This window comes from Enoplosus armatus, chromosome 23 (assembly GCF_043641665.1).
Source record: "Enoplosus armatus isolate fEnoArm2 chromosome 23, fEnoArm2.hap1, whole genome shotgun sequence".
Taxonomy (NCBI): domain Eukaryota; kingdom Metazoa; phylum Chordata; class Actinopteri; order Centrarchiformes; family Enoplosidae; genus Enoplosus; species Enoplosus armatus.
In genome coordinates, this window is record NC_092202.1 from 7,964,612 (window position 1) to 8,242,662 (window position 278,051).

A 278,051-nucleotide genomic window follows, 5' to 3' on the forward strand; every position below is an offset into this window, starting at 1 on the left:
GGCTGAAAGGCTGTGGGAGCTTTTCGTATAATGCTCTGGAAAATATGTTTTTCCTCACCTGCTTTACCACTGCAAGTGACCGTAGGTATGTTGGCATTAATCCAAAAATTTTGAAAGTCTTTTTCACATTATGCCATAAGCCGCACCAACTTTGATCAATTTTGGCTTAATTTCCGCTACATCTTCTACTCCTGGAGCAGATAGTGTGCCAATTGTCATAAAACTTTATGAGTGATCATGGAGAAACACATTTTTAAGGTGATGGCTCCCCCTGTGGATGAATGTAGGTATGCTTTGGTATACATCATGAACACGTTCCCTCTTTATTAAAAAACAATAAAACTAAAATAAATTGAAATAATGTGCATATACTGTAACTAACAAAAATATTTGTTTTTCTCTGCCAACCTGTTTTCAAAATATCTAATTCTGGTGCCATATTACAAAAGGCTGACGTAGAGTTTTGGAATCAGTTTCTTTTTATGTTTGTGGAATTTCTCCATTAATGAAAACAACTGCAAAGAAAATAGCATCTTTGTAAATCCTGTTGCTTTCAAAACAAAGTAAAATGTTATCATATAGTCTGATTATGTTTTCCTTATAAAATGTTCAGACCAGAATATTTTTGTGTAAATAAAAGAATAGATGATAAATGTCTTTTTCTAATTGATAGAAGTCACAAAACTATTCATTATCCTGTGTCTATGTCTAAACCTCTCCAACACATGGATATATCTGGGGCAAAATTCGAAAAGAAACCAGACTTTATTGCTAACACAATGTGTATCACCAGTTAAACATATCTCATGCCAATTCAATTCTCCAAAACATCTCCCTCATGTCTGATATATTTATTTGTGAATTTTCCTTCAATAATATGTTCATTTCTCCTTAGAATATTCTATTGTCAAATGTATCTATAGCTTAGCCATCACTAGACTTTCTAAAGAGCATCAAAAATCATCTTGGTGTAATATCGTATATAACAATTATGTTTAAAAATCAACTAAGTATACATTATTAAATGACCATAAGCTGTCCAAAGTGTAATACCATTATCAAACCTTTTTTCAAAGGATAAAATATTGAATATTACTGTATTCCAAGTATATTTATTTGTGAAAAATGGTGTGAAAGAAATGAAAATTAGATCATGTCAGGTTTCAGGTCAATTGTGGGACTGAATTGTCCCTACCAATATTTCAATGATCTTAAACCGTCATCATTTGTATTTATTTATATGCTGAGTTGGTAGGCGTTTTCTGCAAAACAGCAAAAGAGTAAAGGAGCGAGTTATGGCGGATACCTGACAAAATGATATGGCAGCCCTCGAGCTGTACCAACTACACATTGCCGACTAGCCGAAGCGCTACCGTTAGCGCCTGTTAGATGGATGAAAGGTGGCAAAATTTAAAGAAGCTGTTGGTATTTATGAATTACAACACCATCTTTGCTAAGTACTGACTAACAATCGCTCATTTCATTTTGTATTTCAGGTGCAATGTGCTAGCTAGTTTGTCTTCATTTCTCAAACATGACATTTTAACATCAAACCAAAGAAAAGTTGACGGACACATTTTTCAACAAGGACCAAAGTGTAACTAAGTGTAAATAACAATCTCCTGTTAGCAGCAGCTATTTATGCCAAGATAGGCAGGTGGTGCTGTAGGGTCTCAGGTGAGCTCAAATGTCACAGTGAACTGGCTGTAAGTTGACTGAAAAATAAATACAAATGGACGTTTTAGAGATTGTTTAGTGATAGGTTAATGTTGTCAATTAATGTTGATCATTGCCATGGTTCTGTGTAGCCCAAATCAACTGACTGAAAGAATTTTAGTAATAGCTGCAGTAATTTTTATTTTCTTTTTTACAGTAACAGCTATTAAAATACCATAAAAGTGTCAATTCATTATTGATACAGACAATATTCGATTGAGATTATAATTTCAGAAATCAATGTTTTAACACTTGTTTGCCAAGCACCTACAACTTCGACTACAGTAGGATTTTAAAAGTATTTTAAGCAGCTGAGTTAAATACATATTTGTTATAAATATGATTATGGCACATGGTACTGGTACACACGGTAATAATTACAATTTAAACACATACTGAAAATATTATGTATGGACTCATAGATATAGTCAATTGTCATTAGTTAATAAGTTAATAGAGGACCAGGTGCGTGAAGTTGGAAGGTGTGTGCTGTCAAGGATGTTTAGTTGTTCCTTTGCAATCAACCATTCTTGTTCATTGTGTCAGGTCACCCCAAGTTTAAATGTAACAAGTGATCATTCTTCCCAAGCCATATAGCAATTGAAATCCTCACGTGTCATTTGTCAAAAGATGTAATTTTTCATACTAGTGCAGTCCACTCTTGCTGTCTTGAGATGACAGTAGCACAAGGAAGGATGCAGTGATGAGACTGATCTTGTTGCTTACTCCATTTGAAACTTCAAAGCTCCACTGCAGCCAATTCCAGCGATAGGAGAAACTTTTGAACATATAACGCTTTTAACGATTGTGTTGGCCTGCTCCCCAAAACAAAATCAGGACATCAGTACATTTTGACCTTGACGTGCGCTGCCACACAATATCTCAAAGCTATTCCATTATGCACGTTCAAGGCCAAAGTGGTTGTGAAAGCTTTTCTCCACCTTTGGCTTGTCAAAATCCATTCAGACAGACCAAGGTTCCAATTTTATGTCGAAACTCTTTGCTGAAGTCATAGCCATGCAGTGCTCTTTCTGCATCCCAGACAGAAATTTAAAAGAAATTCAACAAAAAATCTGTAAAGAGAAATTTCCAAGTTGATGACGAAGTTCTGGCTCTCCTTCCAGTCCCTGGTTGTGCACTTCAGTTTTGTGGTCCATGTATAGTGGAAAAAAAATGAAACTGAAAGAAAGTGTATGCCACATTAATATGTTGAAGTCATATTTTGCTCTTCTCGCTGTAGTTCTTCGTCGTCCACCATTCCCTCCTCTCTGTCAATCGTTGCGCCTGTCTCCTTCTCAATATTTTCTAAGAGTGATGGCTTGCAAGTTAATAGTGTTGAATCATGCTTTAAAATCCCATTTGCATCATTGTGAGGATTTGGCCCAAGCTACAACCTTGCTCAGGAGTTTTCATGCTTCAGCCTTTCTTGGTCTGGCAAGACCAATATCTAATGGTGACTAATGTTAGCAAACTTTAGATAGATATTGCTGTATAACAGACATTATTGAGTCAGTTTGTTAGCTTTTTGACTCTTTGTGCTACTGCTATGCTTTAGCACAGTGTTACATGGACTCGCTTGGTGTCCGTGCTGTAACACAAATCTATGACATGAGACTATTGACTGGTGTTTTGAATGTTTTGGGATATTAGTTCCTTTTTTTTTTTTTTTTACCTTGCACTAGTTGCAGTTGAAAAAACAAAAATGTGTTTTGGATTTTTTAAGGCTGTTTTGTGTGTGAGTCTTTGTTATCTTACTAAAAGTTTTTGAAGAAAGATGAGAGATTTTACCTTCAGTTTTGTGTGTGTCTTGCTAGGACTTTGCTTACAAACTAGCTTACAGGCATTTATGTCTCAAGTTTACAATTACATTTTTTATATAATTTTGTGAAAGTCATCTACACCTTTGTTTCTTCTTTATTGACAACTACAACACTCTTTGCTCTTAAAGTCTGGTTAGGCTCGCCACGAAGATCAACTCAAAAAAAGGTAAAAAAAAGGAGAACATTTTACGATTACGATTTTTTAACTTTCTAGTGTGGCAGATTTTACTTGTCTGGCGAACAAGACTAAAGAAGACTGCATTAAGTTAAATATTGCTGAAGCACAGTGCTCAGTGAAGAAAGATGCATTTGTACATTAATAGTGCATCAGTGCAATTATTTTCTGACATCTCAGGGCTTAATAGAAAGTGTTATATTGTTAGCTTATTATTCGAGTGATGATTCAATGGATCAGGTGCTTAAAGTTGGCTGTGTCATTCTGTCCGTTTGACAGACATACCTAATCCACTGTCATTCATGTGTCCGGTCACAGCACTGATGCTATTGCTGGCTTGACAGCAGCCATGACAACAGTACCAGGCAGGATGCAGTGACGAGACTGATCTTGTGGCTTACTCCACTTGAAGCTGTAAATGAGGAGAAAATGAAACAAAACATTAATTTAATAAACAGCTGTGCAACTTTTATTTTTGATGAAGTAGCAGTCATTATGACTTACATGTGCCTTCAATGTCGAAGCCGTCGACATGTGGAGCTGCACTCATCAAAACACTCGCAATATGAGTGTTATTAGGAACAAATGTGCTTTCAAAGCTAAGGTCCATTGTGGTGATGATTGATCCATTACTGCAGAAGGAGAAACAAAAACTGTTGTTTGAAATATCAGATTTAAACCACTATTCCTAAATTATAGCATGTTAAGTCTTAAGAAATTACCTGAATGACACCACGTCCAAGGACTTGAAGGAGGAAGGGAATGCCCTTAGGAACCTAGGTTCAAGCTGTAGAGACAGAAAGCAAATTGTATTTAAACACTTTTTACTTCTGTTTGCCTTAGAACACTGTTCTTGTGTTTTCTGTACTTTCTGTAGCGCAGAAAACAAAATGTGGCCAGGAGAAAGGCAGACGGGAGGGAAAAGAAATGATGGGCACCAGTACAGTTTTTTTACAGTAACATTGAGTTCATTCAGGTGTATGGTGTGCAGTGATCACATTTTTTCAACTGGTATGTTTGCTTTTCTGGTGTGGACGTTTTCTACTGAGGGAATTGGCCAGGACCATCCATCACACTAAACGTTTGGCTAGCTGTGTTTGAATTCTTCATACTACATATCATACACTGTATAAGTATTGAAGGTTAAAATGCCTAAATGCCCATTTTTCTTTTGGCCCTTGCCAAACACCTCGTCGTAACAAGATGAGTACAGCCCATGGAGCAACATTTAAATTGTGTGACTCAGAAATGTCTTGAATATTATTGTAGAGATAATGTACCTCACCAATATCCTATAAAAATATATTTTCAAGATATAACATCATTGATGAAATGGAAGAATAACTTTAACCTTTGACCTGTCGAAGGTTATTGATATTTTAAGACACCTGTTTTTAATGATAACATTGGTAACACTTTATAATAAAGCCTGGGATTTACAGTTTAATTTCGGTGTGTGAACCAATAAGACTTTGGGGAACAAGGCAGTAACAATTGGGCATCTTGGAGGAAAGGAGAAATTAATTATGCTGGTGTTTTAGATACTGGTTACAGCACTGGGAAACAAAATTTTGGGGAAAATTGTGTTGACTACAACTACTCTACAACTACTCTGGGAAACCTATAAAGTAATTATGTACAGTTGCAGTACATTACGCACGGGCTGTATTATAGTGTTACCATAACATTTCAGTTCTTCTGATAAAATAATTCAGTAGGTGTACCAGAAGATTTTATTCCAAGAGTGAGACTTACCTGTGTCTTTATCATTGAAGCTCGATTTATGAAAGCTGCTGAAGATGAATTCAGCAAGTCACTTGTAAATGTGCTTAGAAGAGATCTGAAAGTCAGTCTTCTTGTTATGAGTGCTACAGTCGTAGGTGCGGCAGTCGTAGGTGAGGCAGTCGTAGGTGCGGCAGTTTTAGGTGCGGCAGTTGTAGGTGCAACAGTTGCAGTGGCAGCTGGAACAGGCCCATCTGTAAAAACATTTTTAAAGAATAAGTTAATAAGTATTCCTGCCCAAATGTCAAACTAACTTTGGTGCCACTTTCACAGACTTGTTAGGACCATTATAGGGTTAAAGGGTTAGAAAGAGTTGGCTTTGCAGATTTTTGTGTGACTTTAGTTATCTGTGCTATTTATTTTTCTTTTTTATACTTACTCTTTCTTTTCTTCTATTAATTTTTTTGGATCACTTCTCATACATTTTGGCATATGGACACAACATTCCAATTTTCACAAATGTGTGTAATGGGTGCTTACTTTCTTTTTTTAATTTGTTACAGTTATTAAGATATGAATGTTTTACTGTGATACTTTTTTGAATGGCCATCTGTGGGAGTGTGTATATATTCATCAAAATCTCAAATACTATACATGCAAAAGTCATCATACCTGGTACACAGGTACCCCATGGAGATATGCTCAACATATTAAAGCATGTGTTCAATAGCGCCACCATGTGATCGGTTATTATGCATTTTACCTTTTTGCTAATAACTCATTAACTGTTAGAATTAGAAACAATATTTTTGGACAGTGGGTTCCTTGGATTAAGCTAATTCGACTAATATAGGCAACGCCCATTTGCGCCTATAAACATATTCTGCCATTTTGGATTATTGCCTCTATTGGCACATATTTCATTGAAATCTTAGATGACCCCAAACAAAACTTTTTTGATATCATTCACATTTTTCTGTAATTGCTGATCAAATTCTTTAAGCCGTGGCCTGATGCACTAAACGGGCTATAACTCTTTAATACAGAATTTGACTGAAAGTTGGTCAGCAACATTGCAAAGTGTGTAGAATAACAACAACATGATAATTCTAGAATTCTATTGTCTTTAATAAAATGAAACTTGGTGGACAAGTTCTCCATAAGGATGTGCACAACATAAAGAAGCATGGCACCGTTAGCTTCACCTTGCAGCCAGTTATAAAATGCTTTGTGTTTTGGTCAATAACTCATGTACTGAGAGGCATAAACAGCAAAATGTTGAATGTATGGACTGAAATGTACAACACTGAAAACTGTTAGCTGTAGCAACATACGTTTGTTGCTTATTTAAAAACAGCATGAGCAATACATGTTATTTCACATGTTTAACATACTTATTAGAGTGAAACATTATGTCGTGTCAACTTACCCATTGTTACGACTGAGGTGGGATTTATGCTCACATTGAAGCTATTGTTGGAATTTTTTACAGCTTCTGCTAAGACTTGAGAAACAACACTATTCTGTGGGAGTTCTGCAGTTGGAGTAGTTTGATTGAACACAATCCCCACATCTGCTGTTGTTCCGTCCACTCGTGTTGGCGGTGGACCAGGCCTATATCATAAAACCAAATGGGACAAGTGTCAAATAATGATACGAGACGATTCTGTTGCCTTGTGTCATGTGTGATTTAGACATGGCACTATCAGCATTAGAAGATACCAATTTTAAGATCATACTCCTGCATATAAAGCAAAATAAGTGAACCACAGTTATGAAAGTGTTTTTACCTGAACTCTTTCACGTAGGTGTGATCAAACTGATGACCAAATCGTTTCCGGTATATTCTATTAAACTGCGAAAGGAAAGAAAAATTGAAAGGCCGTGAGTAGCTTTCAAGCACAATTGTCATGAAATGAGATTAAACAGGAATGCAAATTTCACTGAAATTAAATTTCAGTTTAACAGATTTGTCCTTCAGCTAAAATTGTCTGTCCAATCACTCATTCACAACACTGACACAGTCAATGACAAAGGTGTACAATTGGAAAGTTTGCTCACCATCCTGACAACTCGTCGTTCAAGATCTTGGAATCGATTGCTGTTGCGGTCAGTGAGTTCAAATGAAAAAGCTTCTCCTTGCATGTCTGCTGAGACAGTATAAACAAGTTCAGGGGCCAACGTAAGTGTTGTCGTTGCCACAGTGGTTTTTGTTACAGAAGGCGCTGTTGTTGCAGTTTTTGTTGTCAAAGCAGGTTTCGTTGCAGCAGGTGTTGTTGATGCAGCAGTTGTTATGGGAGTGGGTGTTGTTGGATCAGATGTTGTCAGAGCAGGTGTCATGGTTGCAACAGTTGTTGGAGCAGGTTTTGTTGTTGCAACACTTGTTGTCGGAACTGGTGTTGTTGCAGCAGTTGTTGTCAGAACTGGTGTTGTTGTTGTTGCCAATGGTGTTGTTGGAACAGGTGTCGTGGTTGCTGCAGTTGTTGTCGGAACAGGTATTGTTGTTGCAACGGTAGTTGTTGGAACAGGTGTTGCAATTGCTGCAGTTGTTGTCGGAACAGGTGTTGTTGCAGCTGTGGTCGGAGCAGGTGTTGTTTTTGCAACAGTTGTCGGAACTGGTGTTGTTGCAACACTTGTTGTCGGAACAGGTGTCGTGGTTGCAACAGTTGTTGTCAGAGAAGTTGTGGCTGTTGCAGCAGTTGTTTCCAAAGCAGGTGCTGTTGCGGCAGTTGTTGCCAAAGCAGCTGCTGTTGCAACAGTTGTGGTTGTTGCAGCAGTTGTTACCAGAGCAGGTGTTGTAGTTGCAACAATTGTTGTCAGAACTGGTGTAGTTGTTGTTGCCAGTGTTGTTGTTGGAACAGGTGTTGTGGTTGCAAGAGTTGTTGTTGGAGTAGGTGTCGTCGTTGCAATGGTAGTTGTTGGAACAGGTGTTGTAGTTGCTGCAGTTGTTGCAGCAGGTGTTGCTGCAGTTGTTGCTGTAGCTGTTGTTGTCAGAGCAGGCGTTGTTGTTTCAGCAGTTGTCAGAACAGGTGTCGTGGTTGCAACAGTTGTTTTTAGAATAGGTGTTATCGTTGCAACAGTAGTTGTTGGAAGAGGTGTTATAGTTGCTGCAGTTGTCAGAACTGGTGTTGTTTTTGTTGCCAGTGTTGTTGTCGGAACTTGTGTCGTTGCAACAGTTGTTGTCAGAACTGGTGTTGTTGGTGGAACAGGTGTTGTGGTTGCAACAGTTGTTGTAAGAGCAGGTGTTGTTGTTGTTGCCAGTGCTGTCGGAACTTGTGTCGTTGCAAAAGTTGTTGTGAGAGCTGTTGTTGTTGGAGCAGGTGTTGTGGTTGCAGCAGTTGTTGTCGGAACAGGTGTCGTGGTTGCAACAGTTGTTGTTGGAATAGGTGTCGTCGTTGCAACGGTAGTTGTCGGAACTGGTGTTGTTGTTGCAGCAGTTGTTGTCAGAACTGGTGTTGTTGTTGTTGTCAGAACTGGTGTTGTTGGTGGAACAGTTGTTGTAGTTGCAACAGTTGTTGTTGGGGCAGGTGTCGTTGCAACGGTAGTTGTTGGAACTGCTGTTGTGGTTGCAACAGTTGTTGTCGGCGCAGGTGTTGTTTTTGTTGCCAGAGTTGTTGTCAGAACAGGTGTCGTGGTTGCAACAGTTGTTGTTGGAATAGGTGTCGTCGTTGCAACGGTAGTTGTTGGAACAGGTGTTGTAGTTGCTGCAGTTGTTGTCAGAACTGGTGTTGTCGTTGTTGCCAGTGTTGTTGTCGGAACAGGTGTTGTGGTTGCAACAGTTGTTGTTGGAATAGCTGTCGTCGTTGCAACCGTAGTTGTTGGAACAGGTGTTGTAGTTGCTGCAGTTGTTGTCAGAACTGGTGCTGTTGTTGTTGCCAGTGTTGTTGTCGGAACAGGTGTTGTGGTTGCAACAGTTGTTGTTGGAATAGCTGTCGTCGTTGCAACCATAGTTGTTGGAACAGGTGTTGTAGTTGCTGCAGTTTTTGTCAGAACTGGTGCTGTTGTTGTTGCCAGTGTTGTTGTCGGAACTGGTGTTGTTGCAACAGTTGTTGTCAGAACTGGTGTTGTTGTTGTTGCCAGTGTTGTTGTCGGAACTGGTGTTGTTGCAACAGTTGTTGTCAGAACTGGCGTTGTTGTTGCCAGTGTTGTTGTTGGAACTGGTGTTGTTGTTGCAACAGTTGTTGTCGTAGCAGGTGTTATTGTTGTTGCCTGTGTTGTTGTTGGAACAGGTGTTGTGGTTGCAACAGTTGTTGTTGGAATAGGTGTCGTCGTTGCAACAGTAGTTGTCGGAACTGATGTCGTTGTTGCAGCAGTTGTTGTCGGAGCAGGTGTTGTCGTTGCAGCAGTTGTTGTCGGAACTGGTGTCGTGGTTGCAACAGTTGTTGTTGGAATAGGTGTCGTCGTTGCAACGGTAGTTGTCGGAACTGGTGTCGTTGTTGCAGCAGTTGTTGTCGGAGCAGGTGTTGTCGTTGCAGCAGTTGTTGTCGGAACAGGTGTCGTGGTTGCAACAGTTGTTGTTGGAATAGGTGTCGTCGTTGCAAAGGTAGTAGTTGGAACAGGTGTTGTAGTTGCTGCAGTTGTTGCCAGAACTGGTGTTGTTGTTGTTGCCAGTGTTGTTGTCGGAACAGGTGTTGTGGTTGCAACAGTTGTTGTTGGAATAGCTGTCGTCGTTGCAACCATAGTTGTTGGAACAGGTGTTGTAGTTGCTGCAGTTGTTGTCAGAACTGGTGCTGTTGTTGTTGCCAGTGTTGTTGTCGGAACTGGTGTTGTTGCAACAGTTGTTGTCAGAACTGGTGTTGTTGTTGTTGCCTGTGTTGTTGTTGGAACAGGTGTTGTGGTTGCAACAGTTGTTGTTGGAATAGGTGTCGTCGTTGCAACAGCAGTTGTCGGAACTGGTGACGTTGTTGCAGCAGCAGTTGTTGTCGGAGCAGGTGTTGTCGTTGCAGCAGTTGTTGTCGGAACAGATGTCGTGGTTGCAACAGTTGTTGTTAGAATAGGTGTCGTAGTTGTTGGAACAGGTGTTGTAGTTGCTGCACTTGTTGTCGGAACTGGTGTTGTTGTTGCAACAGTTGTTGTCAGAGCTGGTGTTGTTGTTGTTGTCAGTGTTGTTGTCGGAGCAGGTGTTTTTGTTGCAGCAGTTGTTGTCAGAACTGGTGTTGTTGTTGTTGTCAGAACTAGTGTTGTTGTTGGAACAGGTGTTGTGGTTGCAACAGTTGTTGTTGGGGCAGGTGTCGTTTCAACGGTAGTTGTTGGAACAGCTGTTGTGGTTGCAACAGTTGTTGTCGGCGCAGGTGTTGTTGCCAGTGTTGTTGTCGGAACTGGTGTTGTTGCAGCAGTTGTTGTCAGAACTGGTGTTGTTGTTGTTGCCAGTGTTGTTGTTGGAACTGGTGTTGTTGTTGCAACAGTTGTTGTCGTAGCAGGTGTTATTGTTGTTGCCTGTGTTGTTGTTGGAACAGGTGTTGTGGTTGCAACAGTTGTTGTTGGAATAGGTGTCGTCGTTACAACGGTAGTTGTCGGAACAGGTGTTGTGGTTGCAACAGTTGTTGTCAGAGCAGGTGTCGTTTCAACGGTAGTTGTTGGAACAGGTGTTGTTGCCAGTGTTGTTGTCGGAACAGGTGTTGTGGTTGCAACAGTTGTTGTTGGAATAGCTGTCGTCGTTGCAACCGTAGTTGTTGGAACAGGTGTTGTAGTTGCTGCAGTTGTTGTCAGAACTGGTGCTGTTGTTGTTGCCAGTGTTGTTGTCGGAACAGGTGTTGTGGTTGCAACAGTTGTTGTTGGAATAGCTGTCGTCGTTGCAACCGTAGTTGTTGGAACAGGTGTTGTAGTTGCTGCAGTTGTTGTCAGAACTGGTGCTGTTGTTGTTGCCAGTGTTGTTGTTGGAACAGGTTTTGTGGTTGCAACAGTTGTTGTTGGAATAGCTGTCGTCGTTGCAACCATAGTTGTTGGAACAGGTGTTGTAGTTGCTGCAGTTGTTGTCAGAACTGGTGCTGTTGTTGTTGCCAGTGTTGTTGTCGGAACTGGTGTTGTTGCAACAGTTGTTGTCAGAACTGGTGTTGTTGTTGTTGCCAGTGTTGTTATCGGAACTGGTGTTGTTGCAACAGTTGTTGTCAGAACTGGTGTTGTTGTTGTTGCCAGTGTTGTTGTTGGAACTGGTGTTGTTGCAACAGTTGTTGTCAGAACTGGTGTTGTTGTTGTTGCCAGTGTTGTTGTTGGAACTGGTGTTGTTGTTGCAACAGTTGTTGTCGTAGCAGGTGTTATTGTTGTTGTCGGAGCAGGTGTTGTCGTTGCAGCAGTTGTTGTCGGAACTGGTGTCGTGGTTGCAACAGTTGTTGTTGGAATAGGTGTCGTCGTTGCAACGGTAGTTGTCGGAACTGGTGTCGTTGTTGCAGCAGTTGTTGTCGGAGCAGGTGTTGTCGTTGCAGCAGTTGTTGTCGGAACAGGTATCGTGGTTGCAACAGTTGTTGTTGGAATAGGTGTCGTCGTTGCAACGGTAGTTGTTGGAACAGGTGTTGTAGTTGCTGCAGTTGTTGTCAGAACTGGTGCTGTTGTTGTTGCCAGTGTTGTTGTTGGAACAGGTGTTGTGGTTGCAACAGTTGTTGTTGGAATAGGTGTCGTCGTTGCAACAGTAGTTGTCGGAACTGGTGTCGTTGTTGCAGCAGTTGTTGTCGGAGCAGGTGTTGTCGTTGCAGCAGTTGTTGTCGGAACAGGTGTTGTTGTTGTTGCCAGAGTTGTTGTCGGAACTGGTGTTGTTGCAACAGTTGTTGTCAGAACTGGCGTTGTTGTTGTTGCCAGTGTTGTTGTTGGAACTGGTGTTGTTGTTGCAACAGTTGTTGTCGTAGCAGGTGTTATTGTTGTTGTTGGAACAGGTGTTGTGGTTGCAACAGTTGTTGTTGGAATAGGTGTCGTCGTTGCAACAGTAGTTGTCGGAACTGGTGTTGTCGTTGCAGCAGTTGTTGTCGGAACTGGTGTCGTGGTTGCAACAGTTGTTGTTGGAATAGGTGTCGTCGTTGCAACGGTAGTTGTCGGAACTGGTGTCGTTGTTGCAGCAGTTGTTGTCGGAGCAGGTGTTGTCGTTGCAGCAGTTGTTGTCGGAACAGGTGTCGTGGTTTCAACAGTTGTTGTTGGAATAGGTGTCGTCGTTGCAACGGTAGTTGTTGGAACAGGTGTTGTAGTTGCTGCAGTTGTTGTCAGAACTGGTGTTGTGGTTGTTGCCAGTGTTGTTGTCGGAACAGGTGTTGTGGTTGCAACAGTTGTTGTTGGAATAGCTGTCGTCGTTGCAACCATAGTTGTTGGAACAGGTGTTGTAGTTGCTGCAGTTGTTGTCAGAACTGGTGCTGTTGTTGTTGCCAGTGTTGTTGTCGGAACTGGTGTTGTTGCAACAGTTGTTGTCAGAACTGGTGTTGTTGTTGTTGCCAGTGTTGTTGTCGGAACAGGTGTTGTGGTTGCAACAGTTGTTGTTGGAATAGCTGTCGTCGTTGCAACCATAGTTGTTGGAACAGGTGTTGTAGTTGCTGCAGTTGTTGTCAGAACTGGTGTTGTTGTTGTTGCCAGTGTTGTTGTCGGAACAGGTGTTGTGGTTGCAACAGTTGTTGTTGGAATAGCTGTCGTCGTTGCAACCATAGTTGTTGGAACAGGTGTTGTAGTTGCTGCAGTTGTTGTCAGAACTGGTGCTGTTGTTGTTGCCAGTGTTGTTGTCGGAACTGGTGTTGTTGCAACAGTTGTTGTCAGAACTGGTGTTGTTGTTGTTGCCAGTGTTGTTGTTGGAACTGGTGTTGTTGTTGCAACAGTTGTTGTCGTAGCAGGTGTTATTGTTGTTGCCAGTGTTGTTGTTGGAACAGGTGTTGTGGTTGCAACAGTTGTTGTTGGAGCAGGTGTCGTTGCAACTGTAGTTGTTGGAACAGGTGTTGTGGTTGCAACAGTTGTTGTCAGAGCAGGTGTCGTTTCAACGGTAGTTGTTGGAACAGGTGTTGTTGCAGCAGTTGTTGTCGGAACAGGTGTCGTGGTTGCAACAGTTGTTGTTGGGGCAGGTGTCGTTGCAACGGTAGTTGTTGGAACAGCTGTTGTGGTTGCAACAGTTGTTGTCGGCGCAGGTGTTGTTGTTGGAACAGGTGTTGTGGTTGCAACAGTTGTTGTTGGAGCAGGTGTCGTTGCAACTGTAGTTGTTGGAACAGGTGTTGTTGCAACAGTTGTTGTTGGAATAGGTGTCGTCGTTGCAACGGTAGTTGTTGGAACAGGTGTTGTAGTTGCTGCAGTTGTTGTCAGAACTGGTGTTGTTGTTGTTGCCAGTGTTGTTGTCGGAACAGGTGTTGTGGTTGCAACAGTTGTTGTTGGAATAGCTGTCGTCGTTGCAACCGTAGTTGTTGGAACAGGTGTTGTAGTTGCTGCAGTTGTTGTCAGAACTGGTGCTGTTGTTGTTGCCAGTGTTGTTGTCGGAACAGGTGTTGTGGTTGCAACAGTTGTTGTTGGAATAGCTGTCGTCGTTGCAACCATAGTTGTTGGAACAGGTGTTGTAGTTGCTGCAGTTGTTGTCTGAACTGGTGCTGTTGTTGTTGCCAGTGTTGTTGTCAGAACTGGTGTTGTTGCAACAGTTGTTGTCAGAACTGGTGTTGTTGTTGTTGCCAGTGTTGTTGTTGGAACTGGTGTTGTTGTTGCAACAGTTGTTGTCGTACCAGCTGTTATTGTTGTTGCCTGTGTTGTTGTTGGAACAGGTGTTGTGGTTGCAACAGTTGTTGTTGGAATAGGTGTCGTCGTTGCAACAGTAGTTGTCGGAACTGGTGTCGTTGTTGCAGCAGTTGTTGTCGGAGCAGGTGTTGTCGTTGCAGCAGTTGTTGTCGGAACAGGTGTTGTTGTTGTTGCCAGAGTTGTTGTCGGAACTGGTGTTGTTGCAACAGTTGTTGTCAGAACTGGCGTTGTTGTTGTTGCCAGTGTTGTTGTTGGAACTGGTGTTGTTGTTGCAACAGTTGTTGTCGTAGCAGGTGTTATTGTTGTTGTTGGAACAGGTGTTGTGGTTGCAACAGTTGTTGTTGGAATAGGTGTCGTCGTTGCAACAGTAGTTGTCGGAACTGGTGTCGTTGTTGCAGCAGTTGTTGTCGGAACAGGTGTTGTAGTTGCTGCAGTTGTTGTCAGAACTGGTGTTGTTGTTGTTGCCAGTGTTGTTGTCGGAACAGGTGTTGTGGTTGCAACAGTTGTTGTTGGAATAGCTGTCGTCGTTGCAACCATAGTTGTTGGAACAGGTGTTGTAGTTGCTGCAGTTGTTGTCAGAACTGGTGCTGTTGTTGTTGCCAGTGTTGTTGTCGGAACTGGTGTTGTTGCAACAGTTGTTGTCAGAACTGGTGTTGTTGTTGTTGCCAGTGTTGTTGTTGGAACTGGTGTTGTTGTTGCAACAGTTGTTGTCGTAGCAGGTGTTATTGTTGTTGCCAGTGTTGTTGTTGGAACAGGTGTTGTGGTTGCAACAGTTGTTGTTGGAGCAGGTGTCGTTGCAACTGTAGTTGTTGGAACAGGTGTTGTGGTTGCAACAGTTGTTGTCAGAGCAGGTGTCGTTTCAACGGTAGTTGTTGGAACAGGTGTTGTTGCAGCAGTTGTTGTCCGAACAGGTATCGTGGTTGCAACAGTTGTTGTTGGGGCAGGTGTCGTTGCAACGGTAGTTGTTGGAACAGCTGTTGTGGTTGCAACAGTTGTTGTCGGCGCAGGTGTTGTTGTTGTTGCCAGTGTTGTTGTTGGAACAGGTGTTGTGGTTGCAACAGTTGTTGTTGGAGCAGGTGTCGTTGCAACTGTAGTTGTTGGAACAGGTGTTGTTGCAGCAGTTGTTGTCGGAACAGGTGTCGTGGTTGCAACAGTTGTTGTTGGAATAGCTGTCGTCGTTGCAACCGTAGTTGTTGGAACAGGTGTTGTAGTTGCTGCAGTTGTTGTCAGAACTGGTGTTGTTGTTGTTGCCAGTGTTGTTGTCGGAACAGGTGTTGTGGTTGCAACAGTTGTTGTTGGAATAGCTGTCGTCGTTGCAACCGTAGTTGTTGGAACAGGTGTTGTAGTTGCTGCAGTTGTTGTCAGAACTGGTGCTGTTGTTGTTGCCAGTGTTGTTGTCGGAACAGGTGTTGTGGTTGCAACAGTTGTTGTTGGAATTGCTGTCGTCGTTGCAACCATAGTTGTTGGAACAGGTGTTGTAGTTGCTGCAGTTGTTGTCTGAACTGGTGCTGTTGTTGTTGCCAGTGTTGTTGTCAGAACTGGTGTTGTTGCAACAGTTGTTGTCAGAACTGGTGTTGTTGTTGTTGCCAGTGTTGTTGTCGGAACTGGTGTTGTTGCAACAGTTGTTGTCAGAACTGGCGTTGTTGTTGTTGCCAGTGTTGTTGTTGGAACTGGTGTTGTTGTTGCAACAGTTGTTGTCGTAGCAGGTGTTATTGTTGTTGCCTTTGTTGTTGTTGGAACAGGTGTTGTGGTTGCAACAGTTGTTGTTGGAATAGCTGTCGTCGTTGCAACCATAGTTGTTGGAACAGGTGTTGTAGTTGCTGCAGTTGTTGTCAGAACTGGTGCTGTTGTTGTTGCCAGTGTTGTTGTCGGAACAGGTGTTGTAGTTGCTGCAGTTGTTGTCAGAACTGGTGCTGTTGTTGTTGCCAGTGTTGTTGTCGGAACAGGTGTTGTAGTTGCTGCAGTTGTTGTCAGAACTGGTGCTGTTGTTGTTGCCTGTGTTGTTGTCGGAACTGGTGTTGTTGCAACAGTTGTTGTCAGAACTGGTGTTGTTGTTGTTGCCAGTGTTGTTGTCGGAACTGGTGTTGTTGTTGCAACAGTTGTTTTCGTAGCAGGTGTTATTGTTGTTGCCTGTGTTGTTGTTGGAACAGGTGTTGTGGTTGCAACAGTTGTTGTTGGAATAGGTGTCGTCGTTGCAACAGTAGTTGTCGGAACTGGTGTCGTTGTTGCAGCAGTTGTTGTCGGAGCAGGTGTTGTCGTTGCAGCAGTTGTTGTCGGAACAGGTGTCGTGGTTGCAACAGTTGTTGTTGGAATAGGTGTCGTCGTTGCAACGGTAGTTGTCGGAACTGGTGTCGTTGTTGCAGCAGTTATTGTTGGAGCAGGTGTTGTCGTTGCAGCAGTTGTTGTCTGAACAGGTGTTGTGGTTGCAACAGTTGTTGTTGGAATAGGTGTCGTCGTTGCAACGGTAGTTGTTGGAACAGGTGTTGTAGTTGCTGCAGTTGTTGTCAGAACTGGTGTTGTTGTTGTTGCCAGTGTTGTTGTCGGAACAGGTGTTGTTGCAACAGTTGTTGTCAGAACTGGTGTTGTTGTTGTTGCCAGTGTTGTTGTTGTTGAAACTGGTGTTGTTGTTGCAACAGTTGTTGTCGTAGCAGGTGTTATTGTTGTTGCCTGTGTTGTTGTTGGAACAGGTGTTGTGGTTGCAACAGTAGTTGTCAGAACTGGTGTTGTTGATGCAGCAGTTGTTGTCGGAGCAGGTGTTGTTGTTGCAGCAGTTGTTGTCGGAACAGGTGTCGTGGTTGCAACAGTTGTTGTTGGAATAGGTGTCGTCGTTGCAACGGTAGTTGTCGGAACTGGTGTCGTTGTTGCAGCAGTTGTTGTCGGAGCAGGTGTTGTCGTTGCAGCAGTTGTTGTCGGAACAGGTGTCGTGGTTGCAACAGTTGTTGTTGGAATAGGTGTCGACGTTGCAACGGTAGTTGTTGGAAAAAGTGTTGTAGTTGCTGCAGTTGTTGTCAGAACTGGTGTTGTTGTTGTTGCCAGTGTTGTTGTCGGAACAGGTTTTGTGGTTGCAACAGTTGTTGTTGGAATAGGTGTCGTTTTTGCAACAGTAGTTGTCGGAACTGGTGTAGTGGTTGTAACAGTAGTTGTTGGAACAGGTGTTGTAGTTGCTGCAGTTGTTGTCAGAACTGGTGCTGTTGTTGTTGCCAGTGTTGTTGTCGGAACTGGTGTTGTTGCAACAGTTGTTGTCAGAACTGGTGTCGTCGTTGCAACGGTAGTTGTTGGAACAGGTGTTGTAGTTGCTGCAGTTGTTGTCAGAACTGGTGTTGTTGTTGTTGCCAGTGTTGTTGTCGGAACTGGTGTTGTTGTTGCAACAGTTGTTGTTGGAACAGGTGTCGTCGTTGCAACGGTAGTTGTTGGAACAGGTGATGTTGTTGTCGGAACAGGTGTCGTTGTTGCAACGGTAGTTGTTGGAACAGGTGATGTTGTTGTCGGAACAGGTGTCGTGGTTGCAACAGTTGTTGTTGGAATAGCTGTCGTCGTTGCAACCGTAGTTGTTTGAACAGGTGTTGTAGTTGCTGCAGTTGTTGTCAGAACTGTTGTTGTTGTTGTTGCCAGTGTTGTTGTTGGAACAGGTGTCGTAATTGTTACAGAAGTTGTTGTCGGAGCAGGTGTTGTTGTTGCTGCAGTCGTTGGAACAGCTGTTGTAGTTGCTGCAGTTGTTGCAGCAGTTGTTGTCGGAGCAGGTTTTGTTGCAGCAGTTGTTGTCGGAGCAGGTTTTGTTGCAGCAGTTGTTGTCAGAACAGCTGTTATTGCAGCAGCTGTGGTTGTATCAGCAGTTGGTGTTGCAGGGCCTGTTATTGAAGGTGTTTGTGCAGCTGCTCGTTTTGTTTCCAAATCCATAGCTGCTATTGATAAGGAAGAAACAGAAACTTATGTGATGCTTAAAATTATTTACAAAACTTTTCAGCCACTATTTTAAAATAGTTCTCAAGTCAAACCATTAATAGAAACCTTTTGCTTTACTGTGTTACTTGGAGTTTATTCCAGAAAGCAGGTTAATTGAAAACGCATTGACTCAGGAAGCGGTTCTCTCCCATGCCTTTTCTCTCTCCTTTGTTGCTGCTGTGTTGCAAACTGAAAACTCGGAATTCATCAACTCAGAGTTTAGGGTTAGGCTCAGAGTTTGTTAAACCTGCTTTCTGGAATAGTCCCCAGGTCAGTCTCTTGTTCAACTAACCTAACCATAGGTTCTGTAAACAAACATGATAAAAAGTAGAACACACCAAAACACGGTTTAGCGTTTGTCTTTATGAAATGATAGTGATCTAAGAGTGATAATAGACTGTGTCTGATGTGTCTTTGTATAAGAAATATTGGATTAGGTGCATGCACAAACTCCACCTTAACTTCATGTTGTGTCATTCCCCACACCTTTTCCATTATTTTGTATCAAGACACTTTAAAGGCAACCAGTTTAACATCACTCAGCTTACCTGTTATAATCAGGACAATTGATATGATCCGTCTGACACGCATCTTGTCTTCCTTTGAATCTATAAAATCAAACAGTACAGAGACTTACTAAGAGAAGCAGCATACCGAAACCTTTTGAAACTTTTATGTGATTTGTTTTGTTCTGTGTACTTCTATTCAATTGTGTTTTAAATGAAACAGAAAGAAAATTAACTTAGTACACAGTTCACAGTATTCAATCTGCAAATGACTGCAAATCTGAGTATCGGAGTATTTTTAGCCTTTATAACTCAAGGTACAAAAAACATCCAAAGGCATAGGGTTTGATGCAAATAACCATTACAATACAGAATGTGTCCCCCTCATAATAATCCATATCCTGAACCAGTTGTGTTTTATACTTTGAAAGGAAATGTGGTAAAATGCAGCTTTCATTTCTTTGAAACTCTTATGTTGTATTGTACACTTTCATTAATTTGGCGCTCTGACAAAATACAGTAATCATAATAAGTCATCTGTGAACCCGAAGAAAATATCCACGCCTACCTATACTGGCAACCCGAATTCACCTGGCTCCTGGCTATGCCGTGCGAAGTAGCTGCTAACAAAGTTAGCTTGTAAATGAACATACCAGAAAAACATTAACAGCTCCTAGAGTGTCTTTTAGTGCAACCAAACGTCTCTATTTTAGGTCACCGTGGTCAATCACAAGGTAGCTTGAAAGCGCTTCAGACCATAAACTCAATAGGAAAACCTTTATTGAGGTAATAAATCAAGTGAGAAGTAGGGTAATTTTCTCATGGACTTCAATACAACCGGACTTCTTTTTGAAACCAGTGGAGTCGCCCCCTGCCGGTCAATAGAAAGAATGCAGGTTTAAGGCACCTTTCAGACCTGGAGGTTGGTGCTTGGCTAAAAGTAAACCTTGCCTGACAAATATTTTGCTTCCCATGTTCCATCTTCAATTTCTAGTGTTTTTAGACTCCATTTTTTTCTTATCCAGGTTAGAGCTGATGGAATAACACATCTACATGCACTACCTCAACAAGCAGAGTACTTGAACAGACAGGTGCACTGAGTGAGAAGACTGCTCTTTAACCATCCTAAACACTCAGTCCCTGCAAATGTCTGCAATCATCAACCAGGCTGAAATGTCTTTGAGCAAAGCACTGAAACTCTATTAGCAATATGACCCTGATGTTTGACCCCATGATGGAGAAGGACGAACAAGAACTATCCCTACAAGAACTAATACTGTGTCAATTCAATTCAATTCAATTCAATTTTATTTATTTAGCGCCAAATCACAAAAGTCATCTCATGACACTTTACAAATAGAGCAGGTCTAGACCAACTCTTTATAATGTTATTGCAGAGACCCAACAGTTCCCACCATAAGCAAGCAACATATCACAGTTTTATTTTTCATATTTGATAATAGGATGCTGTGTTTGTACCTAAAACAGTCAGATGTCACAAACAGTCACATTTTTATGGTGCGGTGAAAAGAAAGGCTACATGTACCATGATAATGGAGATGGGAACAAAAATTAAATGGTGCTTTCAATTGGGGAAAAAAGTTGAATATCAGCCAAAGAGAAATTGTTTAAGCAGGATTTCACAACATATTACAAAATGTATTAATAACTTCATGTGACAATCACTTATCTCATAGATAGATATATGGTAATGTGCAAGAATGACACATAATTTATAATGAAATGCATGAACATTTCCTAAAATTAGGACAGAGGCTATTAATAGAATTAATTGGTATAATAGAAAACTAACACACAAACAAGACACACACACACACACACACCCACACACACACATAAATGTAAAAAAAGGTGTACGTATAGACTAAAAATGTACTTACCCAAAATGAAAAGATGAAATGTTATAAATTTCCCCTTTCAGTTTTGGATGGGTTTTTTTAAAACTATGTTCGTGTCTTTTAATTCTGTCCAGTTCACTTATGTGATATTGTAACCCTTTCACCTTATGTGACAGTCCACAGCTATTGAGGCCTATTTATACTGGAATTGAATATGACGTGACTCATGCGTGATACATTTTTCAGAAATGTTGTGACACCAACGTTGTGAACAAGCCCAAATCACAGAATAGAGGATCTGTCAATCTGTCATTTTCTTGGCTCACTACTATGGCATCTTTTGTTCTGTGAGACAAGTTGCTGGTTCATCCCATCTATCTGAATGTTGAAAGAAGTTCCACCAGTGTGACAAGTTATGACTAACAAATAAATATAGAGTTATAGTGAAGTGGTAATGGAGCAGGAATAAATGCAAGAGAGAAAAAAAGGGATCAGAGTAAATCTTTAAATAGATGATACAATTATGATACAGTTAACATACATAACAGTAATGTTTCTTCATCAAAAAGCATCTCAGTTTTATTTCTTGCAAATGCATGACAAACAATGGCAACATATTGTTGTAATAAATTCAAGTAAACTGCAGGTGCTTTTACAGGGTTTCTGCAGTGTTCACCAAGTTAAATTTAAAGCGTTTTAATGCCTTTTTAATACCACACAGAATGCCATTTAACACTTGTTCATGATTACACTGGCCAAAGTATGAAAGTTTGGTGGAAAACCAGTTGGGATGAAACAGCCTAAAATTATTTGTTATTATATCACATTTTTTTTCAGTACTTGCCGGCATTTCAGAATGACAATGAACACAACTTGGACCTGGATAAGCGGCATAAAATGGATGGATGGAGTAACCAATTCAAAATGTATTCCAGTTTACTGAAGTTTTTATATAATATATGATATTGATATTTGCCCATTATGAGTCAATGAGCTTCATAGATAACATAGCTAGCTGCAGCAAGAGCGGTTGCACATATAACAGTCAGCACTGTTATAAAAAAAATGAATAAAGAACTGAACAGCCTTCCACTTTTAATTTATAAGTGTGTAACATTTCTTAACAATTTACAATATGATAAATCAAAAAACAATTTATAATTAACATTACTGATTAAGACTAAATATTTGACAAATATAAGTTTTGTAAATGAAAACGAAGACCTTTGTATATTCAATTTAAGCCTTTTTTGAGAAATGAGAAATGCTTTTTAAGACTTTTAAAGATCATCAGATATCCTGTTATACTGCTTTTTGTTGAAAATGTGTTTTGCAAGTGGGTTGATTGATGTATTTTGTACCCCACAGCTTTTTTAGTGATTTGTATGTGATATGAATCCATTTGAATATCCTCCTTTGTATTCACTGGCACTGGAGCAGGTTAAAGCCAAACATTAATGTTAAATTTTAGGTTAATTTTTGCCTGGTCTATGAAGAATTTATTGTCTTAAACCACTTAAATTGATATATAGTGACTGTGTAGTTTTCATTGTCAGGATGCATAGCTTTTAGTTTCAGTGATGCCTTTGGCTAATTGTCCCTGTGTTGTCTTTGCATTGCTCCTTCTAGTGATCACCTGTCAATCAAACATTGTTGAGGATCCTTTTTTGCAATAATAATAATACAAATTATGCTGAACAGCAAACACGTCAAGAGACAATGATGCAGCTCCACATTTTTATATCATGTGACTTTGCTCCTCCTTCACTTAAAGGTCATTGCGAGTCATTGTATTGCTGGTTTTCATAATTAATACTTGACAGGCAATGATTATCTGATTCCTAAAGTCAAAAGCAAGATGAAGCTTTGTGCTCACACATTGAGAAAATAGTATTATAGATAATAAATATTAGTGATAAAACTAGCCAATTCCCTGTTGATTAAATATTCAAAAATAGAGCTGATAAAGACAAGACACCCAGACCAGACTGAAAAACAAGAGACTAATAAAGAGGCCAATTTTCCGGCCTGTATCCAAAACTACCTGTACAACGCGCTAAAGCCGAAGACACTTTGTTAGAGACATGTAAGTTGCCATAAATAAGGTTTAGGGGTGTGATTAAGTGCTAGACAGCTGTGTCACTGTGTTTCCAAAGAACAGAAGAACCAGTTTATCAAACACTTAAAAAAGGTGTGGGAATCTAATGTAGGCATAACAATGGAACAATGTGTACCACTACCAGTACAAACACTATTGATTTGCTTAATGTCTTTTGTAGCGACTATCTTTAAAATCAATGATTTCACTTCTCAGGCAAGGACATTTGTTCAGACATAGACTTGAAGCCTTAGAGGAAGAACCCCTCCTCTTGTCACAGTGGATCTGAGAATACACACACAAACACACCCACATTGGACTAGAGACTGTAGGGCAGGGATACTCAACTTGCTTTGCCAAATTCAAAATTGCAAAATTTCTGGCAAAATTTCTGCCAGAAAGCCTTTCTAACACATGGTTAACGTTGTGAAACAATTGCAGTTTGGGTAGGTTTAAGCACCTGTCATTTAAAATAATCTCCTGGCTGAAAGTCCTGTCTTTCTGTCAGAAAGGCTCTCTGTCAGAAAACCCAGAAGGAAAACTTCTCCCATGTGCCCCAAGCAGGTTAGGTGTATATGAACTTTTCAAAGAAATCAAATGTCACCACTTCTGCGCACTGCACAGATCACTGCAAATATGCAACTTCCCAAGTAACAGCCAAGGGACTATTGAACATTTACTGAACATTTTCATGTCTCAATTTCTGCTGCGACATTCAGATGGTAGGGTCAGATTTGGTGTAAACAACATGAAAGCATGGATCCATCCTGCCTTGTATCAACGGTTCAGGCTGGTGGTGGTGGTGGTGTAATGATGTGGGGGATATTTTCTTGGCACACTTTGGGCCCCTTAGTACCAATTGAGCATTGTTTAAATGCCACAGCCTACCTCACTATTGTTGTTGACCATGTCCATCCCTTTATGACCACAGTGTACCCATCTTCTGATGGCTACTTTCAAAAGGATAACGTGCCATGTCACAAAGCTCAAATCATCTCAAACTACTACTACTACTACATGACATGACAATGAGTTCACTGTGCTCCAATGACCTCCACAACCACCAGATCTCAATCCAATAGAGCACCTTTGGCATGTGGTGGAACGGGAGATTTATTTCTTTATCTATACAGAAATCATAATAATGTGTTATGTCATATTACTTCTGTGTTGCAAGCCCCAAAAATTAAAATCATCTAATTCAGTTCTAATTCATATAAAATGGTTTTGCTGGAATTCCATTTATTGAGTCTGTATAAAGGCTAGTTCAGGCTGATATCTATATATAAATCTCATTCTATTGAGTTATTTTTGATTTTTAAATTCTTCAGTGATCCTTTTAGGTAGAGATGCAAGAAGCAATTAAGGGCATTAAACCTGTCATTGATTCTCTTCTAGATTCTTCTGCCTTTAGCCAGTAATACATTTATATTTATTTTCTGAAAGTTAACAAACCTGGAGAATGGTGCTTTGTTCAAGATCTGAAAGCTGTGAATGCGATTGTTCTAGCTGCAATTCCAGTTTTGACTGATGTTAATTGTAATTTCACACAGTGGTGGATTTGTGTTAAGCATTATTTTTACAATATAGGCCTCGTAGGTAAAGAAAGACCTTTGTCACAACAGTGAGGGAGAGTGACAACAGGGGAAGGACCCAAGTGCAGATGGTTGAGGCAGACAGGATTATTTGAACTATTTAATGCCACAATGACGGTATATACAAGCTTACTGGTAGCTGCAGGTAGGTATGCAGGCAAACAGGTATGGGTGTGGGTCAGAGTCAGGTTCAGCTTCTGGTTAGTAATATATTGTCAAATTGAAAAATCAAAGCTAACCAGTGACAAGGGTGGCCATTTAATAAATAGTGGAATCCAGTCTTTCAGAAAGTTGTGAAATTTTGCCTCCCATCCAGCCAGTGGGGGTGCAGTTGAAAGAGAAAATCAGACTCTGAAAACAAAACTCACAAAGCTTATGGCTGAAACACAACTGTCATGGGTTTATGTTTTTCCTTTGGCATTGATATACATGGGGGGGCCACCCAAACAAAACCACAGGACTCTCTCCATATGAGATACACACTAGTGTTGTTATAAGAGCTGCTGTTTTTTAGTATTTCACCTGCTTTGACACTGCAAGTGAACATAGGCATGTTGAGTCAAAGACAAACATCATATAGGATGAATTCTAGTTGTGGACTTTAGTCTTTTTCACATTATGTCACAAGCCACACCAACTTTGATCGACTTTGGCGTAACTTAAATTTATATTCCTGGAGCAGATGGTGTACTGAATGTCTTGAAACTGTATGAGTGGTCATGGAGACACATTTTAAGGTGTGATGGCTCCCCCTGCGGTTGAATATGGGTATATTTTGGTGCACCCCCCCCCTTTTCATTAACAGAACAATATGCACACCAAGGATATTATTTATTTTGTGTTATGTTACTTTTTCTTACCCTCTGACTTCTGAGGTAAGATCTATAAGTAATGTGGAACTACTTTGTTTATTACAGAGAGGTTTGAGAACAGAATTGAACATGGGAAAAATAAAAATGTTACATGTTTCAGAATCCTCAAACTTTGTGATTATTTCCAGGTTTACGTGAAAATATTTGAGATTTACATATACTACCTCACTATTAGTTATTCTTAAATGTGCAATACATACATATATATATATAGACAAACATATACATTGCTGTTGTATATATGTTTACTTTTATTTTCACTTAAATATTGTAAATGTGTATATTTTTATTTTCTATTATTTATATTTTGTACATACTTTTATTTCTCAATTTATGCTGCTTTCTACGCTTGAATGGGAGCACCGGTACTGTATAATTTCCCCCCGGGGATCAATAAAGTATTTCTGATTCTGATTCTGATTTTCAATCAGGTCTCAGTTTTCACATAAAAAGGGTTCATTGACTATCCACAATTGTATTTTAGATATCAAATTGACATTGAAATTGACAGCCCAATACACATGAATGGCAAAAGTGTCTTGGGAAGAATGACGTTGTGGATATCTGAAATGACAATTGTGGATAGGAAGAATTTCATTGTGGATATCTAAAATGTTCTTTTTGACTAGGAAGAATTGAATTACAGATATCTGCAATAAAGGGCTTGCCATACATCATCCCTGCCTCATCTGCTGAGGTGTAGAGAAGCTTCAGTGCCTTAAGACACCTGAAGACCTGGCTTCGCTCACAAAGAAACTGTCAAGAATTTGGTTTTAGCATTGTATGTTTTCTTCTTATGCAAATAAACCTTTCTCAAAGCGTTCTCATTTGGTAGTTAAAATTTCTTTGTACAAGCTATTTTTCAGAACGTTTTTGACAAATTATGCTTTTAAAAAGTGATGGGGACAAAATCGTCCATTTCAAAAAGTGGTGGGGATTCCCTGGGTTCCCAGCGTCCCCAGTGTAAATGACACCTATGGCAGTAATGCAAGCAAACAAATTGTAAGTACATTTATGTAGGCTATATTCTTTATTGGTGTGCTTTCCTCACTTGAGTTTCTTTTTTAAATACATCTTCTTTTGCACTCTTATTTCATGATCAGTGTCCTTTATACTCCATATGGGCAGATGGTTCCTTCACTTCCTTGTTTTCTGATTCAGCTGCGGGATGTTTTTTGAAGGTATGGAGCAGAGAGAGTGCGGGACCGGCAGCTGCTGCTGCACCCTTCGAGGCAGTGACCTGTCATGAGGGACGCACCCGGCTCTGGAGAGCAGGTCTGGTCTGGTTCTGGTCGAGTATACTCTCTTTTTGCTTCATTCGGTCAACCATTGTGTATTGAAATATTGGATATCTATTCGCAGGTTTCATTTTAAAAGCAGAGACTTACCATCAACTTTATCATTGCAGCTCGATTTATAAATGCTGAAGATGATGGAATCAGCAAGTCATTTACAAATGTCTCTCCAGAAGAACTGAAAGTCACCCTCCGTTTTATGAGATGCACAGTAGTTGTAGCAACTACTGCAGAAGCCATCGTAGCAATTGTAACTGGAGTTGCAGTAGTTGTTGTAGTTGTGGTGGTAGGTGCAGCTGTTTTGGCAGAAGTAGCTGTCGTATTTGAATTTGGGGCTGTAGTTGGTGAACAAAGATTATTTCCTTTATGTTTAATGCCAAAGGCCCCACTTACACCTGTCATTTCAAATGGTTTCCTATCTGGATAAAACCAGATTGAGTTATTAACACTCTTTTGTTTACACCACTAACTACCCCCGTTTCACAATTACCCATAAACCTTACTTATTTAGTTTAGGGTCAGTCGACTTCGTAAGATGTAATAAAGAAAGGGTATGCTATATAGCCATCCAATTATTTAAAAAAGAAAGGATCAATCAAGAAAGGATTAGATATCATATAGGTGACATTAGCTCCTGACATTAAACATGCTGATACAAAACATCACACGAGAGACAATATGCTTCAAAGATTTTGTATTCTGATCATTGTAAAGTTTCTGACAGAAATTGTACCAACTACAGGAATTTTCACAGAATACAGCTATGAATGATTACTTAAATACACTTTGTATGAATAAGAAAATTGACAGTGCATTGTTTTGACATATATATATATATCATGTATACCATGCCCTTTAATTTTACGGAAAACTACAGACACTACAGAAACGTTTAGATAATCTTAAATTAAAAAAAGACCTATTTTAATGAAGACTAACTACACCAGCAGTCCAGTTCGAAATTTAGCATTCAGATTCCTCAATCTGCGTGTTTCAAAATAAAGCTACAACTACATTAAGACAATGGTGAGTGCTTTTACAGTTTTACTTTCTAGTGTGGCAGATTTTACTTGTTTGGCAAACAAGACTAAAGAAGACAGCATTAATAATTGACAGTAAGTTAAATATTGCTGAAGCACAGTGATCAGTGAAGAAAGATGCACTTGTACATTAATAGTGCATTAGTGCAATGATTTTCTGATATCCCAGGCCTTAATAGAAAGTGTTATTATATTGTTTAGCTTATTATTCAGTGATGGATCAGGTGCTTAAAGTTGGCTGTGTCATTCGTTCCCACACAGAAACGTGTTAAGGTCGACAGACATACCTAATCCAATGTTGTAAATGTGTTAATCCAAAGCCGTACAAGACCGAAGACACTGGTGAATCTTGAATTTTTACCAACAACAAAGACCAGTGATAGCAGTCAAGTTCTGACAATTCAAATGGAAATCAGCACTGATGCTATTGCTGGCTTGACAGCAGCCATGACAACAGTACCAGGCAGGATGCAGTGACGAGACTGATCTTGTGGCTTACTCCACTTGAAGCTGTGAATAAGGAGAAAAGGAAACAAAACATTAATTTAATAAACAGTTGTGCAACTTTTGAAAGTTTTGATGAAGTAGCAGTCAGTATGACTTACTTGTGCCTTCAATGTCGAAACCTGTGACATGTGGAGCTGCACTCATCAAAACATTCGTAATCTGAGCATTATTAGGAACAGATGTGTTTTCAAATGTAAGGTCCATGTAGTTGATCACTGATCCTTTTCTGCAGAAGAAGAAACAAGAAACATTGTTTGAAATATCTATTTAGACTACAAAATTACACCACTTAAATTGTAGCACATGAATTCTTAAGAAATTACCTGAATGACACCACGTCCAAGGACTTGAAGGAAGAAGGGAATGCCCTTCGGAACCTAGGTTCAAGCTGTAGAGACAGAAAGCAAATTGTATTTAAGCATTTTTTACTTCTGTATGCCTTAGAACACTGTTGTGTTTTCTGTACTTTCTGTTGCGCAGAAAACAAATTGTTGCCTGGAGAAAGACAGACAGGAGGAAAAAATAAAGATGGGCACCAGTACAGGGTTTAAAAGAATAGAAGGCTATTCATTTTTACAGTAACATTACGTTTCTCCAAGTGTATTTCCGGGCAGTGTACACATTTTCTACTGAGGGAATTGACCAGAACCATCCATCACACTAAATGTTTGGCTAGCTGTGTGGAAATTTTTCATACTGCAGGCTTTATTATATACAGTGCCTTAATGCCCATTCTTCTTTTGGCACTTGTCAAACACCCCGTTGTAACGTGTGTGACTCACAAATGTCTTGAATTTTATTGTAGAGATAATGTACGACCAGCTACCTATAAAATTGTATTTTCAAGATCTAGCATCATTAATTTTTTTTAGGCCTATCAAAGGTTATTGCTATTTTATCTTGTTTTTAATGACATTGGTAACACTTAATAATACAGCCCACAATTTAGAGTGTAATTTTGTTGTAAGAATCAGAGAAACTATGGGGAACAAGGTGGTAACAATTGGTAGGAAAGGATAAATAAATTATACTTTTGTGTATTATACTTTTATACTTTGTAGTTTTGTAAATACTAGTAACTTACAGGGGCTCTGGAAAACAACTTTGGGGAAAGTTTTGTACAGTTTTGATATGCTACCAAAACTGTGCGGGGGTATAGTAAGGTAATTGTTTTGTTTCCCAGTACTGTACCCCAAAGGTACCCACTATTTACAAAAATGAATAATAGAGCATAATCTAATCTATTTCTCTTTTCCTCTAAAATTGGCCAGTTGCTCCCTTGTTCCCCATAGTCTTGTTTTCTTCCTCTGTATGTACATTTAAGGAACAGTAGGAAAAGATTAGTATCTTATTGGTACCTAATTCATACAACACAATTACACTGTAAATAACGGGCTGCATTATAACGTGTTACCATAACATTTCAATGCTTTGTGTGGAGGCTTGAGCTCTCTGATAAAATAATTGAGTAGGTGTACCAGCAGATTTTATTTCAAGGAGGAGACTTACCTGTGTCTTTATCATTGACTGTCGATTTCGAAACGCTGCAGATGATGGATTCAGCAAGTCACTTGTAAATGTGCTTAGACGAGATCTGAAAGTCACCCTTTTTCTAATTAGTGTTACAGTTGCAGGTGCAGTTGTTGTAGGTGCAGGAGTTGAAGGTCCAGCAGTTGTAGGATTGGCAGTTGCAGGTGCAGCCTGGTCTGGCCCGTCTGTAACAACATTTTTAGAAAAAGTTAAAAAGTATTTGTGCCAAAACCAAAAGGATTTCTTCATCCTTGTTTGATGTCAAACTTACCTTTTATGGACCACCATAAAAGGTGTAGAAACAATTGCCTTTGCAGATTTTTTAGCATCTTATCTAGTTCTAAAGTGGCTGTCTAACAATCTTACAGTTAAAAACGAATTATTTAGATAACAAACATTCTGGCTGAATACAAGGTCGCTTAGAGAATAGCTCATCCTGCCCTGCACGGCACTGTTGAATGGATGACTTGAACTGTACAACACTGAAAACCGTTAAAGTTATCTTTATGATATCTTGTCTCTTTGCAGACTTATTTGAAAACAGAGAATGAGCAGCACGATATCTCAAATGTATATGTAGTATGTTATGTTTACTTACCTAATGTTACAACTGAGGTGGGATTTATGCTCACAGTGAAGTTATTATTGGAATTATTCACAGCTTCTCTAAAGGTTTGAGCAACGACACTTTTCCGTGGGAGTTCTGCAGTAGGAGTAGTCCGATTAAACACAATCCCCATGTCTGCTGTTGTTCCGTTCCCTTGTATTAGGGCTGGACCACGCCTGAATCATGAAACCGAATGGGACAAGTGTCAAATAGTGACGTGAGACTGTTTATTCTGTTGCCTTGTGTCATGTGTGAAGATACCAATTTTAAGACCATAATCCTGTATATAAAACAAAATATGAACCATTGTTAGAAAAATGTTTTACCTGAACTTTTTCACAAAGCAGTGATTAAACCGACGACCAAATTTTCTTCGAAATATGCCATTACACTGCAAAAAGAAAGCAACATTGATAGATCGTGAGAAACTTTCAAGCACAATTTTCTTCACTGAAATTAATCTTCAGGTTAACAGATTTGTCCTTGAGCTAAAATATTCGGTCCAATCACTCATTCACAACTCTGACACAGTCAATGAAAAAGGTGTACAGTGTGGAAGTTTGCTCACCATCCTTACAACTCGTCGTTCAAGATTTTTGAATCGACTGCTGTTGCGGTCAGTGAGGTCATCTGAAAAAGCTTCTCTTTCCAAGTCTGCTGAGACAGTATAAACAGGATCAGGAGCCAAAGTAGGGGTTGTTGTTCTTGCCAACATGGTTTTTGTTGAGGAAGGTGTTGTTGTTTCTGCAGTTTTTGTTGTCGAAGCAGATGTCATTATCGTCGTCGAAGCAACTTTTGTTGGTGGAACTGTTGATGATGATGTTACATATGTTATTTTTGTTGTTTCAGACGCTGTTGTTGTTGTTGGCACCACGGTTGTTGTTTTTACCACAGCTGTTGTTGTTACTGCAGCTGTTGATGGTACTAAAGTTGTTGTTGGTGCAACAGCTGTTATCACAGAAGGAGGTGTTGTTGGTACTGCAGATGTTGCAGGAGACATTGCTGTTTTTGGTACTGGAGTTGTTGTTGTAAAGTCTGTTGGTGTTACAGCAGGCGTCTTTGTTGTTGCAGCAACTGTTGGTACTGTAGTATTTGTTGTTATAGCATCTGTTGTTGTGACAGCAGGTGTTGTTGGCACAGCAGTTGTTGTTGCCACAGGTCTTGTTGGGACTGCAATTGTTGTTGCAGCAGGCATTGTTGGGACTGCAGTTATTTTTAACACAGGTGTTGTTATTGTAGTAACTGTTGTTGTTACAGCAGTTGTTGTTACAGCAGGTGTTGTTATTCTAGCAGTTGTTGTTGCAACTGCTGCTGTTGGTACAGCAATTGTTGTTGGTACTGCAGTTGTTTTTGTTGTTGCTGCTTTCGTGTTTATAGCAGGTGTTGTTGGTACTGCAGTTGTTGTTGTTATAGCAGATGTTGTGATTCCAGCAGCTGTTCTAGGTACTGCAGTTGTTGTTGTTGGAGTAGCTGTTGTGATGCCAACAGCTGTTGTTGGTACTGTAGTTGTTGTTGTTGTTGTTTTAGCAGCTGTTGTGCTTCCAGCAGCTGTTGTTGGTACTGTAGTTGTTGTTGTTGTTTTAGCAGCTGTTGTGCTTCCAGCTGCTGTTGTTGGTACAGCAGTTGTTCTTTCCATAGGTGTTGTTGGTACTGCAGTTGTTGTTGTTGCAGCAGCAGCTATTGTGGTTCCAGCAGCATTTGTTGTCACAGGTGTTGTTGGGACTGCAGTTGTTGTTGTTGCTGTTGCAGCTGTTGTGGTTCCAGCAGCTCTTGTAGGTACTGCGGTTGTTGTTGTTGTAGCAGCTGTTGTGCTTCCAGTAGCTGTTGTTAGTACAACAATTATTGTTTCCACAGGTTTTGTTGGTACTGCAGTTGCTGTTGTTGCTGATTTTGTTGTTCTTGCAACTATTTTTGGGACAGCAGTTGTTTTTGCCACAGGTGTTGTTTGTACTGCAGTTGTGGTTGTTATAACAGCTGTTGTGCTTCCAGCAGCTGTTGTTGATCCTGAACGTGTTGTTGTCGCAGCTGTTGTAGTTGCAGCAGCTGTTGTAGGTACTGTAGTTGTTGTTGTTGTAGTAGTAGCTGTGGTGCTTCCAGCAGCTGTTGTTGGTACAGCTGTTATTGATCCTGTATGTGTTGTTGTCGCAGCTGTTGTGCTTCCAACTGCTGTTGTTGGTACAGCAGTTGTTGTTTCCACAGGTGTTGTTGGTACTGCAGTTGTTGTTGTTCTTGCAGCTACTGTGGTTCCAGCAACATTTGTTGTCACGGGTGTTGTTGGGATTGCAGTTGTTGTTGTTGTAGCAGCGGCATTTGTGCTTCCAGCTGCTGTTGTTGGTACAGCAGTTGTTATTTCCATAGGTGTTGTTTGTACTGCAGTTTTTATTGTTGTAACAGCTGTTGTGGTTCCAGCAGCTCTTGTAGGTACTGCAGTTGTTGTTGTTGTAGCAGCTGTTGTGCTTCCAGCAGCTATTATTGATCCTGTATGTGTTGTTGTCGCAGCTTTTGTGCTTCCAGCAGCTGTTGTAGGTACCACAGTTGTTGTTGTTGTTGTAACAGTGGCTGTTGTGCTTCCAGCTGCTGTTGTTTGTACTGCAGCTGTTGTTGTTGCAGCGGCTGTTGTGCTTCCAGCTGCTGTTGTTGAGACAGAAGTTGTTGTTTCCACAGGTGTTGTTTGTACTGCAGTTGTTGTTGTTTCTGAATTTGTTGCTATTGCAGCAGTTGTTGTTTCCACAGGTGTTGTTTGTACTGCAGTTGTTGTTGTTGTTGTTGTTGTTGTTGTAACAGCTGTTGTGCTTCGAGCAGCTGTTGTTGGTACTGCAGTTGTTGTTGTTGCTGATTTTGTTGCTCTTGCAGCTGTTTTTGGGACAGCAGTTGTTGTTTCCACAGGTGTTGTTTGTACTGCAGTTGTTGTTGTTGTTGTTGTTGCAGCAGCTGTTGTGCTTCCAGCAGCTGTTGTTGATCTTGCAAGTGTTGCTGTTGCAGTTGTTGTTGTTGCAGCTGTTGTTGATTCTGCAGTTGTTGTTGTTGTTGTTGTTGTAGCAGCAGCTGTTATGGTTCCAGCAGCTGTTGTTGGTACTGCAGTTGTTGTTATTGAAGCAGCTGTGGTGGTTCCAGCTGCTGTTGTTGGTACTGCAATTGTTGTTTCCACAAGTGTTGTTGTTTTTGTTGTAGCAGCTGTTATGGTTCCAGCAGCTGTTGTTGGTACTGCAGTTCTTGTTGTTGCAGCTGTTGTGGTTTCAGCAGCTGTTGTTGATCCTGCAGTTTTTGTTGAATCAGCTGTAGTGGTTCCGGCAGCTGTTGTTGGTACTGCAGTTGTTGTTGTTGAAGCAGCTTTTTTACTTCCAGCGGCTGTTATTGGCACAGCAGTTGTTATTTCAACAGATGTCTTTGGTACTGCAGTTGTTGTTGTTGTAGTGGCTTTTGTACGTCCAGCAGCTGTTGTTGGCATAACAGTTTTTGTTTCCACAGGTGTTGTTGGTATTGCAGTTGTTGTTGTTACTGCTGATTTTGTGGTTCTTGCAGCTGTTGTGGGGACAACAGTGGTTGTTACCATAGGTGTTGTTGGTAATGCAGTTGTTTTAGCAGCTGTTGTGGTGTCAGCAGCTGTTGTTGGTACTGCAGTGTTTGTTGTTGTAGTGGCTGTTGTGATTCCAGCAGCTGTTGTAGGTTTTGCAGTTGTTGTTGAAGCAGCTGTTGTGGTTCCAGAAGCTGTTATTGGTACTGCAGTTGTTGTTGTTGTTGTGGCAGCTGCTGTGCTTCCAGCAGCTCTTGCTGATTTTGTGGTTCTTGCAACTGTTGTGGGGACGACAGTGGTTGTTGCCACAGGTGTTGTTGGTAATGCAGTTGTTTTAGCAGCTGTTGTGTTGTCAGCAGCTGTTGTTGATCCTGCAGTTGTTGTTGTTGTTGTAACAGCTGTTATAGTTCCAGCAGCAGTTGGTGGTACTGCAGTTGTTGTTGTTGTAGCGGCTTTTGTACTTCCAGCTGCTGTTGTTGGTACAGCAGTTGTTATTGCCACAGACGTCGTTGGTACTGCAGATGTTGTTGCAGCAGCTGTTGTTGTAGCAGCTGTTGTGGTTCCATTGGCTGTTGTTGGTACTGCAGTTGTTGTTTCCACAGGTGTTGTTGGTACTGCAGTTGTTGTTGTTGTGGCAGGTATTTTGCTTCCACCTGCTGTTGTTGGTACAGCAGTTGTTGTTTCCACAGGTGTTGTTGGTACTGCAGTTGTTGTTGTTGTGGCAGCTGTTGTGCTTCCAGCAGCTGTTGTTGATCCTGCAGTTGTTGTTGTAGCAGCTTTGGTGGTTCCAGCAGCTGTTGTTGGTACTGCAGTTGTTGTAGAAGCTGTCGTGCTTACAGCAGTTGTTGATCTTGCAGTTGTTGTGGTTCCAGCAGCTGTTGTTGATCCTGCAGTTGTTGTTGTAGCAGCTTTGGTGGTTCCAGCAGCTGTTGTTGGTACTGCAGTTGTTGTAGAAGCTGTTGTGCTTACAGCAGTTGTTGATCCTGCAGTTGTTGTGGTTCCAGCAGCTGTTGTTGGTACTGCAGTTGTTGTTATTGTAGCGGCTGTTGTGTTTCCACCAGCTGTTGTTGATGTTGCATTTGTTGTTATTGCAGAGGCTTTTGTGGTTCCTGTAGCTGTCGTTGGTACTGCAGATGTTGTAGTAGCTGTTGTGATTCGTTCGGCTATTGTTGATGCTGAAGGTGTTGTTTTCGAAGCTGTTGTTGTTCCAGCTGTTGTAGATTTTGAAGTTGTTTTTGTAGCAGCTGTTGTGGTGTCAGCAGCTATTGTAGGTTTTGCAGTTGTTCTTGTAGCACCTGTTGTGGTGTCAGCAGCTGTTGTCGATCCTACAGTCCTTGTGGAAGCAGCTGTTGTGGTTCCAGAAGCTGTTGTTGTGGTTTCAGCAGCTGTTGTGGTTTCAGCAGCTGTTGTTGGTCCTGCAGTTCTTGTTGTTGTTGTAGCGGCTGTTGTAACTCCAGCTGCTGTCATTGGTACAGCAGTTGTTATTGCCACAGATGTCGTTGGAATTGCAGATGTTGTTGTAGTAGCTGTTGTGGTTCCAATTGCGGTTGTTGGTACAGCAGTTGTTATTGCCACAGGTGTCGTTGGTAATGCAGATGTTTTAGCAGCTGTTGTGGTGTCAGCAGCTTTTGTTGATTCTGCAGTCCTTGTTATAGTAGCTGTTGTGCTTCCGGCAGCTGTTGTTGATCCCGCAGTTGTTGTTGTTGTAGCGACTGTTGTGGTTTCAGCAGCTGTTGTTAATCCTGCAGGTGTTGTTGTAGAGGCTGTGGTGGTTCCAGCAGCTGTTGTTGATCCCGCGCGTTTTGTTGTTGCAGTTGTTGTTGTATCAGCTGTTGTTGTTCCAGCAGCTGTTGAAGGTACTGTAGTTTTTGTTGTAGCAGGTGTTGTGCTTCCAGCTGCTGTTGTTGGTACAGCAGTTGTTGTTTCCACTGGTGTTGTTGATCCTGCTGTTGTTCTTGTTGTAGCGGCTGTTGTGGTTTCAGCAGGTGTTGTTAATCCTGCACGTTTTGTTGTTGCAGTTGTTGTTGTATCAGCTGTTGTTGTTCCAGCAGCTGTTGAAGGTACTGTAGTTGTTGTTGTAGCAGCTGTGGTTGTTCCAGCAGCTGTTGAAGGTACTGTAGTTTTTGTTGTAGCAGGTGTTGTGCTTCCAGCTGCTGTTGTTGGTACAGCAGTTGTTGTTTCCACAGGTGTTGTTGATCCTGCTGTTGTTCTTGTTGTAGCAGCTGTTGTTGATCCTGCACGTTTTGTTGTTGTTGTATCAGCTGTTGTTGTTCCAGCAGCTGTTAAAGGTACTGTAGTTTTTGTTGTAGCAGGTGTTGTGGTTCCAGTAGCTGTTGTTGGTACTGGAGTTGTTGTTTCCACAGGTGTTGTTGATCCTGCTGTTGTTCTTGTTGTAGCGGCTGTTGTGGTTTCAGCAGCTGTTGTTAATCCTGCACGTTTTGTTGTTGCAGTTGTTGTTGTATCAGCTGTTGTTGTTCCAGCAGCTGTTGAAGGTACTGTAGTTGTTGTTGTAGCAGCTGTGGTTGTTCTTGCAGCTGTTGTTGATCCTGCACGTTTTGTTGTTGCAGTTGTTGTTGTATCAGCTGTTGTTGTTTCAGCAGCTGTTGAAGGTACTGTAGTTGTTGTTGTAGCAGGTGTTGTGCTTCCAGCTGCTGTTGTTGGTACAGCAGTTGTTTTTTCCACAGGTGTTGTTGATCCTGTTGTTGTGGTTTCAGCAGCTGTTGTTAATTCTGCAGTTGTTGTTGTAGCAGCTGTGGTGGTTCCAGCAGCTGTTGTTGATCCTGCTGTTGTTGTTGTTGTTGTTGTTGTAGCTGTGGTGGTTCCAGCAGCTGTTGTTGATCCTGAAGTTGTTGTTGTAGCAGCTGTTGTGGTTCCAGCAGCTGTTGTTGGTACTGCAGTTGTTGTTTCCACAGGTGTTGTTGATCCTGCAGTTGTTCTTGTTGCAGCGGCTGTTGTGGTTTCAGCAGCTGTTGTTAATCCTGTAGTTGTTGTTGTAGTAGCAGCTGTGGTGGTTCCAGCAGCTGTTGTTGATCCTGCAGTTGTTGTTGTTGTAGCAGCTGTGGTGGTTCTAGCAGCTGTTGTTGATCCTGCACTTGTTGTTGTTGAAGCAGCTGTTGTTGGTACTGCAGATGTTGTTGAAGCAGTTGTTGTGGTTCCAATGGCTGTTGTAGATACTGCAGTTGTTGTTGTTGTTGCAGATGTTGTTGTGTCGACAGGTGATGTTGTTGCGGCTGTTGTGGTTTCAGCAGCTGTTGTTGATCCTGCACTTGTTGTTGTAGCAGCTGTGGTGGTTCCAGCAGCTGTTGTTGATCCTGCAGTTGTTGTTGTAGCCGCTGTTGTGGTTCCAGCAGCTGTTGTTGGTACTGCAGTTGTTGTTGTAGCAGCTGTTGTGGTTCCAGCAGCTGTTGTTGGTACTGCAGTTGTTTTTGTAGCAGCTGTTGTGGTTCCAGCAGCTGTTGTTGGTAAAGCAGTTGTTGTTTCCACAGGTGTTGTTGATCCTGCAGTTGTTCTTGTTGCAGCGGCTGTTGTGGTTTCAGCAGCTGTTGTTAATCTTGCAGTTGTTGTTGTAGTAGCAGCTGTGGTGGTTCCAGCAGCTGTTGTTGATCCTGCAGTTGTTGTTGTTGTAGCAGCTATGGTGGTTCCAGCAGCTGTTGTTGGTACTGGAGTTGTTGTTGTTGTTGTATAAGCTGTTGTTGTTCCAGCACCTGTTGTAGATACTGCAGTTGTTGTTGTTGTTGCAGATGTTGTGCTTCCTGCTGCTGTTGTTTGCACAGCAGTTGTTGTTTCGACAGGTGGTGTTGTTGCAGCTGTTGTGGTTTCAGCAGCTGTTGTTGATCCTGCAGTTGTTGTTTTAGCAGCTGTGGTGGTTCCAGCAGCCGTTGTTGATCCTGCTGTTGTTGTTGTTGCAGTTGTTGTTGTATCAGCTGTTGTTGTTCCAGCAGCTGTTGAAGGTACTGTAGTTGTTGTTGTAGCAGGTGTTGTGCTTCCAGCTGCTGTTGTTGGTACAGCAGTTGTTGTTTCCACAGGTGTTGTTGATCCTGCAGTTGTTCTTGTTGTAGCGGCTGTTGTGGTTTCAGCAGCTGTTGTTAATCCTGCAGTTGTTGTTGTAGCAGCTGTGGTGGTTCCAGCAGCTGCTGTTGATCCTGCAGTTGTTGTTGTAGCAGCTATGGTGGTTCCAGCAGCTGTTGTTGGTAATGGAGTTGTTGGTATTGTAGTTGTTGTTGTTGTTGCTGATGTTGTGGTTCTTGCAGCTGTTGTTGATCTTGCCGTTGTTGTTGTTGTTGTAGCGGCTGCTGTGGTTTCAGCAGCTGTTGTTGATCCTGCTGTTGTTGTTGTTGTAGCTGTGGTGGTTCCAGCAGCTGTTGTTGATCCTGCACTTGTTGTTGTAGCAGCTGTTGTGGTTCCAGCAGCTGTTGTGGTTACTGCAGATGTTGAAGGTACTGTAGTTGTTGTTGTAGCAGGTGTTGTGCTTCCAGCTGCTGGTGTTTGCACAGCAGTTGTTGTTTCGACAGGTGATGTTGTTGCGGCTGTTGTGGTTTCAGCAGCTGTTGTTAATCCTGCAGTTGTTGTTGTAGTAGCAGCTGTGGTGGTTCCAGCAGCTGTTGTTGATCCTGCAGTTGTTGTTGTTGTAGCAGCTATGGTGGTTCCAGTAGCTGTTGTTGGTACTGGAGTTGTTGTTGTTGTTGTATCAGCTGTTGTTGTTCCAGCACCTGGTGTAGATACTGCAGTTGTTGTTGTTTTTGCAGATGTTGTGCTTCCAGCTGCTGGTGTTTGCACAGCAGTTGTTGTTTTGACAGGTGATGTTGTTGCGGCTGTTGTGGTTTCAGCAGCTGTTGTTAATCCTGCAGTTGTTGTTGTAGCAGCTGTGGTGGTTCCAGCAGCTGTTGTTGATCCTGCAGTTGTTGGTGCTGTAGCGGCTGTTGTGGTTTCAGCAACTGTTGTTAATCCTGCAGATGTTGTTGTAGCAGTTGTTGTGGTTCCAATGGCTGTTGTTGGTACTGCAGTTGTTGTTGTTGTTGTAGCTTCTGTTGTCCTACCTGCAGCTGCAGTTGGTACTTCAGTTGTTGTTTCCACAGGTGTTGTTGGTACGTCAGTTGCTGTTGTTGTAGCAGCTGTTGTGGTTCCAGCAGCTGTCGTTGGTACTGCAGATGTTGTTGTAGCAGTTGTTGTGGTTCCAATGGCTGTTGTTGGTACTGCAGTTGTTGTTGTTGTTGTAGCTTCTGTTGTCCTACCTGCAGCTGCAGTTGGTACTTCAGTTGTTGTTTCCACAGGTGTTGTTGGTACGTCAGTTGCTGTTGTTGTAGCAGCTGTTGTGGTTGCAGCAGCTGTCGTTGGTACTGCAGATGTTGTTGTAGCAGTTGTTGTGGTTCCAATGGCTGTTGTAGATACTGCAGTTGTTGTTGTTGTTGCAGATGTTGTGCTTCCTGCTGCTGTTGTTTCCACAGCAGTTGTTGTTTCGACAGGTGATGTTGTTGCGGCTGTTGTGGTTTCAGCAGCTGTTGTTGATCCTGCAGTTGTTGTTTTAGCAGCTGTGGTGGTTCCAGCAGCCGTTGTTGATCCTGCTGTTGTTGTTGTTGCAGTTGTTGTTGTATCAGCTGTTGTTGTTCCAGCAGCTGTTGAAGGTACTGTAGTTGTTGTTGTAGCAGGTGTTGTGCTTCCAGCTGCTGTTGTTGGTACAGCAGTTTTTGTTTCCACAGGTGTTGTTGATCCTGCAGTTGTTCTTGTTGTAGCGGCTGTTGTGGTTTCAGCAGCTGTTGTTGGTAATGGAGTTGTTGGTATTGTAGTTGTTGTTGTTGCTGATGTTGTGGTTCTTGCAGCTGTTGTTAGTCCTGCTGTTGTTGTTGTTTTAGCTGTGGTGGTTCCAGCAGCTGTTGTTGATCCTGCACTTCTTGTTGTAGCAGCTGTGGTGGTTCCAGCAGCTGTTGTTGATCCTGCAGTTTTTGTTACTGTAGTGGCTTTTGTGGTTTCAGCAGCTGTTGTTAATCCTGCAGTTGTTGTTGTAGCAGCTGTGGTTTGTCTTGCAGCTGTCGTTGTTCCCGCCGTTGTTGTTGTTGTTGTAGCGACTGTTGTGGTTTCAGCAGCTGTTGTTAATCCTTCAGTTGTTGTTTTAGCAGCTGTGGTGGTTCCAGCAGCTGTTGTTGATCCTGCACGTTTTGTTGTTGCAGTTGTTGTTGTATCAGCTGTTGTTGTTCCAGCAGCTGTTGAAGGTACTGTAGTTGTTGTTGTAGCAGGTGTTGTGCTTCCAGCTGCTGTTGTTGGTACAGCAGTTGTTGTTTCCACTGGTGTTGTTGATCCTGCAGTTGTTCTTGTTGTAGCGGCTGTTGTGATTTCAGCAGCTGTTGTTAATCCTGCAGTTGTTGTTGTAGCAGCTATGGTGGTTCCAGTAGCTGTTGTTGGTACTGGAGTTGTTGTTGTTGTTGTATCAGCTGTTGTTGTTCCAACACCTGGTGTAGATACTGCAGTTGTTGTTGTTGTTGTTGCAGATGTTGTGCTTCCAGTTGCTGGTGTTTGCACAGCAGTTGTTGTTTCGACAGGTGATGTTGTTGCGGCTGTTGTGGTTTCAGCAGCTGTTGTTAATCCTGCAGTTGTTGTTGTAGCAGCTGTGGTGGTTCCAGCAGCTGTTGTTGATCCTGCTGTTGTTGTTGTTGTAGCTGTGGTGGTTCCAGCAGCTGTTGTTGATCCTGCACTTGTTGTTGTAGCAGCTGTGGTGGTTCCAGCAGCTGTTGTTGATCCTGCAGTTGTTGGTGCTGTAGCGGCTGTTGTGGTTTCAGCAGCTGTTGTTAATCTTGCAGTTGTTGTTGTAGCAGCTGTGGTTGTTCTTGCAGCTGTTGTTGTTCCCGCCGTTGTTGTTGTTGTTGTAGCGACTGTGGTGGTTTCAGCAGGTGTTGTTGATCCTGCAGTTGTTGTTTTAGCAGCTGTGGTGGTTCCAGCAGCCGTTGTTGATCCTGCTGTTGTTGTTGTTGCAGTGGTTGTTGTATCAGCTGTTGTTGTTCCAGCAGCTGTTGAAGGTACTGTAGTTGTTGTTGTAGCAGGTGTTGTGCTTCCAGCTGCTGTTGTTGGTACAGCAGTTGTTGTTTCCACAGGTGTTGTTGATCCTGCAGTTGTTCTTGTTGTAGCGGCTGTTGTGGTTTCAGCAGCTGTTGTTAATCCTGCAGTTGTTGTTGTAGTAGCAGCTGTGGTGGTTCCAGCAGCTGTTGTTGATCCTGCAGTTGTTGTTGTTGTAGAAGCTATGGTGGTTCCAGTAGCTGTTGTTGGTACTGGAGTTGTTGTTGTTGTTGTATCAGCTGTTGTTGTTCCAGCACCTGGTGTAGATACTGCAGTTGTTGTTGTTGTTGCAGATGTTGTGCTTCCAGCTGCTGGTGTTTGCACAGCAGTTGTTGTTTCGACAGGTGTTGTTGTTGCGGCTGTTGTGGTTTCAGCAGCTGTTGTTAATCCTGCAGTTGTTGTTGTAGCAGCTGTGGTGGTTCCACCAGCTGCTGTTGATCCTGCAGTTGTTGTTGTAGCAGCTATGGTGGTTCCAGCAGCTGTTGTTGGTAATGGAGTTGTTGGTATTGTAGTTGTTGTTGTTGCTGATGTTGTGGTTCTTGCAGCTGTTGTTGATCTTGCCGTTGTTGTTGTTGTTGTAGCGGCTGCTGTGGTTTCAGCAGCTGTTGTTGATCCTGCTGTTGTTGTTGTTGTAGCTGTGGTGGTTCCAGCAGCTGTTGTTGATCCTGCACTTGTTGTTGTAGCAGCTGTGGTGGTTTCAGCAGCTGTTGTTAATCCTGCAGTTGTTGTTGTAGCAGCTGTGGTTGTTCTTGCAGCTGTTGTTGTTCCTGCCGTTGTTGTTGTTGTTGTTGTAGCGACTGTTGTGGTTTCAGCAGGTGTTGTTAATCCTGCAGTTTTTGTTTTAGCAGCTGTGGTGGTTCCAGCAGCTGTTGTTGATCCTGTATGTTTTGTTGTTGCAGTTGTTGTTGTTGTATCAGCTGTTGTTGTTTCAGCAGCTGTTGAAGGTACTGTAATTGTTGTTGTAGTAGGTGTTGTGCTTCCAGCAGCTGTTGTTGATCCTGCTGTTGTTGTTGTTGCAGTTGTTGTTGTATCAGCTGTTGTTGTTCCAGCAGCTGTTGAAGGTACTGTAGTTGTTGTTGTGGTAGCAGCTGTGGTGGTTCCAGCAGCTGTTGTTGATCCTGCAGTTGTTGGTGCTGTAGCGGCTGTTGTGGTTTCAGCAGCTGTTGTTAATCCTGCAGTTGTTGTTGTAGCAACTGTGGTGGTTCCAGCAGCTGTTGTTGATCCTGCTGTTGTTGTTGTTGTTGTAGCTGTGGTGGTTCCAGCAGCTGTTGTTGATCCTGCACTTGTTGTTGTAGCAGCTGTGGTGGTTCCAGCAGCTATTGTTGATCCTGCAGTTGTTGTTGTAGCAGCTGTTGTGGTTCCAGCAGCTGTTGTGGTTACTGCAGATGTTGTTATTGTAGCGGCTGTTGTGGTTCCAGCAGCTGTGGTTGGTACTGCATTTATTGTTGTTGTAGCGTCTGTTGTCCTACTTGCAGCTGCAGTTGGTACTGCAGTTGTTGTTTCCACAGGTGTTGTTGGTACGTCAGTTGCTGTTGTTGTAGCAGCTGTTGTTGGTACTGCAGTTGTTGTTGTAGCAGCTGTTGTGGTTCCCGCAGCTGTTGTTGGTACTGCACGTTTTGTTGTTGCAGTTGTGGTTTGTCTTGCAGCTGTCGTTGTTCCCGCCGTTGTTGTTGTTGTTGTAGCGACTGTTGTGGTTTCAGCAGCTGTTGTTAATCCTTCAGTTGTTGTTTTAGCAGCTGTGGTGGTTCCAGCAGCTGTTGTTGATCCTGCACGTTTTGTTGTTGCAGTTGTTGTTGTATCAGCTGTTGTTGTTCCAGCAGCTGTTGAAGGTACTGTAGTTGTTGTTGTAGCAGGTGTTGTGCTTCCAGCTGCTGTTGTTGGTACAGCAGTTGTTGTTTCCACTGGTGTTGTTGATCCTGCAGTTGTTCTTGTTGTAGCGGCTGTTGTGATTTCAGCAGCTGTTGTTAATCCTGCAGTTGTTGTTGTAGCAGCTATGGTGGTTCCAGTAGCTGTTGTTGGTACTGGAGTTGTTGTTGTTGTTGTATCAGCTGTTGTTGTTCCAACACCTGGTGTAGATACTGCAGTTGTTGTTGTTGTTGTTGCAGATGTTGTGCTTCCAGTTGCTGGTGTTTGCACAGCAGTTGTTGTTTCGACAGGTGATGTTGTTGCGGCTGTTGTGGTTTCAGCAGCTGTTGTTAATCCTGCAGTTGTTGTTGTAGCAGCTGTGGTGGTTCCAGCAGCTGTTGTTGATCCTGCTGTTGTTGTTGTTGTAGCTGTGGTGGTTCCAGCAGCTGTTGTTGATCCTGCACTTGTTGTTGTAGCAGCTGTGGTGGTTCCAGCAGCTGTTGTTGATCCTGCAGTTGTTGGTGCTGTAGCGGCTGTTGTGGTTTCAGCAGCTGTTGTTAATCTTGCAGTTGTTGTTGTAGCAGCTGTGGTTGTTCTTGCAGCTGTTGTTGTTCCCGCCGTTGTTGTTGTTGTTGTAGCGACTGTGGTGGTTTCAGCAGGTGTTGTTGATCCTGCAGTTGTTGTTTTAGCAGCTGTGGTGGTTCCAGCAGCCGTTGTTGATCCTGCTGTTGTTGTTGTTGCAGTGGTTGTTGTATCAGCTGTTGTTGTTCCAGCAGCTGTTGAAGGTACTGTAGTTGTTGTTGTAGCAGGTGTTGTGCTTCCAGCTGCTGTTGTTGGTACAGCAGTTGTTGTTTCCACAGGTGTTGTTGATCCTGCAGTTGTTCTTGTTGTAGCGGCTGTTGTGGTTTCAGCAGCTGTTGTTAATCCTGCAGTTGTTGTTGTAGTAGCAGCTGTGGTGGTTCCAGCAGCTGTTGTTGATCCTGCAGTTGTTGTTGTTGTAGAAGCTATGGTGGTTCCAGTAGCTGTTGTTGGTACTGGAGTTGTTGTTGTTGTTGTATCAGCTGTTGTTGTTCCAGCACCTGGTGTAGATACTGCAGTTGTTGTTGTTGTTGCAGATGTTGTGCTTCCAGCTGCTGGTGTTTGCACAGCAGTTGTTGTTTCGACAGGTGTTGTTGTTGCGGCTGTTGTGGTTTCAGCAGCTGTTGTTAATCCTGCAGTTGTTGTTGTAGCAGCTGTGGTGGTTCCACCAGCTGCTGTTGATCCTGCAGTTGTTGTTGTAGCAGCTATGGTGGTTCCAGCAGCTGTTGTTGGTAATGGAGTTGTTGGTATTGTAGTTGTTGTTGTTGCTGATGTTGTGGTTCTTGCAGCTGTTGTTGATCTTGCCGTTGTTGTTGTTGTTGTAGCGGCTGCTGTGGTTTCAGCAGCTGTTGTTGATCCTGCTGTTGTTGTTGTTGTAGCTGTGGTGGTTCCAGCAGCTGTTGTTGATCCTGCACTTGTTGTTGTAGCAGCTGTGGTGGTTTCAGCAGCTGTTGTTAATCCTGCAGTTGTTGTTGTAGCAGCTGTGGTTGTTCTTGCAGCTGTTGTTGTTCCTGCCGTTGTTGTTGTTGTTGTTGTAGCGACTGTTGTGGTTTCAGCAGGTGTTGTTAATCCTGCAGTTTTTGTTTTAGCAGCTGTGGTGGTTCCAGCAGCTGTTGTTGATCCTGTATGTTTTGTTGTTGCAGTTGTTGTTGTTGTATCAGCTGTTGTTGTTTCAGCAGCTGTTGAAGGTACTGTAATTGTTGTTGTAGTAGGTGTTGTGCTTCCAGCAGCTGTTGTTGATCCTGCTGTTGTTGTTGTTGCAGTTGTTGTTGTATCAGCTGTTGTTGTTCCAGCAGCTGTTGAAGGTACTGTAGTTGTTGTTGTGGTAGCAGCTGTGGTGGTTCCAGCAGCTGTTGTTGATCCTGCAGTTGTTGGTGCTGTAGCGGCTGTTGTGGTTTCAGCAGCTGTTGTTAATCCTGCAGTTGTTGTTGTAGCAACTGTGGTGGTTCCAGCAGCTGTTGTTGATCCTGCTGTTGTTGTTGTTGTTGTAGCTGTGGTGGTTCCAGCAGCTGTTGTTGATCCTGCACTTGTTGTTGTAGCAGCTGTGGTGGTTCCAGCAGCTATTGTTGATCCTGCAGTTGTTGTTGTAGCAGCTGTTGTGGTTCCAGCAGCTGTTGTGGTTACTGCAGATGTTGTTATTGTAGCGGCTGTTGTGGTTCCAGCAGCTGTGGTTGGTACTGCATTTATTGTTGTTGTAGCGTCTGTTGTCCTACTTGCAGCTGCAGTTGGTACTGCAGTTGTTGTTTCCACAGGTGTTGTTGGTACGTCAGTTGCTGTTGTTGTAGCAGCTGTTGTTGGTACTGCAGTTGTTGTTGTAGCAGCTGTTGTGGTTCCCGCAGCTGTTGTTGGTACTGCAGTTGTTTTTGTAGCAGCTTTTGTGGTTCCAGCAGCTGTTGTTGGTACAGCAGTTGTTGTTTCCACAGGTGTTGTTGATCCTGCAGTTGTTCTTGTTGTAGCGGCTGTTGTGGTTTCAGCAGCTGTTGTTAATCCTGCAGTTGTTGTTGTAGCAGCTGTGGTGGTTCCAGCAGCTGCTGTTGATCCTGCAGTTGTTGTTGTAGCAGCTATGGTGGTTCCAGCAGCTGTTGTTGGTAATGGAGTTGTTGGTATTGTAGTTGTTGTTGTTGCTGATGTTGTGGTTCTTGAAGCTGTTGTTGATCTTGCCGTTGTTGTTGTTGTTGTAGCGGCTGTTGTGGTTTGAGCAGCTGTTGTTAATCCTGCAGTTGTTGTTGTAGCAGCTGTGGTGGTTCCAGCAGCTGTTGTTGATCCTGCTGTTGTTGTTGTTGTAGCTGTGGTGGTTCCAGCAGCTGTTGTTGATCCTGCACTTGTTGTTGTAGCAGCTGTGGAGGTTCCAGCAGCTGTTGTTGATCCTGCAGTTGTTGTTGTAGCAGCTGTTGTGGTTCCAGCAGCTGTTGTGGTTACTGCAGATGTTGTTATCGTAGCGGCTGTTGTGGTTCCAGCAGCTGTGGTTGGTACTGCAGTTATTCTTGTTGTAGCGTCTGTTGTCCTACTTGCAGCTGCAGTTGGTACTTCAGTTGTTGTTGTAGCAGGTGTTGTTGGTACGTCAGTTGCTGTTGTTGTAGCAGCTGTTGTGGTTTCAGCAGCTGTTGTTGGTACTGCAGTTGTTGTTGTAGCAGCTGTTGCGGTTCCAGCAGCTGTTGTTGGTACTGCAGTTGTTTTTGTAGCAACTGTTGTGGTTCCAGCAGCTGTTGTTGGTACAGCAGTTGTTGTTTCCACAGGTGTTGTTAATCCTGCAGTTGTTGTTGTAGTAGCAGCTGTGGTGGTTCCAGCAGCTGTTGTTGATCCTGCAGTTGTTGTTGTTGTAGCAGCTATGGTGGTTCCAGTAGCTGTTGTTGGTACTGGAGTTGTTGTTGTTGTTGTATCAGCTGTTGTTGTTCCAGCACCTGGTGTAGATACTGCAGTTGTTGTTGTTGTTGCAGATGTTGTGCTTCCAGCTGCTGGTGTTTGCACAGCAGTTGTTGTTTCGACAGGTGATGTTGTTGCGGCTGTTGTGGTTTCAGCAGCTGTTGTTAATCCTGCACTTGTTGTTGTAGCAGCTGTCGTGGTTCCAGCAGCTGTTGTTGATCCTGCAGTTGTTGTTCTAGCAGCTGTTCTGGTTCCAGCAGCTGTTGTGGTTACGGCAGATGTTGTTATTGTAGCGGCTGTTGTGGTTCCAGCAGCTGTGGTTGGTACTGCAGTTATTGTTGTTGTAGCGTCTGTTGTCCTACTTGCAACTGCAGTTGGTACTTCAGTTGTTGTTGTAGCAGGTGTTGTTGGTACGTCAGTCGCTGTTGTTGTAGCAGCTTTTGTGGTTTCAGCAGCTGTTGTTGGTACTGCAGTTGTTGTTGTAGCAGCTGTTGTGGTTCCAGCAGCTGTTGTTGGTACTGCAGTTGTTTTTGTAGCAGCTGTTGTGGTTCCAGCAGCTGTTGAAGGTACTGTAGTTGTTGTTGTAGCTGGTGTTGTGCTTCCAGCTGCTGTTGTTGGTACAGCAGTTGTTGTTTCCACAGGTGTTGTTGATCCTGCAGTTGTTCTTGTTGTAGCGGCTGTTGTGGTTTCAGCAGCTGTTGTTAATCCTGCAGTTGTTGTTGTAGTAGCAGCTGTGGTGGTTCCAGCAGCTGTTGTTGATCCTGCAGTTGTTGTTGTTGTAGCAGCTATGGTGGTTCCAGCAGCTGTTGTTGGTACTGGAGTTGTTTTTGTTGTTGTATAAGCTGTTGTTCCAGCACCTGTTGTAGATACTGCAGTTGTTGTTGTTGTTGTTTCAGATGTTGTGCTTCCAGCTGCTGTTGGTCGCACAGCAGTTGTTGTTTCGACAGGTGCTGTTGTTGCGGCTGTTGTGGTTTCAGCAGCTGTTGTTGATCCTGCAGTTGTTGTTGCGGCTGTTGTGGTTTCAGCAGCTGTTGTTAATCCTGCACTTGTTGTTGTAGCAGCTGTCGTGGTTCCAGCAGCTGTTGTTGATCCTGCAGTTGTTGTTCTAGCAGCTGTTCTGGTTCCAGCAGCTGTTGTGGTTACGGCAGATGTTGTTATTGTAGCGGCTGTTGTGGTTCCAGCAGCTGTGGTTGGTACTGCAGTTATTGTTGTTGTAGCGTCTGTTGTCCTACTTGCAACTGCAGTTGGTACTTCAGTTGTTGTTGTAGCAGGTGTTGTTGGTACGTCAGTCGCTGTTGTTGTAGCAGCTGTTGTGGTTTCAGCAGCTGTTGTTGGTACTGCAGTTGTTGTTGTAGCAGCTGTTGTGGTTCCAGCAGCTGTTGTTGGTACTGCAGTTGTTGTTGTAGCAGGTGTTGTTGGTACGTCAGTCGCTGTTGTTGTATCAGCTGTTGTTGTTCCAGCAGCTGTTGAATGTACTGTAGTTGTTGTTGTAGTCTGTGTTGTGCTTCCAGCTGCTGTTGTTGGTAGAGCAGTTGTTGTTTCCAGAGGTGTTGTTGATCCTGCAGTTGTTGTTGTAGCAGCTGTGGTGTTTCCAGCAGCTGTTGTTGATCCTGCTGTTGTTGTTGTAGCAGCTATGGTGGTTCCAGCAGCTGTTGTTGGTAATGGAGTTGTTGGTATTGTAGTTGTTGTTGTTGCTGATGTTGTGGTTCTTGCAGCTGTTGTTGATCCTGCAGTTGTTGTTGTTGTAGCAGCTATGGTGGTTCCAGCAGCTGTTGTTGGTACTGGAGTTGTTGTTGTTGTTGTATAAGCTGTTGTTGTTCCAGCACCTGTTGTAGATACTGCAGTTGTTGTTGTTGCAGATGTTGTGCTTCCAGCTGCTGTTGTTCGCACAGCAGTTGTTGTTTCGACAGGTGCTGTTGTTGCGGCTGTTGTGGTTTCAGCAGCTGTTGTTGATCCTGCAGTTGTTGTTGTTGCGGCTGTTGTGGTTTCAGCAGCTGTTGTTGGTACGTCAGGTGCTGTTGTTGTAGCAGCTGTTGTGGTTTCAGCAGCTGTTGTTGATCCTTCAGTTGTTGTTTTAGCAGCTGTGGTGGTTCCAGCAGCTGTTGTTGATCCTGCTGTTGTTGTTGTTGCAGTTGTTGTTGTATCAGCTGTTGTTGTTCCAGCAGCTGTTGAAGGTACTGTTGTTGTTGTTGTAGCAGGTGTTGTGCTTCCAGCTGCTGTTGTTGGTACAGCAGTTGTTGTTTCCACAGGTGTTGTTGATCCTGCAGTTGTTCTTGTTGTAGCGGCTGTTGTGGTTTCAGCAGCTGTTGTTAATCCTGCAGTTGTTGTTGTAGCAGCTGTGGTGGTTCCAGCAGCTGCTGTTGATCCTGCAGTTGTTGTTGTAGCAGCTATGGTGGTTCCAGCAGCTGTTGTTGGTAATGGAGTTGTTGGTATTGTAGTTGTTGTTGTTGCTGATGTTGTGGTTCTTGCAGCTGTTGTTGATCTTGCCGTTGTTGTTGTTGTTGTAGCTGTGGTGGTTCCAGCAGCTGTTGTTGATCCTGCACTTCTTGTTGTAGCAGCTGTGGTGGTTCCAGCAGCTGTTGTTGATCCTGCAGTTGTTGGTGCTGTAGCGGCTGTTGTGGTTTCAGCAGCTGTTGTTACTCCTGCAGTTGTTGTTGTAGCAGCTGTGGTTGTTCTTGCAGCTGTTGTTGTTCCCGCCGTTGTTGTTGTTGTTGTTGTTGTAGCGACTGTTGTGGTTTCAGCAGGTGTTGTTAATCCTGCAGTTCTTGTTTTAGCAGCTGTGGTGGTTCCAGCAGCTGTTGTTGATCCTGCACGTTTTGTTGTTGCACTTGTTGTTGTTGTATCAGCTGTTGTTGTTCCAGCAGCTGTTGAAGGTACTGTAATTGTTGTTGTAGCAGGTGTTGTGCTTCCAGCTGCTGTTGTTGGTACATCAGTTGTTGTTTCCACAGGTGTTGTTGATCCTGCAGTTGTTCTTGTTGTAGCGGCTGGTGTGGTTTCAGCAGCTGTTGTTAATCCTGCAGTTGTTGTTGTAGCAGCTGTGGTGGTTCCAGCAGCTGTTGTTGATCCTGCAGTTGTTGTTGTAGCAGCTATGGTGGTTCCAGCAGCTGTTGTTGGTAATGGAGTTGTTGGTATTGTAGTTGTTGTTGTTGCTGATGTTGTGGTTCTTGCAGCTGTTGTTGATCCTGCAGTTGTTGTTGTTGTAGCAGCTATGGTGGTTCCAGCAGCTGTTGTTGGTACTGGAGTTGTTGTTGTTGTTGTATAAGCTGTTGTTGTTCCAGCACCTGTTGTAGATACTGCAGTTGTTGTTGTTGCAGATGTTGTGCTTCCAGCTGCTGTTGTTCGCACAGCAGTTGTTGTTTCGACAGGTGCTGTTGTTGCGGCTGTTGTGGTTTCAGCAGCTGTTGTTGATCCTGCAGTTGTTGTTGTTGCGGCTATTGTGGTTTCAGCAGCTGTTGTTGATCCTTCAGTTGTTGTTGTAGCAGCTGTGGTGGTTCCAGCAGCTGTTGTTGATCCTGCTGTTGTTGTTGTTGCAGTTGTTGTTGTATCAGCTGTTGTTGTTCCAGCAGCTGTTGAAGGTACTGTTGTTGTTGTTGTAGCAGGTGTTGTGCTTCCAGCTGCTGTTGTTGGTACAGCAGTTGTTGTTTCCACAGGTGTTGTTGATCCTGCAGTTGTTCTTGTTGTAGCGGCTGTTGTGGTTTCAGCAGCTGTTGTTAATCCTGCAGTTGTTGTTGTAGTAGCAGCTGTGGTGGTTCCAGCAGCTGTTGTTAATCCTGCAGTTGTTATTGTTGTAGCAGCTATGGTGGTTCCAGCAGCTGTTGTTGGTACTGGAGTTGTTGTTGTTGTTGTATCAGCTGTTGTTGTTCCAGCACCTGGTGTAGATACTGCAGTTGTTGTTGTTGTTGCAGATGTTGTGCTTCCAGCTGCTGGTGTTTGCACAGCAGTTGTTGTTTCGACAGGTGATGTTGTTGCGGCTGTTGTGGTTTCAGCAGCTGTTGTTAATCCTGCAGTTGTTGTTGTAGTAGCAGCTGTGGTGGTTCCAGCAGCTGTTGTTGATCCTGCAGTTTTTGTTGTTGTAGCAGCTATGGTGGTTCCAGTAGCTGTTGTTGGTACTGGAGTTGTTGTTGTTGTATCAGCTGTTGTTGTTCCAGCACCTGGTGTAGATACTGCAGTTGTTGTTGTTGTTGTTGTTGCAGATGTTGTGCTTCCAGCTGCTGGTGTTTGCACAGCAGTTGTTGTTTCGACAGGTGATGTTGTTGTGGCTGTTGTGGTTTCAGCAGCTGTTGTTAATCCTGCAGTTGTTGTTGTAGTAGCAGCTGTGGTGGTTCCAGCAGCTGTTGTTGATCCTGCAGTTGTTGTTGTTGTAGCAGCTATGGTGGTTCCAGTAGCTGTTGTTGGTACTGGAGTTGTTGTTGTTGTTGTTGAATCAGTTGTTGTTGTTCCAGCATCTGGTGTAGATACTGCAGTTGTTGTTGTTGTTTCAGATGTTGTGCTTCCAGCTGCTGGTGTTTGCACAGCAGTTGTTGTTTCAACAGGTGATGTTGTTGCGGCTGTTGTGGTTTCAGCAGCTGTTGTTGATCCTGCACTTCTTGTTGTAGCAGCTGTGGTGGTTCCAGCAGCTGTTGTTGATCCTACAGTTTTTGTTGCTGTAGCGGCTGTTGTGGTTTCAGCAGCTGTTGTTGATCCTGCAGTTGTTGTTGTAGCAGCTGTGGTTGATCTTGCAGCTGTCGTTGTTCCCGCCGTTGTTGTTGTTGTTGTAGCGACTGTTGTGGTTTCAGCAGCTGTTGTTAATCCTTCAGTTGTTGTTTTAGCAGCTGTGGTGGTTCCAGCAGCTGTTGTTGATCCTGCTGTTGTTGTTGTTGCAGTTGTTGTTCTATCAGCTGTTGTTGTTCCAGCAGCTGTTGAAGGTACTGTAATTGTTGGTGTAGCAGGTGTTGTGCTTCCAGCTGCTGTTGTTGGTACATCAGTTGTTGTTTCCACAGGTGTTGTTGATCCTGCAGTTGTTCTTGTTGTAGCGGCTGTTGTGGTTTCAGCAGCTGTTGTTAATCCTGCAGTTGTTGTTGTAGTAGCAGCTGTGGTGGTTCCAGCAGCTGTTGTTGATCCTGCAGTTGTTGTTGTTGTAGCAGCTATGGTGGTTCCAGTAGCTGTTGTTGGTACTGGAGTTGTTGTTGTTGTTGTATCAGCTGTTGTTGTTCCAGCACCTGGTGTAGATACTGCAGTTGTTGTTGTTGTTGCAGATGTTGTGCTTCCAGCTGCTGGTGTTTGCACAGCAGTTGTTGTTTCGACAGGTGATGTTGTTGCGGCTGTTGTGGTTTCAGCAGCTGTTGTTAATCCTGCAGTTGTTGTTGTAGTAGCAGCTGTGGTGGTTCCAGCAGCTGTTGTTGATCTTGCCGTTGTTGTTGTTGTTGTAGCGGCTGCTGTGGTTTCAGCAGCTGTTGTTGATCCTGCTGTTGTTGTTGTTGTAGCTGTGGTGATTCCAGCAGCTGTTGTTGATCCTGCACTTGTTGTTGTAGCAGCTGTGGTGGTTCCAGCAGCTGTTGTTGATCCTGCAGTTGTTGGTGCTGTAGCGGCTGTTGTGGTTTCAGCAGCTGTTCTTAATCCTGCAGTTGTTGTTGTAGCAGCTGTGGTTGTTCTTGCAGCTGTTGTTGTTCCCGCCGTTGTTGTTGTTGTTGTTGTAGCGACTGTTGTGGTTTCAGCACGTGTTGTTAATCCTGCAGTTTTTGTTTTAGCAGCTGTGGTGGTTCCAGCAGCTGTTGTTGATCCTGTACGTTTTGTTGTTGCAGTTGTTGTTGTTGTATCAGCTGTTGTTGTTCCAGCAGCTGTTGAAGGTACTGTAATTGTTGTTGTAGCAGGTGTTGTGCTTCCAGCAGCTGTTGTTGGTACAGCAGTTGTTGTTTCCACAGGTGTTGTTGATCCTGCAGTTGTTCTTGTTGTAGCGGCTGTTGTGGTTTCAGCAGCTGTTGTTAATCCTGCAGTTGTTGTTGTGGTAGCAGCTGTGGTGGTTCCAGCAGCTGTTGTTGATCCTGCAGTTGTTGTTGTTGTAGCAGCTATGGTGGTTCCCGCAGCTGTTGTTGGTACTGGAGTTGTTGTTGTTGTTGTATAAGTTGTTATTGTTCCAGCACCTGTTGTAGATACTGCAGTTGTTCTTGTTGTTGCAGATGTTGTGCTTCCAGCTGCTGTTGTTCGCACAGCAGTTGTTGTTTCAACAGGTGCTGTTGTTGCGGCTGTTGTGGTTTCAGCAGCTGTTGTTAATCCTGCAGTTGTTGTTGTAGCAGCTGTGGTGGTTCCAGTAGCCGTTGTTGATCCTGCTGTTGTTGTTGTTGCAGTTGTTGTTGTATCAGCTGTTGTTGTTCCAGCAGCTGTTGAAGGTACTGTAGTTGTTGTTGTAGCAGGTGTTGTGCTTCCAGCTGCTGGTGTTTGCACAGCAGTTGTTGTTTCGACAGGTGATGTTGTTGCGGCTGTTGTGGTTTCAGCAGCTGTTGTTAATCCTGCAGTTGTTGTTGTAGCAGCTGTGGTGGTTCCAGCAGCTGTTGTTGATCCTGCAGTTGTTGGTGCTGTAGCCGCTGTTGTGGTTTCAGCAACTGTTGTTAATCCTGCAGTTGTTGTTGTAGCAGCTGTGGTTGTTCTTGCAGCTGTTGTTGTTCCCGCCGTTGTTGTTGTTGTTGGTGTAGCGACTGTTGTGGTTTCAGCAGGTGTTGTTAATCCTGCAGTTTTTGTTTTAGCAGCTGTGGTGGTTCCAGCAGCTGTTGTTGATCCTGTACGTTTTGTTGTTGCAGTTGTTGTTGTTGTATCAGCTGTTGTTGTTCCAGCAGCTGTTGAAGGTACTGTAATTGTTGTTGTAGCAGGTGTTTTGCTTCCAGCTGCTGTTGTTGGTACAGCAGTTGTTGTTTCCACAGGTGTTGTTGATCCTGCAGTTGTTCTTGTTTTAGCGGCTGTTGTGGTTTCAGCAGCTGTTGTTAATCCTGCAGTTGTTGTTGTGGTAGCAGCTGTGGTGGTTCCAGCAGCTGTTGTTGATCCTGCAGTTGTTGGTGCTGTAGCGGCTGTTGTGGTTTCAGCAGCTGTTGTTAATCCTGCAGTTGTTGTTGTAGCAACTGTGGTGGTTCCAGCAGCTGTTGTTGATCCTGCTGTTGTTGTTGTTGTTGTAGCTGTGGTGGTTCCAGCAGCTGTTGTTGATCCTGCACTTGTTGTTGTAGCAGCTGTGGTGGTTCCAGCAGCTGTTGTTGATCCTGCAGTTGTTGTTGTAGCAGCTGTGGTGGTTCCAGCAGCTGTTGTGGTTACTGCAGATGTTGTTATTGTAGCGGCTGTTGTGGTTCCAGCAGCTGTGGTTGGTACTGCAGTTATTGTTGTTGTAGCGTCTGTTGTCCTACTTGCAGCTGCAGTTGGTACTGCAGTTGTTGTTTCCACAGGTGTTGTTGGTACGTCAGTTGCTGTTGTTGTAGCAGCTGTTGTGGTTTCAGCAGCTGTTGTTGGTACTGCAGTTGTTGTTGTAGCAGCTGTTGTGGTTCCAGCAGCTGTTGTTGGTACAGCAGTTGTTGTTTCCACAGGTGTTGTTGATCCTGCAGTTGTTCTTGTTGTAGCGGCTGTTGTGGTTTCAGCAGCTGTTGTTAATCCTGCAGTTGTTGTTGTAGCAGCTGTGGTGGTTCCAGCAGCTGTTGAAGGTACTGTAGTTGTTGTTGTAGCAGGTGTTGTGCTTCCAGCTGCTGTTGTTGGTACAGCAGTTGTTGTTTCCACAGGTGTTGTTGATCCTGCAGTTGTTGTTGTAGTAGCAGCTGTGGTGGTTGTAGCAGCTGTTGTTGATCCTGCAGTTGTTGTTGTTGTAGCAGCTATGGTGGTTCCAGTAGCTGTTGTTGGTACTGGAGTTGTTGGTATTGTAGTTGTTGTTGTTGCAGATGTTGTGCTTCCAGCTGCTGTTGTTCGCACAGCAGTTGTTGTTTCAACAGGTGCTGTTGTTGCGGCTGTTGTGGTTTCAGCAGCTGTTGTTAATCCTGCAGTTGTTGTTGTAGCAGCTGTGGTGGTTCCAGTAGCCGTTGTTGATCCTGCTGTTGTTGTTGTTGCAGTTGTTGTTGTATCAGCTGTTGTTGTTCCAGCAGCTGTTGAAGGTACTGTAGTTGTTGTTGTAGCAGGTGTTGTGCTTCCAGCTGCTGGTGTTTGCACAGCAGTTGTTGTTTCGACAGGTGATGTTGTTGCGGCTGTTGTGGTTTCAGCAGCTGTTGTTAATCCTGCAGTTGTTGTTGTAGCAGCTGTGGTGGTTCCAGCAGCTGTTGTTGATCCTGCAGTTGTTGGTGCTGTAGCCGCTGTTGTGGTTTCAGCAACTGTTGTTAATCCTGCAGTTGTTGTTGTAGCAGCTGTGGTTGTTCTTGCAGCTGTTGTTGTTCCCGCCGTTGTTGTTGTTGTTGTTGTAGCGACTGTTGTGGTTTCAGCAGGTGTTGTTAATCCTGCAGTTTTTGTTTTAGCAGCTGTGGTGGTTCCAGCAGCTGTTGTTGATCCTGTACGTTTTGTTGTTGCAGTTGTTGTTGTTGTATCAGCTGTTGTTGTTCCAGCAGCTGTTGAAGGTACTGTAATTGTTGTTGTAGCAGGTGTTTTGCTTCCAGCTGCTGTTGTTGGTACAGCAGTTTTTGTTTCCACAGGTGTTGTTGATCCTGCAGTTGTTCTTGTTTTAGCGGCTGTTGTGGTTTCAGCAGCTGTTGTTAATCCTGCAGTTGTTGTTGTGGTAGCAGCTGTGGTGGTTCCAGCAGCTGTTGTTGATCCTGCAGTTGTTGGTGCTGTAGCGGCTGTTGTGGTTTCAGCAGCTGTTGTTAATCCTGCAGTTGTTGTTGTAGCAACTGTGGTGGTTCCAGCAGCTGTTGTTGATCCTGCTGTTGTTGTTGTTGTTGTAGCTGTGGTGGTTCCAGCAGCTGTTGTTGATCCTGCACTTGTTGTTGTAGCAGCTGTGGTGGTTCCAGCAGCTGTTGTTGATCCTGCAGTTGTTGTTGTAGCAGCTGTGGTGGTTCCAGCAGCTGTTGTGGTTACTGCAGATGTTGTTATTGTAGCGGCTGTTGTGGTTCCAGCAGCTGTGGTTGGTACTGCAGTTATTGTTGTTGTAGCGTCTGTTGTCCTACTTGCAGCTGCAGTTGGTACTGCAGTTGTTGTTTCCACAGGTGTTGTTGGTACGTCAGTTGCTGTTGTTGTAGCAGCTGTTGTGGTTTCAGCAGCTGTTGTTGGTACTGCAGTTGTTGTTGTAGCAGCTGTTGTGGTTCCAGCAGCTGTTGTTGGTACAGCAGTTGTTGTTTCCACAGGTGTTGTTGATCCTGCAGTTGTTCTTGTTGTAGCGGCTGTTGTGGTTTCAGCAGCTGTTGTTAATCCTGCAGTTGTTGTTGTAGCAGCTGTGGTGGTTCCAGCAGCTGTTGAAGGTACTGTAGTTGTTGTTGTAGCAGGTGTTGTGCTTCCAGCTGCTGTTGTTGGTACAGCAGTTGTTGTTTCCACAGGTGTTGTTGATCCTGCAGTTGTTGTTGTAGTAGCAGCTGTGGTGGTTGTAGCAGCTGTTGTTGATCCTGCAGTTGTTGTTGTTGTAGCAGCTATGGTGGTTCCAGTAGCTGTTGTTGGTACTGGAGTTGTTGGTATTGTAGTTGTTGTTGTTGCTGATGTTGTGGTTCTTGCAGCTGTTGTTGATCTTACCGTTGTTGTTGTTGTTGTTGTTGTTGTTGTTGTTGTTGTAGCGGCTGCTGTGGTTTCAGCAGCTGTTGTTGATCCTGCTGTTGTTGTTGTTGTAGCTGTGGTGGGTCCAGCAGCTGTTGGTGATCCTGCACTTGTTGTTGTAGCAGCGGTGGTGGTTCCAGCAGCTGTTGTTGATCCTGCAGTTGTTGGTGCTGTAGCGGCTGTTGTGGTTTCAGCAGCTGTTGTTAATCCTGCAGTTGTTGTTGTAGCAACTGTGGTGATTCCAGCAGCTGTTGTTGATCCTGCACTTGTTGTTGTAGCAGCTGTGGTGGTTCCAGCAGCTGTTGTTGATCCTGCAGTTGTTGTTGTAGCAGCTGTTGTGGTTCCAGCAGCTGTTGTGGTTACTGCAGATGTTGTTATAGTAGCGGCTGTTGTGGTTCCAGCAGCTGTGGTTGGTACTGCAGTTATTGTTGTTGTAGCGTCTGTTGTCCTACTTGCAGCTGCAGTTGGTACTTCAGTTGTTGTTTCCACAGGTGTTGTTGGTACGTCAGTTGCTGTTGTTGTAGCAGCTGTTGTGGTTTCAGCAGCTGTTGTTGGTACTGCAGTTGTTGTTGTAGCAGCTGTTGTGGTTCCAGCAGCTGTTGTTGATCCTGCAGTTGTTGTTGTAGAAGCTGTTGTGGTTCCTGCAGTTGTTCTTGTTGTAGCTGCTGTTGTGGTTTCAGCAGCTGTTGTTGGTACTGCAGTTGTTGTTGTAGCAGCTGTTGTGGTTCCAGCAGCTGTTGTTGGTACTGCAGTTGTTTTTGTAGCAGCTGTTGTGGTTCCAGCAGCTGTTGTGGTTCCAACAGCTGTTGTTGGTACAGCAGTTGTTATTTCCACAGGTGTTGTTGATCCTGCAGTTGTTCTTGTTGTAGCGGCTGTTGTGATTTCAGCAGCTGTTGTTAATCCTGCAGTTGTTGTTGTAGCTGCTGTGGTGGTTCCAGCAGCTGCTGTTGATCCTGCAGTTGTTGTTGTAGCAGCTATGGTGGTTCCAGCAGCTGTTGTTGGTAATGGAGTTGTTGGTATTGTAGTTGTTGTTGTTGCTGATGTTGTGGTTCTTGCAGCTGCTGGTGATCTTGCCGTTGTTGTTGTTGTTGTAGCTGCTGCTGTGGTTTCAGCAGCTGTTGTTGATCCTGCCGTTGTTGTTGTTGTAGCTGTGGTGGTTCCAGCAGATGTTGTTGATCCTGCAGTTGTTGGTGCTGTAGCAGCTGTTGTGGTTTCAGCAGCTGTTGTTAATCCTGCAGTTGTTGTTGTAGTAGCAGCTGTGGTGGTTCCAGCAGCTGTTGTTGATCCTGCAGTTGTTGTTTTTGTAGCAGCTATGGTGGTTCCAGTTGCTGTTGTTGGTACTGGAGTTGTTGTTGTTGTTGTTGTTGTTGTATCAGCTGTTGTTGTTCCAGCACCTGTTGTAGATACTGCAGTTGTTGTTGTTGTTGCAGATGTTGTGCTTCCAGCTGCTGTTGTTTGCACAGCAGTTGTTGTTTCGACAGGTGATGTTGTTGCGGCTGTTGTGGTTTCAGCAGCTGTTGTTAATCCTGCAGTTGTTGTTGTAGTAGCAGCTGTGGTGGTTCCAACAGCTGTTGTTGATCCTGCAGTTGTTGTTGTTGTAGCAGCTATGGTGGTTCCAGTAGCTGTTGTTGGTACTGGAGTTGTTGTTGTTGTTGTAGTATCAGCTGTTGTTGTTCTTGCAGCTGTTGTTGTTCCTGCAGTTGTTGTTTTAGCAGCTGTGGTGGTTCCAGCAGCCGTTGAAGGTACTGTAGTTGTTGTTGTAGCAGGTGTTGTTGATCCTGCAGTTGTTGTTGTAGTAGCAGCTGTGGTGGTTGTAGCAGCTGTTGTTGATCCTGCAGTTGTTGTTGTTGTAGCAGCTATGGTGGTTCCAGTAGCTGTTGTTGGTACTGGAGTTGTTGGTATTGTAGTTGTTGTTGTTGCTGATGTTGTGGTTCTTGCAGCTGTTGTTGATCCTGCCGTTGTTGTTGTTGTTGTAGCGGCTGCTGTGGATTCAGCAGCTGTTGTTGGTCCTGCTGTTGTTGTTGTTGTAGCTGTGGTGGTTCCAGCAGCTGTTGTTGATGCTGCAGTTGTTGTTGTAGCAGCTGTTGTGGTTCCAGCAGCTGTTGAAGGTACTGTTGTTGTTGTTGTAGCAGGTGTTGTGCTTCCAGCTGCTGTTGTTGGTACAGCAGTTGTTGTTTCCACAGGTGTTGTTGATCCTGCAGTTGTTCTTGTTGTAGCGGCTGTTGTGGTTTCAGCAGCTGTTGTTAATCCTGCAGTTGTTGTTGTAGCAGCTGTGGTGGTTCCAGCAGCTGCTGTTGATCCTGCAGTTGTTGTTGTAGCAGCTATGGTGGTTCCAGCAGCTGTTGTTGGTAATGGAGTTGTTGGTATTGTAGTTGTTATTGTTGCTGATGTTGTGGTTCTTGCAGCTGTTGTTGATCTTGCCGTTGTTGTTGTTGTTGTAGCTGTGGTGGTTCCAGCAGCTGTTGTTGATCCTGCACTTCTTGTTGTAGCAGCTGTGGTGGTTCCAGCAGCTGTTGTTGATCCTGCAGTTGTTGGTGCTGTAGCGGCTGTTGTGGTTTCAGCAGCTGTTGTTACTCCTGCAGTTGTTGTTGTAGCAGCTGTGGTTGTTCTTGCAGCTGTTGTTGTTCCCGCCGTTGTTGTTGTTGTTGTTGTAGCGACTGTTGTGGTTTCAGCAGGTGTTGTTAATCCTGCAGTTCTTGTTTTAGCAGCTGTGGTGGTTCCAGCAGCTGTTGTTGATCCTGCACGTTTTGTTGTTGCACTTGTTGTTGTTGTATCAGCTGTTGTTGTTCCAGCAGCTGTTGAAGGTACTGTAATTGTTGTTGTAGCAGGTGTTGTGCTTCCAGCTGCTGTTGTTGGTACATCAGTTGTTGTTTCCACAGGTGTTGTTGATCCTGCAGTTGTTCTTGTTGTAGCGGCTGTTGTGGTTTCAGCAGCTGTTGTTAATCCTGCAGTTGTTGTTGTAGCAGCTGTGGTGGTTCCAGCAGCTGTTGTTGATCCTGCAGTTGTTGTTTCAGCAGCTATGGTGGTTCCTGCAGCTGTTGTTGGTAATGGAGTTGTTGGTATTGTAGTTGTGGTTGTTGCTGATGTTGTGGTTCTTGCAGCTGTTGTTGATCCTGCAGTTGTTGTTGTTGTAGCAGCTATGGTGGTTCCAGCAGCTGTTGTTGGTACTGGAGTTGTTGTTGTTGTTGTATAAGCTGTTGTTGTTCCAGCACCTGTTGTAGATACTGCAGTTGTTGTTGTTGCAGATGTTGTGCTTCCAGCTGCTGTTGTTCGCACAGCAGTTGTTGTTTCGACAGGTGCTGTTGTTGCGGCTGTTGTGGTTTCAGCAGCTGTTGTTGATCCTGCAGTTGTTGTTGTTGCGGCTGTTGTGGTTTCAGCAGCTGTTGTTGATCCTTCAGTTGTTGTTGTAGCAGCTGTGGTGGTTCCAGCAGCTGTTGTTGATCCTGCTGTTGTTGTTGTTGCAGTTGTTGTTGTATCAGCTGTTGTTGTTCCAGCAGCTGTTGAAGGTACTGTTGTTGTTGTTGTAGCAGGTGTTGTGCTTCCAGCTGCTGTTGTTGGTACAGCAGTTGTTGTTTCCACAGGTGTTGTTGATCCTGCAGTTGTTCTTGTTGTAGCGGCTGTTGTGGTTTCAGCAGCTGTTGTTAATCCTGCAGTTGTTGTTGTAGTAGCAGCTGTGGTGGTTCCAGCAGCTGTTGTTAATCCTGCAGTTGTTATTGTTGTAGCAGCTATGGTGGTTCCAGTAGCTGTTGTTGGTACTGGAGTTGTTGTTGTTGTTGTATCAGCTGTTGTTGTTCCAGCACCTGGTGTAGATACTGCAGTTGTTGTTGTTGTTGCAGATGTTGTGCTTCCAGCTGCTGGTGTTTGCACAGCAGTTGTTGTTTCGACAGGTGATGTTGTTGCGGCTGTTGTGGTTTCAGCAGCTGTTGTTAATCCTGCAGTTGTTGTTGTAGTAGCAGCTGTGGTGGTTCCAGCAGCTGTTGTTGATCCTGCAGTTGTTGTTGTTGTAGCAGCTATGGTGGTTCCAGTAGCTGTTGTTGGTACTGGAGTTGTTGTTGTTGTATCAGCTGTTGTTGTTCCAGCACCTGGTGTAGATACTGCAGTTGTTGTTGTTGTTGTTGTTGCAGATGTTGTGCTTCCAGCTGCTGGTGTTTGCACAGCAGTTGTTGTTTTGACAGGTGATGTTGTTGCGGCTGTTGTGGTTTCAGCAGCTGTTGTTGATCCTGCTGTTGTTGTTGTTGTAGCTGTGGTGGTTCCAGCAGCTGTTGTTGATCCTGCACTTCTTGTTGTAGCAGCTGTGGTGGTTCCAGCAGCTGTTGTTGATCCTGCAGTTGTTGGTGCTGTAGCGGCTGTTGTGGTTTCAGCAGCTGTTGTTGATGCTGCAGTTGTTGTTGTAGCAGCTGTTGTGGTTCCAGCAGCTATTGTTGATCCTGCCGTTGTTGTTGTTGTTGTAGCGGTTGCTGTGGTTTCTGCAGCTGTTGTTAATCCTGCAGTTGTTGTTGTAGCAGCTGTGGTTGTTCTTGCAGCTGTTGTTGTTCCCGCCGTTGTTGTTGTTGTTGTTGTAGCGACTGTTGTGGTTTCAGCAGGTGTTGTTAATCCTGCAGTTTTTGTTTTAGCAGTTGTGGTGGTTCCAGCAGCTGTTGTTGATCCTGCACGTTTTGTTGTTGCACTTGTTGTTGTTATATCAGCTGTTGTTGTTCCAGCAGCTGTTGAAGGTACTGTAGTTGTTGTTGTAGCAGGTGTTGTGCTTCCAGCTGCTGTTGTTGGTACATCAGTTGTTGTTTCCACAGGTGTTGTTGATCCTGCAGTTGTTCTTGTTGTAGCGGCTGTTGTGGTTTCAGCAGCTGTTGTTAATCCTGCAGTTGTTGTTGTAGTAGCAGCTGTGGTGGTTCCAGCAGCTGTTGTTGATCCTGCAGTTGTTGTTGTTGTCGTAGCAGCTATGGTGGTTCCAGTAGCTGTTGTTGGTACTGGAGTTGTTGTTGTCGTTGTATCAGCTGTTGTTGTTCCAGCACCTGGTGTAGATACTGCAGTTGTTGTTGTTGTTACAGATGTTGTGCTTCCAGCTGCTGGTTTTTGCACAGCAGTTGTTGTTTCGACAGGTGATGTTGTTGCGGCTGTTGTGGTTTCAGCAGCTGTTGTTGATCCTGCACTTGTTGTTGTAGCAGCTGTGGTGGTTCCAGCAGCTGTTGTTGATCCTGCAGTTGTTGTTGTAGCAGCTGTTGTGGTTCCAGCAGCTGTTGTGGTTACTGCAGATGTTGTTATTGTAGCGGCTGTTGTGGTTCCAGCAGCTGTGGTTGGTACTGCAGTTATTGTTGTTGTAGCGTCTGTTGTCCTACTTGCAGCTGCAGTTGGTACTTCAGTTGTTGTTTCCACAGGTGTTGTTGGTACTTCAGTTGCTGTTGTTGTAGCAGCTGTTGTGGTTTCAGCAGCTGTTGTTGGTACGTCAGTTGCTGTTGTTGTAGCAGCTGTTGTGGTTTCAGCAGCTGTTGTTGGTACTGCAGTTGTTGTTGTAGCAGCTGTTGTGGTTTCAGCAGCTGTTGTTGGTACTGCAGTTTTTTTTGTAGTACCTATTGTGGTTCCAGCAGCTGTTGTTGGTACAGCAGTTATTGTTTCCACAGGTGTTGTTGATCCTGCCGTTGTTCTTGTTGTAGCGGCTGTTGTGGTTTCAGCAGCTGTTGTTAATACTGCAGTTGTTGTTGTAGCAGCTGTGGTGGGTCCAGCAGCTGCTGTTGATCCTGCAGTTGTTGTTGTAGCAGCTATGGTGGTTCCAGCAGCTGTTGTTGGTAATGGAGTTGTTGGTATTGTAGTTGTTGTTGTTGCTGATGTTGTGGTTCTTGCAGCTGTTGTTGGTCCTGCTGTTGTTGTTGTTGTAGCTTTGGTGGTTCCAGCAGCTGTTGTTGATCCTGCAGTTGTTGGTGCTGTAGCGGCTGTTGTGGTTTCAGCAGCTGTTGTTAATCTTGCAGTTGTTGTTGTAGCAGCTGTGGTTGTTCTTGCAGCTGTTGTTGTTCCCGCCGTTGTTGTTGTTGTTGTTGTAGCGACTGTGGTGGTTTCAGCAGGTGTTGTTGATCCTGCAGTTGTTGTTTTAGCAGCTGTGGTGGTTCCAGCAGCCGTTGTTGATCCTGCTGTTGTTGTTGTTGCAGTGGTTGTTGTATCAGCTGTTGTTGTTCCAGCAGCTGTTGAAGGTACTGTAGTTGTTGTTGTAGCAGGTGTTGTGCTTCCAGCTGCTGTTGTTGGTACAGCAGTTGTTGTTTCCACAGGTGTTGTTGATCCTGCAGTTGTTCTTGTTGTAGCGGCTGTTGTGGTTTCAGCAGCTGTTGTTAATCCTGCAGTTGTTGTTGTAGTAGCAGCTGTGGTGGTTCCAGCAGCTGTTGTTGATCCTGCAGTTGTTGTTGTTGTAGAAGCTATGGTGGTTCCAGTAGCTGTTGTTGGTACTGGAGTTGTTGTTGTTGTTGTATCAGCTGTTGTTGTTCCAGCACCTGGTGTAGATACTGCAGTTGTTTTTGTTGTTGTTGCAGATGTTGTGCTTCCAGCTGCTGGTGTTTGCACAGCAGTTGTTGTTTCGACAGGTGTTGTTGTTACGGCTGTTGTGGTTTCAGGAGCTGTTGTTAATCCTGCCGTTGTTGTTGTAGCAGCTGTGGTGGTTCCACCAGCTGCTGTTGATCCTGCAGTTGTTGTTGGAGCAGCTATGGTGGTTCCAGCAGCTGTTGTTGGTAATGGAGTTGTTGGTATTGTAGTTGTTGTTGTTGCTGATGTTGTGGTTCTTGCAGCTGTTGTTGATCTTGCCGTTGTTGTTGTTGTTGTAGCGGCTGCTGTGGTTTCAGCAGCTGTTGTTGATCCTGCTGTTGTTGTTGTTGTAGCTGTGGTGGTTCCAACAGCTGTTGTTGATCCTGCAGTTTTTGTTGCTGTAGCGGCTGTTGTGGTTTCAGCAGCTGTTGTTAATCCTGCAGTTGTTGTTGTATCAGCTGTGGTTGGTCTTGCAGCTGTTGTTGTTCCCGCCGTTGTTGTTGTTGTTGTAGCGACTGTTGTGGTTTCACTAGCTGTTGTTAATCCTTCAGTTGTTGTTTTAGCAGCTGTGGTGGTTCCAACAGCTGTTGTTGATCCTGCACGTTTTGTTGTTGCAGTTGTTGTTGTATCAGCTGTTGTTGTTCCAGCAGCTGTTGAAGGTACTGTAGTTGTTGTTGTAGCAGGTGTTGTGCTTCCAGCTGCTGTTGTTGGTACAGCAGTTGTTGTTTCCACAGGTGTTGTTGATCCTGCAGTTGTTGTTGTTGTTTCAGATGTTGTGCTTCCAGCTGCTGTTGGTCGCACAGCAGTTGTTGTTTCGACAGGTGCTGTTGTTGCGGCTGTTGTGGTTTCAGCAGCTGTTGTTGATCCTGCAGTTGTTGTTGTAGCAGCTGTGGTGGTTCCAGCACCCGTTGTTGATCCTGCTGTTGTTGTTGTTGTAGCTGTGGTGGTTCCAGCAGCTGTTGTTGATCCTGCACTTCTTGTTGTAGCAGCTGTGGTGGTTCCAGCAGCTGTTGTTGATCCTGCAGTTGTTGTTGTTGTAGCAGCTATGGTGGTTCCAGCAGCTGTTGTTGGTACTGGAGTTGTTGTTGTTGTTGTATAAGCTGTTGTTGTTCCAGCACCTGTTGTAGATACTGCAGTTGTTGTTGTTGTTTCAGATGTTGTGCTTCCAGCTGCTGTTGGTCTCACAGCAGTTGTTGTTTCGACAGGTGCTGTTGTTGCGGCTGTTGTGGTTTCAGCAGCTGTTGTTGATCCTGCAGTTGTTGTTGTAGCAGCTGCTGTTGGTTCAGCAGCTGTTGTTGGTCCTGCTGTTGTTGTTGTTGTAGCTGTGGTGGTTCCAGCAGCTGTTGTTGATCCTCCACTTGTTGTTGTAGCAGCTGTGGTGGTTCCAGTAGCTGTTGTTGATCCTGCAGTTTTTGTTGCTGTAGCGGCTGTTGTGGTTTCAGCAGCTGTTGTTAATCCTGCAGTTGTTGTTGTTGTTGTAGCGACTGTTGTGGTTTCACTAGCTGTTGTTAATCCTTCAGTTGTTGTTTTAGCAGCTGTGGTGGTTCCAACAGCTGTTGTTGATCCTGCACGTTTTGTTGTTGCAGTTGTTGTTGTATCAGCTGTTGTTGTTCCAGCAGCTGTTGAAGGTACTGTAGTTGTTGTTGTAGCAGGTGTTGTGCTTCCAGCTGCTGTTGTTGGTACAGCAGTTGTTGTTTCCACAGGTGTTGTTGATCCTGCAGTTGTTGTTGTTGTTTCAGATGTTGTGCTTCCAGCTGCTGTTGGTCGCACAGCAGTTGTTGTTTCGACAGGTGCTGTTGTTGCGGCTGTTGTGGTTTCAGCAGCTGTTGTTGATCCTGCAGTTGTTGTTGTAGCAGCTGTGGTGGTTCCAGCACCCGTTGTTGATCCTGCTGTTGTTGTTGTTGTAGCTGTGGTGGTTCCAGCAGCTGTTGTTGATCCTGCACTTCTTGTTGTAGCAGCTGTGGTGGTTCCAGCAGCTGTTGTTGATCCTGCAGTTGTTGTTGTTGTAGCAGCTATGGTGGTTCCAGCAGCTGTTGTTGGTACTGGAGTTGTTGTTGTTGTTGTATAAGCTGTTGTTGTTCCAGCACCTGTTGTAGATACTGCAGTTGTTGTTGTTGTTTCAGATGTTGTGCTTCCAGCTGCTGTTGGTCGCACAGCAGTTGTTGTTTCGACAGGTGCTGTTGTTGCGGCTGTTGTGGTTTCAGCAGCTGTTGTTGATCCTGCAGTTGTTGTTGTAGCAGCTGTGGTGGTTCCAGCAGCCATTGTTGATCCTGCTGTTGTTGTTGTTGTAGCTGTGGTGGTTCCAGCAGCTGTTGTTGATCCTGCACTTCTTGTTGTAGGAGCTGTGGTGGTTCCAGCAGCTGTTGTTGATCCTGCAGTTGTTGTTGCTATAGCGGCTGTTGTGGTTTCAGCAGCTGTTGTTAATCCTGCAGTTGTTGTTGCAGCAGCTGTGGTTGTTCTTGCAGCTGTTATTGTTCCCGCCGTTGTTGTTGTTGTTGTTGTTGTATCGACTTTTGTGGTTTCAGCAGGTGTTGTTAATCCTGCAGTTGTTGTTTTAGCAGCTGTGGTGGTTCCAGCAGCTGTTGTTGATCCTGCATGTTTTGTTGTTGTATCAGCTGTTGTTGTTCCAGCAGCTGTTGAATGTACTGTAGTTGTTGTTGTGCTTCCAGCTGCTGTTGTTGGTACAGCAGTTGTTGTTTCCACAGGTGTTGTTGATCCTGCAGTTGTTCTTGTTGTAGCGGCTCTTGTGGTTTCAGCAGCTGTTGTTAATCCTGCAGTTGTTGTTGTAGCAGCTGTGGTGTTTCCAGCAGCTGTTGTTGATCCTGCTGTTGTTGTTGTAGCAGCTATGGTGGTTCCAGCAGCTGTTGTTGGTACTGGAGTTGTTGGTATTGTAGTTGTTGTTGTTGTTGCTGATGTTGTGGTTCTTGCAGCTGTTGTTGATCCTGCCGTTGTTGTTGTTGTTGTAGCCGCTGCTGTGGTTTCAGCAGCTGTTGTTGGTCCTGCTGTTGTTGTTGTTGTAGCTGTGGTGGTTCCAGCAGCTGTTGTTGATCCTGCAGTTTTTGTTGCTGTAGCGGCTGTTGTGGTTTCAGCAGCTGTTGTTAATCCTGCAGTTGTTGTTGTAGCAGCTGTGGTTGGTCTTGCAGCTGTTGTTGTTCCCCCCGTTGTTGTTGTTGTTGTCGCGACTGTTGTGGTTTCAGCAGGTGTTGTTAATCCTGCAGTTGTTCTTGTTGTAGCGGCTGTTGTGGTTTCAGCAACTGTTGTTAATCCTGCAGTTGTTGTTGTTGTAGCAGCTGTGGTGGTTCCAGCAGCTGTTGTTGATCCTGCAGTTGTTGTTGTAGCAGCTATGGTGTTTCCAGCAGCTGTTGTTAGTACTGGAGTTGTTGTTGTTGTTGTATCAGCTGTTGTTGTTCCAGCACCTGTTGTAGAAATTGCAGTTGTTGTTGTTGTTGCAGATGTTGTGCTTCCAGCTGCTGTCGTTCGCACAGCAGTTGTTGTTTCGACAGGTGCTGTTGTGGTTTCAGCAGCTGTTGTTAATCCTGCAGTTGTTATTGTAGCAGCTGTTGTGGTTCCAGCAGCTGTTGTTGGTACTGCAGTTGTTTTTGTAACAGCTGTTGTGGTTCCAGCAGCTGTTGTTGGTACTGGAGTTTTTGTTGTTGTAGCAGTTGTTGTGGTTCCAATGGCTGTTGTTGGTACTGCAGTTGTTGTTTCCACAGGTGTTGTTGGTACTGCAGTTGTTGTTGTTGTTGTAGCGTCTGTTGTCCTACCTGCAGCTGCAGTTGGTACTTCAGTTGTTGTTTCCACAGGTGTTGTTGGTACGTCAGTTGCTGTTGTTGTAGCAGCTGTTGTGGTTTCAGCAGCTGTTGTTGATGCTGCAGTTGTTGTTGTAGCAGCTGTTATGGTTCCAGCAGCTGTTGTTGGTACTGCAGTTGTTGTAGTTGTAGCAGCTGTTGTACTTCCAGTTGCTGTTGTTGGTCCAGCAGTTGTTATTGCCACAAATGTCGTTGGTATTTCAGATGTTATTGGAACAGTTGTTGTGGTTCTTGCAGCTGCTGTTGATCCTGCCGTTGTTGTTGTTGTTGTTGTTGTTTTTGTAGCAGTTGCTGTGGTTTCTGCAGCTGTTGTTAATCCTGCAGTTGTTGTTGTAGCAGCTGTGGTTGTTCTTGCAGCTGTTGTTGATCCCGCCGTTTTTGTTGTTGTTGTAGCGACTGTTGTGGTTTCAGCAGCTGTTGTTAATCCTGCAGTTGTTGTTTTAGCAGCTGTGGTGGTTCCAGCAGCTGTTGTTGATCCTGCAGGTTTTGTTGTTGCAGTTGTTGTTTTATCATCTGTTGTTGTTCCAGCAGCTGTTGAAGGTACTGTAGTTGTTGTTGTTGTAGCAGGTGTTGTGCTTCCAGCTGCTTTTGTTGGTACAGCAGTTGTTGTTTCCACAGGTGTTGTTGGTATTGTAGTTGTTGTTGTTGTTGCTGAATTTGTGGTTCTTGCAGCTGTTGTTGATCCTGCAGTTGTTCTTGTTGTAGCGGCTGTTTTGGTTTCAGCAGCTGTTGTTAATCCTGCAGTTGTTGTTGTAGCAGCTATGGTGGTTCCAGCAGCTGTTGTTGGTATTGGAGTTGTTGTTGTTGTTGTTGTATCAGCTGTTGTTGTTCCTGCTCCTGTTGTAGATACTGCAGTTGTTGTTCTTGTTGCAGATGTTGTTGGTACGTCAGTCGCTGTTGTTGTAGCAGCTGTTGTGGTTTCAGCAGCTGTTGTTGGTACTGCAGTTGTTGTTGTAGCAGCTGTTGTGGTTCCAGCAGCTGTTGTTGGTACTGAAGTTGTTTTTGTAGCAGCTGTTGTGGTTCCAGCAGCTGTTGAAGGTACTGTAGTTGTTGTTGTAGCTGGTGTTGTGCTTCCAGCTGCTGTTGTTGGTACAGCAGTTGTTGTTTCCACAGGTGTTGTTGATCCTGCAGTTGTTCTTGTTGTAGCGGCTGTTGTGGTTTCAGCAGCTGTTGTTAATCCTGCAGTTGTTTTTGTAGTAGCAGCTGTGGTGGTTCCAGCAGCTGTTGTTGATCCTGCAGTTGTTGTTGTTGTAGCAGCTATGGTGGTTCCAGCAGCTGTTGTTGGTACTGGAGTTGTTTTTGTTGTTGTATAAGCTGTTGTTCCAGCACCTGTTGTAGATACTGCAGTTGTTGTTGTTGTTTCAGATGTTGTGCTTCCAGCTGCTGTTGGTCGCACAGCAGTTGTTGTTTCGACAGGTGCTGTTGTTGCGGCTGTTGTGGTTTCAGCAGCTGTTGTTGATCCTGCAGTTGTTGTTGTAGCAGCTGTGGTGGTTCCAGCAGCCGTTGTTGATCCTGCTGTTGTTGTTGTTGTAGCTGTGGTGGTTCCAGCAGCTGTTGTTGATCCTGCACTTCTTGTTGTAGCAGCTGTGGTGGTTCCAGCAGCTGTTGTAGATCCTGCAGTTGTTGTTGCTATAGCGGCTGTTGTGGTTTCAGCAGCTGTTGTTAATCCTGCAGTTGTTGTTGCAGCAGCTGTGGTTGTTCTTGCAGCTGTTATTGTTCCCGCCGTTGTTGTTGTATCAGCTGTTGTTGTTCCAGCAGCTGTTGAATGTACTGTAGTTGTTGTTGTAGTCTGTGTTGTGCTTCCAGCTGCTGTTGTTGGTAGAGCAGTTGTTGTTTCCAGAGGTGTTGTTGATCCTGCAGTTGTTGTTGTAGCAGCTGTGGTGTTTCCAGCAGCTGTTGTTGATCCTGCTGTTGTTGTTGTAGCAGCTATGGTGGTTCCAGCAGCTGTTGTTGGTACTGGAGTTGTTGGTATTGTAGTTGTTGTTGTTGTTGCTGATGTTGTGGTTCTTGCAGCTGTTGTTGATCCTGCCGTTGTTGTTGTTGTTTTGGCGGCTGCTGTTGGTTCAGCAGCTGTTGTTGGTCCTGCTGTTGTTGTTGTTGTAGCTGTGGTGGTTCCAGCAGCTGTTGTTGATCCTCCACTTGTTGTTGTAGCAGCTGTGGTGGTTCCAGTAGCTGTTGTTGATCCTGCAGTTTTTGTTGCTGTAGCGGCTGTTGTGGTTTCAGCAGCTGTTGTTAATCCTGCAGTTGTTGTTGTATCAGCTGTGGTTGGTCTTGCAGCTGTTGTTGTTCCCGCCGTTGTTGTTGTTGTTGTAGCGACTGTTGTGGTTTCACTAGCTGTTGTTAATCCTTCAGTTGTTGTTTTAGCAGCTGTGGTGGTTCCAACAGCTGTTGTTGATCCTGCACGTTTTGTTGTTGCAGTTGTTGTTGTATCAGCTGTTGTTGTTCCAGCAGCTGTTGAAGGTACTGTAGTTGTTGTTGTAGCAGGTGTTGTGCTTCCAGCTGCTGTTGTTGGTACAGCAGTTGTTGTTTCCACAGGTGTTGTTGATCCTGCAGTTGTTGTTGTTGTTTCAGATGTTGTGCTTCCAGCTGCTGTTGGTCGCACAGCAGTTGTTGTTTCGACAGGTGCTGTTGTTGCGGCTGTTGTGGTTTCAGCAGCTGTTGTTGATCCTGCAGTTGTTGTTGTAGCAGCTGTGGTGGTTCCAGCACCCGTTGTTGATCCTGCTGTTGTTGTTGTTGTAGCTGTGGTGGTTCCAGCAGCTGTTGTTGATCCTGCACTTCTTGTTGTAGCAGCTGTGGTGGTTCCAGCAGCTGTTGTTGATCCTGCAGTTGTTGTTGTTGTAGCAGCTATGGTGGTTCCAGCAGCTGTTGTTGGTACTGGAGTTGTTGTTGTTGTTGTATAAGCTGTTGTTTTTCCAGCACCTGTTGTAGATACTGCAGTTGTTGTTGTTGTTTCAGATGTTGTGCTTCCAGCTGCTGTTGGTCGCACAGCAGTTGTTGTTTCGACAGGTGCTGTTGTTGCGGCTGTTGTGGTTTCAGCAGCTGTTGTTGATCCTGCAGTTGTTGTTGTAGCAGCTGCTGTTGGTTCAGCAGCTGTTGTTGGTCCTGCTGTTGTTGTTGTTGTAGCTGTGGTGGTTCCAGCAGCTGTTGTTGATCCTCCACTTGTTGTTGTAGCAGCTGTGGTGGTTCCAGTAGCTGTTGTTGATCCTGCAGTTTTTGTTGCTGTAGCGGCTGTTGTGGTTTCAGCAGCTGTTGTTAATCCTGCAGTTGTTGTTGTTGTTGTAGCGACTGTTGTGGTTTCACTAGCTGTTGTTAATCCTTCAGTTGTTGTTTTAGCAGCTGTGGTGGTTCCAACAGCTGTTGTTGATCCTGCACGTTTTGTTGTTGCAGTTGTTGTTGTATCAGCTGTTGTTGTTCCAGCAGCTGTTGAAGGTACTGTAGTTGTTGTTGTAGCAGGTGTTGTGCTTCCAGCTGCTGTTGTTGGTACAGCAGTTGTTGTTTCCACAGGTGTTGTTGATCCTGCAGTTGTTGTTGTTGTTTCAGATGTTGTGCTTCCAGCTGCTGTTGGTCGCACAGCAGTTGTTGTTTCGACAGGTGCTGTTGTTGCGGCTGTTGTGGTTTCAGCAGCTGTTGTTGATCCTGCAGTTGTTGTTGTAGCAGCTGTGGTGGTTCCAGCACCCGTTGTTGATCCTGCTGTTGTTGTTGTTGTAGCTGTGGTGGTTCCAGCAGCTGTTGTTGATCCTGCACTTCTTGTTGTAGCAGCTGTGGTGGTTCCAGCAGCTGTTGTTGATCCTGCAGTTGTTGTTGTTGTAGCAGCTATGGTGGTTCCAGCAGCTGTTGTTGGTACTGGAGTTGTTGTTGTTGTTGTTGTATAAGCTGTTGTTGTTCCAGCACCTGTTGTAGATACTGCAGTTGTTGTTGTTGTTTCAGATGTTGTGCTTCCAGCTGCTGTTGGTCGCACAGCAGTTGTTGTTTCGACAGGTGCTGTTGTTGCGGCTGTTGTGGTTTCAGCAGCTGTTGTTGATGCTGCAGTTGTTGTTGTAGCAGCTGTGGTGGTTCCAGCAGCCGTTGTTGATCCTGCTGTTGTTGTTGTTGTAGCTGTGGTGGTTCCAGCAGCTGTTGTTGATCCTGCACGTTTTGTTGTTGCAGTTGTTGTTGTATCAGCTGTTGTTGTTCCAGCAGCTGTTGAAGGTACTGTAGTTGTTGTTGTAGCAGGTGTTGTGCTTCCAGCTGCTGTTGTTGGTACAGCAGTTGTTGTTTCCACAGGTGTTGTTGATCCTGCAGTTGTTGTTGTTGTTTCAGATGTTGTGCTTCCAGCTGCTGTTGGTCGCACAGCAGTTGTTGTTTCGACAGGTGCTGTTGTTGCGGCTGTTGTGGTTTCAGCAGCTGTTGTTGATCCTGCAGTTGTTGTTGTAGCAGCTGTGGTGGTTCCAGCACCCGTTGTTGATCCTGCTGTTGTTGTTGTTGTAGCTGTGGTGGTTCCAGCAGCTGTTGTTGATCCTGCACTTCTTGTTGTAGCAGCTGTGGTGGTTCCAGCAGCTGTTGTTGATCCTGCAGTTGTTGTTGTTGTAGCAGCTATGGTGGTTCCAGCAGCTGTTGTTGGTACTGGAGTTGTTGTTGTTGTTGTATAAGCTGTTGTTGTTCCAGCACCTGTTGTAGATACTGCAGTTGTTGTTGTTGTTTCAGATGTTGTGCTTCCAGCTGCTGTTGGTCGCACAGCAGTTGTTGTTTCGACAGGTGCTGTTGTTGCGGCTGTTGTGGTTTCAGCAGCTGTTGTTGATCCTGCAGTTGTTGTTGTAGCAGCTGTGGTGGTTCCAGCAGCCGTTGTTGATCCTGCTGTTGTTGTTGTTGTAGCTGTGGTGGTTCCAGCACCTGTTGTTGATCCTGCACTTCTTGTTGTAGGAGCTGTGGTGGTTCCAGCAGCTGTTGTTGATCCTGCAGTTGTTGTTGCTATAGCGGCTGTTGTGGTTTCAGCAGCTGTTGTTAATCCTGCAGTTGTTGTTGCAGCAGCTGTGGTTGTTCTTGCAGCTGTTATTGTTCCCGCCGTTGTTGTTGTATCAGCTGTTGTTGTTCCAGCAGCTGTTGAATGTACTGTAGTTGTTGTTGTAGTCTGTGTTGTGCTTCCAGCTGCTGTTGTTGGTAGAGCAGTTGTTGTTTCCAGAGGTGTTGTTGATCCTGCAGTTGTTGTTGTAGCAGCTGTGGTGTTTCCAGCAGCTGTTGTTGATCCTGCTGTTGTTGTTGTAGCAGCTATGGTGGTTCCAGCAGCTGTTGTTGGTACTGGAGTTGTTGGTATTGTAGTTGTTGTTGTTGTTGCTGATTTTGTGGTTCTTGCAGCTGTTGTTGATCCTGCCGTTGTTGTTGTTGTTTTGGCGGCTGCTGTTGGTTCAGCAGCTGTTGTTGGTCCTGCTGTTGTTGTTGTTGTAGCTGTGGTGGTTCCAGCAGCTGTTGTTGATCCTCCACTTGTTGTTGTAGCAGCTGTGGTGGTTCCAGTAGCTGTTGTTGATCCTGCAGTTTTTGTTGCTGTAGCGGCTGTTGTGGTTTCAGCAGCTGTTGTTAATCCTGCAGTTGTTGTTGTATCAGCTGTGGTTGGTCTTGCAGCTGTTGTTGTTCCCGCCGTTGTTGTTGTTGTTGTAGCGACTGTTGTGGTTTCACTAGCTGTTGTTAATCCTTCAGTTGTTGTTTTAGCAGCTGTGGTGGTTCCAACAGCTGTTGTTGATCCTGCACGTTTTGTTGTTGCAGTTGTTGTTGTATCAGCTGTTGTTGTTCCAGCAGCTGTTGAAGGTACTGTAGTTGTTGTTGTAGCAGGTGTTGTGCTTCCAGCTGCTGTTGTTGGTACAGCAGTTGTTGTTTCCACAGGTGTTGTTGATCCTGCAGTTGTTGTTGTTGTTTCAGATGTTGTGCTTCCAGCTGCTGTTGGTCGCACAGCAGTTGTTGTTTCGACAGGTGCTGTTGTTGCGGCTGTTGTGGTTTCAGCAGCTGTTGTTGATCCTGCAGTTGTTGTTGTAGCAGCTGCTGTTGGTTCAGCAGCTGTTGTTGGTCCTGCTGTTGTTGTTGTTGTAGCTGTGGTGGTTCCAGCAGCTGTTGTTGATCCTCCACTTGTTGTTGTAGCAGCTGTGGTGGTTCCAGTAGCTGTTGTTGATCCTGCAGTTTTTGTTGCTGTAGCGGCTGTTGTGGTTTCAGCAGCTGTTGTTAATCCTGCAGTTGTTGTTGTTGTTGTAGCGACTGTTGTGGTTTCACTAGCTGTTGTTAATCCTTCAGTTGTTGTTTTAGCAGCTGTGGTGGTTCCAACAGCTGTTGTTGATCCTGCACGTTTTGTTGTTGCAGTTGTTGTTGTATCAGCTGTTGTTGTTCCAGCAGCTGTTGAAGGTACTGTAGTTGTTGTTGTAGCAGGTGTTGTGCTTCCAGCTGCTGTTGTTGGTACAGCAGTTGTTGTTTCCACAGGTGTTGTTGATCCTGCAGTTGTTGTTGTTGTTGTTTCAGATGTTGTGCTTCCAGCTGCTGTTGGTCGCACAGCAGTTGTTGTTTCGACAGGTGCTGTTGTTGCGGCTGTTGTGGTTTCAGCAGCTGTTGTTGATCCTGCAGTTGTTGTTGTAGCAGCTGTGGTGGTTCCAGCACCCGTTGTTGATCCTGCTGTTGTTGTTGTTGTAGCTGTGGTGGTTCCAGCAGCTGTTGTTGATCCTGCACTTCTTGTTGTAGCAGCTGTGGTGGTTCCAGCAGCTGTTGTTGATCCTGCAGTTGTTGTTGTTGTAGCAGCTATGGTGGTTCCAGCAGCTGTTGTTGGTACTGGAGTTGTTGTTGTTGTTGTTGTATAAGCTGTTGTTGTTCCAGCACCTGTTGTAGATACTGCAGTTGTTGTTGTTGTTTCAGATGTTGTGCTTCCAGCTGCTGTTGGTCGCACAGCAGTTGTTGTTTCGACAGGTGCTGTTGTTGCGGCTGTTGTGGTTTCAGCAGCTGTTGTTGATGCTGCAGTTGTTGTTGTAGCAGCTGTGGTGGTTCCAGCAGCCGTTGTTGATCCTGCTGTTGTTGTTGTTGTAGCTGTGGTGGTTCCAGCAGCTGTTGTTGATCCTGCACGTTTTGTTGTTGCAGTTGTTGTTGTATCAGCTGTTGTTGTTCCAGCAGCTGTTGAAGGTACTGTAGTTGTTGTTGTAGCAGGTGTTGTGCTTCCAGCTGCTGTTGTTGGTACAGCAGTTGTTGTTTCCACAGGTGTTGTTGATCCTGCAGTTGTTGTTGTTGTTTCAGATGTTGTGCTTCCAGCTGCTGTTGGTCGCACAGCAGTTGTTGTTTCGACAGGTGCTGTTGTTGCGGCTGTTGTGGTTTCAGCAGCTGTTGTTGATCCTGCAGTTGTTGTTGTAGCAGCTGTGGTGGTTCCAGCACCCGTTGTTGATCCTGCTGTTGTTGTTGTTGTAGCTGTGGTGGTTCCAGCAGCTGTTGTTGATCCTGCACTTCTTGTTGTAGCAGCTGTGGTGGTTCCAGCAGCTGTTGTTGATCCTGCAGTTGTTGTTGTTGTAGCAGCTATGGTGGTTCCAGCAGCTGTTGTTGGTACTGGAGTTGTTGTTGTTGTTGTATAAGCTGTTGTTGTTCCAGCACCTGTTGTAGATACTGCAGTTGTTGTTGTTGTTTCAGATGTTGTGCTTCCAGCTGCTGTTGGTCGCACAGCAGTTGTTGTTTCGACAGGTGCTGTTGTTGCGGCTGTTGTGGTTTCAGCAGCTGTTGTTGATCCTGCAGTTGTTGTTGTAGCAGCTGTGGTGGTTCCAGCAGCCGTTGTTGATCCTGCTGTTGTTGTTGTTGTAGCTGTGGTGGTTCCAGCACCTGTTGTTGATCCTGCACTTCTTGTTGTAGGAGCTGTGGTGGTTCCAGCAGCTGTTGTTGATCCTGCAGTTGTTGTTGCTATAGCGGCTGTTGTGGTTTCAGCAGCTGTTGTTAATCCTGCAGTTGTTGTTGCAGCAGCTGTGGTTGTTCTTGCAGCTGTTATTGTTCCCGCCGTTGTTGTTGTTGTTGTTGTTGTATCGACTTTTGTGGTTTCAGCAGGTGTTGTTAATCCTGCAGTTGTTGTTTTAGCAGCTGTGGTGGTTCCAGCAGCTGTTGTTGATCCTGCATGTTTTGTTGTTGTATCAGCTGTTGTTGTTCCAGCAGCTGTTGAATGTACTGTAGTTCTTGTTGTGCTTCCAGCTGCTGTTGTTGGTACAGCAGTTGTTGTTTCCACAGGTGTTGTTGATCCTGCAGTTGTTCTTGTTGTAGCGGCTCTTGTGGTTTCAGCAGCTGTTGTTAATCCTGCAGTTGTTGTTGTAGCAGCTGTGGTGTTTCCAGCAGCTGTTGTTGATCCTGCTGTTGTTGTTGTAGCAGCTATGGTGGTTCCAGCAGCTGTTGTTGGTACTGGAGTTGTTGGTATTGTAGTTGTTGTTGTTGTTGCTGATGTTGTGGTTCTTGCAGCTGTTGTTGATCCTGCCGTTGTTGTTGTTGTTGTAGCCGCTGCTGTGGTTTCAGCAGCTGTTGTTGGTCCTGCTGTTGTTGTTGTTGTAGCTGTGTTGGTTCCAGCAGCTGTTGTTGATCCTGCAGTTTTTGTTGCTGTAGCGGCTGTTGTGGTTTCAGCAGCTGTTGTTAATCCTGCAGTTGTTGTTGTAGCAGCTGTGGTTGGTCTTGCAGCTGTTGTTGTTCCCGCCGTTGTTGTTGTTGTTGTCGCGACTGTTGTGGTTTCAGCAGGTGTTGTTAATCCTGCAGTTGTTCTTGTTGTAGCGGCTGTTGTGGTTTCAGCAACTGTTGTTAATCCTGCAGTTGTTGTTGTTGTAGCAGCTGTGGTGGTTCCAGCAGCTGTTGTTGATCCTGCAGTTGTTGTTGTAGCAGCTATGGTGTTTCCAGCAGCTGTTGTTGGTACTGGAGTTGTTGTTGTTGTTGTATCAGCTGTTGTTGTTCCAGCACCTGTTGTAGAAATTGCAGTTGTTGTTGTTGTTGTTGCAGATGTTGTGCTTCCAGCTGCTGTCGTTCGCACAGCAGTTGTTGTTTCGACAGGTGCTGTTGTGGTTTCAGCAGCTGTTGTTAATCCTGCAGTTGTTATTGTAGCAGCTGTTGTGGTTCCAGCAGCTGTTGTTGGTACTGCAGTTGTTTTTGTAACAGCTGTTGTGGTTCCAGCAGCTGTTGTTGGTACTGGAGTTTTTGTTGTTGTAGCTGCTGTTGTGGTTCCAGCCGCTGTTGTTCGTACAGCAGTCGTTGGTACTGCAGATGTTGTTGTAGCAGTTGTTGTGGTTCCAATGGCTGTTGTTGGTACTGCAGTTGTTGTTTCCACAGGTGTTGTTGGCACTGCAGTTGTTGTTGTTGTTGTAGCGTCTGTTGTCCTACCTGCAGCTGCAGTTGGTACTTCAGTTGTTGTTTCCACAGGTGTTGTTGGTACGTCAGTTGCTGTTGTTGTAGCAGCTGTTGTGGTTTCAGCAGCTGTTGTTGATGCTGCAGTTGTTGTTGTAGCAGCTGTTATGGTTCCAGCAGTTGTTGTTGTTGTTTCAGATGTTGTGCTTCCAGCTGCTGTTGGTCGCACAGCAGTTGTTGTTTCGACAGGTGCTGTTGTTGCGGCTGTTGTGGTTTCAGCAGCTGCTGTTGATCCTGCAGTTGTTGTTGTAGCAGCTGCTGTTGGTTCAGCAGCTGTTGTTGGTCCTGCTGTTGTTGTTGTTGTAGCTGTGGTGGTTCCAGCAGCTGTTGTTGATCCTCCACTTGTTGTTGTAGCAGCTGTGGTGGTTCCAGTAGCTGTTGTTGATCCTGCAGTTTTTGTTGCTGTAGCGGCTGTTGTGGTTTCAGCAGCTGTTGTTAATCCTGCAGTTGTTGTTGTTGTTGTAGCGACTGTTGTGGTTTCACTAGCTGTTGTTAATCCTTCAGTTGTTGTTTTAGCAGCTGTGGTGGTTCCAACAGCTGTTGTTGATCCTGCACGTTTTGTTGTTGCAGTTGTTGTTGTATCAGCTGTTGTTGTTCCAGCAGCTGTTGAAGGTACTGTAGTTGTTGTTGTAGCAGGTGTTGTGCTTCCAGCTGCTGTTGTTGGTACAGCAGTTGTTGTTTCCACAGGTGTTGTTGATCCTGCAGTTGTTGTTGTTGTTTCAGATGTTGTGCTTCCAGCTGCTGTTGGTCGCACAGCAGTTGTTGTTTCGACAGGTGCTGTTGTTGCGGCTGTTGTGGTTTCAGCAGCTGTTGTTGATCCTGCAGTTGTTGTTGTAGCAGCTGTGGTGGTTCCAGCACCCGTTGTTGATCCTGCTGTTGTTGTTGTTGTAGCTGTGGTGGTTCCAGCAGCTGTTGTTGATCCTGCACTTCTTGTTGTAGCAGCTGTGGTGGTTCCAGCAGCTGTTGTTGATCCTGCAGTTGTTGTTGTTGTAGCAGCTATGGTGGTTCCAGCAGCTGTTGTTGGTACTGGAGTTGTTGTTGTTGTTGTTGTATAAGCTGTTGTTGTTCCAGCACCTGTTGTAGATACTGCAGTTGTTGTTGTTGTTTCAGATGTTGTGCTTCCAGCTGCTGTTGGTCGCACAGCAGTTGTTGTTTCGACAGGTGCTGTTGTTGCGGCTGTTGTGGTTTCAGCAGCTGTTGTTGATGCTGCAGTTGTTGTTGTAGCAGCTGTGGTGGTTCCAGCAGCCGTTGTTGATCCTGCTGTTGTTGTTGTTGTAGCTGTGGTGGTTCCAGCAGCTGTTGTTGATCCTGCACGTTTTGTTGTTGCAGTTGTTGTTGTATCAGCTGTTGTTGTTCCAGCAGCTGTTGAAGGTACTGTAGTTGTTGTTGTAGCAGGTGTTGTGCTTCCAGCTGCTGTTGTTGGTACAGCAGTTGTTGTTTCCACAGGTGTTGTTGATCCTGCAGTTGTTGTTGTTTCAGATGTTGTGCTTCCAGCTGCTGTTGGTCGCACAGCAGTTGTTGTTTCGACAGGTGCTGTTGTTGCGGCTGTTGTGGTTTCAGCAGCTGTTGTTGATCCTGCAGTTGTTGTTGTAGCAGCTGTGGTGGTTCCAGCACCCGTTGTTGATCCTGCTGTTGTTGTTGTTGTAGCTGTGGTGGTTCCAGCAGCTGTTGTTGATCCTGCACTTCTTGTTGTAGCAGCTGTGGTGGTTCCAGCAGCTGTTGTTGATCCTGCAGTTGTTGTTGTTGTAGCAGCTATGGTGGTTCCAGCAGCTGTTGTTGGTACTGGAGTTGTTGTTGTTGTTGTATAAGCTGTTGTTGTTCCAGCACCTGTTGTAGATACTGCAGTTGTTGTTGTTGTTTCAGATGTTGTGCTTCCAGCTGCTGTTGGTCGCACAGCAGTTGTTGTTTCGACAGGTGCTGTTGTTGCGGCTGTTGTGGTTTCAGCAGCTGTTGTTGATCCTGCAGTTGTTGTTGTAGCAGCTGTGGTGGTTCCAGCAGCCGTTGTTGATCCTGCTGTTGTTGTTGTTGTAGCTGTGGTGGTTCCAGCAGCTGTTGTTGATCCTGCACTTCTTGTTGTAGGAGCTGTGGTGGTTCCAGCAGCTGTTGTTGATCCTGCAGTTGTTGTTGCTATAGCGGCTGTTGTGGTTTCAGCAGCTGTTGTTAATCCTGCAGTTGTTGTTGCAGCAGCTGTGGTTGTTCTTGCAGCTGTTATTGTTCCCGCCGTTGTTGTTGTTGTTGTTGTTGTATCGACTTTTGTGGTTTCAGCAGGTGTTGTTAATCCTGCAGTTGTTGTTTTAGCAGCTGTGGTGGTTCCAGCAGCTGTTGTTGATCCTGCATGTTTTGTTGTTGTATCAGCTGTTGTTGTTCCAGCAGCTGTTGAATGTACTGTAGTTCTTGTTGTGCTTCCAGCTGCTGTTGTTGGTACAGCAGTTGTTGTTTCCACAGGTGTTGTTGATCCTGCAGTTGTTCTTGTTGTAGCGGCTCTTGTGGTTTCAGCAGCTGTTGTTAATCCTGCAGTTGTTGTTGTAGCAGCTGTGGTGTTTCCAGCAGCTGTTGTTGATCCTGCTGTTGTTGTTGTAGCAGCTATGGTGGTTCCAGCAGCTGTTGTTGGTACTGGAGTTGTTGGTATTGTAGTTGTTGTTGTTGTTGCTGATGTTGTGGTTCTTGCAGCTGTTGTTGATCCTGCCGTTGTTGTTGTTGTTGTAGCCGCTGCTGTGGTTTCAGCAGCTGTTGTTGGTCCTGCTGTTGTTGTTGTTGTAGCTGTGTTGGTTCCAGCAGCTGTTGTTGATCCTGCAGTTTTTGTTGCTGTAGCGGCTGTTGTGGTTTCAGCAGCTGTTGTTAATCCTGCAGTTGTTGTTGTAGCAGCTGTGGTTGGTCTTGCAGCTGTTGTTGTTCCCGCCGTTGTTGTTGTTGTTGTCGCGACTGTTGTGGTTTCAGCAGGTGTTGTTAATCCTGCAGTTGTTCTTGTTGTAGCGGCTGTTGTGGTTTCAGCAACTGTTGTTAATCCTGCAGTTGTTGTTGTTGTAGCAGCTGTGGTGGTTCCAGCAGCTGTTGTTGATCCTGCAGTTGTTGTTGTAGCAGCTATGGTGTTTCCAGCAGCTGTTGTTGGTACTGGAGTTGTTGTTGTTGTTGTATCAGCTGTTGTTGTTCCAGCACCTGTTGTAGAAATTGCAGTTGTTGTTGTTGTTGCAGATGTTGTGCTTCCAGCTGCTGTCGTTCGCACAGCAGTTGTTGTTTCGACAGGTGCTGTTGTGGTTTCAGCAGCTGTTGTTAATCCTGCAGTTGTTATTGTAGCAGCTGTTGTGGTTCCAGCAGCTGTTGTTGGTACTGCAGTTGTTTTTGTAACAGCTGTTGTGGTTCCAGCAGCTGTTGTTGGTACTGGAGTTTTTGTTGTTGTAGCTGCTGTTGTGGTTCCAGCCGCTGTTGTTCGTACAGCAGTCGTTGGTACTGCAGATGTTGTTGTAGCAGTTGTTGTGGTTCCAATGGCTGTTGTTGGTACTGCAGTTGTTGTTTCCACAGGTGTTGTTGGTACTGCAGTTGTTGTTGTTGTTGTAGCGTCTGTTGTCCTACCTGCAGCTGCAGTTGGTACTTCAGTTGTTGTTTCCACAGGTGTTGTTGGTACGTCAGTTGCTGTTGTTGTAGCAGCTGTTGTGGTTTCAGCAGCTGTTGTTGATGCTGCAGTTGTTGTTGTAGCAGCTGTTATGGTTCCAGCAGCTGTTGTTGGTACTGCAGTTGTTGTAGTTGTAGCGGCTGTTGTACTTCCAGTTGCTGTTGTTGGTCCAGCAGTTGTTATTGCCACAAATGTCGTTGGTATTTCAGATGTTATTGGAACAGTTGTTGTGGTTCTTGCAGCTGCTGTTGATCCTGCCGTTGTTGTTGTTGTTGTTGTTGTTTTTGTAGCAGTTGCTGTGGTTTCTGCAGCTGTTGTTAATCCTGCAGTTGTTGTTGTAGCAGCTGTGGTTGTTCTTGCAGCTGTTGTTGATCCCGCCGTTTTTGTTGTTGTTGTAGCGACTGTTGTGGTTTCAGCAGCTGTTGTTAATCCTGCAGTTGTTGTTTTAGCAGCTGTGGTGGTTCCAGCAGCTGTTGTTGATCCTGCAGGTTTTGTTGTTGCAGTTGTTGTTTTATCATCTGTTGTTGTTCCAGCAGCTGTTGAAGGTACTGTAGTTGTTGTTGTAGCAGGTGTTGTGCTTCCAGCTGCTTTTGTTGGTACAGCAGTTGTTGTTTCCACAGGTGTTGTTGGTATTGTAGTTGTTGTTGTTGTTGCTGAATTTGTGGTTCTTGCAGCTGTTGTTGATCCTGCAGTTGTTCTTGTTGTAGCGGCTGTTTTGGTTTCAGCAGCTGTTGTTAATCCTGCAGTTGTTGTTGTAGCAGCTATGGTGGTTCCAGCAGCTGTTGTTGGTATTGGAGTTGTTGTTGTTGTTGTTGTATCAGCTGTTGTTGTTCCTGCTCCTGTTGTAGATACTGCAGTTGTTGTTCTTGTTGCAGATGTTGTTGGTACGTCAGTCGCTGTTGTTGTAGCAGCTGTTGTGGTTTCAGCAGCTGTTGTTGGTACTGCAGTTGTTGTTGTAGCAGCTGTTGTGGTTCCAGCAGCTGTTGTTGGTACTGAAGTTGTTTTTGTAGCAGCTGTTGTGGTTCCAGCAGCTGTTGAAGGTACTGTAGTTGTTGTTGTAGCTGGTGTTGTGCTTCCAGCTGCTGTTGTTGGTACAGCAGTTGTTGTTTCCACAGGTGTTGTTGATCCTGCAGTTGTTCTTGTTGTAGCGGCTGTTGTGGTTTCAGCAGCTGTTGTTAATCCTGCAGTTGTTTTTGTAGTAGCAGCTGTGGTGGTTCCAGCAGCTGTTGTTGATCCTGCAGTTGTTGTTGTTGTAGCAGCTATGGTGGTTCCAGCAGCTGTTGTTGGTACTGGAGTTGTTTTTGTTGTTGTATAAGCTGTTGTTCCAGCACCTGTTGTAGATACTGCAGTTGTTGTTGTTGTTTCAGATGTTGTGCTTCCAGCTGCTGTTGGTCGCACAGCAGTTGTTGTTTCGACAGGTGCTGTTGTTGCGGCTGTTGTGGTTTCAGCAGCTGTTGTTGATCCTGCAGTTGTTGTTGTAGCAGCTGTGGTGGTTCCAGCAGCCGTTGTTGATCCTGCTGTTGTTGTTGTTGTAGCTGTGGTGGTTCCAGCAGCTGTTGTTGATCCTGCACTTCTTGTTGTAGCAGCTGTGGTGGTTCCAGCAGCTGTTGTTGATCCTGCAGTTGTTGTTGCTATAGCGGCTGTTGTGGTTTCAGCAGCTGTTGTTAATCCTGCAGTTGTTGTTGCAGCAGCTGTGGTTGTTCTTGCAGCTGTTATTGTTCCCGCCGTTGTTGTTTTATCAGCTGTTGTTGTTCCAGCAGCTGTTGAATGTACTGTAGTTGTTGTTGTAGTCTGTGTTGTGCTTCCAGCTGCTGTTGTTGGTAGAGCAGTTGTTGTTTCCAGAGGTGTTGTTGATCTTGCAGTTGTTCTTGTTGTAGCGGCTGTTGTGGTTTCAGCAGCTGTTGTTAATCCTGCAGTTGTTGTTGCAGCAGCTGTGGTTGTTCTTGCAGCTGTTATTGTTCCCGCCGTTGTTGTTGTATCAGCTGTTGTTGTTCCAGCAGCTGTTGAATGTACTGTAGTTGTTGTTGTAGTCTGTGTTGTGCTTCCAGCTGCTGTTGTTGGTAGAGCAGTTGTTGTTTCCAGAGGTGTTGTTGATCCTGCAGTTGTTGTTGTAGCAGCTGTGGTGTTTCCAGCAGCTGTTGTTGATCCTGCTGTTGTTGTTGTAGCAGCTATGGTGGTTCCAGCAGCTGTTGTTGGTACTGGAGTTGTTGGTATTGTAGTTGTTGTTGTTGTTGCTGATGTTGTGGTTCTTGCAGCTGTTGTTGATCCTGCCGTTGTTGTTGTTGTTTTGGCGGCTGCTGTTGGTTCAGCAGCTGTTGTTGGTCCTGCTGTTGTTGTTGTTGTAGCTGTGGTGGTTCCAGCAGCTGTTGTTGATCCTCCACTTGTTGTTGTAGCAGCTGTGGTGGTTCCAGTAGCTGTTGTTGATCCTGCAGTTTTTGTTGCTGTAGCGGCTGTTGTGGTTTCAGCAGCTGTTGTTAATCCTGCAGTTGTTGTTGTATCAGCTGTGGTTGGTCTTGCAGCTGTTGTTGTTCCCGCCGTTGTTGTTGTTGTTGTAGCGACTGTTGTGGTTTCACTAGCTGTTGTTAATCCTTCAGTTGTTGTTTTAGCAGCTGTGGTGGTTCCAACAGCTGTTGTTGATCCTGCACGTTTTGTTGTTGCAGTTGTTGTTGTATCAGCTGTTGTTGTTCCAGCAGCTGTTGAAGGTACTGTAGTTGTTGTTGTAGTAGGTGTTGTGCTTCCAGCTGCTGTTGTTGGTACAGCAGTTGTTGTTTCCACAGGTGTTGTTGATCCTGCAGTTGTTGTTGTTGTTTCAGATGTTGTGCTTCCAGCTGCTGTTGGTCGCACAGCAGTTGTTGTTTCGACAGGTGCTGTTGTTGCGGCTGTTGTGGTTTCAGCAGCTGTTGTTGATCCTGCAGTTGTTGTTGTAGCAGCTGTGGTGGTTCCAGCACCCGTTGTTGATCCTGCTGTTGTTGTTGTTGTAGCTGTGGTGGTTCCAGCAGCTGTTGTTGATCCTGCACTTCTTGTTGTAGCAGCTGTGGTGGTTCCAGCAGCTGTTGTTGATCCTGCAGTTGTTGTTGTTGTAGCAGCTATGGTGGTTCCAGCAGCTGTTGTTGGTACTGGAGTTGTTGTTGTTGTTGTATAAGCTGTTGTTGTTCCAGCACCTGTTGTAGATACTGCAGTTGTTGTTGTTGTTTCAGATGTTGTGCTTCCAGCTGCTGTTGGTCGCACAGCAGTTGTTGTTTCGACAGGTGCTGTTGTTGCGGCTGTTGTGGTTTCAGCAGCTGTTGTTGATCCTGCAGTTGTTGTTGTAGCAGCTGCTGTTGGTTCAGCAGCTGTTGTTGGTCCTGCTGTTGTTGTTGTTGTAGCTGTGGTGGTTCCAGCAGCTGTTGTTGATCCTCCACTTGTTGTTGTAGCAGCTGTGGTGGTTCCAGTAGCTGTTGTTGATCCTGCAGTTTTTGTTGCTGTAGCGGCTGTTGTGGTTTCAGCAGCTGTTGTTAATCCTGCAGTTGTTGTTGTTGTTGTAGCGACTGTTGTGGTTTCACTAGCTGTTGTTAATCCTTCAGTTGTTGTTTTAGCAGCTGTGGTGGTTCCAACAGCTGTTGTTGATCCTGCACGTTTTGTTGTTGCAGTTGTTGTTGTATCAGCTGTTGTTGTTCCAGCAGCTGTTGAAGGTACTGTAGTTGTTGTTGTAGCAGGTGTTGTGCTTCCAGCTGCTGTTGTTGGTACAGCAGTTGTTGTTTCCACAGGTGTTGTTGATCCTGCAGTTGTTGTTGTTGTTTCAGATGTTGTGCTTCCAGCTGCTGTTGGTCGCACAGCAGTTGTTGTTTCGACAGGTGCTGTTGTTGCGGCTGTTGTGGTTTCAGCAGCTGTTGTTGATCCTGCAGTTGTTGTTGTAGCAGCTGTGGTGGTTCCAGCACCCGTTGTTGATCCTGCTGTTGTTGTTGTTGTAGCTGTGGTGGTTCCAGCAGCTGTTGTTGATCCTGCACTTCTTGTTGTAGCAGCTGTGGTGGTTCCAGCAGCTGTTGTTGATCCTGCAGTTGTTGTTGTTGTAGCAGCTATGGTGGTTCCAGCAGCTGTTGTTGGTACTGGAGTTGTTGTTGTTGTTGTATAAGCTGTTGTTGTTCCAGCACCTGTTGTAGATACTGCAGTTGTTGTTGTTGTTTCAGATGTTGTGCTTCCAGCTGCTGTTGGTCGCACAGCAGTTGTTGTTTCGACAGGTGCTGTTGTTGCGGCTGTTGTGGTTTCAGCAGCTGTTGTTGATCCTGCAGTTGTTGTTGTAGCAGCTGCTGTTGGTTCAGCAGCTGTTGTTGGTCCTGCTGTTGTTGTTGTTGTAGCTGTGGTGGTTCCAGCAGCTGTTGTTGATCCTCCACTTGTTGTTGTAGCAGCTGTGGTGGTTCCAGTAGCTGTTGTTGATCCTGCAGTTTTTGTTGCTGTAGCGGCTGTTGTGGTTTCAGCAGCTGTTGTTAATCCTGCAGTTGTTGTTGTTGTTGTAGCGACTGTTGTGGTTTCACTAGCTGTTGTTAATCCTTCAGTTGTTGTTTTAGCAGCTGTGGTGGTTCCAACAGCTGTTGTTGATCCTGCACGTTTTGTTGTTGCAGTTGTTGTTGTATCAGCTGTTGTTGTTCCAGCAGCTGTTGAAGGTACTGTAGTTGTTGTTGTAGCAGGTGTTGTGCTTCCAGCTGCTGTTGTTGGTACAGCAGTTGTTGTTTCCACAGGTGTTGTTGATCCTGCAGTTGTTGTTGTTGTTTCAGATGTTGTGCTTCCAGCTGCTGTTGGTCGCACAGCAGTTGTTGTTTCGACAGGTGCTGTTGTTGCGGCTGTTGTGGTTTCAGCAGCTGTTGTTGATCCTGCAGTTGTTGTTGTAGCAGCTGTGGTGGTTCCAGCACCCGTTGTTGATCCTGCTGTTGTTGTTGTTGTAGCTGTGGTGGTTCCAGCAGCTGTTGTTGATCCTGCACTTCTTGTTGTAGCAGCTGTGGTGGTTCCAGCAGCTGTTGTTGATCCTGCAGTTGTTGTTGTTGTAGCAGCTATGGTGGTTCCAGCAGCTGTTGTTGGTACTGGAGTTGTTGTTGTTGTTGTATAAGCTGTTGTTGTTCCAGCACCTGTTGTAGATACTGCAGTTGTTGTTGTTGTTTCAGATGTTGTGCTTCCAGCTGCTGTTGGTCGCACAGCAGTTGTTGTTTCGACAGGTGCTGTTGTTGCGGCTGTTGTGGTTTCAGCAGCTGTTGTTGATGCTGCAGTTGTTGTTGTAGCAGCTGTGGTGGTTCCAGCAGCCGTTGTTGATCCTGCTGTTGTTGTTGTTGTAGCTGTGGTGGTTCCAGCAGCTGTTGTTGGTCCTGCTGTTGTTGTTGTTGTAGCTGTGGTGGTTCCAGCAGCTGTTGTTGATCCTGCACGTTTTGTTGTTGCAGTTGTTGTTGTATCAGCTGTTGTTGTTCCAGCAGCTGTTGAAGGTACTGTAGTTGTTGTTGTAGCAGGTGTTGTGCTTCCAGCTGCTGTTGTTGGTACAGCAGTTGTTGTTTCCACAGGTGTTGTTGATCCTGCAGTTGTTGTTGTTGTTTCAGATGTTGTGCTTCCAGCTGCTGTTGGTCGCACAGCAGTTGTTGTTTCGACAGGTGCTGTTGTTGCGGCTGTTGTGGTTTCAGCAGCTGTTGTTGATCCTGCAGTTGTTGTTGTAGCAGCTGTGGTGGTTCCAGCACCCGTTGTTGATCCTGCTGTTGTTGTTGTTGTAGCTGTGGTGGTTCCAGCAGCTGTTGTTGATCCTGCACTTCTTGTTGTAGCAGCTGTGGTGGTTCCAGCAGCTGTTGTTGATCCTGCAGTTGTTGTTGTTGTAGCAGCTATGGTGGTTCCAGCAGCTGTTGTTGGTACTGGAGTTGTTGTTGTTGTTGTATAAGCTGTTGTTGTTCCAGCACCTGTTGTAGATACTGCAGTTGTTGTTGTTGTTTCAGATGTTGTGCTTCCAGCTGCTGTTGGTCGCACAGCAGTTGTTGTTTCGACAGGTGCTGTTGTTGCGGCTGTTGTGGTTTCAGCAGCTGTTGTTGATCCTGCAGTTGTTGTTGTAGCAGCTGTGGTGGTTCCAGCAGCCGTTGTTGATCCTGCTGTTGTTGTTGTTGTAGCTGTGGTGGTTCCAGCACCTGTTGTTGATCCTGCACTTCTTGTTGTAGGAGCTGTGGTGGTTCCAGCAGCTGTTGTTGATCCTGCAGTTGTTGTTGCTATAGCGGCTGTTGTGGTTTCAGCAGCTGTTGTTAATCCTGCAGTTGTTGTTGCAGCAGCTGTGGTTGTTCTTGCAGCTGTTATTGTTCCCGCCGTTGTTGTTGTATCAGCTGTTGTTGTTCCAGCAGCTGTTGAATGTACTGTAGTTGTTGTTGTAGTCTGTGTTGTGCTTCCAGCTGCTGTTGTTGGTAGAGCAGTTGTTGTTTCCAGAGGTGTTGTTGATCCTGCAGTTGTTGTTGTAGCAGCTGTGGTGTTTCCAGCAGCTGTTGTTGATCCTGCTGTTGTTGTTGTAGCAGCTATGGTGGTTCCAGCAGCTGTTGTTGGTACTGGAGTTGTTGGTATTGTAGTTGTTGTTGTTGTTGCTGATGTTGTGGTTCTTGCAGCTGTTGTTGATCCTGCCGTTGTTGTTGTTGTTTTGGCGGCTGCTGTTGGTTCAGCAGCTGTTGTTGGTCCTGCTGTTGTTGTTGTTGTAGCTGTGGTGGTTCCAGCAGCTGTTGTTGATCCTCCACTTGTTGTTGTAGCAGCTGTGGTGGTTCCAGTAGCTGTTGTTGATCCTGCAGTTTTTGTTGCTGTAGCGGCTGTTGTGGTTTCAGCAGCTGTTGTTAATCCTGCAGTTGTTGTTGTATCAGCTGTGGTTGGTCTTGCAGCTGTTGTTGTTCCCGCCGTTGTTGTTGTTGTTGTAGCGACTGTTGTGGTTTCACTAGCTGTTGTTAATCCTTCAGTTGTTGTTTTAGCAGCTGTGGTGGTTCCAACAGCTGTTGTTGATCCTGCACGTTTTGTTGTTGCAGTTGTTGTTGTATCAGCTGTTGTTGTTCCAGCAGCTGTTGAAGGTACTGTAGTTGTTGTTGTAGCAGGTGTTGTGCTTCCAGCTGCTGTTGTTGGTACAGCAGTTGTTGTTTCCACAGGTGTTGTTGATCCTGCAGTTGTTGTTGTTGTTTCAGATGTTGTGCTTCCAGCTGCTGTTGGTCGCACAGCAGTTGTTGTTTCGACAGGTGCTGTTGTTGCGGCTGTTGTGGTTTCAGCAGCTGTTGTTGATCCTGCAGTTGTTGTTGTAGCAGCTGCTGTTGGTTCAGCAGCTGTTGTTGGTCCTGCTGTTGTTGTTGTTGTAGCTGTGGTGGTTCCAGCAGCTGTTGTTGATCCTCCACTTGTTGTTGTAGCAGCTGTGGTGGTTCCAGTAGCTGTTGTTGATCCTGCAGTTTTTGTTGCTGTAGCGGCTGTTGTGGTTTCAGCAGCTGTTGTTAATCCTGCAGTTGTTGTTGTTGTTGTAGCGACTGTTGTGGTTTCACTAGCTGTTGTTAATCCTTCAGTTGTTGTTTTAGCAGCTGTGGTGGTTCCAACAGCTGTTGTTGATCCTGCACGTTTTGTTGTTGCAGTTGTTGTTGTATCAGCTGTTGTTGTTCCAGCAGCTGTTGAAGGTACTGTAGTTGTTGTTGTAGCAGGTGTTGTGCTTCCAGCTGCTGTTGTTGGTACAGCAGTTGTTGTTTCCACAGGTGTTGTTGATCCTGCAGTTGTTGTTGTTGTTTCAGATGTTGTGCTTCCAGCTGCTGTTGGTCGCACAGCAGTTGTTGTTTCGACAGGTGCTGTTGTTGCGGCTGTTGTGGTTTCAGCAGCTGTTGTTGATCCTGCAGTTGTTGTTGTAGCAGCTGTGGTGGTTCCAGCACCCGTTGTTGATCCTGCTGTTGTTGTTGTTGTAGCTGTGGTGGTTCCAGCAGCTGTTGTTGATCCTGCACTTCTTGTTGTAGCAGCTGTGGTGGTTCCAGCAGCTGTTGTTGATCCTGCAGTTGTTGTTGTTGTAGCAGCTATGGTGGTTCCAGCAGCTGTTGTTGGTACTGGAGTTGTTGTTGTTGTTGTTGTATAAGCTGTTGTTGTTCCAGCACCTGTTGTAGATACTGCAGTTGTTGTTGTTGTTTCAGATGTTGTGCTTCCAGCTGCTGTTGGTCGCACAGCAGTTGTTGTTTCGACAGGTGCTGTTGTTGCGGCTGTTGTGGTTTCAGCAGCTGTTGTTGATGCTGCAGTTGTTGTTGTAGCAGCTGTGGTGGTTCCAGCAGCCGTTGTTGATCCTGCTGTTGTTGTTGTTGTAGCTGTGGTGGTTCCAGCAGCTGTTGTTGATCCTGCACGTTTTGTTGTTGCAGTTGTTGTTGTATCAGCTGTTGTTGTTCCAGCAGCTGTTGAAGGTACTGTAGTTGTTGTTGTAGCAGGTGTTGTGCTTCCAGCTGCTGTTGTTGGTACAGCAGTTGTTGTTTCCACAGGTGTTGTTGATCCTGCAGTTGTTGTTGTTGTTTCAGATGTTGTGCTTCCAGCTGCTGTTGGTCGCACAGCAGTTGTTGTTTCGACAGGTGCTGTTGTTGCGGCTGTTGTGGTTTCAGCAGCTGTTGTTGATCCTGCAGTTGTTGTTGTAGCAGCTGTGGTGGTTCCAGCACCCGTTGTTGATCCTGCTGTTGTTGTTGTTGTAGCTGTGGTGGTTCCAGCAGCTGTTGTTGATCCTGCACTTCTTGTTGTAGCAGCTGTGGTGGTTCCAGCAGCTGTTGTTGATCCTGCAGTTGTTGTTGTTGTAGCAGCTATGGTGGTTCCAGCAGCTGTTGTTGGTACTGGAGTTGTTGTTGTTGTTGTATAAGCTGTTGTTGTTCCAGCACCTGTTGTAGATACTGCAGTTGTTGTTGTTGTTTCAGATGTTGTGCTTCCAGCTGCTGTTGGTCGCACAGCAGTTGTTGTTTCGACAGGTGCTGTTGTTGCGGCTGTTGTGGTTTCAGCAGCTGTTGTTGATCCTGCAGTTGTTGTTGTAGCAGCTGTGGTGGTTCCAGCAGCCGTTGTTGATCCTGCTGTTGTTGTTGTTGTAGCTGTGGTGGTTCCAGCACCTGTTGTTGATCCTGCACTTCTTGTTGTAGGAGCTGTGGTGGTTCCAGCAGCTGTTGTTGATCCTGCAGTTGTTGTTGCTATAGCGGCTGTTGTGGTTTCAGCAGCTGTTGTTAATCCTGCAGTTGTTGTTGCAGCAGCTGTGGTTGTTCTTGCAGCTGTTATTGTTCCCGCCGTTGTTGTTGTTGTTGTTGTTGTATCGACTTTTGTGGTTTCAGCAGGTGTTGTTAATCCTGCAGTTGTTGTTTTAGCAGCTGTGGTGGTTCCAGCAGCTGTTGTTGATCCTGCATGTTTTGTTGTTGTATCAGCTGTTGTTGTTCCAGCAGCTGTTGAATGTACTGTAGTTCTTGTTGTGCTTCCAGCTGCTGTTGTTGGTACAGCAGTTGTTGTTTCCACAGGTGTTGTTGATCCTGCAGTTGTTCTTGTTGTAGCGGCTCTTGTGGTTTCAGCAGCTGTTGTTAATCCTGCAGTTGTTGTTGTAGCAGCTGTGGTGTTTCCAGCAGCTGTTGTTGATCCTGCTGTTGTTGTTGTAGCAGCTATGGTGGTTCCAGCAGCTGTTGTTGGTACTGGAGTTGTTGGTATTGTAGTTGTTGTTGTTGTTGCTGATGTTGTGGTTCTTGCAGCTGTTGTTGATCCTGCCGTTGTTGTTGTTGTTGTAGCCGCTGCTGTGGTTTCAGCAGCTGTTGTTGGTCCTGCTGTTGTTGTTGTTGTAGCTGTGTTGGTTCCAGCAGCTGTTGTTGATCCTGCAGTTTTTGTTGCTGTAGCGGCTGTTGTGGTTTCAGCAGCTGTTGTTAATCCTGCAGTTGTTGTTGTAGCAGCTGTGGTTGGTCTTGCAGCTGTTGTTGTTCCCGCCGTTGTTGTTGTTGTTGTCGCGACTGTTGTGGTTTCAGCAGGTGTTGTTAATCCTGCAGTTGTTCTTGTTGTAGCGGCTGTTGTGGTTTCAGCAACTGTTGTTAATCCTGCAGTTGTTGTTGTTGTAGCAGCTGTGGTGGTTCCAGCAGCTGTTGTTGATCCTGCAGTTGTTGTTGTAGCAGCTATGGTGTTTCCAGCAGCTGTTGTTGGTACTGGAGTTGTTGTTGTTGTTGTATCAGCTGTTGTTGTTCCAGCACCTGTTGTAGAAATTGCAGTTGTTGTTGTTGTTGTTGCAGATGTTGTGCTTCCAGCTGCTGTCGTTCGCACAGCAGTTGTTGTTTCGACAGGTGCTGTTGTGGTTTCAGCAGCTGTTGTTAATCCTGCAGTTGTTATTGTAGCAGCTGTTGTGGTTCCAGCAGCTGTTGTTGGTACTGCAGTTGTTTTTGTAACAGCTGTTGTGGTTCCAGCAGCTGTTGTTGGTACTGGAGTTTTTGTTGTTGTAGCTGCTGTTGTGGTTCCAGCCGCTGTTGTTCGTACAGCAGTCGTTGGTACTGCAGATGTTGTTGTAGCAGTTGTTGTGGTTCCAATGGCTGTTGTTGGTACTGCAGTTGTTGTTTCCACAGGTGTTGTTGGCACTGCAGTTGTTGTTGTTGTTGTAGCGTCTGTTGTCCTACCTGCAGCTGCAGTTGGTACTTCAGTTGTTGTTTCCACAGGTGTTGTTGGTACGTCAGTTGCTGTTGTTGTAGCAGCTGTTGTGGTTTCAGCAGCTGTTGTTGATGCTGCAGTTGTTGTTGTAGCAGCTGTTATGGTTCCAGCAGTTGTTGTTGTTGTTTCAGATGTTGTGCTTCCAGCTGCTGTTGGTCGCACAGCAGTTGTTGTTTCGACAGGTGCTGTTGTTGCGGCTGTTGTGGTTTCAGCAGCTGCTGTTGATCCTGCAGTTGTTGTTGTAGCAGCTGCTGTTGGTTCAGCAGCTGTTGTTGGTCCTGCTGTTGTTGTTGTTGTAGCTGTGGTGGTTCCAGCAGCTGTTGTTGATCCTCCACTTGTTGTTGTAGCAGCTGTGGTGGTTCCAGTAGCTGTTGTTGATCCTGCAGTTTTTGTTGCTGTAGCGGCTGTTGTGGTTTCAGCAGCTGTTGTTAATCCTGCAGTTGTTGTTGTTGTTGTAGCGACTGTTGTGGTTTCACTAGCTGTTGTTAATCCTTCAGTTGTTGTTTTAGCAGCTGTGGTGGTTCCAACAGCTGTTGTTGATCCTGCACGTTTTGTTGTTGCAGTTGTTGTTGTATCAGCTGTTGTTGTTCCAGCAGCTGTTGAAGGTACTGTAGTTGTTGTTGTAGCAGGTGTTGTGCTTCCAGCTGCTGTTGTTGGTACAGCAGTTGTTGTTTCCACAGGTGTTGTTGATCCTGCAGTTGTTGTTGTTGTTTCAGATGTTGTGCTTCCAGCTGCTGTTGGTCGCACAGCAGTTGTTGTTTCGACAGGTGCTGTTGTTGCGGCTGTTGTGGTTTCAGCAGCTGTTGTTGATCCTGCAGTTGTTGTTGTAGCAGCTGTGGTGGTTCCAGCACCCGTTGTTGATCCTGCTGTTGTTGTTGTTGTAGCTGTGGTGGTTCCAGCAGCTGTTGTTGATCCTGCACTTCTTGTTGTAGCAGCTGTGGTGGTTCCAGCAGCTGTTGTTGATCCTGCAGTTGTTGTTGTTGTAGCAGCTATGGTGGTTCCAGCAGCTGTTGTTGGTACTGGAGTTGTTGTTGTTGTTGTTGTATAAGCTGTTGTTGTTCCAGCACCTGTTGTAGATACTGCAGTTGTTGTTGTTGTTTCAGATGTTGTGCTTCCAGCTGCTGTTGGTCGCACAGCAGTTGTTGTTTCGACAGGTGCTGTTGTTGCGGCTGTTGTGGTTTCAGCAGCTGTTGTTGATGCTGCAGTTGTTGTTGTAGCAGCTGTGGTGGTTCCAGCAGCCGTTGTTGATCCTGCTGTTGTTGTTGTTGTAGCTGTGGTGGTTCCAGCAGCTGTTGTTGATCCTGCACGTTTTGTTGTTGCAGTTGTTGTTGTATCAGCTGTTGTTGTTCCAGCAGCTGTTGAAGGTACTGTAGTTGTTGTTGTAGCAGGTGTTGTGCTTCCAGCTGCTGTTGTTGGTACAGCAGTTGTTGTTTCCACAGGTGTTGTTGATCCTGCAGTTGTTGTTGTTTCAGATGTTGTGCTTCCAGCTGCTGTTGGTCGCACAGCAGTTGTTGTTTCGACAGGTGCTGTTGTTGCGGCTGTTGTGGTTTCAGCAGCTGTTGTTGATCCTGCAGTTGTTGTTGTAGCAGCTGTGGTGGTTCCAGCACCCGTTGTTGATCCTGCTGTTGTTGTTGTTGTAGCTGTGGTGGTTCCAGCAGCTGTTGTTGATCCTGCACTTCTTGTTGTAGCAGCTGTGGTGGTTCCAGCAGCTGTTGTTGATCCTGCAGTTGTTGTTGTTGTAGCAGCTATGGTGGTTCCAGCAGCTGTTGTTGGTACTGGAGTTGTTGTTGTTGTTGTATAAGCTGTTGTTGTTCCAGCACCTGTTGTAGATACTGCAGTTGTTGTTGTTGTTTCAGATGTTGTGCTTCCAGCTGCTGTTGGTCGCACAGCAGTTGTTGTTTCGACAGGTGCTGTTGTTGCGGCTGTTGTGGTTTCAGCAGCTGTTGTTGATCCTGCAGTTGTTGTTGTAGCAGCTGTGGTGGTTCCAGCAGCCGTTGTTGATCCTGCTGTTGTTGTTGTTGTAGCTGTGGTGGTTCCAGCAGCTGTTGTTGATCCTGCACTTCTTGTTGTAGGAGCTGTGGTGGTTCCAGCAGCTGTTGTTGATCCTGCAGTTGTTGTTGCTATAGCGGCTGTTGTGGTTTCAGCAGCTGTTGTTAATCCTGCAGTTGTTGTTGCAGCAGCTGTGGTTGTTCTTGCAGCTGTTATTGTTCCCGCCGTTGTTGTTGTTGTTGTTGTTGTATCGACTTTTGTGGTTTCAGCAGGTGTTGTTAATCCTGCAGTTGTTGTTTTAGCAGCTGTGGTGGTTCCAGCAGCTGTTGTTGATCCTGCATGTTTTGTTGTTGTATCAGCTGTTGTTGTTCCAGCAGCTGTTGAATGTACTGTAGTTCTTGTTGTGCTTCCAGCTGCTGTTGTTGGTACAGCAGTTGTTGTTTCCACAGGTGTTGTTGATCCTGCAGTTGTTCTTGTTGTAGCGGCTCTTGTGGTTTCAGCAGCTGTTGTTAATCCTGCAGTTGTTGTTGTAGCAGCTGTGGTGTTTCCAGCAGCTGTTGTTGATCCTGCTGTTGTTGTTGTAGCAGCTATGGTGGTTCCAGCAGCTGTTGTTGGTACTGGAGTTGTTGGTATTGTAGTTGTTGTTGTTGTTGCTGATGTTGTGGTTCTTGCAGCTGTTGTTGATCCTGCCGTTGTTGTTGTTGTTGTAGCCGCTGCTGTGGTTTCAGCAGCTGTTGTTGGTCCTGCTGTTGTTGTTGTTGTAGCTGTGTTGGTTCCAGCAGCTGTTGTTGATCCTGCAGTTTTTGTTGCTGTAGCGGCTGTTGTGGTTTCAGCAGCTGTTGTTAATCCTGCAGTTGTTGTTGTAGCAGCTGTGGTTGGTCTTGCAGCTGTTGTTGTTCCCGCCGTTGTTGTTGTTGTTGTCGCGACTGTTGTGGTTTCAGCAGGTGTTGTTAATCCTGCAGTTGTTCTTGTTGTAGCGGCTGTTGTGGTTTCAGCAACTGTTGTTAATCCTGCAGTTGTTGTTGTTGTAGCAGCTGTGGTGGTTCCAGCAGCTGTTGTTGATCCTGCAGTTGTTGTTGTAGCAGCTATGGTGTTTCCAGCAGCTGTTGTTGGTACTGGAGTTGTTGTTGTTGTTGTATCAGCTGTTGTTGTTCCAGCACCTGTTGTAGAAATTGCAGTTGTTGTTGTTGTTGCAGATGTTGTGCTTCCAGCTGCTGTCGTTCGCACAGCAGTTGTTGTTTCGACAGGTGCTGTTGTGGTTTCAGCAGCTGTTGTTAATCCTGCAGTTGTTATTGTAGCAGCTGTTGTGGTTCCAGCAGCTGTTGTTGGTACTGCAGTTGTTTTTGTAACAGCTGTTGTGGTTCCAGCAGCTGTTGTTGGTACTGGAGTTTTTGTTGTTGTAGCTGCTGTTGTGGTTCCAGCCGCTGTTGTTCGTACAGCAGTCGTTGGTACTGCAGATGTTGTTGTAGCAGTTGTTGTGGTTCCAATGGCTGTTGTTGGTACTGCAGTTGTTGTTTCCACAGGTGTTGTTGGTACTGCAGTTGTTGTTGTTGTTGTAGCGTCTGTTGTCCTACCTGCAGCTGCAGTTGGTACTTCAGTTGTTGTTTCCACAGGTGTTGTTGGTACGTCAGTTGCTGTTGTTGTAGCAGCTGTTGTGGTTTCAGCAGCTGTTGTTGATGCTGCAGTTGTTGTTGTAGCAGCTGTTATGGTTCCAGCAGCTGTTGTTGGTACTGCAGTTGTTGTAGTTGTAGCGGCTGTTGTACTTCCAGTTGCTGTTGTTGGTCCAGCAGTTGTTATTGCCACAAATGTCGTTGGTATTTCAGATGTTATTGGAACAGTTGTTGTGGTTCTTGCAGCTGCTGTTGATCCTGCCGTTGTTGTTGTTGTTGTTGTTGTTTTTGTAGCAGTTGCTGTGGTTTCTGCAGCTGTTGTTAATCCTGCAGTTGTTGTTGTAGCAGCTGTGGTTGTTCTTGCAGCTGTTGTTGATCCCGCCGTTTTTGTTGTTGTTGTAGCGACTGTTGTGGTTTCAGCAGCTGTTGTTAATCCTGCAGTTGTTGTTTTAGCAGCTGTGGTGGTTCCAGCAGCTGTTGTTGATCCTGCAGGTTTTGTTGTTGCAGTTGTTGTTTTATCATCTGTTGTTGTTCCAGCAGCTGTTGAAGGTACTGTAGTTGTTGTTGTAGCAGGTGTTGTGCTTCCAGCTGCTTTTGTTGGTACAGCAGTTGTTGTTTCCACAGGTGTTGTTGGTATTGTAGTTGTTGTTGTTGTTGCTGAATTTGTGGTTCTTGCAGCTGTTGTTGATCCTGCAGTTGTTCTTGTTGTAGCGGCTGTTTTGGTTTCAGCAGCTGTTGTTAATCCTGCAGTTGTTGTTGTAGCAGCTATGGTGGTTCCAGCAGCTGTTGTTGGTATTGGAGTTGTTGTTGTTGTTGTTGTATCAGCTGTTGTTGTTCCTGCTCCTGTTGTAGATACTGCAGTTGTTGTTCTTGTTGCAGATGTTGTTGGTACGTCAGTCGCTGTTGTTGTAGCAGCTGTTGTGGTTTCAGCAGCTGTTGTTGGTACTGCAGTTGTTGTTGTAGCAGCTGTTGTGGTTCCAGCAGCTGTTGTTGGTACTGAAGTTGTTTTTGTAGCAGCTGTTGTGGTTCCAGCAGCTGTTGAAGGTACTGTAGTTGTTGTTGTAGCTGGTGTTGTGCTTCCAGCTGCTGTTGTTGGTACAGCAGTTGTTGTTTCCACAGGTGTTGTTGATCCTGCAGTTGTTCTTGTTGTAGCGGCTGTTGTGGTTTCAGCAGCTGTTGTTAATCCTGCAGTTGTTTTTGTAGTAGCAGCTGTGGTGGTTCCAGCAGCTGTTGTTGATCCTGCAGTTGTTGTTGTTGTAGCAGCTATGGTGGTTCCAGCAGCTGTTGTTGGTACTGGAGTTGTTTTTGTTGTTGTATAAGCTGTTGTTCCAGCACCTGTTGTAGATACTGCAGTTGTTGTTGTTGTTTCAGATGTTGTGCTTCCAGCTGCTGTTGGTCGCACAGCAGTTGTTGTTTCGACAGGTGCTGTTGTTGCGGCTGTCGTGGTTTCAGCAGCTGTTGTTGATCCTGCAGTTGTTGTTGTAGCAGCTGTGGTGGTTCCAGCAGCCGTTGTTGATCCTGCTGTTGTTGTTGTTGTAGCTGTGGTGGTTCCAGCAGCTGTTGTTGATCCTGCACTTCTTGTTGTAGCAGCTGTGGTGGTTCCAGCAGCTGTTGTTGATCCTGCAGTTGTTGTTGCTATAGCGGCTGTTGTGGTTTCAGCAGCTGTTGTTAATCCTGCAGTTGTTGTTGCAGCAGCTGTGGTTGTTCTTGCAGCTGTTATTGTTCCCGCCGTTGTTGTTGTATCAGCTGTTGTTGTTCCAGCAGCTGTTGAATGTACTGTAGTTGTTGTTGTAGTCTGTGTTGTGCTTCCAGCTGCTGTTGTTGGTAGAGCAGTTGTTGTTTCCAGAGGTGTTGTTGATCCTGCAGTTGTTGTTGTAGCAGCTGTGGTGTTTCCAGCAGCTGTTGTTGATCTTGCTGTTGTTGTTGTAGCAGCTATGGTGGTTCCAGCAGCTGTTGTTGGTACTGGAGTTGTTGGTATTGTAGTTGTTGTTGTTGTTGCTGATGTTGTGGTTCTTGCAGCTGTTGTTGATCCTGCCGTTGTTGTTGTTGTTTTGGCGGCTGCTGTTGGTTCAGCAGCTGTTGTTGGTCCTGCTGTTGTTGTTGTTGTAGCTGTGGTGGTTCCAGCAGCTGTTGTTGATCCTCCACTTGTTGTTGTAGCAGCTGTGGTGGTTCCAGTAGCTGTTGTTGATCCTGCAGTTTTTGTTGCTGTAGCGGCTGTTGTGGTTTCAGCAGCTGTTGTTAATCCTGCAGTTGTTGTTGTATCAGCTGTGGTTGGTCTTGCAGCTGTTGTTGTTCCCGCCGTTGTTGTTGTTGTTGTAGCGACTGTTGTGGTTTCACTAGCTGTTGTTAATCCTTCAGTTGTTGTTTTAGCAGCTGTGGTGGTTCCAACAGCTGTTGTTGATCCTGCACGTTTTGTTGTTGCAGTTGTTGTTGTATCAGCTGTTGTTGTTCCAGCAGCTGTTGAAGGTACTGTAGTTGTTGTTGTAGCAGGTGTTGTGCTTCCAGCTGCTGTTGTTGGTACAGCAGTTGTTGTTTCCACAGGTGTTGTTGATCCTGCAGTTGTTGTTGTTGTTTCAGATGTTGTGCTTCCAGCTGCTGTTGGTCGCACAGCAGTTGTTGTTTCGACAGGTGCTGTTGTTGCGGCTGTTGTGGTTTCAGCAGCTGTTGTTGATCCTGCAGTTGTTGTTGTAGCAGCTGTGGTGGTTCCAGCACCCGTTGTTGATCCTGCTGTTGTTGTTGTTGTAGCTGTGGTGGTTCCAGCAGCTGTTGTTGATCCTGCACTTCTTGTTGTAGCAGCTGTGGTGGTTCCAGCAGCTGTTGTTGATCCTGCAGTTGTTGTTGTTGTAGCAGCTATGGTGGTTCCAGCAGCTGTTGTTGGTACTGGAGTTGTTGTTGTTGTTGTATAAGCTGTTGTTGTTCCAGCACCTGTTGTAGATACTGCAGTTGTTGTTGTTGTTTCAGATGTTGTGCTTCCAGCTGCTGTTGGTCGCACAGCAGTTGTTGTTTCGACAGGTGCTGTTGTTGCGGCTGTTGTGGTTTCAGCAGCTGTTGTTGATCCTGCAGTTGTTGTTGTAGCAGCTGCTGTTGGTTCAGCAGCTGTTGTTGGTCCTGCTGTTGTTGTTGTTGTAGCTGTGGTGGTTCCAGCAGCTGTTGTTGATCCTCCACTTGTTGTTGTAGCAGCTGTGGTGGTTCCAGTAGCTGTTGTTGATCCTGCAGTTTTTGTTGCTGTAGCGGCTGTTGTGGTTTCAGCAGCTGTTGTTAATCCTGCAGTTGTTGTTGTTGTTGTAGCGACTGTTGTGGTTTCACTAGCTGTTGTTAATCCTTCAGTTGTTGTTTTAGCAGCTGTGGTGGTTCCAACAGCTGTTGTTGATCCTGCACGTTTTGTTGTTGCAGTTGTTGTTGTATCAGCTGTTGTTGTTCCAGCAACTGTTGAAGGTACTGTAGTTGTTGTTGTAGCAGGTGTTGTGCTTCCAGCTGCTGTTGTTGGTACAGCAGTTGTTGTTTCCACAGGTGTTGTTGATCCTGCAGTTGTTGTTGTTGTTTCAGATGTTGTGCTTCCAGCTGCTGTTGGTCGCACAGCAGTTGTTGTTTCGACAGGTGCTGTTGTTGCGGCTGTTGTGGTTTCAGCAGCTGTTGTTGATCCTGCAGTTGTTGTTGTAGCAGCTGTGGTGGTTCCAGCACCCGTTGTTGATCCTGCTGTTGTTGTTGTTGTAGCTGTGGTGGTTCCAGCAGCTGTTGTTGATCCTGCACTTCTTGTTGTAGCAGCTGTGGTGGTTCCAGCAGCTGTTGTTGATCCTGCAGTTGTTGTTGTTGTAGCAGCTATGGTGGTTCCAGCAGCTGTTGTTGGTACTGGAGTTGTTGTTGTTGTTGTATAAGCTGTTGTTGTTCCAGCACCTGTTGTAGATACTGCAGTTGTTGTTGTTGTTTCAGATGTTGTGCTTCCAGCTGCTGTTGGTCGCACAGCAGTTGTTGTTTCCACAGGTGCTGTTGTTGCGGCTGTTGTGGTTTCAGCAGCTGTTGTTGATCCTGCAGTTGTTGTTGTAGCAGCTGTGGTGGTTCCAGCAGCCGTTGTTGATCCTGCTGTTGTTGTTGTTGTAGCTGTGGTGGTTCCAGCAGCTGTTGTTGATCCTGCACTTCTTGTTGTAGGAGCTGTGGTGGTTCCAGCAGCTGTTGTTGATCCTGCAGTTGTTGTTGCTATAGCGGCTGTTGTGGTTTCAGCAGCTGTTGTTAATCCTGCAGTTGTTGTTGCAGCAGCTGTGGTTGTTCTTGCAGCTGTTATTGTTCCCGCCGTTGTTGTTGTTGTTGTTGTTGTTGTATCGACTTTTGTGGTTTCAGCAGGTGTTGTTAATCCTGCAGTTGTTGTTTTAGCAGCTGTGGTGGTTCCAGCAGCTGTTGTTGATCCTGCATGTTTTGTTGTTGTATCAGCTGTTGTTGTTCCAGCAGCTGTTGAATGTACTGTAGTTGTTGTTGTGCTTCCAGCTGCTGTTGTTGGTACAGCAGTTGTTGTTTCCACAGGTGTTGTTGATCCTGCAGTTGTTCTTGTTGTAGCGGCCCTTGTGGTTTCAGCAGCTGTTGTTAATCCTGCAGTTGTTGTTGTAGCAGCTGTGGTGTTTCCAGCAGCTGTTGTTGATCCTGCTGTTGTTGTTGTAGCAGCTATGGTGGTTCCAGCAGCTGTTGTTGGTACTGGAGTTGTTGGTATTGTAGTTGTTGTTGTTGTTGCTGATGTTGTGGTTCTTGCAGCTGTTGTTGATCCTGCCGTTGTTGTTGTTGTTGTAGCCACTGCTGTGGTTTCAGCAGCTGTTGTTGGTCCTGCTGTTGTTGTTGTTGTAGCTGTGGTGGTTCCAGCAGCTGTTGTTGATCCTGCAGTTTTTGTTGCTGTAGCGGCTGTTGTGGTTTCAGCAGCTGTTGTTAATCCTGCAGTTGTTGTTGTAGCAGCTGTGGTTGGTCTTGCAGCTGTTGTTGTTCCCGCCGTTGTTGTTGTTGTTGTCGCGACTGTTGTGGTTTCAGCAGGTGTTGTTAATCCTGCAGTTGTTCTTGTTGTAGCGGCTGTTGTGGTTTCAGCAACTGTTGTTAATCCTGCAGTTGTTGTTGTAGTAGCAGCTGTGGTGGTTCCAGCAGCTGTTGTTGATCCTGCAGTTGTTGTTGTAGCAGCTATGGTGTTTCCAGCAGCTGTTGTTGGTACTGGAGTTGTTGTTGTTGTTGTATCAGCTGTTGTTGTTCCAGCACCTGTTGTAGAAATTGCAGTTGTTGTTGTTGTTGCAGATGTTGTGCTTCCAGCTGCTGTCGTTCGCACAGCAGTTGTTGTTTCGACAGGTGCTGTTGTGGTTTCAGCAGCTGTTGTTAATCCTGCAGTTGTTATTGTAGCAGCTGTTGTGGTTCCAGCAGCTGTTGTTGGTACTGCAGTTGTTTTTGTAACAGCTGTTGTGGTTCCAGCAGCTGTTGTTGGTACTGGAGTTTTTGTTGTTGTAGCTGCTGTTGTGGTTCCAGCCGCTGTTGTTCGTACAGCAGTCGTTGGTACTGCAGATGTTGTTGTAGCAGTTGTTGTGGTTCCAATGGCTGTTGTTGGTACTGCAGTTGTTGTTTCCACAGGTGTTGTTGGTACTGCAGTTGTTGTTGTTGTTGTAGCGTCTGTTGTCCTACCTGCAGCTGCAGTTGGTACTTCAGTTGTTGTTTCCACAGGTGTTGTTGGTACGTCAGTTGCTGTTGTTGTAGCAGCTGTTGTGGTTTCAGCAGCTGTTGTTGATGCTGCAGTTGTTGTTGTAGCAGCTGTTATGGTTCCAGCAGCTGTTGTTGGTACTGCAGTTGTTGTAGTTGTAGCGGCTGTTGTACTTCCAGTTGCTGTTGTTGGTCCAGCAGTTGTTATTGCCACAAATGTCGTTGGTATTTCAGATGTTATTGGAACAGTTGTTGTGGTTCTTGCAGCTGCTGTTGATCCTGCCGTTGTTGTTGTTGTTGTTGTTGTTTTTGTAGCAGTTGCTGTGGTTTCTGCAGCTGTTGTTAATCCTGCAGTTGTTGTTGTAGCAGCTGTGGTTGTTCTTGCAGCTGTTGTTGATCCCGCCGTTTTTGTTGTTGTTGTAGCGACTGTTGTGGTTTCAGCAGCTGTTGTTAATCCTGCAGTTGTTGTTTTAGCAGCTGTGGTGGTTCCAGCAGCTGTTGTTGATCCTGCAGGTTTTGTTGTTGCAGTTGTTGTTTTATCATCTGTTGTTGTTCCAGCAGCTGTTGAAGGTACTGTAGTTGTTGTTGTAGCAGGTGTTGTGCTTCCAGCTGCTTTTGTTGGTACAGCAGTTGTTGTTTCCACAGGTGTTGTTGGTATTGTAGTTGTTGTTGTTGTTGCTGAATTTGTGGTTCTTGCAGCTGTTGTTGATCCTGCAGTTGTTCTTGTTGTAGCGGCTGTTTTGGTTTCAGCAGCTGTTGTTAATCCTGCAGTTGTTGTTGTAGCAGCTATGGTGGTTCCAGCAGCTGTTGTTGGTATTGGAGTTGTTGTTGTTGTTGTTGTATCAGCTGTTGTTGTTCCTGCTCCTGTTGTAGATACTGCAGTTGTTGTTCTTGTTGCAGATGTTGTTGGTACGTCAGTCGCTGTTGTTGTAGCAGCTGTTGTGGTTTCAGCAGCTGTTGTTGGTACTGCAGTTGTTGTTGTTGTAGCAGCTGTTGTGGTTCCAGCAGCTGTTGTTGGTACTGAAGTTGTTTTTGTAGCAGCTGTTGTGGTTCCAGCAGCTGTTGAAGGTACTGTAGTTGTTGTTGTAGCTGGTGTTGTGCTTCCAGCTGCTGTTGTTGGTACAGCAGTTGTTGTTTCCACAGGTGTTGTTGATCCTGCAGTTGTTCTTGTTGTAGCGGCTGTTGTGGTTTCAGCAGCTGTTGTTAATCCTGCAGTTGTTTTTGTAGTAGCAGCTGTGGTGGTTCCAGCAGCTGTTGTTGATCCTGCTGTTGTTGTTGTAGCAGCTATGGTGGTTCCAGCAGCTGTTGTTGGTACTGGAGTTGTTGGTATTGTAGTTGTTGTTGTTGTTGCTGATGTTGTGGTTCTTGCAGCTGTTGTTGATCCTGCCGTTGTTGTTGTTGTTTTGGCGGCTGCTGTTGGTTCAGCAGCTGTTGTTGGTCCTGCTGTTGTTGTTGTTGTAGCTGTGGTGGTTCCAGCAGCTGTTGTTGATCCTCCACTTGTTGTTGTAGCAGCTGTGGTGGTTCCAGTAGCTATTGTTGATCCTGCAGTTTTTGTTGCTGTAGCGGCTGTTGTGGTTTCAGCAGCTGTTGTTAATCCTGCAGTTGTTGTTGTATCAGCTGTGGTTGGTCTTGCAGCTGTTGTTGTTCCCGCCGTTGTTGTTGTTGTTGTTGCGACTGTTGTGGTTTCACTAGCTGTTGTTAATCCTTCAGTTGTTGTTTTAGCAGCTGTGGTGGTTCCAACAGCTGTTGTTGATCCTGCACGTTTTGTTGTTGCAGTTGTTGTTGTATCAGCTGTTGTTGTTCCAGCAGCTGTTGAAGGTACTGTAGTTGTTGTTGTAGCAGGTGTTGTGCTTCCAGCTGCTGTTGTTGGTACAGCAGTTGTTGTTTCCACAGGTGTTGTTGATCCTGCAGTTGTTGTTGTTGTTTCAGATGTTGTGCTTCCAGCTGCTGTTGGTCGCACAGCAGTTGTTGTTTCGACAGGTGCTGTTGTTGCGGCTGTTGTGGTTTCAGCAGCTGTTGTTGATCCTGCAGTTGTTGTTGTAGCAGCTGTGGTGGTTCCAGCACCCGTTGTTGATCCTGCTGTTGTTGTTGTTGTAGCTGTGGTGGTTCCAGCAGCTGTTGTTGATCCTGCACTTCTTGTTGTAGCAGCTGTGGTGGTTCCAGCAGCTGTTGTTGATCCTGCAGTTGTTGTTGTTGTAGCAGCTATGGTGGTTCCAGCAGCTGTTGTTGGTACTGGAGTTGTTGTTGTTGTTGTATAAGCTGTTGTTGTTCCAGCACCTGTTGTAGATACTGCAGTTGTTGTTGTTGTTTCAGATGTTGTGCTTCCAGCTGCTGTTGGTCGCACAGCAGTTGTTGTTTCGACAGGTGCTGTTGTTGCGGCTGTTGTGGTTTCAGCAGCTGTTGTTGATCCTGCAGTTGTTGTTGTAGCAGCTGCTGTTGGTTCAGCAGCTGTTGTTGGTCCTGCTGTTGTTGTTGTTGTAGCTGTGGTGGTTCCAGCAGCTGTTGTTGATCCTACACTTGTTGTTGTCGCAGCTGTGGTGGTTCCAGTAGCTGTTGTTGATCCTGCAGTTTTTGTTGCTGTAGCGGCTGTTGTGGTTTCACTAGCTGTTGTTAATCCTTCAGTTGTTGTTTTAGCAGCTGTGGTGGTTCCAACAGCTGTTGTTGATCCTGCACGTTTTGTTGTTGCAGTTGTTGTTGTATCAGCTGTTGTTGTTCCAGCAGCTGTTGAAGGTACTGTAGTTGTTGTTGTAGCAGGTGTTGTGCTTCCAGCTGCTGTTGTTGGTACAGCAGTTGTTGTTTCCACAGGTGTTGTTGATCCTGCAGTTGTTGTTGTTGTTTCAGATGTTGTGCTTCCAGCTGCTGTTGGTCGCACAGCAGTTGTTGTTTCGACAGGTGCTGTTGTTGCGGCTGTTGTGGTTTCAGCAGCTGTTGTTGATCCTGCAGTTGTTGTTGTAGCAGCTGTGGTGGTTCCAGCACCCGTTGTTGATCCTGCTGTTGTTGTTGTTGTAGCTGTGGTGGTTCCAGCAGCTGTTGTTGATCCTGCACTTCTTGTTGTAGCAGCTGTGGTGGTTCCAGCAGCTGTTGTTGATCCTGCAGTTGTTGTTGTTGTAGCAGCTATGGTGGTTCCAGCAGCTGTTGTTGGTACTGGAGTTGTTGTTGTTGTTGTTGTATAAGCTGTTGTTGTTCCAGCACCTGTTGTAGATACTGCAGTTGTTGTTGTTGTTTCAGATGTTGTGCTTCCAGCTGCTGTTGGTCGCACAGCAGTTGTTGTTTCAACAGGTGCTGTTGTTGCGGCTGTTGTGGTTTCAGCAGCTGTTGTTGATCCTGCAGTTGTTGTTGTAGCAGCTGCTGTTGGTTCAGCAGCTGTTGTTGGTCCTGCTGTTGTTGTTGTTGTAGCTGTGGTGGTTCCAGCAGCTGTTGTTGATCCTCCACTTGTTGTTGTAGCAGCTGTGGTGGTTCCAGTAGCTGTTGTTGATCCTGCAGTTTTTGTTGCTGTAGCGGCTGTTGTGGTTTCAGCAGCTGTTGTTAATCCTGCAGTTGTTGTTGTTGTTGTAGCGACTGTTGTGGTTTCACTAGCTGTTGTTAATCCTTCAGTTGTTGTTTTAGCAGCTGTGGTGGTTCCAACAGCTGTTGTTGATCCTGCACGTTTTGTTGTTGCAGTTGTTGTTGTATCAGCTGTTGTTGTTCCAGCAGCTGTTGAAGGTACTGTAGTTGTTGTTGTAGCAGGTGTTGTGCTTCCAGCTGCTGTTGTTGGTACAGCAGTTGTTGTTTCCACAGGTGTTGTTGATCCTGCAGTTGTTGTTGTTGTTTCAGATGTTGTGCTTCCAGCTGCTGTTGGTCGCACAGCAGTTGTTGTTTCGACAGGTGCTGTTGTTGCGGCTGTTGTGGTTTCAGCAGCTGTTGTTGATCCTGCAGTTGTTGTTGTAGCAGCTGTGGTGGTTCCAGCACCCGTTGTTGATCCTGCTGTTGTTGTTGTTGTAGCTGTGGTGGTTCCAGCAGCTGTTGTTGATCCTGCACTTCTTGTTGTAGCAGCTGTGGTGGTTCCAGCAGCTGTTGTTGATCCTGCAGTTGTTGTTGTTGTAGCAGCTATGGTGGTTCCAGCAGCTGTTGTTGGTACTGGAGTTGTTGTTGTTGTTGTATAAGCTGTTGTTGTTCCAGCACCTGTTGTAGATACTGCAGTTGTTGTTGTTGTTTCAGATGTTGTGCTTCCAGCTGCTGTTGGTCGCACAGCAGTTGTTGTTTCGACAGGTGCTGTTGTTGCGGCTGTTGTGGTTTCAGCAGCTGTTGTTGATCCTGCAGTTGTTGTTGTAGCAGCTGCTGTTGGTTCAGCAGCTGTTGTTGGTCCTGCTGTTGTTGTTGTTGTAGCTGTGGTGGTTCCAGCAGCTGTTGTTGATCCTCCACTTGTTGTTGTAGCAGCTGTGGTGGTTCCAGTAGCTGTTGTTGATCCTGCAGTTTTTGTTGCTGTAGCGGCTGTTGTGGTTTCAGCAGCTGTTGTTAATCCTGCAGTTGTTGTTGTTGTTGTAGCGACTGTTGTGGTTTCACTAGCTGTTGTTAATCCTTCAGTTGTTGTTTTAGCAGCTGTGGTGGTTCCAACAGCTGTTGTTGATCCTGCACGTTTTGTTGTTGCAGTTGTTGTTGTATCAGCTGTTGTTGTTCCAGCAGCTGTTGAAGGTACTGTAGTTGTTGTTGTAGCAGGTGTTGTGCTTCCAGCTGCTGTTGTTGGTACAGCAGTTGTTGTTTCCACAGGTGTTGTTGATCCTGCAGTTGTTGTTGTTGTTTCAGATGTTGTGCTTCCAGCTGCTGTTGGTCGCACAGCAGTTGTTGTTTCGACAGGTGCTGTTGTTGCGGCTGTTGTGGTTTCAGCAGCTGTTGTTGATCCTGCAGTTGTTGTTGTAGCAGCTGTGGTGGTTCCAGCACCCGTTGTTGATCCTGCTGTTGTTGTTGTTGTAGCTGTGGTGGTTCCAGCAGCTGTTGTTGATCCTGCACTTCTTGTTGTAGCAGCTGTGGTGGTTCCAGCAGCTGTTGTTGATCCTGCAGTTGTTGTTGTTGTAGCAGCTATGGTGGTTCCAGCAGCTGTTGTTGGTACTGGAGTTGTTGTTGTTGTTGTATAAGCTGTTGTTGTTCCAGCACCTGTTGTAGATACTGCAGTTGTTGTTGTTGTTTCAGATGTTGTGCTTCCAGCTGCTGTTGGTCGCACAGCAGTTGTTGTTTCGACAGGTGCTGTTGTTGCGGCTGTTGTGGTTTCAGCAGCTGTTGTTGATCCTGCAGTTGTTGTTGTAGCAGCTGCTGTTGGTTCAGCAGCTGTTGTTGGTCCTGCTGTTGTTGTTGTTGTAGCTGTGGTGGTTCCAGCAGCTGTTGTTGATCCTCCACTTGTTGTTGTAGCAGCTGTGGTGGTTCCAGTAGCTGTTGTTGATCCTGCAGTTTTTGTTGCTGTAGCGGCTGTTGTGGTTTCAGCAGCTGTTGTTAATCCTGCAGTTGTTGTTGTTGTTGTAGCGACTGTTGTGGTTTCACTAGCTGTTGTTAATCCTTCAGTTGTTGTTTTAGCAGCTGTGGTGGTTCCAACAGCTGTTGTTGATCCTGCACGTTTTGTTGTTGCAGTTGTTGTTGTATCAGCTGTTGTTGTTCCAGCAGCTGTTGAAGGTACTGTAGTTGTTGTTGTAGCAGGTGTTGTGCTTCCAGCTGCTGTTGTTGGTACAGCAGTTGTTGTTTCCACAGGTGTTGTTGATCCTGCAGTTGTTGTTGTTGTTTCAGATGTTGTGCTTCCAGCTGCTGTTGGTCGCACAGCAGTTGTTGTTTCGACAGGTGCTGTTGTTGCGGCTGTTGTGGTTTCAGCAGCTGTTGTTGATCCTGCAGTTGTTGTTGTAGCAGCTGTGGTGGTTCCAGCACCCGTTGTTGATCCTGCTGTTGTTGTTGTTGTAGCTGTGGTGGTTCCAGCAGCTGTTGTTGATCCTGCACTTCTTGTTGTAGCAGCTGTGGTGGTTCCAGCAGCTGTTGTTGATCCTGCAGTTGTTGTTGTTGTAGCAGCTATGGTGGTTCCAGCAGCTGTTGTTGGTACTGGAGTTGTTGTTGTTGTTGTATAAGCTGTTGTTGTTCCAGCACCTGTTGTAGATACTGCAGTTGTTGTTGTTGTTTCAGATGTTGTGCTTCCAGCTGCTGTTGGTCGCACAGCAGTTGTTGTTTCGACAGGTGCTGTTGTTGCGGCTGTTGTGGTTTCAGCAGCTGTTGTTGATCCTGCAGTTGTTGTTGTAGCAGCTGCTGTTGGTTCAGCAGCTGTTGTTGGTCCTGCTGTTGTTGTTGTTGTAGCTGTGGTGGTTCCAGCAGCTGTTGTTGATCCTCCACTTGTTGTTGTAGCAGCTGTGGTGGTTCCAGTAGCTGTTGTTGATCCTGCAGTTTTTGTTGCTGTAGCGGCTGTTGTGGTTTCAGCAGCTGTTGTTAATCCTGCAGTTGTTGTTGTTGTTGTAGCGACTGTTGTGGTTTCACTAGCTGTTGTTAATCCTTCAGTTGTTGTTTTAGCAGCTGTGGTGGTTCCAACAGCTGTTGTTGATCCTGCACGTTTTGTTGTTGCAGTTGTTGTTGTATCAGCTGTTGTTGTTCCAGCAGCTGTTGAAGGTACTGTAGTTGTTGTTGTAGCAGGTGTTGTGCTTCCAGCTGCTGTTGTTGGTACAGCAGTTGTTGTTTCCACAGGTGTTGTTGATCCTGCAGTTGTTGTTGTTGTTTCAGATGTTGTGCTTCCAGCTGCTGTTGGTCGCACAGCAGTTGTTGTTTCGACAGGTGCTGTTGTTGCGGCTGTTGTGGTTTCAGCAGCTGTTGTTGATCCTGCAGTTGTTGTTGTAGCAGCTGTGGTGGTTCCAGCACCCGTTGTTGATCCTGCTGTTGTTGTTGTTGTAGCTGTGGTGGTTCCAGCAGCTGTTGTTGATCCTGCACTTCTTGTTGTAGCAGCTGTGGTGGTTCCAGCAGCTGTTGTTGATCCTGCAGTTGTTGTTGTTGTAGCAGCTATGGTGGTTCCAGCAGCTGTTGTTGGTACTGGAGTTGTTGTTGTTGTTGTATAAGCTGTTGTTGTTCCAGCACCTGTTGTAGATACTGCAGTTGTTGTTGTTGTTTCAGATGTTGTGCTTCCAGCTGCTGTTGGTCGCACAGCAGTTGTTGTTTCGACAGGTGCTGTTGTTGCGGCTGTTGTGGTTTCAGCAGCTGTTGTTGATGCTGCAGTTGTTGTTGTAGCAGCTGTGGTGGTTCCAGCAGCCGTTGTTGATCCTGCTGTTGTTGTTGTTGTAGCTGTGGTGGTTCCAGCAGCTGTTGTTGATCCTGCACGTTTTGTTGTTGCAGTTGTTGTTGTATCAGCTGTTGTTGTTCCAGCAGCTGTTGAAGGTACTGTAGTTGTTGTTGTAGCAGGTGTTGTGCTTCCAGCTGCTGTTGTTGGTACAGCAGTTGTTGTTTCCACAGGTGTTGTTGATCCTGCAGTTGTTGTTGTTGTTTCAGATGTTGTGCTTCCAGCTGCTGTTGGTCGCACAGCAGTTGTTGTTTCGACAGGTGCTGTTGTTGCGGCTGTTGTGGTTTCAGCAGCTGTTGTTGATCCTGCAGTTGTTGTTGTAGCAGCTGTGGTGGTTCCAGCACCCGTTGTTGATCCTGCTGTTGTTGTTGTTGTAGCTGTGGTGGTTCCAGCAGCTGTTGTTGATCCTGCACTTCTTGTTGTAGCAGCTGTGGTGGTTCCAGCAGCTGTTGTTGATCCTGCAGTTGTTGTTGTTGTAGCAGCTATGGTGGTTCCAGCAGCTGTTGTTGGTACTGGAGTTGTTGTTGTTGTTGTATAAGCTGTTGTTGTTCCAGCACCTGTTGTAGATACTGCAGTTGTTGTTGTTGTTTCAGATGTTGTGCTTCCAGCTGCTGTTGGTCGCACAGCAGTTGTTGTTTCGACAGGTGCTGTTGTTGCGGCTGTTGTGGTTTCAGCAGCTGTTGTTGATCCTGCAGTTGTTGTTGTAGCAGCTGTGGTGGTTCCAGCAGCCGTTGTTGATCCTGCTGTTGTTGTTGTTGTAGCTGTGGTGGTTCCAGCAGCTGTTGTTGATCCTGCACTTCTTGTTGTAGGAGCTGTGGTGGTTCCAGCAGCTGTTGTTGATCCTGCAGTTGTTGTTGCTATAGCGGCTGTTGTGGTTTCAGCAGCTGTTGTTAATCCTGCAGTTGTTGTTGCAGCAGCTGTGGTTGTTCTTGCAGCTGTTATTGTTCCCGCCGTTGTTGTTGTTGTTGTTGTATCGACTTTTGTGGTTTCAGCAGGTGTTGTTAATCCTGCAGTTGTTGTTTTAGCAGCTGTGGTGGTTCCAGCAGCTGTTGTTGATCCTGCATGTTTTGTTGTTGTATCAGCTGTTGTTGTTCCAGCAGCTGTTGAATGTACTGTAGTTGTTGTTGTGCTTCCAGCTGCTGTTGTTGGTACAGCAGTTGTTGTTTCCACAGGTGTTGTTGATCCTGCAGTTGTTCTTGTTGTAGCGGCTCTTGTGGTTTCAGCAGCTGTTGTTAATCCTGCAGTTGTTGTTGTAGCAGCTGTGGTGTTTCCAGCAGCTGTTGTTGATCCTGCTGTTGTTGTTGTAGCAGCTATGGTGGTTCCAGCAGCTGTTGTTGGTACTGGAGTTGTTGGTATTGTAGTTGTTGTTGTTGTTGCTGATGTTGTGGTTCTTGCAGCTGTTGTTGATCCTGCCGTTGTTGTTGTTGTTGTAGCCACTGCTGTGGTTTCAGCAGCTGTTGTTGGTCCTGCTGTTGTTGTTGTTGTAGCTGTGGTGGTTCCAGCAGCTGTTGTTGATCCTGCAGTTTTTGTTGCTGTAGCGGCTGTTGTGGTTTCAGCAGCTGTTGTTAATCCTGCAGTTGTTGTTGTAGCAGCTGTGGTTGGTCTTGCAGCTGTTGTTGTTCCCGCCGTTGTTGTTGTTGTTGTCGCGACTGTTGTGGTTTCAGCAGGTGTTGTTAATCCTGCAGTTGTTCTTGTTGTAGCGGCTGTTGTGGTTTCAGCAACTGTTGTTAATCCTGCAGTTGTTGTTGTAGTAGCAGCTGTGGTGGTTCCAGCAGCTGTTGTTGATCCTGCAGTTGTTGTTGTAGCAGCTATGGTGTTTCCAGCAGCTGTTGTTGGTACTGGAGTTGTTGTTGTTGTTGTTGTATCAGCTGTTGTTGTTCCAGCACCTGTTGTAGAAATTGCAGTTGTTGTTGTTGTTGCAGATGTTGTGCTTCCAGCTGCTGTCGTTCGCACAGCAGTTGTTGTTTCGACAGGTGCTGTTGTGGTTTCAGCAGCTGTTGTTAATCCTGCAGTTGTTATTGTAGCAGCTGTTGTGGTTCCAGCAGCTGTTGTTGGTACTGCAGTTGTTTTTGTAACAGCTGTTGTGGTTCCAGCAGCTGTTGTTGGTACTGGAGTTTTTGTTGTTGTAGCTGCTGTTGTGGTTCCAGCCGCTGTTGTTCGTACAGCAGTCGTTGGTACTGCAGATGTTGTTGTAGCAGTTGTTGTGGTTCCAATGGCTGTTGTTGGTACTGCAGTTGTTGTTTCCACAGGTGTTGTTGGTACTGCAGTTGTTGTTGTTGTTGTAGCGTCTGTTGTCCTACCTGCAGCTGCAGTTGGTACTTCAGTTGTTGTTTCCACAGGTGTTGTTGGTACGTCAGTTGCTGTTGTTGTAGCAGCTGTTGTGGTTTCAGCAGCTGTTGTTGATGCTGCAGTTGTTGTTGTAGCAGCTGTTATGGTTCCAGCAGCTGTTGTTGGTACTGCAGTTGTTGTAGTTGTAGCGGCTGTTGTACTTCCAGTTGCTGTTGTTGGTCCAGCAGTTGTTATTGCCACAAATGTCGTTGGTATTTCAGATGTTATTGGAACAGTTGTTGTGGTTCTTGCAGCTGCTGTTGATCCTGCCGTTGTTGTTGTTGTTGTTGTTGTTTTTGTAGCAGTTGCTGTGGTTTCTGCAGCTGTTGTTAATCCTGCAGTTGTTGTTGTAGCAGCTGTGGTTGTTCTTGCAGCTGTTGTTGATCCCGCCGTTTTTGTTGTTGTTGTAGCGACTGTTGTGGTTTCAGCAGCTGTTGTTAATCCTGCAGTTGTTGTTTTAGCAGCTGTGGTGGTTCCAGCAGCTGTTGTTGATCCTGCAGGTTTTGTTGTTGCAGTTGTTGTTTTATCATCTGTTGTTGTTCCAGCAGCTGTTGAAGGTACTGTAGTTGTTGTTGTAGCAGGTGTTGTGCTTCCAGCTGCTTTTGTTGGTACAGCAGTTGTTGTTTCCACAGGTGTTGTTGGTATTGTAGTTGTTGTTGTTGTTGCTGAATTTGTGGTTCTTGCAGCTGTTGTTGATCCTGCAGTTGTTCTTGTTGTAGCGGCTGTTTTGGTTTCAGCAGCTGTTGTTAATCCTGCAGTTGTTGTTGTAGCAGCTATGGTGGTTCCAGCAGCTGTTGTTGGTATTGGAGTTGTTGTTGTTGTTGTTGTATCAGCTGTTGTTGTTCCTGCTCCTGTTGTAGATACTGCAGTTGTTGTTCTTGTTGCAGATGTTGTTGGTACGTCAGTCGCTGTTGTTGTAGCAGCTGTTGTGGTTTCAGCAGCTGTTGTTGGTACTGCAGTTGTTGTTGTTGTAGCAGCTGTTCTGGTTCCAGCAGCTGTTGTTGGTACTGAAGTTGTTTTTGTAGCAGCTGTTGTGGTTCCAGCAGCTGTTGAAGGTACTGTAGTTGTTGTTGTAGCTGGTGTTGTGCTTCCAGCTGCTGTTGTTGGTACAGCAGTTGTTGTTTCCACAGGTGTTGTTGATCCTGCAGTTGTTCTTGTTGTAGCGGCTGTTGTGGTTTCAGCAGCTGTTGTTAATCCTGCAGTTGTTTTTGTAGTAGCAGCTGTGGTGGTTCCAGCAGCTGTTGTTGATCCTGCAGTTGTTGTTGTTGTAGCAGCTATGGTGGTTCCAGCAGCTGTTGTTGGTACTGGAGTTGTTTTTGTTGTTGTATAAGCTGTTGTTCCAGCACCTGTTGTAGATACTGCAGTTGTTGTTGTTGTTTCAGATGTTGTGCTTCCAGCTGCTGTTGGTCGCACAGCAGTTGTTGTTTCGACAGGTGCTGTTGTTGCGGCTGTTGTGGTTTCAGCAGCTGTTGTTGATCCTGCAGTTGTTGTTGTAGCAGCTGTGGTGGTTCCAGCAGCCGTTGTTGATCCTGCTGTTGTTGTTGTTGTAGCTGTGGTGGTTCCAGCAGCTGTTGTTGATCCTGCACTTCTTGTTGTAGCAGCTGTGGTGGTTCCAGCAGCTGTTGTTGATCCTGCAGTTGTTGTTGCTATAGCCGCTGTTGTGGTTTCAGCAGCTGTTGTTAATCCTGCAGTTGTTGTTGCAGCAGCTGTGGTTGTTCTTGCAGCTGTTATTGTTCCCGCCGTTGTTGTTGTATCAGCTGTTGTTGTTCCAGCAGCTGTTGAATGTACTGTAGTTGTTGTTGTAGTCTGTGTTGTGCTTCCAGCTGCTGTTGTTGGTAGAGCAGTTGTTGTTTCCAGAGGTGTTGTTGATCCTGCAGTTGTTGTTGTAGCAGCTGTGGTGTTTCCAGCAGCTGTTGTTGATCCTGCTGTTGTTGTTGTAGCAGCTATGGTGGTTCCAGCAGCTGTTGTTGGTACTGGAGTTGTTGGTATTGTAGTTGTTGTTGTTGTTGCTGATGTTGTGGTTCTTGCAGCTGTTGTTGATCCTGCCGTTGTTGTTGTTGTTTTGGCGGCTGCTGTTGGTTCAGCAGCTGTTGTTGGTCCTGCTGTTGTTGTTGTTGTAGCTGTGGTGGTTCCAGCAGCTGTTGTTGATCCTCCACTTGTTGTTGTAGCAGCTGTGGTGGTTCCAGTAGCTATTGTTGATCCTGCAGTTTTTGTTGCTGTAGCGGCTGTTGTGGTTTCAGCAGCTGTTGTTAATCCTGCAGTTGTTGTTGTATCAGCTGTGGTTGGTCTTGCAGCTGTTGTTGTTCCCGCCGTTGTTGTTGTTGTTGTTGCGACTGTTGTGGTTTCACTAGCTGTTGTTAATCCTTCAGTTGTTGTTTTAGCAGCTGTGGTGGTTCCAACAGCTGTTGTTGATCCTGCACGTTTTGTTGTTGCAGTTGTTGTTGTATCAGCTGTTGTTGTTCCAGCAGCTGTTGAAGGTACTGTAGTTGTTGTTGTAGCAGGTGTTGTGCTTCCAGCTGCTGTTGTTGGTACAGCAGTTGTTGTTTCCACAGGTGTTGTTGATCCTGCAGTTGTTGTTGTTGTTTCAGATGTTGTGCTTCCAGCTGCTGTTGGTCGCACAGCAGTTGTTGTTTCGACAGGTGCTGTTGTTGCGGCTGTTGTGGTTTCAGCAGCTGTTGTTGATCCTGCAGTTGTTGTTGTAGCAGCTGTGGTGGTTCCAGCACCCGTTGTTGATCCTGCTGTTGTTGTTGTTGTAGCTGTGGTGGTTCCAGCAGCTGTTGTTGATCCTGCACTTCTTGTTGTAGCAGCTGTGGTGGTTCCAGCAGCTGTTGTTGATCCTGCAGTTGTTGTTGTTGTAGCAGCTATGGTGGTTCCAGCAGCTGTTGTTGGTACTGGAGTTGTTGTTGTTGTTGTATAAGCTGTTGTTGTTCCAGCACCTGTTGTAGATACTGCAGTTGTTGTTGTTGTTTCAGATGTTGTGCTTCCAGCTGCTGTTGGTCGCACAGCAGTTGTTGTTTCGACAGGTGCTGTTGTTGCGGCTGTTGTGGTTTCAGCAGCTGTTGTTGATCCTGCAGTTGTTGTTGTAGCAGCTGCTGTTGGTTCAGCAGCTGTTGTTGGTCCTGCTGTTGTTGTTGTTGTAGCTGTGGTGGTTCCAGCAGCTGTTGTTGATCCTACACTTGTTGTTGTCGCAGCTGTGGTGGTTCCAGTAGCTGTTGTTGATCCTGCAGTTTTTGTTGCTGTAGCGGCTGTTGTGGTTTCACTAGCTGTTGTTAATCCTTCAGTTGTTGTTTTAGCAGCTGTGGTGGTTCCAACAGCTGTTGTTGATCCTGCACGTTTTGTTGTTGCAGTTGTTGTTGTATCAGCTGTTGTTGTTCCAGCAGCTGTTGAAGGTACTGTAGTTGTTGTTGTAGCAGGTGTTGTGCTTCCAGCTGCTGTTGTTGGTACAGCAGTTGTTGTTTCCACAGGTGTTGTTGATCCTGCAGTTGTTGTTGTTGTTTCAGATGTTGTGCTTCCAGCTGCTGTTGGTCGCACAGCAGTTGTTGTTTCGACAGGTGCTGTTGTTGCGGCTGTTGTGGTTTCAGCAGCTGTTGTTGATCCTGCAGTTGTTGTTGTAGCAGCTGTGGTGGTTCCAGCACCCGTTGTTGATCCTGCTGTTGTTGTTGTTGTAGCTGTGGTGGTTCCAGCAGCTGTTGTTGATCCTGCACTTCTTGTTGTAGCAGCTGTGGTGGTTCCAGCAGCTGTTGTTGATCCTGCAGTTGTTGTTGTTGTAGCAGCTATGGTGGTTCCAGCAGCTGTTGTTGGTACTGGAGTTGTTGTTGTTGTTGTTGTATAAGCTGTTGTTGTTCCAGCACCTGTTGTAGATACTGCAGTTGTTGTTGTTGTTTCAGATGTTGTGCTTCCAGCTGCTGTTGGTCGCACAGCAGTTGTTGTTTCAACAGGTGCTGTTGTTGCGGCTGTTGTGGTTTCAGCAGCTGTTGTTGATCCTGCAGTTGTTGTTGTAGCAGCTGCTGTTGGTTCAGCAGCTGTTGTTGGTCCTGCTGTTGTTGTTGTTGTAGCTGTGGTGGTTCCAGCAGCTGTTGTTGATCCTCCACTTGTTGTTGTAGCAGCTGTGGTGGTTCCAGTAGCTGTTGTTGATCCTGCAGTTTTTGTTGCTGTAGCGGCTGTTGTGGTTTCAGCAGCTGTTGTTAATCCTGCAGTTGTTGTTGTTGTTGTAGCGACTGTTGTGGTTTCACTAGCTGTTGTTAATCCTTCAGTTGTTGTTTTAGCAGCTGTGGTGGTTCCAACAGCTGTTGTTGATCCTGCACGTTTTGTTGTTGCAGTTGTTGTTGTATCAGCTGTTGTTGTTCCAGCAGCTGTTGAAGGTACTGTAGTTGTTGTTGTAGCAGGTGTTGTGCTTCCAGCTGCTGTTGTTGGTACAGCAGTTGTTGTTTCCACAGGTGTTGTTGATCCTGCAGTTGTTGTTGTTGTTTCAGATGTTGTGCTTCCAGCTGCTGTTGGTCGCACAGCAGTTGTTGTTTCGACAGGTGCTGTTGTTGCGGCTGTTGTGGTTTCAGCAGCTGTTGTTGATCCTGCAGTTGTTGTTGTAGCAGCTGTGGTGGTTCCAGCACCCGTTGTTGATCCTGCTGTTGTTGTTGTTGTAGCTGTGGTGGTTCCAGCAGCTGTTGTTGATCCTGCACTTCTTGTTGTAGCAGCTGTGGTGGTTCCAGCAGCTGTTGTTGATCCTGCAGTTGTTGTTGTTGTAGCAGCTATGGTGGTTCCAGCAGCTGTTGTTGGTACTGGAGTTGTTGTTGTTGTTGTATAAGCTGTTGTTGTTCCAGCACCTGTTGTAGATACTGCAGTTGTTGTTGTTGTTTCAGATGTTGTGCTTCCAGCTGCTGTTGGTCGCACAGCAGTTGTTGTTTCGACAGGTGCTGTTGTTGCGGCTGTTGTGGTTTCAGCAGCTGTTGTTGATCCTGCAGTTGTTGTTGTAGCAGCTGCTGTTGGTTCAGCAGCTGTTGTTGGTCCTGCTGTTGTTGTTGTTGTAGCTGTGGTGGTTCCAGCAGCTGTTGTTGATCCTCCACTTGTTGTTGTAGCAGCTGTGGTGGTTCCAGTAGCTGTTGTTGATCCTGCAGTTTTTGTTGCTGTAGCGGCTGTTGTGGTTTCAGCAGCTGTTGTTAATCCTGCAGTTGTTGTTGTTGTTGTAGCGACTGTTGTGGTTTCACTAGCTGTTGTTAATCCTTCAGTTGTTGTTTTAGCAGCTGTGGTGGTTCCAACAGCTGTTGTTGATCCTGCACGTTTTGTTGTTGCAGTTGTTGTTGTATCAGCTGTTGTTGTTCCAGCAGCTGTTGAAGGTACTGTAGTTGTTGTTGTAGCAGGTGTTGTGCTTCCAGCTGCTGTTGTTGGTACAGCAGTTGTTGTTTCCACAGGTGTTGTTGATCCTGCAGTTGTTGTTGTTGTTTCAGATGTTGTGCTTCCAGCTGCTGTTGGTCGCACAGCAGTTGTTGTTTCGACAGGTGCTGTTGTTGCGGCTGTTGTGGTTTCAGCAGCTGTTGTTGATCCTGCAGTTGTTGTTGTAGCAGCTGTGGTGGTTCCAGCACCCGTTGTTGATCCTGCTGTTGTTGTTGTTGTAGCTGTGGTGGTTCCAGCAGCTGTTGTTGATCCTGCACTTCTTGTTGTAGCAGCTGTGGTGGTTCCAGCAGCTGTTGTTGATCCTGCAGTTGTTGTTGTTGTAGCAGCTATGGTGGTTCCAGCAGCTGTTGTTGGTACTGGAGTTGTTGTTGTTGTTGTATAAGCTGTTGTTGTTCCAGCACCTGTTGTAGATACTGCAGTTGTTGTTGTTGTTTCAGATGTTGTGCTTCCAGCTGCTGTTGGTCGCACAGCAGTTGTTGTTTCGACAGGTGCTGTTGTTGCGGCTGTTGTGGTTTCAGCAGCTGTTGTTGATCCTGCAGTTGTTGTTGTAGCAGCTGCTGTTGGTTCAGCAGCTGTTGTTGGTCCTGCTGTTGTTGTTGTTGTAGCTGTGGTGGTTCCAGCAGCTGTTGTTGATCCTCCACTTGTTGTTGTAGCAGCTGTGGTGGTTCCAGTAGCTGTTGTTGATCCTGCAGTTTTTGTTGCTGTAGCGGCTGTTGTGGTTTCAGCAGCTGTTGTTAATCCTGCAGTTGTTGTTGTTGTTGTAGCGACTGTTGTGGTTTCACTAGCTGTTGTTAATCCTTCAGTTGTTGTTTTAGCAGCTGTGGTGGTTCCAACAGCTGTTGTTGATCCTGCACGTTTTGTTGTTGCAGTTGTTGTTGTATCAGCTGTTGTTGTTCCAGCAGCTGTTGAAGGTACTGTAGTTGTTGTTATAGCAGGTGTTGTGCTTCCAGCTGCTGTTGTTGGTACAGCAGTTGTTGTTTCCACAGGTGTTGTTGATCCTGCAGTTGTTGTTGTTGTTTCAGATGTTGTGCTTCCAGCTGCTGTTGGTCGCACAGCAGTTGTTGTTTCGACAGGTGCTGTTGTTGCGGCTGTTGTGGTTTCAGCAGCTGTTGTTGATCCTGCAGTTGTTGTTGTAGCAGCTGTGGTGGTTCCAGCACCCGTTGTTGATCCTGCTGTTGTTGTTGTTGTAGCTGTGGTGGTTCCAGCAGCTGTTGTTGATCCTGCACTTCTTGTTGTAGCAGCTGTGGTGGTTCCAGCAGCTGTTGTTGATCCTGCAGTTGTTGTTGTTGTAGCAGCTATGGTGGTTCCAGCAGCTGTTGTTGGTACTGGAGTTGTTGTTGTTGTTGTATAAGCTGTTGTTGTTCCAGCACCTGTTGTAGATACTGCAGTTGTTGTTGTTGTTTCAGATGTTGTGCTTCCAGCTGCTGTTGGTCGCACAGCAGTTGTTGTTTCGACAGGTGCTGTTGTTGCGGCTGTTGTGGTTTCAGCAGCTGTTGTTGATGCTGCAGTTGTTGTTGTAGCAGCTGTGGTGGTTCCAGCAGCCGTTGTTGATCCTGCTGTTGTTGTTGTTGTAGCTGTGGTGGTTCCAGCAGCTGTTGTTGATCCTGCACGTTTTGTTGTTGCAGTTGTTGTTGTATCAGCTGTTGTTGTTCCAGCAGCTGTTGAAGGTACTGTAGTTGTTGTTGTAGCAGGTGTTGTGCTTCCAGCTGCTGTTGTTGGTACAGCAGTTGTTGTTTCCACAGGTGTTGTTGATCCTGCAGTTGTTGTTGTTGTTTCAGATGTTGTGCTTCCAGCTGCTGTTGGTCGCACAGCAGTTGTTGTTTCGACAGGTGCTGTTGTTGCGGCTGTTGTGGTTTCAGCAGCTGTTGTTGATCCTGCAGTTGTTGTTGTAGCAGCTGTGGTGGTTCCAGCACCCGTTGTTGATCCTGCTGTTGTTGTTGTTGTAGCTGTGGTGGTTCCAGCAGCTGTTGTTGATCCTGCACTTCTTGTTGTAGCAGCTGTGGTGGTTCCAGCAGCTGTTGTTGATCCTGCAGTTGTTGTTGTTGTAGCAGCTATGGTGGTTCCAGCAGCTGTTGTTGGTACTGGAGTTGTTGTTGTTGTTGTATAAGCTGTTGTTGTTCCAGCACCTGTTGTAGATACTGCAGTTGTTGTTGTTGTTTCAGATGTTGTGCTTCCAGCTGCTGTTGGTCGCACAGCAGTTGTTGTTTCGACAGGTGCTGTTGTTGCGGCTGTTGTGGTTTCAGCAGCTGTTGTTGATCCTGCAGTTGTTGTTGTAGCAGCTGTGGTGGTTCCAGCAGCCGTTGTTGATCCTGCTGTTGTTGTTGTTGTAGCTGTGGTGGTTCCAGCAGCTGTTGTTGATCCTGCACTTCTTGTTGTAGGAGCTGTGGTGGTTCCAGCAGCTGTTGTTGATCCTGCAGTTGTTGTTGCTATAGCGGCTGTTGTGGTTTCAGCAGCTGTTGTTAATCCTGCAGTTGTTGTTGCAGCAGCTGTGGTTGTTCTTGCAGCTGTTATTGTTCCCGCCGTTGTTGTTGTTGTTGTTGTTGTTGTATCGACTTTTGTGGTTTCAGCAGGTGTTGTTAATCCTGCAGTTGTTGTTTTAGCAGCTGTGGTGGTTCCAGCAGCTGTTGTTGATCCTGCATGTTTTGTTGTTGTATCAGCTGTTGTTGTTCCAGCAGCTGTTGAATGTACTGTAGTTGTTGTTGTGCTTCCAGCTGCTGTTGTTGGTACAGCAGTTGTTGTTTCCACAGGTGTTGTTGATCCTGCAGTTGTTCTTGTTGTAGCGGCTCTTGTGGTTTCAGCAGCTGTTGTTAATCCTGCAGTTGTTGTTGTAGCAGCTGTGGTGTTTCCAGCAGCTGTTGTTGATCCTGCTGTTGTTGTTGTAGCAGCTATGGTGGTTCCAGCAGCTGTTGTTGGTACTGGAGTTGTTGGTATTGTAGTTGTTGTTGTTGTTGCTGATGTTGTGGTTCTTGCAGCTGTTGTTGATCCTGCCGTTGTTGTTGTTGTTGTAGCCACTGCTGTGGTTTCAGCAGCTGTTGTTAATCCTGCAGTTGTTGTTGTAGCAGCTATGGTGGTTCCAGCAGCTGTTGTTGGTATTGGAGTTGTTGTTGTTGTTGTTGTATCAGCTGTTGTTGTTCCTGCTCCTGTTGTAGATACTGCAGTTGTTGTTCTTGTTGCAGATGTTGTTGGTACGTCAGTCGCTGTTGTTGTAGCAGCTGTTGTGGTTTCAGCAGCTGTTGTTGGTACTGCAGTTGTTGTTGTTGTAGCAGCTGTTGTGGTTCCAGCAGCTGTTGTTGGTACTGAAGTTGTTTTTGTAGCAGCTGTTGTGGTTCCAGCAGCTGTTGAAGGTACTGTAGTTGTTGTTGTAGCTGGTGTTGTGCTTCCAGCTGCTGTTGTTGGTACAGCAGTTGTTGTTTCCACAGGTGTTGTTGATCCTGCAGTTGTTCTTGTTGTAGCGGCTGTTGTGGTTTCAGCAGCTGTTGTTAATCCTGCAGTTGTTTTTGTAGTAGCAGCTGTGGTGGTTCCAGCAGCTGTTGTTGATCCTGCAGTTGTTGTTGTTGTAGCAGCTATGGTGGTTCCAGCAGCTGTTGTTGGTACTGGAGTTGTTTTTGTTGTTGTATAAGCTGTTGTTCCAGCACCTGTTGTAGATACTGCAGTTGTTGTTGTTGTTTCAGATGTTGTGCTTCCAGCTGCTGTTGGTCGCACAGCAGTTGTTGTTTCGACAGGTGCTGTTGTTGCGGCTGTTGTGGTTTCAGCAGCTGTTGTTGATCCTGCAGTTGTTGTTGTAGCAGCTGTGGTGGTTCCAGCAGCCGTTGTTGATCCTGCTGTTGTTGTTGTTGTAGCTGTGGTGGTTCCAGCAGCTGTTGTTGATCCTGCACTTCTTGTTGTAGCAGCTGTGGTGGTTCCAGCAGCTGTTGTTGATCCTGCAGTTGTTGTTGCTATAGCGGCTGTTGTGGTTTCAGCAGCTGTTGTTAATCCTGCAGTTGTTGTTGCAGCAGCTGTGGTTGTTCTTGCAGCTGTTATTGTTCCCGCCGTTGTTGTTGTATCAGCTGTTGTTGTTCCAGCAGCTGTTGAATGTACTGTAGTTGTTGTTGTAGTCTGTGTTGTGCTTCCAGCTGCTGTTGTTGGTAGAGCAGTTGTTGTTTCCAGAGGTGTTGTTGATCCTGCAGTTGTTGTTGTAGCAGCTGTGGTGTTTCCAGCAGCTGTTGTTGATCCTGCTGTTGTTGTTGTAGCAGCTATGGTGGTTCCAGCAGCTGTTGTTGGTACTGGAGTTGTTGGTATTGTAGTTGTTGTTGTTGTTGCTGATGTTGTGGTTCTTGCAGCTGTTGTTGATCCTGCTGTTGTTGTTGTTGTTTTGGCGGCTGCTGTTGGTTCAGCAGCTGTTGTTGGTCCTGCTGTTGTTGTTGTTGTAGCTGTGGTGGTTCCAGCAGCTGTTGTTGATCCTCCACTTGTTGTTGTAGCAGCTGTGGTGGTTCCAGTAGCTGTTGTTGATCCTGCAGTTTTTGTTGCTGTAGCGGCTGTTGTGGTTTCAGCAGCTGTTGTTAATCCTGCAGTTGTTGTTGTATCAGCTGTGGTTGGTCTTGCAGCTGTTGTTGTTCCCGCCGTTGTTGTTGTTGTTGTAGCGACTGTTGTGGTTTCACTAGCTGTTGTTAATCCTTCAGTTGTTGTTTTAGCAGCTGTGGTGGTTCCAACAGCTGTTGTTGATCCTGCACGTTTTGTTGTTGCAGTTGTTGTTGTATCAGCTGTTGTTGTTCCAGCAGCTGTTGAAGGTACTGTAGTTGTTGTTGTAGCAGGTGTTGTGCTTCCAGCTGCTGTTGTTGGTACAGCAGTTGTTGTTTCCACAGGTGTTGTTGATCCTGCAGTTGTTGTTGTTGTTTCAGATGTTGTGCTTCCAGCTGCTGTTGGTCGCACAGCAGTTGTTGTTTCGACAGGTGCTGTTGTTGCGGCTGTTGTGGTTTCAGCAGCTGTTGTTGATCCTGCAGTTGTTGTTGTAGCAGCTGTGGTGGTTCCAGCACCCGTTGTTGATCCTGCTGTTGTTTTTGTTGTAGCTGTGGTGGTTCCAGCAGCTGTTGTTGATCCTGCACTTCTTGTTGTAGCAGCTGTGGTGGTTCCAGCAGCTGTTGTTGATCCTGCAGTTGTTGTTGTTGTAGCAGCTATGGTGGTTCCAGCAGCTGTTGTTGGTACTGGAGTTGTTGTTGTTGTTGTATACGCTGTTGTTGTTCCAGCACCTGTTGTAGATACTGCAGTTGTTGTTGTTGTTTCAGATGTTGTGCTTCCAGCTGCTGTTGGTCGCACAGCAGTTGTTGTTTCGACAGGTGCTGTTGTTGCGCCTGTTGTGGTTTCAGCAGCTGTTGTTGATCCTGCAGTTGTTGTTGTAGCAGCTGCTGTTGGTTCAGCAGCTGTTGTTGGTCCTGCTGTTGTTGTTGTTGTAGCTGTGGTGGTTCCAGCAGCTGTTGTTGATCCTCCACTTGTTGTTGTAGCAGCTGTGGTGGTTCCAGTAGCTGTTGTTGATCCTGCAGTTTTTGTTGCTGTAGCGGCTGTTGTGGTTTCACTAGCTGTTGTTAATCCTTCAGTTGTTGTTTTAGCAGCTGTGGTGGTTCCAACAGCTGTTGTTGATCCTGCACGTTTTGTTGTTGCAGTTGTTGTTGTATCAGCTGTTGTTGTTCCAGCAGCTGTTGAAGGTACTGTAGTTGTTGTTGTAGCAGGTGTTGTGCTTCCAGCTGCTGTTGTTGGTACAGCAGTTGTTGTTTCCACAGGTGTTGTTGATCCTGCAGTTGTTGTTGTTGTTTCAGATGTTGTGCTTCCAGCTGCTGTTGGTCGCACAGCAGTTGTTGTTTCGACAGGTGCTGTTGTTGCGGCTGTTGTGGTTTCAGCAGCTGTTGTTGATCCTGCAGTTGTTGTTGTAGCAGCTGTGGTGGTTCCAGCACCCGTTGTTGATCCTGCTGTTGTTGTTGTTGTAGCTGTGGTGGTTCCAGCAGCTGTTGTTGATCCTGCACTTCTTGTTGTAGCAGCTGTGGTGGTTCCAGCAGCTGTTGTTGATCCTGCAGTTGTTGTTGTTGTAGCAGCTATGGTGGTTCCAGCAGCTGTTGTTGGTACTGGAGTTGTTGTTGTTGTTGTATAAGCTGTTGTTGTTCCAGCACCTGTTGTAGATACTGCAGTTGTTGTTGTTGTTTCAGATGTTGTGCTTCCAGCTGCTGTTGGTCGCACAGCAGTTGTTGTTTCGACAGGTGCTGTTGTTGCGGCTGTTGTGGTTTCAGCAGCTGTTGTTGATGCTGCAGTTGTTGTTGTAGCAGCTGTGGTGGTTCCAGCAGCCGTTGTTGATCCTGCTGTTGTTGTTGTTGTAGCTGTGGTGGTTCCAGCAGCTGTTGTTGATCCTGCACGTTTTGTTGTTGCAGTTGTTGTTGTATCAGCTGTTGTTGTTCCAGCAGCTGTTGAAGGTACTGTAGTTGTTGTTGTAGCAGGTGTTTTGCTTCCAGCTGCTGTTGTTGGTACAGCAGTTGTTGTTTCCACAGGTGTTGTTGATCCTGCAGTTGTTGTTGTTGTTTCAGATGTTGTGCTTCCAGCTGCTGTTGGTCGCACAGCAGTTGTTGTTTCGACAGGTGCTGTTGTTGCGGCTGTTGTGGTTTCAGCAGCTGTTGTTGATCCTGCAGTTGTTGTTGTAGCAGCTGTGGTGGTTCCAGCACCCGTTGTTGATCCTGCTGTTGTTGTTGTTGTAGCTGTGGTGGTTCCAGCAGCTGTTGTTGATCCTGCACTTCTTGTTGTAGCAGCTGTGGTGGTTCCAGCAGCTGTTGTTGATCCTGCAGTTGTTGTTGTTGTAGCAGCTATGGTGGTTCCAGCAGCTGTTGTTGGTACTGGAGTTGTTGTTGTTGTTGTATAAGCTGTTGTTGTTCCAGCACCTGTTGTAGATACTGCAGTTGTTGTTGTTGTTTCAGATGTTGTGCTTCCAGCTGCTGTTGGTCGCACAGCAGTTGTTGTTTCGACAGGTGCTGTTGTTGCGGCTGTTGTGGTTTCAGCAGCTGTTGTTGATCCTGCAGTTGTTGTTGTAGCAGCTGTGGTGGTTCCAGCAGCCGTTGTTGATCCTGCTGTTGTTGTTGTTGTAGCTGTGGTGGTTCCAGCAGCTGTTGTTGATCCTGCACTTCTTGTTGTAGGAGCTGTGGTGGTTCCAGCAGCTGTTGTTGATCCTGCAGTTGTTGTTGCTATAGCGGCTGTTGTGGTTTCAGCAGCTGTTGTTAATCCTGCAGTTGTTGTTGCAGCAGCTGTGGTTGTTCTTGCAGCTGTTATTGTTCCCGCCGTTGTTGTTGTTGTTGTTGTTGTTGTATCGACTTTTGTGGTTTCAGCAGGTGTTGTTAATCCTGCAGTTGTTGTTTTAGCAGCTGTGGTGGTTCCAGCAGCTGTTGTTGATCCTGCATGTTTTGTTGTTGTATCAGCTGTTGTTGTTCCAGCAGCTGTTGAATGTACTGTAGTTGTTGTTGTGCTTCCAGCTGCTGTTGTTGGTACAGCAGTTGTTGTTTCCACAGGTGTTGTTGATCCTGCAGTTGTTCTTGTTGTAGCGGCTCTTGTGGTTTCAGCAGCTGTTGTTAATCCTGCAGTTGTTGTTGTAGCAGCTGTGGTGTTTCCAGCAGCTGTTGTTGATCCTGCTGTTGTTGTTGTAGCAGCTATGGTGGTTCCAGCAGCTGTTGTTGGTACTGGAGTTGTTGGTATTGTAGTTGTTGTTGTTGTTGCTGATGTTGTGGTTCTTGCAGCTGTTGTTGATCCTGCCGTTGTTGTTGTTGTTGTAGCCACTGCTGTGGTTTCAGCAGCTGTTGTTGGTCCTGCTGTTGTTGTTGTTGTAGCTGTGGTGGTTCCAGCAGCTGTTGTTGATCCTGCAGTTTTTGTTGCTGTAGCGGCTGTTGTGGTTTCAGCAGCTGTTGTTAATCCTGCAGTTGTTGTTGTAGCAGCTGTGGTTGGTCTTGCAGCTGTTGTTGTTCCCGCCGTTGTTGTTGTTGTTGTCGCGACTGTTGTGGTTTCAGCAGGTGTTGTTAATCCTGCAGTTGTTCTTGTTGTAGCGGCTGTTGTGGTTTCAGCAACTGTTGTTAATCCTGCAGTTGTTGTTGTAGTAGCAGCTGTGGTGGTTCCAGCAGCTGTTGTTGATCCTGCAGTTGTTGTTGTAGCAGCTATGGTGTTTCCAGCAGCTGTTGTTGGTACTGGAGTTGTTGTTGTTGTTGTATCAGCTGTTGTTGTTCCCGCACCTGTTGTAGAAATTGCAGTTGTTGTTGTTGTTGCAGATGTTGTGCTTCCAGCTGCTGTCGTTCGCACAGCAGTTGTTGTTTCGACAGGTGCTGTTGTGGTTTCAGCAGCTGTTGTTAATCCTGCAGTTGTTATTGTAGCAGCTGTTGTGGTTCCAGCAGCTGTTGTTGGTACTGCAGTTGTTTTTGTAACAGCTGTTGTGGTTCCAGCAGCTGTTGTTGGTACTGGAGTTTTTGTTGTTGTAGCTGCTGTTGTGGTTCCAGCCGCTGTTGTTCGTACAGCAGTCGTTGGTACTGCAGATGTTGTTGTAGCAGTTGTTGTGGTTCCAATGGCTGTTGTTGGTACTGCAGTTGTTGTTTCCACAGGTGTTGTTGGTACTGCAGTTGTTGTTGTTGTTGTAGCGTCTGTTGTCCTACCTGCAGCTGCAGTTGGTACTTCAGTTGTTGTTTCCACAGGTGTTGTTGGTACGTCAGTTGCTGTTGTTGTAGCAGCTGTTGTGGTTTCAGCAGCTGTTGTTGATGCTGCAGTTGTTGTTGTAGCAGCTGTTATGGTTCCAGCAGCTGTTGTTGGTACTGCAGTTGTTGTAGTTGTAGCGGCTGTTGTACTTCCAGTTGCTGTTGTTGGTCCAGCAGTTGTTATTGCCACAAATGTCGTTGGTATTTCAGATGTTATTGGAACAGTTGTTGTGGTTCTTGCAGCTGCTGTTGATCCTGCCGTTGTTGTTGTTGTTGTTGTTGTTTTTGTAGCAGTTGCTGTGGTTTCTGCAGCTGTTGTTAATCCTGCAGTTGTTGTTGTAGCAGCTGTGGTTGTTCTTGCAGCTGTTGTTGATCCCGCCGTTTTTGTTGTTGTTGTAGCGACTGTTGTGGTTTCAGCAGCTGTTGTTAATCCTGCAGTTGTTGTTTTAGCAGCTGTGGTGGTTCCAGCAGCTGTTGTTGATCCTGCAGGTTTTGTTGTTGCAGTTGTTGTTTTATCATCTGTTGTTGTTCCAGCAGCTGTTGAAGGTACTGTAGTTGTTGTTGTAGCAGGTGTTGTGCTTCCAGCTGCTTTTGTTGGTACAGCAGTTGTTGTTTCCACAGGTGTTGTTGGTATTGTAGTTGTTGTTGTTGTTGCTGAATTTGTGGTTCTTGCAGCTGTTGTTGATCCTGCAGTTGTTCTTGTTGTAGCGGCTGTTTTGGTTTCAGCAGCTGTTGTTAATCCTGCAGTTGTTGTTGTAGCAGCTATGGTGGTTCCAGCAGCTGTTGTTGGTATTGGAGTTGTTGTTGTTGTTGTTGTATCAGCTGTTGTTGTTCCTGCTCCTGTTGTAGATACTGCAGTTGTTGTTCTTGTTGCAGATGTTGTTGGTACGTCAGTCGCTGTTGTTGTAGCAGCTGTTGTGGTTCCAGCAGCTGTTGTTGGTACTGCAGTTGTTTTTGTAACAGCTGTTGTGGTTCCAGCAGCTGTTGTTGGTACTGGAGTTTTTGTTGTTGTAGCTGCTGTTGTGGTTCCAGCCGCTGTTGTTCGTACAGCAGTCGTTGGTACTGCAGATGTTGTTGTAGCAGTTGTTGTGGTTCCAATGGCTGTTGTTGGTACTGCAGTTGTTGTTTCCACAGGTGTTGTTGGTACTGCAGTTGTTGTTGTTGTTGTAGCGTCTGTTGTCCTACCTGCAGCTGCAGTTGGTACTTCAGTTGTTGTTTCCACAGGTGTTGTTGGTTCGTCAGTTGCTGTTGTTGTAGCAGCTGTTGTGGTTTCAGCAGCTGTTGTTGATGCTGCAGTTGTTGTTGTAGCAGCTGTTATGGTTCCAGCAGCTGTTGTTGGTACTGCAGTTGTTGTAGTTGTAGCGGCTGTTGTACTTCCAGTTGCTGTTGTTGGTCCAGCAGTTGTTATTGCCACAAATGTCGTTGGTATTTCAGATGTTATTGGAACAGTTGTTGTGGTTCTTGCAGCTGCTGTTGATCCTGCCGTTGTTGTTGTTGTTGTTGTTGTTTTTGTAGCAGTTGCTGTGGTTTCTGCAGCTGTTGTTAATCCTGCAGTTGTTGTTGTAGCAGCTGTGGTTGTTCTTGCAGCTGTTGTTGATCCCGCCGTTTTTGTTGTTGTTGTAGCGACTGTTGTGGTTTCAGCAGCTGTTGTTAATCCTGCAGTTGTTGTTTTAGCAGCTGTTGTTGTTCCAGCACCTGTTGTAGATACTGCAGTTGTTGTTCTTGTTGCAGATGTTGTTGGTACGTCAGTCGCTGTTGTTGTAGCAGCTGTTGTGGTTTCAGCAGCTGTTGTTGGTACTGCAGTTGTTGTTGTTGTAGCAGCTGTTGTGGTTCCAGCAGCTGTTGTTGGTACTGAAGTTGTTTTTGTAGCAGCTGTTGTGGTTCCAGCAGCTGTTGAAGGTACTGTAGTTGTTGTTGTAGCTGGTGTTGTGCTTCCAGCTGCTGTTGTTGGTACAGCAGTTGTTGTTTCCACAGGTGTTGTTGATCCTGCAGTTGTTCTTGTTGTAGCGGCTGTTGTGGTTTCAGCAGCTGTTGTTAATCCTGCAGTTGTTTTTGTAGTAGCAGCTGTGGTGGTTCCAGCAGCTGTTGTTGATCCTGCAGTTGTTGTTGTTGTAGCAGCTATGGTGGTTCCAGCAGCTGTTGTTGGTACTGGAGTTGTTTTTGTTGTTGTATAAGCTGTTGTTCCAGCACCTGTTGTAGATACTGCAGTTGTTGTTGTTGTTTCAGATGTTGTGCTTCCAGCTGCTGTTGGTCGCACAGCAGTTGTTGTTTCGACAGGTGCTGTTGTTGCGGCTGTTGTGGTTTCAGCAGCTGTTGTTGATCCTGCAGTTGTTGTTGTAGCAGCTGTGGTGGTTCCAGCAGCCGTTGTTGATCCTGCTGTTGTTGTTGTTGTAGCTGTGGTGGTTCCAGCAGCTGTTGTTGATCCTGCACTTCTTGTTGTAGCAGCTGTGGTGGTTCCAGCAGCTGTTGTTGATCCTGCAGTTGTTGTTGCTATAGCGGCTGTTGTGGTTTCAGCAGCTGTTGTTAATCCTGCAGTTGTTGTTGCAGCAGCTGTGGTTGTTCTTGCAGCTGTTATTGTTCCCGCCGTTGTTGTTGTATCAGCTGTTGTTGTTCCAGCAGCTGTTGAATGTACTGTAGTTGTTGTTGTAGTCTGTGTTGTGCTTCCAGCTGCTGTTGTTGGTAGAGCAGTTGTTGTTTCCAGAGGTGTTGTTGATCCTGCAGTTGTTGTTGTAGCAGCTGTGGTGTTTCCAGCAGCTGTTGTTGATCCTGCTGTTGTTGTTGTAGCAGCTATGGTGGTTCCAGCAGCTGTTGTTGGTACTGGAGTTGTTGGTATTGTAGTTGTTGTTGTTGTTGCTGATGTTGTGGTTCTTGCAGCTGTTGTTGATCCTGCCGTTGTTGTTGTTGTTTTGGCGGCTGCTGTTGGTTCAGCAGCTGTTGTTGGTCCTGCTGTTGTTGTTGTTGTAGCTGTGGTGGTTCCAGCAGCTGTTGTTGATCCTCCACTTGTTGTTGTAGCAGCTGTGGTGGTTCCAGTAGCTGTTGTTGATCCTGCAGTTTTTGTTGCTGTAGCGGCTGTTGTGGTTTCAGCAGCTGTTGTTAATCCTGCAGTTGTTGTTGTATCAGCTGTGGTTGGTCTTGCAGCTGTTGTTGTTCCCGCCGTTGTTGTTGTTGTTGTTGCGACTGTTGTGGTTTCACTAGCTGTTGTTAATCCTTCAGTTGTTGTTTTAGCAGCTGTGGTGGTTCCAACAGCTGTTGTTGATCCTGCACGTTTTGTTGTTGCAGTTGTTGTTGTATCAGCTGTTGTTGTTCCAGCAGCTGTTGAAGGTACTGTAGTTGTTGTTGTAGCAGGTGTTGTGCTTCCAGCTGCTGTTGTTGGTACAGCAGTTGTTGTTTCCACAGGTGTTGTTGATCCTGCAGTTGTTGTTGTTGTTTCAGATGTTGTGCTTCCAGCTGCTGTTGGTCGCACAGCAGTTGTTGTTTCGACAGGTGCTGTTGTTGCGGCTGTTGTGGTTTCAGCAGCTGTTGTTGATCCTGCAGTTGTTGTTGTAGCAGCTGTGGTGGTTCCAGCACCCGTTGTTGATCCTGCTGTTGTTGTTGTTGTAGCTGTGGTGGTTCCAGCAGCTGTTGTTGATCCTGCACTTCTTGTTGTAGCAGCTGTGGTGGTTCCAGCAGCTGTTGTTGATCCTGCAGTTGTTGTTGTTGTAGCAGCTATGGTGGTTCCAGCAGCTGTTGTTGGTACTGGAGTTGTTGTTGTTGTTGTATAAGCTGTTGTTGTTCCAGCACCTGTTGTAGATACTGCAGTTGTTGTTGTTGTTTCAGATGTTGTGCTTCCAGCTGCTGTTGGTCGCACAGAAGTTGTTGTTTCGACAGGTGCTGTTGTTGCGGCTGTTGTGGTTTCAGCAGCTGTTGTTGATCCTGCAGTTGTTGTTGTAGCAGCTGCTGTTGGTTCAGCAGCTGTTGTTGGTCCTGCTGTTGTTGTTGTTGTAGCTGTGGTGGTTCCAGCAGCTGTTGTTGATCCTCCACTTGTTGTTGTAGCAGCTGTGGTGGTTCCAGTAGCTGTTGTTGATCCTGCAGTTTTTGTTGCTGTAGCGGCTGTTGTGGTTTCACTAGCTGTTGTTAATCCTTCAGTTGTTGTTTTAGCAGCTGTGGTGGTTCCAACAGCTGTTGTTGATCCTGCACGTTTTGTTGTTGCAGTTGTTGTTGTATCAGCTGTTGTTGTTCCAGCAGCTGTTGAAGGTACTGTAGTTGTTGTTGTAGCAGGTGTTGTGCTTCCAGCTGCTGTTGTTGGTACAGCAGTTGTTGTTTCCACAGGTGTTGTTGATCCTGCAGTTGTTGTTGTTGTTTCAGATGTTGTGCTTCCAGCTGCTGTTGGTCGCACAGCAGTTGTTGTTTCGACAGGTGCTGTTGTTGCGGCTGTTGTGGTTTCAGCAGCTGTTGTTGATCCTGCAGTTGTTGTTGTAGCAGCTGTGGTGGTTCCAGCACCCGTTGTTGATCCTGCTGTTGTTGTTGTTGTAGCTGTGGTGGTTCCAGCAGCTGTTGTTGATCCTGCACTTCTTGTTGTAGCAGCTGTGGTGGTTCCAGCAGCTGTTGTTGATCCTGCAGTTGTTGTTGTTGTAGCAGCTATGGTGGTTCCAGCAGCTGTTGTTGGTACTGGAGTTGTTGTTGTTGTTGTATAAGCTGTTGTTGTTCCAGCACCTGTTGTAGATACTGCAGTTGTTGTTGTTGTTTCAGATGTTGTGCTTCCAGCTGCTGTTGGTCGCACAGCAGTTGTTGTTTCGACAGGTGCTGTTGTTGCGGCTGTTGTGGTTTCAGCAGCTGTTGTTGATCCTGCAGTTGTTGTTGTAGCAGCTGCTGTTGGTTCAGCAGCTGTTGTTGGTCCTGCTGTTGTTGTTGTTGTAGCTGTGGTGGTTCCAGCAGCTGTTGTTGATCCTCCACTTGTTGTTGTAGCAGCTGTGGTGGTTCCAGTAGCTGTTGTTGATCCTGCAGTTTTTGTTGCTGTAGCGGCTGTTGTGGTTTCACTAGCTGTTGTTAATCCTTCAGTTGTTGTTTTAGCAGCTGTGGTGGTTCCAACAGCTGTTGTTGATCCTGCACGTTTTGTTGTTGCAGTTGTTGTTGTATCAGCTGTTGTTGTTCCAGCAGCTGTTGAAGGTACTGTAGTTGTTGTTGTAGCAGGTGTTGTGCTTCCAGCTGCTGTTGTTGGTACAGCAGTTGTTGTTTCCACAGGTGTTGTTGATCCTGCAGTTGTTGTTGTTGTTTCAGATGTTGTGCTTCCAGCTGCTGTTGGTCGCACAGCAGTTGTTGTTTCGACAGGTGCTGTTGTTGCGGCTGTTGTGGTTTCAGCAGCTGTTGTTGATCCTGCAGTTGTTGTTGTAGCAGCTGTGGTGGTTCCAGCACCCGTTGTTGATCCTGCTGTTGTTGTTGTTGTAGCTGTGGTGGTTCCAGCAGCTGTTGTTGATCCTGCACTTCTTGTTGTAGCAGCTGTGGTGGTTCCAGCAGCTGTTGTTGATCCTGCAGTTGTTGTTGTTGTAGCAGCTATGGTGGTTCCAGCAGCTGTTGTTGGTACTGGAGTTGTTGTTGTTGTTGTATAAGCTGTTGTTGTTCCAGCACCTGTTGTAGATACTGCAGTTGTTGTTGTTGTTTCAGATGTTGTGCTTCCAGCTGCTGTTGGTCGCACAGCAGTTGTTGTTTCGACAGGTGCTGTTGTTGCGGCTGTTGTGGTTTCAGCAGCTGTTGTTGATCCTGCAGTTGTTGTTGTAGCAGCTGCTGTTGGTTCAGCAGCTGTTGTTGGTCCTGCTGTTGTTGTTGTTGTAGCTGTGGTGGTTCCAGCAGCTGTTGTTGATCCTCCACTTGTTGTTGTAGCAGCTGTGGTGGTTCCAGTAGCTGTTGTTGATCCTGCAGTTTTTGTTGCTGTAGCGGCTGTTGTGGTTTCACTAGCTGTTGTTAATCCTTCAGTTGTTGTTTTAGCAGCTGTGGTGGTTCCAACAGCTGTTGTTGATCCTGCACGTTTTGTTGTTGCAGTTGTTGTTGTATCAGCTGTTGTTGTTCCAGCAGCTGTTGAAGGTACTGTAGTTGTTGTTGTAGCAGGTGTTGTGCTTCCAGCTGCTGTTGTTGGTACAGCAGTTGTTGTTTCCACAGGTGTTGTTGATCCTGCAGTTGTTGTTGTTGTTTCAGATGTTGTGCTTCCAGCTGCTGTTGGTCGCACAGCAGTTGTTGTTTCGACAGGTGCTGTTGTTGCGGCTGTTGTGGTTTCAGCAGCTGTTGTTGATCCTGCAGTTGTTGTTGTAGCAGCTGTGGTGGTTCCAGCACCCGTTGTTGATCCTGCTGTTGTTGTTGTTGTAGCTGTGGTGGTTCCAGCAGCTGTTGTTGATCCTGCACTTCTTGTTGTAGCAGCTGTGGTGGTTCCAGCAGCTGTTGTTGATCCTGCAGTTGTTGTTGTTGTAGCAGCTATGGTGGTTCCAGCAGCTGTTGTTGGTACTGGAGTTGTTGTTGTTGTTGTATAAGCTGTTGTTGTTCCAGCACCTGTTGTAGATACTGCAGTTGTTGTTGTTGTTTCAGATGTTGTGCTTCCAGCTGCTGTTGGTCGCACAGCAGTTGTTGTTTCGACAGGTGCTGTTGTTGCGGCTGTTGTGGTTTCAGCAGCTGTTGTTGATCCTGCAGTTGTTGTTGTAGCAGCTGCTGTTGGTTCAGCAGCTGTTGTTGGTCCTGCTGTTGTTGTTGTTGTAGCTGTGGTGGTTCCAGCAGCTGTTGTTGATCCTCCACTTGTTGTTGTAGCAGCTGTGGTGGTTCCAGTAGCTGTTGTTGATCCTGCAGTTTTTGTTGCTGTAGCGGCTGTTGTGGTTTCACTAGCTGTTGTTAATCCTTCAGTTGTTGTTTTAGCAGCTGTGGTGGTTCCAACAGCTGTTGTTGATCCTGCACGTTTTGTTGTTGCAGTTGTTGTTGTATCAGCTGTTGTTGTTCCAGCAGCTGTTGAAGGTACTGTAGTTGTTGTTGTAGCAGGTGTTGTGCTTCCAGCTGCTGTTGTTGGTACAGCAGTTGTTGTTTCCACAGGTGTTGTTGATCCTGCAGTTGTTGTTGTTGTTTCAGATGTTGTGCTTCCAGCTGCTGTTGGTCGCACAGCAGTTGTTGTTTCGACAGGTGCTGTTGTTGCGGCTGTTGTGGTTTCAGCAGCTGTTGTTGATCCTGCAGTTGTTGTTGTAGCAGCTGTGGTGGTTCCAGCACCCGTTGTTGATCCTGCTGTTGTTGTTGTTGTAGCTGTGGTGGTTCCAGCAGCTGTTGTTGATCCTGCACTTCTTGTTGTAGCAGCTGTGGTGGTTCCAGCAGCTGTTGTTGATCCTGCAGTTGTTGTTGTTGTAGCAGCTATGGTGGTTCCAGCAGCTGTTGTTGGTACTGGAGTTGTTGTTGTTGTTGTATAAGCTGTTGTTGTTCCAGCACCTGTTGTAGATACTGCAGTTGTTGTTGTTGTTTCAGATGTTGTGCTTCCAGCTGCTGTTGGTCGCACAGCAGTTGTTGTTTCGACAGGTGCTGTTGTTGCGGCTGTTGTGGTTTCAGCAGCTGTTGTTGATCCTGCAGTTGTTGTTGTAGCAGCTGCTGTTGGTTCAGCAGCTGTTGTTGGTCCTGCTGTTGTTGTTGTTGTAGCTGTGGTGGTTCCAGCAGCTGTTGTTGATCCTCCACTTGTTGTTGTAGCAGCTGTGGTGGTTCCAGTAGCTGTTGTTGATCCTGCAGTTTTTGTTGCTGTAGCGGCTGTTGTGGTTTCAGCAGCTGTTGTTAATCCTGCAGTTGTTGTTGTTGTTGTAGCGACTGTTGTGGTTTCACTAGCTGTTGTTAATCCTTCAGTTGTTGTTTTAGCAGCTGTGGTGGTTCCAACAGCTGTTGTTGATCCTGCACGTTTTGTTGTTGCAGTTGTTGTTGTATCAGCTGTTGTTGTTCCAGCAGCTGTTGAAGGTACTGTAGTTGTTGTTGTAGCAGGTGTTGTGCTTCCAGCTGCTGTTGTTGGTACAGCAGTTGTTGTTTCCACAGGTGTTGTTGATCCTGCAGTTGTTGTTGTTGTTTCAGATGTTGTGCTTCCAGCTGCTGTTGGTCGCACAGCAGTTGTTGTTTCGACAGGTGCTGTTGTTGCGGCTGTTGTGGTTTCAGCAGCTGTTGTTGATCCAGCAGTTGTTGTTGTAGCAGCTGTGGTGGTTCCAGCACCCGTTGTTGATCCTGCTGTTGTTGTTGTTGTAGCTGTGGTGGTTTCAGCAGCTGTTGTTGATCCTGCACTTCTTGTTGTAGCAGCTGTGGTGGTTCCAGCAGCTGTTGTTGATCCTGCAGTTGTTGTTGTTGTAGCAGCTATGGTGGTTCCAGCAGCTGTTGTTGGTACTGGAGTTGTTGTTGTTGTTGTATAAGCTGTTGTTGTTCCAGCACCTGTTGTAGATACTGCAGTTGTTGTTGTTGTTTCAGATGTTGTGCTTCCAGCTACTGTTGGTCGCACAGCAGTTGTTGTTTCGACAGGTGCTGTTGTTGCGGCTGTTGTGGTTTCAGCAGCTGTTGTTGATCCTGCAGTTGTTGTTGTAGCAGCTGCTGTTGGTTCAGCAGCTGTTGTTGGTCCTGCTGTTGTTGTTGTTGTAGCTGTGGTGGTTCCAGCAGCTGTTGTTGATCCTCCACTTGTTGTTGTAGCAGCTGTGGTGGTTCCAGTAGCTGTTGTTGATCCTGCAGTTTTTGTTGCTGTAGCGGCTGTTGTGGTTTCAGCAGCTGTTGTTAATCCTGCAGTTGTTGTTGTTGTTGTAGCGACTGTTGTGGTTTCACTAGCTGTTGTTAATCCTTCAGTTGTTGTTTTAGCAGCTGTGGTGGTTCCAACAGCTGTTGTTGATCCTGCACGTTTTGTTGTTGCAGTTGTTGTTGTATCAGCTGTTGTTGTTCCAGCAGCTGTTGAAGGTACTGTAGTTGTTGTTGTAGCAGGTGTTGTGCTTCCAGCTGCTGTTGTTGGTACAGCAGTTGTTGTTTCCACAGGTGTTGTTGATCCTGCAGTTGTTGTTGTTGTTTCAGATGTTGTGCTTCCAGCTGCTGTTGGTCGCACAGCAGTTGTTGTTTCGACAGGTGCTGTTGTAGCAGCTGTGGTGGTTCCAGCACCCGTTGTTGATCCTGCTGTTGTTGTTGTTGTAGCTGTGGTGGTTCCAGCAGCTGTTGTTGATCCTGCACTTCTTGTTGTAGCAGCTGTGGTGGTTCCAGCAGCTGTTGTTGATCCTGCAGTTGTTGTTGTTGTAGCAGCTATGGTGGTTCCAGCAGCTGTTGTTGGTACTGGAGTTGTTGTTGTTGTTGTTGTATAAGCTGTTGTTGTTCCAGCACCTGTTGTAGATACTGCAGTTGTTGTTGTTGTTTCAGATGTTGTGCTTCCAGCTGCTGTTGGTCGCACAGCAGTTGTTGTTTCAACAGGTGCTGTTGTTGCGGCTGTTGTGGTTTCAGCAGCTGTTGTTGATCCTGCAGTTGTTGTTGTAGCAGCTGCTGTTGGTTCAGCAGCTGTTGTTGGTCCTGCTGTTGTTGTTGTTGTAGCTGTGGTGGTTCCAGCAGCTGTTGTTGATCCTCCACTTGTTGTTGTAGCAGCTGTGGTGGTTCCAGTAGCTGTTGTTGATCCTGCAGTTTTTGTTGCTGTAGCGGCTGTTGTGGTTTCAGCAGCTGTTGTTAATCCTGCAGTTGTTGTTGTTGTTGTAGCGACTGTTGTGGTTTCACTAGCTGTTGTTAATCCTTCAGTTGTTGTTTTAGCAGCTGTGGTGGTTCCAACAGCTGTTGTTGATCCTGCACGTTTTGTTGTTGCAGTTGTTGTTGTATCAGCTGTTGTTGTTCCAGCAGCTGTTGAAGGTACTGTAGTTGTTGTTGTAGCAGGTGTTGTGCTTCCAGCTGCTGTTGTTGGTACAGCAGTTGTTGTTTCCACAGGTGTTGTTGATCCTGCAGTTGTTGTTGTTGTTTCAGATGTTGTGCTTCCAGCTGCTGTTGGTCGCACAGCAGTTGTTGTTTCGACAGGTGCTGTTGTTGCGGCTGTTGTGGTTTCAGCAGCTGTTGTTGATCCTGCAGTTGTTGTTGTAGCAGCTGTGGTGGTTCCAGCACCCGTTGTTGATCCTGCTGTTGTTGTTGTTGTAGCTGTGGTGGTTCCAGCAGCTGTTGTTGATCCTGCACTTCTTGTTGTAGCAGCTGTGGTGGTTCCAGCAGCTGTTGTTGATCCTGCAGTTGTTGTTGTTGTAGCAGCTATGGTGGTTCCAGCAGCTGTTGTTGGTACTGGAGTTGTTGTTGTTGTTGTATAAGCTGTTGTTGTTCCAGCACCTGTTGTAGATACTGCAGTTGTTGTTGTTGTTTCAGATGTTGTGCTTCCAGCTGCTGTTGGTCGCACAGCAGTTGTTGTTTCGACAGGTGCTGTTGTTGCGGCTGTTGTGGTTTCAGCAGCTGTTGTTGATGCTGCAGTTGTTGTTGTAGCAGCTGTGGTGGTTCCAGCAGCCGTTGTTGATCCTGCTGTTGTTGTTGTTGTAGCTGTGGTGGTTCCAGCAGCTGTTGTTGATCCTGCACGTTTTGTTGTTGCAGTTGTTGTTGTATCAGCTGTTGTTGTTCCAGCAGCTGTTGAAGGTACTGTAGTTGTTGTTGTAGCAGGTGTTGTGCTTCCAGCTGCTGTTGTTGGTACAGCAGTTGTTGTTTCCACAGGTGTTGTTGATCCTGCAGTTGTTGTTGTTGTTTCAGATGTTGTGCTTCCAGCTGCTGTTGGTCGCACAGCAGTTGTTGTTTCGACAGGTGCTGTTGTTGCGGCTGTTGTGGTTTCAGCAGCTGTTGTTGATCCTGCAGTTGTTGTTGTAGCAGCTGTGGTGGTTCCAGCACCCGTTGTTGATCCTGCTGTTGTTGTTGTTGTAGCTGTGGTGGTTCCAGCAGCTGTTGTTGATCCTGCACTTCTTGTTGTAGCAGCTGTGGTGGTTCCAGCAGCTGTTGTTGATCCTGCAGTTGTTGTTGTTGTAGCAGCTATGGTGGTTCCAGCAGCTGTTGTTGGTACTGGAGTTGTTGTTGTTGTTGTATAAGCTGTTGTTGTTCCAGCACCTGTTGTAGATACTGCAGTTGTTGTTGTTGTTTCAGATGTTGTGCTTCCAGCTGCTGTTGGTCGCACAGCAGTTGTTGTTTCGACAGGTGCTGTTGTTGCGGCTGTTGTGGTTTCAGCAGCTGTTGTTGATCCTGCAGTTGTTGTTGTAGCAGCTGTGGTGGTTCCAGCAGCCGTTGTTGATCCTGCTGTTGTTGTTGTTGTAGCTGTGGTGGTTCCAGCAGCTGTTGTTGATCCTGCACTTCTTGTTGTAGGAGCTGTGGTGGTTCCAGCAGCTGTTGTTGATCCTGCAGTTGTTGTTGCTATAGCGGCTGTTGTGGTTTCAGCAGCTGTTGTTAATCCTGCAGTTGTTGTTGCAGCAGCTGTGGTTGTTCTTGCAGCTGTTATTGTTCCCGCCGTTGTTGTTGTTGTTGTTGTTGTTGTATCGACTTTTGTGGTTTCAGCAGGTGTTGTTAATCCTGCAGTTGTTGTTTTAGCAGCTGTGGTGGTTCCAGCAGCTGTTGTTGATCCTGCATGTTTTGTTGTTGTATCAGCTGTTGTTGTTCCAGCAGCTGTTGAATGCACTGGAATTGTTGTTGTGCTTCCAGCTGCTGTTGTTGGTACAGCAGTTGTTGTTTCCACAGGTGTTGTTGATCCTGCAGTTGTTCTTGTTGTAGCGGCTCTTGTGGTTTCAGCAGCTGTTGTTAATCCTGCAGTTGTTGTTGTAGCAGCTGTGGTGTTTCCAGCAGCTGTTGTTGATCCTGCTGTTGTTGTTGTAGCAGCTATGGTGGTTCCAGCAGCTGTTGTTGGTACTGGAGTTGTTGGTATTGTAGTTGTTGTTGTTGTTGCTGATGTTGTGGTTCTTGCAGCTGTTGTTGATCCTGCCGTTGTTGTTGTTGTTGTAGCCACTGCTGTGGTTTCAGCAGCTGTTGTTGGTCCTGCTGTTGTTGTTGTTGTAGCTGTGGTGGTTCCAGCAGCTGTTGTTGATCCTGCAGTTTTTGTTGCTGTAGCGGCTGTTGTGGTTTCAGCAGCTGTTGTTAATCCTGCAGTTGTTGTTGTAGCAGCTGTGGTTGGTCTTGCAGCTGTTGTTGTTCCCGCCGTTGTTGTTGTTGTTGTCGCGACTGTTGTGGTTTCAGCAGGTGTTGTTAATCCTGCAGTTGTTCTTGTTGTAGCGGCTGTTGTGGTTTCAGCAACTGTTGTTAATCCTGCAGTTGTTGTTGTAGTAGCAGCTGTGGTGGTTCCAGCAGCTGTTGTTGATCCTGCAGTTGTTGTTGTAGCAGCTATGGTGTTTCCAGCAGCTGTTGTTGGTACTGGAGTTGTTGTTGTTGTTGTATCAGCTGTTGTTGTTCCAGCACCTGTTGTAGAAATTGCAGTTGTTGTTGTTGTTGCAGATGTTGTGCTTCCAGCTGCTGTCGTTCGCACAGCAGTTGTTGTTTCGACAGGTGCTGTTGTGGTTTCAGCAGCTGTTGTTAATCCTGCAGTTGTTATTGTAGCAGCTGTTGTGGTTCCAGCAGCTGTTGTTGGTACTGCAGTTGTTTTTGTAACAGCTGTTGTGGTTCCAGCAGCTGTTGTTGGTACTGGAGTTTTTGTTGTTGTAGCTGCTGTTGTGGTTCCAGCCGCTGTTGTTCGTACAGCAGTCGTTGGTACTGCAGATGTTGTTGTAGCAGTTGTTGTGGTTCCAATGGCTGCTGTTGGTACTGCAGTTGTTGTTTCCACAGGTGTTGTTGGTACTGCAGTTGTTGTTGTTGTTGTAGCGTCTGTTGTCCTACCTGCAGCTGCAGTTGGTACTTCAGTTGTTGTTTCCACAGGTGTTGTTGGTACGTCAGTTGCTGTTGTTGTAGCAGCTGTTGTGGTTTCAGCAGCTGTTGTTGATGCTGCAGTTGTTGTTGTAGCAGCTGTTATGGTTCCAGCAGCTGTTGTTGGTACTGCAGTTGTTGTAGTTGTAGCGGCTGTTGTACTTCCAGTTGCTGTTGTTGGTCCAGCAGTTGTTATTGCCACAAATGTCGTTGGTATTTCAGATGTTATTGGAACAGTTGTTGTGGTTCTTGCAGCTGCTGTTGATCCTGCCGTTGTTGTTGTTGTTGTTGTTGTTTTTGTAGCAGTTGCTGTGGTTTCTGCAGCTGTTGTTAATCCTGCAGTTGTTGTTGTAGCAGCTGTGGTTGTTCTTGCAGCTGTTGTTGATCCCGCCGTTTTTGTTGTTGTTGTAGCGACTGTTGTGGTTTCAGCAGCTGTTGTTAATCCTGCAGTTGTTGTTTTAGCAGCTGTGGTGGTTCCAGCAGCTGTTGTTGATCCTGCAGGTTTTGTTGTTGCAGTTGTTGTTTTATCATCTGTTGTTGTTCCAGCAGCTGTTGAAGGTACTGTAGTTGTTGTTGTAGCAGGTGGTGTGCTTCCAGCTGCTTTTGTTGGTACAGCAGTTGTTGTTTCCACAGGTGTTGTTGGTATTGTAGTTGTTGTTGTTGTTGCTGAATTTGTGGTTCTTGCAGCTGTTGTTGATCCTGCAGTTGTTCTTGTTGTAGCGGCTGTTTTGGTTTCAGCAGCTGTTGTTAATCCTGCAGTTGTTGTTGTAGCAGCTATGGTGGTTCCAGCAGCTGTTGTTGGTATTGGAGTTGTTGTTGTTGTTGTTGTATCAGCTGTTGTTGTTCCTGCTCCTGTTGTAGATACTGCAGTTGTTGTTCTTGTTGCAGATGTTGTTGGTACGTCAGTCGCTGTTGTTGTAGCAGCTGTTGTGGTTTCAGCAGCTGTTGTTGGTACTGCAGTTGTTGTTGTTGTAGCAGCTGTTGTGGTTCCAGCAGCTGTTGTTGGTACTGAAGTTGTTTTTGTAGCAGCTGTTGTGGTTCCAGCAGCTGTTGAAGGTACTGTAGTTGTTGTTGTAGCTGGTGTTGTGCTTCCAGCTGCTGTTGTTGGTACAGCAGTTGTTGTTTCCACAGGTGTTGTTGATCCTGCAGTTGTTCTTGTTGTAGCGGCTGTTGTGGTTTCAGCAGCTGTTGTTAATCCTGCAGTTGTTTTTGTAGTAGCAGCTGTGGTGGTTCCAGCAGCTGTTGTTGATCCTGCAGTTGTTGTTGTTGTAGCAGCTATGGTGGTTCCAGCAGCTGTTGTTGGTACTGGAGTTGTTTTTGTTGTTGTATAAGCTGTTGTTCCAGCACCTGTTGTAGATACTGCAGTTGTTGTTGTTGTTTCAGATGTTGTGCTTCCAGCTGCTGTTGGTCGCACAGCAGTTGTTGTTTCGACAGGTGCTGTTGTTGCGGCTGTCGTGGTTTCAGCAGCTGTTGTTGATCCTGCAGTTGTTGTTGTAGCAGCTGTGGTGGTTCCAGCAGCCGTTGTTGATCCTGCTGTTGTTGTTGTTGTAGCTGTGGTGGTTCCAGCAGCTGTTGTTGATCCTGCACTTCTTGTTGTAGCAGCTGTGGTGGTTCCAGCAGCTGTTGTTGATCCTGCAGTTGTTGTTGCTATAGCGGCTGTTGTGGTTTCAGCAGCTGTTGTTAATCCTGCAGTTGTTGTTGCAGCAGCTGTGGTTGTTCTTGCAGCTGTTATTGTTCCCGCCGTTGTTGTTGTATCAGCTGTTGTTGTTCCAGCAGCTGTTGAATGTACTGTAGTTGTTGTTGTAGTCTGTGTTGTGCTTCCAGCTGCTGTTGTTGGTAGAGCAGTTGTTGTTTCCAGAGGTGTTGTTGATCCTGCAGTTGTTGTTGTAGCAGCTGTGGTGTTTCCAGCAGCTGTTGTTGATCCTGCTGTTGTTGTTGTAGCAGCTATGGTGGTTCCAGCAGCTGTTGTTGGTACTGGAGTTGTTGGTATTGTAGTTGTTGTTGTTGTTGCTGATGTTGTGGTTCTTCCAGCTGTTGTTGATCCTGCCGTTGTTGTTGTTGTTTTGGCGGCTGCTGTTGGTTCAGCAGCTGTTGTTGGTCCTGCTGTTGTTGTTGTTGTAGCTGTGGTGGTTCCAGCAGCTGTTGTTGATCCTCCACTTGTTGTTGTAGCAGCTGTGGTGGTTCCAGTAGCTGTTGTTGATCCTGCAGTTTTTGTTGCTGTAGCGGCTGTTGTGGTTTCAGCAGCTGTTGTTAATCCTGCAGTTGTTGTTGTATCAGCTGTGGTTGGTCTTGCAGCTGTTGTTGTTCCCGCCGTTGTTGTTGTTGTTGTAGCGACTGTTGTGGTTTCACTAGCTGTTGTTAATCCTGCAGTTGTTCTTGTTGTAGCGGCTGTTTTGGTTTCAGCAGCTGTTGTTAATCCTGCAGTTGTTGTTGTAGCAGCTATGGTGGTTCCAGCAGCTGTTGTTGGTATTGGAGTTGTTGTTGTTGTTGTTGTATCAGCTGTTGTTGTTCCTGCTCCTGTTGTAGATACTGCAGTTGTTGTTCTTGTTGCAGATGTTGTTGGTACGTCAGTCGCTGTTGTTGTAGCAGCTGTTGTGGTTTCAGCAGCTGTTGTTGGTACTGCAGTTGTTGTTGTAGCAGCTGTTGTGGTTCCAGCAGCTGTTGTTGGTACTGAAGTTGTTTTTGTAGCAGCTGTTGTGGTTCCAGCAGCTGTTGAAGGTACTGTAGTTGTTGTTGTAGCTGGTGTTGTGCTTCCAGCTGCTGTTGTTGGTACAGCAGTTGTTGTTTCCACAGGTGTTGTTGATCCTGCAGTTGTTCTTGTTGTAGCGGCTGTTGTGGTTTCAGCAGCTGTTGTTAATCCTGCAGTTGTTTTTGTAGTAGCAGCTGTGGTGGTTCCAGCAGCTGTTGTTGATCCTGCAGTTGTTGTTGTTGTAGCAGCTATGGTGGTTCCAGCAGCTGTTGTTGGTACTGGAGTTGTTTTTGTTGTTGTATAAGCTGTTGTTCCAGCACCTGTTGTAGATACTGCAGTTGTTGTTGTTGTTTCAGATGTTGTGCTTCCAGCTGCTGTTGGTCGCACAGCAGTTGTTGTTTCGACAGGTGCTGTTGTTGCGGCTGTCGTGGTTTCAGCAGCTGTTGTTGATCCTGCAGTTGTTGTTGTAGCAGCTGTGGTGGTTCCAGCAGCCGTTGTTGATCCTGCTGTTGTTGTTGTTGTAGCTGTGGTGGTTCCAGCAGCTGTTGTTGATCCTGCACTTCTTGTTGTAGCAGCTGTGGTGGTTCCAGCAGCTGTTGTTGATCCTGCAGTTGTTGTTGCTATAGCGGCTGTTGTGGTTTCAGCAGCTGATGTTAATCCTGCAGTTGTTGTTGCAGCAGCTGTGGTTGTTCTTGCAGCTGTTATTGTTCCCGCCGTTGTTGTTGTATCAGCTGTTGTTGTTCCAGCAGCTGTTGAATGTACTGTAGTTGTTGTTGTAGTCTGTGTTGTGCTTCCAGCTGCTGTTGTTGGTAGAGCAGTTGTTGTTTCCAGAGGTGTTGTTGATCCTGCAGTTGTTGTTGTAGCAGCTGTGGTGTTTCCAGCAGCTGTTGTTGATCCTGCTGTTGTTGTTGTAGCAGCTATGGTGGTTCCAGCAGCTGTTGTTGGTACTGGAGTTGTTGGTATTGTAGTTGTTGTTGTTGTTGCTGATGTTGTGGTTCTTGCAGCTGTTGTTGATCCTGCCGTTGTTGTTGTTGTTTTGGCGGCTGCTGTTGGTTCAGCAGCTGTTGTTGGTCCTGCTGTTGTTGTTGTTGTAGCTGTGGTGGTTCCAGCAGCTGTTGTTGATCCTCCACTTGTTGTTGTAGCAGCTGTGGTGGTTCCAGTAGCTGTTGTTGATCCTGCAGTTTTTGTTGCTGTAGCGGCTGTTGTGGTTTCAGCAGCTGTTGTTAATCCTGCAGTTGTTGTTGTATCAGCTGTGGTTGGTCTTGCAGCTGTTGTTGTTCCCGCCGTTGTTGTTGTTGTTGTAGCGACTGTTGTGGTTTCACTAGCTGTTGTTAATCCTTCAGTTGTTGTTTTAGCAGCTGTGGTGGTTCCAACAGCTGTTGTTGATCCTGCACGTTTTGTTGTTGCAGTTGTTGTTGTATCAGCTGTTGTTGTTCCAGCAGCTGTTGAAGGTACTGTAGTTGTTGTTGTAGCAGGTGTTGTGCTTCCAGCTGCTGTTGTTGGTACAGCAGTTGTTGTTTCCACAGGTGTTGTTGATCCTGCAGTTGTTGTTGTTGTTTCAGATGTTGTGCTTCCAGCTGCTGTTGGTCGCACAGCAGTTGTTGTTTCGACAGGTGCTGTTGTTGCGGCTGTTGTGGTTTCAGCAGCTGTTGTTGATCCTGCAGTTGTTGTTGTAGCAGCTGTGGTGGTTCCAGCACCCGTTGTTGATCCTGCTGTTGTTGTTGTTGTAGCTGTGGTGGTTCCAGCAGCTGTTGTTGATCCTGCACTTCTTGTTGTAGCAGCTGTGGTGGTTCCAGCAGCTGTTGTTGATCCTGCAGTTGTTGTTGTTGTAGCAGCTATGGTGGTTCCAGCAGCTGTTGTTGGTACTGGAGTTGTTGTTGTTGTTGTATAAGCTGTTGTTGTTCCAGCACCTGTTGTAGATACTGCAGTTGTTGTTGTTGTTTCAGATGTTGTGCTTCCAGCTGCTGTTGGTCGCACAGCAGTTGTTGTTTCGACAGGTGCTGTTGTTGCGGCTGTTGTGGTTTCAGCAGCTGTTGTTGATCCTGCAGTTGTTGTTGTAGCAGCTGCTGTTGGTTCAGCAGCTGTTGTTGGTCCTGCTGTTGTTGTTGTTGTAGCTGTGGTGGTTCCAGCAGCTGTTGTTGATCCTCCACTTGTTGTTGTAGCAGCTGTGGTGGTTCCAGTAGCTGTTGTTGATCCTGCAGTTTTTGTTGCTGTAGCGGCTGTTGTGGTTTCAGCAGCTGTTGTTAATCCTGCAGTTGTTGTTGTTGTTGTAGCGACTGTTGTGGTTTCACTAGCTGTTGTTAATCCTTCAGTTGTTGTTTTAGCAGCTGTGGTGGTTCCAACAGCTGTTGTTGATCCTGCACGTTTTGTTGTTGCAGTTGTTGTTGTATCAGCTGTTGTTGTTCCAGCAGCTGTTGAAGGTACTGTAGTTGTTGCTGTAGCAGGTGTTGTGCTTCCAGCTGCTGTTGTTGGTACAGCAGTTGTTGTTTCCACAGGTGTTGTTGATCCTGCAGTTGTTGTTGTTGTTTCAGATGTTGTGCTTCCAGCTGCTGTTGGTCGCACAGCAGTTGTTGTTTCGACAGGTGCTGTTGTTGCGGCTGTTGTGGTTTCAGCAGCTGTTGTTGATCCTGCAGTTGTTGTTGTAGCAGCTGTGGTGGTTCCAGCACCCGTTGTTGATCCTGCTGTTGTTGTTGTTGTAGCTGTGGTGGTTCCAGCAGCTGTTGTTGATCCTGCACTTCTTGTTGTAGCAGCTGTGGTGGTTCCAGCAGCTGTTGTTGATCCTGCAGTTGTTGTTGTTGTAGCAGCTATGGTGGTTCCAGCAGCTGTTGTTGGTACTGGAGTTGTTGTTGTTGTTGTATAAGCTGTTGTTGTTCCAGCACCTGTTGTAGATACTGCAGTTGTTGTTGTTGTTTCAGATGTTGTGCTTCCAGCTGCTGTTGGTCGCACAGCAGTTGTTGTTTCGACAGGTGCTGTTGTTGCGGCTGTTGTGGTTTCAGCAGCTGTTGTTGATCCTGCAGTTGTTGTTGTAGCAGCTGTGGTGGTTCCAGCAGCCGTTGTTGATCCTGCTGTTGTTGTTGTTGTAGCTGTGGTGGTTCCAGCAGCTGTTGTTGATCCTGCACGTTTTGTTGTTGCAGTTGTTGTTGTATCAGCTGTTGTTGTTCCAGCAGCTGTTGAAGGTACTGTGGTTGTTGTTGTAGCAGGTGTTGTGCTTCCAGCTGCTGTTGTTGGTACAGCAGTTGTTGTTTCCACAGGTGTTGTTGATCCTGCAGTTGTTGTTGTTGTTTCAGATGTTGTGCTTCCAGCTGCTGTTGGTCGCACAGCAGTTGTTGTTTCGACAGGTGCTGTTGTTGCGGCTGTTGTGGTTTCAGCAGCTGTTGTTGATCCTGCAGTTGTTGTTGTAGCAGCTGTGGTGGTTCCAGCACCCGTTGTTGATCCTGCTGTTGTTGTTGTTGTAGCTGTGGTGGTTCCAGCAGCTGTTGTTGATCCTGCACTTCTTGTTGTAGCAGCTGTGGTGGTTCCAGCAGCTGTTGTTGATCCTGCAGTTGTTGTTGTTGTAGCAGCTATGGTGGTTCCAGCAGCTGTTGTTGGTACTGGAGTTGTTGTTGTTGTTGTATAAGCTGTTGTTGTTCCAGCACCTGTTGTAGATACTGCAGTTGTTGTTGTTGTTTCAGATGTTGTGCTTCCAGCTGCTGTTGGTCGCACAGCAGTTGTTGTTTCGACAGGTGCTGTTGTTGCGGCTGTTGTGGTTTCAGCAGCTGTTGTTGATCCTGCAGTTGTTGTTGTAGCAGCTGTGGTGGTTCCAGCAGCCGTTGTTGATCCTGCTGTTGTTGTTGTAGCTGTGGTGGTTCCAGCAGCTGTTGTTGATCCTGCACTTCTTGTTGTAGGAGCTGTGGTGGTTCCAGCAGCTGTTGTTGATCCTGCAGTTGTTGTTGCTATAGCGGCTGTTGTGGTTTCAGCAGCTGTTGTTAATCCTGCAGTTGTTGTTGCAGCAGCTGTGGTTGTTCTTACAGCTGTTATTGTTCCCGCCGTTGTTGTTGTTGTTGTTGTTGTTGTTGTATCGACTTTTGTGGTTTCAGCAGGTGTTGTTAATCCTGCAGTTGTTGTTTTAGCAGCTGTGGTGGTTCCAGCAGCTGTTGTTGATCCTGCATGTTTTGTTGTTGTATCAGCTGTTGTTGTTCCAGCAGCTGTTGAATGTACTGTAGTTGTTGTTGTGCTTCCAGCTGCTGTTGTTGGTACAGCAGTTGTTGTTTCCACAGGTGTTGTTGATCCTGCAGTTGTTCTTGTTGTAGCGGCTGTTGTGGTTTCAGCAGCTGTTGTTAATCCTGCAGTTGTTGTTGTATCAGCTGTGGTTGGTCTTGCAGCTGTTGTTGTTCCCGCCGTTGTTGTTGTTGTTGTAGCGACTGTTGTGGTTTCACTAGCTGTTGTTAATCCTTCAGTTGTTGTTTTAGCAGCTGTGGTGGTTCCAACAGCTGTTGTTGATCCTGCACGTTTTGTTGTTGCAGTTGTTGTTGTATCAGCTGTTGTTGTTCCAGCAGCTGTTGAAGGTACTGTAGTTGTTGTTGTAGCAGGTGTTGTGCTTCCAGCTGCTGTTGTTGGTACAGCAGTTGTTGTTTCCACAGGTGTTGTTGATCCTGCAGTTGTTGTTGTTGTTTCAGATGTTGTGCTTCCAGCTGCTGTTGGTCGCACAGCAGTTGTTGTTTCGACAGGTGCTGTTGTTGCGGCTGTTGTGGTTTCAGCAGCTGTTGTTGATCCTGCAGTTGTTGTTGTAGCAGCTGTGGTGGTTCCAGCACCCGTTGTTGATCCTGCTGTTGTTGTTGTTGTTGTAGCTGTGGTGGTTCCAGCACCCGTTGTTGATCCTGCTGTTGTTGTTGTAGCAGCTGTGGTGGTTCCAGCAGCTGTTGTTGATCCTGCAGTTGTTGTTGTTGTAGCAGCTATGGTGGTTCCAGCAGCTGTTGTTGGTACTGGAGTTGTTGTTGTTGTTGTATAAGCTGTTGTTGTTCCAGCACCTGTTGTAGATACTGCAGTTGTTGTTGTTGTTTCAGATGTTGTGCTTCCAGCTGCTGTTGGTCGCACAGCAGTTGTTGTTTCGACAGGTGCTGTTGTTGCGGCTGTTGTGGTTTCAGCAGCTGTTGTTGATCCTGCAGTTGTTGTTGTAGCAGCTGCTGTTGGTTCAGCAGCTGTTGTTGGTCCTGCTGTTGTTGTTGTTGTAGCTGTGGTGGTTCCAGCAGCTGTTGTTGATCCTCCACTTGTTGTTGTAGCAGCTGTGGTGGTTCCAGTAGCTGTTGTTGATCCTGCAGTTTTTGTTGCTGTAGCGGCTGTTGTGGTTTCAGCAGCTGTTGTTAATCCTGCAGTTGTTGTTGTTGTTGTAGCGACTGTTGTGGTTTCACTAGCTGTTGTTAATCCTTCAGTTGTTGTTTTAGCAGCTGTGGTGGTTCCAACAGCTGTTGTTGATCCTGCACGTTTTGTTGTTGCAGTTGTTGTTGTATCAGCTGTTGTTGTTCCAGCAGCTGTTGAAGGTACTGTAGTTGTTGTTGTAGCAGGTGTTGTGCTTCCAGCTGCTGTTGTTGGTACAGCAGTTGTTGTTTCCACAGGTGTTGTTGATCCTGCAGTTGTTGTTGTTGTTTCAGATGTTGTGCTTCCAGCTGCTGTTGGTCGCACAGCAGTTGTTGTTTCGACAGGTGCTGTTGTTGCGGCTGTTGTGGTTTCAGCAGCTGTTGTTGATCCTGCAGTTGTTGTTGTAGCAGCTGTGGTGGTTCCAGCACCCGTTGTTGATCCTGCTGTTGTTGTTGTTGTAGCTGTGGTGGTTCCAGCAGCTGTTGTTGATCCTGCACTTCTTGTTGTAGCAGCTGTGGTGGTTCCAGCAGCTGTTGTTGATCCTGCAGTTGTTGTTGTTGTAGCAGCTATGGTGGTTCCAGCAGCTGTTGTTGGTACTGGAGTTGTTGTTGTTGTTGTATAAGCTGTTGTTGTTCCAGCACCTGTTGTAGATACTGCAGTTGTTGTTGTTGTTTCAGATGTTGTGCTTCCAGCTGCTGTTGGTCGCACAGCAGTTGTTGTTTCGACAGGTGCTGTTGTTGCGGCTGTTGTGGTTTCAGCAGCTGTTGTTGATCCTGCAGTTGTTGTTGTAGCAGCTGCTGTTGGTTCAGCAGCTGTTGTTGGTCCTGCTGTTGTTGTTGTTGTAGCTGTGGTGGTTCCAGCAGCTGTTGTTGATCCTCCACTTGTTGTTGTAGCAGCTGTGGTGGTTCCAGTAGCTGTTGTTGATCCTGCAGTTTTTGTTGCTGTAGCGGCTGTTGTGGTTTCAGCAGCTGTTGTTAATCCTGCAGTTGTTGTTGTTGTTGTAGCGACTGTTGTGGTTTCACTAGCTGTTGTTAATCCTTCAGTTGTTGTTTTAGCAGCTGTGGTGGTTCCAACAGCTGTTGTTGATCCTGCACGTTTTGTTGTTGCAGTTGTTGTTGTATCAGCTGTTGTTGTTCCAGCAGCTGTTGAAGGTACTGTAGTTGTTGTTGTAGCAGGTGTTGTGCTTCCAGCTGCTGTTGTTGGTACAGCAGTTGTTGTTTCCACAGGTGTTGTTGATCCTGCAGTTGTTGTTGTTGTTTCAGATGTTGTGCTTCCAGCTGCTGTTGGTCGCACAGCAGTTGTTGTTTCGACAGGTGCTGTTGTTGCGGCTGTTGTGGTTTCAGCAGCTGTTGTTGATCCTGCAGTTGTTGTTGTAGCAGCTGTGGTGGTTCCAGCACCCGTTGTTGATCCTGCTGTTGTTGTTGTTGTAGCTGTGGTGGTTCCAGCAGCTGTTGTTGATCCTGCACTTCTTGTTGTAGCAGCTGTGGTGGTTCCAGCAGCTGTTGTTGATCCTGCAGTTGTTGTTGTTGTTGCAGCTATGGTGGTTCCAGCAGCTGTTGTTGGTACTGGAGTTGTTGTTGTTGTTGTATAAGCTGTTGTTGTTCCAGCACCTGTTGTAGATACTGCAGTTGTTGTTGTTGTTTCAGATGTTGTGCTTCCAGCTGCTGTTGGTCGCACAGCAGTTGTTGTTTCGACAGGTGCTGTTGTTGCGGCTGTTGTGGTTTCAGCAGCTGTTGTTGATCCTGCAGTTGTTGTTGTAGCAGCTGCTGTTGGTTCAGCAGCTGTTGTTGGTCCTGCTGTTGTTGTTGTTGTAGCTGTGGTGGTTCCAGCAGCTGTTGTTGATCCTCCACTTGTTGTTGTAGCAGCTGTGGTGGTTCCAGTAGCTGTTGTTGATCCTGCAGTTTTTGTTGCTGTAGCGGCTGTTGTGGTTTCAGCAGCTGTTGTTAATCCTGCAGTTGTTGTTGTTGTTGTAGCGACTGTTGTGGTTTCACTAGCTGTTGTTAATCCTTCAGTTGTTGTTTTAGCAGCTGTGGTGGTTCCAACAGCTGTTGTTGATCCTGCACGTTTTGTTGTTGCAGTTGTTGTTGTATCAGCTGTTGTTGTTCCAGCAGCTGTTGAAGGTACTGTAGTTGTTGTTGTAGCAGGTGTTGTGCTTCCAGCTGCTGTTGTTGGTACAGCAGTTGTTGTTTCCACAGGTGTTGTTGATCCTGCAGTTGTTGTTGTTGTTTCAGATGTTGTGCTTCCAGCTGCTGTTGGTCGCACAGCAGTTGTTGTTTCGACAGGTGCTGTTGTAGCAGCTGTGGTGGTTCCAGCACCCGTTGTTGATCCTGCTGTTGTTGTTGTTGTAGCTGTGGTGGTTCCAGCAGCTGTTGTTGATCCTGCACTTCTTGTTGTAGCAGCTGTGGTGGTTCCAGCAGCTGTTGTTGATCCTGCAGTTGTTGTTGTTGTAGCAGCTATGGTGGTTCCAGCAGCTGTTGTTGGTACTGGAGTTGTTGTTGTTGTTGTATAAGCTGTTGTTGTTCCAGCACCTGTTGTAGATACTGCAGTTGTTGTTGTTGTTTCAGATGTTGTGCTTCCAGCTGCTGTTGGTCGCACAGCAGTTGTTGTTTCGACAGGTGCTGTTGTTGCGGCTTTTGTGGTTTCAGCAGCTGTTGTTGATCCTGCAGTTGTTGTTGTAGCAGCTGCTGTTGGTTCAGCAGCTGTTGTTGGTCCTGCTGTTGTTGTTGTTGTAGCTGTGGTGGTTCCAGCAGCTGTTGTTGATCCTCCACTTGTTGTTGTAGCAGCTGTGGTGGTTCCAGTAGCTGTTGTTGATCCTGCAGTTTTTGTTGCTGTAGTGGCTGTTGTGGTTTCAGCAGCTGTTGTTAATCCTGCAGTTGTTGTTGTTGTTGTAGCGACTGTTGTGGTTTCACTAGCTGTTGTTAATCCTTCAGTTGTTGTTTTAGCAGCTGTGGTGGTTCCAACAGCTGTTGTTGATCCTGCACGTTTTGTTGTTGCAGTTGTTGTTGTATCAGCTGTTGTTGTTCCAGCAGCTGTTGAAGGTACTGTAGTTGTTGTTGTAGCAGGTGTTGTGCTTCCAGCTGCTGTTGTTGGTACAGCAGTTGTTGTTTCCACAGGTGTTGTTGATCCTGCAGTTGTTGTTGTTGTTTCAGATGTTGTGCTTCCAGCTGCTGTTGGTCGCACAGCAGTTGTTGTTTCGACAGGTGCTGTTGTTGCGGCTGTTGTGGTTTCAGCAGCTGTTGTTGATCCTGCAGTTGTTGTTGTAGCAGCTGTGGTGGTTCCAGCACCCGTTGTTGATCCTGCTGTTGTTGTTGTTGTAGCTGTGGTGGTTCCAGCAGCTGTTGTTGATCCTGCACTTCTTGTTGTAGCAGCTGTGGTGGTTCCAGCAGCTGTTGTTGATCCTGCAGTTGTTGTTGTTGTTGCAGCTATGGTGGTTCCAGCAGCTGTTGTTGGTACTGGAGTTGTTGTTGTTGTTGTATAAGCTGTTGTTGTTCCAGCACCTGTTGTAGATACTGCAGTTGTTGTTGTTGTTTCAGATGTTGTGCTTCCAGCTGCTGTTGGTCGCACAGCAGTTGTTGTTTCGACAGGTGCTGTTGTTGCGGCTGTTGTGGTTTCAGCAGCTGTTGTTGATCCTGCAGTTGTTGTTGTAGCAGCTGCTGTTGGTTCAGCAGCTGTTGTTGGTCCTGCTGTTGTTGTTGTTGTAGCTGTGGTGGTTCCAGCAGCTGTTGTTGATCCTCCACTTGTTGTTGTAGCAGCTGTGGTGGTTCCAGTAGCTGTTGTTGATCCTGCAGTTTTTGTTGCTGTAGCGGCTGTTGTGGTTTCAGCAGCTGTTGTTAATCCTGCAGTTGTTGTTGCAGCAGCTGTGGTTGTTCTTGCAGCTGTTATTGTTCCCGCCGTTGTTGTTGTTGTTGTTGTTGTTGTATCGACTTTTGTGGTTTCAGCAGGTGTTGTTAATCCTGCAGTTGTTGTTTTAGCAGCTGTGGTGGTTCCAGCAGCTGTTGTTGATCCTGCATGTTTTGTTGTTGTATCAGCTGTTGTTGTTCCAGCAGCTGTTGAATGTACTGTAGTTGTTGTTGTGCTTCCAGCTGCTGTTGTTGGTACAGCAGTTGTTGTTTCCACAGGTGTTGTTGATCCTGCAGTTGTTCTTGTTGTAGCGGCTCTTGTGGTTTCAGCAGCTGTTGTTAATCCTGCAGTTGTTGTTGTAGCAGCTGTGGTGTTTCCAGCAGCTGTTGTTGATCCTGCTGTTGTTGTTGTAGCAGCTATGGTGGTTCCAGCAGCTGTTGTTGGTACTGGAGTTGTTGGTATTGTAGTTGTTGTTGTTGTTGCTGATGTTGTGGTTCTTGCAGCTGTTGTTGATCCTGCCGTTGTTGTTGTTGTTGTAGCCACTGCTGTGGTTTCAGCAGCTGTTGTTGGTCCTGCTGTTGTTGTTGTTGTAGCTGTGGTGGTTCCAGCAGCTGTTGTTGATCCTGCAGTTTTTGTTGCTGTAGCGGCTGTTGTGGTTTCAGCAGCTGTTGTTAATCCTGCAGTTGTTGTTGTAGCAGCTGTGGTTGGTCTTGCAGCTGTTGTTGTTCCCGCCGTTGTTGTTGTTGTTGTCGCGACTGTTGTGGTTTCAGCAGGTGTTGTTAATCCTGCAGTTGTTCTTGTTGTAGCGGCTGTTGTGGTTTCAGCAACTGTTGTTAATCCTGCAGTTGTTGTTGTAGTAGCAGCTGTGGTGGTTCCAGCAGCTGTTGTTGATCCTGCAGTTGTTGTTGTAGCAGCTATGGTGTTTCCAGCAGCTGTTGTTGGTACTGGAGTTGTTGTTGTTGTTGTATCAGCTGTTGTTGTTCCAGCACCTGTTGTAGAAATTGCAGTTGTTGTTGTTGTTGCAGATGTTGTGCTTCCAGCTGCTGTCGTTCGCACAGCAGTTGTTGTTTCGACAGGTGCTGTTGTGGTTTCAGCAGCTGTTGTTAATCCTGCAGTTGTTATTGTAGCAGCTGTTGTGGTTCCAGCAGCTGTTGTTGGTACTGCAGTTGTTTTTGTAACAGCTGTTGTGGTTCCAGCAGCTGTTGTTGGTACTGGAGTTTTTGTTGTTGTAGCTGCTGTTGTGGTTCCAGCCGCTGTTGTTCGTACAGCAGTCGTTGGTACTGCAGATGTTGTTGTAGCAGTTGTTGTGGTTCCAATGGCTGTTGTTGGTACTGCAGTTGTTGTTTCCACAGGTGTTGTTGGTACTGCAGTTGTTGTTGTTGTTGTAGCGTCTGTTGTCCTACCTGCAGCTGCAGTTGGTACTTCAGTTGTTGTTTCCACAGGTGTTGTTGGTACGTCAGTTGCTGTTGTTGTAGCAGCTGTTGTGGTTTCAGCAGCTGTTGTTGATGCTGCAGTTGTTGTTGTAGCAGCTGTTATGGTTCCAGCAGCTGTTGTTGGTACTGCAGTTGTTGTAGTTGTAGCGGCTGTTGTACTTCCAGTTGCTGTTGTTGGTCCAGCAGTTGTTATTGCCACAAATGTCGTTGGTATTTCAGATGTTATTGGAACAGTTGTTGTGGTTCTTGCAGCTGCTGTTGATCCTGCCGTTGTTGTTGTTGTTGTTGTTGTTTTTGTAGCAGTTGCTGTGGTTTCTGCAGCTGTTGTTAATCCTGCAGTTGTTGTTGTAGCAGCTGTGGTTGTTCTTGCAGCTGTTGTTGATCCCGCCGTTTTTGTTGTTGTTGTAGCGACTGTTGTGGTTTCAGCAGCTGTTGTTAATCCTGCAGTTGTTGTTTTAGCAGCTGTGGTGGTTCCAGCAGCTGTTGTTGATCCTGCAGGTTTTGTTGTTGCAGTTGTTGTTTTATCATCTGTTGTTGTTCCAGCAGCTGTTGAAGGTACTGTAGTTGTTGTTGTAGCAGGTGTTGTGCTTCCAGCTGCTTTTGTTGGTACAGCAGTTGTTGTTTCCACAGGTGTTGTTGGTATTGTAGTTGTTGTTGTTGTTGCTGAATTTGTGGTTCTTGCAGCTGTTGTTGATCCTGCAGTTGTTCTTGTTGTAGCGGCTGTTTTGGTTTCAGCAGCTGTTGTTAATCCTGCAGTTGTTGTTGTAGCAGCTATGGTGGTTCCAGCAGCTGTTGTTGGTATTGGAGTTGTTGTTGTTGTTGTTGTATCAGCTGTTGTTGTTCCTGCTCCTGTTGTAGATACTGCAGTTGTTGTTCTTGTTGCAGATGTTGTTGGTACGTCAGTTGCTGTTGTTGTAGAAGCTGTTGTTGTTTCAGCAGCTGTTGTTGGTACTGTAGTTGTTGTTGTAGCAGCTGTTGTGGTTCCAGCAGCTGTTTTAGGTTTTGCAGTTGTTGTTTTTGCAACTGTTGTGGTTCCAGCAGCTGTTTTAGGTACTGCAGTTTTTGTTGTTGTTGTTGTTGTTGTTGTATCAGCTTCTTTGCTTCCAGCAGCTGTTGTTGATCCTGCACGTGTTGTTGTTGAAGTTGTTGTCCCAGTTGTTGTCGTAGCAGCTGTTGTTATTCCAGCACCTGTTGTAGGTACTGCAGTTGTTGTTGTTGTTGTTGTAGCGGCTTTTGTGCTTCCAGCTACTGTTGTTGATCCTGCACGTGTTGTTGTTGCATTTGTTGTTGTAGCAGCTGTTGTGGTTCCAGCAGCTTTTGTTGGTACTGGAGTTGTTGTTGTTGTGGCAGCTGTTGTGGTTTCAGCAGCTGTTGTTGGTACTGGATTTGTTGTTGTTGTTGTTGTTGTTGTAGCGGCTGTTGTGATTCCAGCAGTTGTTGTTACTACTGCAATTGTTGTTGTAGCTTGTGTTGTGCTTTCAGCTGCTGTTTTTGGCCCAGCAGTTGTTGTTTCCACAGGTGTTGTTGGTACTGCAGATGTTTTTGTAGCATCTTTTGTGGTTCCAACAGCTATTTTTGATCCTGCAGTTGTTGTGGTTGTAGCAGCTGTTGTTGATCCTGTTGTTTTTGTTGTTGTTGAAGCATCTGTTTTGGTTCCTGAAGTTTTGGTTGGTACAGCAGTTGCTTTTTTTGTAGCAGCTGTTTTTAGTAAAACAGTTGTTTTTTCCACGGTTTTTGTTGGTACTGCATTTGTTTTTGTTGTTGTTGTTGTTGTTGTTGTTCTTGAAGCAACTGTTGTGGTTTCAGCAGTTGTTGTTGGTACTTCAGTGGTTGTTGTCTTTGCAGTTGTTGTGGTTCCAACAGCAGTTGTTGGTACTGCAGTTGTTGTTGTTGCCCCAGGTGTTGTCGTTATCACCGCAGTTGTTGTTGTTGGAGCAGATTTTGTTTTTGGTGACACAGTGGATGATGAGCTTTGAGCAGCTCCCTGTCTCGTTGCCAAATCCATAGCAACTATTGACAAGGAAGAAAAAACACTATTTTTTCACTTCTTTTGTCATGTTCTAGTTTGAATATTCTTTTCTTTTATTATACATCTTTTGACATATACAATGTTATACTTTAAGTGAGTAGAAGATGTATCTTCTATTTTGTGCACAGGGTACAGTATATTAAACTGTAGGTAATTGTAAATAGAAACCGTTTGCTTCATAGTTTGTTATCTCACTCGTGCAACTAACCTAATCATAGATTTAATGTACTATGAAAAACATAAAAAAATACAAAATATGAAAACACCAAATAGGGTTTACCATTTGTCTTTTTTAACTGATTGTGATTTCACAGTGATGCTAGACTCTGATGTGTCTTTGTATAAGAATTATTGGATTAGGTGGCAAAAAAACTCCACCTCTACTTCATGTTGTGTCATTTCCCACATCTTTTCCATCATTTTATATCAAGAGACTTTAACGGCAACCATTTAACATAACTCAGCTTACCTATTAGAATCAGTAAAATTGATATGTTTCGTCCAACACCCATCTTGTCTTCATTTGAATCTATCAAAACAAACATTACAGAGACTTACTCACAGAAGCAGCATGTCGAAACCTTACTATAATCATTAATTTCTTTATAATGTTAATGTTGGAATCCCTGTGAGAATACAATGTATTAAAAACATTTAAAATAGATAATACAATAATTACAATAATCAAAATTTTGCCTGAAGTTGTTTGTTCAATTGTGTTTTAAGTGATTTTTTAAATTAAATTAATTGTGAGTATATATATATATTCAAATGACTGAATTCATAACAGGAGTAAATTAGCCTTTATAATTATCCATATTCTGAACCATGTATAACTATATATACAATACTGATCCAGGTCAGAGCTGATGGAATACACTACTAAGCACTACCTCAACAAGCAGACAGAACAGGCAGGTGCACTGAGTGAGGAGACTTCTCTTAGCTAAACACTCAATCCATGCAAATGTTTACAAGCAAGGCTGAAATGTCTTTGAGCAAAGCACTGGACCCCTATTAGCAGGGGTGCTACCAATGCTATCACATTTGTAATTTTTATAAATTGTTGTCTGAATTGTCTAAATTTAAAAATAGGATGCTGTTGTGTAATTTTACCATGTTATGAAAAGAAAAGTTGGGAAAAAAACTTTAAATTAGCAGAGAAAGTAGAATATTGGCAAAAGAGAAACCTTTGAAGCAGGACTTCACAACATATTACAAAATATAATAAATTATTTAGTTAGTTACTAACATCACATATTATCACTTAAATGTGATAATGATGCATGATTTATAATTAAATAGAAATACATGCAACCTTTCCAAAAATTAGGTCAGAGTTTATTAATAGAATTTATCGGTACAATGAAAAACTAAACACACAAACAGACCTAAACACACATGTGTCTCTCTCTCGCTCTCTCTCTCACACACACACACACACACAAACACACACACACACACACACACACACACACACACGAGGTGAAAGGTTTGCAATATCACAGATGGGAACTGGACTGAATTAAATAGTTATCCTCCCTTCTATCTATTCTATCTATCTCTCTATATATTTAATTCTATATACACTTTTGTCCATTTGTGTTGTACAAAACTGTACACTCACCTCACTCATGGCATACTCCCTTATTTTGTTCTGTGAAACAAGTTTCTGGGGCATTGCAGCTATGGGAATGTTGAAAGAAGTTCCACCAGTGTGACAAGTTATGACAAACAAATAAATATAGAGCTCTAGTGAGGTGGTAATGGAGCGGGAAGAAATGCAAGAAAAGAAAAAAAACATATGATTACAGAATTGCATAATCATATTGAACAAATATTGTACATGATATTTGGAGTTGTTGGAGTAAATCTGTAAAAGATGATCCAATACAGTTAAAATATAAAACAATATTGTTTATTTGGACATATCAAAAGAAAAGCATCTCATTTTAATTTCCTCATATTCCTCAGAGAAAGGGCAAATCCATTACCTCAATATGATCCAGTATGAAATTAGTATATTCTTAAAAAATCTCAGCTTAAACAGTAATTACAACAATCAAAATTTAATGTGATTTTGGTATTTTTGGAATGGGGAAGAGATGAGGTAAGAAAGTGAATTGACGAAGGGACAGGAAAGGATGGGTGGGTCGAGCAATCTGAGACAAATAGCACGGGGTGGTTGACCAGGTAGAAGTTGGCCTGACAGGTTATTAGAGGTGTGGTTGAGGCGTGGCCCTGCTCCAGACCCTAAGTTAACTAGTTAACTTCATATGACTGATTTTTACTTTTTAGTACTTTTAGCCTTTATAACTCAAGATACTCAAAACATCAAAAGGCAAAGGCTTTGATGCAAACAATTATAACACAGTGTGTGTCCCCCTCATAATAAACTGTATCCTGAAACATATATGTTTTATTCTTTCAAAGAACTGTGATAAAATGCAGCTTTCACTCCTTTGAAACTCATCTATTTTTATTAATGTGGCATTCTGACAAAATACAGTAATCATAATAACTACATTGAAGTTGATGGAAATTGAGAAAATGTTGATGTCCTATGGACATGACACATCTTTTTTCAAAAGAATCCTTACAGCTTTTGGAAGAGTCAGCGATTTTACAAATCCATGTTATTGGGGAGAGTGGCTATAATTTGTTTGTGGGAAAAGACCCATTCCCCCTCCACATTTCAGTCTTGTGAAGCCAATGCAAAACAAAAGCAAAAAGAAAAGATGTCAAGTTGTCAGAATTTAGAGTTAAAAGTAAAACCCTGCGTGAAAAATTCCACCTGTTACTTCACAGCTTCTCATATTCCATCTTCAATTCCTAGTGTTTTAGACCCTTTTTAGATTTGACTGACTCTAAACACCCAATCCCTGCAAATGTTCACATGCATCAACCAGGCTGAAATGTCTTTGAGCAAAGCACTGAACCCCTTTTAGCTCAGGGGTGCGACAAGCTGACCCTGACTTCTGACACCATTATGGAGAAGGACTAAAAAAAGATCCCTACAAGAACCAATACTGTGTATTATTCATATTTTTATCTGAATTCAATAATAGGATGCTGGTGTGTTTATACCTAAAACAGTACATTTTTACCGCGCGAAAAGAAAGGTTACATGTACCATGATAAGGGAGATGGAAAAATAAAAATTAAATAGTGCTTTAGATTGGGGAAAAAACAGCAGAATATCAGCTAAAAAGAAAACATTGAACACATAGACACACACACTCCCTCCCACACATAGCGTATAAATGTACAAAAGCGTACATATAGACTTAAAAATGTACTTACCCAAAATGAAAAGATGAAAATTCATAAATTCCCCCTTTTTATCTGCTTTAGATGTTTTTTTAAAACTATTTTAGTGTCTCTTAATTCGGTCTTGTTCACATGTGAAACCCTTCTCCTTTTGTGACTGTCCACATCTATTAAAGCCTTCATATGTTGGAACAGAATATGATTTCGTAACATGACTCATAGGTATTCAGAAATGTTGACACCTTAGAGATGAACAAACCCAACTTACAGGATACAGAATTTCACCCAGCAATCTGTCATTTTCTTGGCTCAGTACCAAGGCATAATCCCTCTTTTGTCCTTTGAAAGAAATTGCCGCTGAATTCCGCCTATGTGAATGTTGAAAGAAGTTCCACCAGTGTGACAAGTTTTGACAAACAAAATAATTCAAACATAATGAACAAATATTCTGCACAGGATATTTGGAGAAAAGTTTAACTGCTCATGTATAACCACACACAAAGAAAGAAATTTGGTACAAAAATGTTAAAATCAAAAGAATTAACTTAAAGAAAGACATCAAACTTACCAAGATAACTAAGAGATGATGCTTGAATTCAAGTTGAGGACCAGCCCAAAGTTTGGAGATCAATCAGGTTCTTTTAACAACTGTGCCAGGCGGAGTTTGGAATGAAGATAGGTGTTTCACGCTGAAACTCTATTCCTTTGTCTGAAACTTCATGTTTCCTGACTCTAGTGAATTTAAATTGTATGCGCAAAATTCACAGACTCTCAAACATCACTATGGCCATGCAATCGTGATTCAGGACATATTATAACATAACAGTTACAAAATCATTCTGGGAACACATGGTTATGCAGCAATCATATTTCAGAAAGTCATTCAAGCAGTTATCTAATATTCCTAACTACTAACTATCAAAACATACATTTCCAATACTGCTTATAGGTAAACAGAAAGTTAATACTTAATTTGATTACATAATATACAGTAAACTACCATTTTACACACTTATAATTGCATCCTTCGTAAATAGAGACTAATTCTCTACGGTCAGTAGATGGCACTGTGACCACATGGTACACAATGTATCAAACCATTAATTAATAATTCAGTCGTCTTACATCGTACAGAGATTGGAATTGCACTATTTTCCAGTAGAACACATGCTAGGCAATGTTAGCTATGTTACTGATTTCAATGTATCTCTTATTTTAATCTTGATTCAGGCTTAGGCTGGGAAAAGAATATAACAGGGTTACTTCCTCAGGAATGCACTTGCCTCAGACCAGATCAGAAGTGAAAGGGACAGAGAGAACATGTGTGTGTGTGTGTGTGTGTGTGTGTGTGTGTGTGTGTGTGTGTGTGTGTGTGTGTGAGGGAAAGAGAAAGGAGGAGGAAAGTGGTGTTTTCACTCTCTCCTCTTTGCCTTTAATCTTCAACTAAAATAATCAGAAGAGTCACGTTGATTCTTCACATCTGGGTGGTACTTTGTGAATGGCATTTAATACCTGTTTCAACATTACACTGGCTAAAGTCTGAAAGTTTGATAGAAAATGACAGTAGGGATGATACAGCCTAAAATCATTTGTTATTATATCACATCTTTATAAGAATAATTCTCAATTATACAATTGAGGAGCAGGTTAAAGCAAACATTAATGTTAGGTTAAATTTTATCTGGTTCATTCCCAAATGTTTTAAACCACTTTGATAATATATAATGTATGTATGTAATGTACGTAATATAATGTATTCTACTGTTCTGTTTTTATCAAATTGTGTTAGTATCGCGATGCATATCCTTTCGTTTTAGTGCTGTCTTTGGCTATGCGGCCTATCCCTGTGTTGTTTTTGCATTGCGCCTCAATGTCAATCAAACATTGTTGATGATCCTGCAACTTACATATTCATTCATGGCAGATTTATTTTGTCACATATAGATAAAACCTGCAATGACAACAATAAAACGATAAAATTTTGCTGAACAGAAACAGTCAGTGACAATGATGCAGCTCCAAATATTTATATAATGAGAGAGTGCTCCTCCCTCAGTTAAAGGTCAATGTGAGTCATTGTATTTCATAATTAAGACTTGACAGGCAATAATTATCTGATTCATAAATATAACCACAGCAATGATACAGTGAATGTGGAACATGACCTTACAGTACATGTCATATTCACATAAATTGTACTTAAACAAGATATATCTAATGCATGTTATGTTGTGAGTAGAATTTATTAGATGTGCCCAAAAATATTTTTTATTTTTTATTTTATTTACTAAAAAATTTTTTTTAAATCATACTATGGCCTATTGTGGAACATGTTCTACTACTGTGGGTTTTTTTTTTGCTTACTTCTTATTCTGAGGTATTTATCATTTTAACGATTCAAACATCACTGAGTTACAATAATATCTTTGCTGGATAAAACAAACATGACTCATTTGATTTCATATTTAAATTTCACTTGGAATGTCCTTGATAGTTTGCATTCATTTCTCAAACATGAAATTTTAACATCAACCAAAGAAAAGATGGAGGGCACATTTTTGAAGAAGGACCAAAGTGTAATCTCCTGTTAGCAGCAGCTATATCCGTCAAAGACAGACAGGTGTTGCTATAGGGTCTCAGGTGAGCACTAATGTCACAGTGAACTGGCTGTCACTTCACTAGTTGACTGAAAAATAAATGCAAATGGAAGTTTTAGAGATTGTTTAATGACAGGTTAATGTTGTTGAGCATTGCCATGGAGTTTGGAGTAGCCCAAATCAACTGACTGATAGAGTAATAGCTGTAGTAATTTATACTGTAATCTTTACATTAATAGTTTTGAAAATACCATAAAAGTGTCAGTTCATTAGGGGGGTTTACTTTGTCTCCATCATACACCAACTTATATTTGTATTACCCGCACGGAACATCATCAAATACTTTATCAGGACAGCAAATGGGAGGAAAAGCAGTTGGTGCTGTTGGGTCTCAGGTAAGGTCTAACAGCAGCTCATTGATAAGATGTTTACTTCTGTTTGAGGTTCAAAGAGATTGTAATGCTACACATGTATCTAACAGTTATTTTCCCTCTTGATTAATCTGACTATTATTGTCTTGATTAATCAATTATTTTTAAATCTATAAAATGTTCGAAAATGTTTGGAATTCTTGCTTTAAAAGAGTGATTATCAAAATAGTTGTGGGTTAATTCAGTCATTAGATCAGCTAATCAATTAATTAACTGCAGTTGAGAATGGTTACTATATGATTCTAGTGTAAAATTTAATTTTAGAAAATGATGAGACATGGTTTAATAGATTGCACATATCTTTAATGCATTTAATAAAAACAATTTTCATCCACATTCCTGATCTCCAATATGCTATGAATTATCACCCACCACTTTCTAAAATGTTATAGCATGGACACTTTTTTTCATGTTTGTATTCTGATCATTAGAAACACTTAGTATTGTGCAAAAATAAAGGTAAGCTCTTAAAATACACATATGTACGATAACAGAAATACAAAAGTACAGTGAATGGATAATTATACAAGACATTAGTCTGACAGTACAGTAATGAGTGACACCACCTAAACAGAATCTGAATCAATCACCAGAATATATTTCATACAGGCAATTCTGAGGCTATAATTTAAGTTGACAAATTTTTTTATGGCTGTTTGTCAAACACCTACAATACACCTATGTACCGCACTCAATAATTCATGCCATTAATTACAGTAATAACTTTTTCTTTTAGAGGACCAGGTGCTTGAAGTTGGCCATATCATGAATGGATCTCCAGGGCAAAGGTGTGTGCTGTCAAGGATGTATAGATGTTCCTTTGCAATCAACCATTCTCGTTCATGTGTCAAGGTCACTCCAAGTAATATCTGATAGTTCTTTTCAAGCCATATAGTAATTGAAATCCTCACACGTGTACTTTTTCATGGTCATCAGTACTGACTATTGCTGGCTCCGCCTCACCAGCATCCACCTGTAGGCCCTGAGTCTACTCTTCTTTGGGGTTCACTCTCACTGCCTGCTGTGCTGAGCTTGGTGTTTCCTTGTGGGGAGTGAAGAGGTCAGAGCCCTTACACAAATATTGAGGCTGTACATATTCCACCTTCATGTAATGATCCATTCCATGTGAGTTGGCGGACTGAACAATAGTTATAGACAGTACAATGTAGATGAACAAAATTTTGCTTATGTTACATCTAAAAAATTCAACATCATCGTGTCTTTTCAGTATTATTACCACTGTAGTTAATCACAGAACAAGCTGACAATAGGGACTATTTCTTCAGTATAAAGTATTCTTAATGGAAACTGTTCCTCGTGACCCAGGGCCACTGGGAAACTATGTGCTGCTATTTTCTGATCATATTGAGAATAGCTGATTGTGAAAGTAGGTTTTAGGAAATGAGACAGGGTTTGATTGTTTGTACATGTATTCAGTGCCTTTAATGGAAACATCTTCAATATAATTTGATACACTTTTTTGTATCTGCTTTAGATGCTAAAAACTTTGTAAGATAGTATAGACATTTTTTTTTGTATCCTGATCATCATGAAGACCTAGTATTTTTTTACTCAAGTTGTACAAACATACAGGTAGGCTCACTGAATACACATATGTATGATAATATAAATATATATATATAAAGAAAAGTGACTGGATAATCATACAGGGCATTGTTAAGACCTCATATATTTCATGAATGCCACAACATTCGACATAGCTCTGACTGGGTACAATATTGGCTGAATTTTTTTCTTCACTGAAATTTGAAATTTCGCTACAAACTGAACAGCTCTTTAAAGGAGTAAAACTGAATTTAATGTAAATAATCTTGGGTTATATTAAATTCAAAGGACTTACCTTCACATTCACTTTAAATGTTATTGGTTCTAAATGACATTGTTATGGCACAATAAGGTGAAATTATATTTGTACATAGTGAACATTTTATGTGTGGTGTGATATACAAGGTTTCTATTGTCATTACTGTCATTTTTAAGCCATTAATTACATTGACAACAGTGTGTGGTCATCCTAGTTTTGAATTTAATATCTGGAGGTTCTTTCCAAATCCTTTTTCATACCAGTGATAGCAGTCACTTTCTAATGGGGTTTCACATGGTCATCAGCACTGACTATTGCTGGCTTGACAGTAGCCATGATGAAAGCACAAGGAAGGATGCAGTGATGAGACTGATCTTGTGGCTTACTCCACTTGAAACTTCTGTAAATGAGGAGAAAAGGAAACACAATATTGCTTTACAAGCAGTACTGTAATATTGTACATTTTTGATGAGGTAGCATTCAGTATTTCTTACGTGTGCCATCCACAAAAATAGAGTTGGTGTCAATGTTGAATGCTGTGATGTTTGAAGCCGCACTGACCAAAACATTAACAATCTGAGTGTTACTAGGAACAGATGTGGATGCAAACCCAAGGTCTAGGTTGTTGATGATTGATCCATTACTGCAAAAGGACCAAAAAATATGTTTTATTCATATGAATTTATGACCAATACTATTAAAATTGTATCAACACAACATTAGCAAAATTATTACCTGAATGAAATCACTGTCAGGGAGCGGAATGAAGAAAATGCTATTTGGTAGAAAGGTTCAAGCTGCAAAAATACAAGCAAACAAATTGTAAGTACAAGAATGAAATGCCATCTTAAAAAACAGGGTTTCCAGTTTCCACCCATTGTGAAACGAAAAACAATCTAGAGTCCATTAGGAGGACCAGCACTTAGTTAAATTAGAAATGTGTTTGCATTAGACTGGGTTACACATGTGTATGATTAGTATCTTTATTTATTGTATACAGTCTAACTCCTACACACTCGGATGGGAAATTTACTATGTGCAGATTCTAGGTGAAAATCATAAATGTGTTTGCAAAGAAGGAGGACGAACATAATGAAAAGAAAAGATGGCATATGGCAGAAACACTGTGATATTTTAGATATCTTGTAAAATGTTTCCAGTTAATTAGGATGCATACATTTTGCTAGGTTTACTCTAAGAGAGACTTACTGTCGACTTTATCATTGAGGCTCGACTTGTAAATGCTGCAGATGATGGATTCTGCAAGTCAATTGTAAATGTCTCTCCAGCAGATCTAAAAGTCATCCGTCTTCTTGTTACTGCTTCAGCAGTTGTAGTAGTTGTGGTAGCAGGAGTTGTTGTGGTTGTAGTTGTAGTTGGGGCAGTGGTATTTGTCACAGTGGTAGTTGTAGTTGCATTTGAAACACTGGCAGTTGTATTTACAGCAGTTGAGATTGCTGTAGCTGTAGTATTTGAAGTGGTGGCTGCAGTAGAAGAACAATATTAAGAAATATGGAGAAAATAAATCATGGAAGCCAGAAGGCCTTTTTTGGAACAAAGGTATACAAAGGTATCGCAATATACTGTATGGTATGTTTATGTATGGTAAGTCACATTTATAAGTGGTGTTGCTCATGTTTGTCACAGTGGCTTCATGGTAGTTATGATTGCATATGCTCTTTGTCGACCCAGCAGTTTGTCAAAAAGGGATCAGGAAAGGAATCAGTAATAACTTTGATAGCAAGGTTAGTAATGGTATTGGCATTAAAAAAGTATCCTAATCAGGAACGATTATAAAGAAAGCAGCCGTTATTCCAATTCACAGACACAATCATTACCTAATGATCCATGAATATAGTATCTCCCAGTCTGTCCAACTCATCATTATCTGTCTATTTAGTATTTAGAGTTATCCAGGAACTAGGTTAGGGTTAGGGTTAGAATTACCTAATTTATAATTAGGTCATTCCTGATTCATTTCTCTCTCGTTCCTTAGTAATTACTCACATTTTTGTGTACAGTATTGTAAAGTTTTACCCAGAACTGTTTTATTGTGGTTCACCAAAAATAAAAACACACACACACACACACACTACTAGAATAACAATGGGTATATTTCCTTGCTCTAAAATCTACTGGAGTAAAATGTAAGGCTACTTTTACTTACAAATGACTTCGATGGACTTGGTATCAACAGTGAGGTTGAAGGTGTTGTTGGGGTTAGCCACAGCGTCTACTAAGGTTTTTGCAACAACATCAGCCTGTGGGATTTGATCTGGTGATGCAGTGCTGTTGAACTCAATCCCCACCTCTGCTTGAGTATTATCAATTCGTGTTGTGGCCACAGCTGGTCTGCATCACAAATGCTCATATCTTAATTAAATTGTATTAACATTGATAACTCATGCATATCTGTAATTATTCCATTGTTTTTTTGTTAAAAATTCTGATATTGATGACCACAACCTACATAGTAAAGCAAACTTAGTCAGGTTCTCAAAATTGAAAATGTTACCTAAACTCTATGACAAAACTGCGAATGAAAAGAAGGCCAAATCTTGCACTGTAGATGACATCGTACTGTGGAAAGGAAGCAAATAAAAAACTTCAAACAAACAAATACAATATTCTCCAAGTGGAATTAAAAACTGCAAACTCACTTACTACACCTAGAAAAAGAATGAGAACATTGTACTCACCACTGCTACAACTCTTGCCTCAAGAGTCTTAAATTGTTTGCTGTTTTTATCACTGAGTTCTTCTACAAATGGTTCTGCAAATGTTGCTGCCAGGACCACAACTGGTGGGGGAGCTGCAACAGTAGTAGTAGTAGTAGTAGTAGTAGTAGTTGTTGTTGTTGTTATTGCTGTTGTTCTACCATTTGTAATTGAAGCCCCAGTTGTTGTTAAACGTGCAGTTGTCACTACACCAGTTGTTGTAGGCCCTGCAGTTGTTGATGATGCCCCAGTTGTTGTTGTTGTCAATCCTCCAGTTGTAGCTGATGTAACAGTTGCTATTGATGCACCAGTTGTTGTGGATCCACCAGTTGTAGCTGAGGCACCAGTAGTTGTTGAGCCAACAGTTGTAGTAGATCCACCAGTCATTGTAGACCCTGCAGTTGTTGTTGTTGATGCACCAGTTGTTGTTGTTGTTGTTGTTGTTGTTGTTGTTGACGACGACTCTCCAGTTGTTGTTGAACTTCCAGCAGTTGTCGAGGCACCAATTGTTGTTGAATCTCCAGTAGTTGATGAAGCTCCAATTGTAGTTGATACACCATTTGTCGTTGAACCTCCACTTGTTGTTACTGCACCAGTTGTTGTTGACACACTGGTTGTTGTTGTTGATGCACCATTTGTTGATCCACCAATTATAGTTGATGCACCAGTTGTAGTCGATCCACCAGTTGTTGAACCTCCAGGTGTTGTTCCTGCATCAGTTGTAGTTGAGGCACCGGTTGTTGATTCACCAGTTGTAGTTGATGCACCAGTTGTAGAACCTGCAGTTGTTGTTGATGCACTAGTTGTTGTTGATCCACCAGTAGTAGTGGATACCCCAGTTGTTGTAGACCCTCCAGTTGTAGTTGAGGCATCGGTTGTTGATCCACCAGTTGTAGTTGATGCACCAGTTGTAGAACCTACAGTTGTTGTTGATGCACCAGTTGTAGTGGATACCCCAGTTGTTGTAGACCCTCCAGTTGTAGTTGAGGCATCGGTTGTTGATCCACCAGTTGTAGTTGATGCACCAGTAGTAGTGGATACCCCAGTTGTTGTAGACCCTCCAGTTGTAGTTGAGGCATCGGTTGTTGATCCACCAGTTGTAGTTGATGCACCAGTTGTAGAACCTGCAGTTGTTGTTGATGCACCAGTTGTTGTTGAACCTCGAGTTGTTGTTGATGCACCACTTATAGTCGATCCACCAGTTGTTGAACCTCCAGATGTTGTTACTGCACCAGTTGTAGTTGAGGCACCGGTTTCTGTTGATGTACCAGTTGTAGTTGTTGATACACCAGTTGTAGATCCTCCAGTTGTAGTTGAGGCACCAGTTGTTGATCCTCCAGTTGTAGTTGAGGCATCGGTTGTTGATCCTCCAGTTGTAGTTGAGGCACCAGTTGTTGATCCACCAGTTATAGTGGATGCCCCAGTTGTTGTAGACCCTCCAGTTGTTGATCCTCCAGTTGCAGTTGAGGCATCGGTTGTTGATCCACCAGTTGTTGTTGATGCAACAGTTGTAGTCGAGGCACTGGTTGCTATTGATGTACCAGTTGTAGTTGTTCCTGCACCAGTTGTTGTTGACGCACTGGTTGTTGTTGATGCATCAGTTGTAATTGATCCACCAGTTGTTGAGGCACCAGTTGTTGTTGATGTACCAGTTGTAGTTGTTGATCCTCCAGTTGCAGTTGAGGCACCGGTTGTTGATCCACCAGTTGTAGTTGATGCACCAGTTACAGTTGTTGATCCTCCAGTTGCAGTTGAGGCACCGGTTGTTGATCCACCAGTTGTAGTTGATGCACCAGTTGTAGTTGTCGATCCTCCAGTTGCAGTTGAGGCACCGGTTGTTGATCCACCAGTTGTAGTTGATGCATCAATTGTAGTTGTTGACCCTCCAGTTGTAGTTGAGGCATCAGTTGTTGATCCACCAGTTGTTGTTGATGCACCAGTTGTAGTTGATCCACCAGTTGTTGAACCTCCAATTGTTGTTACTGCACCAGTTGTTGTAGACCCTGCAGTTGCAGTTGATGCACCGGTTGTTGATCCACCAGTTGTAGTGGATGCCCCAGTTGTTGTAGACCCTCCAGTTGTTGATCCTCCAGTTGCCGTTGAGACACCAGTTGTTGTAGACCCTCCAGTTGTAGTTGAGGCACCGGTTGTTGATCCACCAGTTGTAGTCGAGGCACCGATTGTTGATCCACCAGTTGTAGTTGATGCATCAGTTGTAGTTGAGGCACCGGTTGTTGATCCACCAGTTGTAGTGGATTCCCCAGTTGTTGTAGACCCTCCAGTTGTTGATCCTCCAGTTTCAGTTGAGGCACCAGTTGTTGTAGACCCTCCAGTTGTAGTTGAGGTGCCAGTTGTTGATCCACCAGTTGTAGTTGATGCACCAGTTGTAGTTGAGGCACCGGTTGTTGATCCACCAGTTGTAGTTGAGGCACCGGTTGTTGATCCACCAGTTGTAGTTGAGGCACCGATTGTTGATCCACCAGTTGTAGTTGATGCATCAGCTGTAGTTGAGGCACCGGTTGTTGATCCACCAGTTGTAGTGGATTCCCCAGTTGTTGTAGACCCTCCAGTTGTTGATCCTCCAGTTTCAGTTGAGGCACCAGTTGTTGTAGACCCTCCAGTTGTAGTTGAGGCACCAGTTGTTGATCCACCAGTTGTAGTTGATGCACCAGTTGTAGTTGAGGCACCGGTTGTTGATCCACCAGTTGTAGTGGATGCCCCAGTTGTTGTAGACCCTCCAGTTGTAGTTGATGCACCAGTTATAGTTGAGGCACCAGTTGTTGATCCACCAGTTGTAGTTGAGGCACCGGTTGTTGATCCACCAGTTGTAGTGGATGCCCCAGTTGTTGTAGACCCTCCAGTTGTTGATCCTCCAGTTGCAGTTGAGGCACCGGTTGTTGATCCACCAGTTGTAGTTGATGCACCAGTTGTGGTTGAGGCACCGGTTGTTGATCCACCAGTTGTAGTGGATGCCCCAGTTGTTGTAGACCCTCCTGTTGTAGTTGAGGCACCGGTTGTTGATCCACCAGTTGTAGTTGATGCACCAGTTGTAGTGGATGCCCCAGTTGTTGTAGACCCTCCAGTTGCAGTTGATGCACCGGTTGTTGATCCACCAGTTGTTGTTGTTGTTGATCCACCAGTTGTTATTGATGCACCAGTTGTTGTTGTTGATCCTCCAGTTGCAGTTGATGCACCAGTTGCTGTTGAGCCAGCGGTTGATGTTAAGCCAGTAGTTGTTGTCGATGGTCCAACAGTTGTGGTTTGTGCAGCAGCTGGTGGAGTAGGAAGGACTATTAATGTGTTTAACATAACATTCTTGTGTACTGCATACTAATGTAATCACTAACTTACCTATAAGTATCAGCAAAATTGATAAGACTGGTCCAACACCCATTGTGTCTGCTGTTGAACCTGCAAGATTTGACAGTACAGTAACTTACTCACAACAGCAGTACATAAACAGCTAATATAGCAAATATTTGCCATTGAAATTAAATAGCATTTGTAGTTTAGACTATGTGAGATGTTATAATTCATAATAGCCAGAGTACTAATGGCATTTATCTTCTTACAGAACTAATACAGAACTTTAGTTCAAATTGGAATTAAATAAAAGTTAAGCTAATATTTGCACTGACACACAGTTGTAGCACTTTTAGCACTTTTTGTTGTAGTGTCATAACCACAAAAAAAGACATTTCTTGAATTGTTAAATAAATTGTGTTTTCAAACCTCTTCAATAAAACTGAGTAAATTATTTCATTGAATAATATATAAGTGTAGTAAAATAGATATGGTAGAGCCATTTAGTTTTCATTCCTCTAGAACATTCGAAAAAATCAGAAATGTTTGTCATAATTAAAATGTAGCCTTTCAGACCTGGTTTAAGCTCAAAAGCAATCTCAGCATGGAAAATATTTTACATTGCAAGTTAAAGCAGCTATACTTAATGCTTCTTAATTCTTTGGTTGAAACAGAGCATTGCACATACATACATCTGTTTGGTCAATTATCTAAAAATACAAAATCCGCACATTTATCTAAAGGACAAAGCTATATGAAATGTGTACTGAGTGGGAAGACTACCCTTAAACCACTAAACACTCCATCAGTTCAACTTTTAAAGCCCTACCAGCTATAAATGTGCGACCAGCAACTCTTTCCTCTGATCTCTCTCATGGATAAGAACCAATAAGTTTTTGCATTATGTGTTTACTATAGCTTTAAGATGGATGAAATCAAAATAAGATAAGGAGCAAAAATAACACCTTACAAAAGCCAAATAAAGCAAGAAATAACACATAACATGCAATCAAAAATACATTATAGGGAAGCATGATTTACAATAAAAAAAAAACATCTATGTAGAATATAGACACAAAAATGTACTTACCCCAAGCAATAGTCACAATTTATAAATAATGTATTTTAGATTTGCATTAATTTAAAAATACTTATTCAGAGGCTCCTTATTTACTCTACCCTGGTGCACATCTCCTGTACCACCTGTTTTGTCAGGTCTTATATATATGTATGTGTAAAGACGTATTGTGACATGGGGGATAACACAACGAAAACGAAGGAGGAGAAAACTCCAAATAGCTATAGGTTCATTGTCACTCTCATGGTTCAATCACTTGACAATCCTGGCTGCCTTTGTTATGGCATTTCACTCAAGTGAACTAACTGGATGTTATTATCTTATCTCTTATCTCTACTTACAAAATCAAATATCCTTGATTAATTACCTTTGTATTTGCAAATGTCAAAAAGAATTTTGACATTTATTTTTGTAATAAGTTGGAGCCTCTGTGGTTAGCAATCTTTTCTTTGTTCAGCCACAGTGGCTATCACAACTGACTGTACAATCATACCTCCACGAAGTACAAAGACTGGTCATTGCTTCACTTGCAGGAAGAATTTAACACGCCCATACAGCCAATGTAAAAATGCACTTAAACTGCTGGATCAACAGGAAAAAAAGTAGACAAATGGACATTTACTTTTACAAAATAAATAGGTATTAGCATATTTCATTAGCTCATTTTACTATACAAATACATTGTTGGCTAGGATACATTGGTGCACCTGTACATTTTTGTGTTATCACCTTCATTCAAAGTTCATTGAAAGTCATGTGAAAAACATGCCAGTGAAAGAATACAAAGGCAAGGAAACAACGTCATGTCTTTAACCATAGCATGGGATCCAAATTTAGCATTGACCCACCCTGGTCTGATTGACATTCACAGATAAGGAAATTCTTTTCTGGCGGAGGGGGATCACTGCAAGATACACACATTTTCTGTGACTTCAACAAAACATCACAAAGGATAGTACAGTCAGATAATAACATAGGACAACTGGCATTTTGGACATGTGTAATATATTACATTACACTGTTGCCTTTTATAACTGATCCACTGGTTTTCAATGTGAGATCTATGGGACTAAACTGGCATCACAAATACACAGAGGCAGAGATCCAGATGTGTTGGTGCTGGAGTCAACCCCAGTGAAGGAGCTTCAACAGCATTACCCATCAGAGGCCAGACAGACAGTCACTTTCACACTAATGTCTCTACCTGACCTGAATACAAGCTCCACACAAAGAGAAAAGAAAAAAAAAGAAAAATACTAACTAGCGACAAAACATGACACTGCATACAGGCATGAATAATCAGTTTATTGGAAGTGCAATATTATGGTATTGGTTTCATAAGATTGAAAAAGTAACAATGGAATGAACAGAGAAAAGAAAATAGCCAGAAACTGTGCAGGTAAATACGATCACAAAAGATCACCAAAACATCAGATTGACAAAGTAAATAAACAAAACTTATCATGAAAGAAAACTCAAGTCACATCAAATCAATTTGTTAAAGTAACGTAGCTAAAGGCAGACCACTACCACTATGGTTAGGTAAGAACTATGGATATCATTTGAGATACAGAGAGAAGAAAAAGTATTCTCTAACAATGACAACCTTAACTGAACTGGAAATTAAATGGCAATGGAACCCATAAACAGAGACTTGGCTTGACGAAAACAAATAAATATAAAGAAATAAAACTTGGAACATAAAAATCTTTCCATTTCAATCATGTGTTAGGTTTGTTTTCAGCATGTTTTGTTCAAAGGATATTATTTTCAAAGGTAGGACTTTATCTTATCTTTTATCTTGTTTGCCATCTTTGAAAAGGACACAGACAAAAAGAGAGATGGAGGCGTAACTGGTCCAACCACCACAAATATGTAGGAAGAATCTCTGAGGACATCATTGAGTGCTAGGCTTACTTTAACAATCCTAGTCATAACCATCTATGGCATTGGTAGCTGAGTGATATATCTGTTTGTGGCTGGACACTGTCTAATTCACATTCACAACCACTGCACACCACTGTTTTTTTATATGCTGATTTAAAAGCACTTCAGGGCAATCCATCACTGTTGACACACTCTCCTCTTTGGCATATAAGGAATCAGGTGTGTAGTGACTCACTGAAGGTAGGTTTAGGTGATCATCGGTCAGACTGAAAATAAGGATTTCAAGCCTACTGTGTCTAATTCACACTTCCGGTGGCAATGAGAGAATCTGCAAAGTTGAAAGAGAAAGATCATTTGCTACATAGAAGATATTGACAGAATTAAAAGCATCAACCTTTCTGGCCAGGCTTTTGTAATGGCTTGTAAACGAGGATGTATTAAGTATTACGTATTTTTTGGGGGGAAATATACTTATTCACTTTCTTTCTAAGAGTTAAATAAGAAAATTGATACCACTCTCATACCTGTACACTAAATATGAAGCTACAGCCAGCAACCAGTTAGCTTAGCTTAGCATAAAGACTTGAAACGGGGGGAAAAAGCTTACCTGGTTCTAACAAAATCTGTGTACCAGTACCTCTGAAGCTCACTTACTACACTACATTTTTGTATAGGTTAAACAAACAAGATATACATGTTAATTAGGTTAATTAGTCAGATTTTGTTACCTGTGGAGATAGCCAGTCTTTATGTTAAGCTCACAAGCTGTAGGCTGCAGACATGAGAGTGGTATCAATCTTCTCATCTAACTCTTCTCATCTACGGGTATTTCTCAAAATGTCAAACTAATTACCTCACTTGTGTTGTTCTGATCTAGCTCTTGTTGCTCCTCAGAGTCTGCATTCAAGGCATTTGAAGCTGGGATTGTGGTCCAGATCACAGTTGGGTAATCAAAGACAAGGGGCCTCACAACAGCAATTTTTGGGCTATATTTGAAAAACACTGTATTTCCCCCAGATAAGGGAACAGATGTAGGATCAACTTGCTCCTGTGTTGTGTTGGCCTTGGCAGGATTTAGTGTTGATGCATCCGAGGAAAATGACTGTGTTTCTGTAGACGTTTCCACAGATCCTCTAGTTTGTGTAGTAGATGCTTTTTGTGTTGGTGTAGTGACTGATCCACTATGTGTTGGTGTTGTGCTGTGAAATCCTGTTGATCCAGCACTTTGTTTTGCAGCTGTGCGTTGTTCTGTTGTTAATGATATTGATGTTTTTGATTCTGTTCTTACAGAGGCTGTACTTTGTGGTGATTGTGTCGTTACAATTGTAATATTTGTTCTTCCTCTCTCTGTTGTTTCGTTAGCTGTAGTTACAAACGATGTATTTTGTGTTGAAGTGATTTGTGAAGGTGTTTTGACAGATATTGCTTTGTCTTGTTTATTTGTTGTCCTGAATCCTGTTGTTATTGTGGTTGTTTCTGTTTTAAATGATATAGACTGATTTGGCATTGGGGATGCTGTCAGGGACACTGCAGATTGTGTAGACGTTGTAAACGTTGATGTAGATACATGAATATTGGGGTCTTTTGATGATTCTCTTGTAACCGAAGATGTAGTTTGTAGAGGAGTTGTTGATTGTGGTGAGTTTTTTGTAGATGTGCTATATTGGGTTGATTTTGTGGGTGATGCTGTTGTGAATGCTGTGGCCTGTGTCTGAAGAGTTGTTGACCCTCTTGTAAATGGCATGCTGTGTTTTGGTGTTGTGTTGTGATTTGTTGGGGGTGGTACAATTGTCAGTGATGCTGTAGTTGGTGTTTGTGATGTTGGTGGTTCTGTTGTCACAAATGCTGTACTTGATTGTGTTTTTACAACTATATTTCTTGTTGATCTTTCTGTTGTCTGATCAGTTGTCGTTTGCGGTGGTGTTGTTACAGATGATGTACTTTGTGTTATAGTTATTTGTAATGGTGTTGTTTTTGATTCTGCCGCTAAAGACATCATTGTGTCTTGTGTTTGTTTAGTTTTTGTCAACACCACACTATCTGTTAGTGTTTTAACTCCTGTTGCAACAGACGGTGTTGGTTGTGTTGTTATTATGGTTGTTTCTGTTTCAGATGCTATGGATTGAGTTGGTGTTGCTATGGATGCTGTTGCCACCAAGGCTGCAGTTTGCATAGTTGTGATATTTGGTGTAGGTACATGAATTTCGGTTGATTTTGGGGTTGATACTTCTTTTGATTCTTTTGTCACTGAATATGTAGTTTGTGGTGGAGTTGTTGATTGTGGTGTATTCGTTGTGGATGTCTTATATTGGGTTGATTTTGTGGATCCTGTGGGCTGTGTTTGAAGAGTTGTCAACTCTCTTGTAAATGGCATGCTGTGTGTTGGTGTTGTGCTGTGAATTGTTGCGACAACTGTTTGTTTTTGTTCTTTTGAATGTGGGGTATGCATTGTGGTTTGTGTTTCTGTTCTTTTGCTAGCTGTAGTTTGTAGTGGTGTTACCACAGTTGGAGTAGTTTCTGTGATTGTTGTTTCTATTGTGGGTGATATGGATTGTGTAGGTGTTGCTTGTGTTGATGTTGATTCTGTTGTAATGGATGCCGCAGTTTGTGCCAATGTTGTGTGCAACTGTGTTACTGTTGGCTCTGTGGTGGATGCTCTAGTTGGTGAGATTAATTGAGTTGTTGGAGATGTTGTGACCTTTGCTGATGGTGCATTGACTTTTATTGTTACAAATACAGTCGTTGGTGTCAGTGTTAGGGTAGATACTGATGCCGCTGATTCACTACTTTGTGAGGAAGGTATAGTAGATGTTGATGATGAAACACTTTGTGATGATACAAATGTTGCAGTAGTTAGTGGTGTCGTGGGTTCTTTTACATAAGATATTGTTTCATCTGGAGTTGTGTTGGGATTTGTTGCAGGTGCTATAGTTCCTGTTGGTTCTGTGGTTGATTGTCTTGTAGATGCTGTAAAATGTGTTGGAGATTGTTCTATGACAGATGCTGAAGTTTGTGGTGTAGCTGTGGTTGTGACTGTGGATAATATAGCATCGTTTGTTGACTGCGTTATTGAAGTAAATGTTTGTGTTGGTGTTTCTTCTGTTGTTGCGGATCTTGTAGTTTCTGTTGGGGTGAATGCTTTTACCATAGTTGGTATAGTTGTTAGTAACGCTGTTGTTACAGATGCTGGGATATGTGTCAGTGACATGATCGATGCTGATGTGACAGACGCTGTAGTTCGTGGTGGAGTTGATTCCTTGATTGAGGCCATGGATTCCTTAGGCATGGCTGTAGATTTTGTTGCCATGGATGCTTTAGTTTGAGTTGGTGCTGTGGCTGCTGATGGCGAACTCTGTGTCGTGACTGGGTCTGTTATTAAAGATGCTATGTTTTGTTTTAGTGTTGAAATTGATTCTGTTACAAATTCAGTAGTGGCTTGAGTTGGTGTTGCTGTGGTTTCTATCATCACATCATTTGACACGTCTGTCAAAGGTGCTCTGTGTGTTATTGTTGTAGGGTACATTGTGGCTGTTTGTGGTGGTGTTGTGGTAGATACTGATGGCTCAGATTCAGTGATTTGTTGTGGTGATGGTGATGTGATAGTTATTTGTATTGTTTTTTCCACAGCTGGTGTTGTTTGTGCTGATGTTAGAACAGACACTGTTGTCATTGATGCAGTATTTTGTATTGCCAATGTGTTGGATTTTGCAGTATCAACTGTTGTACTTTGTTCTGCTCCCGAGCTTTCAGGTTGTGTTGAGGTTTTGGTGGATTCTGTCTCTACAGATGTAGCTTCTGTTGCAGTTTTAGTTGATGGTGCTGTAGATACATTTATTATGAAAGGAGTACCTTGCTTTGGAGCTGAGGTTACATTCAACATAGATAAATTATTTTCATTTGTTACAGCGGTTGATCCTGAAACTGGTAAACTCTGCGTTGTAATGGGCTCTGTGGTTTGTTTCTCCGTGGTTCGGCTGGATTCTGAATTCTGCCCTTGAGTGACATTCATTTGATTGTAGCCAGATGTTTCGAATAGGTGTATGGAAGAGGAATTTTCACCTCCAGGGGATGGCATATATTGCGGTACTGATATGCTGCTCCTTGTTAAGGTAGACAATGTTTTTTGCTCTGGGAAACGTGTTTGTAGTGTTGTCCTGAGGTTTGATGTTGACTTTGTGGTAACTTTGGCTGTACTTGTGGCTTCCTTCAGAGTAGTGGTCGTCGCTGTCACTGTCACATTTGGTATAATTGATGAACTCTTTTCAATTGAGCCTCCAAATGTGGAAGAGGATAAGTTTAATGCTGTACTAACAGATACTGTATTCGATTTTGTTGTGGTGGATGCAGAAGTTACTGTTGCTGTGGATGAGCTCAAAGTTGAATTTATGGGTTTGAAGTTAATCAGAGCTAATGAACTCAGTGTTGTGACTGTCTCAGATACATCGTTAGATTTGTTGGAGGTTAAACGTGGCTCCTCTGTCTGTGTTTTGCTTTGGAATTTTCTTGTAGATGTGCGTGTTAACATAGGATCAGTTTGTGATAAATGTGGAATGCTGGTTGGTGTGCTGTGATCTGTGATGTCTGAGACCTTAGGTGTGGCTGGCATTGCAGTCACAAATATGTTAGTGCTTGAGTCAACAATGTGTGTATTTCCCAGGGCTGTAGATGTGGATGTTTCATGCACTGATGCTGAGGGGGGATCACCGGATATCACTGTATGCATAGTTGAATTTGGTAAAGGTGTGCTAAACTGTAGCATTGTCAGAGCTTGACTGGACTGAGCTGTAGTCGAGGCTGGAAGAGTTTGTGTGGAGTCAGTGTGAATCTGTCTTGCAGTTACTGTTTCTGTTGAGGAATTCATCAGTCCTGACACATCATGAACCACTGTGGAAGTGGCAACAAAAGACGAATCTTCATTTCCATCCATAAGAGAAGTGCTAGGGTTTACCACTGATGATTCTGAAGCTGGTTGGCTTGTGGTCATATCAGGTGATGGACTGGTTTGGGCAGGTTCATGGAGAGCAGTCAGGGTTGTAATGTTTGAAAGAGTATTTGTTTCATTGGTCGTGGCTATATTTAGTTGCAGACTTTCTTCTTTTGATGTTGCATTAATTTCCTCCATTTGTACTGATATTCCTCCTTTGACTCCAGTTACGTTTGCCATTACTGAAGCTCCTACGGTTTCCTCTTTACTTGAGGAGGTAGATGTTGTTACCCCAGTTGAAGTAAACGTATTTGACTCCATGGTTGGAGTTGTTGGTGTTGTCCATGTTTTTGATGTCGGCGAATGTGGCCAATTGAATGGCTGAGGTGTTGAAAGTTTGCTGACCTCTGGTACTGCAGTGATCAAAGCCTTTGTTGAGTTAATTTCAGCAACCTCAGTAGAGGCTGTGACACTGAAGTGAGGTGGGCAGACAGCTGTGTGAGAGGGAAAAGCAGAAGGTTTCGTATCAATTAATTTTGCACATCAAGATGTATAATTTCCCCCCGGGGATCAATAAAGTATTTCTGATTCTGATTCTGACATTGTAGGCAATAGCAGCAATTAGCATTGCAGTCATACGGAAATTACAATTCATTTTTGCTGAAGAATGAGTATATATCTCCTTAGCGTTTGTTTTGACTTGGGTACTTTGGTTGGTATTTCTGTATTTGTAATCACCAAAAAAGAAAAAAGAACACTTTTATCTATTTTTCTGCCCCCGACGTTAGTCTTCTCGAGGAGCTGGGGATTTTTGGTTCCGACCGACACTATCAGTACTGGCACTAAGAATAGTATATAATATATATAATATCACTTCAGTTCCAACGGCCACACACATAGTTAATCAGCCATTGCTTAATCCCATCTAACACTCTATGTTACTCTGGGACTCTGTACATTTCTCAGTGTCATCACAGAGTAACACGCAGAGTGCTAAGGTTACAGGACTACCAGTTGCTGTGAGCTTTGACAGTCTGGTCATTTGCCATCACTGCATCTGGACCCATGAAGGAGAGGTAGCTAACACTAGTCAGATACCCTGCCTTTCAGTAATACAGGATGAAGACAGCACTGAGTGTGCTGTATGAGAGCTGCTAGAGGCTACTGGATTAAAATGAATGAAAAGTAACAGCTAGTGGGTAGCAGTGCTTGGCTAACTACCTTCCACTTTCCGACTGGTAGCTAATCAGCCTAGCCTCCTAGCATCTCAAGCTCTCAGATGTGTGTCAGGCAGCTGCTCACATGTCAAATGCCCACCCAGAGACCTGTAGACTAGATGCTGAAACAAATATGTCCAAAAAAGGTTTTTATCCTTGAAAAATGGTAAAATGTGCACAGTAGCTGTAGTATCATCATAGTTTAAATTTCCTTTTGTAAAAAGTGAGCAGAATTAAAATTTCTGTTTGACTTAAGGTAACTAAATTACAGGACTATTTATTTTGGGAGCTGGATTCAAGTCTTGACAGATTAATGTAACAGTATAATCCATGAGAGATTTGGTGCCTTTTTTTCTAGAATATTGTCCGGACTTTCTGGAATCTGATAAGTATGTCTGACGTCAGTTAGGTTATACATATAGAGTTAGTCTAGTCATGGAGCAGTTGATGCACTTACCTGCCAATAGGCTTAGAAAAGATACACAGTTCATGGTGGCAGTGATGGTTATCCATGAACAGCAAGCATATCTGATAACAAAGCAACAACAAAAGGCAACAAATTCAAGGCATTTGTCTCCTATTATTCATAGCCAAACACCCTAATGACTACATGTCTTGCATACTTGCATCCATCAGTTTCAGTTTGTGTGTATCATACTTACGCAGTTTGAGAAAAGCATGAGATGATGTGTTGTAGATTGCATTCTTCCACCCACTGGTACACATGCATCCTTAGTGGTTTTTACATGACCTCTCAATCAATCCCTACTGAGTAGTCCATCTTGTTTTTCTGTTTGTGTCATTATTTAAATTTTTTATATAATCATTATTCCTAATATTCAGCATACTTGGAGAAACTAGGACAAATTTCTCTCTTTTCCCAACTTTGTTCATTATTGTATGATGTATGAAAAAAACGTCCTAGTAGACTTTAGAGTTTCTTTGTCAGGGGGAAGATTCAAAAGCATATGGTTTGTATTTAAAAGCGAATTCATATGGCAGGCATGGCAGAATGACTGTTGAAAAGTATAGATTAGACCCCAAGAATGAGGTTAAGTATTCTCCTTTAATACGTGGTAAATTCAAATAAACAACCATCATCTATAGCTGTTTCATGGTGCATTTATGTCAAAACTTAGCATCGCAGCAACGTGCATTCATTGTCATTCATGGGACAAAAATATGGTGTCAGAGAGATTGATTCATCATAGGCATCATGATAGTGATCATGATCATGATAGGCATTTGACATCCCATAGCAGGAGATGCTTAGGTGTAATTAAAAGAGTACTCCACCAATTTACATTGTGGGGCTCACAATGGAGAAAAAAAAGATCCAGAGATATCGTCTTTCTTATTCCACACATTCGTCTTCCTTATCAAGAGCTGGCCTCAACATTACCCACCATGCAACTCGACAGTTCAATCAGAAATTTGGGTGGGTTATGCTAGTAGTGGCTAATTTAGCCTCGAGCCGCTAGCTTCAAGCAGAGATGAGGAGTGGGCCACAGCTCACTTCTTTCAAACTTCACACCGCCAGATTTGTTTCATTTTCAAATTTATAGTCTTCAGCCCCAACAGACACTGACTCAGATGAACACTAAGCCCAGAGGCATACGATTCCGAAGGATCAACAATTTGGAGCTGGTTCTTTCCCATACCTACCTACCTTTAGTACAATATAGAAAATATGATATGGTGATATTAATAATAATAATAATAATGATAATAACAATTTAGATTTACTTGTCTGTCTGTCTGTCACCCTCCTTCTCCCTGTTACTCACACACACCAACACAGACACATTTTTCCTCCCTTTTGTCCTCTCCTTCTACTTTTAGAGAATTACCTTCACAATACATCTAAAAATTTAATTCAAACAGAGAATAAAAACATTTTAAAACCTCGGCCAGATCTAACTTGTACAACTTGTACAATCCGGAAGCAACTTGACCAAGCAGACAAGAGGTCAAATGAGTGGTTACAATCTAAAGATTGTGAGTCATAAAATCTAAAAATCACACTCACCTTTCAACACCATTGACCTGAATCTCTCTCGTGAATCTTCAGTACACTGATAAGCGTAAACAAAGCTAAAAAAGAAAAGCTGTCTCACGAAACCAGTTCTGCCTGCCATATAATTACACTCGTCAGGCCACCTCATAGCAGTGACGAACAACATAAAGTAAAATCTGTACATTGAAAAGCAATGGCTGCTGTATGTAGGTGATGATAATTTAAGTATGGAGATTTCACTGTGTGTAAATTTGTTCTTTCTTGTAATAACCCTATTTTAGTCTGACAACTGGGCCTGTTTGATCCTGTCTGGACGGTTCATATCATACCATACATATCAAGACATGCTCTAAAATGGAAAAGGACAAGAATTGTTATAATCTGTAGTGAAAACCTTTCAAATCAGTCTGCCTGTACAGCTGCATTACAATGTAATTATCATGTAACACTGAGGAAAATAAATGGCAAACATTATGATTGCTTTGATGAATTATGTAAGTAACTTAGCAAGTTTCAGGTTTCTGCAAATTGATGTTTATTAATTGATTGATCCATATGGAAATGAAAGGACAATAATGACTGCCTGAGTGGTATGAAAAAATATTCATAGATTTTGTACTCTGAATTCATTAAATATCTACTTATGAGCCATGACCATGTGCCACGTTTCATCAGATGACAATAGCCAACTGTTTATAAGGAGTGTTCAAACCTGAAAAACAAGAGCAGCCACACATACATGTGCAGTATGCCCAAATTAGTAATACAATGGGTAGTTGGAGTGCATAATGACATTACATTGGCACAAGGAACTTTCTGCATTTCCCAACCTTCAACTCTCAGCATCTTGGTCTGTGCACACCCAACCATATGACATTGTTGCCATTCATGCGAGGACCGTGTCTTTGTAATTTTATCAGCCATGCAGAAGACATGTCGCCTTGTATACTCATAACTGTTGTGATACAGCCACATCCTGGTTCAGACTGTGCTGCATTGCACATATGGAAACGTTGTCATATGTCTATTGTGTAATTTTCTTTAAAAAAAAAGGACATTATTTAGATATAATGTATGTGTGCCATATAATAAAATAATATGAAAGGACAATAATGACTGCCTGAGTGGTATGAAAAAATATTCATAGATTAGATTGGTTATGTGTGCAATGTAGTCATAAGACCAAAAATAATGGAGATAGTCATATTTTAGGTATTAGCACAATTGCATAAACCTAAACGCATAAATCCAACTGTTTTAGATTAACTACATTTCCCATAACCACTCATTTTAATTGGTATGGAAGCCCGTTAGTCCAAACATAATAATTTCGCGTCTCCATGCTACTGTGTTGCTGCTCTTAAAGGAGACGCATCCCAAATAGGCCTAGTCTCGGCCAAAGAAATATGAGGTTTGCTATAGCTTTAAGAAGTAAATAATGCTGGATGTTTGTAAAATTATAGTTACCATTCAACGTACTCTTTTTATTAATAAGCTAGGTAATGAAATGCCTGCGTAGTGACTGAAAATTTACTCTTGACCGAGCTAACAAAACTTGGTCCCACTAGGGCCTTCTACGTTACGTTGGTCTTAAATTCCTATGTTCATAACTGACTAACAACAAAAGTCTGTAGGGGTCATAACAGTTAAATAAGACCGGCATGGACTCGGAGGAAGACGAGGTTTCAAGTGCTCGTCCTGGGATCGAGACAACCGGAGACTCAACGGAGGCCGCCAACCCATCCCCGGACTCGACTGAACCGTCCAGCGGGAGAAAAGGAAGTAAAAGGCGCATGAAAACCGCAGTGACCTCCCCAGACTCCGGTGACTCTCGGTCTGGTACCGGGGGTCCTGCGCGTGTTTTGCGAGCCAGGGGAGCTGGAGCTAGCAGGGCTATTGAATCCAAGAATGCCTCTTGCAAGAAAAAACCTACGAGTCTGCACCGTGGACGTGGGAGACCTGCGGGATCACGCTCTAAAAACACCTCTGTCATGCAGTAAGTGCGTGCACAAATGCACTGAACTACTTTGCTGTACACTATTATTGCAACAGGATAGGTATATCACTTGCAAGAGGGCTTGTTTGAAGCATTTGTGAGTTGCACTGCAAGAAGGCTTGGGGCTGTAGTTGTCGGAAGTGTGTAATATCACTGGGGTTTCTTAAAGCTATAGGTTTACCAGATATTGAAACCAAAACAGAGTTGAATGCATGCGTTTTCCTATCTGTCCTCTCATTATCCTGTCCTTGTTCATTGCCCAAGGGCAGTAGAGGTAAAGCATACTATATATTTTCCTTAGTATTCTACAGATTTGTTTTGATTTACACCTGGCTGTCATTGACTGTAGACTCTCTCACACACAGACCCACGATAAAGAAGTCCACAGCCAAAAAAGGTACAAAGACACATTCTTTAGTCCATTTCATCTATAAGCAGGAATTTCATTCCTTTAATTCATATTACATTTGTCACTAATAAATGGGCACTCTGACTTCCTCAGCATGCAAACACACAAATGGACCAAAGCTGTCCAAATCTAGAAAGGGCAAAGGGAGACCTCCAACCCGAGCCTCTCGCACCACACCAGCAACAGCATGCAAGCCAGAAGCAGAGATGGAAGCTTCATCATGTGGTAAAACAAAGACCACATGCGTTATCTTTACTACATACTGTACAAATGTATAGATGTCATGACAATAAGACTGCAAAACATAAAACAACTGCAATCATCTGAAACTGAAATGACATATTCATTGTCTCGGTTTTTCAGGAGAGGAAGTAGGTGCTTTGGAAGGAAGCAATGACAAGTGAGTGGTATACAACTTATTAAATGAGCAGCAGAGTAAATGTAGGATTTCTGTTTGATTTGCCTTTGTGAATTTCATTGGGGCCAGTATGATGTTGATGTCCATATTAGCATTGCAGATCCTGACGCAGCTCTCGACGAGGACCCTCCATTCAGAGATGACCCAAATGACCTCATCTATAAACCAGGGACAAAGACGTACGCTGAGCAGTGCCTTTCCATAATGAGCATTAGTCATGAATGTTACTTTATATGAAGACATCCATCATGATGAATGTTAAAATGTTAGTTTTAATGGTAAATTATGCTTTATCTCTTAACTCCTTAGGGAAAAATCAAGGCGGCGTACAACATTGCAACAAAAGGAGGTCAAGAAAGAGGAGTCAGAAAAGGAGGAAGAAGAAAACGATATTAAAAATGAAGAATCAACCAAGATTGTTGAGCAGAGTGAAGATGGAATGGACGATAACACAGAGCCACCAAGGAAGTAAGCAAAGTATGCACTGATAGGACAGAAGGACTGGTGGCATATACTGACAATAGGTGTATTTCATGATGGACCATTTAGTGCTCAGTGAGCCACGAAGAAGCTTGAGGTATGGGAATTGATGAGATTTTATTGACACCAATGCCCTTATTGGTACGAGTCTTTATTGATTCCCTTATTGATTCATGATCAATTTTCTGTGTGGAAATGAAGTAGGCCTACACAGGTATTCAGCGTCAACACAACTGTTAACTGTTTATTATCTCTGAGTCTGAACACAGTGTAGAGACAGAGTAGAAAAAAGGCATGCATGTGACTGAGTCAAAGAAAAAATCTGCTAAGCCTGCCTGCGCGGCGCTAATGTTGTTATAACAGGATATTTACTCTCAGTAACAGACTGCTGCTCAGTTGGGAAGCAGTGGCACTCGTGCGTAGAGTGTCAAATACATGGCACCCCTGAAATGTACGCCCATGTTGCATAAAAAGACGTTTCAGGTGTTTCTACCCGTACATGAAATTATCGTTTTACAGACATTACAATTAGCACTGTTGTCATCTTTATTTGTGAAATGATGCCACGCTTTCTTCTTCTCGTTTCTTCCTCTCTGCCACCACTCCTTCTTGTTGCACATTTCATGAGTTTGATGTCATTGTTTCGTAATACGCAACTGTCAAAAAGACATGCCGGCATCGATAAAAGGAATTGATACGCCCGGAGGCATACGATCGGACAATTTGGAACCGATTCTCAACTGGGACTGGTTCTTGAGTTTAATTTTAAACCAACATACAAAATCACAATACATGTTACTACCTAGAGACGGAGTGAAAACAACTTACTGCAGTTAATGCCAAATTAAACCCGCAGGCAAATATTTCAGCAGCACATATTATTAATTCATTATTCAAGATGTTGAAAATATGCTGACCTTCTTGTGTATGTAACCTCAGTCTGACTCATCTGATCTTACTTAACTTTTTGTTTGATTATACAATGATTTTGCTATTGACTGTCGATAAGAGTTATTATTGTTTTGTATTTGAATCATGGCAACCTAAATTAAATTAAAATGTAATTGTGTAGTACCTAGGGATGAAGATTCCTGACTGTAATCGACAATTGGAAGTTTGGGAAGAAGGATTAAAGTGTTGGTCGACTTTTCAGATTTTGTTTCAAGTTCTGTTTTGCAATCTGTTTTCATTTTAGGAGAGGTCGACAGCAAAAAGATGATAAAGCCCCTCGGCCGCCAAAACGAAGGTAGCATTCTTAGTTGTATTATTCACTGTAGATGGCTGGTACTTTTTGGATCAAGTGTGATTATTATACAATTTCCCTTTTTTCTGTCTTCATAGGAAAAAGCCCCCAGTGCAGTACGTCCGCTGTGAAATAGAGGGCTGTGGTACTGTCTTGGCCCACCCACGCTACCTACAGGTTTGCCATCCTGACAACTGTAACCATGACAACCCTAAATATTTTTAAAGGCACTGTCTTAAATTTGGCACTGTGTAGAAACAATGATATTAGCTCAGCCACAGAAATCAAATTGATATACTATGTTTTTACACACTATTTTAGATCTGTGAACTTACCTCAATGTGCAAAGGATCAGAGGTTGGGTGTGTTCAATGTAATATTTAGAAACCAGTGATGTTAATGTTTAAATTGTTAAAATTGTTTCACCTGTAAAGCACTACAAATGAGTGACATTGTACCTTTAACCAACTTACTGTTTTTCTCTCATTTCTTTATTTCAGCACCATATAAAATACCAGCACTTGCTAAAAAAGAAGTATGTCTGTGATCATCCCTCGTGTGGGCGCTTGTTTCGTCTGCAGAAGCAGCTGTTGCGCCATGCTAAACACCATACAGGTGATGATGGACACAGTTCATTTAGACAGTGTTTAGACTGGCACCATGCCTTATGTTTATTTGCTTTTGATTATGAAATTGATTCTACCATTTCTGAGCTGCTTGAAATTCCTAGTTCATAACAAGTCGAGAGATAGTAGATTAAAACCTTTCATTTTCTTTGTTTGTCCTGTCATGTAGTTTGTTCATTTCTGCTTCTCATCTGCCTTTCAGATCAAAGGGACTACATCTGCGAGTACTGTGCTCGAGCCTTCAAGAGCTCCCATAACCTGGCTGTGCACAGGATGATCCACACAGGAGAGAAGCCAATACAGTGAGTCGGCACAACATTTTCAAGTTTTCAAGTGTGTGCTGTGGACAAGGAAGACCTTTTAAAATACACAAGTCATACAAGTCTGGCTTGTGTCCATTAGTATAAGGAAGAAAGAACATTATTAAATTAAATTGAATTAAATTAAACCAACTAATAGTGTATAAAATAGCTAGAATCAGCTCCATCTGCCAATATTTTTTAGTAATATTATAATACAATATTTTATTGCTTCATATTAATGTAATAATAATGATCCAGTGGTATACAGTATAATCATATAACTCTGACCATTTTGCCTACAAAGTGAGTACTTTTACTTTTAAACTTTAAGTAAATTTTGCTGATAATACTTTTGTGCTTTTACTTTCTTGAAATGGAGCATATTTTACACTGTGGTATTAGTACTTTTACTTACATAAAGGATCTGAATACTTCTTCCACCACTGGTTCAAAGTACATTGGATTTAAATGGAGGAGGCTTGAGCTTCAAGTCAGTTCAGACAATAACCTGTTCTTTGTCTCCACCCTGTGGCAGGTGTGAGATCTGCGGCTTCACCTGCCGTCAGAAGGCCTCCTTAAACTGGCACATGAAGAAGCACGATGCAGAAGCCTCCTACCAGTTCTCTTGCTCCATTTGTAACAAAAAATTTGAGAAAAAGGACTCAGTTGTTGCCCACAAGGCCAAGAGCCACCCCGAGGTGCTCATAGCTGAAGCCTTAGCAGCTAATGGGGGCTCTGTAGTAAGCAGTCCCACCCCGATCCCTGAGATTGTCTCAGTGCCCACCCAGCCTGATCAGCCCTCTGTCAGCCAGGAGAGTCAGGAAGCGGAGAGTCAGGAAGCAGAGAGTCAGGAAGCGGTTAGTTCTACAGTTAATCGAACAATGAGTGGTACAGTGAGTGGTATGGCAAGTGGTACACTCACTCCACTGCAGCAGGTGGTGCTCCCGGTCTCTCCACAGACTCAGATAGATGTATCTCAGGGCCAGTTCCTCCAACTGCCCACGCATCATGTGGTGCAGGTGGCACATCAGCAGCAAGCCCCCACCTTGCTACACCTCACCACTGCTTCTCCCGCTCACCTGTCCAGCACCAGCCACCCCCAGCTCATCCACCTCTCCACCCTTCCTGCCAGCACGGTCACATCCGTGTCCACTGCCTACCCCCAGAGCACCCTCCTCACCCTGAGCTCTGTCACCACGCTGGCCTCCACAGCCTCCCTGGCTTCCCAGCAGGCTGTGCAGTGGGGCAGGGAGGCTCATGAGGATGCACAGCTGCCTGGGGAGGGTGAGCTGTGGGACAGGGTGGTGGTGGGTGGCGGTCATGAGGATGTAGGGGAAATAATGTGGGAGGGTAACGAGGAGAGGAGGAAGGAAGATGAGGGGATTATTTGGGAAAGGGAAGGAGAGAGACAGATTCTGTTACAGTGTGCTGAGGTGCATAGAGATAGTTTAATCTAGATACAGGGCCACAAAATGACCTGAACGAGAACTTCATGCACAGCAAGCTGAAGTAGACACAAATCAGAAGAAAGTTTTGATTTAAGAAAGGAACAAAAGACTGAAGGACCTGTCAAAAGTTGGTAAGCTGACATTATATATATTTGAAATATTCGACTTTATGTCCATGGAGTGTAACACAGTAGTCATAAACAGTACACAGCTACAGATAGCTACTTTACATCAGGGAGTATGGTTATACTATAGATTACATACACTTCTTTTACCACTTAATGAATATTTTATAACTTTTTGGTTTTGTCACCCTTGTGTTTGTATATACTGTATGTGTGTATGTTTAACTTTTTTTAGCGATTAAAAAGATATGAAAGTACAAGAAAGTAAAAAATGACATGATATGTCGCCATAGTATCCCTGTTGTTGTTTATATGCATCTTTTTGCAATGTGAATATATGAGTTTCATTGACACACACTAGTAGTTTCAGTTACTTGAAAGTTACAGGAAAAATGTACTGTGAGCAACAACTACAACCAAATGAAGTTCTTGGTGTAAAATGATCTTTGCTGTTAAGATTAAAATATAAAACATTGGAAATGTATTGAATTTTTAGTCTGTACCTTTAGACACATTTATGCTAATCCTTCGAGAAAGGCAAGATCTTTTCTTTGCAAAATGTTTCACAGCAGATATTTTGACTTGTCATAGTAGGAAAGGTATAGGTGTTACTAATAACATTAGTATGACAGTGAGCCATCATGCACAATACCAGGACACTGATTTCCTACTGTGACATATTCATATTCACTTTCCAGGACCATTCCTATAGTGTCACTTCCCTTCCAAATTGTACTCCAGGCCATCTGATTTACTTTCAGATTCTTGCTGTAATATTTTTTCACGGTTATGACTATGCAGGTAGCGGTATTATGGAGGAAATAGTTTTTGTCAGCAATTTTCTTTTGAAGCAATCTTAGATAATAAAATATACCTCTGTACACTGCCACTACTACTGAGCACTCCTAATCTTACAATTTGAATTTATCATAAAATGTATTCAGAATAACTAATAAACAAATTATGTTCTGAAGTCTTTGTTTATTAGTCTTGATGCATCCTTTAAACAAGGTGATACAATTCAAGTTTATTTATGTATCAGGGTCATTACATGCTAACACCAACATGATGTAAATATGTCGGATTAAGCTATTTCAAAGACCTGAAACAAACAAACAAAAACAGACAAACAGGGCCAAAGCACATATAGGAGGAGTTAATATATTTGAAGAAACGCTAATGAAAACAGAGAAGGCACACATGACATTCAGAAGTTACTATTATTTTAAGGACAATCATAACTGACAAAAGACTACAAAACTATAATCTTACAAGAAAGTACTGGTCAAGTCGATTCGTATTAGACATAACATATGGCATGCAGACTTAAACACACTATAATTTCAACATTTATAAGTGATAAAACACTGCAGAAAATATATTATACCCCTACACTTCATTTTTTAGGATCTAATACCAATGGGCTAATATCTGCAGATATATTGGGCCAGCTGAATTATCGGAAGATCTCTATAGATATATATATATATATATAATTTAAACGCTAAATTCTATGTGGTTTTCCACATGAGCTTACGGTGACTGAGAAAACCATCCCAATAAAGAGAGTTTTTATTATTTGCGGACGGATGGGTGGGCCACATGCTGACGTTTTTTGGGAGAAAAAAGGCCCTCCTGTGCGTCCCCCTAAAAACGCCCCTGTGGCTTGCGGAACCAATTAAATCCCCTCTCGTTGCGTGCATGCCAACATGAACACCGACACAAACACGCTCCGTTGACACTCGCTGTGAGGATCTCCGGCCCGTGTTGGAACCGCTGAAGTATCCAAAAAGACTCCGCGTGTAAAAACGTTGCTTCGGTGCCAACATATACGACGTTGGGGGTGGGGGGACTTATTTCTCTGCTCGGTGTTCATCCAGCTCGCTGCTAACCCACCTATATAAACACGGCTGTAGTGCAAATGGCAGAGCAGGAGGAGGCGCAGCAGCAGATAACCGTGCTGGACACGCCGGTGCCTGGCCGGTCGCAGACGGAGAGAGCGGTGGCTCTTGCCCGGCTACTGTACCACGAATGTACTCATCTGCTCCAGCTATACGTGAGTTATCAGTTTTCACAGTCGTTACGCTTACCTCACACTCGTCAGGCGGTGAGACACACTCCCCTCCCCGTTACTTGTGGCTTGCTTTAATACGAGCATGTTTTTGTACTGAGGCAGCTAGCTACCTGTCGCGTTTGAAGTAACGTTACATGTTTGACTGTTTCTGTATATATACATTAATATTCACCAGTATGCACTTGTGGGTTCTTGAAAGGGATGCCATGTTGCAGAGTGTAATCACACTAAAAGCACCCCCCCCCCCCCCCCCCCGTCCATTTTCCCTGGGGTGCCTAATGGATAGAGTGTATTGGATTTTTTTCCTGCTGTCCTGCTTCTGTGCCTCGTCTTCCTTTTGGAACACCTTTTAATTGATCAATATAATCAATTTGCTTGTCCCTTAGTGTTACATTTGTAATTGATCAAAAATAAAATGAAAGGCACAAGTGCAAGGTCAGTGGTACCTTGCATCTGTCTGCTTTGCACTCATCAAGTGGGGGAAAAAAATCTCTTTTCCTCCCCCCCTTTCAGAAGGAGAAGGAGACCTTCTTGTCGGACCACGCCCCAGATGGCGGGCGCATCGTGTCACTGTCCCCTGACTCGGATGGGCCCAGCGCGGAGCAGCAGGTGCAGTTGCTGCATTCAGCTCTGCGGCAGTGCCTTGGGCTGCTTCACTGTGTCATCCTGAAGGAAGAGGAGGAATGGGGTGAGCTGGAGGGCGACTACGAGACCATGAGGAAGAACGTCCGATTCCGGCTGGAGCACTTGCTCCACAGCACCAAAGCGCTGGCGGAGACCGAGAACACAACCCTAGAAGTCACCCCAGACCACCAGTGTAATGAGGTACAGTATTTGTTATAGTTGGCTTTTATGTCCATATGGCCAGTCCTCTCATGCAATTACAAGAGACTGCTATTTATCAAACACAAATGTATCTTCTGGTAATGCATACAAAACCATGAGATACTTCTATATACTTGCAAGTAACCTATTTTCCTGAAGAAGAAAGAAGAAAGAGAGAAAGAAAGAAGAAAGAAAATAAAAACTGCTACTAACCTAAAGTTTATCCTGATGAAGGGCATTTCCCAGGCTTTGTCCAAGTAACTGGCTAATTTAACCGTTTCCTTTCTGAACAGCCAACTCAGTCTTGTGTGTATTATACATGTTTAAAAAATTTTTTTTTCATTTTTTATCTTGCTAAACAAAGTATTGCGTAGTTTCAAGTAAAAAAGGACAATAGAAGACAAAATGCCCCCATTATGCCACTATACAGGTGGCCAAGGAACCCTGCTTTTCTCCATGAAACTCAGTTTTGTCTTCTACACATATCATTTATATGTATTTAATATGCTATCATGACAAGAATTAGCTCATCTACATCAAATCTGTAAGAGACATTTGGCACCCCAAGTAGGGTGTTTCCAAGCTGCCCGCCCTCTGTTATGTCTTAATAACATAAGTAAATGGAGAACTTAAAGCTCCAGCAAGGGTGTGACTAAACCCTGTATTATATAAATAATACCTTTATGTGGATATGGCTAATGCTGGAAACAAAGATTCAAATCATTAACTTAATCACTTAGATATCCAAGCCAATCTTTTGATTGAGCTGACCAATCAATATTAAGAATTAATTAAATTACTGTATTTAATGTGAGAGGTGTCACTCGTTGTGACGAATACACAAAGAATTATCACCCAACTCTGAAGTTCCCCTCACTTTTACGTAGCTTTTTAGCATCTGTCAGATGTTAGCAGCTAAAGAGACATATATTTCCCTCAGGAGGTGGTGGAGGCCAAAACTGAGTTAAAAGGAGAGTGAAATATTGGACTGATGTTCATCAGGTGGACACAAACACGACTACTAATGAATGATAATGTTGCTCCTTGTCTGCTTGATGTGTAATAAACAATGCTTTACTTAAGCCTACCCATTCACTAATAACCTTGTCTTGTTATTTTGTACTGTATCTAGGTATAATGAAAGGCAGTGGACGTTAACTTGCACTCTTCTGTGTAGGAAACCGATGGCGCTGGGGGAGTTTTTGGGCTAAAAATGTGGACCTATCGAGTGCTACTGGAGCTAGTCCACTGGGCCGACCATGCTGCGCAGACCCTCCATGTCTTATACACAGAGAGGGAAGGAACAGAAGAGATCTAACTATCTTTATTTCAATCCAACAACATCTATGAATGAACTCAATCGACACTAACAGCCAGCTTTCCCTTTTATGTATTCCAATTTGAATATAAAGCGGTGTGGAATACACATGTGTACACTAGAGGTTAAAATGTACTGCTTAACTAAAATCACTACTAAGCTTCTTTAATAAAGCCCAGTAGACAGCTTTTCCCAGACATTGGTATTTCCACAGCAAGTGCTAAAATGACCTCTAGTTTGCCACCGTTGCTATTTCCTTTGACAAAGAAGTGAGTGCAGCCTTTTAACTGTATAAAGGTTGGTTTGCTTTGTGCAGAGGCAGAGTTAGACAGTTTGAGAATGTCTCATTTTTGTATACAGTGTGTAATGTATTTTATTTAAGTTGATTATCTGCTGTTCCTAACACTCCAAAATCTACTAACTGCTAGAATGTAGCCAAAACAATACATGACTGATAAACTGTGACTGATGTGCAGCTGAATCTGTAGCCATTTGCTATTTTAATAGGTCACTTAGCTTTTAATGTACCACCTTACTGACATATCTAATCTCAATAATTCCAAATCAAATTCCATGTTTTCATGTATTGACTGAATGCTTGCACTGTTTATGGTTTGGCACAATCTGTGATGATCAAGTGTCATGTTTGCTGCTCTGGTCACCAAGTTCTCTCCTGATGTTATACTTGAATGTGCTGCTATACTTTTCACAAGTTTGAACTATGAGATGTGAGAAGTGGTTCTCAAATCTTTTCTGTCACACCCTCCTTTGGAAGCAGAACAGATGTTTGAGAATCACTGTACTAGACTAATAGTTTACATTAGGTTTGTAGTGCCTGTAGCCAAAAGTATCAAACACTTCTGCACCACAACGACTTCACTGTAGTGTGAAATGCCTGCATAGACTCATTGAGTAAATGAGCTGTGACTTCAAGACTTGCTGATGTGGTGATTTTTTTGATGCCATGCTTTTCTTTTATCTCTGTGATGAATAACTGGATGTGCATTGAAGATTAAAACCCAGTGTTAACCCTTGTGTTTTGTTGATATTATTTGGTAACACTTTATTTTAGATGTCCCTAATTTCCCTAATAAATTTCTAGAAGTTACCTGGAAAGAGCTATATAATTTGATACATAATATAGGGAAAATAGAGACAGGGTTGAATCGGTCCACTTCCAGTTAGGTCATTCATGTAATGGCTTGCATAGACTAGAGACTCTTGTAGTCAGTGCACAGCAGGTAAGTGTAACATGCAACAGTGAAATTTGTCCAAAGGCAAATATCCAAACACATATGAACAACAGTTTCCTATAATAAATTACTAATACATTAATATTTTTTGGGTGCTGTGTAAAAATTATTTTATATTTCTCCTATAATTAGAACCAAATGAAATAGTTATTCCCAGGAAACTAACTAGGACATTATTAAAAAATTACAGACACAAATAAAACTTCACTAAATATTTTTTTACTTTCTTATGATGCTATTGAAAGTAGCTAAAATTAGCTCCACCATGAGCAGCTAAAAATGCTTCTCACACATTGTAACTAACATTGATTCTAATAACATTATATATAATTATGTATTAGTTACAGAGGACATTTTTCTGCAGAATATATACTTTTACTTTTTATACTTCAAGTACATTTTGCTGATAATACTTCTGTACTTTTACATAATTAGGATTTAGGATACAGGACTTATTTGTAATGAAGATTTTTTGTGGTGTGAAACTCACTTTAAAATCATGTTTATAAGCAATTCTCATAAAATTAGGGAAAATGATCAAGTATCCAGCTGGTAAAACTCAGTATGATATATTCAGTGTGATGTTCAGCTGCGACAGAGGGCCCCCAGGAGCCCAAAGAGAACATCAGGGTTAACCAATGATTCTGTCAGCTTCACTTTGAAACAGGCCTACTTGACTGCACTTCCACGTGATTTCCATGAAAGATCACACGGCCTACTGAATGGCTACAATACTGTATTTTCAATCAGTGCATCCTTGACTCTTGAGGTTGTAGGTCTTTATCTTCCTCAGAGGTGAGTGCACCCCATTTTACCATTAGAGCCCCAAAGGATGTTGTGCACATGCGCGTTGTGCAATCTACCGGAGCGCGAGAGGTAGGGAAGGGAGTCCTAATGGCGGAGACTGTACGGTCGCCTTTTGACTACCGGGAACCACCGACCCTCGACAGCGACGGGGATGGGAGCAAACCACCGCCGCCAAGGGGGTGAGTGAGCACAGCCTTCCTCCGGTTTGTCGCCGCGCAGGCTTGTTTTCACCGGGGATTTGGGAGCAAAACGCAAGAGCTCGAGACGCACGCGCTGCGAGCGTGCACGTTTGTTTAGTTAACGTTAGAAGCCTTTATTCGCGTGCATGATTTCATCGTTATATTGCAGAAAACGTAGCAGGAAAAGAGCTTTTTGTGTGTTTTTTGGTTGCAGCCGTTGTGACCTGTGAGGCTGCGTCTTCCCCTACTCGCCTCAGCTAGCGTTTAATCGCCAGCCTTTTATTTTTGATGTTTTGACGGGACACAAGTCTCAGCGTTAGCTACTGGAAGCTAACGGGCTAGCCGTGGTTTAGCATTAATGTTAGCATCCAGGAATCATCAGCCATGTAACTATAGCTGGCCAGTGATTTGCCCTCTTGTCGATAATCCCTGTCATGTCAGATTTCATAGGCTGCAGATCCCGGAAGATAATATTCCACAAACCACCTATGCTAGTATTATTATGCTCTTAACACTGCTTGACTGCTCAGCTCGAGCAGATCATGACTCGTGGCTTGTTTGGCTTTGAGTAAACAAAGTTGCTGACCATGACCAAAATACATCCGAAAACAGTTGACTGTCACCAGGCTCAATGAATTAGGGACCCTTTGTTATGCTAATCAGCCATCTGTAAATGCATTTATATAGTCTGACGGGGTTGGATAAAGGGGTGGGGCCGTTTCCAATATTTAGATAAAAAATCATTGTGATAACTGAGATAGCCGGAATAATCTCTCCACAATAGCTGACTGTTTACAGAAGATCTGTGTGTCTCAATCATGGTTCTGGATCACCACGTCAAATCAAGGACTGGTTAACACCTAGATTGCCAGCGTTGATGTGACTTTAAAAGTAAAAAGTAAAGCTAAGGATGCTGGTCAGGCTGCAATCATTATTGTGTCAACAAAATGCATTTCAAATGGGCTGTGATGAACTGACACCTGTGTGCACTCTTCACTTGGAAAAGAAGCATATATCTAATTAGTGCAGAAGTAATTCATCAATACGTTGATTGACTGAAAATATAATGTCTACTATTATGATAATTGATTAACTGTTACAGCTTTTCAAATATGAGAGATATATGAGAAATTTTCACATTTTCTCTGTTTTATGATGGCATATCTTTAGGTTCCTGACTGTTGATTGAAAGATTTTTCCTTTTGCCTCTTCGAAATTGTAATGGGTATTTTTCACACTATTTTCTGACATTTTATATAATAAACAATGAATAGATACATTGTAAATTGTATTATTCGACTGATTTAAAAATGAAATGAATTAATGAACACTCAGGTAAAATTAAACCCTCAAATGTGTGTATGTCTCCGCCTTTTATATGTTATTTAGGTTCTGCTATACTCTGTATACCGAAACCAGCAATATATGTAGGTTTTGTCTTTGTTTTGATTGCTTGTCAAATCATTTCAATTTTTCTTAGGTGGAAGAACAACAAATACACTGTCGCCACCACTGCTGCCACCATCACTACTTAAGTAGTTTGTAGCCTTATTGTTGTTGTGGATGAGTCACACACCTAAGAGAAATGTTACGTGAACAGATTCTAGCATTGCTTTGCAACATGTATCACACGCTCTGCTCATTTTGGCTGTCCTCCACTTGAATTTACAGGAGGAAAGTCTTGAGCACTGCTTTGTCTGAATGCATCATTATGCTAAATGAAGTCCTGGTTTTGTTTTTGCAGCCGTGTGTGTGGGAGAAAAAGGAAGGGGACACCTGTGAAGGTGTGTGACCGAGCGTATGTAACAGAAGATGAGGAGGAGGAGAGCATATCAGAGCACAGCTACAGCCCTGGTATATATAGAAACACGCGCACACACGTTTTGCCACCTACTGTTTGTGTTTTTATCCACTCTGGTGCGTATGGAAAACAAGTGTACCATGTTGTAATTAGCAGTTTATTGTAGTAAGGAGAGCCACCTTCCATCTTCCAAACATAAGGCCAGTGCTTGGTGATAAAGCAGTTAAGATGTGCTAGATTTAAACAGTCCACTCTGTCCCAGGTGATAGCCAGTATCCAGAGGGTGCAGAAGACCGCCTCCCTCCACCCGGGAGTCCCTACTACCTGCCTGATCCAACTCAGCTCTGGTAAGGAGGAACCTCACCATGATAACTGTGCTCTTTTTTAGGTTGGGGATCCATATTGCTAATGTCAGTTTATGTGTTCCAGTGTGCCAGAGTTGGGGGAGGAGGGAGCGAGTGGTGTTCGAGGACCTGTGCTCTTCCATCCGCCGCCCAACTGCCGGATTCGAGAAGTCCACTGTGGGACCCAGGTACGGTTGGTTGTTATAGCAATTCGAGACATCGCCAAAGGGGAGGAGATTACAGTGGACTACAGCCTGACGGATTGGGGCGAGAATGCAATGGTGAGCTACTAACCAAATAAAGTGGACAAGGATTGCTTAAAGGAAAAGTCTGGTGATGATCTATGTTTTTCTTATTGTCAACAAATCCCATGAAAAGACCAAAACCAACCACTCAATCACCAAAGCCTGATATAGCTTTTTCCTCCGTGCCTTATAGCTCCATTGTTGTCTAGAGGCAATTAAAGATTTCTGTCTTCCATAGGAATGAATGGGCTTTGGGCTGAGAGCCAGAGTAGGGAAGTCAGAATACATTGTTTTTTCATGAAATTTGTTGACAAAAACCTGTTAATATAGGTACATGTTGAGCTAACGTTTGTTTTAATTTGAAATCTTTTCTAACCAGGAAGAGGAGGCAGGCCCCCACCCACTGTCCCTTTCCGTTTCTGATTACCTTACCCCCTCCTGGTCATTATCACCCTCATCCTCCCCCCTCACTCACTCTGAGCCCAGCGACTCAGACCGTGAGGAGGACGAAGAGGAGGAAGACGATGATGATGACGACGATGATGAAGAAGAGGAAATGGAGGAGATAAGGGGTCGAATGCTCCGCCGCCGCAAGAAGCGCAAGCTGCCTGCTGTGGTCAATGCGAAGAAGAAGAGCTCACCCACCTCCTCCAGAGGACCCGGGCGCCCCTGCTCATCCTTTTCCCACCCGGCACCTGTCGCACCCCCAGCCAGATCCCAGTCCCAGACCCCAGTCGGCGCCCTGGCACCCCCGACCACCAACATCAACAACAACATTAACATAAACATTGGCAGCTCCAGTGGTGCCACAGTGAGCCGGCGGCAGCACTGCCCTTACTGCGGCCGCCACTACCGCTCTCTGGCGCGCCACCTGGAGAAGCACCACGCCAACCAGCCGGAGGTCAGAACGGCCATGGAGCTGGCACACCTGCACACGCATAGCTCGTCAAATGGCAGCGCCTCACATCCTCACCCCTCATCGTCCTCCACCTCCGCCCCTCACAGTCATTCCTTTGCTGTCCCTCAGCCCTCGGCCTCCAACCCTGCTCCACCCTCTCTCTTCTCCAGAGAGAGGGAATCACCAGCTACTCGCTCAAGCACAGGCGGCGTCTCATTCTCCCTCTCGCTTTCACCACCGTCTTCGGCTCAGCCCTCAGCCACCAAGAAGGGTCCTAGCTTACCACTGCCCACCACAAAACGCCCCACACCTCCGATGGTGTCACGGGTAAAGAGTCCGTCACCGCCTCCCCCATCTACTCCCAGAAGGGGTCGGAGGATGAAGAGAGAAAAGCATGAAGAGCAGCAAAAGGTGGAGGTGGAGAGCTCCAGAAGTCAAGAGGAGCTGGTTCCACCTCCTACTCCAGAGCCAGACATAGATCCAGATGAAGATCTGGAGCTAAGTGGAGAAGGAGATGAGGACGCACCAGAGGAAAAGAATGGAGAGATTGTAAGGTATGGTTAGATTATTGTCTTTTTCTTTCTGTCTCTGAAACACATATTGTAGTCTTATTATCAATTCGATATTTATTGGTGATGTTTTGGGTGGTACCTTTTTTAAAGGCATTTAATCCTCTCTTCGTCTTTTGTTTCCAACACACGCAGACATCACATGTCTCCGCTGCTCTCTTCCCTCTCCTGTTTGGTCGTCTACCTCCGCCGTCAGCAGCACTCCTCTTTCCTGTCTTTAACCCGTTCTCCTCACTCTGCCGAGGCCTGGCGCCTGCTCTGCCATTCCAGCCTCTCCCTGCTCATCCTCTACAACCGCCACCGGGAATGTGAGGTGGCCAAGCTCACTATTCAGGACTACCGCAACCGTTTCACCCCCCAGGCCAGCTCCAGCAGCAGTGCCCCCTCTGGCATGGAAGTCCTCCTCTCCCCCTTTGAGCGCCAGGTCCTCTGTAACCTCCCGCGGGCTGGTGTTTTGGGCAAGCGTGGTCGCATCCAGCCACTTATTTTCCCACCACACTGTGAGTCCTGCCTTGACCTACTCCTTCAAACCAGCCCCAATGTGGGTGTGGACCCAGAGAGCCCCTATGTCTTCTCTCGGCCCTACCACTCTCCTGCCACCCCACTCCGGGGCACGGACCTTCTGAGAAACCTGGCACGAGCCAGCGGGGCCAAGAACCCTGGAGCACTGACAGCGACGCGTGTGCGGCGGCAGGTAGCAATACTTACACAACTGTTATTATTAGAGGAGGGCGAGAGCCAGGGTGGAGCTACCAAACGGCTGGAGGACTTCCTGGAACGTGAGTACCATGTGACCCAGAACTGCTCCACTATCGTTCGGGATCCAGCACTGATGGGTCGCGTTGGTCGTGTTGTTCTTTATGGAGAGAGGGAGGGTGTGCTTTTCCGAGGGATGAGCCTGCAGCACATCTGTCTCGAGTTGGATGGTAAGGAGTGACATCATGCATCCTCTGTTTTCAGTAGAAAATGTTGAAGCCATTTGGGCTCATCAGCAGGTATTTTCAACCATTCTTCTTCAAGTAGAACTATTAATATGTATTGGACTCTGGGATCAGCCTCCTAAATTACTTTTAAAGGGTCAAACAAAAAAAAACACAATAGTGTTGAATAGAATTTGGTACAATAATCCACAGGTCTAATTGAAAACAACTTTAGAAAAAGAAAATGGTTAGATTATCACAGCAAAGTTTGTAAATTATCCCCAATTTACCGTAACATTTTTTCTGGAAAGAGACATTATTATTGAGTTTTTCTGTGAAGAGTGTCTCTACAGCCTCAGTAGCAGATATCACAAAACCTGTTTAAGATTAACCAGAATTATCTGCATTACTGGACACCACTAGGGGTATATAGGAAAATGACTTTGATACATGTGTGAAAATGTTTTTTTTTTAAGTTTTTGGTGTGTGTGATTTTGATGAACTGACCTTTTAAAGTACTTTAAGTGCTGGACTATTTCTGGGCCCAGAGCAGTGATTTCCTGGAGACTGACTGTCATCGTGAAGTTGCCAGGCAACCAGCGAAAGAGTCCAGGAAGTCATTGTGCCTGGCCAAGAAATAGTCTGGCATATAACCAACCATAAAGCCACAATACACTCATTGCTGGAATATTACAAATCAAAGCCACCGTTTCATGGCTGCACCAGTACATTAAGGAAAATTCTAGATAATTTTTGAGTTGGAGAAACTTTATCTCCACAAGTTTGTTAGAATGAATCTGCCAGAGGGTCTGTTGGCACCAATTTATTAAGAAACCTTTTCAATAAGCAACAGTACTGCAGTTGATCCCTTTTCTTAAAATGTTATGCTGTATGTTAGTCATTCAATTTTGGTTAACTACCCTGTATTTTATCTCTGTCCTACAGTAATGTCTGGCAACTCAGCAGACTCGTTTTCAGAAGAGTCAGAGGCAGAGGATGAAAAGGAGGAAGTCAAGGAGAAAGCTGAGGTGATGGTGAAGAAGAAAGGACCAGGGCGACCGCCACGGAAGAAGAGAGCGCCCATTCCTTCTCCAGTCAGCCCCTCAATAGCCAATGTTCATAAGAGGAGATGTATTCCACCCAAATCAGGTAACCATCTGTCAATATCAGTCTATGATGTCCCAAGCTTCAGTCACATCCTTATACATTTGATCCTATGCTACTTATTCTATTTCTTTACACTTCGTAACACCTACTCCTCTATGTCACAGGGAAGCGCGGTGTGCTGAAGCGTCCCTGGTCAGAGGCAGAGCGTGTAGCAGTGGAGACTCACCTAAAAAGAAACCTCATGGAGCTGCGAGTCCCTGCGAAGGCGGACTGTGAGCGTTGCCTCGAACTCTGCCCCCTGCTGGTGAGCAACCAGCGAGACTGGAGGGCCATCAAGTTTTACGTCCACAACCGCATCCAGCTGCTGAAGAAGCAGGGGAGGAGGGAAAGCGCTGCCTCGGTCTGCTAGGGCAAAACCCAGACATGGCAGAGGACACCTACCATAATGTATAAACCACCAGCAATCATATTGAAGAGAAAAGGTCTTGGTCATGGTGGAGAGCAGCTTCTTTTTCCTCTCTTTCATGGGTGCAGTACCTAAAGTTAGGTGCATCCCCAGCCTCATCACCCTGGTTATAAGCGAGTGGTGTAATAAAATTGACTAAGCTAAGAAAACAGATGAGTTGCTCCAGTTAAGGATCATTCATACTCAGTGTTCAGGATGCCCAGTGTCTGTTTTCCAAATGTATTTTTAAGCGGTTGGACAAGATGTACCCAAAAGTGTGAAAATAAATTCAGACATAGTGAATGCTTTTTTAAAATTATTTTTCCTGTCATCTTTGCTTTAGTTGACAGTGACGAGTGGTAGGAGATTTAGGAGAGAGGGGGTGACATGAAACAAATGTCCCTGGAGTGATGCTAATCCAGGAGGTTGCAGTATTCGCTTTAAACAACCAGGACACGATGCAGCAAAGGCTCCTTGGTCCAGTGTTTGCTCAAGGCTGATGACCAAACGTGAATGTGTAAAGCTTTGGAGGAAGAAACAAATCGTTCCGATCTTTAAAAATCCCCACAGACAGACTACATGTCTTTAGGACTGAGACACATATGAACTTGTATAGTTTGTGTTTGTGATATTGACTGGCATTGTGCCCCCAACCCATGGAGCCCAACTGACGAAGTGTATTAAAAAGTATTCTTTGAAGTCTTGGACCATGATGCACCTGTGAAGTGGTTCTTGCGTACCCCTTATACCATCATAGTCAGACTATTATGTATCAAGGCACGCCTACTTGAATTTATTGCGTATCAGAATTTAAAAAAAAGAAAATTATTTCAACATATGGTCTTATTCATAATGTAAATTCTTCCTACTCTATGAAAAGTATACAGTAGTGATGACAAAGTTAGTATCGTGTTATGGTGTATATACTGTAAATACTACCTGTACTTATTAAAGTGTATGACATTTTGCTGTGTTTTCTTAAACTGGATTGTAATGTGAGTTTTAAATTGTGGACGCAGAGTGAGACAAAGACAACAGAAATGACAAATAAATATGGGATTCCATATATGATTGAGTTTATTCAAAAATCACAAAAAAGCATTCACATTAAACAATTATTTTACATTTTAACATCAACATGCATTGGACAGACATGTACAAACAAGATGAAAAATAGGAATGCCATTGAGTACAACAAAATACCAAAGGTTACTTGAATACAGCCCATCAACTCAACACTAAAGTAATGTTGCCTCATTCCAGATGTCAAGTGTATTGCATTGCATTTGCACACAAAGTACATGTACACCTGTAATCAGTTGAGTTTACATTTCTAAATTGTGGCTACAATAACTATGTCAGCCATTTCACACCTAGGCAATTCAATGTGCTATACAAAGAGGAGAGAAGACAATAAAACCTGTGACTTTGGGACTACACCAAAAAATATAGTAAACACTGAGCTACAAATATGTTATAACACAAAGTGGTTTGTTTTTCAACAAGAAAACTGAAGGAGCACACTCAGGTAATTTGACAAGCATAAAACAACTCTCTCTTGTGCTTCAGGGAAGTCAAAAGGCCAGTACCAAACAACCTGAGCGACCTGTGCAGCTAATCATCAACTGTGTTAAAATATGCCCTGTATATTGAGGTACCAGTCCACTGAAAACTTTGTGCTACACACTGCACCATGAGAAGGAAATGTATTCTAAATGTTCACATGAAGCCCTCAGAGCAATTTAAGAGGGACCATTCTTAGTTGTAAGATTTTGTCTATCCCATGCACAATAGGTTTGGAGTTTGAGATGGAGTTAGTATGACTATCAACATTTCAGCTTTAACATAACTTATTTACAAACGCTGGGTGGTCACCCATTTCAGTCACTCAGATTTCCCTGAACTAAATGAAACCATGAAGTAAAAGAAACACTTAAAGTTGGTTCAATTAAGTTTTTTCCCCTTCAACATGGGATATGTGTACAGTGCTAAAATATAAAACCGATTTTTTCAAGATGAAAGTGTTTTCTTACAACAGTTCACTCTATTGCTGCTGAATCTACAGCGTTCCCCATGCCACTACACTCACCCTGTTCTGTCACCCATAATCTTCATAGCAGCCGTGTCACCTTTACCAGGATTGAACAATGGAAAGACTTCCCCTGTAAACTTAGCTGTTAAACTGCCAATGAGACTCTTATCGTCCACATTATGAAAGGAAAGCTCTCCTTTGTCGTAATCCAAATACACACCAAAAGTCTGCGGTCTGGAAGAGACAGGCACAAAAACTTTTGGTTCTGTGCTAAACTGAAAGCTATCTGCTTTGTCAGGGGAAGAGGACAGGAACCAGAAACCATTAGATGTAGTTGCAGTAAAATCTGACTCCTGAGGGATGACAGTTGCATTTGTAACTCCTAGCCACCAGGACTTTTTGAGGCCTATTTCTTTTGTCCCCATAGAAACTTCCCAGTAGTGTCGTCCAGAAGAGAAGCCAGGTGTTCCTCTGATAGCTGTGAGACAGGTAACCTTTTCTTTATCGGGAAAATCACACTGTCTGTCTCTCAGTAGACCATCCTTAATTTTGAGATATGGATTTCCTGTCTTGTCAAGTGTAACACTTTCTGTTGATGAAATTGAAAAAAAACACTAGGATGAAATCAGAAAAAGTCAGGTAAGAGAAACACTTCAGTAGATAATTGTTGTTTACAATAAATTCTTAAGTGCTTACTATAATACTTGCGCATAGTTGATAGATCTGTTGGCTGGATCACTCCTGTAACAGAATAAGTAAAAATAGATTCTTTCAATCACCTGTTCCAAATAAAATTCTCTACAGCAAGCTTTGACCCTATGAACAGCAACAGAGTTACTTCTTACCTTCTTGTAAAAGTGTCTCATTCTCTGGGGGAAACAAAAAAATAATTAATCCATGGGTTCTGCTATTTTATGGAGGCATTAGGGGAAATGTGAGAGACAAAGCACCTATTATGACTCAAGCTGGATTCTACAAGTCCTTTACAGAAGTGCTAAAAACTAAAATCTAACACTAAATTGTTTGAGTACCCATTTAATACACATATCATGTACTTTCACTGTAATGTTGTGTAAGCGTTAAATAATGAGACTCTGTGGTAGTTCTTACCTTCAGCGTGGTCACTTTCTGATTTAGCTTTCTTCCCTGAAACAAAGAACATTTTCAGGATTTTTATTTGTTTGATGTTTGAATTAATTTTGCATTTTCTGTTTAAGGTATTTACATACTACCTCTCTTTGTGAAGTACAGCACTCCAAGTACAGCTAACACTAACATGGCTAGTGCAAAGGCAACCCATCCAGCTGCTGAAGATCCAGACTCTAAATAAAAGAAAAGAAATCTTGGAATTTTGTGTGTTGTTCCAAGTGAAAAAAAGAATAAAGAAAAGGCAACTGTTGCACACTTGCACATAATTCTCTTTACCCTGTTTATCAGGCTGAGGAGGGTTTTCCAGGCGCAATCTTGCCTCCTTTGCCTCTTCACCAGAGAGGCCTACTGAGCAGGAAACCTCAGAGGAGCTGGAGACAAGAAGCCAGCTGTGGACTGACAGAAGACCAGAAGACTCTTTGCTGTGCTTCAGGCTCTCTGGGGTCAGAACCTGCTTTTGGTCCAACCAGCGCAGACTAGGCTCTGGATACCAGCCTCCAGACTCACAGCTCACATTCACCATGTTCTCTTCTTTCCACATAGCTGACAGAAGAGGGAAGGCTCCCGTTTCTAGGAAGAGGATTAAAACATTTGTTGTAAAGGTGAAGAGACTTTTTTTTTTAAACCATCCTTTGGTTTTGTGCGTTTTCTCCACTTTCATGATGCTCACCTGTAACAATGAGACTGATGCTTGCTCTGTCATAACCGTGCTCACTGCTGACGTAACAAGTGTACTCTCCTGCGTCCTGGAGTGTGACATTTACCAGCTGCAGGCTCACATCACCTGCTGCCAGCCCACGAGACACTGCATCCTTTGAGCCAAACGAGACTCGACCCACGTACGAAGCTTCCTGGGTTGCATCCTCAAACTGTCTTGCCCGGTAAAGCATGATCGGGGAATCAAAGTGATCAGTACGGTACCAACGTACCTCCAGACCCTCTGCATTTTGTGGTGGATTAAGCCAGCATGGTAACGTGGTTTTTTGGCCGTAGTGCACTAAGACAGGGGACCTGACCAAAACCACAAAGCTATCTGAAACTGTGAAACAGGCAAAAAAAAATCTGTTAGTTAAGTTTATGCTTTTGTAATTGTCTGTGGGTTTTTTTTGTTGTTGTAACAATTAAGATAAGTAAAGATGCATTCTTACCTTTATAGTATATACAACAGTTTTGTTAATAATTGATGATAAATCATGGTCTGTTCAAAGAGGACACAAAGCTATTCTAAGCAAATAAGGCTTAATGGGGTTTAGTGGAAAATAAAAGCAAAGTATATGGGTTTAGCACAAAAAGTAACAATGAAAAGTGAATAAATTTCACCAAATTGATCAAAAATGTAGGAATGGAGAGTAATACATGGTGAAATACTATGACAAGGGAAATCCCAGTAATACAACAGATGTGAGGATGTAGGCTGAGAGGAAACCGGGACTTACCAGGAGCAGCACTACACAATGATGCACCAAGAGCAGCCACGAGGGTCATGAGTATCAGTGGACCTGTAAAATGGGAGAGACACCGTTTATAACCGCAGGCTCTTTGCGTTAAACCAACCGTAACATCATGAAGCACACAGACCTGCTCTCCACACCCTAAATCAATACAGCTCTAACAACAACAGAATAAAAGCGTAAAAAGAATAATATTTCGCGACTGATTAACCGTGCGAAGTGAAACCTCGGCCTACCCATTGTGCTCTCGTAATTCCAGGGCGAAATATCCTTCATGCAACTCGAGGTGACGTTACAGCTGTTAAGGACAAAAATGAGGGCGCGATTCAAATGTAGATAAATAAGATTTGTAGTCAGCTTCAGCTTTTAAGCGTCATTTCTTCGTGGACTTGGAATCATGAAAATCCCCGCATTCAAAAATGCTCCGCTCCTAAAGGAAAGATTTACTTTCACTTTTGAAGGAGAACGAGGCGCGTGTCAGTGAACAAACGTACAGGTGTGGATGAGAGGGCGGGCTCGCTACTATCTCATGAGTACTTTTATTTGCTTTGCAGTAAATGCTCGCCCATGTATGAAATCTAGAAGAAGGTTTGTAGAGGCGTAAAATGCATGTGCAATATTCCACTATGGATAATAATAATGTTTACCTAACAAAATCTCCCGCTCTTATGTTTGTACGTGGGTGCTGTATTATAGGCTAATCCCTGTGGAAGAAATGTATGGGTATGGAGGAGTGTTTAAATTATGCGATGACATGATAGTTAACCTGAGAAGCACCCCTGGGTCCTTGGCATGCTTTATGCTGGGAGGTAAAAGACAAGCTGAAGACCTTGGAGATGCTTCACCTTCATAATAAGTATGGATGGGATCTGGTCTTGGCCATCAGTCACAGACAGTGGGGGTAAACACTCCTTATGGCGTGGTTTCTTCAAGGTTTAGGCACCATATAAAGCGGAAGTGTATGAAGAGTTTACATTTTTGGTACTGACTGTGTGCAGCCTGTACCAAGATCTTCTCTTGAAATTAACTCATATATCCAAGTAGGAACAACTGAGGCTCGTCGAGTTTATTGTCATATTCATTAAAGCAAAGATTGGCCAGAAGTACACGTTTTTCAACACTAATCCCTTTATATTCCTGAAGGACAAACGACTGGATGTGTTCCATATCTCAAAAGCCCTCAGGCAGTACGGAACCCCAGGTCCTAAGTGTTCAATATCAAATAAATAAATATAAGATAATGAAATAAATATATTTTTGTGTTTGTTTCTTTGTCCTATTTCTTCCTCAGTTAATTGAGTCTTAAAAACATTTATAATGAATGTATTGTTGCATTGTATTGTCTGCTAAATGAATACATCTAAAATCGACTGTTTTCAAACCTGGCACAATATTAGAGTTGGATGTTCCAGATGTGCCAATGAGGGACGGGAGTGTTTATGTGATCTGTGAATTCTCACGTGAGTGCGCTGCGTCAAGATAAACTACAAACACCAGAATGGGCCCGGATGTTGTGCGATACGGTCTTCAAAATAAATGCGTGTAGTTGGTCATGGTTGAAAAGCGAACGGATAGGTCTTAAGACTGTTCAATATTCATATAAACAAACTTACTTTTAGTATTTGGTTAAGATATGAACAGTCTACTGTTTGAAGAAACCAAAATATCAGTTTCATTTAATTCTGATGTACCTTATTCTGAAAAGTTAAACGGGAAATTGTCGTCTTAACACTGTTTGACATGACAGTAGTCAAGTCTAGCTGTCTTTGGTACCATAGTCCAGTTTTGTAAGCGCTTGTGTGGCGCACTTTCGTAATTTACTTCACAGTCGGTTGGAAACTACCCCACTTAAAGTGTGAAGTTCGTTAGGGTAATGTATATGTGAGAATGTGCAATGTTAGTTTTAGTTGCTAACGTTAGCTGATACTATAGCTAGCTTTCCAGAGCTATTCGGGAGAGTTGCAGTTAGCGTTAGCAGTGTAGTTCACTGACCCTCGGCTACATGGTGACTTAGTAACGCTGTTTTACATCTCCGAAGTCCGGGGTAGCTTCATCATTTTGCTGGGGTGCTGTTTTTAGGAAAAATGCCTCAAATTGTTGACTCTGACGAAGCCACTCCATTGCTCAGGGATGATGCAAGCAGGTGAGTGTGGAGTTCAATAGCCATTTACTTGACAAATTAGCCACTGTAACCTTAGGTGGGGTAAAAATTCAGCAGGTAGCTTCACAAGTGCATCGTTTACCAAACAGGCTGTTGAAGAACTAGTATTACTAACCCTGTACTGTATGTGATCCATGCTTTATGTAAACCATTTGGGTCAAATTATTTTACTCGATTGTGGGTCTGTCATGTTCACGAGCCTATATCAATAACCTCAAATCACATGTACTGTCTTGCCCTCTTGCCCTTGTACAGTGATGACTCTCAGGATGGTGATTACAAGAGTAGGTGGAGGTCTATCCGAATCATGTACTTCACCATGTTTCTCAGCAGTGTAGGTGAGGATGCCCATGAGTTACAGGGATTTTTGACTCTTAAACTTGTGTAATATAGAAAGTCCATTGCAGAAACACTTCTCTAGGGTTTCAACAAATTGTGTATGTATGGAAAAATAGTCTCTTCCATGCTAAGGTGGTGATCATTATCAAGGAAACTGCCCTGTCTCTTGATGGAGACACTGAATCAGTGCCAATAGTGTTGTTGTGTAACTTAAAATACATCTGAAATCCCATTAGGACAAACTAAATTATAAAACCCTTGGGTAACATTAGATTAATGAAACATTTTCTTTATTGAGGTTCTGAGTATTAACAATTATATCCATCCAGTCAGAGATGCATACAGAACCAAATTTTTCATCCTAACCAGCTAAACAAAACACACTCAGAAACTCACAAGGTATTTCTGCAATAAGTACTGTCTCTATGAATATGATGCATTTGAGTGTGTGCCTGGCTTGTATTTGGTATGATATGATTCACAGTATTTAGGATCTTTGACAGCATGTGAATCATCTATGTTGTATGTGCCCTTCCAGGTTTCACTATTGTCATCACATCTCTGTGGCCCTATTTGCAAAGGGTATGTATGGCTTACCATTTTCTTTGTAAAAGGTTATACGGCTGATGTCAGTAATACAAATTAAGGCACTTTGTTTTTGTCGTTGAAAGGCAATCTTGAAAAGGTAAACAGGAAGTGAAAGAAGCTACAAAGGACATTTTGGGGACTTAAGTTTGGATTTAGCAGAAGCACTGCATTTGCCCTGTGAACTAGTCAAACTGAGTAGTAAAGCAATTCTAATACATGGCACATTCTGGTTATGTGTCAAATGTAACTGCATGCATCAACAATGGGACTCTAAAACTCTCTCATAGCAATGTCATAATGTCATACTAAATTGACAGCAGGGTCTTCCATAGGACATGCTCATGCTTTTACGTGTTTTTCTTCTTGGTAATGTTTATTATAGATTGATAATGGTGCCAATGCCACCTTCCTGGGATGGGTGGTGGCAGCCTACAGTCTCGGTCAAATGGTGGCCTCACCCATTTTCGGTCTTTGGTCCAACTACCGGCCACGCAGGGAGCCACTGGTGTGCTCCATCTTCATCAACCTGTCAGCCAATATCTACTATGCCTATGCATACCTGCCCAAAACCAATAACAAGTTCCACATGCTCTTGTCCAGAGCCTTTGTGGGTGTTGGAGCAGGTGATTTGTGAGGGACTGAATATGTTTCACATTATTTACTTTTTAAATGTCCACATAACTGTACATATTGTTCTGCTCTACTATATAATGATGTGGTTCATGTCACACTACTCCTAACATTAGCTTTGGTCTTTTCATGGCAGGTAATGTTGCTGTGGTGAGGTCCTATGTTGCTGGTGCTACATCACTGAAGGAGAGGACCAGTGCCATGGCGAACATGAGTGCCTGTCAGGCCCTGGGTTTCATCCTGGGACCAGGTAAAGATGGCTATATTTTGTTCATATTACATAAACCCGGCCAGTATAGAGAGCAATGATTAGTGTAGTTGAGTGTAGTGCATGGTGGGGAAAAAAAGTTGTGGGTTTGTTTGTTTAAACATTTGCATATCTTTGTATATGTTAGCTCTTCAGGCATGCCTATCATTCATTGGTGAGCGTGGCGTCACAGTTGAGTTCATAGACCTGCAGCTCAACATGTACACTGCTCCTGCGTTCCTGGCTGCAGCTTTTGGACTCATCAACATCCTGCTGGTTCTTTTGGTGTTGAGGTGAGGCTTTCCCCTCATGTATATACAGTGTGTCTTCTTGTTTTTCTGTAGATTTTGGAATTTGAGCACATCAAATTGAGATCCCCATACTGCTTTGTCCAAAATCAATCATAGATCCTTGGATGTAGCTACGCTTCTGTCAGTTTATACTATTTTAATTGACTAGGATGTCTGTTATGATTTTTGTCAATAGAGAGCACCGTGTTGATGACTATGGAAGACACATGCGAGCCATCAACTACACATCAGAAGGTATTTATTTTATTAAGGCTGTCATAACAGGTAGTGATAAAGTGTACAAACAAAGAAGATGATAAAGATAAAGATAATAAGTGTAGTGGACGGTGTGTGACATTACCATGAAAGAGATCATGACACATGACAGCCCTTGCCCAGGTCTGTTCTACTTGTACTAGTAGAATTATAGATTCTAGAATTATAGAAGATTTCTGGTTCAAGCCTTTATTATTTCTTCCCTTTCCTGTAGATAGCGTTGACATAAGTGAAGAAACTGAGGAGACCATCGATCAGGTAGCGGTCCTGACATCCAACGTCCTCTTCTTCGTCGTCATGTTCATCTTTGCTGTATTTGAGACGTATGTATTTCAGTACAGACTACTGTTAGTCTGTTAGAATATAACAAAGACACTCATTGCTACTTTACACCTGCCTCTTTATATACTCAGTTGTATAAATCTGACGTTATCTTTTTTGTAATTTTTCAGAATTGCCACCCCTTTGTCCATGGACATGTTTGCTTGGACAAGGAAAGAAGCTGTGTTATACAATGGCATCATCATCTGCTGCATTGGATTTGAATCCATATTGGTGTTTCTAGTTGTAAAAGTGGCCTCTCAAAGGTAACCTCCCTCATGCATGTATGGATTAGATAGAAAGACATTTCAGCTTCAATAAATTTGGGTAATCAAGAAGAATGTTTATTTCCTTCCAGAGTTGGGGATCGTCCAGTTTTGCTAGTTGGCCTGGCCATTATATTCTGTGGCTTCTTTATTCTGCTTCCATGGGGAAACCATTACCCTAAAATCCAGTGGGCAGGTATGCATTGTTTTAGTTGCAGAGTGAGTGATTAATTGCTACAGATCGAATGCCAGTTTGGCTCTTTCTGCTTTTTTTGATAGAACTAACACTGTTTTGGCCTTTGGGCTTTGATAATTAGAGATTTTTAACAAAATGTTTAATGTACAACAATGGTGTGTAGTGGTGCCAATTCTAGGGGCTGCAAGACTACAGCTGAGAGTTACACTGGATAACTGTTGAAAATGAGCAGTCTGGCTGAGGTGTGTTCTGCAGTGAACTCTGCTTTTCTTTTCAAAATACAGACCTCAAAAACAACTCTTTGGTCAGTCAGATGTCTGAAGCCACAAAAGCCTCCAACAGCTCCTTGGAGCCAACAGGCTGCCCGTATGAACAGACCTGGTGCCAGTATACTCCTGCCATCAATCTGGCGCAGTACATCTCATCTGACATCCTCATCGGGGTGGGATACCCAGCCTGCAACGTGATGTCCTACACACTGTATTCCAAAATCCTTGGACCTAGACCTCAGGTAAGAAGACTGTAGGGTAATAGATGTGTTGTTTTAACAAATAAAATTGAAACTTAATTAAATGCCTATATTAAAATCATGCATATTTTGAGAACCCAGAATGTGGATGTTTACGGTTGCTTTCTGCAGGGTGTGTACATGGGGTGGTTGACAGCCTCAGGGAGCGGGGCGCGGACATTGGGCCCAGTCTTTGTCTCCCAGGTGTATACCCTCCTGGGACCCCGCTGGGCCTTCAGCCTCATCTGTGGTATGGTGGTAGGGGCCATCATCCTCCTCAGCTCTCTTTACCACAGACTCATCGCTTTTTCTGTACGCTACGGAAGGACTTCAGAATAACAAGTCAAGATTTCCCATTGGAGAGACTGATTGCTACTTTTATTGTCAAAGCCAAACTCCAGGCTATAATGATGGCTCTGTTGCTGTTACTTACTTGTGTGGTAACCAATAAGCCTTTTAGAGTTTGTGACTCAGGGTTGACCTTTAAACTCTATGGCGAAAAAGATAAGGCCAGGTTCTTTCTTATGACGTGACCAAAGATAGCTTCTTCGCAAGTTAAAAGGGAGCGAGCACTGCAGCTGCACTTTCACTCAGTTGTAGTGAATGAAGCCCTGGGATGCCTTTTCATAATCTTACAAGAGGTGGTGTGGAGGTGGGCCTGTGATATCAAACCCATTGTAGTTTTAAATCAACGAGTTACTAAATATTTGTTACTGAAAGCTGAAAGTTTTATTTAATTGCATTGTTGGTCTGAGATAAATGAATTTGAAAAACATTTTTTAATACACAGACTACTTCAGCAAAGCCTTGGTAAGACCTGAAAAGCTTCTCAGAATGTGCATTAAATTTTAACATTCATTTGACAAATCTACAGGCACATAGGTGCAACCATAACCTTACAATTAATGCTATCAAATTGTTTGATATTTAGTTTTTACTGACATAAAAAGAGCTGACTGCTGAATTACGTTTGATTCATTGGATTCCCTGTACTTTATTTACTGATTGAACATCTTTAAAATTATTATGTTGCTGTTTTAAGTGGAGAATATTACAATGTGGTTGTCGTGGAAGAAATGTCTCTTGAGAGAGAAGCAAACATTATATATGGGGTTTAAATGAAACATTTCCACATTCAACTAAAGGAAGATATTGATCACATTTTGCTATTTTATATTTTTCCTATTTCCGTTATTGACTCTGCTTATGGTTGTTTAAAACTACAGGTTGTTGTCTACCTGAAATAATTCATAAAGTGATGTGTGGATGATTTACTGAGTAATGCATTAAACAATGAATGTGATCTTAGATTATCAATGTCACTTTGTGTTCAATTTTATAAGGCTTGGTAAAGCAATCGAGTGAGAAAAGGCTTTTTCGTCCCTCGTGTGCAGGATGCACATAAAGAGCTATTAGATTAAATAAATTAAATGTGAAGTTAAATAACATTTAAAAGCTATACACATATGTTAGCCTATGTAAATGAATTGTGCAAATATATATGTGCAAATAAAGTAGTGCGACTGCTAAAATCCTTATTTGGGTAATATAGTGATTTGTCATACCAATGTAAAACAGGTATAAGTATACATAATAAATATGCATAGTATGTATAGTCTGAAGCCATTAATGGTTGTATTTCAAGTTTTCTTAAATAACTAGATGTAGCCCCAAACATTTCAAACCATGACTTTACAATGTAGTTTTTCCATAGGGCATGTGGACACTGTAGCCTTGTTCCTATGATTCAAATAAAACCCATCACATTCAAATGCTAACTTTGAATAGACATACAGACAAATTATTCTGTAAACGAGTGCTGCTTTCTGATGCGACAACAGCATGGAAGCGAAATGAATGTGGAGTGGTCTGTACATTATTTTATGGAGGGAGTGAAGCTGTATGAGCAGGCGTCCGGTAGGCGGCAGCAAAGGGGCTTTGCAGGGAAGTGGTTTCACAGCGCGCATGCGTACAATAAAAGGTAAGGTCCGTCCGTTGACGCGATGCAGAGAGTAGTTGAGAGCGCGCAGACAGCTTGCCCATAGGAAAAGTTAGAGGCTGCTAACATTAGCGTTAAATGAATGCAGTAATTAACTCGAGTTTAACGGTATATGAAGCTGTGGTGTGCATGCATTACTAAACATGGAGCTATTTAGAGACGAGACCGGTAAGAAACTGCATATATTGCGTCAGAAGAAGTTTGTGGCTAGTTTAGCTAAGGTTGACAAGCTAGCTCACTCGTACTAGCTAGTTGAGAGTTCGGACTAAATACAGATTACTGTCTAACCGCGTTGGTTCTGTCTAACGCTGAAATTGTAAGTGTTTACATTGTTTGTTTGTGTTCCTCTTTTTCAGAGTTTACAGGTATCCGGATGGTCGTAAGTACACCTTTTAAACTCATCTTTGATGTGTGTATGCCCAAAAGCGAATACATTAAGGAAGCGCCCACATGTTTGCACTCGGTGTGTGGGAGGCGATATTGTAACGCTGGCATGGGGACATGTCCTCAATGTAGTGGCAGCCGTCATGCATCCTGTACTTGAAAGCTAGTGATGGATTCATCAGACTAAGCTTTGATCCGTCTTGCTGACCGTCTATTTCGAGATACTTTAATCAGTGCACGTACTCACTTCCTGTGTTTATTCAGCATTCAGAAGTGTCTTGTGTGCGTAGATAACGTTACTTCTCATACAAAACAAACGCAACGTTACAAATGACCCTGACTCTCAAATTGATTTGAAAACACTGATATATGAAGACCTCTTTCTTCCTGGAAACCAAAGCCCAAATTCCTCTGTTGAATGCAGTATTCATGTACATTGTTTACATTGGATAGCGCCACCTTCTCTTTAATTGGGGTATTGCTAACATTTACAGCTGACACTTATTGTTACCTGTGCAGCCTGCTTGTGGCTTCTTCTTCTTCTTCTTCTTCTTAAGAGCAAAAGATACAAACGATATAGGGACTCACTCATGAAAATGTTACAGAACAAATGTCAAAAGCAGTCAAAAATCTTTTTTACTAGATCACATCATCTCACAATTGATTACATAACTCTCAAAAGGTCAAATTGTGTAGCCTGGAAAGCAAACTTTTCAATCACTGTAATTTATTTCTTTGCCCTGTCACAAACAAAATTTCTAGCGTGACTTTGTTTACATGCTTCATTGTTTCACTTCCTTAGGATTTGTCCCATTTTATAGCATATTGTTTTCCTCATGTGCCTGACTTTACGGCAAGCTTAGCTTTTAGAATACGGACATTTTCACCAAATTAGATTCAGTCTCCAGAGTTGTTGGCTTTAAATGTGTTGTGCCAGTGAGTCAGCTTACTCTGGGTAAAGGAAAGTGAAACTTAAGGACACAGTGCTTCAGTGCCAGCAAACTTGAGGTCACTGTCAGTGCTGGCATTGGCACACAGCTTTATATGTAGAGAAATGTAAAGTTTCAAGGCTGAAGGTGCTGAGCTAATCTGATGGTTGTAAGAAACTATGTGGAACTGACATTCACATCTGTCTTTCTCCTGTCTAGAATAGTGTGGATATGTTTGAGAGACGTCCTGGTATTCAACAGATAGTGAGACTTGGTCTTCTTGGTAAGAAGATATCACATTACATATTTGCTGCACGCACAAGTCTATTTTCAGTGTTTTTATTTGTGAAAATGTATTAACTTAATGCAAGGTTTTACACATTTATTTGGGAATTCGGTTAATGAAATGTGTTGTGAAATGTCAAACTTATAAAGCGTTCTCTTCTGCAGCAGGCATGGAATATGGTGATGAGCTAGATGTTACAGGTGAGGAGGATTACGAATATGACACTTGGGTACGTGGTCATAACAATTCCCATGGATACCGGAGGCTCTCTGACTGGAGTAGTGATAGGGGATTTAGTGGGAACCATACAAGGTCATCCAGCTCTGGTTATCAGCCTCGACTGCATTACTACGCTTCAGCTTGTGACCTTCCTCGTCCACCCTCTGTAAAAGTTCAGGCAAAGGAGAGCGTAAGTTCACATTTATTTTGTCAAGTTAGATGACTTTATTACGGTGTGAAGTGATTCTACAGTTCAAAAGGTTGAAATAGATGCAGTGTTTTTTGGTTTTTTTTGCAATTCTTTTAGGATACTGAAAGAAGAGCCAGATTAGTCCAAGAATCGAAAAAAAGCAAAGGAAAGGCTGAGAAGAAGCGGCTTAAGAAACAGGTAAATTCTGCTACATCCAATATGAGTTTCGTAGTAATGAGTGAATGTCAGATTGTGTAAATTAAACTTCATTGTGTGTATTCTTGTCCAACAGAAACAGAAGGAAAGAAAACGGCTTGAGAAGTTGGGGAAGGAAAAACAGAACCCCATAAAAAATGAAGAGGTAATGATCATTTGTGTGCAACATCTTATAAAAAGTATTGCAAATGGCAGCCTCCAACAAAACTGAATCGAGGTGCACGTTCAAATTTTAACAGGCTTCTTTTTTTCTGTTTTACAGGAAAAGGATGATGCACAGCAGTCTAAAGCAGTTGAGAGTAAACCAGTTACTGATGAATCCAATTTCAGTGATGAACTGTCTGCTTCAGCAAATGATACAGACTGCAGTGACAGTAGTGAAGACAAATCCAGCGATGAAGATAGTGACACCAGGAATTACTTGGGCGACTCTGAGGTACCAAGTGCTCATCTTATTGTATCATTTAAAGAGTGTTTATCTCCATCTCTTTGTGTGATATGTTGATATGTTTATAGTATAGTTTGGCCACTTGAAGTGAAAAATATTGTATTGAAGGTATAATTTGCATATGCTGTGATGTATCCTGAAATGACATGACATAAAATATTAATGCTACAGCTGCCTTTTGTTCCTTATACAAAACTTTTAATCTGTGGAGTGAGGGCAAACTCTTCTGCTTTGTAATCCTTTACCACTTAGGAAGATGACTAATTGTGTCTCTATTCTTATTTATTTGTTACTTTTTTTTAAGGAACTGGATATGACAAGTACTTTTGTGAGTAAAGCTGCTCTTATAGCGAGGCGTAAATTGGAGCAGAAGCCCAGGCCTGAGAGGAGGGAAAAAAAGAAGATCCCGGTTAAAGAAGAACCTCAAACCGTCCCTAGCAAAGCTGATGAAGACTCAGAGGCTGAAAAGAAGGTGAGGTATCTTGTATATAATCTCCACTGAGATGTCAGGTGATGATTACTATTCCAATGACCACAGATTGACCATAATACAGTAATAATAACTTTTATTCATCTGATTGCTGACTTGCTGTCTGAACAGGATTCTGCCGCATCCAGCAGTCCCACTTTTGAAGATAATGTAAAAATAAGTACTGATCTTGCAAGTAAGTTTTGGCCTTCTCATGTACACAAGCTCTCAGCCAGATGTGGTGTTCATGATTTGTAGATAAATATTTATTCATGTGTAAATTATGTTATCAATGAGATTTTACCTTTCTCCTTTTTTCTCTAGATATTGGAAATAGATTTGCAAGTACTGGAGACTTTAATATGGCTGTGAAGTATTTCACAGATGCAATTAAATACAACCCTACTGAGTTTAAGTAAGAACAACAACAACCCTTTACTTCATTTAACATTAATTCACTGATCGTGCTTACACCACCACTGTTATTTATGGAGTGTTTTGACTGTTATTTCTGTCGCAGGTTGTTTGGCAATCGGTCCTTTTGTTTTGAAAAGACGCAAGAATATGCGAAGGCGCTGACTGATGCAGAGTTGTCTCTCAACATGTGTCCAGGCTGGGTTAAAGGTCTGTTTAGGAAGGGCAGAGCTTTGGCAGGTCTAAAGGTAAAATAATCTGTACCACCCATATGTGCCCTGTCACTGTTGGCTTCCTCCCTATATTGAACTGTGACCACAAAACCATGACATGTATCAGTATCAGTATCAGAGTATTTGTACCATAACCCCCTAAATATGATCCACCTCTTAGCAGCTTTTGTAGCTGTGACTAACTTCTATGGTAAACTTTTTTTTCATTAGTGTTTACATTGTCTCGTTTACCCCCAGTATTTCAGGTTGGAATGACTTTGTGATCTCTTTGGCCTTGTTGCAACATCACTGAATTAATTCCAAGTGTCATTGAGCTGCACAGGCTACCATTATTTACTCAGACTTGTTTTGACTAGCTGTTGCTGTAAACATTAATAACTGGGCTGATTAGTCCAGCAGCATGACAGTCAATGAGCCTGAACTTTGATTTAGTCCTGAGGTAGCGGGTGCTGAAAGCTCATCTTTTTTTTTTTCTCTTCTTCCTCCTCCAGAGGTATGAGGAGGCTGCCCAGGCCTTCAGGGAGGTTCTCAAACTGGACAGTTGTTATGCAGAAGCTGCCCAGGAACTGCAGATAACACAACTAATGGTGTGTAACAGGAATATCTGTGTTTGTGTGTAGTCACAAATGGTGTCCAAAAAAAGTGCTCCACTCCATGTAATCACATTAATTTGTTGCATTTTGAACAAAAACAGCTCAGTAGTTTTATTAAAATGTATTTAAGACTCAAAGTAATCACACAAAAAGCAATGTGAGAATATTTTGCCAACATTGTTTCACTTTGAAGAGAATTGCAGGGAAATTGATAGATGATCTTGTTTTGTTTCAGGCGTATGGTTTCACTCGGGAGCAGAGCTCAAATGCTTTAATTATTCATGGAACAGTAAGAAAAGCACTAGAGGTGCTGTCCAGGTTAAATCGTCGACCAGGTGAGTGTCTGCCTGTCTGAGATTAGATTTAAATGCTGCCATGCATCAGAGGGAATGGAAATCCCCTTGTTGTGTACCTGTGTAGAATACATTTCCTAAAAGCCCAAATTCCATTGGTTACTATGTGTTTGTATGCCATACCAATTTTAATCCCTTGTCTTTGTGTTTAGGAGCTATTCAAAATGGCACTCTCCCACTGGCTCTAGTGGCTAATGTCACCGGAGTCTCTCCAGTCCTTTCAGCCAACACAAACCCTGTTCCTGTTCCTCAGTCCCAGGATGCACCAAAAACAGCAATTAACAACAAACCTTTAGGCCCAGTCCAGAATAAGTCAAATGTCCAAAGTCAACCAAAGCCTGTTCCTAATCAGGCCATGAAGAACAAAAATGAAGACAGTCGCCCGCCACAGTGAGTATAAATTCAGTCTCACTGCAGTGATCAAAATGTCAAGTTGGTTTATTTAAAAATGACTTCAGACTAAGGATCACCAGCCTATTTTGCCAATCTAATTGCTTAACACACTTACTAACTGCTGTAGAGTGTAACCTCGGTGGAGTTCTGTTTCATTGACGTCTCAAGCTTTGATTCTTGTTTCTTTTTAGAGTTGAACATTTGCCTCTCTGTCCATTTCCAGGCCTTGAAAGTATCCATAGATCTCTTTGGCAGCATTTTAATGACAAAGCAGGAGATTCATTTTGGTGTGAGAACTTTTCTGTTCCATATCTTCTGAAACTGATAACTGCTCCCTACTTAGTTAAAGCATCTGGTGCTGACAGTCCATAGCTGCGTGGGATTAACTGTATGTTTTGAATGTGTATAATGAAGACAGACTTGCGGATGGTGCATGTCTTTGAAATAAAAATTAAGTCTCCATGTGCAAGATAGTTGAGCATTAAATTAAATCATGTTTTATTCTTGTTGTAGGAAAAGATGTTTTTTTTCAAGATTTTATTTATTGGCCATATTGCCCAGCCCTAGTGACAACTTTTGTAACGCATCAATATGTGGCTTAAAAAACTGATCCAGGTCCTACTTCTTGTGTGATATTATGGTTGTTGGCGCACTGATTTGGTGCTGTATAACACTGGCAGTATTAATACTTTCCTGTATGAGGGAGATTGGATGATACTTGATTAGTTCTTGTATTGGACAAGCTTAATTAAGTACTCTACAGACAGTATACTTATGGTTATTGGTATTGCTACTCCTCCTCTAATTAGACAGTACATTGTAAGAGAGCAGAAAATAATTAAACTTTGTTATGAATGATGATGTTTAACTACAAAGTAACAATCAGGATCTTTGCATAGGTTGTGTCACATATTGTCTGTCATCTTAAAATTATTTGATGAATCAATATTTTCTTTCAACAGGGAGCTGTTTCCTATTTGGGTGGGAAACTTGGTTTACCCAGTAACTGAGCATGTGATCACCAACCTGTTTAACAAGTAAGAGAACATTAGTTTAGTTCATTTTAGTGAGACACTAAGCCTGATTTTCCAAAGTTCAACCTTTTGATACTTGATTTGCATACTAAGTGATGACTCACACTTGTCTCCTCTTGCAGGGTTGGGGACGTCTATAGTGCGAAGGTTCTGACTGCCAAAAGATGCGCCTTCGTAAACTTTACCAAACAAGAGTCTTGTGATGAAGCAATCCGGCGCTTTCATGTAAGCACACTCTGAGCTCTGACTACTGGCCTTAAATTACAATGTGACTACAGATTGTCTACTTGAGTTGCACTCCATAGATATTGTGACTGGGTGGCAGTTATTTTGTTTTCATTATAAATTGCACATTTCCTCTCTGTGTACTCTTTTCTGTTCTGTATGTATGTATCGATAACAAATTGCAGCATAATAAGAAAGAATTATTTTTAATTTGGCTGCATTTTGCAACTACAATAGACTGGTGACATGGCCATGTTTATTAGATTTTCCTTGGTTGAACTAATACAATGTAATGCAAGTTTAATCTCCATTCAACTACAAATACCTACTGCATTAGTCCTATGAGCCCTGTTATCTGTTCACATTTGGTCTCCAAGACAAACTAATTATTGCTCCCTCTCCTACGTGTGCACGATGGGGAGGAGGTCTCTGCCAGCTTGAGACTAGTGATATTTACTCCTTCTATACAATCATTTCTTTGTGGTTTTTGTTCACTTCTTCAGGGCTTTGAGCTGAACGGCATCAAGATTGCTGTGAGATACCCAGACAGGATTCCTCAAGGCATGGGCATTTCCAAATCTGCCCTCAAAGCTGACGACCTGCAAGACGAGAACATGAGGTGAGTGCTTTTATATCCAACATTGACATTAAAGGAATAGTTCAACATTTTTTAGGATATACATTTATTTGCTTTCTATGCAGGAGTTAGATGAGAAGATTGACACCACTCATGTCTGCGCAATAAGTACAGAGCTGGAGTCAAGACATTGTTAGCTTAGCATAAAGACTGTAAGCGGGGGGAAACTGCTAGCATGACTCTCACCAAAGTTACTGAGTTACATGCTGTAACTAATTCTGGACAAACAACATTTTATCCATCTGCCCAGCCCTTTGGTGCAGTTAGCACAGTCAGGTTTTCCAGGGGATTGTCTACATTTCTTATTTTTATGCTTGGACAGAGCCAGGCTAGTTGTTTGCCTCTGCCTCCAGTCTTTATGCTAAGCTAATCACATCCTGGGTCCAGCTCCATACTTTCGGCAAAGACAGAGGGCTTTCAATCTTTTCATCGACTATTTAGAGTAATAACTAACTCTTTAAAACTGTTTATATACTCAGTTGCTAGTTAGGTTAATTAGGTACACCTAGTTAAAACCAATGCAAACTACAAGTCCTGCAATAAATCCTGTGAGGGTTCTTGTGTTCAGTTTTTGTTGAAACTGTTCTAAAGGTTGATCCAACTGTATAATCATTTTGGAAGTTTGTGGTTTTGTTGAATTTGTATAGTGTTATACTGACAGGTGTTTCTTTTATTTTGTCCACCCACTTACATCAGTGAGTTTCAACCCAAACTAAACATTAGAACTTTCATTATGGTTGGATTTTTTGCAGGACTGTTGCATCAAAAACAATCCTGTGATTCGTTTGTTTGGTCTGCATCAGGGTTCAATTGACAACTTTCACACCAGCTCACATGAACCCCACTAACCGGACAAAACCACCAGGGTTCGTTTTAATCAAACAGGTCAGGTGTGAAAGCAGATGTTGCCAGTTTATTAGGTACACCTAGCTGAAACTGATGCAATTTGAGTGTAAATGAGTTTCATCTAATCCATTGTTTACAGGCAAAACGAGTACTTTGATGGGGGGAATGCATTTGGAAGCCGAAGACCTGTTCGCCCTTACAGACACGTCTCCGACTACAGAGGCAGCCACAATCACTGAAAGGAAACAACACCTTTGAGCCGCCTCGGGTCGGACTGTCCTTAATAAAAGCAAAATCACTTATACTGTCCAATACAGATTAATCAATGGTATCTAGAGGGTTCGAAGGCTTTGCTTCCTTTTCTTCCAAAGTGTTATCAGTATTTTTAGTGGACCACAGACACCAATACTTATTTGGTAGAATTTCTTTAAAGAAGTAAGATAAGTATCAGACACTGAATATGACAAACTTGAATTATGAGGTTTATGTAAGCTGCTGATTCCAGGAATTAACAAAAGCTTCTTGATGCCAAAATTGTTAAGGCTGGACACGTATATGGGGGGAGGGCAATATTATAGGTTGATAATGGTGTTTTAAATGTCAGTATACAGGAAAATCACAGTTTATAATTTACATATTTCACTTGAGAACATAGTGTCCAGCAGACTTGTGTTTACAGCACTCTGCAGTACAGGCTGGCAGAGTAGTCTATCACAGCTGAGTGCCAAAATAATCAGAAATGTCTGAGACTTTTTTTATTCCTAAATTATGGTATTGGGCCCCAATACAGTATCAGATATGCTCTAAAACCATTGAGGTTTTTTTAGTGATATAACCAGATGCAGGAATCATTTTTGGTATACAGAGTGAACTTTAAAAAAATAATAACAAGAGCCTCACATTTATGGCCTGTAACTAAATTATCTGTATTCAGTATCAATATTCAGAATGCTCTTTATTATTCACTATATTGTTAAATACATGTTGCAGCTTTATCCTGTCTTGCTGTAAACAATCCTTTATAATCCTCTTTTACATCCATAAGATCAGTGGTTCATCATGGGGTGGCATATCTTATGTTATTTTATTCAAATGGCCTCATTACTTATTAAAGATTCCTTCATATTTTGAGTTCCTGTCTCATTATTTAAACATGGTCTTTCGCCACTAGGGGGCCAGGAATGGATATGGACTGTTGATGCTATTGTTTCCCCAATTTCCTGTAAGTACAGTAAACACAGACATATGGCAGCTTCTAATTGTAGTTTTATAATAAAGCATGAAATGATGGAAAAATGTTTAATGTTGATGCAACAGTTTGGTAATATGTATCACATGAGCACAATATAAACTGAATTAATGAAAAGGTAACTAGATTTTGACCCTGGACCCCTCTACAAAACAGGGCTTTAAGATTACACATGAATGCAGGACCCACTTTGAGGTGCTTAACATTTTGGTTGATGTATTTGAGTGGTGCATATTTCTGAACAAATTTGCAATTGATTAATTATGGCCAATTAATTGACTTACAATGGACTGGGGCTTTCAAGGTCCCTGGGGACATTTGCCCTCTTTGTCCAGGCAGTAATCCAGCTTTGAATTTGAGTTGATTGGATTTTCTAAATGTAATCTTGAGGTCTAAAAGCCAATAGATGGCAGCACAAGCTAAGTATTGGATCTGCAGTGAACTGGCAATGTGGAGACTCTTTGTTCATATTACAGCACAACACATATTTCAGTTCATCTAGGAATTATTTTTGACAACTTTCTGATAGATGATTTAGATATTATAAACATACCATTATGGCACATTGAGCTGAAGTCCTGAGCTGCGTACAGTGCACTCCATCTGCAGCACCTGGAACAACAGTACAGGCAATTTGAATACGACTCATCATTATAATTTGATGTGCAGTCTTTCTTCAGCTTAATGTGAAAGTGAAGTAATGAATAGTAGCACTGTTAAATAACACTATAGGTTTGTGTACTTTGTGCTAATGACATTTCCCTGCAGCCTCAATTTTCACAAAGTTCACTTCATTACGAGGGCGACGGTACATAGCCTGCATTATCTAATGGCATTAAGGCTATCAATTTGCTTACAATTGGTAGATATAATACACAATGTTTTACATGGAGGCACATAAGTAGAACATTTACTGCTTATAAAGCTAGATAAAATGCATTCAAGACATTTCTGCCTTGAACATCGTGAAAAACTACCTGCTTGTACAGCATCTAACGATGCAACATCAACCATGAGACAATCTGTGGATTGAGAGTGATATCATCAAAGTATGAAAGGACACACGACCGGCATCATAACAACGTGGCTACACCGTAAAACCATACCTTGTCTGTACTACCACATCTGCAGATATGATCATTTGTGACAATGCCAAATAAACCTACAGAAACGTATTTTAATCCCTTTAAACCTTGGTGCTTATGTCAATAGTGAGATCTCAAGGTCACAGGGAAGAGGTTTTTTTACATACGGACGCTGACACAAATGAGTAAAGAAAAAACTAAACAGATTAAAAAAGTAGGAAACAGTTACTTGCATGCAAAGCTCAACTCAGATAAGATCATAAATACGGTACATTCCCCATAATTAAAAATGCTCCTCACATACTGACAATGAAACAAAAACAGGCTGTATCTTCAGATAAAACGATTCTTTTCATTAATGAAACCCAGCATGTCATTCATCTGATCTGGATATCATCCACGTTCAGTTTGTAAATCCATACGCACATAAAGGCATGAATCCAAAACGGCACAATCTCTGCGGTCTTAAGCATCTGGTGCCTGTTGGAACCAAATGAATGTTTAAGCATGATCAGGAATGCAAAAATGGAGGTCTTTAGCTAGCAGCAAAAACATTCAATTCCCTACTGTGAACTGATTATTGACTTTTTTCTAGTCTACACCACCTTTCACCTGTCATCCTGCACACTTAATATGGGGTTTGTGTTTTACTGCTGGCGGAGGGGAGTGAATTATTAGTTTGTAGATTTGATGCTACTTTCTAAAAAGCCCACAAGTCATGCAGAACAACCCTCGGTCTCAGTGTTAATTAGGTGACTTGTCAAGGCAAACAAGTTGGTGTTAGACGGGCTCACAGGCTTCAGCCTCATTCAGGTCTAATCTTAATATCTGTTCTGGTTAATCTCAAACGTGTAAAATACTCATTTAAAGTATCCCAAAGAAACTGATGACATCAGTTGCATCACATACTCATAACTCTTGATCACCTGTCCTGCTACAGAGCCATTCTACATTTTCTTTTTGGAAAAAGAGATTAAAATACAACAGCTACAGTAGTTCTTACAACTGATCTATCTTTTTGATTGCAACTTTGGGCTTAATTAGAGCCAGAAAACTTGTGATGTGCACCCGGCCGTGACTGTGCAGCAGCAGGCTGCGATAATATCCGTTCTTAACCCTGAGTCTTAAACACTCTCCTCGGGCCAGTTCTGTTCAGATTGCCTGTGGCCAAGGAAAGCCTTTATAATGTTCCAGCCTCCACCAGGTGAAATGCTGAATCTTTCCTGGATAAAGATGCACATTACGGGGGAAGAAGGGATAATGGAATATACCAGCTGATAGCATCTATAGAAAGTAGGTTTGAGTCATATGCTCTCCTTTTTCAACACTGAGTGCTGTGCAGGATGGTGATTTTATGTCTGTTCAAAATGTTAAATTCTAAACCCTTTATCTGAAATCTCCCTATTTTTTGTCTTAAAGCTCTCAAAAACTAAATTAAGAAGGATAAGAGAACTCAAACTGGAACTGAACTGACTGAACTTGATTTCACCTTGCTAACTTTTAGATTCACTTTGTCTATTTACTGGATTATTTTTAAAATATAACAATGCTCTGTATGTTGTGTTGATTTGCTTAGTAATCTTGTTTAACTCTCATACAGGCAATGAAGGCTTCAATTTAGAGCTGAAATAGTTAAATGTGCAAAAATGCCAAAAATGTTCAAGTTCCACATTCTCAGATGTGAATATTTGCTGTTTTTCTTAGTCTTCTATGATATTAAACTAAATAACTTTGGGCTTTCAACAAACAAGCAATCTGAATAAGTCAGTTTGGTCGTTGGGAAATTGTGATGTGCATTTTTTCATTAATTATTTTCTTACGTTTTATAAACCAAACTGTAATTGAGAAAATAATCAACAGATTCATTGATAATGAAAAGAATCGTTAGTTTTCTTATGATGTATCATAATTTAATTTTTGTGTCTGCAACATTCTGCAAGAAAACGTGGCTGAGATGTTGGAGAGCTTTGGTACAATGAGCGCCACAAATATGTGCCGAAAGAATTCAAACATACACTTGTTGTTACGGACTGCATCCTGTCTGTAAAGCAGATCTCTGCAATTTGGCGAGGCAATTGAAATCCTGGTGGGAAACCACATAGTTGCCATTTTGTGTCTGGTATGATACATTTCAAAATAAAAGCATACCATAAAACTGTTTTTGGTCTACTCAGTGATTCCATCTTTATTGTCTGACTCTCTGGTATGACAATTGTCCTTTTACTTTTTGAGATATTTCTTGTTTTCCTCCTGGTAAAGATATCTCAGCACACCCTTTTATTTTATGTCTTATCTATTTTATTGTTATTGTTTTGTCTTATATTATTAATGGCTATTATTTCAAATGTTAAACGGATTTCATTTGCCTCATTTGCATCTCAGTGTTTTAATCCTGGTTCAACCCTGTAAAGCCCTTTGTAACTTTATTTTGAAAAGTGCTATATAAATAAAGTTTTTTATATTACTATTATTCCCACTCACAGCAGCCATAACTGCTTTGTTTTGCCAGTCAGTTGTGGTGAGGTCTGGTTGTATCATATGAAAAAGTCAGTATGTACGCTCTATGCATGATTTACACAAATTCGATTAAATAAATTAGAAGTTTTGGATCAAACGTAGTAACACAATTCATTTTTTGGATTTGTCACTATATTTGGCTAAAAAGCATTGATACAATATGTGACCCCAGAACGCCATCTCAATTAACACTTTACTGTTGCAGCACCACTTTGCTATTTAGGGTGATTACACAGGTGTATTTTCACACACACAAACAAAAAGTCCTTCATAGAGCATCTCTGCAGCATAAAAAACAATGTCACTTAAGAAGGACTCAGTGAGCGGGTAGCAGACAGGGCAGTGAAACTCTTGTTAGAATGCCATCGTGGCTCTTACCAAACCAGCCGGCCTCTGCCGCAGGGCGATGACGGAGGATGAGGAAGTGGAGTAGCACGAGTCTTTGCACCCCAGCAAACCTGCCGACACCTGGCTGCCTGCCTCGCTCTCAGCTGCAGCTCCAAGGTCAGCCAGCCTCCGGTGTCAAACTCCACAGTGGAGCGTTGTCTTGGAGAGAAGCACAGTTCACACGCTGAGTGGAGTTTTAATATGAAAGAGTGACTAACTGGTAATTAATGAGAAATGTTTCTTTACATTTAGCAAGTGGACAACTATCAAAGATAAATCCACTAGCTGTTCTAGAGCTTTCGATCATATCACAAGATCATTAGCAGCAGATTGAGTTTTCCCAGTTGTCATGGAATTTCCATTTTCTATTTACTTCCTGTACATGTTGAAGATCATATGATAGGATTGAAAGCCCCAGAGCAGCTACTAAATGGACCTTGTGGTGAGATCGTTTCCTCAACTGCTGTTTCCAGGGTCGAGAATAAAGCCAAAATGGATGAGAAGTCCTTTAAAGCGCTCAGAAAATAATGGAAATTTGAACATCTGCAATTCCATGACAAACTCCACCTGCTGATGAAGATCATTTGATATGCTTGAAAGCTCTAGAACAGCTGCTAAGTGGACCTTCTAATGAGATTGTTCTCAACTAATTCTCTCATGTTGTAGTATCAACATCATCAAGAAAAGGTAGAATATTTACCTTAAAGTGGAAAAGTCCTGTGAACCATTACCTGAACATTTAAAAACAGCATGTTTATACGTTTTTAACGTGTCTTAATCACAGTTCAAGTACAATGTGTGCCACATAAAAACATGTTTAATTTCAAGAGAAACAGCTGCTGACATAGTGGGAAAAACTAAAATATCTACTGAGATTATCAAAAAACAAATCTAAAATCTGGATTTTGTGGGGGGAAAAACATGACAGAATTGTGCTTACTCGTCTTTCTACCATCACAACTTTAAACCCTTTGACGATCAGGTTCAATATTTGTCACAATATGACTTCTTTCAAAGCTGAAGGCACCTGTGTTTGACCTTTTCTCATCTCTTCTTTCTGAATCTCGAAAACTGCATGTCTACCATGAACCTAAAGTAGAAAAATAAAGGGAGTGTCCTCTGGCTCCAAAATAAGGTAGTGGAAGTGTTCCTGTTCGTTTCTGATATTCCTGATTTCAGAGAGCTACTCTGACTGCCATTCCTCTAACACTGTCAGCGGTAGAGTCCTGACCTCCAGCAGACCACTGCAGGTGGCGGACTCGGATGCTTCTGTACTAATTGAACTCAGACAGTGAAGAGTCTGAGCTCCAGCTCCACCGTGTTGAGTTCCACTCTCCGTCAAATGTAGCAGCAGAGGAGTCACAATCTCAGCAGCTCCAGAGCAGATGTTCAAGGTGTCCCTGATCCCCGATGCTGCTCCCAGGTCAGCTCCAGAGGCAGATGTTGCTCATGGCCTGGCAGGTGGAGCTGCTCTCTGCAGAAGAGAGGTAGATCTTGCCGCTGGGGCAGACGCACACCTCGTATACCGCCTGTTCCTGGGAAGCGTCGCTGGATGACGCTGTGTAGACGCCGAGCGGGAGGCTGCCCAGCTGAATGGTGTTGGCATCTAAAAGTATCTGGGAGGAAAAACATCAGAGGCGTGCTGGAAGTCATTCAAATAACATCGCCAGAGGCGCCCTGAAGTGATGCATTACCAACTCGAACTGATAAATGACTCTGGTGCAATCACTAAATACAATGTGACAGGTGGAGTGAAATATAGCAGCACTGATCTGGTGAGTTGGGATAAGCAGTGAAAGAAGAACTCCATCTCTCTATTAAACTGTTGTATTTGGAACACAAAATTGCTCATTTTTAGGCACGCTAGCGGCGAGGCTCTAGGGGTGGCAATGTTAGTCGGTTGGTCCACCACTTAATATTTCAATGACTACTGGATGGAAAACCACGAAATCTCGCTCAGACATTCATGTTCCCTCAGGATGAATTGTAATAACTTTTTATCTGGTGCCACCATCAGGTTAAAATACTTTTGACAAGCCAATACTTGAAAAACGAATAACATCCCCACCAGCCTCAACTGTACTTTGTGTTTGGTGCTGATTAGCAAATGTTATCATGCTAACACACTAAACTAAGATGGTGAACATGGTAAACATCATAGACATATATATGTATATATAAGTAAACAGGTAAACATTATACATCAGCATGTTAGCATGCTGACATTAGCATGTAGTTCAAAGCACATTCATTTAAATATAAATTAGAAATAATAAAAAAAAACTAAACTTTTCATTCCCAGCAAAACTTCTAATCTTCCTCACCTCTCCCTCTGTGGACTCCAGCTGTAGGTCCTTTCGACCGCTGACCTTCAGCTGGCCCTTGGCAGCGCTCACCTCCACCCCTCTGGGAGCCTCCATGGTCAGCGTCCGTGTTGGAGACTCCAGCCTGAAAAGGAAAAAACGAGCACAAGCTCAGAGTGTCATTTCTGTGTTTACTTCCAGGGCGTTAGCATTACTACAACTTTACCTTTCAGTATGATTTAATAGCTGAGCAGACAAGATGCATTCAAGGTTAAATTGATTGTTATTCAGTTGATAGTTTATTTATAGCCCTGTGTAATTACTTGTTTAAGGCAGGATGATGGAATTCAATCGTATTATTTGTTTCATAACAGATCCAAGGCAGCGAGGCATTTAAAGTCAAAGTGTCTCACATTTGAAAAAACAAACCAGGTTATTGATATTTCTGTTTGACTCTTGCTGCATAAATGTATTCCGGGTGCTAGTTATACCAATGGCTTCTCCATCTGTGGAATATCAAAGCCGCTGTTCGTGTTTAAGTAGCTCTTCTCATTATTCTAATCCAGTATGGCTCCTAAACAGCCCATAATTGTATCAGCTGATTTTGACCTTCAGCAACACTAAGGCTAATGCAATTTGCATTTTCCTCCCGTGGACTATTTGTTTACACGGGGAAAGATAAGTGCGAGAGCCAATCACTGTGGAATTTGTTTTCATAACTCATAACCGTTTCAAATTGATTTTTTCTCCCCATCTTTCCCAAATCTGTTTTCAATGAATTTTAAATGGAAGACTTTAAGCAGGCGTCTTGAAATCGCTTAAATCTCCATACCCTCTGAAAGTGACACACATTTCGGATTATGCGCTATTGGAATAAAGGGGGGGAAAAAGAAAAGGAAAGCAAATGAATTTCATCTGCATTTGAAAAAGCCTCTTTGACTTTAAATCAGCTTTCAGTAGATACAGTTTGGAGAGGATCTGCGAAATGCGCCTTTGACCTGGGACTGTTTGTACCCTACACCTGTAGAAATAGAGAAGATAGATTCTCTGTTGTCATTTTTTTCTCTTCTACTGCTGATTTTTCTTTTTTCACTCTGAAAAGCTAACAGCAGTTCAAACTAACAGCAGATATGCCTTTGATCAACATACAACATTATTATGACATGATTGTTTTTAACTCAATTCACACTTATTTTGTGGTTTTCAGAGCGGATTTGATCATTTATTGTGGCTAAGTGACAGGAAATTAATTGTCAAAAGTATATTTAACATCCTCAGTCCATCTCCCGTTGCGATACAACACACCATTTCTTCTCCCAAACCCCAGGCGTTCATTAGCGAGCCACAAGACTCTGTTTTCGAGAGCTCCTCAGCTTCGTATGTTTCAGTAATTATTTCTCAAGCATCAACTGATTATCCATGGCTTGGGAAGAAGAGTCATTAAAAGACCCATTTAAAACACTTTTCACCGAGCTGTGCAGTAAGAAGTTAGTGATATGTGTGTGTGTGACATTTTCACTCCATTCAAAGCAGTTCTGTCATCGCTCGCTGCGCGCGCACACACATGCAAGTGCGCACACCACGCACACACACACACGCACGCACACACGCACACGCACACACACACACACACACACAGTTTAGGCAATTCTGCCAGAAGACAAAGTGCTCAATTTTCAAGAGTGCTTGTTTCAGACACAGTCCAAAATAAAGCATTAAATGAATTAAATTGAATTAAAAATGTCTCTTGGGTTTTATAACCATCTCAGACTACTTCCATTTTCATGTATAGAAAGCTTATGGTCTAGTTTCTCAAGCTTCAAAGTCCAGTTTCACCTTCCTGCTCACTGCTAAACATTGCTATTAAAGTTAATGTTAAGTTAATATAATCTAAAATGTATGAAATGCATGAAATTAAACAAAAAATGTAAACTTAACTTTTAAATACTGTTTCCAAGGTCACGAATGAACTTTGAACCTCATCTTTTAAGCCAACATGGACAACAAGTCCTTAAAAGTGCTCAGAATGAATGGAAATTTGAATATACAGTATGACAACTGGATAAACTCCATCTACTGATAAATGTCATGTGGTATGATTGAAATCTCCAGAACAGTACTGAATAAGATTGTTTTCTCAACTGCTGTTTCAACAATTGGTCAACAATGAATTTTGAACCTCAGCTAAACATGTAGACATTAGATCCCATTTTCTGTGATGTGGTGACAGTAGAAGCTGATAAATGCTTTATTTTGGTAAGAATTAAAAGGAAAGAGAAAATGTTTTAAGTCTGAATTTGTTGTGTTCAGCTTATAGACCGTTGTTGATTATGAGAGGAATCTGCTTCATATCTGCTGACTGTCTCCTTTATGTTTGTTGAACTATTGAATGTATAATAGTACATTTCTGTATGTTCATCTGACCGGTTATCCACTGACTAGACTTCCAATTGATACCTACTAATGGAAAAATGGAGACGATGCTCAAACTTTATAGTTCTTTCCAGGAACCTTCTTCAGAATCTACAGCTACATTACATATCAGTTAATTTCTGGGAAATTGTAGAAAACTGCGGGACTCATAACGTCTTACCCATAAAGACACTGAAATGAGCTGGCAGCTCTGATTTCAGACTAATAAATGAAGCTAAATATTGTTTGTTTTAAAACATCAAGAAACTTTCACATATTTGACTTTATACCTGAAAGATAGCTCCATCCTCCTCAGTACCGAGGAGCTTCTTGTTCCCAGAATATTTCACTCTGATATGTAAAACCCTCACTACAGATAACCTATAAATGGCTGTTTATGACAGGCTGTCCCGTTTTCTGGGAAATCTGAGCAGCTTTTCTTGCTGCGTTCAGGATGACCTTTACATCCATGGAAAGGTCGCTGCATCGCAGGATGTGCTGATGGCCATCGCTGAAGTCATAGTGGATGAGGTTGGTTTAAATACTGCATATCTACTCTGGTAGCTGAGGGGAAGTCAAGTTTATTTTTATATGTCACTATTACATACAGTGTCTCAACGGGCTTTACAGACTCACAACAGCAATAGTTCCACACTGGGCACCGAAGCAATGCCTTAAAACACAGAGCCCGAATAAAACCACCTCTGCAATGACAACCGACAAAGTTACTTCCACAATTCTACAGTTCTGAGATACATAATGAATATAATGAGCCCTGTGAGATTTCCCGCTCAGGGTCCCTTCAGACTCTGTTCATTTTTTGCTTATTTTTATCTCATATTTTACTCTATTAAAATCCTATTTTGTCTTTTTCCTTTGCCTTGTGTGTCCTTTATATCTTGTCTAAATGCATTTCATGTCTTATGTAAAGCACTTTAAATTGCTTTGTTGGTAAAAAAGTGCAATACGAATAAACGTGCCTTACCAATGGCAGGTATGCTGGCATATATCATGGAAGAGTTGGATGTGTAAATGAAAAACAAGTTGTGTTTGTTCAGGATTGATCACATTTGAAAATACAAACCTGTTTTACCTCCGGTACGTCCTGCTTCAGACTCAACTTGGTATTTGATGGTATCAGTGAACGCCACACTATAGCTGAGTGGCATGTTTTACATCATAAAAATGTATTTGTCAGTGCTCTCTTGTGGACAAACTTTGTAATGACCACACCGTTTCTAAATTAATTTAAACATATCTGACATTGACATTCTGTACTGCAATTTCTTGTTCCTTATCGGCCATCAAATACGCCGCTACTGATATATCTGCATTAAGCTAATATATCAGCCTGGGGAATGTATCGGTCTAGCTCGATATCACATACAGTTTTTTACTGTAAATACCCAATGTAGAAGTAACACATGATGAGCCACAACTATTTCATCATTATATCATCATTAATTTCTCAAATGTGAGAATTTGACGCTTTTCTTTGTCTTTTATGACAGTTAACTAAATCTCTTTTGGGTTTTGGACTGTTGGTCAAACAAAACCAGACATCGGAAGTCGTCACCTTGTGCTCTAATTATTTTCTGACTTTTTATAAACAAAATGATTAATCGATTAATGGAGAAAATAGGACACTCTAAAATGACTCAAACCTTTTAATTTGCTGTAGTGGAAAATGTGATATAGATCAGGTTATTTACCACCAATAATCATACTGGCCACTTTAACTATGTGAACCTTGTGTAGCAATGATAGATGTTTATTCATACTGACAGAACTTTAAACCAATCATTTCCACTATATCTGTATGTAATATTCTCTGCTGTCCAAACATTTCTCTCATGGCCAAATAAAACCACCACAATAAAAAAAAATCACCATATTTCTTTGCTGCAGTCAAAACCAGAAAAAAAAGAATACACTCCTGCTGTACTACATCTTAATCCCACCAAATTGTTGGTAGAAAAGTCTGTCCAGAACTAAGTGGGACCAAGAAGAGTTGTTCTGTTCTGCCTTTATCTTCTTAATGAACCTGTCACTCTTGTGCGGACACAGCTACTGCAGAGACTGTCCTGAAAGCTGCTCGGATCAACTAGAGAGGAGAGTACCGCTCTGCAAACAGACTTTAAACCTGAAGAGGAGGAGAGTTCTAGTAGCAGAAAGTTGTTCACATGAAAAGCTGTTTTCCTGCTCTCTGATGCTGGGCCTGGAAATACACCATGTGATGTCTGCAGCGTAAGAAAGCAGAGAGCCTTCAAATCCTGTCTGGTCCGCCTTTGCTTCTTAATGTCACACTGGTCTCTCTACAGATTCCCATGTGCTTTATAAGCAGCAGTTTTATTTACAGCGTGCAACTGCAAATAAAAGTTTGTTCCTGACACGATTGAGACCTGGAGACTTTTTGTCGCATTGATCAGACTCCACCTACCATCTGTCCTCCTAACATGTCGAGAGAATAGAAGAAGTCTCTCTGAATGTGAACAAACTAGAAGTGTTCAGTAATACTACACTGCAAACCAGCTTTACCAAGAGTAACATCACAGCATTTATCACGCAGCTTCCCCGCCTGCTCAGATGGATTTGGGACATGTGCATCAGGAATCAGAGCACCATGCTCCAGAATGAGATATAAAATGATCTGATTATGTAATTGACAGAAATATTTTCATATTTAGGCCGGTAATTTCTGGTTGGAAGCCGCTACCATTATCACACTGAGTGGGCAGCTAGCTGGGGAGTCAAAACATGAATCCTGAAATTAACTATCTTGAGTCCAGCCCTCAAACACAGCACCGGAGGGTATTTTCAGAGTGAAACTGAACCGCAGAGGTGACTGTCAGGTGAAGGAGCTGATCAGAGCCCGACAAGAGCTATGACTAAAAGGTAATGAAGCTGTGAGCTGAGATCAGGACATGACAAACTGACACGTCTCTCCTGCAGGACTATATCCACTTTATAACTGCACTGCCCTTGTTTTAGAGACCTCAACATCAAGGTCTCTATTCCTGATAGCTCCTCAGTGCGAGTGCAATTATTCACAAGTCACCACACACAAGCATGTTTCCTAGTTTTTTGGGCGTTCAGTTGACAGAGAGGATGGACTGAGGAGTAAAAAAACAAAGTGAAATAGGAGCTGCAGAGGACCAAAATTAATGGACTATAAATCAATCACGCTACTCAACTGTTCACCTTCTGCACTGCATTATAAGACAAACACTTCACTAAAGCCTAAACGACTAGTGGATTCATCGGTTAGTCGATCCACAAAAAATTAATCTGCAACCATTTTGATAATCAATTAACCATTTCAGTCATTTGTCAAGCAAAAATGCCAATGATTCCCAGGTGTATCTGTTGGTCAGACAAAACATCAGAAGACGTCTCTGGGAAATTAGGATACGCATTATTGACTATTGACATTTTATAGACCAAACAATTAATTGATTACACAGCTACAAATAGTAGGGGGGTTTGGTGTATAGTGTTTACATTTTCAATGCATACTATGTGTATATAGAACCTTTTACTTTTGTTATTAATTTTGTGTACAGTAAATGTTCATAATGTATATAATATTCCAGTTTTTTTAAAGTGACTAATCTATCCTTTTTTCTGTTTTTACTAATTAGACAAAAGTTCAGACATTTAACGGCACAGTAAGAGTGTTTACACAAGAAATGATTGCAAATATTCACATAGCAGTACCTTAATATGAATACTGTATGCTTATTGAATATTATGCGTCTACTGGAAGAAAACAAGCAGAAATCACAATCTTTGGAAGACATTTAGCAAAAGACATTTAAAGTCCAAAAACAAGAAAAGGGTTTGCCATACACCCCACTTGGACTGTTTTCATTTTTTATACTTGTCTAAATAATTTAAATCATTTGACCAGCACCTGACTGAATAACACTGCTGTGCAGAGGGTTTCTGGTTGTCCCTCCTCACCATCATTCAGTTTGTGCAAAAGAATCCAGTGGATAAACCTGTACATCACCTTCACTTCACAAGCACTAATAGATTGCAACTACAATAGAGGATTGAAGCAAACATGGATAAAATCATGGACACTTATTGGCAAGAAAATGCACAAGTAAACTTTAAAACATTTTGTAAATGGAACTATTATATACTTGGTATATTAAATTATTCAGAAACAGCATGATGACAAATGAAGACAAACTTGAATGCGAGTGTACACAGATAAATCGCTCAGGGAGAGGAACAGGTGCAGAAAGAAATGGAAGATCTCAGGTGGGTTTCTTTGATTTCGTCTCCGCTCTGTTCATCTCCAAAGATTACCGTTGGTTTGCATCAAAATAAAAAAACACATCACAAAGAGAATGATATTCCTTTAGAGAGGAAAAGAAGGGCGACATGGACGCGTGCCAAGCCGTATCTGTATCATCCAGAGAGATTTACTAACAGGTGGTGAGTGGTTTGCAAAGAGGGTTTAACTTGTCTCACTTTGAGGGTGGTGGAGAGATGGGTAATATTCATGAGTGTGGCTGCAAAGTCCCAGAGCCACAAATATAAATAATGTAAGATAAAGATGCATATGCCACTTTTAACATGGATGTTGGAGGTTTAGAAGAAACCATGTTGGCTTTATAGCATGCATAATCAGCCGTGTTGAGTGTTTATAAGTGGAAGAGAAAAATAATGTCTTTTATTACTTTTATTTTAGTAAGTCAGTCTTTTCTGATACTGTCACCCTAATTATACAGTATGATGTCATCATATGGGATGATAAACTAGATTTACACGGGTGATCAATCAACCAGCTATTCTGGCTCATAATTTACTGACTGGCTTTATGATGAAAAAGAGCCTGATTTGGTTCCATTAAAAGGAACCAGTGAAGGGAGGGTTGTTACAGATGGTGCTGATATTCTGCTCCATGATGGTGACTGGGTCTTTATGTCAAATCATATTAAATAGGGATATAGACTAAGCTGCTGGCAGACTTACTGTATTGTGCTCTCTAGCGATGTCACCTTTACTGTAGTGTCATAGTCTGAGGGCCTGGTAATGCTAGGAAAGAGCTAGTTTGTACGATGGGTTAATGTTGAGGTTTCCGAAGCTATTCTACCATCCAACCAGCAGTTCTGAAGAAGCATGCTGGCAGCTTCATGTTTATTTTTATACTATTACAATACTATTATATTATACTACCTATTTTTGAACTCTTGAAAATTATCCAAATAAAGCGAGCGAAATCACTCTTTGAACTGACTGACTCACAACCGGTAGACACATGCAACTGGTGAAGATTGGTCGAAAGAAGACTTCAGCTGTTTTTAATGGGTCACAAACCCAAAAGGTTGGCAAGCACTGAATGCAGTAAAAGCACAATGGTTCAAATGTCAATGGTTGGTAATAACCCCCTCCAAATGATGAAGGCAACCTGTCTCAAAACTCTGGTCTGAAATTGGGTAACGTCAGCATTTGAATGTGACATCACTTCTATCTAAAATCTAAAACATAAACTACTGAAAGTGAAATTGTCTTCACAGCCAGGAAACATAACTATGCAGAGAGTGTGGTTTTGGTGATATAAATGTGAGGTTCTACAGGATAACATGCACGTGTTTTGGTAACAGCTGTACAAACACAGCTAAAAAATGAAATCCTTCATATACACTACAACAATGGTGAATAGATTTACAAGTGAGAAGCCTGCAGTAATGGTGGCTTGTTTACTTTGCCCACAGCCCAATTAGTCTATAAACAGATGCTAAGAATGAAAAAAACAACATTATAACAACAAAATGTTGTTAGGCTTGAATTCATGACATTAATAACCCACATGATTCAGTTTTCTCCATTCTGCTTTTTTAATACAACTGTATGACTAAATATACAAATTCTTTGACATGGTGCTTGGAAAACAAATTGGGTTTACATAAAAGGAACATCTATTTAAAGTCCTGACAGTACAGTTTGTACATCTGCTTGTTTGGAAATATTCAAGTAATTAGTTTTTTTGGAATGCAATATGTTTTAAATTAAACCACACAAACAAAATGAAACTTTGATAATGCGTAAATTAAACATCTTTGATCAAATATGCATTTAAATAGAAGAAAATCAGAATCCTAAAAAACATGTTGGAGCTTTTGAGTCCTGACTGTCTCCCGTTCGGTTGCCTCTCGTTAAGATTTTGAACACATTGCAGATGGTCACCCCTGAGCTGAGCCTGTGTGTGTGTGTGTGTGTGTGTGTGTGTACGTGTGCTTGCTTTAAAGTGAACCTCATCAGTATTCGTCTCACTCTGGAGGAATTAGATGCCAGAACACTGCCTTTTCTGCCAACTTTGATCCCAGCCCTCCCTTCAGGACCAGTAAGGTGGACAACAAACCAAACTCGTTATAGCTCGTTAATGGACCGACACAGGGCTCAGAGCCTCAGGCGAGTGCAGTGGGGATCACATGCACGGGCGTGTACCAGTCTAATACGCATCTCAACCTTACCCACTTTCTCCACGCTCTCTCGGTGCTTTAATCAATTCCTCTCTGCTATAGAGAATAACTAACAAATTAGCTCCCCCCTCGGCTGTGAAATTAATATAATGCTCAACTCTAGTTTTAAATATGTGTGATAACGAGCCAACCAGTAGATGCTTGAGTTTACAAGATGGTGCTTGAGAATAATGATACTGGTGAATAATAGTTCCGGCATGATTTTTTTTTCCCCCACTCAGCGCAGGCATTGACTTTGAAATGCCATGGAACATTTATCATCATTATTTAAAGATCTTCATTATAATTGAACAGGATATGAAAATGTAACATTAAGCTTTAATGAATTTCTGTAAAGTCAATGAATATGAACTTACTTCAGGTCTTCAGAAGCTGGCGCCTGGATCAGGGGAGTTTCTACTGAATGTCCGAACACGGCGCCTTCTGAGCCTGCCGATAAAATGTACTTTCATAATTCACAAAACTACAGAGTGTGTTTACTAAGGCTTCTTATCAAACCTCTATACTTTTTTGGTACCGACTGAAATGTGTCCACAGCACAGAGTATCAAAAACTTTTACACCTAACCAGTTCAGTTCAAACAAACTCTGGAACTTTTCCTACTATAACAAGTCTCAAAATGTCTGCCGTGAGAAAAAGGACGATTTATTTCCTCTGGTGTCACAAAGAGCTCTCAAAGAAAAAAGGTGGCTAGGAGCATTATTAGTCAAGATTGTAACATGTTTGATTGGCACCTTTAACACCGTCCTAAACAAACTGAACCAACCGAGTAAACACGCAAGAGTTTGAACCAAGCCAAACAGGTAAAGTGTGAAAGACTTCTTTACTTGCAAAGTTCTTGTACAGCTGCTTATGTTTAGACAACATTAAACATTTTTAAAGTTTGATTTATGTTAACTAAAAAAGACGTTTTCAAGAAAGTGATGTGTATGTTTCTCAAAGTAAAATATCAAGAAATTATAGTTTTGGTAGCGAAACTCTGGTAATGTAGGGGTACTAGTATTGAAAAATGGAAAAACGATATCCAGCCTTAATGTTTAATGTTTGAGAAAAGTCGATCTGTGCAAAATGAACAGACATCAGAAGATTATAAGTTGAGGGTACAGCACATTTTACCTGTGACGGTGAACTTTTCAGTAGTCATGATGACCTCCTCCTCATTTGCAGTGAACAGCAGTCTGCCTCCGTCTTTACTTCGGACCTCCAGCCTCTGACACTGGGCCTCCACAGCCTCGGGTCCTGTAGAGAGACACGTCCAGGTTGGAGCTTCTTCTATAAACACGCTGAGTGCACTTAAGTGAAGTGCTGGAAATAAAATTGCAAGACGTGGACGCAGAGAATTCAACCTATTTGTATTTGTTTCGCTCTACTGCATTGTTCAATATTTTATGAACTAAACGTATATCTTAGTTTGATAATTAAAAAGCATTAAGGAATATATTTCCACCTAAAAACTTGTATTAGTCTGCAAAGCTAACAATAATGTTCTTTTTGTAAATGGTGCTGTCAAATAAAGGTTGCCTTATGGGTTTCTGGCCTTGCAAATCAGCTTTGGGAAACTATGTTTGGCCATGTAAGACTATTAGCAATCTGAAATACTGTGTAGAGTGCTTGCTCTGCAAATGAAAGGCGCCTAACAAAGCTGGATCAGCCATGCTTTTACAGTGGATGGAGACAAATCAGTAATCTGTTCCGCTGGTGAGGAATATTAATTCCGGTTTTCCAAACTTTGGTGTTTTTCCAGATGTGCATGCAGAAACTTTTAACGTCTCCCTTTCTCACTCTCTCCTCCTCTCTCTTCCATTAATCCACGGGCTGTGACGGCTGGGAAATTTAATTATTCTCGCCAAGTTTCATCTCATTTCAGACAAAATGCACTTTCTACAAAAGCTGGCACTTATTTTCGGCAGAAGGTCAAGCGTGACCAAAAAGTGTCATATCACCAGTCTTGTCAAATCAGCATCAACTCTCAACTTATGTTGGCTAAGATCAATAGCTATTAATGTTAATAAGCAGGTCATTTGATTTCTAGTGGTCATTAATCATGTAAATTACTTTGGTAATTTGGACTGACTGATGGTTGAACTTGATGATAATAAGAAGAATCCATTGCCCTTTCAATAAGTGCATCAAAGGTTAGTGTCTGGAAGAAACTACTACTTCGTCTCTTTTGAAGGCACAGAGACGATTAAAGAGAATTTCAGGATGAATTGTTGCGCTTATCTTGATTAAAGTCATTAATAAAATAAGACTGATCAGGCAATTTACATTCAATTAACATTCCAGACGAATGCTAATATCACTGTTTAATAAATTGTACACAGAAAGAGAAATAAAGGGTGAACCTAAGTGTAAATACACAGATAATTGTGTGATTCTTTTAACATTAGTGCTAAAACCCCATGTTTAAACTATCTTCAGGCCACACCCCAAACAGTGATGTCACAGCAGGTGTTTCCCATCAGCTGTCGAAGACAAGAGGCCATTTATCATCTCAAATCAAATGGCTTCCAAATGGAGACTCACCCACTGTGAGCTGACCGGTCAGCTGGCCCTGGTCGTTCCTGACGTTCAGTGTTATGTTCTTCTCTGACCGCAAGACCAACAAGCTGTCCTAGGGGAAGCATGAACAGGGACGGAGAGAGACGGGGAGAGGGAGAAAGAGAGAAGAAAAAAGAAACATGTTATATTAGGATCTTACACTTAATACTGTTTAAAGTATACTGGATCAACAATAGATGCTTACAACAGTAAGGGCCTTATGTATGTGTGTGGCTCACCTGGGGGTTGGTTTAATTCCTGTAATAGGTCATCCGACTGCTTGTTTTTCTTTCCTATTGAACTTCTTTTTAGTGATGTTGTTGCACAAAACAATTGACTTGGTGAGTGGAATATTATTATACCAATACAAATGATGGCTAAAACTATATAAAAAGGAAAGGTTTTTAAACCAGAGTTATCCTTTAAATCCCCATACTCAGCGGATATTAGAGAAAGTCACGTATCTGGTGCACCTCCAAAATCTGTATGAGTCCAACTGCGTCAATGCAAAGCAGACTGTACTGTACTGTATGAAAGCCTTCCCCAGTGAATTCTTCCTAGATATAAACCACTAAATTAAACTAAATTATGACTAAAATGGAACAAATTCAAACGTCATCATCCAAAGATGAGTAATGAAGCGTAGGTAGAGTTTGAGGAGAAAGGGGACGGCAGGGTGGCTGAGCGGCAAATGTGTGTTTTCCATCAGTGACAGGCGTAGGTGTATCCTTTCTTCGCTGTAGACATTTTAACTCTGGACATGTTCTGCTTTCTGGCAGTTTCGCATTTTGAAAGTTTATGGCTGTTTGACATTTGAATGATGGCACACGTGTGTGTCGCTGTGTGCATGCTGAAAAGGCATGCAGCTGAAAACAGCTCATGAAGCAGGGAAGACATTTCATAACTAGTTTCTTTGTTGAGAAGTCAGTGTATTGTAGATGACTGTTTTTCAATATGATGACACTATTGTTATCAAATGCAGTATACTGTGGCAGTATTGTGAGGTACCCAGTAAACCCCCCATACTCTGGTCCATGTAGTGGACAAGTGGGAGGCTTACAGCAGTGTTTGTGTATATTATGTCTGTCTGAGAAAAGTACGGTAGACATGTTGATATCTCTGGTTGCACTTGAGATGCACATCTGCTTGATCAAAAACATTACATTGTGTTCTGGCCTTGTTGGACATGTGAGTATATGCTTATGAGCGCAACGGAAATATGGTTGAAGCTCAATGGTATGAGCAGGTTCTTCGGAACAAAATCAGAATCATGGATGTGATGGTGGTATAACCATGTTTTATGGAGATATCTTTCTCCATTTTGGACTATTATCTCTTTTTTCCTAAAAGGTCAGCACTGTCAAGACAGTTTGCATTTGTCAGTCCACTAAAGTTGAACTGTACACAAAAGCACCGAAAAAGTTTACTTTCCTCCACAAGCAAATCCACGGATGGTGCACACAGTTGAACTCCAGACCCACTTACATCTCACGACGTTCAGTTCATGTTAATAGTTTCATTCTGTTGTGTCATTTATAAGTAGAAGTGACATTTGTTAGCATTATAGTTTCACATCTGAACCAATAATTATGCTGTGATGCAGTCTAATAGGTTTGATTAACTCCATGCTCTCCCAAAAGGGGTGTCAAATTGTAGCAGATTATCTCAAGTTTATGCGGTATGTAACTTCTGCAGAGGTCATTCGGTTCATTTTCATTCCCAGCCTGCTCCTTCTCAATATAAATGCGCATCATGAATGGAGGTTCTCCAGGAAGCACGGCATCATGAAGAAATCTGAGTTCTTGATTTGAAGTATCCCTTTAAAGAGTTTATAGGTCTTAAACTGTTTCCTGAGGGGCCATGACGAGACGCTGTTGCTCTCCTCAACACTTCTTTGGGATCACATAAAAGGCTTTTTAGTCACTGCGCCTGTTGAGGAAGGTCAAGTGCAGATCAGAGTGAATGCACATAAATGGAGCCTGTTGTTGAAGGTGCAGTGGGCCCCGTCAGACTGAAAAATTACCATGGCTGCTGTAAGGCAAAGGATGCTTCCCTGCATACAATGAATAACATCACAGCCGAAAGCAAGAGCACGGCACACTGCCTCGATGAAATAGTTTAAAACAAAGCAACCTCATACAATGGTACTATCTTTCTGAGTATAAAATAAAATGTAAACATTTAAAGCATAGATAAAGAGCTCAGGGTTTAACTGTAATCCCAACCAAATATTTGCATAAATATATTTAAATTTTAATTATATTTGATTGTTGTGCCAGAAGCTAATTTGCATGCTGAGCTGAACAAGTAAATATAATGAAGAAAACATGTCACAAGTTGAAATGGTACGCTTATTATGTCTTAATTTCCTCATTCAAATATCAAATCTTGCTAGCAGGCTCTTTGCATGCCGGGTACAGGCTGTTTTGGAACATATTTGCAGGCATATTTAATATTTTTCATATTAAAAAGGCCCCTGAATTTCAGTGTAATACTGTTAGCCAAATTAAATTGGTTCTAGCAAACTCGATTTGAAGTATGTTCAGATCTCTGAGGCACTGCTGCTGCAGTTTTCTCCAAAAAGCTTTGATTTTAAACTGTGTGAGCTAAACAAGTGAACGGCTCCAGTCCTCATCTGCAGACTCGAATTCAGAACTGGTGCTTCGAATCATCTTTGTCATGGATCTCCAATGCAAGTAAGTGAGACTCTGTGAGGGGAGTTTCACTCCAATAAAGATACACCTGCATCAGATGCTATTTATAGATCAGTCAGGGTCCCCAGAGACAATAACGAGAGCCAGCAGTCTGAACAAAACTGTAAACTGTATCTGGGCACCATGTTGCCTAAAACCACATTGTTTTTCAGACTGAGGAAGAAAGTTAAATTCAAAGCAAATGTACAATTTCAGAGTTTCACTTGATTTCAAATTGCAATAATAGTATCATACTAAAAAACAAGAGAATACTATGAATACAGCTGTATCAAGAGTTAAATGTTAAGATATCACAAGAGGCCAGTTCTTTTTGGCAATTAACGCCATCACACCTCTTATGCAATGCATATTTATACCAATTTACACTTCATGTTCATCACAGGCTTCATTTTTACTTGCAAGGATTTCATATGATTTAGGGAGGCTTTTATATGTTTTTTTATTTAAATGAAGCAACACATTGTAACTGCTCACATATCCAGGGACAGTAGAGTTGTCAAAGTTGACCTCCGCAGTGCCGTCACTGATGGGGTGAGAGTCAGCAATGTTGCAAGAAGCCGAAGCTGGAGAAGGTCACAAAAATTCTGGCATGTAACTATAGAAATGGAGAAATCGTAGCACATCCCTGGCCTTGTGCCTCCCTTTATGTCCTCTTATTGTTTGCATCTGTGGGCTTTAATCATGTGCAATTGAATCAAAAGCCAAGACCGCGGGCTAAACATTCTCGCAGCTGATGTTTTTCTCTGAACACGTTCAAGAAGAGAGGAGGAACTAATCAGTGAAATCAGCTCCTGTAGTTCTTAACATAAATAATACACTTGCGTCTCAATGGCCCATGATTGAAATTCACCAGAAAACATCCATTTACAAAACACTAAAAACAACCAATCTGAGAGGACCGACCACTCTGCTGAAGATATATCACTGCTGCTCATCAAATCTAATTTGACCTCCTGTGTCCTTAAGCAGCAACAGACATTATTACCCTAATGCAAGTGAAAAACAGGAGCCATTCCAAGACAAATCACTAAACCCAAGACTTTCAAGTGTTCAAATCTACCAGAAATCTAAACGTATTAGCCCAATAAGTGAATTATGACTTTTGCAAAAAGAAATATTGTGTTCTGAATCATTTATCCTTCATTTAACCTTTGACTAAAACAGAAGCACAGTCTGCGTGGGTGGATCTGGTAAAAATACAAAAACGTTCTGTAACAGTAGTAGTAACATATCAAGTTGGATGGAAAAGTGAAATGTAAATGTTATAGACCACCGAAGCTACCAATTTTATAGTTTGACCAATAAACAGCCTTTACTCTGGCATGGCCACAAACCAAATGTTCTGCCAATGGCAGCAACAGCCACACTAAAAGGCTCACAGACAACATACTTGTCTTTGAAAAAGCATTTTCTATCAACCCTATTTGAAGTTTCTGTGTGAGGAAAGTGAAAGCAGTAAGAAATGCCTGCCCAAACATTTGGCTTCACAAACACTTGAAGATATGAATGCAATGTTCCTCTGGCAGGTGAAATTTCAAGTAGGATGACGTAGATTTCAAACCTGAAATTACAGCCACTTTGTTGCTTTCAGGCGTGAGAAATTTCAAGCGTCGAACTGATTCCACATGCTTGAAATTATAGTAGTATTGTGGCTTTCACAGGTGTAGTTGGAGCTGTTGTGTGGCAATCATATGCTTGAAACTTCAAGTGTAAACTGGATTCCAAACATTTGATATTAAGCTTGTCCTGTGGAATCTTTTTCATGGTCCTCATATTGGCCTCTTTTTGCCATAACAATTCAAGTGTGCGTGTGCTATCTGTAAAAGCTGACAGGCAGATGATGGATGGATGGATGGATGGATGGATGGACAGACCTGGATAGGGGAAGCCCCCAGGGTGAGGAAAAATAATATACAGAATATTCCATCCATCCATCTGCCTGTCAGATTCGACAGACAGCTCAGCACAGGTATAAGTGAAAGCAGCTGCAAAAAGAGGCCAACATTAGTCACACATTAAAACGATCATTATATTGAGTGTCTGTAGTCCCATTTACACTTGAACCTTCATGCAGCAGAGCCACACAATGCCCAAAGTGCTTTAAATCAACTCTGCACTTTAAATTTCACCTGCCAGAGGCACACTGTTACCCAATCACAAGTTTGGAGAGGCAGTTGTGGCCGCCTGGGTTCATACACTGTGGTGCACAGCAGGCAGGAAATGTGAGGCATCAACACAAAGGCACTGGAGCCTGCTCTTTGCCACCATAGTGTGGAAAATACAATGTGACAATTATCGGTCATCTGTGTAGTGCATGGTAGGGCTGGGCGATATCATTTAAAATACTAAATGATATTAATTTGAGTGTCTTTTATATGATTATACAGTGTATCATGATTGAGTATTAATCCATAATACTCTGAGTACTGACCAAAATATATCCATATCATCATCAACAGTACAGTCTTCTAGGTCTAGGTTTTGTTTACTTATTCCTTGATGAGAATAAAATCCTAATTTTGCTCATTTCAGATTGTGTTTTATTTAATTAGAGTTCTTGTATTTGTGTCATGACAACATGAAACACTGAAGTTTGTCTTATTTTGTTCAATGGAAAAATGGGCCTGTAGAAAAACATGTTCATAATTCTCAAAGTTACCTGGCGATTGTAAGTCGAATATTCACTTTGTTTTTGAGTCCGTTTTGGTCTCCACCAACTCCTGACGGAAATATCTGGCTTTTTAGCCGCTAACGTGGGTATGTAGCGTGCAGGGAGTTTGAGTGTAAAACCAAAACAGAGGAAGTCTGAATTATATGATTTCACCATATAGCGTCATTACTTTGTTTGTTATTTTATTTTTGGATATTAATATTTATTTATTAATCCAATATTACAAGCGTATAGCCTTTGATTGTTTTTAGCTTTGTGATAACAACATTAACTCTTCTCTCTTCAACTCTTTATTGTGTGTATTTGTTGACCTGGGTGGAAAACCGCTGCATACAATCTGCTCTTTGCAGCGATATATAAAGTTGTATTGAATTGAAACTACTACATTATTCAAAAATAAACACAAAATTGCTCTGCATACAGAATATGCCAGCAAACTACAAATACATACAAAATATGCATCATAACAGACATGCCTGTGCAGAAAAAGTGGAAAAAAAAATAGATTTTGACTCGTGAAAGTGTCTGCAAAACTCCACAGAACACTTTTGTTGTATGTGTTTTTGTTTTTTTTTAGTTTGGCAGGGATTGCAACCAGTGTAAACCGTATGTGCAAAGTTACCAGCTCTCTTTTCACAACATGCTACTGAGAGCGCAGATTTAAGAGACTACTTAAGCCTGTTATTTCCTGCCAGCTATCAGAGTTCCTGCCAAAAACACTGAGGGAGCTATTTCCACTTGGTATTCACAGATTATAGCTTCAGTCATTGATGAAGATTCAAAGCACTGATTGATCCGTGAGAAGGAAAACTATAGCTACTTTGAGTTCAGCCTCAACAGTTTGGACTCAGCGAACATAGAAAAAAAGAATCATACTATATTTAACTTTAAGATATCTGTGGTGCACTACAGAGGTCACTGCTGTTTGTGGTAATGGCTTATTGATCAACGGTGGTTATCTGACTGAAGAACAGCACTGTGCACTGTGGTGTAAACTCATTGGATAACCATAATCCCCGCTCTTGACATATTTCCTCAGGTGAGAAATATCGAGTGACCCACAGAGATTTTTGTCCTGCAAATATCTCTGGTGCCGGTAGATAAGGGGGCGACTGCACAGCATGTCTGTAAAACAAGACAGTAAAAATGTCTGCAGGTGGTATTGCACCGGGGAATGAAATATTGGCTTTGTCCAATGTTCGGCTTGGGTGTCTGCTATGGCCTTGAGGTGTTTGCTATTGCAAACCACGCGACTGTTATATTTAAATCAACATTTAGCTCAGACGAGAACATCAAAGAGCAAGAGTGGGCAATTCCAAGTTGTTTCTCAATCTGCTGTGGCAAATTGTACCCACTGTCGAGCTACTTCCTCCGTCGACGTCCCTCAAAAATCAAATTTACATGGAACCCCAGCTTCCAGTGCTTGAAATTGCTTTCTGCACCATGCCTAATCACTGAAAAAGGGGATGATCCAACTGAGCGTCTGTGATTCGTGTGGGAGAAGGAAATTTGGATCAACTTTGCACTGGAGCTGTGTTGGTTAATCTACTAAACATCAAAGAGGAGAAAGGGGAGGGAGGAAGTGGAAGAGGGGAATTTATCGCGTGGGCTTGATTGGAAATCCAGCGGGGGGACTCTGGTCCCTCTGTAATCGTCTGTAATCTCCTGTAGGGTTGTATGTGGCCTGAGAGGAGCCGAGAGGCAGCCTATTACCCATCTCCTGCCGATGGGAGACCCTGATAATGCACAGTTGGAGGATGACAGGAAATGAGGAGGAGGAGGAGAGGGGCACAGGACAGAGAGGGAAAGAGTGTAATCTCTCCTATCCAGGCACAAAAATAAGGTAACATCAAAGTATCGTCAAGTCAGAGCTCAGAGGGAAGTTGGCCTTTGTTGTTAATGAATTGATCATAACTTCCTCAACACTGTGAGATCAATACCAGCTTGTCAGCCGCTTTTTATAGAGATCTTTCCACGCGAAAGCTTTTCACATGCGTTTCAGTCGATGGTAGTTATTCCTAGTTCATCAGTGCTACAGAGTATTGATCAACAGGCAAGTTGAAGTTGCTGAGACGAGCAAAGGGAGCAACTTACCCTCCTGGACTGGATCTCATTCACGTAGAGAGGCAGGAGAAACTCAGAGATTCCCTCCAGACGAATCCCATCCTGGTTCAACTGCAAATTTCCCATTCCATCCTGAAACGAAATCATGATCATAAGTGATGCTGTGAAGAGCAATACTGATTCTCCCGATCTGATTCAAAGGATTATAGCTTCCTGAATGCATAAAAAATTGAATCGTGCTGTCGCTGAACTGCATTAGGAAGAGCAGGAGCTGCTGCGTGCCAGACGGGCCGGTGGACGGGCAGCAGCGCTGAGTGACAGGGAAGAAGTAGGACATGACATCGAGGTGACAATGCCACAGACACTCAGTGGTGTCAGGGTGACAGGCTGCATGCAGCGGGAGATAGACTGAGGAGAACCAGGCTAATGTGGCAGCTGTGGATGTGACTCTTGAGAAGACTCATGAAAATGACAAAAGGAAGTATTAGATGGTCCTGCAGAGTTGGCATAGTACTCATATCTACATTATTATAACTATTATTATTAGTGCTGACGATAGTAGTAATAATTAAAAGGGTAAAAGAGGTATCGTAATTGATATTGGGAAAGAAAGAGTTAGAGCACATCAAAACCCTGATGAAATCCACCTTGCAGAAGCCAGCCTTTTCAGGTTTCAGTTCCTTAACAACATATTTCTGAATGCAGACTAGTTGATTGAACTAGTGACTGATTGAAATTTGGCATTGAAAATGGTGTGTCCATCACCATGAGCATCAAGTCTGTGTTGATATCTATTAAAGATGTATTGCTTCCTGGTAATTGCAGTTTTAGTGCACATTGATTTTAAAAGTCTGCAGTGAATTAGCTTATAATTACAATGTAACTTTGACAAACGTTAATGCAGACTTGACGTTCATTGTGATGAATTCCACAACTCCACACAATGGAAAGCAATGGCTGCCTGAACTGAAGGAAAAATAAATCCAAATTTGTAAAAAAACAGCAGCATAGTTTGAAAAAGTTGTGATTTGTAGTAAATTGACTAAAATGTGCAAAACCACTGGTGTGGTCCTTTAATAACTCAGCTAGGTGTTTTCACCTCTTCAAACTCAAGAATCATTTTTCACAGCAGATGTCTGGCTTGTCATAGCAGGAAAAGCACAGGTGTAATTGATATCATTAGAAACGACTGCATTCCATTTAGGTGAGCTATTGTCAAAATGTCTGCCATGAAAAAGGTTTATAACTATTTAAAGATCTCACAAAATGAGCAATCAAACTCAAACACCTTTAATAGGGACCTCATGCTGCATTAGCGTGTGTGGAACTAAAAAAGTCCAACCAATAAATGTCACTCGCCTTTCAGCTTGTCCTGTAAGATCAGGCTACCTTTCTCTCATTGGCTAATTTCCTTTGTTTACATTTAAGATTGATCCCTCGCCTTCCTGTTTCAGCAGGAAATGTATCACATTTTAAAAATATAAAATGATACAGGCCCTGATTTGGGTGGTAGATTATTCAGTAGAAATTGGACATGTGAAGATTTGTGTGAACAGATGGACCCTGAAGGACCAGAGTCCATAGTGCTAGCAGCACAAATGGATGGAGATCTATATGTAGAATTATACAGGGGGAGTACAGCGAGGAGAGCGTCATCATACACGGTAGAGAGCCACGACAAGGGAAAAGACAGGAGGACAAAGTCAAAGGAGTGGAGGAGGTGGGTGGGGCAGTGTGGAGTTCTTTGTATGTCACCAGCCAAACGTTTAAGTCACTCCTGTGTCGAAGTGGAGGTGTTGTGGTGGGTGTGAAGAGTTCAGTACAAGCTGCAGTCAGTCAGACGAGTAGTGTGAGGCAGGACAAACAGGAGGCCTGGATGAGTTCCTTAGCATCAGTGAAAGAAAGAAACGAACAGATACAGATGATGTTTCTGAGGTGGAAAAATGTCTTGCTTTGTGAGGTTTAAATGAAAAGTGTTGAGCCAAAGACAACACCCAAGGTTACACTGTTGTCCTTGACAAGGAAGCAGAAGTCAGCCCACGTGACTGATTTTTCAGACCAGTGAAGAGCTCGAGAAGGAATGAATCACACATTTTTTTCCTGCAAACATTCAGGTGTGCTTCTGAAATGTATTCTGTCCACAAAGACGGGAAACGGTAATGGATGGACTGGGTATGGTTTTTGAGCAGGAATTAGCAGTGGAGGCAGCACTTAAAGCACATAAATAAGCATTCCATGTTTATTAATGCTGGTTAACATTATGGTGGTCACTATTACTTTGTTGTCTTTTTGCATGATAATGATTTCCATTCACTTTGAATTACATAAACTATGTATTTGTACTGTGATGTCTTAGTTGACTTAGCCAAAGACCTTGGAATATGAGATGAATATGAAAGTAACAGACTGATTTAAAGCAGAACTCCAATGATTGTAAAACAGTTGTGTAATGTGTTTTGTGGGTCTGGAGGAGCTTTCTAAGGTCTGAGAAAATAACCCTGGGGACTTTTTAATGTGGGCATTGAGTGCATTCACACAGTGTTGGCAGAATGAGGAGAAGAACAAGAAAAACAACCCTTATTCTGACTTGGGAGGGTTCATGCATTATTCCAAGGTGGTTAGCTCTAGTACTAACCTTGTAGTCACACCAGATAAATAGCCTAAATTAGCTACTTTTGTTGTGTTATGCATTTGTAGCAATTCGTTACCAATTCGTGAAACCAGATACAAACAAACAGCGATAGCTCCTACACATCCATTGTATTAGTGTTAATGTTGAATTTTATTTTGATTTAACAGTTTGTTGATGTCTGTACTTCTTCGGACCCCAAAGAAAGTTTTTTCCCCACTGCTCGTAATGACGGGCATACGCATAAAACATGAACGCGGCAATTTACCATGCAGGGAGGGTCTAACAATAAGATGCTTTTAGTTGCAGTGTGGTGAATGTAGGATCCAGCATTTGGGGAGCTTGACCAATACTAGGGACTAAAAGTCTCAATCACTGATGCTTCAACTTTTTTTTTCCAGTGACAACCTAAAAACTAGGAAACTCTCATGCCAGCAGCCACTCAAAACAGACTATAATACCAATAAAACAAGGTGTAGTTTGGCACGTGTTTTCTTATTGAGTCCTGAGAGATTGGGAGCAGCGAAGTACATTTTCTGGAGCGACACCAACAACACTGATAAGGTCTTTTACTCCTGACACAGATTGATGGCAGGCGAAGGAGTAGAGGAGTGATAGCAATAGTCAGGGGACGCATCCGTCACAGAGGGAGGATGCTGCCATCGCGAGTTTGTTGACAAAATGGTAAATTGTGTGCATTGTCCCTGGAAATGTCACAGGAGCTCGTCTCATGCGTCTGTTTTCGGTTTTCGTTTGAGATTAACACATGCTTTGTCGGCCGGTCCTGCTACCAAGTCTTTTATAATTCTTTATCAAATCCAGATTAGACAAAGTACACAACGTGAGAGATGGTACCACATTTCATATGGGCCTGCATGAATACATTCTTCCACTAAGGCTTTGTATTGAGGTCAGACTAAAGACATATATTACACTTGACCTTAGTGCAGTAAAATTAACGTTAGTTGACAAACTCTTCCTTAATGTTTGAGACAGTAAACCATGCAAAGTAGTAGACTGACATTGATATTGTCATTTAACATGGCCACGTGTTGATACTAAATGCTGTACATTATCTGTAATTTTGCCTCATTGTCACCATTCTGCTTATTTTGAAATCCATGATATATTTCCTGAGAACACAGTACAAGACTAAGTGTTTTTCTCTTTTACCATTTCAATTGATATCAAGTCTTGCTGTGCACTGGATGCCAAGTACTCACATTTCCACATTTCCAATGATTGTATTTTATTATTTTGTTATGTAACTGCAGAAGTCTAGCTATAAGCCTTTTTGTTGTAAGTCTATGAGACTTTAGTAGGAATTACCAAAAGTGATCATCACTTTTTACAATATTCCCAAACTAAATTTTCCTTTCCTAAAATCTTGTCTTTTTTTTTTTTTTTTTTTAAATGTCCTTCTGTCAATTGACAGAAAATGAATTTGTCACAATTTTGATAATTAACTGATTGTTATCAAGCAAGCAAGTTAGTAAATTGAATATCTTTGGGTTTTAGATGATTGGTCAAACCAGTCTGAAGACATCACCTTGGGCTCTGGGAAATTTTGATGGGCATATTTCACAGTTTTCTGACATATTATAGACAAAAGAATTAATCAATTTATTGACAAATAATGGACAAATTAGGTGACTATGAAATTGATCATTGTCTCCATTGGAGCTTTTTCCAGGAAAGACGAGTTGTCAAGAACAGTGTCTTTCATAAACTTGAACAACCCTTGTCTCTCATCAATTCCCAATAAACAGCAGCTAAAGAGACATTTACATATTATTATGTAAATAACTTAGTGATTTTGGACAATGCCGCGCTATACTCACCACTGAGAAATTCATGACCTTCATGATCCAGACAGTGAGGGCCAGGTTAACTATCATGGTGACCAGGAGCAGCAGCAGAAAGAAATAGAGGCATCTTTTCCTCCAGCCGTACAGACCCACTGGGTACACAGCATCACAGCCTGGACGCTGGAGGTGCAGGGACTGGGATGCGAGGATAAACTGCTCCTGGGTAATCTGGAAAACAAACAAACAAACAAACAAACACACACACGCCTTTATGTTAGCTGTTTGTCAAGAATATATTCACTCCACAGAAGCAATCACATATTCTAAGTGGTTATCACATTGTAAGCACCACTAAAAATGACTCTGGGCTAAGGAATGGCTGTGTAATTCTGCAATTTTTGAAAAGTGGTGCTACTACATAACGAACAAAAGGTGAGAGCATGGCATGAATGTAAGCTGGGGTATTACCACAGCCAGAAACATCCATGCTTGGTAATTAAATGGAGTGAGAAGGGGATATTTCGATCTGTAATACACTAGGTACTGATTTTTTACGTTTTGAATAAAAGGGTTGCAGATTTCTTTTTCCGTTGTTTGCAACTTTTATAATGATACACCTGGGCAGACAAGCTCTACATCCTTTCAGAAATTTAACCAGTAGCAGGGTAATTTATCAAGCTCTGGGCCTAAAAGACAGGGTCATTTGGGTGACTTTATTTTATTAAAAGAGATACCAAATCAGAGTGCCCACTCTGAAAAAACCCCACAAGGTGGCGTGTTTCATTCCACTGCAGGAGATGGGAATCATCACTCAAGATTCATCGATTACAAGCTGGAGATCAGTTGTGGGAATAACTGGCCCAGAAGTGGAAAAGCTCTTAAATGGCATATTTACATTTATTTGTCAAGTCGATAAGCAGAAATCTGCAGCCAAATCTAGACACTAATGAACTAATCATAGTGATTAATGTAAGTTACAGACCTGAAAAACAAGGTCCTTGACGTTTCTGCTCGTATTTATGTACTTTACAACAAAAATTCATTTGTATGGATTTAATAACATGTCACAGCTTTGTTTACAATGCTAATTAGTTGTTGACATTTTGTCAAACTGGATCCCTGTGTTCACAAAGAAAGTCCCCATGAGTGACAGCTTCCTGCAGCAGACCTGTTTACTGCTCCCCTCTGGCTGAGATCTTTATAATGTTACTGCCCAACAACATTTCACAGGAAAATATTTCACATGCCACATGCACTAAGCAGACTTTATGGAGCTACATCCAGCAGAAGATGTGAAACTGATGGAGACGGTTGCCACGGGCAGTCTGTGTGTGACTCAAGTAAAGATTATCTCTAAAGCCCAGTCTTCACATATGAAATTTCACATTACGTACAAATTACCGGCTGCTTTTCTTCCACTCAGTACTAATGAAAATAGGAGGTGGATTATGAGACAAAGGATCAATTTGGTGCCAGAGAAATGTTCTCCACTCTGGCTGAGCAACTGAGTGCCTGCCAGCCACTGAGAAGCTGCTACATGCGAGCTCTGATCTGAGATCAGAGAGGATGATGTCTGTCAAGTGCGGTCGTCCAGGCGAGGGCGAGCAGTTGCTGTTCTCCAGCCGATCGTGACTGCGGGCTGACAGTGTGAAACTCCCCATCACAGGGTGCGAGGCTGGCTGAGCTCTGAACTGCTCTGTTCAGCTGTTGTTGGGATGAATTCATACTGAGGTGGCCTGCCATCCCACTCTCTTGCATGGATAATGAATAAAGCAAGGCGTCTGCTCGTACAAACCAAGATAAAATGTCCAGCAGTGCAGCAGAATGTTTTATTACGTCCAATTATGTCAAAGAAGTTCCTCATACTTCCAAGGCGCAACTATTCATTTATCATGCTAGTATAAAATGCTTCATTGCATGTAACACACATCTATAATTGACACACTTGTGCACAGTTTTCCCCAGAGGGACCCCAGAAGTGTAATGCATGCATAACTCAAGTCAGAACTCATGCCCACATGCTTTATTCACACTCAGCATGTCATTAGTATAAAACACTGATGGCAGGTATCATTAGATTGTATGTTTTCCTGACTGGCTCTCATTAAGTGTGGCGGAGCAAGCAAAGACTCTCAGAAGACTCAGCAAGCTAAAGAGGAACTAACTTAAAGACTGGCAGAAACCTACCTCGTCAGCTCAGATATAGCTGCACTTAACTTAGCTTACAGGAGGAGCGAGGCTATTTTAACAACAGGGACACAGAATCTCAGCCTGTGATGGCACTTATTGTTGCAATAAATCAATATCTCTTACAAGGGTGAGCAGTTGATTTTCGTGATTATGTGGTGTATCAGCTGGTAAAAGGCTGGAGCCAGAAATAGGCACACATCCTTCAGGCTGTCCAGGAATTCATAGTAACACCTGCATCTTCAGACATTTATAAAATGCAGAAGCCTTTACTTTGTGGCTGCATCTCACGATTCATTGATAATGAAAATAATTACTACTATCACACTGACCAGTCATGCTTTTTACATGTCTCTTATATGAAATTTCTGTGGCTTTGTAAATTTTACAAAGCCACCAAAATATAATGTCTGTGTCTGTGCTCTGAAGCCTGTACTTCCAAATCTTTCCCATCATTGACACCCTTCCTTGGAAGGGCGTGAATGACTGGACAATCTCTAGACCAGAACAATAATAACACAGGGTAACGCACTACAAACATGGCATCTAACAAGTCTCCCACAGCCTTTCCACTGCCTCACAACTTAATCCACTCTTTAAGTGACTGTTTCCTTGGATGAGCAGTTTAGGTCACGTTTGCCAGTGGTGGCAGATGTCTCGCAAATGGATGTTGCGACTTTGCAGCAAATACAAATGACCCACAGCGCTGGCCTAGAAATGTCAGTGATTCCAATTTAACCAGCGATACAGCTGAGGGAAAGGAGCATTATGAGAGGTGCTTACACAACAGCTGACAGTAAACTCTGTCACAGAATACTTAACTACCACAACTTTGCACAGCAATCAGTTAAACCACATACTGAGTTACTACAGATCACCTTTGAACTTCTTCACACTTCCACACATCCTTACTTTTAACTGGAATCTAAGAAACTCAAAACATTCAAATAACACCAAGAAAATAACAGTTTAAAACCAGCCTAGCCTACAGCCATGTCCATGCTGGACAGATTCAGTCTATTTTCAATCCACTGTTGCTAGGGGAAACTTCAGCACTTGTAATTTCTATGGCAACCCACTGTTCCCAACGCTAGTGGATCCTGTGATTTCTTTGCAAGAGTTTTAATGCATATATTACCCTGGTCGAGTCATGCCTCCTAAAGCTCAGTTATTCACAGAGCAAATGGAGGAGTGCATAGTGGCTGGCGTTTTGTCAATCTGTCATTTCAGCATGCCGGTCACAGCTGACTTTCACAAACACGCTGGACTGGACTGATCGAGACGTCCAACTGCAGCGGGTGCAGGAAACAACTTTTAAAAAACAAAATATTGATTGTCAAAAGCAAGCTGTGCCAGACACGTCACACTATGTTGAATCATCTTAAGAAGACAATTAACATTATATATGCAAAAGCGTATAAAAAGTGACTGTAAAATTAGTGTCCAGGTTGTGGGTCTGACCCTTCAAAACTGTACAGTATTTAAAATACCAGTTAGTAACTGTGATATATATTTCAGGTCATATTGTCCAGCCAAGTGGTTCCCAACCACAAGGAGTCATGAGACAAATCTAAGGGGTCATAAGATGATTAGTTGGGTAGGATATAAGAAAAAAACAATTTTACAACACAGAATTATGTTGCAGTTTAGCAATGTTGTGTCCTCATACATTCTGAAAAAAAATTAAGTGGTTTCAGGGGATCAGGTGGAGTCTAACACCATTTAATACGTCTTCACACAGTAATGTCTCAGACTTCCACTTTTTTACGCTGCCTTTCTTGAGCTGAAGTTCAATGCAAAATTCTACTTGTTTTAAGAACTAATCAGTAACTTAATAACATAAATTACAGATTTGTTCACACAACATGAGTTTTACTTATAGATGAAAAATTTGCATTTTGTGCGTTTAAAGACATTACTGATTCATAATCTGTATTTAACCTGTACAAATTGTCATATATCCTGTTCCATACTGTACATACAGTTAAGGACTTTTCAAGAAGGAATGAAGCTGCTTGAAAGCAAAGTATTATAGTAGGATAAGTATTTGGTTCATCCAACACTTATGATTCAAAGTTTTAGTGTTTTGCATTCCCGTGGCTGAAAACAACAAATTAATTCTGTGAATATGAATGTGTGCACATTTAGAAGTCTGGGACTAAGAATAATTCAACTCTCAAACTTCCAATCACAAAAGACATTTTTTCTTTCCACTCAGACAACCAAGATGAGAATGATTTTTTTCTCCAGTCCAAAAACTATTCCACCAAACCTCAACCAAAAATCACCATCTCCACCTATGGTGCAATTATCAAGATATATTCTAGTATGCTCGAGACAAATGTCAGATTATCACAAACAGATGGGTCTGAAATCTACTCAAAGCTACAGATGGTTTACCACCTACAATCCTGATTACATGTAGTTCCTATTAATAGAAACTGAACACCTACACAGTAACTTGCTTCTCTAAGGTACAATAAGCTATAAAAACAGCTTTCTCTGTAGATCATGCGCCGGAAAAGCCCTCATGGATTTGTTGCATGACCATATTTATCTCTGTATATGCTACTTCATCAATTCCTTTCAAGTTTTTGCTGAGATCTGTGTCACTTTCCTTTTTGCAATGGGGGGGGGGGGGGGGGGGGGTCCTCAGAGCTTTGACTACAGCTGGATCCAACCAAAGCCAGCAATTACCCAGCAGTCCCTTCCCACTGCCAGCACGCCTCATCTTCACCAATTAGCGTAGAGGATGATATTCCACATGCTGTTTTGATCTAACAGTGACATGCTGCAGAGGCAGCAAAATGCAGCTGAGAAGCCCCTAATGAAAGAAAATGAGACGTTATTAATGCCTGATAATGTTAATCAGCAAATGGGAGAGCGCTCTCTCACTCAGCAGTGCCACAGGGCTGCCTCAGCTGGAGGTAAGAAAACATTTGAGATGCACTAATTACTGTAAAGCTTGCACTCATCCATCCTGCATATGAGCGCTGCACAATCGCTGAGGCAGCAACAGGGAAAAGGGATGGACACAATCATGCTACAAGTCCGACACACAGTACTAAAGCACCTATTTATTTAGCTTCTGTGGGCTTTGTGACTGGGCTTTCTGTCAAAGAGACTGTAACTGGGAAAGCCAATTACACTTCTCAAATGTGAAACTCAATGCATCGATGTAACCATTTCACATTTTGTTGATGTGACAATCAAGCATGTGGGTGAGGGTGCTGCTGTCAATAGTCGCTCCGCTTTGATGGGAAATCCAATTTTTGTGGCTCCATCATCTCTGGTGGAGATACAATAGCGGTGGAGCTTGTCAATGGCTTCATCTTTTGCTGCGTGGTTGCCCTTTATGGATGGATGGCAGTGCACTTCCTTCAACTGAAAGCAACAAGGTAACCCTGCTGTACGTACGAGACCGGAGGGGATCAAAGATCTCCAATAAGACCGGCACAACGAAAGGTCGCAGCTGTTCCATCAGAGCACGCGAGACAACGAGACTGAACATCACAGACTGTTTGAAGAGGGGTTTTCAGAGAGAATTTCCTCTTGCTGTTACACGCAGCTCTGCTTTTGATGACACACAAAAAATATTTGCACTTGGCAACACAAAAAGTATGCCACAAACCATGTCGGCATGCTGCACCTCTGACCTTTGCATCCTTTATTAATGCAGAGAGCTGTTTTCTTTTTGTTAAGACTCAAATGTTTGCAGCTCTGTCAGTTCCTTCCTCGGTGTTGATGATGGCTCTGGCAGGAGGAGAGAAGACGACAAACTGCTGATGTAAACAGACAGACACTTCTCCACAGTACACTAGCTTTCCTTGCTAATCCCTAGCAAATCCTTGGAGAGCCAACGGGGCCATTTTGGACAGCACCCCATAGGCGTCATTTGCATTCATCAGGCAAACGCACATGGGGAAGAGCCAGACTGAACGCAGCATTATCTGAAAAAATAATAACGTCACAAAGCATCCTAAACAAAGCCTGTTTTAATTACGCTTTTAAATCACCTTCCTGGGAAAAAAAAGCACACAGGTTACATCAAACATGACAAATTAGCTGAAACTTGCAGACTTGTCACTAAGTGGGAAGTGCTGGATCAGCTCAGAGCCAGTGTGAGCAGGAGTGATTTCTTGACTGATAAGCGTGACCCAACCACTAAGCCCAGAGCTGTGTGTGTGTGTGTGTGTGTGTGTGCAGGGCCCAATGGATGGACTTGAGTGCACAGCCAAACAGTAGGTCTGCTGTGTGGGTCTCTGACACAGAGCTGTTTTTTTTTTTTTTTTTTGCACTGCAGCATGGTCCACGGAGACAAGATGCACATACTGTACCCAGAGGTTACTGCCTCCCCCTGCTAGACTGGAATGATAATGAGAAACCATGCAGGCAGAATATTCATAGGCTGTCACATTACTGTGATTCTTCAAGTGGAGATAATGCATAGAATATGAGGTATAGTGCAAGAGGGAGATATGTAAAGAGCTCCAGGCTTCCCGAGGTGTTTGAGCGCTGGTTAGTGGTTATTAAGCATCATGTTCCTGCCTGGAGAGAGACGCAACCACTGCAAGACTAAAACTGTGAGCAGACAGTTTAAATTCATCTTTAATTTGCTGCGATTTTTAATAGAACAATTGAAGTGCACCTGTTGCAGAGAGGACTCACGAGAAACTTGAGTTTGGACAGCTGAATAAAACACAACCCAATACATAGATAAATCATTCCTAACTTGCCTAGATGTGGAGTTTTAACTAATCCTGTAACGGAAGGTTTAATATAACTCACTTCCCTGTTGCATAGTGTGATTTTCGCGTCAAACTCTTACCCGAAAAACTAGTTATTATTTAATTATATCAAACATGCACTTTGCCACCATTGTTCGCTTACCTTCAGCGTCTCTATGTCGAGAGTAGCCGACTGCTCCATGTTACAGTCTCATTTGTCACAGTTACATATTTCCACAAAGTTGAAACAAGCTAAACTCACGAGATTCAGCCCCGCTGCGCGAGCTGGCCGCACTTCTTCACTCCCGTTCAGAAAAAAAGAAGACATATATCCAATGTTTGAGGCACGTGAGAGTGGTTTCTTATCTACATAATAGTGCTTTCAGGATATTTTTATGCCGTATTGTGGACCGGAACTAGTGTTGTGTTAGTGTGCCGTCTAATTAAGAGACGCGGGTGCAGGTGCTCCGCTCCGCTGCTCACTTCTCGTCCGAGGAGCCGGAGAGATGAGTCGCTCTCCCTCAAAACTCCACCACCGTCAAGTCAGACAGAGTGGAGAAGGACGTTTCCGGTATTGAATTTCGAAATAAAGGTCATGAAGCCGCGCATACACATGTAGCTCTACGATGCTATTATTTCTCGGATGTTATAAAAAGTGGTGGAATGTAATTGAATACATTTACTCAAGTACTTGTACTTGTACTTGACTATTTCCATTTAATGCTACTTACTATTTCTACCCCACTGCATTTCAGGGGCAAATATCTTACTTTTAACTCCACTACATTTATTTGACAGCTTCAGCCACTTGCACATTTAGATTATTGATACACAATATAATAAACTAATAGATAATTATATGTTATGGGTTAAGCTACCCAGCAGTATATAAAGTAATTAAAATTAGCCCCACCTTAACCAGCTGCAACATTAAAGTGATGTACACATGAATGTATCACTAATTATAATCCAGTGATAATAGTAATATAGTAATATACCAGTAATATAATATATATGACAGTGAGTGATCCAATTTCACAAGGTCAGGTATCCTGGAATGAGACTTTATGAGAATGATTTAAAAAAATCTTATTTTTATTTGTCCAGCCAGTTAAACAGAATGAATAAATACATTTAATTACAAGACTGTACCCAAAATGTCAACACACATTCGAGGCTGTATAATAAGTGGTAGGCTAATGGGATTTGTTTTGTCATACACAGCAAATTGTATATTTTATTCTAAAAACAGGGCATTGTTAAATTTCCTGTTTTATCATAGTGAAGTTTGGTTGACTTGACACAATTCAAATCATTCTTTGCAGTCAACGTATTGGTTAAAATAACTATGTAAAACAATATTATGCGACCAGAATGAGCAGCAACAGAGGTGACTCTTCACATCAGAAGAAAATTCTCTCTGACTGATTCTTATTGACTTGGCGTTTGGATGCCATGTACAGGTTCATTTGACCATCATTAAACGAAAAAAAAAACAATCTGCTTACTAAATGTTGAGCTACTACTACTAGAAATGTACAGGTCTGTGGAGGAATATTAAAGCGGTATGATTTTCCTCCAAAAGCACATACAGTAAATGTAACAGGCTCATTCTACAACTCTGTCTGTTCCAAGTCATGGGTAGTTGATGCACCCTGCAGGACACATGGCGACACTGCAATAAGAGTAGAAGGTGTATCATATCAATGTACCAGGTGATTGTAGGTCCTTTACCCATCGACTTAAACTCATGTTACAGTACGGTGCTATGTCTTTTACCTTGACACACAATCCAGTCTGTTCCTCTTATACACAGTATAGTCAACGCTTGTTTACTTAACTTTATCTATTTATTTAAATTATTTGTTTATGTGTGGCAGGTAAATGTATATTAACAGAAGACATTTTTTTGTAGTGAAAAAGAATATACATGGACGAATATAGTTTTAAAGAAATAATTTATTTGTATCTATATTTTCATAATTTGTCAAAATGAATATATATAATCCCTGTAACTAGATGAAATGTACGTTTATTTATGAATATCAAGTATTTGTATCTAGATGAAAAATAAACTAGACAGGTTTTCTTTTCAACAGATCTGTTCATCGCAGTATCCTTAAAAATACAGCGGAGGGCAGCAAAGGCTCAGGCTGGCTTTTTCCAGACAAAGGCAATCAACCCCTGAGCTCCAACTCTGAACCAGGATTAATAGTCAATTATCGATACAGTTAGTCATCATCGCAAGGATGTCAGACGCCAAGCAAATCATGGCACAAAAAAGGTAGATAACTGCATTTGATTAGCATTAAACTTTTATATTGTGAGATCGTATTTGAACAATTTTAGCTCTCAGCTCTGTCGTTTCATCTTTTCATAATCCTGCTAAATCACTGATGGCGACACCCATATTTATAGGTCGGCTAAACAGTAATTACATACACACTGTAATTGCCGGCATTGTAACGGCCTGTATTCTGCCTGTGATGTAGCTTGCAGTGCATCATTGATTTGAATATGTTCTTATTATATGATCTCTGTGTGCTCTTGCAGTGCTAAAATTGCTGCTGGAGCTGTTGTGTGTGTTGAGAGTGAAATAAGAGGAGATGTGACCATTGGTAAGAATTTGCTTTTAACATTTCGCATCATCAACAATACATTTTTATTGTCCAGCTGCTGTATGCTCCAACAAGATAAGACATTTTCTTTCATTTTTATAGGTGCTAGAACAGTTGTCCACCCCAAAGCACGGATCATAGCAGAGGCAGGGCCTATTATCATTGGAGAGGGGAATCTAATAGAGGAGCAGGCACTTATTATCAACAGGTAGAGTGTGTATTACAACATAATATCCCTATTTGATCATTACAGTTTCACCTTATCGTATCTATGTGTTTTTCCCCCTGTAGTTATCCAGAGAATATCATGCCAGACACAGAGGGAGTTGAGCCAAAAACTATGACAATTGGGACCAATAATGTTTTTGAAGTTGGATGTGGTATCCTTTACATGCAAATAACAATATATAGGCAGCATATTGCAGATATATCTGAGTTTATCTTAGCCAATAAGTAAGAAGAAATGTATCTACAGGAATACCAAAGATGTGTTTGTGGTCTTTTAGAAACAGTGTTGCCAATATATAGTTTGTCCACCAGAGAGCACTGACGAGTTTATTTGAGCTGTACAAAGTCCCACTCTGTGAATATATGATCCTATTGTGAAAAAATATTGTGTTTATAAAAAAATTAATATCTGTCAGGTTATAGTTTTCAGTGACTAAAATTTTCAAAAATATTAATTAATAGGTTTAAATCCTTAATAGTTCTGCTTCAGTCTCTCAAGCTTTGAAAATTGGAGACAACAATGTGATTGAGTCTAAAGGTAAGTAGCTACTGTAATCACTTACTGTATTACTATCAGGAGTGTGAAAGATGGATACAATCTTTTATTATGGTATTTGTCATTTTATATCTCAGTATTGATATATATCATGATGTACTAGATCAAATTGAGAAACAGTTTATTTATGAAATAACCAGTCAGGAATGCTTGTTATTGGCTAATATGGAACATTTAATACCCTAATGAAGGTACATCATCACCTCATTGATTTGCAGCATTGCACACTATCATCTAAATTACCCAGAGATATTAAAGGGATGGATACCACAGTGTAAACAGTATAGCAAAGTTGATCAATATATATCATCTCACAGTGAATATCATCATATTCCCCAACCCTGATTTCCGTATCTCTATAGTGTATTTAAAATACATCTTTTTGCTTTATTAAATCCCAGCTGATCTTGGGAGAAACGTGATCCTGACCAGTGGATGCATCATCGGTGCGTGCTGCCAAGTCAACACGTGTGAGGTCGTGCCGGAGAACACGGTCGTGTACGGTTCAAACTGCATCAGGCGTGTGCAGAGCGAAAAGCCACAGGTCAGTCCCCGCCGATGCTCGCCTGCTACGCCTGTGTGAGTCACGGAAGTTTTGTGTAAGCTTGTGTGTGCAGAATTTGTGTAACCAGGGGTGGATTTTTTTTTATTTCTTGCAGCCTCAGACTCTGCAGCTCGACTTCCTCATGAAGATTCTGCCCAACTATCACCACCTGAAGAAGACAGTGAAAGGAAACAACACACCTGTGAGAAACTGAGATGGCGCTGGATCCTCGTGCAACCAAAAGCATCCACACACACAGACATAAGACACTGACGCATCTCCCTCAACTCTAACTTGTCTTACACTTTAGTGCTGTTTGCTGTCTAGTAAAATACCTCTGGCTCTGACAATGGCCATCACACAGTCTACATTTCTTCCTGCATGTGAGGAATGCCATCATTCTTCAACACGTGACTTTTGCTTTCAGATCAATATCAAGACTATTTATGATATATTTTGAAAATTTCTTGTCCCTTTTTTATGTTAATCTATTTTACTCATGTATATTTATAATTGTTCCAAGATACACAAATATTGCAATACAGATTCTAATAATTAAGCCAAGTGTTGGTGATTTTTTATTTCCTATATTTTTTGACCACAAGGAGGGACTATTGAGCAACTGTTTGTACACCCTCTGTACTCTGTAGGCTTTGTTTCATCAGGTGAAAATAGAAAATATCCACTTCAAATAGTATTTATTAATAACACAACTAAAAATATCCATATTATCACGTTTTTTGGTGCTAAAATAGTCATAAAATCAGGTTTATGAGCCAAAAATAGTCACTGCAAATGACGACGTGTATTGGTGACTGTAAGTGTAAGCTGATTTACCACTTAAAAAGTGTAATTACTGAGCAGAGACGATGCCTAAAAAGATTACTTTGGGTGTAGTAGTCCCCATCTTGGATTCGCTGGGTTGCCAGTCCTGCGCCCTCCCACCAGGGGTTGCCAAATTGGTGCCGCGGGTACAGTGGGAATTCCACACAATGCCTGGTTTATTGTAATTGACACGGGTGTGGTTGCAACTTGCATTTCTACTGCAGAATGGGCCTGAATAATCCCTGGTGCCCCCCAAACCTCTCCTCATGTCTGAGCCCCTTGGGTGGTGCTCCCATCTGTGCCCCAGCCTCCCGGATTTGGGTGTGGATAGATCACATCACTCCCTGAAACACCTGACATAAAAAGTTAAGATGTCACATTTAACGGTTGTTTCCTTTAAACTCTTGTAGCTGTAAAACAAGCTCAAGGACGCTGCTCCTGCTCTTTAAAGGGGTTTGTTTTGTGCTCTGTGGGCCGGGCACTGCACAGTACAGCAGCTCCCTGTAGGAGGCCCACAGCTGGTGTCACACACTGCCAATACTCATTTGAACATGTCACGGTGGAGTCCCACGAGGAGTCCACATCAACCAGGGGCTAATTATTTCAGCAGTGGAGTGCAGCCAGGGCCACGTCTAGGCTCCTTTCCGTTCTCACTTCTTCTGTTTTTTCCCCTCGCTACCATCATTCTTATTTTGGGGTGTTGCCAAAGCGTCAGTTTACTTTAATATGACAAGGAAGACAGATGCTGGGCACAGTTGCACGGATGTGCAGAGTGACAAGGACCTCATGGGGGGGAGGGGGACTAATCTGCGGTGGGTTTTTAGAGAGGCAAAATGGCTATGATGATAGCAAGTCATGGCAGGAATTTGAGAGGAAGTTCAAATGTTGTTCTATATTTGGAAGCAGTTATTTATACCTCTCCCTTACTGTACTGTTGTGAAACTGAATTATGCAGCTTCCACTCTTTTGTTAAAGCAGACTTTTGTACATCACAGTGGTATGTGCTTTTCTTTTCATAGGATTATCTCAAGTCAATATTTGGCTTTTGCTTCAATATGCAGCATTCTCTGAAGAGTCAATAATATCTTATCATAAACAAAGAGGGAAGAGAGATTCTAGTTTGTAATCCAGCACTGGGTACTGAGGAGGTTGCTGTACAAATGTGAGTGAAACACAAGTAAACTCACATTTCTCCACCATTTAGAAACATATAAAAGTATGACTATATAAAAAAAGGACAAAAATAATCAGTTATTACTCTTCGATGCATTGCTGTGGTCTGTGTTTTCAGCAGCACATACAGTTCAGGTCTTGGTGTAGTCCACTGCAGTCAGTCATGGTCAAACAGGCCACCAGTTGGTTTGAGAGGATAAAGGCTTTCTGACAGCTGACCTTTGCATCCTGGTCCACTCCACCTTTGAAAAGTGAAATGTGACCTATAGGCCGCAGTGATTTCCATTGCAATCCCACAGAAATAATGAATTTAATCACAACAGGGGCCCTGAAACACTGGATGTCATGCCTTTTTAGCCACGCCAGCGGCAATACTATGTGAATGGCAATGCTGGTCGGTTGGTCAGTCCACCACTTTGGTCCTGACTGAAATATCTCAACAACTGTTAAATGGATTACCATCAAAACTGATACATCCTTAATCCCCAGAGGATGAATCTTAATGACTTTGGGGATCCTCTGACTTTTCCTCTAGCGCCACCACAAGGTTCATGTTTGTGGCAATGTGTGAAATATCTCAACAACAATTGGGTGGATTGCTATGACATTTTACACAAACATTCAAGCCCCCTTCTGATTAATTGCAATAGCTTTGGTGATCTCTTAACTCGAATTCTAACATTCTAACCTAAGATGGTGAACATGGTTAACATTATACCTGCTATACATCAGCATGTTAACATTGTCATTGTGACATTGTGAGCAAGGTAGCATGCAGATGTTTGCCTCACAAAGCCAATAGCATGGCTGTAAACTCTTAGTCTTGCATTTCCTGCATTCATGCATTTTATTTTATGAACATATATGGTACCTGCAGTAAATTCATATGCAGTTTAACAAACCAAAACAGTGCATAAAACAGTACACCATACATACATATGCATGGCTGGCATGGATGCAGTATGCAGAGATATATTTGCAAGTGCATATAGATACACAGATTTACATGCTGTATGCCAACTACAGTATATCTTTCTTTTCTTTTACTGTAAAACAACATATAAAACAAATAACATGACATACAACATAAAATGGTGACTTCACAAAAACTTGAGAAGAGAAAATGAGAAAAGTTACGAATCAGAATTCAATTGACAATAGAAGATTGAAATTCACTGTAAGTAAAGGTCAATACTCAGAGTTCTGCAGCTCAAAGCAAACTGCAGAGAGCAAATTAACTTTTTTTTTTACACACTCACATGTTCAATAAAGATTAAAGGTGGTGGGAAAGACAAAGACCTCAGGGGCTGGGTTTTATTTTAACCTTTTATTGGTTCCACTGCACAACAAAAGAGAAGATATAACTTTACGTACTTCCCTTTGACCGGCTTTCAGACATTTTAGGACCACTCAACAGCATTCAAAGGGAACATTATAGTCCATTGCATAGACCTGTGTCAACATTTGGGAATTCAAGCCTAGGAGACATACTTAGCGTGCTCTCTACTCAACCCTTCCTCTGCCCACTGAACCATGAAAGCTTATAGTACAGTCTAATGACACGGGCTTGTGCCTCTTTCTTGTGTTTCTGTACCTTGACACAACTGCAGATCTCTCCATATATGAGAAGACAGAAAGGTGGTTTTATGAGTCGAGCTCTTGTTTTTGTTCAGAGCAGGTTTCCTTCTCATGGCTTGTTAGATTTAACACACGGGTGCACCTCATGACCCCGGCTGTGCCCTTGAGGATAAATGGACGTTCTACCTCACTACTCAGTAATGCAACCTAGTAGTTAATCACAAGAGCACTTGCATTCTCTTCCTCTGAGCCACTCCAACAAAGGAAATATGATGAAGAACAACGGCAACTCTTGATAAAGATGAATTTACTCAAACCAACATTTTTTCCAGACACCTGCCTCATCATCTGTCTTTATGGCCTTCTTGAAATATTAACCTAACCTTTTTCACTTTTGCTTTTCCACTTTTCCAGAGAACAAAGACACCCCAAACAAAAAGACAGTAAAGTGTGTAAGGCGACACGTTCTTGAGGGACTATTTCCTGGCAGAGGCTTGCATTTCTTCCTGTGGGTGTTTGGTGATTGACAGTAAGCAGATCATAACAGAATGTGTGCACCGATATAAAGACTCTCAACTCAGGCACAATGTCTTAGGGATGAAACCAGGAAACTTTACTAACTAAACTAAATTAAGGCTTCTATGCTAACAGTGTGGCTTTAGGGATGGCAATGTCTGTCTGTCGGCCCACCACTTTGGTCCAGACTGAAATTTCTCAACAACTATTGGATGGACTGAATGACAACCGTGGTCCCAAGAGAATGAAGCCTACTGACTTTGGTAATCCCCTGACTTTTCTTCTAGCACCACCATGAGGTTGACATTTGTGGTTTTGAGTGAAATGTCACAAAACTGTTGGATAAATTACCATGACATTCATGTCCTCCTCAGGATGAATTGTACCAACTTTTGTGGGTGCTTGATTTTCCATTTAGCCCCATCATCAGGTCAAAAATGTAATTTTCCAAACTTTGGTTTATGACCAAATACCTATAAAACTAATGACACTCCCAATAACCTCAGCTGTACTCTGTGTTCAGTGGTAATTAGCAAATGTTAGCATGCTAACACTCTAAACTAAGATAGTGAACATGGTAAACATTATACTTGCTAAACATTAACATACTAGCATTGTCCTTGTAAGAATGTTAGCATGCTAGTGTTAGCACCGCTGAATATAAGTACAGCCTCACAGAGTTGCTAGCTTGGCTGTAGAGTCTTAGTCGTGTTAAGATGTAGAATTTATTGCAGCAAATGTGATCTCTGAAAAAAAAACGCCCACGTGAGAGGTTTGTGTCAGAACCACAAAACAAAAAGTCGGGCAGCGCAAACTAGAGGGCTGGCAGCGTAACTGCAAAGAGCAAAAGTCTGATCAGTGAGAAAGAAGCAGAGGAAACTAAACAAAAATACATCTTATCAAAAAGACCAATAGCACGATTTGTATGTTTTGCTTTACACAAATCTGATTCAATAAGAAAAGAAAACAACCTAGACATTTAACAACAAACAAAGAATTACTGGTCATTTAATGAAATTTCTATGTCACACAGAAGTTGAGTAAAAAGAGCTCTGGTTGCGAAGAAGCCACTGAAAAAGCCTGAGCAAACTAAAACAAAGCACGAAAAAGCCTCTCATGGCCAATTAGTGTGGGTCAATCTGACCACAAATTGCCCATTGGTGATCTTAGAGGAAGATCAAAGGGCACTAAGCAAAAGGGAGGAACACTGCGCAACAGTAAGTCAAAGGAATGGAATGGCCTGGCTCTAAGCCCAATGAGAGCCACTTACCCCACATCACTCAATAGGGTGAAGTGTGTTGCTCTGCCAAACCTAGAGTTGCTGTCAGGTCTACAGGCAGGCCTGCTTGTTTTTACAGATGACCTTGAGATAGATTGCAACATTGTTCTCCCTCTCGTTTTTTTCCTTTTGGTTGTTTTGGAGGAAGTTAGTAACTATGAAGCGCAGGGATGATGAGTTTGATACTGAGGAATGCAAAGAAAGAGTGAAAGGAGGAAGAGAAAAGACAACACATCATCTTTGAGTCATCTGACTGCCGACTGTGCGGATTGCAAGAACTGCAGGGGTCCTCCCTCAGGGATCCACCACTGGTCAATACATTGGCATTGTGTCATGATAGATTCTTGTTTTGGTGCTCATATCAAGCTGGCCTTTTAGCTATGAGTCAGTGATCCTGAAGATGATATCGGATAATCTGATTTATATCTCAATCTTCAATTCTGCCTTTGTTTCAGCAGAGGTTCTTGCAATATGGATGAAATGTTTGTTATCTAGGCAACAAAAGGTCTCTGGTTCTTGAAGCAATCGTTTGACATTTTGGGAAATATGCTTATTACATTACATCTGTAACATAAGGCTAAATGTGGGACTACAACTAGCAGCCAGTTAGCTTAGCATAGCTTAGCATAAAGACAAAACAGTGGGAAACAGCTAGCCTGGCTCTGTCCGTAAGAAAGAAATCCACATAACAGCACCTCTGCTTTTACAGAGAGTGTTGCATTATGGGTTGATAATGCCTTAATGTTGCTAGGCTAGGCTAGCAAGTTCTTTGTCTGTTTATAGTCTGACTCTAACTGGTGTCACAGATGATAAGGAACTAAAAAAGACAGACAAAACAATTCTGACTTCTAATAAGAGTCTGACAGGAGAGCATGAATTTCCCAGCGATCTACGTGTTTACTAGCTTCAGAAAGTCTTTTCCAAAAACAGCTGTTGGAAAAGGTGGAGTCCTCTAATTACCAGGGTCATCTTACAGTACATTTGGGCCAATACGGTTATATAACGTGTTAATTAGTAGGTGTTAGAGGTGCTAATAACTTATCTTCATGCTAAGCTAACCAAAGCGGCTGTTGGCTGTAGCTTCATATTTAGCGCACAAACATGACATTGGTATCAATCTTCTCACTTAACTCTCTGCAAGAAAGCAAAGAGGCGTATTTCCTCAAACTATTCCTCTCTATTATGTGAAATTAACAAGCACGCTCTCTTTTGTCTCCCTGTCAACTCAAACTAAAATAACAAGGCTTCCTCAACCGGTTTAGCCCACATTTTCTTAAACTAGCCGTCTCTTGATAACCCAAAGATATCTTCATGTAAGGCTGGACCATGTCAAAGCTTGCTGACATGTTACCCAGGACACCGTGACCAGACTGTCTCCTAGCTGTCCCCCCCCCCCCCCCCCCCCGTGTGTGTGTTTTTGTGGGGAGGGGGGGCACCCTCCCTCTCTGAGCATCAGACCACACAGCTCAGCCCTGAGACCTGTCAAACACAGCTGGGACATCTCCCCCTCTAACCCCCCCCCGACTCCTATCCTCTCCTCCTCCTTCCTACCTCTCCTCCCCCTCCACGCTCCCCAGACTCCAGCAGGAAGCTTTGATACAGGGGTGTTGAGCAGCAAGGGGAACATTTCCATTTTTATCTGCTTCGAAGACTCCAAGACCCTCCTCCCTCTCTTCCTCATCCCGAACTGCTTCTCATCAGCATAAAAGAATCTGCCATTTCCCTTCTTCATTGTGTATGCTTCAGATGCAGTGTAATTGATATAGACATGATCTGGGAGGGGAAAGAGCAGAAATCTCTAAGACCGATCCACGATGACTGCTTTTCCTTCTTTTGTTGCTTTTGAGGTGCGAGTTCAGCAAAAATGACTCGCTCTGTTTTCTGCACTGGCTGTCATAAAATGCGAGCTTCTGTCCTGTGCAATAAATGTCACGTAACATATAGTCAAAGTCTCCACTACCGAGCTACTGTCAGCTCTTGAACTTTTCATCGCGAAATACAAAGTGAGGCAGTTGCTCAAAATAAATGTTTTGAAATGGGGGAGCGTTCAAGGCTGCCTTGTCACCTGATCGCTGCTTTTAAGGCTGTTTTGCACCCTGCACTGTAGACAATAATAGGTGTGCCAGCAAACTTTTTAGTGTTTACTCATCTCCTCTGTTGTTGAGACATCACTTCCATAGCTCCAGGGCCTGGGTGCTTCCCCACTCAAAGGTCATAAATCAAATAGTCTTGGGTTGAGCTCACAGTTGATTAGTGTTATCATATTCAAATCTTGAGCACTTTACAGGTGTTGTCTCCTGTGCCTCTTTCTGTACATGCACAACCTGCCACAACCATTGTAAACCCAGACAGAAATAGGCTGTATCTCAGTGACGTCTGAGGAGAAATATTTGCCTGAAACCACAAAACTACTCAGCGGCCTTGAAATGATAAACCGAGCCACATGAAATTTATTAAACAGTCAGGTTGATAATTGTCTACTGCACTGTGCGTCTTTACAGATGATGGATTATGCTGAGTGTCACATTTCAAGGGGTTGAGACAAGGAAAGAAAGAGAAAACTCCTGAGTGTGCAGGGTAACAAGACATCTTGTGATGCCAGATTTATGACGGAAACTGGTGGTATGTAACGCAGCTTGGTTAAAGGTTAAACAGTCAACAGGTTAAGGTATAGGGAAAAAAATGACCCTTCTAATACATGTACAGGTGAGTAAAACAATTTTATTTCTTCTATGATTTGACAAATTTATCAGGCTCAGATGAACGCAATTTAAATATAATTTAGACTAATCTTTAACGAAAGGCAGTGTTTTAATCTCACAATATCTTTTATATATTTCTTCTATGCGTTCCATGTATGAAAACAAGAATCCCAAGCAAAGGGAAGAGATGCTTTGTATCAGGTTAGGATACGAGACACACACAGTATAAAATACAACAAATAAATACATTTGAGATGCTACTGCCTGTTTTAGCAGCAAAAAAGTGCAAAAAGCATGCAGCAACACAGGGTCACAAATGATAAAACAACAAACAAAATGTATGTAAGATCATTATGAACTAACAGCTGGCTCAGGACCATAAATAAAATAGATACTAAGGTCATGCTCTCTGTATTTTGTCTGGGAATTTGGGAAGTTTTAGCAATCTCGGAGGCAGTTTAAGTTCAACAATTTTAAAAATAATAATTGGCTGATTCCAATATTTTTAGACTTTAGATATTTAACGTCAAACTAAGTGTAAAGTGACATCATGTGAAAGAAAGTGCTCCTGCACAGACAGGTTTTTTAGAAATGCAATGTTTTGGCCATGGATTGCCTATTCCAGGTTCAGTCAAGACCAGAACTCATAAACTTTATATATATATATATAAAGGATTAGATTCAATAAATCTAAATGTTTTCAACTTTTGAATTAAACAACATTTAGACATGAATTCAGAAAATATAATTGAACAGTTGAGTAGATGAAACATTAAAATCCACTTAGTAATAGGGGATAGAAGAAGTTCTACTTTGGTGTCTGATCAGACTTGTTTGTGTCTATGGTGGACTTGGGGGACTCAGTATTTCTAAAATCCTGACTTGTACATATATACATTATAAGTAGCCTTTGTAATGGAATATGAAAGCAGCCAAATGGAGATAAAACAAATAACCGTGTGAGCCACATTAGACGCCACAGTGTCATAATATTGCAGGAATGTTGCAGCGACTAAAATAACATTCAGCTGGTCCAAAAGGCGATCGCTGGTTGCCAAAGATTTTTCCACTGTCGCTCTCGCAGCACTTGATAAAACTTGTTAAAGCCCAGCAGACGGTGCATCCCACCCTTTACCCCACCCTAAACCCCTCCCTCCATCCCTCCCTCACGCGGAGATGAGGAGAGAAGTTTGCCTGCGGCGCAGACCACTGAACATTTACTGTATTTCATTTGGGGAACAGCAACAAGAGCCTCCGGAGAAGCTTTCCAGGGAATGCTGAGGAATATCTGACTGACACAGAAACACCACTCACAGCCGACTTCTCCCTCTTTTTGTTAAAAAAAATCCTTACTTATCATTGATGTCGCCAAACTAGCGGGAAGCTCGGGTCAGTAGGACAGCGGCCGCACGCGGACTGTTTGTCTGTCGGTGAGGCGCTTTTTAAAAATTTGGGTCCTGGAGACGAAGAACGGAGCGAGACTGAAACGAAAGGCGACCAAAGAAGACGAAGAAGAGAGTCCAAGTGAACGTGATAAAAGAGTCCGACTCAGAATGAATAACAACAAAATCGAGAAAGAAAACGAGCAGAGTGAATTCACCAACCACGAAGAGGAGGTATGTGTCCGCTCGCGAGCACCTACAGTCACCTGGTCTCGCTGCTTTTGTAGCAATTTGAATTTGAGTATCTCGGTCCGTGACCCGTGACCACATCTTAGTAAAGCGACGCATGCTAGAGCCGCACCGCCAGTAGCGTGCTCTCAGCCACCACTGCCTACTCTGTTACCTTCAGTGCCGCTGTAATATTCTCATGATGTTCCTGTAGCTGTTGTCTCCTGTGGCATTTTAACCCAGTTTTTTGTTGTAAAAGTTGAAAGTCTTGCTGTTATATTGTCAGACCTACTTCATGTTGCACTCGTGCCATTTATTAGTGGCGGCAGTATGTCATTCTTTCACGAAATAGTGCACCTGCCATCTATTTTTCCCCTTAATTTTTAATTTCTTTAATATATTATCTCTCTCCCTCTTCATTTTTGTAACCTACCTCATACTGTAGCCATGTCCTTTTTTCTTTTTAAACACTTAACAGTAATTTACAACAAATACTGAACAGGCAGGACCTGATAATTGACAAATCACTAACAAGTAGTTTCTGAGTAACTCTGAAGCCAGCACTGTGTTGTAGATAATGATTAGTTACCCGACAACAGACTGAAGTGTTGTTAGTTTTGGCTTACTTTACCACGAAGCCAGACTTCACACAACGCTGGAAAGCCGTAGTAAAAGGGATTCTGAGCCAGGGGGTGAATTAGTTTTCAAACAATTGCTGCTGCAACATGTAGGCAATAACTCTTTGTAACACTGTGTTACAGTCAAGCAAGAGCAGCCTCTTATGTGCATCTTAATGCACAAGAATTATATTGTTTATCTAAAAAAATGCAAAGTAATCCATTTAGTTTCTGGGGAAAATGTATTTTCTCTCTAACGTGCTGGTTAATAGCCCAGTTTCTTCCTCTTCTCCTCTGTGAACATTGCACAATTTGGACTCATAACATCTATTTCTCTGTAAATAAGTTTTGTAGTGGTGCTCTTTGCATGGGGTGATTTTCTTTGGCAATTCAAACGACCGGCTTGTTATTCCAGAGCTCCACACATCCGCAGCCAAGTGATGTAAGAAAGGTATATCAGATTATATCAGATATTTCTCTTGGAGCAATTTGATTAAGGCTCAGGGTACTGCTCGTCACTTTGTAACTGAATAGCCAAACATACCCGGCCTGATGTAATACCATATTTGGTCCACTGTTGAGGTTACTGTGGATGCAGGGAGTTGCTGTAGCACCACACAGATGAGGTAAAGAGAGAAGAACTGATTCTTGGCAACCTAAGAGAGAGTTTTGGTTTTAAGCCTCATTCACCTTGTGACCTTTTGTCCTCACAGCACAGTACTGCAGTAGTAGTACTTCAGAGCCTGTATATGCACCAGCACATGACTGGAGGCCTCAAGTTCTCAGAGCAAAAGGTGTAGTCTTCAAATGTCTAGTTTTGCCTGTTCGACAGTATAAAATGCAGAGATATTATATATAGATATAGAGGAAAAGCAGCAAATCCTAACATTTCAGATGCCAGAACCAGAGACTGTTTTTTTTAGCATTTGTTGCTGAATAAATGACTTAAATGATTAATAGTTATTGAAAGTTTTCTGTTGATCGATTAATCGACAAACGGTCCCAGCATTACGTGTCCCAACATCTTTGCTTCAACGGGAAGAGGGATGGTTCCCTATCATCCTACACAAAAAAAGAGGACAAAATATTACATGAAAACTGTTTGATTAATTTCTAATTATCAGCTCATACATCTGACAGCTTTGTTTTAGAGCTAAAATGATTAATTGATAAGTCAATCGACAGGAAATTACATTTCAACTCTCAAATGTTTTATATTTGACTAACATGAACATTTATGGGCGGTTGTCGGACAAAATAAGCAATCTGAAGGCGTCATCTTGGGCTTTGGGAAACTGCGATGAGCATTTTCATATTTTCTGACATTTGATAGACCAAACAATTTATAGACTAATCTTTAAAATAATTGACAATAATCAGTTGGGAATGATCGAGAATGATCATAAGTTGCCTCTCGACTTTATTTGATAAATAAATCTCTAAACTAGCACCCCACTAAGATAAGTTTGAAATTCTGTGACGTCCGTGAGCAGGAGCGGGACTAGATGAGTCGTCTCTTGCGTTGTGTAAAAGGCAGACAGAGACACAGAGACAATAATGGCCACAGGAATCTAATGGTTGTGGAAATGTTTGGACGCCATCCAGACTTAAATTTACTAGGGTGAATTAACGTAAGGTTAGACAGCACCATTTCATCTCTTGTGTAATGATGTGTGTTGTATGCAGGGGAGCATCAAGCTTTGGGGAGACTGTAAAACACGCATATTCACACTCACACACATACGCACTCATGGAAAGGTGCAATGACGCACACACTTTTGCAGGCAGGTGCGTGTATTCACACAAAAACACACATGAGACTAAGAATAATGTGACTAATTCCTGGGTATGACTTGCACTTTTTCCACATGTTTAATGAACATTAGAGCTTAGCCTCTAGTAGAGATGAATATAAGTACAATGCAAACTGCTTTCTTGATGATCAAGTGACTAATTTGACAACTTTTAAAGCTTTCCCATCTCCTGTACAGAAACATTCACAACATTAACAAAAGCACTAAAAAACACTAAAGAAACCATAAAGTATGAGCGTATGAAAGCCAAAGTTTAACAAGCTGGCTGGTATGACTCTCACATGCTGAACAACAGCGGTCCCCCCCCCCTTCACAGTGTAGTATGCAACTCAATGGATCACTGATTCGCACCGGTAAAGCAGCGTAGCAAGCTTGGCTTCTCATGCTTGCTTCATTGCTCAACCTCACACGCCATCATCACTGTACACCAAAGCTTGACGATGCTTAATGTTTATCTTGTGTGGACCAGTGCTCGCCAAACATGGTGCTGTTGCAGGCGAGGTATGCAGGTTTCAGCCCCCGGCCCTCCCGGCAGCATCTAATCTTGTGAGCTGGTTTGATAAGCTTTATTATCAGGTGCTCTGGATGCTTTCGCATACTGTGGCACTCAACGGCCACTGATGCTGTCGAGGTGACACGCCGTCTCTTAACGCGGCGAATGTCAAAGATAGGTTCGGACCAGCGGTGGTTTCCACGCCTTGTAAGGACAAGAGACCTGGAGGAGTAGATTTGACTTCCTAAAACGTGAAGATGGTTTCAACAGAAGAATTGCATGTTTTTCTAAATGTTTTGCTAATCCTTAACTGTGAAGAGAGTGAAGTGTATTCATAATGACGGAGGTGGGGAGACAAATTCCAAACATGTTTGTGTCATCGGGGGGGAAACTGACCGAGTGCATGCAGGGAAAGAACCCAGTTCACCAAAAGTTAATCATCACAAGCTTTCATTTACTTACATTAGAGCCGAAATTATTAGTTGATTAATCTATAGATAATGAATGAGTCGATTAGTGGTTGGAAAAAAACTTGGCAATTATGATGGGCATTTTTCTCTATTATATAGAGTGAACAAACAACCAAGCACAGAATCAGCAGGTTAATCGTTAATGACAATATTCATACATTTCTGCCCAAATCTAATATAAATCAGTAATTTGAGTTATCTATCAAGCAAAGGGTGCAAAGATTTGTACCTTTTAAAGGTTCTGAAATGTAAGGATTTGCTGCTTTTCTCTGGTTTTATATAATTATAAATTGAATATCTTTGGGTTTGGGACTGAGGGTCAGACAAAACAAGCAATAGGAAGACATCACCTTAGGCTCTGGGACATTGAGATGGCCAGTTTTTCACTATTTTCTTACATTTTACAGACCTAATAATGCTTTCAGTTGACTGAAAGAAACAACAGACCGTTTTAATCGGTACTGAAAATAATAATTTGTTTATTTCAGATTATTTTCAGGCCTATTTTGTGTTAATGGATAGTACACAGTGAAGAGAGGGAATAATGGTAGATAGAACGAGAGGTGAAGACATGCAGTACAGGTTGTTAGTACATGGAATGCATCGTAGCGACCAAGTCACCCGACTAAGCTTGACCTTTAACCCCCTTGCTGTCAATTTGCCTCAAGCTAACCTGTGTTTATTTAAGCGGAGACCTGCCCAGCCTCCTCAGCGTTGGAGGTCCGTCGTCAAACCGCACCTGATCTTTGACAAATGAGTGAACACAGAGTATTTGATTGGTTCCTCTGCAGGATGAAATGAGGTTTTGACTTGAGATCATACTCATAATCATATTCATAGCAAAACTGTCTTTCCTGGAAGAAACAGTCGAACACAGCAGGAGTTTGAACCTCGTAAAACATCTGTTGATTCAAGTTCCTGGCTGACCATAAACATGTAAGTGGATCTTTACAAGCGCCCAAAGAGAAACAGAATATCACTCAAGCAGAGTTCAGCAAATGCGGCGTATCTCCCTGGGGTGTAATTGGATTGTGCTTGGCCTGCTTTGGGTATCCACCAGGTCCTCTTCAAATAGCAGGTCATGTGGCCAGCGTGACCTTTTCCATGAAGAGATGTAGGTGGGGAGCTGTGCTGCTGGAGAAGCAGGACGAAGCGGAGGGAGGCCACGCCGGCCTGTAGCAGCGCTGGTGTGTGGTCCGTACTTGTGCATGTATCTATGAAAAGGGCACGCAGATATATTAACGCTCTGTGACATGAAACGCTATCAGAGGGGAGCTTAGAGGGTAAAGTGGCCATGATAGGGCAAAAGGGAAAGCATACAACGAATCTCACGGATTGTTGAAGACAATATACGCAGAGATTTACTGTAGATTATGACTATAAAGTACTCTCAAAATCACATAGTAAAAAAACACAGGCATACCATGAAATATGTACGTTAATATACACAATACAAAATCCCCTACACAGGCTCGCACAAACCGTAAAACCCTGCTCCATCTATCCGTCTGATAGGTAGGAGTTTATTTATAAAAGCGCAGGGGGAATTGTCATCTTATCTTAGCCATTTGTCAGCTGTGCGACAAGAGGTATTTGAAAAGACAACAACAAGGCTTAGCGTCAGGAACGGCTGGCAAAAGGATCCTGCTAGACTGATGTGAGAAGAAAAGAAGAAAAAAAAGTCAGAGATACAGAATTATACTAGATATTTAAATACATGTCTGCAGCTATATATAAAACTATTAAAACTGACCACGAGTGAGAAGTCTCTTATATGGTGCTGCTTTCCTTAAAAGGCCTTAGTTGTCAGCTTGGCTTTGTAATTAATGATACACAAGTGAGGGAAGTGTGAGCTTGTGCCTAGACAGCGTCAGCCATCTTGTCTTGCTTTGTCATACTGTATTTATGTGCTTGTTCTGTCACCTCCACTTAATATTGCTTACTCATAAGCTATAATTATCTCCCTTACATTAAACAGTATCACTGAACCCTCCTTCATGCTGTTTTTTTATATTCAGCCCACTTCTTCAGTCAGTTATTCTTTAATTCATCTAATTTCTTTCCTATAAACCCCTCCGTCCATCCTCCCCTTCTGTCCTACACTTTTATCTCCCTTCCCCACTGTTTCCTTCCCTCCTTCCTTTCGTCTGTCCCACCCTTTTTCTCCCCTCTCTTTATCTTGTTCTCTTGCAGTTTCCTCCCTCCCTCCACCCTGGTAATGTTTATAATTTGCCACTCTTCTCCTCTTTTTCATCCTGCTCTCTCTTTCTCTCTCTTGCCCATTTCAGTCCCAGTAGACAAACTCCTTATCCCTTATCGCCCCATACATTGAAAGCATGACCCTGAGATCTCTGAGCAGGAGGGCCGTTTTTGGTCATGGGAATAGCCCTAATGACAGAGCAAACCAGGCAGAACGGTAACGAGGAGAAAACCTGTCTGTCTGACTGTCCGACTCGACAGCCTTTTGGCTGGCTGGTGAGAGTTAGCCATCCAAGGTCAAACTGCTCAAGATTAGCTCGAAAAGGCGGGACCAAAATTCAGTGGATAGGCCTCAATGGATTAGTCCCTTAAATGCTCTAACTGGGCATAATGTCCTGTTATGTTGTAGGCTGTAATGTTATACTTTTCCAGGAAAAGAAGATTAGCTTTCTCTCTTGTCAATCCATGTCACAGAGAGTAAAGAGTCCCTATTGTAAGAATTCTGATTTTTTTCCATTATCTTATAATATGATTGGTTTAGAGCGAAAGTAGATTCATTTATTTGTTGATAGACAGAAAACTATTCTGCAGCCATTCACTACTAACTCATAATTTCAGCCATTTTCACGTCCTGAAAATCCACTATATTTAGTGCTGAAAGTCAGACCATTTGCTGGTCCCAGCTTTGCAAATGTGAGTGTTTGCTGATTTTTCTCTATTTTACATTATTGTAAATTGACGACATTTGGGATTTGGAACTTTGGTTGGACAATTAAGCAATTTGAGAACTTGTGTTGCCCATTTTTTGACAATTCATTGATTGAAACATGAATCCATATATAAAAAAAAACTATTTACAGCCCTAAATATGTCACTGATAAACTCAAAGGAACAGCTGTACCATCACATGAAGGGAACGTATTAGCAGTCGGCTTACATTTCTTCATGGAGACACAGAGGATGACTGAGTATCTAGTGTTGTTTTTGTCTCCACTTGCACCGGACACTTTAACCCTCTGCCCACCCAACCTCAAAACCAAACAGTTTAAGGTGTCCACTTGGGCAGGCGGCAACAAAGGCAGTCTAGGAAAGGCTGAGGCGGACTTGGCCGATTAGTTCACGTTAATGAGTGCCTTGGAATGTTAAGTCCATTCATCGAGACTCAACAGATATGAGAGAGGAAGAAGCGAGCAAACTACTATGAAAGATTTTGATGAACTCTAAGCTGACAGCCAAGGAGTCAAACTGATGTGCAGCTGACAATCTGTGAATGAGTCACTCTTCTCTTCCACACATGTCATCTAAATGACACCTTAAAGCCCTTTTTGTTGAGGTCAAAAATGGTAGATAAGGAAGAAAGAGCGAATATGTGTCATTAAGACACGAGAGTATTCTTTTCCAGGGTTAGATTTAAAACTGTCATGGAGAGAGGAGGAAAAGAGCAAGAGAAGGAAAAACGCAGTACTTGCTTTTCCTAGGTCATTTGTTTTAAATGTCTTTTAAAGGTTAACCTGTTGGAACATTTACAGGCCCTTACTAAGCGGTAATTGTTGGTCGAAAGCACTTGTGGAGAAAGAGAGAGAGAGAGAGAAACAAAGAAACTCTCCTCCTGGAGCTCAGTCGTGACGTTTGGAGTGTGTTCAACCTCACAGTTGACCCCCTTGACCCACACAATAACTCGTGCCTAACCTGTTGACCTCTGACCCCAAATGTGAAACTTGACCTGCTGAACCCTGGCGATTAACAGACAAACGGAGTCATCCATTTATGGTCGTTTGACACCTCTCGGGCCTGCAGTCTCTCACTCTTCACATTCTCCGACACAGAAGATGAAGGGGGAAAAAAAACTTGTGAGGATGATGGAGAGCGATGCCAACACAGAGCAGTGACAACTCAGATAGCGAAGGAGTGTGGGAGTCTGTCAGTTAGACTGTTTTTAATAACGCAGCGCTCAACTGATGCAAGAAAACTCAACTTGCCCTGAGCTCACACAGGCTTATGGGCCGGCTTTGATTCTTGCTCGGTCACAGCAAAACCAAGACTTGTGTGTGGATTTGAAAGCAACTAGTGTGGGTGTGCAGAGAAAGATTTCTTCTGATTCTTCCTTTTTGATTTCATATGCAGGTAATCGCGGTGTTGTGCACATGCATGCTACAATAGGCCACTGTATCCTCTCTCTCAAGGCTTCAAGGTTAGAACTGTGTCCTGCCACATCTGGCTCGAAGGACCTCTATCTATTAACTTGGCTGTTAAACACACACATACACACACACAGGGAGGGAGAGTGAAACACATAGTAATCATCTCACATCGCACCAAGGTCGTGTCCCTCATTTCAGCCAGAACAAACGGTCAAAAAAGCACTCAATTAAAGTCAGAGCAAATATCTGAGAAAGTCACACAGAGTATAATGAGGCATTTCAGGCAATAGGTGTAACAAATTTTATAAGTCTACAACGCAAGCTGAATAGAAATGACACATGAATAACTTGCTAGGTCTGTTAATTAGACAAATCAGGCAGCTTTTATAATGGCTGACAAATTGCCTTCTCTGCTGGAGAAAATTCGAGATACTTTAATGCAGGTTTTGATTGGTGCTCCAGGCGGTTATTGTTCCCAGCTATCAAGCACTTGTGGTGTCAGTTTTGGCTTTGTTAATTAAAGCTTCATGATAGTTGATAGTGGAGAGGCTGTTTGGTGGAAGGTTGGTCTCTTGGTTTCAGGGCCTAAGTAAGCTTTTTTCCTATACACGACATTTCATTATTGAAGCCAGAAAAAAACATAATTCTGTAGCTGATATTTTTAGTACCAGATGTTTTAGCTTAATACTAAATGTATCATCCTTTGTGATTTTACTCCTTCATCTGGCTCATTTAAAGCATCATTTTGATTTATTACAACTTGGATCTTGTTTTTCTGGGTTTAGACTTCGTTTGCAAGAAACGCAAGCAGTCAGAAGAACAGGTTTGAACCCTTGGCTTGTTTACTACCTGTATGATAGTCCGGATGATTGAGTTTTTTCTCTGGTAGAATATCGTCGTCCCCAGCAGTGATTGATTATTCAATTAGTTTGATTGGCAGAGAATAATTCAACTACTATTTTGGTAATCAATTAATCGTTCCAGTAATTGTCAAGCAATACTGCCAACAATTGTTCACTTCTCCAGCCTTAGGGTGGCACCGGCAAACCTTCAAGGTGCAATGATAGAGTATCAATAAGGTGATGACCTCATCTGGGGCCTGTGGAGTCAAGGATCTCTGATTAGAGGTACATTGATCCCCTGGGACTTGCTGCAGAAGTGGCCTTAATAGGATCTGATGTTTTTGGCCCGGGGCTCCACACTCTGCTGTGCTCCGCTAAGGCGTTGCCAGGGAACTGCACTGGTAGCCGGCTGTGAAGTACTCAGCTGGCTTGTGGTAGGTAGGGACTGCTGTTTTTGATCGAAGCCTGCCTGCTTGTTGGTGTGTGAGCACGCCATAAATGGTCAATGATTCAAAGGCCCATACCAGGCCACTCAGCACTATGGAAATGTAGGTATGTGACCCACAAGGAACCAATAAAACAATGCTTCTGAAATCCAATAAAACAGTGGCAGAGGATTTATCTTTTGCTTTTTACGAATCCGCAGAATCTGCTCAACCCCCAGCTTGACCCTCAGTTTAGTTTACTACATTATGAAACTTTGATGCCTCACTTTACCTGGTGGCTGCGCGTTTACAGCTCTCTGCCTCACCAAGCTTGACTCAAAGCAACATATAAATAAATGCCGATACTGTAATCAACAGCAGATGTCTGCAGGAGAGAGCTGTTGACACGTTTGCCGGTGAATCATCCCATATCCAGTGTGTGCAGTCAGCGCCACACCGGACACACGGCGAACTGATCATATATCACAACAGCTGACGTCAGGAAGCCTCAGGAATGAGGTTCGACTCAGCCAAGAATGTCCCATTGTTCCAAGTGTGTAGAGGACTCATTGTTGTGTGTGTTTGTCTTAACTTGTGCAGCATATCCAGCTCTCAAGTGTCTATTAGCGTCATGTCTGAAGATAGGAGTTCAATCAAAGATGGGATCTTAGATAACTTGGTGAAGGAGTTAGATGACTAAGATTTTCTTAAGATGTGCGCCAACTTCCTGTTTAAGGTACAATTTCAGAAAATGCTGTCATCATGTAAAAATACATATTATTAAAGTAATCACAGCCTATGTATTTTCTATAAGGTTATTCTGATGTTCAGTTTCATCTTCAATCCACATAAAATGAAACAACACTTGAGAGTGAAATCTAAATCCGTCATCTTAAAAGCAGCGAGTGATTCTTGTGTTGTTTTGGCCTCTTTTTGTGGTCATGTGCAGCTTTAACAAGATGTTCACTGAAACAGTGAAAACGACGACACAAATACTTGTATTTTGGCTGCACTTTTTACCACCACGCTATTAGTTTTATCAGCCTCAACAGCTGTCAGTGACTGCCCTTGCTCGTGTCTGATTGATACCATCCTGTTCTGACTCTTTGTTCCCATGTAACTCCATATAAGGAGACCGTCTAAAAGAGTTTATTTAAACCGAACTGCCGGAGACAGAGCCCAGTGACGGCCCTGCAGGGTGCAGCTCGGCTCAGATAAGATAAGATAAGAGCGAAGGTGAGAAAGTCGCAGAGGTGAGATTTTTTTGGCTGGATGGCCGGTTTGGCACTCTCCAGCTATTGCACCCCCAGTTGCTAAGCTCCTTTGTTTGTGTGTTGCTCTGCCTTTGGCATCAGTGGTGCGTATCAGGTTTCATGTGGGAATGAGGTGTAGTGTTAGTTCAGCAGTTCCTTTGTCCCCTAGTGAGTTGTGAATCTACTATCTAATGAATCTGCGAGCTTTGAATCTACTCTGTGTAATTGCATACCTACGGTTTTATTCTAAATTCAGCCTTAAATAGAATCATATTGAATAAATAATTAAATTACACATCCAAATCCGCTATCACGGTATTGATGTGGGCGTGTACAGTGGAGTTGTTGGAAGTCTGTTTGATGCCCACAGTCTATTGTTTGATTTTCATGTCTCTTGTGCACTAAAGCAATTATTTTCTTGTATGATGCCAACTTCAATTAGGTAATAATTCCAGGTATGAGGTGTGATTAGTGCCTATTTAGATAATAGAGAGAGAATCTATAATTTCTTGTCTCAGTACCACTTCA

The 278,051-nt window shown here is 42.9% G+C and overlaps 11 protein-coding genes across 18 annotated transcripts in view; 6 read left to right on the top strand and 5 right to left on the bottom strand.

The window, feature by feature from the left end:
* Positions 1–8,443: 8,443 nt before the first annotated feature.
* LOC139306282 (probable serine/threonine-protein kinase clkA) lies at positions 8,444–12,717 on the bottom strand. Its single transcript, XM_070930227.1, has 5 exons — positions 12,664–12,717; positions 12,379–12,395; positions 11,632–12,239; positions 10,465–10,468; positions 8,444–9,407 (listed from the first exon to the last, which is right to left on the bottom strand). Exons 1-5 carry the CDS (start codon positions 12,715–12,717, stop codon positions 8,444–8,446), a joined length of 1,647 nt encoding a protein of 548 aa, XP_070786328.1.
* Positions 12,718–13,375: 658 nt separating this feature from the next.
* Positions 13,376–18,357, bottom strand: LOC139306284 (putative uncharacterized protein DDB_G0282133). Its single transcript, XM_070930228.1, has 5 exons — positions 18,350–18,357; positions 16,900–17,930; positions 16,042–16,521; positions 14,980–15,612; positions 13,376–13,962 (listed from the first exon to the last, which is right to left on the bottom strand). Exons 1-5 carry the CDS (start codon positions 18,355–18,357, stop codon positions 13,376–13,378), a joined length of 2,739 nt encoding a protein of 912 aa, XP_070786329.1.
* A 13,189-nt stretch (positions 18,358–31,546) lies between these two features.
* Positions 31,547–151,002, bottom strand: LOC139306285 (GATA zinc finger domain-containing protein 14-like). Its single transcript, XM_070930229.1, has 12 exons — positions 150,992–151,002; positions 150,277–150,410; positions 42,604–42,725; positions 41,290–41,337; positions 40,744–40,791; positions 40,069–40,128; positions 39,937–39,970; positions 35,173–35,261; positions 34,810–34,940; positions 34,288–34,724; positions 32,818–32,897; positions 31,547–32,422 (listed from the first exon to the last, which is right to left on the bottom strand). Exons 1-12 carry the CDS (start codon positions 151,000–151,002, stop codon positions 31,547–31,549), a joined length of 2,070 nt encoding a protein of 689 aa, XP_070786330.1.
* Positions 151,003–177,085: 26,083 nt separating this feature from the next.
* LOC139306011 (E3 ubiquitin-protein ligase ZFP91-like) lies at positions 177,086–183,642 on the top strand. 3 transcript variants are annotated; one of them, XM_070929972.1, is made up of 13 exons: positions 177,086–177,106; positions 177,330–177,691; positions 178,057–178,088; positions 178,194–178,325; positions 178,464–178,500; positions 178,611–178,697; positions 178,828–178,986; positions 180,194–180,244; positions 180,340–180,418; positions 180,742–180,856; positions 181,070–181,169; positions 181,705–182,000; positions 182,064–183,642. In XM_070929972.1, exons 2-13 carry the CDS (start codon positions 177,357–177,359, stop codon positions 182,624–182,626), a joined length of 1,986 nt encoding a protein of 661 aa, XP_070786073.1. In that variant the 5' UTR covers positions 177,086–177,106; positions 177,330–177,356; the 3' UTR covers positions 182,627–183,642. The 3 variants fall into 3 exon arrangements, with proteins under 3 accessions (XP_070786073.1, XP_070786071.1, XP_070786072.1); XM_070929970.1 differs by having other exon boundaries at positions 181,705–183,642; XM_070929971.1 differs by lacking the exon at positions 177,086–177,106 and having other exon boundaries at positions 177,205–177,691; positions 181,705–183,642.
* Positions 183,643–191,121: 7,479 nt separating this feature from the next.
* LOC139306286 (uncharacterized) lies at positions 191,122–196,593 on the top strand. The gene is made up of 7 exons (XM_070930230.1): positions 191,122–191,134; positions 191,262–191,346; positions 191,429–191,624; positions 191,968–193,040; positions 193,191–193,981; positions 194,921–195,124; positions 195,247–196,593. The coding sequence occupies exons 1-7, from the start codon at positions 191,122–191,124 to the stop codon at positions 195,489–195,491; spliced, it is 2,607 nt and encodes an 868-aa protein (XP_070786331.1). The 3' UTR covers positions 195,492–196,593.
* On the bottom strand, positions 196,593–200,475 carry LOC139305734 (butyrophilin subfamily 2 member A2-like). 2 transcript variants are annotated; one of them, XM_070929675.1, is made up of 9 exons: positions 200,396–200,475; positions 200,145–200,207; positions 199,379–199,747; positions 198,985–199,278; positions 198,792–198,881; positions 198,670–198,705; positions 198,405–198,428; positions 198,256–198,300; positions 196,593–198,148 (listed from the first exon to the last, which is right to left on the bottom strand). In XM_070929675.1, exons 1-9 carry the CDS (start codon positions 200,433–200,435, stop codon positions 197,613–197,615), a joined length of 1,497 nt encoding a protein of 498 aa, XP_070785776.1. In that variant the 5' UTR covers positions 200,436–200,475; the 3' UTR covers positions 196,593–197,612. The 2 variants fall into 2 exon arrangements, with proteins under 2 accessions (XP_070785776.1, XP_070785775.1); XM_070929674.1 differs by having other exon boundaries at positions 198,789–198,881.
* A 1,773-nt stretch (positions 200,476–202,248) lies between these two features.
* mfsd8 (major facilitator superfamily domain containing 8) lies at positions 202,249–207,284 on the top strand. Its single transcript, XM_070929842.1, has 12 exons — positions 202,249–202,302; positions 202,576–202,658; positions 203,198–203,241; positions 203,630–203,870; positions 204,014–204,127; positions 204,273–204,417; positions 204,611–204,669; positions 204,905–205,013; positions 205,143–205,277; positions 205,370–205,473; positions 205,758–205,984; positions 206,114–207,284. Exons 2-12 carry the CDS (start codon positions 202,628–202,630, stop codon positions 206,318–206,320), a joined length of 1,416 nt encoding a protein of 471 aa, XP_070785943.1. The 5' UTR covers positions 202,249–202,302; positions 202,576–202,627; the 3' UTR covers positions 206,321–207,284.
* Positions 207,285–208,010: 726 nt separating this feature from the next.
* Positions 208,011–216,974, top strand: LOC139305924 (tetratricopeptide repeat protein 31-like). 2 transcript variants are annotated; one of them, XM_070929872.1, is made up of 18 exons: positions 208,011–208,148; positions 208,337–208,359; positions 209,513–209,576; positions 209,744–209,988; positions 210,106–210,186; positions 210,281–210,349; positions 210,467–210,640; positions 210,957–211,124; positions 211,254–211,317; positions 211,446–211,536; positions 211,642–211,783; positions 212,260–212,355; positions 212,597–212,696; positions 212,867–213,104; positions 214,070–214,144; positions 214,264–214,366; positions 214,870–214,985; positions 215,989–216,974. In XM_070929872.1, exons 1-18 carry the CDS (start codon positions 208,124–208,126, stop codon positions 216,086–216,088), a joined length of 1,974 nt encoding a protein of 657 aa, XP_070785973.1. In that variant the 5' UTR covers positions 208,011–208,123; the 3' UTR covers positions 216,089–216,974. The 2 variants fall into 2 exon arrangements, with proteins under 2 accessions (XP_070785973.1, XP_070785974.1); XM_070929873.1 differs by having other exon boundaries at positions 208,038–208,148; positions 209,518–209,576.
* A 5,537-nt stretch (positions 216,975–222,511) lies between these two features.
* Positions 222,512–253,842, bottom strand: LOC139305807 (zeta-sarcoglycan-like). 3 transcript variants are annotated; one of them, XM_070929755.1, is made up of 8 exons: positions 253,804–253,842; positions 246,760–246,954; positions 242,320–242,421; positions 234,826–234,913; positions 233,416–233,538; positions 232,656–232,728; positions 223,412–223,535; positions 222,512–222,703 (listed from the first exon to the last, which is right to left on the bottom strand). In XM_070929755.1, the coding sequence occupies exons 1-8, from the start codon at positions 253,840–253,842 to the stop codon at positions 222,512–222,514; spliced, it is 936 nt and encodes a 311-aa protein (XP_070785856.1). The 3 variants fall into 3 exon arrangements, with proteins under 3 accessions (XP_070785856.1, XP_070785857.1, XP_070785858.1); XM_070929756.1 differs by lacking the exon at positions 242,320–242,421; XM_070929757.1 differs by lacking the exon at positions 233,416–233,538.
* Positions 253,843–255,889: 2,047 nt separating this feature from the next.
* Positions 255,890–258,031, top strand: LOC139306058 (dynactin subunit 6-like). The gene is made up of 7 exons (XM_070930018.1): positions 255,890–255,924; positions 256,194–256,258; positions 256,361–256,466; positions 256,550–256,638; positions 256,977–257,024; positions 257,444–257,586; positions 257,702–258,031. The coding sequence occupies exons 1-7, from the start codon at positions 255,890–255,892 to the stop codon at positions 257,798–257,800; spliced, it is 585 nt and encodes a 194-aa protein (XP_070786119.1). The 3' UTR covers positions 257,801–258,031.
* An 8,873-nt stretch (positions 258,032–266,904) lies between these two features.
* The window catches only part of LOC139305684 (RNA-binding protein with multiple splicing-like), a 32,928-nt gene continuing 21,781 nt past the window's right edge, over positions 266,905–278,051 (top strand). For both annotated transcript variants that reach the window (XM_070929606.1, XM_070929607.1), the window contains exon 1: positions 266,905–267,275. In XM_070929606.1, coding sequence (XP_070785707.1) covers positions 267,213–267,275 — 63 coding nt within the window. In that variant the 5' untranslated portion in view covers positions 266,905–267,212. The remainder of the gene's footprint in view (positions 267,276–278,051) is intronic.

Coding starts and splice junctions, on each gene's coding strand:
- LOC139306282 (XM_070930227.1), bottom strand. CDS start 12,717: ATGGTTGCAACGACGACAGCTATTCCAACAACAACTGTTGCAACCACA.
- LOC139306284 (XM_070930228.1), bottom strand. Junction 15,613..16,041: donor CTGTTCCGACAACAACACTG/GCAACAACAACA, acceptor GCACCAGTTCAG/ACAACAACTGCAGCAACTAC. Junction 13,963..14,979: donor CACCTGTTCCAACAACTACC/GTTGAAACGACA, acceptor GCACCAGTTCAG/ACAACAACTGCAGCAACTAC.
- LOC139306285 (XM_070930229.1), bottom strand. Junction 41,338..42,603: donor CAACAACAACAACAACTGCA/GTATCTACACCA, acceptor TTAACAACACCT/GCTGAAACCACAACAGTCGC. Junction 32,423..32,817: donor CTGCTGTCCCAAAAACAGCT/GCAAGAGCAACA, acceptor AGCTGCTGGAAG/CACAACAGCTGCTACAACAA.
- LOC139306011 (XM_070929970.1), top strand. CDS start 177,357: ATGGACTCGGAGGAAGACGAGGTTTCAAGTGCTCGTCCTGGGATCGAG. Junction 178,501..178,610: donor TTGGAAGGAAGCAATGACAA/GTGAGTGGTATA, acceptor TGTCCATATTAG/CATTGCAGATCCTGACGCAG. Junction 181,170..181,704: donor ACAGGAGAGAAGCCAATACA/GTGAGTCGGCAC, acceptor ACCCTGTGGCAG/GTGTGAGATCTGCGGCTTCA.
- LOC139306286 (XM_070930230.1), top strand. Junction 191,625..191,967: donor ATTGGGGCGAGAATGCAATG/GTGAGCTACTAA, acceptor TTTTCTAACCAG/GAAGAGGAGGCAGGCCCCCA. Junction 195,125..195,246: donor ATGTATTCCACCCAAATCAG/GTAACCATCTGT, acceptor TCTATGTCACAG/GGAAGCGCGGTGTGCTGAAG.
- LOC139305734 (XM_070929674.1), bottom strand. CDS start 200,435: ATGAAGGATATTTCGCCCTGGAATTACGAGAGCACAATGG. Junction 198,429..198,669: donor AGAAAGTGACCACGCTGAAG/GTAAGAACTACC, acceptor TGTTTCCCCCAG/AGAATGAGACACTTTTACAA. Junction 198,301..198,404: donor TGAGACACTTTTACAAGAAG/GTAAGAAGTAAC, acceptor ATTCTGTTACAG/GAGTGATCCAGCCAACAGAT.
- mfsd8 (XM_070929842.1), top strand. CDS start 202,628: ATGTACTTCACCATGTTTCTCAGCAGTGTAG. Junction 205,278..205,369: donor GTAAAAGTGGCCTCTCAAAG/GTAACCTCCCTC, acceptor ATTTCCTTCCAG/AGTTGGGGATCGTCCAGTTT. Junction 205,474..205,757: donor CCCTAAAATCCAGTGGGCAG/GTATGCATTGTT, acceptor TTCAAAATACAG/ACCTCAAAAACAACTCTTTG.
- LOC139305924 (XM_070929872.1), top strand. CDS start 208,124: ATGGAGCTATTTAGAGACGAGACCG. Junction 208,149..208,336: donor GCTATTTAGAGACGAGACCG/GTAAGAAACTGC, acceptor CCTCTTTTTCAG/AGTTTACAGGTATCCGGATG. Junction 214,367..214,869: donor AAGCAATCCGGCGCTTTCAT/GTAAGCACACTC, acceptor TCACTTCTTCAG/GGCTTTGAGCTGAACGGCAT.
- LOC139305807 (XM_070929755.1), bottom strand. CDS start 253,842: ATGGAGCAGTCGGCTACTCTCGACATAGAGACGCTGAAG. Junction 242,422..246,759: donor AGGTCATGAATTTCTCAGTG/GTGAGTATAGCG, acceptor ATTTCGTTTCAG/GATGGAATGGGAAATTTGCA. Junction 234,914..242,319: donor ATGAGATCCAGTCCAGGAGG/GTAAGTTGCTCC, acceptor TGCTTCCCCTAG/GACAGCTTGTTGGTCTTGCG.
- LOC139306058 (XM_070930018.1), top strand. CDS start 255,890: ATGTCAGACGCCAAGCAAATCATGGCACAAAAAAG. Junction 255,925..256,193: donor CAAATCATGGCACAAAAAAG/GTAGATAACTGC, acceptor GTGCTCTTGCAG/TGCTAAAATTGCTGCTGGAG. Junction 257,025..257,443: donor CAATGTGATTGAGTCTAAAG/GTAAGTAGCTAC, acceptor ATTAAATCCCAG/CTGATCTTGGGAGAAACGTG.